The sequence below is a fragment of the Festucalex cinctus genome, chromosome 13 (genome assembly GCF_051991245.1).
Source record: "Festucalex cinctus isolate MCC-2025b chromosome 13, RoL_Fcin_1.0, whole genome shotgun sequence".
NCBI lineage: Eukaryota > Metazoa > Chordata > Actinopteri > Syngnathiformes > Syngnathidae > Festucalex > Festucalex cinctus.
In genome coordinates, this window is record NC_135423.1 from 10636498 (window position 1) to 10923054 (window position 286557).

At 40.4% G+C, this 286557-nt stretch overlaps 9 protein-coding genes and 7 non-coding genes across 23 annotated transcripts; 8 read left to right on the forward strand and 8 right to left on the reverse strand.

Annotated features, from left to right (window-relative positions):
• The first annotated feature begins 1829 nt into the window (after positions 1–1829).
• Positions 1830–10674, forward strand: rhoub (ras homolog family member Ub). The gene is made up of 3 exons (XM_077541348.1): positions 1830–2199; positions 6687–6745; positions 8266–10674. Exons 1-3 carry the CDS (start codon positions 1980–1982, stop codon positions 8719–8721), a joined length of 735 nt encoding a protein of 244 aa, XP_077397474.1. The 5' UTR covers positions 1830–1979; the 3' UTR covers positions 8722–10674.
• A 374-nt stretch (positions 10675–11048) lies between these two features.
• Positions 11049–11120, reverse strand: trnag-ucc (transfer RNA glycine (anticodon UCC)). Its single transcript has one exon. It is a non-coding gene; the product is annotated as a tRNA-Gly (tRNA).
• Positions 11121–24936: 13816 nt separating this feature from the next.
• Positions 24937–25025, reverse strand: trnar-ucu (transfer RNA arginine (anticodon UCU)). The gene is given in 2 exon segments: positions 24937–24972; positions 24989–25025. It is a non-coding gene; the product is annotated as a tRNA-Arg (tRNA).
• A 384-nt stretch (positions 25026–25409) lies between these two features.
• On the forward strand, positions 25410–25481 carry trnag-ucc (transfer RNA glycine (anticodon UCC)). The gene has a single exon. It is a non-coding gene; the product is annotated as a tRNA-Gly (tRNA).
• A 1186-nt stretch (positions 25482–26667) lies between these two features.
• On the reverse strand, positions 26668–26760 carry trnar-ucu (transfer RNA arginine (anticodon UCU)). The gene is made up of 2 exons: positions 26724–26760; positions 26668–26703 (listed from the first exon to the last, which is right to left on the reverse strand). It is a non-coding gene; the product is annotated as a tRNA-Arg (tRNA).
• Positions 26761–41998: 15238 nt separating this feature from the next.
• Positions 41999–42080, forward strand: trnas-gcu (transfer RNA serine (anticodon GCU)). The gene has a single exon. It is a non-coding gene; the product is annotated as a tRNA-Ser (tRNA).
• Positions 42081–42568: 488 nt separating this feature from the next.
• Positions 42569–42650, forward strand: trnas-gcu (transfer RNA serine (anticodon GCU)). The gene has a single exon. It is a non-coding gene; the product is annotated as a tRNA-Ser (tRNA).
• Positions 42651–43141: 491 nt separating this feature from the next.
• Positions 43142–43223, forward strand: trnas-gcu (transfer RNA serine (anticodon GCU)). Its single transcript has one exon. It is a non-coding gene; the product is annotated as a tRNA-Ser (tRNA).
• Positions 43224–47452: 4229 nt separating this feature from the next.
• On the forward strand, positions 47453–56586 carry rab4b (RAB4B, member RAS oncogene family). Of its 2 annotated transcripts, none has more exons than XM_077540992.1 (8): positions 47453–47664; positions 51532–51612; positions 51747–51861; positions 51952–52014; positions 52788–52942; positions 53017–53112; positions 54726–54895; positions 56460–56586. In XM_077540992.1, the coding sequence occupies exons 1-7, from the start codon at positions 47649–47651 to the stop codon at positions 54839–54841; spliced, it is 642 nt and encodes a 213-aa protein (XP_077397118.1). In that variant the 5' UTR covers positions 47453–47648; the 3' UTR covers positions 54842–54895; positions 56460–56586. The 2 variants fall into 2 exon arrangements, with proteins under 2 accessions (XP_077397118.1, XP_077397117.1); XM_077540991.1 differs by having other exon boundaries at positions 47454–47664; positions 54973–56586.
• A 1193-nt stretch (positions 56587–57779) lies between these two features.
• ap2s1 (adaptor related protein complex 2 subunit sigma 1) lies at positions 57780–61254 on the reverse strand. Its single transcript, XM_077540994.1, has 5 exons — positions 61093–61254; positions 60604–60753; positions 60079–60192; positions 59607–59666; positions 57780–58922 (listed from the first exon to the last, which is right to left on the reverse strand). Exons 1-5 carry the CDS (start codon positions 61093–61095, stop codon positions 58821–58823), a joined length of 429 nt encoding a protein of 142 aa, XP_077397120.1. The 5' UTR covers positions 61096–61254; the 3' UTR covers positions 57780–58820.
• A 3186-nt stretch (positions 61255–64440) lies between these two features.
• Positions 64441–123045, forward strand: arhgap35a (Rho GTPase activating protein 35a). The gene is made up of 7 exons (XM_077540239.1): positions 64441–65132; positions 100067–103916; positions 107808–107949; positions 114640–114717; positions 116904–117035; positions 119797–119902; positions 121940–123045. The coding sequence occupies exons 2-7, from the start codon at positions 100179–100181 to the stop codon at positions 122409–122411; spliced, it is 4668 nt and encodes a 1555-aa protein (XP_077396365.1). The 5' UTR covers positions 64441–65132; positions 100067–100178; the 3' UTR covers positions 122412–123045.
• A 2872-nt stretch (positions 123046–125917) lies between these two features.
• Positions 125918–224699, forward strand: npas1 (neuronal PAS domain protein 1). 6 transcript variants are annotated; one of them, XM_077540240.1, is made up of 22 exons: positions 125918–126276; positions 127171–127314; positions 134495–134596; positions 158291–158474; positions 160734–160840; positions 165774–165872; positions 166159–166659; positions 167294–167347; positions 167916–167954; positions 169226–169362; positions 171939–172078; positions 185124–185291; positions 188413–188651; positions 201291–201358; positions 204099–204188; positions 212507–212672; positions 212757–212872; positions 214738–214934; positions 215991–216097; positions 217603–217750; positions 219960–220072; positions 220954–224699. In XM_077540240.1, exons 12-22 carry the CDS (start codon positions 185197–185199, stop codon positions 221982–221984), a joined length of 2370 nt encoding a protein of 789 aa, XP_077396366.1. In that variant the 5' UTR covers positions 125918–126276; positions 127171–127314; positions 134495–134596; positions 158291–158474; positions 160734–160840; positions 165774–165872; positions 166159–166659; positions 167294–167347; positions 167916–167954; positions 169226–169362; positions 171939–172078; positions 185124–185196; the 3' UTR covers positions 221985–224699. The 6 variants fall into 6 exon arrangements, with proteins under 6 accessions (XP_077396366.1, XP_077396367.1, XP_077396368.1 ...); XM_077540241.1 differs by lacking the exon at positions 166159–166659; XM_077540242.1 differs by lacking the exons at positions 166159–166659; positions 167294–167347.
• Positions 224700–229927: 5228 nt separating this feature from the next.
• Positions 229928–233290, reverse strand: LOC144033647 (uncharacterized). The gene has a single exon (XM_077541866.1). It carries the CDS (start codon positions 233288–233290, stop codon positions 230033–230035), a length of 3258 nt encoding a protein of 1085 aa, XP_077397992.1. The 3' UTR covers positions 229928–230032.
• Positions 233291–233659: 369 nt separating this feature from the next.
• LOC144033646 (uncharacterized) lies at positions 233660–237261 on the reverse strand. The gene has a single exon (XM_077541865.1). It carries the CDS (start codon positions 236915–236917, stop codon positions 233660–233662), a length of 3258 nt encoding a protein of 1085 aa, XP_077397991.1. The 5' UTR covers positions 236918–237261.
• An 18340-nt stretch (positions 237262–255601) lies between these two features.
• tmem160 (transmembrane protein 160) lies at positions 255602–259906 on the reverse strand. Its single transcript, XM_077542057.1, has 4 exons — positions 259609–259906; positions 259512–259536; positions 257926–258018; positions 255602–257779 (listed from the first exon to the last, which is right to left on the reverse strand). The coding sequence occupies exons 1-4, from the start codon at positions 259822–259824 to the stop codon at positions 257472–257474; spliced, it is 642 nt and encodes a 213-aa protein (XP_077398183.1). The 5' UTR covers positions 259825–259906; the 3' UTR covers positions 255602–257471.
• An 865-nt stretch (positions 259907–260771) lies between these two features.
• On the reverse strand, positions 260772–272871 carry egln2 (egl-9 family hypoxia-inducible factor 2). Of its 2 annotated transcripts, none has more exons than XM_077542080.1 (6): positions 272589–272871; positions 270690–272111; positions 264655–264774; positions 263939–264075; positions 263426–263493; positions 260772–263335 (listed from the first exon to the last, which is right to left on the reverse strand). In XM_077542080.1, the coding sequence occupies exons 2-6, from the start codon at positions 271884–271886 to the stop codon at positions 263283–263285; spliced, it is 1575 nt and encodes a 524-aa protein (XP_077398206.1). In that variant the 5' UTR covers positions 271887–272111; positions 272589–272871; the 3' UTR covers positions 260772–263282. The 2 variants fall into 2 exon arrangements, with proteins under 2 accessions (XP_077398206.1, XP_077398207.1); XM_077542081.1 differs by having other exon boundaries at positions 272574–272871.
• Positions 272872–286557: the final 13686 nt, after the last annotated feature.

The window sequence follows — 286557 nt, forward strand, 5'->3', positions numbered from 1 at the left end:
ATAAATTATGTTGGAAACCACACATAGAAAATGTTAAAAGGAAAATGTCAAAAATCATAGGGATACTCTATAAAACCAAGGAGGTCCTGAACATGAATTCACTATATACATTATATAATACATTATTATTACCATATTTGACCTATTGTGTGGAAATTTGGGGAAACACATATAAAACAAATACTGACACTGTTTTTAAATTGCAAAAAAGAGCCATAAGGATTATTAATAGATCAAAATATACAGAATCAACACATCCACTATTTATTAAATTAAATACAATGAAATTTTATGACTTGGTTGAGTTTAAAATAGCACAAATAATGTATAAAGTATACAATAATCTACTCTGCCACAGTACTCAAAAGTTGTTTGAAATTAGAAACTGTCCTTATGATATAAGGGGTACAAGTGTATACAAAAAACCCAAAACAAGAACAAATATTAAGCAAAGGTGTGTCTCCGTTAAAGGAGTTAATTTGTGGAATAACTTGGGAACCGAACTGAAAAGATGTAATTCACTTGTTGAATTTAAAAGAATGTTTAAAAGTAAAATTCAATATTATTATTTAAATCAGATATAAGTTAAGAAGATTGTAGAAATGATTTATTCATTTACTTATTTTTCTTTGATGTATTAATATGAGTGTAATGAAATTTGTATATATGTGTGTTACTAGTGTATTTTTATTTCTATTTTTAATTTATTTTTTTATACGAGTAGCATTATATTTTCTTTTATTAAAAATGTAATTTATTATAAATAAGTGATAGGATATGAAGAATAAGGGGTAGGACTGGATAAGTTTTCAACTTCTTCCTACTCCCTTGAACATATACATAGATATTTATTGGATGTTTCTTTTATTTTATTTTATTTTATTTTTTTTACTTTTAACTTTGTGTTTATATAATTATACGTGTATATGTGCATATGTTCAATAAACTTCAAACTTCAAACTTCAAACTTCAAACTTTGAAGGATTTACAGATTAAATGAAGAAGCACTTGTTTAAAAAAAAAAAAAAAAAAAAGATTTAATTGATCAATGCTCAGTATAATAAATATTTGTTTGGGAAATGTATGTATGTATGTATGTACGTACGTGTAGTAGTAGTACAGTAGTGCTCCAGCAGTCATAAGCGTGTTACTTGTGTTACGTGGGCTCCCTGTAGTGGTACACGAAAGAATTGGCATGTAATCTTTAAGAAAATAATTCTAAAAGAATCTTTTTTTTGTACAATTTTTTTTTATTTAACTTGTGACCAATGCATTTTTATTCAACAATTTAAGTAGGTGTAGTGCTAATGTTCAAAATTACAAAGGTTACAACAACAACAACAACAATAATAATAATAAAAACTTTCATTATAAAAAATTTCTGTCTTGTTTTTGATGATCACTACTACACTACTGTAGTTTAATAGTCCGACTATGGTACTTGGACAGGAAAGTGTTTTTTAAGGTAGTACAGTACTTGTAAAACATTTGAGAACTACTGTTAGTTAATATAGAATGTACGAGTGCATGTATTAGTGTTAATGTTCCATATGGAGTCAGCTGTTAAAGTAGGTCAGTGTAGAGCAGCTGACCTGTGTGTCAACAATGACCCAGAAGCTGACATGTGAAAAGTCATTAAAAAAAAAAAAAAATCAGTGTACTCTCGCTAAAAGTTATTTTATTGCTTCTCGTCTGGCAGTTAATAAAGATCACCTCAGCAAGGTCCAAAACACGCTGCACACCACGTGAAGTAGGCGGGGCTATGCAAATGAACCGAGTATATAAAAAGCCCGGCTTCGCAAGCAGCGAGTCATTGTAAATCAAGTTGTGTCGGGCCACGCTTTTAGCTCGTCGTGACAATGACCAAACTCCCTTGAGATACGACGCGCTTTTACAGCGAAACAACTCGCTTTTCTTTTCCACCTCAACGTGCAACGCCACCCGTCTCATGTGGAAGCCCTCCGACTGACTTCTTTTGAATGTCCCCTCATTCCGCCTTCATGGAATACCCTCCGACCATCGCTCCGCCAGTGCCGCCGCACAAAGTCCAAAGTGGCCGGCCGGGTCAGCCTCACGAGCGGCTGCTCAAGTGCGTCCTGCTCGGGGACGGAGCGGTAGGCAAGACCAGCCTGGTCGTCAGCTACACTACCAACGGATATCCCACCAAATACGTCCCCACCGCCTTTGATAACTTTTCCGGTGAGTACAACGAATGACATTGGAATACTGTACTTATACAGTACTGAAAATATATTGCATTCCGTTTTAACACTACGCAGTTCATTTTTACCCAATTAGTACATTGAAAATAAAATCATGTACTTAAATGAGTCAATGTGTATTGCACATGAGTTAAATAACACTTGTACAAAGAAGTAAATACATTTAAACTACCTAAATAAAAGTTTGACAACTAACATTTCTGAGAGAAAATGCAAATGTGCTGTACTTAAAGTTAAGTACAGCTTAACTGAACTTCAAACTGCACTAGATTAAAAAGAATAAATAAAGTGAAGCCACTGTAATATTAATAAGCACGGTTTGAACATCTAATTGAGTGATTCTTTCATTTGCCACTAGAGGGAGCGACCTGCATGGAACGTATTGTACTTTGAGCTGTACTGACCTAATTTAGATAATTGAATTTGGCTTGTCTCACGGTCTATATTTTGCCATTGTATTTAAGTGCAAATGGTTTTATTTGTTCCAAATATTTTCGTTGTTAATAATTTTTTCAATGTATTTTTCACAATATTTGTGTTTTTTTCTAACATTTTACTATTGTTTTCTCTTTTTCAATTTCACCCAATTGTGTTCTCATTTAACTTTTTTTTTTCAATTTATGTATTATGTATTATTTATTTTGAATATTTTTGCACAATATTTCCTTTAATATTTTTGTGTGTGTTTGTAATATTTTTTTTATTTTTTCATCTATCTATCTATCTATCTATCTATCTATCTATCTATCTATCTATCTATCTATCTATCTATCTATCTATCTATCTATCTATCTATCTATCTATCTATCTATCTAGCAAGCTAGCTGTTAGCTAGCTAGCTGTTAGCTAGCGCGCTCACAGAGTGAGGTTGCAAGTTAGCAACTTCTTTCAGTGTATATGTCTGTGTATCTATCTATCTATCTATCTATCTATCTATCTATCTATCTATCTATCTATCTATCTATCTAGCAAGCTAGCTGTTAGCTAGCTAGCTAGCTGTTAGCTAGCGCGCTCACAGAGTGAGGTTGCAAGTTAGCAACTTCTTTCAGTGTATATGTCTATCTATCTATCTATCTATCTATCTATCTATCTATCTATCTATCTATCTATCTATCTCTATCTAGCAAGCTAGCTGTTAGCTAGCGCGCTCACAGAGTTAGCAACTTCTTTCAGTGTATATGTCTGTGTGTCTGTCTGTCTATCTATCTATCTATCTATCTATCTATCTATCTATCTATCTATCTATCTATCTATCTATCTATCTATCTATCTATCTATCTATCTATCTATCTATCTATCTATCTATCTACATTTATTATTTTAATGTGAAATGGTTGACTCTCCCTATGCTGTTTTTACTTGGCAACTAGTCCAGGGTTTAATCAGCTTTTTGCTCAAAGTCATCTGGGATGGTCTTGAGCTCCCCATGACCCTGAACATTAGTGTTGTCAAAAAATGGATGGATTAACTTGTTTGGCCCACGAGCCATATGTTGCCCACCCTTGCCCACCGTGCTCGTGACAAGATATTGAACATCTAGTCTAAAGTTAAACGAGTGTACTTTTTTATGAGATTTACTGCTTTAAGACTGTAATAAAGTTCTTGGCAGAGGCTACATGAATGTGTTGTTACCTGTCTGAGATGGTGAGAGCAGCACCACCCAAATTTGTTCCATGTCCCATAGTTATAATAATAATAATAATAATACAGGCGTGTTTGTTTTTCCTTTTCCCATATGTGTGTTTGTGTGTGCGTTTGGTTTCATGCGTGTGACTTCTCTCTGATGTTGCTGCCATGTTGCCACTTTTCCAAACGTGTCCCAGCAAGCTTTTGTTTGCTGAAATATTAGCAACCCAATGAGTGTTGACCCGTGCATGAAAGTGATTTTTACTAAGTCGACATCGTGCGTTATGTCATAATCTCATCCAGCCAGCGGAACGTTCGTTTGGATTTAGAGGCAACTTATGCTATTAAAAATAAAAAATAAGTCCAGAAGTACTTGCATCAACTTCAACAAAAATGTCAGTGCCTTTGGAAATGTTATTATTATTTCTTTTAATTAAATTAAATTATAAATAATAATAATGATTATTATTATTAACAAATTAAAAAAATAATTATTAAATTAAAAAATAATCATTTAAAGTTACTTTTTGTCACTTGTTTGATAAATAGTTGTCCACGGGGTCTAGCAAGTTTCTATGTTTGTAACAGTGACATTAGAGGTCTCTGCTTTGTATTCTTTATAAAATCTTTGTTGTTTTGGAGACACTGGTGGAACACTACAGTAGGGTCAAAAAAATATTAAAAATGTAGTTATGATGGACAAATCTTTTGCCGTTAAATGAATAACCCAAGAGGTTGTGTCGGACCCTTTTTTTTTATTTTTTTATTTTTTATTTTTTATTTTTTTTTATTTTTTATTTTTTTTACCCATATTGATTTGTTTTTGACCCAACTCTTTTTTTCTGAGTTTGTAGTACAGTGAGTCTCAAAGTGTGGTTGTATGCAGGCTCCCTCCCTCTAGTGGTGCGTGAAATAATTACTGCCTCAATACATTTGCAGTGGTATTTAATTCTTCATTCCTTCGTTGACACCCACGTCACTCACCATACAAGGCCCTGCCTTTTAAAGCCATATACACCCAAGACATACGTAGTACAGTGTAGTACTTGAGAATAGAGACCACAGACTACATTTTTTTTTTTTGTAGTGCTAAATTAATTTGTATTCGATTATTCAGTTAGTGGTTGGGGTAATCGATTCTAAAACTATTTGATAGCTGTGGCCCTATTCGCCATACATTTCTGCCACTGCACTAATGAGGTTTCAAAACCCAACCACTCCTCATAAAAACCACTCAAGTGTGGGAAGAGAAATCACAAAGAGCCAGTGAGTGGCTTGCTGTCAGGTTTTGGGTTGCACAAGCGGGCCCGTTGTTGTCGTCAGCAGCCTTGACCCGCGGGCGCTCTCCTCCACATCTGTCACAGAGGCTCACAGGCACAGATTGTCTTGACACAGAAGGATTGTGCACTTGGTGTGTGTGTGGGGGGGGGGGGGGGGGGGGCATCGCTCGGGGATGATGTCATTTTTTTCAGGCCCCCCTTGAATGAATGAGAGCAACCACGTATTTTTGTGTGAAAGTTGACTTGAGAGGAGTTACGCAACGTCACAGGTGGCGGGCGGAGTGTTGAAGCGCTCGATGGGGGTGATAAGTTGGAGCTTGCAGCAGATTGGATAAGAAGTATCATATGTCCGACCATAACTGAAATAGCTACAATTGAAAAACACAACTATGACACATGACATTTTTATTCCCAGCATGAAACAGCAAAACCAAACTGTCAAAAACTGTTAAATTTTCTACCATAATTTATACCGTACATATTGACTTAATTAGCTTCAAGCTTACAGCTGATTTGATGCTGATATAGTTTATATCTAGTGCTAATTCTCAACTCCAGCCCCTTGAATGTCATTATCCTTGTTATATTGTGTTTTGGGAAGAAAACAATTTCTAAAAAAATAATAAAATAAAAAAAATCGGCCGTTTTTTACAAGTTTTTTAATATTTTGTTTATCCTTGTAATCGTCCGTTTTTTAACGAAAGTGGATTAATCGGTTAGATACTAATATACACCCACCTAATGTTCACAATGTTTGTTTTCTTACATTTTGAATGTGTACACGTTCAGTTTGTTTATCCTTGTTATATTATGTTTTGGAAAGAAAACAATTCCTAAAAAACGGCCAAAAATCGGATGATTTTTAACAAAAGCCGATTAATCGGTCAATGTTCAATACAGTGTAATATTTTGTTTACCTACATTTTGAATGTGTACACGTTCAGTTTGTTTATCCTTGAAATATTATGTTTTTGAGGGAAAAACAACAATTTCTAAAAACAGGCAAAAAATCGGCCAGTTTTTAACGAAAGCCGATTAATCGGTCAGATACTAATATACACCCACCTAATGTTCACAATGTTTGTTTTCCTACATTTTGAATGTATACACATTCGGTTTGATTCTCGTGGTCACTAATGTAAATGTTAGATATGGGCCACTTGAAAATAAATACAAAATATGACATTCAAAAAAATGGTCCGGCCTTGGCGTTCGAGTTCTTCCATAATACTTCTTTGTTAGCGCTATGATGAAGTCTGCTAGTTTCAGCCAAAGCTTTGATCAGGTATACAAGCGACCACACACGCGCACGCACGCGCACACGCATCCCTAAGGGCCCATTGTAAACGTTTCCATGTGCCCGCTGCTTTGTATTGTAAAAACGAATGACCCCGTCGTTCAAACATGGATGACTCACGCACTTTTCAAAATGAGGCCCAGTGGAAGAGTCACAGTGAACAAACAAAAACACAGCCGATGAGTACAAACTGTCCCACTGGCGTGTGTGTTTGTGTTTCTGAATCCAATTGATCCGGTTTTTTTTTTTGTATTCCCACAGCTGTGGTTCAGGTGGACGGAAGCCCAGTTCGACTACAGTTATGTGACACTGCGGGACAGGTGAGTTCGACGCACACACAACCAAGGATGGAGGAGTTCGAGACCTGCTTAAAGTTATTAGGTTCTGACCAACCATCTTAAACCAATACTAAAGGAGATTGTAAAGCAGTCAAATGTTCTGCCTTTAAGTCATATTCTTATTGTTGTAAGCATTGAGGGACTAGAAGACAAGTTATTTTATAAATTATATGTCTTATATGTCCAAATACGGGCATGCTTGGTGGTCGGTGGCAACCACCAAGAAAATGTAAATCTCCTCTCTGAAGACTTTTAAGAGTCTCCCTGACTCAACATGCGCCTCACACCCATTAAACACACACAGATTAAAGTTGTCAGAACCTTAACGCAAACCAATCCTCCTCCACTTTGTCTCTTTTCCAGAGCCGACTCGCTAATCCCGCTTTTTTGCCAAATCTATCCATCCCGCCCGTGTCCCCGCTGCGCCTTAACGTGTAGCTCGCATGGTGTCAGTCAGTCCGCAACCATTCTGGCACGCGGAATTACATAAGTGCCGACTTTAATCTGCTCATATTTGCCCTTACACGCCAACGTGTGTGTGAGTCGTTGCAGCAGCTCGCGACACGTTATGAGCTCGGTATTAGGAGAGGCTCAATAATAGAGCTGGCAATGGCCGGCAGGCTTCGTGCGTATCAAATGTGCTGCTGCTCCCAGGGCAGGGTTCATCCCAGTGTGCTTATGAAACAACGAGGCTCCACACTAAGTAACAACGCCGGCTTGCACAACCGCAGCTGACATGTCGACTTTTCGGGTCCCCAAGTTTGAAGACGTGGAATTCATTCATGGAGTTAACACTGGCAAGAGACAGCAGTGTGGAAATCACTGCTGAAGCTCATTATTCATCAATCTTATGGCATGAAACGTAATCAATTCTAAACGAATGGGCATAATAAGTGCACCAATCAACGCTAATCCAGTTTGTCATAAGTAGAGCTGCAATACAGCAATCACAATTATCCCATCGATTAGCTCATTCACTCACAGCCATTGTCACTGAAGCAACCCCCTTCAAGGCGTGCAAGGCCCACAGAATATTGTCCTATTACTATAAAAAAAACAAAACATGGAACCTACCAAAAGAAAAATTTGTCTCTTCTTTCATCAGGGGGAAAAAAAACACTTCTATCTGTTTCCGATTTGCAGCAATTAGCATTAGAATATAGCTAAATGTCATCATTATTCGCAAACCTGTTGAAAACATTAGAGACAAGAGCTCGTTGCAACATGGCCCTGGCTGATCTCTTATACTCTGCACCACCTGCTGGCCATTTTTTGTAATAATACTATTGCTTTAAGTGACCTATTATTATTATTATTATTATTATTAACTTATTTATGTATTTATTTATTTATTTACACAATGAATTCAAATTATGTTGAGGCTCTATGTAGGGTGTTTTCATTTATTTTTGTGAATATTTACATCATACAAATGCTTGACCCTACAACAGTGCGCGTTTCAGATCCCAACCTGTTTTTTTTTCCTTTTCTGCGTCCACCAGGACGAGTTCGACAAGCTGCGCCACTTCTGCTACAGTCGCACCGACGCCTTGCTGCTGTGCTTCAGCGTGGTCAGCCCGGCGTCCTTCCAGAACGTGTGGGAGAAATGGGTGCCGGAGATCGGCCGGCGCTGCCCCCTCACGCCCGTCCTCCTGGTGGGCACGCAGTGCGACCTGCGGCAGGACGTCAAGGTGTTGATCGAGCTGGCCCGGCGCAAAGAGAGGCCAGTGGCCGAGGAGGACGCCCGCGCGCTGGCCGACAAAATCGGCGCCGTCACCTACGTGGAGTGCTCGGCGCTCACGCAAAAGAACCTGAAGGAGGTGTTCGACGCCGCCATCGCCGTGGGACTGCGCAATTGCGAGCGGAGGCTGCGGCGGGAGAGGAAAGTGCGCAGCACGGCCGATAAGATGAAGATGCTCTCCAAGTCGTGGTGGAAGAAGTACGTGTGCGTCCAGTAGGACACCGACACTTGCGGTGGTTTGGCGCCGGAAGGACAAAAGCGCACACTATGCAGCATATACTGCAAATTGACTGCATTCTCAAATGTCATGATCAGCATTTGAACTGACAACTGTATATTCAAACGATATCATCTATATGGGTTGTACACTGTAATTCAACTTTGTTCGTGCCAAACTCAAAATATGTTTCCTTTTGTCCTCACAAGATGATGATGATTTTCATTCAAACAATTCGGCAAATAAGAAAAGTCCAGTTGCCTTGTTGACCGTAACCTTGGTGACTAAGATTCAACACAGACAATATTTACCGAGCACACTGCGTACTTTTAATTGATATTGGTACACTAAGTTCTAAATGACCTCGACAATTATGCTTTTAGGCTAACGCTTTGTTAAAGCACCTTAAATGCTTTACAGTTTTTCACTAATGAATAGCAAAATGAACTGCTTGGTAGTGTACCGTACATGAAAGAAGATGGAAATTTTTGTCTTTTCAAATCAAATCTTTGAAACTGATTTATTTTTTTAAACTTTTCGCAATAACATGTTGATCATTAGCTTGGAACAAATGTGGGAGTTTTTTGCAACATTCAGCTGCAAATAAATCAACAGAGCCCAACTACACATGGTGAAAATCTGTTTATAATTGAGGCTCCGTTATATATTTGGCATGGATTTCTCCCTACATCCAGGAAATATAAATAAGTGAATATGTGGGGTTTTCATGAATATTGGGGGATAGGTTCTCCTAAAAAAAAATAATCAGCAAATAGCTGAATTCACAAATGCCAAATATGAATATGTGGGGGTCTGCTGTAGTTGGGTTTCGATTATCACTGTCCACTGATAAGCGTGCATATCCAAATTTAAACATTTTTTTTAATCTAGTTGTTTTAAAGATTGAGAAGGTTGTGATTTTTAAATGAAATCATGTTTTCTAAAACATTTAGATTTACAGTAGGCGAAAAATTTCTTTGATATTCATTTGAGAAACTTAAGTGTTTCTATTTTTTATTTTTTTTTAAATCATGTGAGATTATTTTTTTTTCTGGATTTTTGTTTTACAAAAATTGCAAAATCATCTAATGAGTCTGATTACCAGCCTTTTTTTGTTAATTTTTTTCAATTTGTGTTTGTTGCTTATGTGTTTTTAAAAAAAAGAGGAAAAAATGTTTTGTGTTTTAAAAAGTTAAACACAAGATTTTTTTTGACAAAAAAGACTGACTTCTTGGGCTAAAAAAATCAAAACACAATTATAGTTACAAAATGGGGCCAGAGACCATATTACTGTCATGTTTCTACCGACAGTTAACAAATGTGACAAAATGTTTTTTCTTTTTCTTTTTTTTTTTTCTTTCATTGCAAACTTCCCCCTGTATTGTGCCTTAAGCTGATGCTGTGTAGTGCAGGTGAAAGCCTGCCTAATCACTTTAATTACTAACTAAGGTTGAGTGGTGGCACCACACACATTTCCAAGACTGACTTGAGTACAATGACAAAGTGCCATGCAACAAATGGCCTTTGGACCAGTTGAGGTTAAAGCACAATTGTTGCTATACAATGAGTGCACTGCTTTTACCTCCAACTAAATAATGGTGCCAAAAATAGTCACTGTCATATGTAAATGTAAACTGGTAGCGATTCTCACTCTTCTATTGACCACTAAAGAGCCACATTCTAGAATTATACTGTATGTTTGCTTCTTATTTTTCAGAAGCCTGTTATTCATTCATTTCTGTCGGTTTCTTCATATCTGCTCACTCTGGGCTTGCGGCTGATCATGAACAAAGCAGATGCATGGATGTGCCATTTTCATTTATGTATGTTACATAGTATATAAATATGTCCCATAATATGATGTTTGTAATGTCACCATAATAAGCGGTGCTTAACAGAGCGGTTTTGTTGAGCTGCTTGAATGGAACAAAATAAAATGTGAAACATTTGAAATCTTTGTCTCTTTGTTGACACTTTAATGCAAATTATTATTCACTTATATAGTATGAATATTGTAGTTTTTAACTTTTGTATAAAGTTAACACGAAAGCAAAAAACATTCATGTAAAATGTTGCAGCATTTTTAAACCACTGTAATATGAACTTGTAATGTACGTCAAAGCTTCTGTGTCCCTCCAGAGACAAAATTGGACCCTGATAATTGTAAATATAATAGTAACTGTTGTATTGTTTTAGCAGATCTTTTATGCAACACTGTGGGCTCTGTAATTTAAATTTACAATGTAGTTTGTGGAACACTATTCATTATGTAACAATGCAGTGAAAGTGCTCCAAAAAATGGGCGCCTTGCACAAGAAACAGGACAATGCATTGGCTGGGAATCGAACCCAGGTCAACTGCTTGGAAGGTAGCTATGCTAGCCACTGTACCACCAATACTGCATGGGAGAGTTGTGGGGTATAATAGTTGAACCGTTCCAGAAACCAGTTGATTCTAGTTTGAATCATAGGTAGTGATAACAGCCATAAACTAACACCAGTGGTGCAAGCTAACAACTCATTCAGGGTTGAAGCACATTACAAGTTTACAGAGACTAGTGTGCTTGGGCAAATGTTGTGATGCTACATTTCGTCATAATGCTTTAAAGCAAAGTGACGCTGGTGGGACTCAAACCCACAACCTTTGAATAACTGTCATTAATAATTAAGTAGTACAATGCGCTATCCGATGTGCTATAGAGTCACTTCTGTAAGACTTCGTTTCATACTGTATCGCACCATGGTCGTAAACAATTCACGCTTCAATTATTGCAATATGAAATGAAGTGTAAGGATATTTGGAGGGTAAGTGCACCTTTCCCATTTTCATATTCCGTCCGAAGGTTTATAAGTTCACTCTGGTGGGACTTGAACCCACAACCTTTGAATCACTCCAATCGCCTAGAAGTCCAATGCGCTATCCGTTGCTCCACAGAGCCTTGCATCCCATGTGAGTTCAAAATACATTTCATAAAATATTCAATCAAATTTTGAGCAAGGCACAGGACTATTACAGTTTGGGAACTCATATTTGGTCATAGAAAAGGTACAAACAGTCCATTAGGCCCCGATGTACTTAAGCTTTAACTTGTACGTGTTATCCGCATACACACCGGTCACCATGGGCGGGCCATATGGGTCCATGCCCGCCCACCAAGATGATTGTGCCCGCCCATTTGAGGCATGGCTCTCTAAAATGGTTCTCCTTTTTTTATTACTGTATTTATATTTTTCCATTCATTCAGTTTAGCACTCTTATATACGAGTGTCAGTAAACGCAACACAGGTTTCGCGGTGTCGGAGGTATTATATGTGTTACATTTGTGTTGGCTGCTTCAGTTCATTCTAATGCTCGCCGCTCGCCGAATTGTTCTTGTTTTTGGCGTCGGCTACGGCCAACGGTGGCCGTTTGTACAAGACAACTAAAAAGGGTGACATTTCCAAGTAACGTTTTCTTGCAAGATGTCACAATATGACGAAATAGTGGTATGGTTTTGTTTGATTGATAGCCTTATCTGCAACAGCCATCACAGTCTTACTGAAAATAATGCTAGGTATGCCTTACGCTGACTTATACGCATACGCGACAAATATGTCAATGTTGGCGTGCAATGCAAGAGTCATGTACATTTTGTACAGGTGAAGCTGCAAGTTTCGGAGGACCCTGGCACACAAGACAAGTGAGGAGGGACATACTACAAACTACTTTCGTGTCGGCAACTAAAGAGTCACTTGGAAAAAAAAAAAACTACGGGACCCACATATCATTTGGGCATCTACAATGAGGTAGGATTTTGCTTTCCTTTTTTCTTTTCAATTCTGCTGCAGACACCGTTCAAACAGGTGGCCCGTTCAAAGCTCATCAGCAAATCCGCCCTATTGGATGTGGCAATTGTATTTGCCATTCCATCGGCAAAAATAGTAACATTGACTTTGAATGGGATAATATAATCAAAGGTAATAATAATTCCTTATTAATCCAATGAGTTGTGGCTTGATGATACATCTCCAAGGAGAAACAGAAGGATGCATCTTTACAAATAGCTTCACTTTGCCGCATCCAATATGGCTGCGGCGTCAACGTACTCACGACGCCACTGCAGTCTACTTTAATGTGCCTGTACTGTAAATGCGGTCTATGATAATACTGTCAATGGGCGCCATTCAATGGATGGATGCACGACAGTGCTACATAAATTTATCCAAATATATTGGGCAAGTTAATGCTGTCAGTATGGTATTCATAATAATTGGGCCCACCCATGCATTTCATGTGCCCCCCTTAAGGCTGGGCTCTGGTGACGGGTCTGAGAGTCAAAGCTGTGAAACAGTTAAAGTTGTATTCAAAGCTTTAGCTACAGTGATTCTGCTGGCACCAAGACTTCAAGCTATGCACGATCAGTTGGTTAATGTCTTACAAAAGACATTTTGTCCTACTATTCATATGGACAACAAATAATAGACCAAGAGAGAATGCTGTCGTCCTTGTTGACTTAATGATAGAGCATGTAGCTGATAGATAGTGCGCCGTCTGGCAGATGATTCACGATAATGTTGTGTTTGTGGTGGTGTGTGGGGTGAGTTAAGTGGCCTAATCAGTACAGTCAGCTCAGATCCACTTTCCAACAATGTTTCAGTAACAAGACATTGCTGTCTCTTCTTCTGAAACGCATGCCTACTAACTGCTCAAGTTGCTCAACCTTGTCACTTTCATTTGGATTGCCTGTGTACAAACCTTTTCTCAGTAATAGTTCATTTTTTTCTAATCTTTTCCGCAAAACCCCCAAAATGGTGAATAAATGCCCTATAAAACATTTGGTAGCCATTTTATGACATTTTATGATAATGGGCTAAGCCGGTGATTGTGGTTCATGCTTTGGCAGTCATTGGTCAGTCAAATTTGTCGGCAGCTACTACGGTAACACATTTTTCCCCCCTTTTTTTTCTTCTTTTTTTCAAAATGTACAAACCTTCAAATTTATTGGAACAGTAAGCTCAATTCCTTTATTTTGCTCAAGACTGAAAACATTTGGGTTCTCAAAGAAGTAAATCTAGAGAGTTAAACCCTATAGTGTATGCATTTTACCTGCTAAAAAGGAAACTGAACAGAGCAACAAAATATTAAATACCCTGTCATGTGAATTGTGACATTTATTTTAAATACATAGTTGAATGTATTTGACGGATGCGTTTTAGTAGGAATCGATTTGGACGGGTTATTAATAAGCCATGGCTTCAACCCGCCAGCCCTTCTTTCGGATTTTAATGTTGTAAATGATGTGGTCGATGTAACCTGTTGTAATAATGTGTCCGAAAGGAAAACATGAACAAACAAACAAACAAATGCTGAAGACATTCAAAGACTATGTATTTCTCCATTGTGGAAATTTAAACTGCTTGTCACCATTTCAGTGTTTATGATTTTTGAGTATGGCTAAAACTGTGTCTTATGATGCCCTTTGGAGACTGGCATGAGCCCTCCCTCCCTCCCCCACTATGTAAAAATGTGCAGTTAGAGCTAGCTAAATGCATCTTCCATTTGGATGGTCTGCTGCTTTTGAAGGAGATTTGCTGAATGCCCAAGTGAATGTCTCCTCCGCTTTCGATCAAAAATATTTTCTCATACAGGCTTCCTAATATTGTCCCTTTGGTGACCACTGATTGTCTCTAAAATGTCTTCCCACCAATAGTTCAACTACTCTACGCTAATCCACAAACCAGAAAATGGTGGCTAAATGCCCTGTAAAGCATTTAGTAGCCATTTTATGACAAGATAATGGGCTCAACCAGCTTTTGTGGTTCATGCTTTGGCAGTCATTGTTCGGCCTAATTAGTTGTCAGCATTTAGTGAAACTATATCTCCAGCTCAACTGTAGCCCACCCTTTTCTAAGTTTGAACACTTCATCCCCCAGCCAAATGGGCTATATTCCCACCATCGTTGGTTTGTCTGCAAAGCTTGATGCAGAAACTACTGAGCTAAAAACAAAAGAACATTAAATCATTTATTTGCATTGGATTCCCTGAAGTTTAGTGATTTAGCAGTTCTCGATCACCGTTATCGTCAAAGGTAGCTATTAACTGTGGTGTTACTGGGTTGTAGATATATATATTTTTTTTCATCAAGAAATTCGCAACACAAGTCAGCTGTAACCTCTTTCCACTGTAATTCTCCGAAAGATTGTCGAATTCCTTCACCTGCCCCCTTGAACCCATGTCTTTACGTAACTTCGGGGAACTGTATCGGGGATGACGGTGCCTTGACTCGGTGACTGAGAGCTTTGTAATCAGTTTGGACGATTAAGAGTTGCTGAGTGATTCCTGCAGCTCCCCCTAAGATAATTGCCAGCATGATGACTGGACCACTGCTTGCTAGGTGGGATTGCGGGGGACATTAACTATGCTAGTCAGCTCTGTTGGGTGGGAAGGGATCCGACACGTAGACTGTGCTCCACTTTGTGCATTGTCTTTGGGATTAACTGTTGCCCAAGCCCTTGTAATGCGATGCAATATGTCTGGGGCCGTGATTAAAAGACACCTACACTGAGGCTTACCTTGTGAATTTCTTATTCTTGACATAAATCAGATTTTTTAAAAAAGAAGGGAAAAAAGTCAATGTTGGAACACTCTCAAGACAAATTAACCTGCGATAATGTGTTGTCAGGTTATAAAGCAGTGCTAAACAGATTGAGGAAAGAGAAGCATGACAACAAAATTGCTAACCAAGCAAGGCTATCATAACATTTAATGTAAACATTTAGCATTTAATGACGTGGTAATAGAAGGGATAAAGCGTTGCTAGGCAAATCACGGGAAAGTCAAGTCAAGTCAAGTCAAGTCAATTTTATTTATGTAGCGCTTTCAAACCGCCTGAGCTGTCACAAAGCGCTTGGTGAGTGTTGCTAGTGAAGCAACTGAACAATCTGACCATATCAATTCAAATGATGTGAAAAACAGTGTTAGATAGGCAATGTTTAGCAATTCAGTCATTGCTAAAAAGCAGCATGAGACACACTGAGGAAAGCAGATTACATGGTGACAAAACTGTAGCTAATAGTCAATTGACACGTTTACCTGATTAAGATATAATTCAACCATGAATCTAATAAGTACGGTGACTAGCCCGCTAGCTAGAAACTCCTAAATTTAGCTAACTAGCTAGTTCCTCAATCTATGTAAAGTATCATTTCCAAAGATGCTTGGTAATTATTAGTAGCACTCAAACACATCACATTTACTGTTTTTCTATCTGAGGAAAAACCCCAGCAAGCCTGTCTACATGCTACAATGGCACAGCTAGCAGGATTATGTTGTAATAAGCTTATACAAACACCCCCACAGTGCAGTCTCATTATGGGGAGAACCAATCAAGTCCTCTTCTCCTCTTTGAACATCCCCCCTTCCCATCCTTCCCCAGACATCTGTCGGCATGACAAATTACGTCAGCTGCCCTCCAAAGACACTTAGCTATTCAATGCTAATTAGCTTAGCTCGGTTATACAGTGCTGGGTGAGCCAAAAGTAGATACAGTATGCATATTAAATTGACTTATTTGAGGAAGGATGGGAAGGATGGTAGGCAGAGTGCATGAATGGAAGGAAGGAAGGAAGGAAGGAAGGAAGGAAGGAAGGAAGGAAGGAAGGAAGGAAGGAAGGAAGGAAGGAAGGAAGGAAGGAAGGAATGAATGAATAATAATTTTATGACTAGAGGTTAAGTTAGCTTTAACCGTCCAATGCTAAAAAGCAATGTCAGCAAGAAAGCTAACATAAGATGAAGGAAATGTTATTGGTATTATAATTTCACTAGAATCTTTAAGATCGTACCTTTAAAAAGAACATCTGAGCTGTCACTATTGCGTTCTCAAGCTGGTTTTTGTTTCGTCGCTGTTAGCTTAAAATAGAACGTCACCTGATGCGTGTGCATTGTAAACATTTATTGTGGAAGAACAGGTCATTTGACAGTGAAGGGCAGCGCTTTCTATTTATAAATGTGTTGCCAGGTATAATGAGGTTTCTTATTGCGCAAACTGATAAAATATTTCCATAGTTATGCTGTTGACTGTTATCAGCGGTGACTTAAAGGTGTTTCCAATACAACTTACCAACTTTTATTGCTCCATTCATGTCACATGTTTTACTTTTATATGACTCTTTAAAAGCCCAACACAGCGGAGGCTTGTGTCATTTCCACTCCTGGTGTTCTTTTCGATGACGTTATCACTTCATTATCTGCAGTCAGACATATGGTTGGAACTCTAGTCTATTGAGGTCGGAGTTAATACATAACTTGACTTATGTCACAATCGAGCTTTGTCGTTTTGAAGGTTGTGGTGGACATTAACCACACACTCCGCGCTTCTTGATAAGGAACGTTTGCAAAGCTCAAGTTGTCCATGACTGTACGTTGATTGGTTTCGGTGTTATGAGCCAAATTTGTATCCGGGGACAAGAAAAACAGACTGATTAATGGAAAATTGCTGCAGCGCAAGCTTTCGTTTCTAACGAACTTTCATGAAAATGTAAAGTGTGACAATGTTTGAGTAGCGAGACATCACGTCATTTCGTAAATTTCCATTGAAATGGCACTGATGCAGGGGTTGGGGACTGGAATCACGAGTCAGACTCAAGTTGTAAATATCAGAACTTGACTTGCTTGGCTAAAACTTATGAAAAACAGATCCAGCTATGACTACAAATTTTACAAGAATAGATGGACATGTTTTATATATTTCCCTTATTTTAATTTACAAAATTCAAGATCCTAGGTGTGAGGAAAATAAGGTTGCTTTTTTTCCCCAACATAAAAAGTCCTGTATTTTATTTTATTTTATTTTATTTTATTTTATTTTATTTTATTTTATTTTATTTTATTTTTATTTTTTTTTAGAAGAAGAAACATTGTAAACGTTTAAGGACCATAATTTTTCCAAAATACCACTTGGAAGGGGAAAATAGGTTTTTTATTTTATTTTTATTTTATATATATATTAGAAAAATTGATATATTTTCAATATTAAAGTCCTTACTTTAAAGGATTTTTTTTCAAGTTGAATAATTTTAGATAAAAAGTCATACATTCTTTGGAAATAAAGTTTCAAGAAAAAAGTGTTTTTGAGAAAATAGTATTTTAGCAAGATTAAAATCATTTTACGAGAGTAAAGTTGTATTGTATTTGTGTGAAAGTAAAATTGTATATTCTTTCAGGAGAAAGAACATTGTATATTTTCTATATTAAAGCCCTAATTTTACAAGAATAGTCTTGAGGAAAAAATTGTAGAATATCAAGATAAACAGTGGTTTGTTTCTGTTAAAGAAGAAGAAGAAAAAAAAGTTTATTTGTACAATGCTATGCTACATATATTTTCAAGATTCAAGTCTTAATTTTTACAGTAATGTGATATGCCGTGTTAAATTAAGCGTGTCTCATTTCTAATACAATATTATATAATAATTCCTTTGAAGAGTTTTTATTTTTATTTTCCTCAGCTGTCTTGAAGTATGTTCAAGTGTCATTTGCCTCTGAAATCCAATCTTCTCAATCTGGGACATATTTGCTTTGCATGACTTTAACCTTACTTCTTCCTCCACTCTTTCTTTCTTTTTCTTTATCAGTTTGTTTTGTTCCCTCATTCTCTGTGACTGCAGGCAGCCCACGGTGCTTTCATCTCTCATACGGTGCAGATAAGCCGGACAAAGGAGGCTGTCTGCATGTGTGTTTGTGCTCAGGCACATAAACACTTCCAAGTACTCCACGTTGTTCCCTCTGTGGACACCACAGATGGTGTGAGGAACTCCCTGGTCAAGCGGCCTTGTCAACAAACATCTGCATTTATGCAGAGACTAAACAGATTGCGGCGGAATCAACGGAAGGGTTTGGAGGTCGTCAATAAAGCTGATTAGTTATGCAGACACATGCACCAATAGGCCAAAGTACTCTCAGCAGCGTTTGCACGCAGAGCAATTTAATAATATGAACCTAATTAGTCTAATACAACACACACAACTCTAACAGAATGTTCCATTCATCTTGACCCAAATTAAGTTTGATTAGAACACACCGGTTTGTTTCATAACTGTTTATAAGCTACCTACTGTAATGGACCTTTGAATAATGTTTGTAAAGAGGTGCCAAAGTAATGGCAGAAAGCGACTCACTACTAGAAGTGAAAACAATGAGAAAGTTGTGTTTTTACTTTATATATAAAACCTACTAGAAAAGTAGTCGGGACACAGCCACATTTATAAGTCAATCTGCTCTCTTGGTAAAATAATACATATAAGTGTTTAGTGTGTCAATCGGAGGACACTTGAGCTTTTGCCACTTGGGAGTACATGTAACCAAAAAAAAAAAGTTTATATTGTGTTTTTTTTGCTCCATACAGTAGGGAAAATGGACATACCGTATGATATAATGGGAGTTGCATACACTATGCACTGTAACACTTTAATAGGATTAGGAATAGAGACTTCCATATAAGGCTATAATCTAAATGAAGGTCAAACATTGCTGACCATGTAGACAATGGCACATGGTTTTCCCTTATATAATCAGATTAATTGAAAAGGCTTTGTTTTTTAATTCATTAATTCTAGGAAAATAATTATCACAACATGATTTGGAATTATGGCTAAATAAACCATCCCAATGTATTTATTTATTTATTTATTTATTTATTTATTTTGAACAATCTTGCACTTCAGAAAATCACGTTTGCCTGATTCAGCATGATTATTTGGACTTTTATCGTACTTCATTAATCCCAGTAGTGCTGATTTGTATTTTATTTTTATTTCATTTTATGATTTGCTCCTAAATTGCCAGTTTTCACATCTTTGACCTTTTTATCTCACGTTGACGCATTCAAGACCCGAGCTGATAAATGTTAATGAGCGGTCGCGAACCGAAGTGTTCCATTCCATCACGGCTTGTTTGATTCCAACTGTTTGTTCTGACTAAGTGGATCAGCGTGAGTTGTTGGCCGCCGACCAGAACACATGTTGAGTGGATTCACGGTGATGGGAAACAGAGACGCTCGTGACCAGACTTTTCTCCGTGTGTGTCTGTCAAGAGTGCACTGACACACGCGCGACATCTGGATCAGTACTGTAGACTGTGTGCGTGTGCTTATGTAAGCCCGACATGGTCGGTCTCCTTCCCTTGCGTCACGTCACGCAAGTTCTTTATCGCTAAAGTGAGATAACACCTGTTCAAGTGCTTCACAAAACAACGTGGATCTTTCTAGTTCAGGGTTGTCCAAACTCTTTATTCCAAGGGACACAAACAGACAAATGGAAGGCTGTAAGACTTATGTAGACAGTATATAAAAGGGTTATTGACTGTTCTAGTTCATTTGTAACAGAACATTTTGTAACTTGTGCTTCTTCACTCTTGGCAGTGTCCTCTTCTTCCCTTTTGTGTGGCACACACCCACGCCAAACTCCCTTTCTTCTCGCTCTCCCCTGCTGCCCTTTCTCCCCCGACTGAATATGTGCATTCACTTTCTCAGCGCGAGCCCACCAAAACAATGACTTATTCTTCAGACCCTGAGCCAGAAGAATGACATCTTCTCGTCTTTCTGCTCCAATATCTATTTCTGCTTGTTTCCTACGTCCAATTCTCTCTAACTTCCAAGATTGACTTCTACCCTCATACCTGCCCCCCACTCCCACCAACACCCCTTCTGTTGTTACTTTACACGCACTGGAGAACAAGGTTGCTAAAAGGAGAAGAAGAAAAAAACTTCCTACATGAGCAGAGAGGAAGTAGCTACTAGCTAGTGACTTTTCTGCATTACTTGCTGAAATGGATGTCAATCATTAAAGCAGCATGGATATGGTTGTGACGTCACTCTGATTGTGTGTATACATTAAGCCCCTTATTTTACTTACTTTTCCACTGTATTCGACATAGCTCTACCTACAAGCTACTAGCTAGCTACTGTAGCGACTAGCTAGCAAACGTATTGCATGGTACTATCTGGAGTAGCCATTGTGGTGCGGTTTCAAGTGTGACAAACTAATAATGTATATCCAGCCATTCATTTTTCTAAAGTACTTGTTTTATAGCACCCAGGCTAAGGAAAGCGCTATAGTGGACTAGTGGATGATATAAAAACTAAACCTGGAATTGGTCCAGTATTCTTCTAAAGATATGAATTTCCTCTGTCATTTCTGCACTTAACTTAAAAATGACAAATATTGAGTTAAAACACACTCTAGTTCTAAGTGGCCCAATAATGAACCTAACATGTATGGTTTAAGAATGTGGGAGGAAGCCAGAGCCTGAAATGAGATTTTAACCCATGACCTCTTGACTCTGAGGCAGACATGTTAGCCAATAAGACTCCATGTTGCCTGATACCATACATGTTTGACATTTATTCTTGGCCACCTGGTTTGAGGCTCAAAATAATGCAAATATACTGTACATGCTAATGTAATCTTACTTTGTAGGTGTGCCTTAGCTCTGGACTCTGATGTATGATACTCCATGGTCTCTATAAGTCAATAAGTAAATACAGAACACCTTTGTTGTTTTTCAAAATGAATGTAATGTTATACTGACGGTGTGCCATCTAGTGGCATATTAGTACTGAACTGAATTGAGGAGCTTCGTTTAGACAAAAGTCCTGCCATCTTGTGACATCTCCAGGCAATTAATTACTCTACATAATATATATATTTTTAGGGGCCGTCAATTACATTGACTGTATTATGATGATGTTGAGCTCATTGATTGGCACATAGCCAACAACGGCTCAGGTTTTTATCCACTTTTGAAAGTGGCCTGATTCCGATCTGGGGTATTTCTCTTTACTTTGCCATGCCGCATAACCCAAATCAGAATTGTGTCACTTATGGTGCACGTAAATCCATCCTGAAATGGAATTGGGCTCTTCAATATAAACACACAATTCCCAATACTGTCTCCTGTGGCCTTTTCCACTCTGCCGACCATCTTCCACAGACAGTTACACTTCCACACACACACGTACGCCCGAGTCCACTGGAGCCACAGGTCTTTTATTGCTAACTGAGCTCACACTGGGGTTGTGTTTGTCCACTCAGGCCGAAAAAGTTGAGCCGCCCTCAATGCTTGATTGCCGACTAATCCCAGAGTAAGACAACAACACCGACTACAATCTCCCTTTGAGCATGAGCTGCAGCGCACAGCAGGTAAGAGGCCTAAAAGGGGGCTCCATCACTTCCCCCCCAACTCTCCTCTATTAACCAAAGGATATAAGTGCTTCCATTTTTAGTGTTTAATTGCGGAAGCCATTACCGTGATGTGCAGCGACACAGTGGCCCTAACTAGAGCTAAACTACCCACAGTGACCTCATCACCTCAGCACCCCAAGCAAGCTTTGAAACCTGAGAAAGCAGTCCTGACCTTTTGCCATTCTGCCTCCCACCTCTCATGCTAAGAACGCCACCCCCCCTCCTTGTTTCTCCCCCTATTTCGGACAGGATGTGACCTATGGAGAGCGCTCTGTAGGAGGGCCTTGACCCTAGACACTGTCCAGACTACGTGTCTGGACCCACCTAGGGCTGCCGGGCGGACCTGATCACAAGATAGATGAGGACAGTTTAAAACAAGTCACATATTCTCGATCAAGTAAGGAAGTTACACACCACATCATTTCTTTAGACGTGCCTACTTTTTGCCAACTATAAAATGCTTCCCACTCAGTTGGCATGCATTACTCCTCTCTCCGTTACTTAGGTTTTAAGACATCGTCTTTCATGTGGATGTCCATTTTTGTGACTTATAACGCTTCCTGCTATCATTTTGAAATCATTAGCAATTCCAGTCACTGAGTACGTTTACATGCAGACTTTTAAAACACAGTTGGCAATATTCAGGTTTTGTAAGGCCATGTAAACATGCACAATAACCCAAATATGCTCTTATGCAGGTTTTTAAAAACCCGAATAAGAGCCCTGAGTTACCCCTTTCATAAGCTGAATACTTGCTCATATAAACTCGTACTGAGTACCTCGTTTGAACTGTGCATTGTTTTGCGCTGTGCATGCTCTCTATTTTCTTCTTCGTCTTCTTTTCTTCTTCTTTGCTTATTTGAATTTGCAAGGACTGGTCTATGTAGTAACAACTTGTATGCGCAGCTCCAACCCTACTCACTGAAAGAGCCTCGCTTGAATACACTGATTTCTCCGAGGCATTTACACATTATTTTATGGCGAAAACACACTACTGTTTGTGCCTATATACACATTTAAATACATCAAGTATAGAAGTCCGCGCTTCTGGTGCGTAACCCACCAGAAAGCCGGTGTAAACAAACATGACGCTTGCAGCAAGCTTCCATGCAAGCTCTCTCAATCGAGGTTTCTCCATCAAATGTTTACTTCGAGGTCTTCTGAATCCAGCCCTGCTCTCTGTTGTCACTTTGTATTTTTGTAAGTAAATATTCCCAACTTCCGTGTCTTGTCCTAACTCCACGCCTCATGTGACGGTCACATGAATTATACAATATTAGAAGCATATGATGCAAAGCAGTTCTACACCACTGCAAACTACAACCACAATAATAAACGTTTCCCTTCACTTGTTCTCATCCCACAAACTTTGCCTTGACATTCTGAATGTGTCCAGTCACTCCCAGTAAAGTTTACAAGCAAATGTCTTTCATTTGCCGTTAGCAATATTCTTTGGGGAGTTCCAAAAAAATGTCTTTGGTGCTTTTGACGACTTTCACTCTTTCTTTTGTGGGTCTACAGGACATACGCCAACAGAACGTCAGTAAAGCTGAGTCGTTAAGCACGCAAAAAAGAAAGCCGGGTGGGTGGGACACATCGGGAACGAGGTCATGACGTCTGCTGTGAGTCAGCTCCAAAGCTGCTTTTCACCACCGCCGGAATGAGAACAAAGAGCTGCTGCACAAACTTTTAATACCTAATTAAACCGCACAATTTGTGTTTTGTCATGACAAACAACAAACCACAAACAGCATTACGATGTTCGTGGTATAAAATGTTCTCATTAAATAAGTGTTAGAGTTAAACAAGCCCAAACAATGGAACACTTAATTACTTTCTGTTATTGCAGCATTGTAGCCGCTCTTGTTGAAATGGAAGTATTAATCCTTCCATGAGTGCTTATTAATGGACACATGCTGGTCACTGTGTGATTTTCTTGTTGCCATAACAACAGGACACACCAAAACAATAGATACAAGCACTTTGATGGCAAGGGAGCTGACATTTTACCATTGTAGAGCACACAAATGTACCAGAAACTTAGTAAGTGTGCACTGCTGGGGCCCAGAGTGTTGCGCAACTATTACATTTTTGCACATTATAATGACATTAAATGCAGTTGATGCTAGCAACTTTTCAGTGTCATCCTGTGTGGCGCCAAGCATTGGTAATACCAAGACATAATAAATTCAGGGTTCAAGTGCCACCATTTTCATCTTATGGTGAAGTTGTTTGACAAAATGCAACTAAGAAACTCAATTCTATTGACTTAAGGCATTTGTGTTGTTTTTATGACCCACCGCTCCAAGTTTGTACTTACTTATACTTTATTATCCATCCATCCATTTTTTTGACCATTCCTCACAAGGGTCGCGGGGTATACATTATTATTGAACACATATTGTACCTCACATCATTGGTGGTGTAGTGGTTAGCATCTCTACCTTCCAAGCAGTTGTCCTGTGTCTGATTCCCAGCTGAAGCTGCACTTTGTTTGGGCTATCTGATGTGAAACTGCAAAACATTTTCATCAACACCTAAAGATTCTGTTTCACACTGCACTTAGTGTTTTTGATATTGAACGCTGGACAGTTTACAGGGACAATGACATTCCAATACAAGCTCAACCATATTTGGGAACGTTTGCTTAACGGCCTACCAGGATCTAGCATGTGTGTACGTTTCATACTTGGAACGGTGCCACAATGGCAAAACCCCACGTTGTGACATGACACTGAGTACTACACGCTGCTAAGTGCAGTGTGAAAAGGCCTTAAATGTTCCAATCAAACAACCTTAGTTAGAACTTATAGCAAACTTTATAGTGAATAGAAAGGTTGTCTGATGATTGATAAGTCTTACATTGGTGAAAAGTCCACAATAATTTAACTGGTTCAAAGAATGTAATTGTTAGCTGTTCTCTCATAGCCAATTAATTGCTTTGACGTTTTGTGTTCTTTGTCTAATTAATATTATGTTACATTTTGTATACACTTTAAAATGACTCTGGTGGGACTTGAACCCACAACCTTTGAATTTCTTCGTCATTCATCTAGAAGTCCAATGCGCTATCCATTATGCCACAGAGCCACAGGTGCACCCCATGTTGTTAGGTATCATAATAAAGGTATTAGGATTGGTTTCAAGTATTTCAAGTTTAAATTAGAAATCTCACTGTAAAACTATTAGTGACTTACTATTGTTGATCATGGTTATAAGTTCAGTGGACTCTCAGCATTGGTGGTTGCATAGCTCTGAGCAGGTGACATATCTTGTGAACTCTCCAACGGAAAATTGCTACATACTGTGAAAATCATCCTTAAACAAAGATGTCTTTCAACACAATTAGGCTTTTGCCAACTCTGTTATAACCTTACTTTGAGCAGAGGATTGGAAGACAGATCCTTGCCTGCTTTCTGGAGAAAAAAAAAAAGAAGTTTGTTTTGTTTTTTAATCCAATGATGCTTTCGTAAAGCATTGGTGGTGTAGTGGTTAGCAGTGCTGCCTTCCAAGCAGTTGACCTGGGTTTGATTCCCGGCCAATGCAGTCATCTGTGTTTCCTTGTCGACTTTTCAGTGTAAACTTAAGTGCCGGTGATCTTCGGTGCATTCTCAGCCAACCTATTGCTTTAAATCCTTATGGGCGAGGGAGGAGCTTTTCCATAGTCACTTGGGCTTTTGGACCCCAGGATTCGAGTGCTTCTGTGGAAAATAATAATCAAAAGTAGTTTTAGATGCGATTCCGACTGCAAATCTCAGTGTCAACTGAACAGCAACATATTTTTTCTTTTTTTGGGCGGAACCGAATACTTTCTGTGCTGCAGACACGCTAAACACGTGACAATTTGACGAGAACACTCTGGACTTTGTCTTCACTTCTTCCAAGTAAGGTTGTAATTTTGTCCTTCCACGGGCAAAATAGCACATTGACAATAGAAATATGGTAAGTATCAGCTCCCGCAGCCCCTCGAGGAACATTCCAAATCAAACCAGGGTCAACTTCTTAGAAGGTAGTTATGCTAACCGCTATCCCAGTACCATGGAAATAGCCCCACATGTAATTAACAGCTGAAGTTATACAGTGGATTCAATTTAAGTGTCAATTACATAGCGGTTACTGTACAGCGTTGATGATGGTATCAAGTTTGGTATTGTAGCTGCCTTCCAATCAATTACCAGCGGTTGGATTGACAGTCAGTCGTGGGTCTACCTTGTTTCTCACCCAAAATATGCCTGCACAGGCTCCAGGCTTCATCATTAGACTACTGTGGACTCACTACATACTGCACCGCAGTGTTGGTGGAATAGTGGTTAACATAGCTGCCGTCCAAGCAGTTGACCTGGGTTCAATTGCTGACCAATCCAGTGGTTCAGTCTATTTTGTAGGGTCACATTAACATAACTACTTGAAGTTTGTCTTTGGAAATGGGTTTGGGTCTCACTCCTGATCTTTTGACTCTTCTTTGTAAATTCATACACCTGTAATTTGTTGTATAGCTATTTTTGATTGCTTGAATGATTGATTTATGACTTGACCATCTGGGGGGTTTAGATGAGCAGATGTCGCTAATATTTGTCCACTCTGGTCATGAAGCCCATTGAAACTCTTTTGTGATTAAGGGCTAAACAAATACATTTGACTTGATTGGACTCATGCTGACAAATTATTTTGGTCACAAAGATTATTATGATTACATCACTATTGACTATTTGTACAAAGTTTTGTCATAAGATGACTCTGGTGGGACTCGAACCCACAACCTTTGAATCACTTCAATCATTCTGTAACTAGAAGTCCAATGCGCTATCCATTGCGCCACAGAGCCTTATGCTGACAGCAGCTTGTAAACCAGCATGCTCAAATTTTGTTTATTGGTATGGCTGCATATGAGATGCAACATGGCACACTTGTATTGTATGCTGTATATTATGTTCTTGTATGAGATTAGCAATTTCTATCATTTCGATGTGATACTGGTGGTTCATTTAGTATTAAGTCCCCAAAAAATGCACGGCTCGCCGAGAGAGTTTCACGGCGGCAGCAAAAATCCAATGAGAATGTGCGTGTTTATTGCTTTTAACATTTTTGCGGATGGTTTTACAAGGACAAAGTGAGGCTTTATCCTCGTAAAGTGGGTGAAGAATGAGAGAAACGGAATACTCTCTTTGCCGCAGCCTCCTAATTGGTCTTATTACTGCGTAACTTCCTGGTCAATGCGCGCCCGTCTGACCTTGGCCTTTGAAATGTAGAAGCGCGGCGTCTCGGTGTTGGCGCTCGAGGAACAAACCATCTCTCTGTGCGAATGTGTGTGTCTCGTGTGTGCGTGAATGAGCGTTGCGCGGCGGGCGCATTGGTGCGATTGTGTGTCGACATGCTGGCGTTTGAGGGAGTTAGCGGCGATCCCTCTGACGTCTGCTACACTTGCATCGGATCTCTGTCAGAGTTCGGTGAGGGGTTGAAGACTGGATTAGAAAAGCAGCAGTAGTGCCTATCAATCACTTTTACAGATTAACACAGGCCCATCCATCTATTGTCACACTCCAGACGTGAGTGTTGGTGTGAGTATTCAATTGCATCACCCCTCTGTCCCCTGAGCACCAATCAGACATCAGCACACAAGGCTACACTCAGCTGCTGTGACAGTGTTTACATGCTATTTGCCTGAGTGCAGAAAAGACCCTCAGGCTAGTTCATCTTCCAAGCTGTCCACAACTGTGCCTGTGTCATTGTAGACATCATGTTTAAAATGCATCAAATGATAGAATTTTGTTTAGGACTGAACTATTAATCTTATTCAAATCGACACTACAGTGTTAGCAAAAGTAAAATGCAAAAAGTTTAATTTTGGGAAAAGAAAACAAAAATCTTAAAAAAAAGGCAAACCTGTTTTGTTTGTTTAAAAAGACGTAGCTCAATCTATCTTTTCCAATAAAAAAAAAAAGTTACATTTATTTTGAATACAGATTACTCCAATTACCGTCATTAGTTGCAAATAAATAATAATGTTAGCGTTTTAACCACGACTATATGCTAGCTGTGTTAGCTGCTATGCTAACGTTAATTACAACATTAGTTCTAGAATAAAAAAAGAGAAGTTTGATAATAATGTCTTTTCCTGATAATATAAGTAACCCTGGTCTGTTTGTTGACGCACCACATTAGGCTGAAACCACTGAAGAAAATATGAAAAATAGAAAGGATGCCCATGGTCAGACCAATTATGTCAATTCTGCTGAGTCATGTAGCTTTTTTTTTGTCTTCCTCTAAAATCTAGAGTCTAGATGGCTGAAAACACTTTCGTAATCGGGCTGCATGTATATTGAGAGACACAAATTCAGAGTATAATTTCTACCATTTAAAATAAAACAAAACGTTTTACAATGACAAGGATTACATCAACAAAATCATACAAAAAAAAGCTGATTTAAAAGTCATTTTATCTTCTATAATGGATATGTAAGTTCTTGTTGAATCACTTTCCAACAGCTACAGTTACATTTTATGGATGATTTACACAACAAGTGCATGTTTGTGTATTTTGTGCTGGGTTTACTTTAAATGTCAGAAGGGGGACAGAAATGGACCCAGCTATAGATACACCAATCTCCATGCTGAACATAGCTCATCCATATGAGATTACGTGTGCAAAATACACCATCTGCATGACTGTCACTCGATAGTCTACATTCTAATATCTGGAATAGATGCTGTCATATTTGATTGAAAGTGGAATGCTGTTGCTAGCATGGTCTTGCTGTTGCGCTGGATCGCAAGAGGCTCATGCGAGTTTAAAAAAAAAAAGTGGCGTGTTGAAGAGGTGTTGTCATCACAGTCTGACACTCGAGGGTCTGCACAGACAACAATGCCCCCCGCCTTCCCTAAAAAAAAAAATAATAATCTAATTCTTTAGTAACATTATGACTGACAGCCAGAGATTTGCTTTACAGTGTGGCAATTTTTTTTAATTAATGTAACTCCGGTAATATATTTTTGTACATTTTTACCTACTATGCCAACTACTGCCACATTTATTTTGTTTTTATTGTATTTTAACTTTATATATGAACAGGAGGCGGCATTCCTGTGTACTGGCAAGTCCAAGCATGGAAAAAACTTTTTTTTAATTTTACATTTGCCCGCATTTATGTATGACTCCGTCCTTCCATCAGTTACATAACTCACCCACACCCCACTATCCCACCCACCCACTCCAGTCAAATAAAGCACTGCCTGACAGAATTGGCCCTTTATGCAATTAGCACTACAGGCGCATGACAATTTTATTGTCTTGATGCATTAAACAGGCCTCTGTCACTTTAGCAATTGCAGAGACGTATAAATATAAATGCATAAACATACAGGAGCAGCTATGTTATTTATATGCTATTTCACGCTTTATCATTCATATGCACAAGAAATAAACTATTTTACATATGCATTTTCTTTAGCTCTTGCCTGCAAACGAACCATTTTAATATTTCTGATTTTCACCTATTGTGAGTGGGTGTGGAACGTATCCCTGAGGTTCCCCTTGTATACAATATATACAGTATATAAAAGCTGATTTATGAGGGTGGATTTTTAAGGGAGGAGGCCATGTAAATCGTATCGTAACACCTTGTTGAGTTGATGGAAAGTATGAGTGCTGTTTTATGACTCATTGATCGGCAGGAGCCCCCCAGAGGAGCTGCAGACGGAGAGTGACATAACGAGGTTATGGGAGGTTTGTGGAGCAACATAATTGGCACTCCCATCTTGGAGGGGGAATAGACAGAGCGTTAAAAGATGAGACAGTGGAGAATATGGCGGGGAGGAAAGCAGACTGGAGGAGGCAAAATAAATTGATATGACATCATGCATTCACTAGAGGCAATATAAAGTATCCCCTACATTTAAATGTTGAATCCAGTAAAAAAAAAAAAAAAAAGTTTTTGTTTTTTTTAATGCCTTGTAACTGTAAAACATCACCGCATTATGTTACTTTTTATGTTGTAACATTGTGACTTACTTTTACATGTCATAATGTAACTATTATTTCACAACTGTCTCAAATAATTAGAAAAAAATTCTCAACAATGCAAATGTAGTCTGCTTTGTTTTTTCTTTGCAACTATTTAGTGTCTAAAAATTGTAGCTAAAATTATTACTTCATCATTGTAAAGTATGAACAGTGTATTTTACAACTTTTGTTATAACTTCCCCTTTTTATGAGCGACGAGTTAGTGAAAAATATGGTGGGAAAAAAGCAGGTCAGATGAGGCAAAATAAACTGATAAGGTAAAAAAAAAATATGATAGTGGAAACAGTCATAAATTTACGTCAGGTGCCATTTTCTTGCATTACTGTGTGATATATTTGTAATAAAAGAGACTTGAGTTCAGTTTGTGAGTAACTCAAAAGTAGTGATGTCATGGTATGGTTTTGAAAGAAGTTTAAAGGGATTAGCTTGGCCTTTATCAAGAGAACAGAACTTTTTACAGGAACACTCACATGCTCACGCACACACACACACAGATAAGAAGTGATGAAAACATACTTTAAGCCCACCAGAACAACACAACACTCTTGAGTGACCACAGATTTGTTGCGATGTGAATGAACTTTGACTGTGACTGTGTGTGTGTGTATATGTTTGTATGTGATCAATGTCAGTGCACAAATGTGTGTTTTAGTGATGGCTGTAATGTTTTAATTTGCTAAATCGATTAATGGCATCAAGGATCTGTACCAGAAGAAAAGATGCTATATTATATATAATATTTATCAGCATTTTTTGGAGAAATTTTCCCCGATGCATTTCAATTGACGTTCTCATCCTAATACTATTTCATTTTCATACTATTCTGGCATTTTTTAGGAATATTGTGACTTTATTCTAATTTAAAACAAACAAAAAAATCTGTTCTGTGGTGCATTATTTCCAGTGTTGAAATACTATAATGAATCCTAAATGAAAGCTGAACGTAGTCTTCGGGCGCATTGATGTTGTTGTTGTTGTTGTTGTTTTATTTCAAATCCATTGTGGTTGTGTATAAATTACAAGTCATTGTCCAAATACTTTTGCATCAAACTATATATCTAATTTAACGACTGAAGACATACAACCGATGCGTGTCAATTCAAGTGGAGCTATGTGTATAAATCTTATGGTTTAAAGTGACTTATCCCTAGTAAGTGCCAACAACTGCTGCTGGTGTGTGATGATTTACAAGATGAAAAGATGGCATCTGATATAGAGCGCCCTCGTCATATCACCTTGCCTCATTCAGCGTGGGAATCATCTCACAAGTGTTATCTCTGAGCCACAAATATGTCCACTCTGCTATCAAGTGTCACATGCTGGCATCACGCATACAACGCACAAAAATCACTCACGCGCGCACACACAGCATGGTCCCCAGCTGCAATGCAGGGTCGCATGGTTCGATCCCAGTGACCCACGTCTTGTGTCACTTATGAGACTCGTCTGAGGTTACATTCAAACATCTGCCATGTTTTTGACACACACGTCTTCTCCGCTTTGCGTTTCATACAAAATTGATTCAGTGGTAGAACGACGTGTCTCAACAAGACAAGGCAACTGTAAAAACTGTCAACTCCGATATGTTACATAATAAAATACTGTGGAGTACTTTGATCAAATTTGAGGTTCAAGTGTGGTATGGTGGTAGAGTTCGAGTTAGGGTTAGAGCAGCACTTTGGGATAGTGAACAATTCATCAAAAAGAGGCTTCAAGCTCTGAAAGAGGAACTAAATACACTTTTTAGTTGTAGTTGTGCCAGCACTATGTTACTCTGACTAATGATGCATTTGTAGAATGAATCTAAACAAAAATAATTAACCAATCTCAGGGGCTTCCATCTTGGGCAAAATCATAATCTGGAAGTGATGTCAAAGCTGGTGTTTTTGCCTGCAAATACAACCATTTGAGTACACCTGGTTTGTTAAAAATTGGTTGGTAGGAACTGCGTCAAGAAACAAAGTGTAAAGATTTTCAATTATTACACTGCCTTTGAAATTAGTATTAATAGTCCATCAGCTGTCGCAACCTACCGGGAACTTGCTGCTAGCAGCTAGCTGCTAGCCACAAACTGCTAACGCCGCCAAGCTAGTGCCCTAATTATCCAATTTTAATCAGTGACAGTGTAATTAATGAGCAATGTTTTTTTTTTTTTTTTAGTTTGAACTTGATTTCGTGACCAGTTGACTAATGGTGCCACAGATGTCCTACTAGTCACGTCCTACTTGCATCCTACTAACTGGAAGCAGCCTTCAAGACATGTAGTCCAATTTTAGGACACAATAAGGGTAATTTTTTTTTGTGTTATAAAGAATATATCTCGTGTAGAAATCCCCTCTATTGTGCTGATTTCTTGGAACAAGCGGATTGAAAGGCTTTGTATTGTGCTGCAAGGAAGTGCTGTCATTTGATCCTTTGCGCCTTCTAATCAGCTAATCATCGTGACCTCAATGTCTAAATAGCGTGTAACTACCAACTCTTACACAATCTTCCCTCTGATTGTTTGCCAAAACTGGATGTTAATGCAACGTGATGGAGTCTAATTAAAGAGCAGCTTTGACTCAGTCAATTATATTCTTCTTCTTTTATTTATTTTTTTGCTATAAAAAAGCCCGGAGGTAATTTCATCATAGATGAAAAGAAACTACCACTATTACTGTTTAGATCCAAAACAGTGCCTTTATTGAGTACAGTTCATGTGTATTTAACTTTAAAATACAATACATTTTCATTTAATCTTTTAGAACTGATTGTCATCAAACCTTTGTTTAGGTATATCGTTTTTATGTGACATATACAGCTCAAATTAAACATATTTACATTCCGGTACATTTTGTGAATGGCCACCATTGATGCGGCTCTCATCTCCCTGCTTGAGTGTGGTGCTGAGCAGGTAAATGATAGCAGGTAAGCCAATACACCCCCACCCCCTTTGAACACACGCACGCACACATGCCGCTATTGTATTGTTGCTTGCTTCCTGGGCCCCCCGTACACTACCTGCTGGCACATTCCTGCTCAGCCGTGTCAAAATGACTTTTGTGTTGGCGCTCCTTTTGTGGCACTCTTTTCCATTGTGTCACGCTTTTGTGTTGCCTTGTTCCTCTTTCCCATCCCGACATGCGTTATCTGTTACCTTGCGCACCCCGTACGTCAGTGTGACCCCCACCCAGGAACTGCAGCATGTTACACATTGTTTTGTTTGTTAGTATGTAATACAACATTGAAAAGGCAAACAGATGAAAATGCTCAGTTTTTGTTTCAATGTGAATATGGAAAACAGTGGGCTGTGAAATATGAGGGCCACACAGTGACATAGTTCAGGATTTACTCTCACACAACTAAAATGATCTCATAACACGACGGAATGTTTTTGCGCTCTCACCCTCAGCTGAGGTACCCTCACATAAAAATGAGACAGTCCCCACAAATAAACTTTTGTTAACCCAATAGTGTTGCCGCAGTTACCTTGAAAAAAATAACGTAGTTATTTTAGTGCTTGGGATAGGCTCCAGCACACCTGCGACCATTGTGAGGAATAAGTGCTTGAGAAAATGGATGAATGGATTTGAATGCTTTTTAATTAAAAAAATAAAACAAAAACAGTCTTTTTGACTAGCTAGATAATACTTTGTCGACAGCATGGAAGGTACTCTCATGTACCACTCTCTCACAACTACTGACACACTTTCACTCACACTACTGAAATGTAGTCTCACACACATATTCATGCACAAACACTACTGACACACTGTAATAGACATAATTGTTTTTGTTTATTAACCACTGAAGTGCTCTCTCACACACACTAATGAAACACTCACACACCATTGATTTTTTTTCCCTACACTCAAATACACTACTGAAACACTCGTACAATCACTACTAAAACACTCTCACATGCTAAGAAGAGGCTCTCGCAAGTTACTGAAACACTTTCATACACGTGCTCATACTTAAAACGGAAACACTCTCACACACAAATCTTTGTTTTTTTGCTCTCACACAACTTCGGATTATTTTGTCTCATTTACACTAGTGAAATGCTCACACACACATACTACTAAAAAAATTACACTCATGAACAATATTTAAATGCTCTTCCACTCACAACTGAAACTCTCACACATTACTGGATTGCTCTCATATACAATATGGGTTTGTTTAGTAGTGGCGCAGTTAGTTTTTGCCACCGGAAGTAAATGGACGTATTGCTTTGACAACAAAAATGAAAATGAAAGTTTTCAGGTATTTACTAAGGTATTCTCATGTAATGTAATGGTAGTGAGTATTTAAAAGCTAAACACGTGATCCTTGTGGACCACATTGTGCGTCGAGTAGCTGAACCATAGGTCACAGATACAGAAGACAGCTTTATTAGTCGGTAATGGTTTCCATTCAGACTGCTGGAGGCATGAAAATCTATTTTACACACGTCTGTAACTCAGCCAGATTCCAGTAATCATGGAAAAAGGTTCAATTCAATATGCAGCAGTGTTGTCATGAGAGTCCGGTAAGTGACACACCATTTCGAGACAGTGCATTTGAGAAGTATTGGTCACACACAAAAGTGAAGTGAGATCCTAAAAGTTTAGTGCCCATCAAGTTTCAGACAGGCAATAATATCCAAGTATGGGGGGGAGGGGCAGGGTACCGTAAGTGACACAGTCCAGTCGTTAAAGTGTCACCACACTCTTGCGGCTTTATTTGAGCTTGTGGGCATTCTGTCTGCTGAATAAAGGGAGGAGGTGATAAAGAGAGAGATTTACAACAGAGGGACAGAATCTGCTACTCCACCAGTCCCCTCCTCTTATATTATCACTTAAGCCCCCCACAATCCCCACCCCCACCACCACCAAAGCTTCAACAGTTTCTTCAAGTTCCAGCTGGGGGAGCTGATAAAGATTTACAGTAGTTTTTTTTTTTTTTTCACTTATTCTTTTAGCTCAAGGGTGTCAAATGCATTTTTGTCAATGGCCGCATTATGGTTACCCTCAGACAGCTGTTATGACTGTGAAAACCTCAAGTGATGCCATTAGGTGAGAGTTCAATTGACTTAATGTTCATATTTGTAATGAGCTTGCAAGAGGACCAATAAGTACTCAATAACAGTGCTTCTCAATTATTTTTTTGTCACGCTCACCCAGGATCAAGAACATAGATTTTTAAAATCTTAATCTCACTTAATCAACATTCCACATATATAGTGAGTATTGGAGCAAGTTTAGCATTGTCTGTTAGCATTGAGCTAAATAAACTTTCCCAAGGAAGCGCAATGTGATTATTTTAAATACACAAGGTATAAATCTCTTTGTTAGATGTTGACATTAAACTTCACCTGGGGGTGGCAATAAACAGCTTGAAAACTCTTTATGAAGAATTGTTCACCATTTGTCAAACTGAAAACCAATTTAGAAGAAACAAAGTCGACAAACTGTATTTGCTTAAGTGGGCCACATGACATAACGTGGCAGGTCGGATCTGGCCCGTTACCTGGAGTTTGACACCTCTGCTTCAGCCCAAATTGACCCCGAACAGCCTTCTTTCCATTTCCGTCCCCGCTTTGATCTTCTTCCCCTTCCCTTACCTGACCTAACACTATTCCCTCAAGACCCGTGCAGGACCACATCCCTCTCCCATCTTCTCCTCAAGAGTAGGGGGGCATAAGAGCCTGGCTGGGTGGTCCCCTTCCCATTTCCCCTCCAATACCACCCTCCCCCTCCTTTGCTGGGGTCAGGAGTCAGAGGTGAACCCTGACAGTGTGTGGGAAAGGTGCAGTGCAGTGCGCGGAGCAAAGTAGGAGGAGAAGGAAGGAGCTGGGGGCCTGCGCCGCTTCCTCCACCAATGCGGTGCCGCGGCTCCTTAATGGGGCTGCAGGGTCAACAGGACAGAGAAACACAGGCGTGTTGCTGCACGGTGTCGCTTGCACTTTTGATTTATTGGCCCAATTTCTTCTTCGAACGGGTCTTTGTTTGGACTGAAACGGAGGCACGGCAGACGGACTTAACTGAGGGATCAGTTGGAGACGCCTGACTGAGTGATACTGTGTTTGGAAACACGTCAAGTGTGGGAAATGAGTCCTGTAAAGTTGAACATATGATTTGAATTTTTCCCAACATGGTAGCATGGCGAGCCTGCCTCATTCTGAATGTATCTATCTATCTATCTATCTATCTATCTATCTATCTATCTATCTATCTATCTATCTATCTATCTCTATCTAGCAAGCTAGCTGTTAGCTAGCGCGCTCACAGAGTGAGGTTGCAAGTTAGCAACTTCTTTCAGTGTATATGTCTGTCTGTCTATCTATCTATCTATCTATCTATCTATCTATCTATCTATCTATCTATCTATCTATCTATCTATCTATCTATCTATCTATCTATCTATCTATCTATCTATCTATCTCCTCATGGAACAAGAGTTCCTATTTTGAAGTGGATACTGTGGATTTTTTTTTTTTGTTTTTACTTAAACTTAAATCTCAAATCAACACGCTGCGTTGAAGTTGTCCCGAGAGAGCTATTAGACGACTCAACGCTATCTTTGTGGTTGTGGAATGAACGTCACAGTCAGCGTTCTCAAGGACATAATTTTTTGTCAATGACAGTCATGGGATGAAAAAACCCCACATTGGAACAAAACGTCCTGACGGGAAATTAAAGCCTTACACAGCTCTGTCTTTTACTTTTACTCTATTAATTCATTCCGGCTCTCTTTGGGAGACTTAAAAAAGCAAAAAGAAAAAATCTACTTGAGAAAATTGAAAAGACAAGCAACTGCTTTCAGTTGTAGAAGCATGTGCGGTTAACACTGCATATACATTTACACACATAAAAGTATGCAGTAAACATACTTATTGTTATGACTAAACATGCCCTCATTCACAATGCCGCCTATGTGCTGACAGATTTGTGTGTCACCTCATGGTCACGCCTCCGTTCCCAGCATGTGACTACAAACATATTGCGTTAACAACACGGCTGAGCGATGCAGCATCCCCAAATGGGCCCCATCCTTTGCCAAAACATAAAATTATCTTGGTTTTTTGATGCCAGGCCAAAATGGAGGTGAACTGGTAAAACAAAACAGCTGTCAACATGAAACGCTCTGTAAGATACAGAGATGGATGGCAGTGTCATTATGTCCAATGGAGTGTTTCTCATTAAAATAGTCTTCATTTGCTGCATAAACATGTTCTTGTTAAAAAAAAAAAAAAAAAAAAAAAAGATTCCATTGGACAACTTCTGCGCTGGATGTTTATAGTTGATAATATGAATCAACAAATGATTAAAATAAGATTTTTAATATATACATAAACATTAACCTAGCCCCAGAACCACAGGTAGATAGACAATAATACTCAGGCATATATTCTTGATCCTCTTCAAAGAGAAACTGCTCCTACTGCGTTACTGAGAAGTCGAGAGAGGATCTGTTCGAGTCACCAGTATGTTTTCCTTCATTATGACCAAGGTGTGCAAATATAGGAAAATCTGTTTAATTTTTCTATATTCATTTGAATTATATCATTACTGTACATCTTTATGAAGTACAGTATTGAGTGCTATTTTTTATTTTTCATACTAAAAATACACTTTAGCATCTTTTGAAATTTTGCTTTAGCCAGTGGCTGTGTTGGCATTTTCTGCTACGAATTAGTGCAGCATTAAGAGTATTGTGCGTTTCCCTATCATCATTATTGTTAGTTTTAAAGTGGTCATGCTTTGTCAGGAAAGTTCATAGACGGGCGGAGTGACATCATGGAAATGTAATTTTGGAATAAACAGAGGCGGCAGCCCCCAGGTGGCTTTTATGATTAAGAGATTATTAGCAGGGAAATGAAAGAGCTTCACACAAATTTCCATTGTGTTCCTTTAACTTCCAAAGTTAAAGGAAGTTAGGTCATCAGAGTTGCCCGTCCAAACCAGTATCAAGGAGCACTAAATGCCTTGCACCACTTCCATTCACTCAACCACTTAAAGATCCAGACATCCAGTGAGCTGTATCTGAAGACGTTCATTTCATTGAGTCACCCTCCACAATTAAAGTCCAAGTTTTTCATGGATGTCTGGCCCAGGTCTGTCATTTTCAACCAGTGTCTCCAGATCTACTGTACATTGACGAGACAAACTTTATTCATGCAGATATTGAACATTCATGGCTGATCAATATCATTAATATCTTATATTTATTATTTTGTGATATATATATATATATATAGTAAGTCTGGATTATTCGCTATATTGAGGGAATTTACTGTGATTATTTTTCCACATGTAGTTACTGCAGACTAATGAAGCAATAAGGGTGTGTAAAAGACAAAATGTCCAAAGATTTGGATTGCTTCAAATTTATTAAAAGAAGTGAAATGTGTCTATTGCAAAGCATAATTTTTGCAAGTGCACATCTACAGTAAATTAAACATTGTTGGTTAATTTAAAATAGATTACCACTGCTCGTTAGGACAAATTGTAATCTTTTCACAGATGTTTAGAAACCAAATCTTGTTTTGTACAGATGATAAGCTCTTTTGTTTTAGCCACGTTCATTTCCAGACAACTACAGTACTCCTTAATTGTCATCATCTTTGGATGTTGAAAAAAGTAATGTGCCTATTTTTGCAAAAGAAAGTACAAATATCTGTTTTCACATACAGGGAGTGAAAGTAAAAAGTCATCAGAGAAATAAATACTCAAAGTACATATCCCTGAAAAAGCTACTTAAAAGTATAACAAAAAACAACAACAAGTATTTATACTTACTTACCACCAATGCTGTTGGACCACCAATCCAATCTAATAAGGATCAAAAAGTGTATACATATCTTATAACTTACAAAAGATATTTAAACATAAATGGTGCAGCCACTCAACTATTTAATGGTCAATAGAACAATACTCACAGGTATATTTGCGTTATACTCTGCAAAAAATAGTTTAAACTAGTTGTGAAAGTCTTCCTCATTTGTGCCTTCATGCCTGTATGGACAATTCAAGTCAAAATGGCGGTCTCCATTCATTGAAAAGCATTGGACTTTGGATCGTTGTGATTTGATTTTGTGAGGATTATTTGAATTTCAAAATGTGATGTCATCTGACTACTATAACAATCTGAAAGAAGCATTTGCATTGCATTGCATTGCGGTAATATCAGAAATGCCCGAAATGACTGCTAATTAACCAAAATGTATTTAATTATGACATTTGTACATGTTTTGGAAGTTCATATTAGAGATATTTTCCTTGTAAAAGTGCAGTACCAAAAAATTTTGTCGGGTTTTGTTGCCCCCTACTATTCAACTAAAGCACAAACAAAACTGTGTTTTAAGATACAACCACACATACTTTGAATGGGATGCAAAGAAAAATTTTGACTTGTCTCCTATACACAAAAACTCTCTATGAATCCTTAGATATGATAACAATTACAGTGGCAGTGAAATCATAGCAGGAATGAGTGGCTTATAACATGTTGGGACTAGTTTGCGCCCAGACAAAAGTTGTGAGGGATGTGTCACCATAGTAACAAAAGCAGGGTTTGACTAAATTGCTACTTTCCCAGGTGAGCCCCCCCAAACAATCCTCCTGACCTCCTCACAACTTGTCACTTCCCACAAAGACTAATCCGGCCTCTCCATTGTGTCCTGCTCACTCAGCGTTCAGGCCCCCGCGGGCGAGACGCTGGGAACGTCATGTAAAAGCCAGGATTGTAAAGCGCTACTGTTGAGCCAGGCTTTAACTTTATTAACCGCTGGCTTCTTTGAGGTGGACGAGTCAGCCTTGACTGGAGTCCTTATGAAATGATCACGGCTTGGAAAAAAAAGTTTTCCTTTGGTGTGCTTTCACAGGGACCGTGAAAGGTTCAGCAAACACAAGAGAGGCACACTCCAACCGTAAATGACACGCACGCACTCTCTCATTGGATGCAAGTGAGAGGACGCAAGGGCAAAGCTGGACTCACGCCAGTTTCAAGACTGTAGGTCATCGCCACAATAACATGTTTCGATGGGAGTGAAAAGTATGGATCCATGCGAGTGTATGGATGGATACGGGTGGGCAAAGGTTTGTGCTCAAGTGCCGAGTTAAAATTTGTAAAAACAACAGGTGGAATTAAGTCTGTGATTGCAGCCAATTCTGGAACAAACAGACTTAAAACAGCTACTTTAGAAAGGATGTTTTGAGTGGACTGGACACTATTTTCTGTCTGGTGAGGTGATCCTCCCATGATGATGTCATTTAACAGCGAGACATTCCAGGGTAAGAGGAGTCTTTTCGGGGGCTTTTCGAAAAAGACGAGAGCACAATTAGAGCAGATTAAAGGAGGGTTGGGATGGGGAGACAGGCAGGACGGTGATTCGCATGATGGGCTGAGCACAGGTGTTGCACACCTGGGCCTTTGGGTGTCACCTTTAGCCGCAAATTCACCCACCTAACTGGGAGGTCAATGACCCTCAACCCGCACACACGCACGCTCACATTTAAAGAAGTGGAATGCATGTAAGACGCAGGCTCAAAGATACTCTAGATGGATCAATGTTAGACAAAAGTACTAAAATATAATATAAAAAAAAAAAGAACAATCAAAAAAATGAAAACATATACAGAAATATAACACAAAAAAACAAATAATCTCCAGAAATTGACAGGAAAAAAAAAAAGCAAAAATGTCAAAACCAAAAATTATTATTATTATTATTATTATTATTTTATTTGCACAGAAATATAAAAATATTGGATTAACAACAAACAAAAAAACACTTATTTAAAAATATACAAAATACAACAAATTAGAAAGAAAATGATGACCAAAAATATTAGTACCAAGTACAAACATTACACAAAAATAGAGAAAATATTGGAAATGAATACAAATTGATTGATTTATATATATAAAAAAGTACACAATTACAAAACAATTTAAAAAAAAAATTAAACAATTATAAATAATAAACATTTTAGACAATAAAATAGTGGATAAAGATGATTAGGATCAAATGTAGTATGTTACTCAAAAATACGACAACAAAACTACACAAATTGTATTAATGAAATACAAATAATAATAATAATAATAAATAGATAAGATACTAGGAATAAATTCAAGGCATTGCACGAAAATATGGCACAAAACTAAATAAGTTATTTTTTTTAAATTAATACAAATTGTTCAACAAAAATTTATAAATTAAAACAAATGATTTGACCAAAATATTAGACACAAATACAAATCAGAATTACATGATCTAGAAACTTCATATAAACATACATAGTAAATAAGACATGATACAGTGTGCTCACTGAGGAGTCTGCGATGACTGTAATCGCTCAAGACAGGGAGGATGTGATGGTTGATTTGCGGGCGTCTGGTGTGGAGGTCAGTGATGTCATTCATCAGTCCTGACATCATCCTCCAGGGCCGACTGTCTTATCTCACTGACACATCGTAGCGCAGGACACAACTTGAAAAGGCCTTGGAGGGAAGCTCCCTTTCAGATTTCTTTACATGTGAGCTACACTGACCTACATTAGTCAAATGTATCTTTTTTTAACAAAAATTTGAATTGGTGTTTAAATCACAAAGTAAAAAGAAAAGTCGAAACAGAATGCTGGTCAGAAAATTAATCTTTAGACTGTTACAGGCTTTCTTGTCCATGGACAAAGCCCCAACATGAGTCAGGCTAATAGAAAATGCACATATTGATCCCACTACCTCCAAAGTATTTCTGAGAAATGAAAAAAGAATTGGATACATTCTAGAACCAAAATCATTTTTAAGACCAATTAACCCTGAAAACAGAAAAGCAGATGAGGTACCCAAGCGGCAAGGCAATGAACAGCTAATCCATTGTGTTCTACACCCGTGGGTTTGAACCCCTGACTATTGCAACATCCCTAATTATCAGATTTTTTTCATCAACATCATCTAGCGGGCCAGATATAATTGACAGTGGGCTAACTTTGGTCCACAGACCGGAGGTTGCCAACCCGGTTGATCTAGTCAATTTTAAGCCCAATGGGCTCTCTATAAACATCCATATGCAGATGAGGTGACCGAGTGCTTAAGGTGATGGACTGCTAATCCATTGTGTTCTACATGCATGGGTTCGAATCACATCCTCATCGGGGCTTAATATTTTCAAAACTGCTGCAACTATGAGAACCCTTCAACCTTGTCCCTCAAGATGGCGCTCAAGAGGTACGGGGTACTGGACTGTCCTTTGTCACCAGTTGTCCTAAGAACATGTAAGGGTGCAGAAGAAGCTCCATCATCCAACCTTGTCTACATGTTATATCGTCAAATAGTTATGCTGCCAATCGGGTACCTGTATTGTGAATACAGGCATCCCATTGGCCGTGTAACACAAAGCTGGAAGTGAACTTCTTGAAGGCGCCATTGCCAAACAAAATATTTTCATTTTCACATCAGAACAGCTCATTAATTTGCAGCAATACAAGACCACGATGATAGCAAATACCATGATTATTGTGACATCCAGAATCATCATTTTTGTTTTGTTTTTTTAATCAATGTCATTTGGGGGGGGGGGCAATCTTGGCTGTTTCTAAGGCAATTTTCATCCTGATAGACTCTGTTGGATGAAGTAGGAACAGATGAGGTGACCGAGTGGTTAAGGTGATGGACTGCTAATCCATTGTGTTCTACATGCATGGGTTCGAATCCAATCCTCATCGAGACTTAGCATTTTTAACACTTTCAGCGGTGTCCCTCAGAGGATGCGGATGGTGCTTTAGAAGTACGGGGTACTGGACTCTCCTTTGTGACCAGTTTTTCTGAAAACCTTGACGTGCAGAAGTTCTTTGTGCAAAAGAATCCAGCAAGTTCTCTCTGTCACAAGTCATGTGTTTATGCAGCCAATCTGGTTCCTGTGTTGTGAATACAGGCACCCGATTGGCTGCCTAACACAAATCCAGAAGTCAAGTGCTTCAGGGTGACATTACTGAACAAAATAGCATTGTAAACAGAATGGCTCATTATTTAGCAGCAAATCAAGAACACGACAATAGCAAGGAACTTTAAATACCGTGACTAATATGACATCCCTCATTATCTTTCTTTTTTTTTTTGCAGGCCAGATATAATTGGCAGCGGGCCAATTTTGGCCCCTACACCGTATGTTGCTGGGATTGAATCCAAATAGACCTTGTTTGAAAGCACACATACAGATGAGGTGACCGAGTGGTAAAGGTGATGGACTGCTAATCCATTGTGTTCTACACGCATGGGTTCGAATCCCATCCTCATCGTGGCTGAATGTTTTCGACAATGCTACTATTCTGGGAAAACATTCAACTCACGGGAAATGGATAGCACTCAAGTATAGGGTACTGGACTGTCCTTTGTCACCAGTTGTTCTAATAGACTTTATGGGCAGAAGAAGCTCCATCATCCGGCCGACCCCTGTTGTATATCCAAAGATTTTTTTATTTTATTTTTTTAGCCCAATGGACTCTGTTTCATCACACAAACGCAGAAGAGGTGTCTGCTTGGTATTAAACGTTCCTTACTATCGGTGTGGTCTTGTTTTGCTGCTGTCCCTGGATGCGTCCCCCTGGGGTTGGTGCCATTAAATTTGTTGTTATTGCCAGGTGTGGCTGAGTGACGTGGCCGTTTTGCATAGCAACGGGCTGTTCACGTGCCTGGTGGCAAAACGACTCGTTATGGCTACCGTTCCCACGAAAAGAGATCATCTTTGGGGGAGAGATGTCAGGACATTGTCGGAAACAGATTAGTGTTGGCTTAAACGCATTCTCTGTTTCCAGAGGGCTTTTCTCTGTCCAACATTTGGGCATTATTGTCCTCAAACAGACAGACAGGGTTCTGGATTATCTTCCTGAGGATCAATGCTGAGGGATTGTGACAGGTGAGAGAGGAAGGAAATGAACTGAGAGGTTCGGGGAATGTATTTGTGCCTGGAGGGAACATACATGAGCTTGCTGTGACTCTGGGAAGGTGAGAGATGGGAGTGTCTTGCTTCGCAAAACATACATTTTAGCATTGATGCATTTGATCCTCTGTCGGTGCATTGTTGAGGAATGAGCCTTTTTGTTGTCAACAAATCTTTGTGTACGTGCAGTCTGGCATGCGTCCGCAAAGACTTGATGTTCTCCAGAGGGATCTTTTCATTTAAGTGAGTGTTGAAAGATGAACTGCCAGTCACACTGTTGGAACAATTCGTCATGTAAGGACATCTGAATGTGTGTTATTTGCCGAGGCTGGGTGGAAAAAAATAAGAACAAACAATAGATAAGGGGAGGTAGAGGATGTACCCTGCAGACCTGCAATGTGATCTTCTCAATATTAACTATGTACTGTCAATTCCAGTCATTGTGAGTGACATCATGGACAGATTCCTCAACAAGTTCTATCTGGCAGCTCAGGGAACACAGGATGTCAATATGTGTCTTAACAGGAGATACAAATATGTGATTGATTCTTTCAGTTCAGAGAAGATAAAACAGATGAGTTCAGGTTTGTAGCCACAATATTGTATATATACTGATTTTTTTTTTCTGTGGCGGGGGGGCTGACATTTCACATCCTTTATGCAACTTTTTTTGCAACTTTATTATTTACTCATCTACATATGCGGAAGCTTCTATTGTTTATGTTAGGTCAGATTTGTGTCTCCACTTTATGGAAAGCTAACCTTCAGCTGTTTTTCAAGGAAACTTTCTGAAGAAGCCAAAATGTTGCAGTTGAACTAAAACCAAATATTAGCGTTTACTGTTGTTCATTGATACAACATTAAAAGCCATTGCTTCATCATGCAGTAATATCATCAAGGTGATATAGTGCATACATTGTTAATGTGGACCCTTGAACTGACTGACATCTCTATTTAGTTTGATGTAATCATTCTTTTTCAAGTCAGAGGTTAGGGTGTACTTGAAATCTTATAGTAACTTTCCTAAAACCGAGTGTATAAACGTACGCTGTGTTCAGAATCTAGATGTAAAATAGCATGCAGGATTCAAAGACACACTAGCTGTTTGCTAAAATGCACGCGTCTCTTCATGGCTTTGTGGATTGGCTGGTGGGGTGGGTGCATGACTCACATCTGTCGATGCATTTTAAGAAGTACAAAGGTGACTTTTAATGTAAATATTATCATACATTTGCACTTAATGGCAAAAATATAAATTTAGCATTTTTGTTATTGCTCATAACTTTTCTACTATAAAAGACAATTTTTGTTGTTCACAAATCTAAGTCTGTGAGCATTTTTCCTTTGCTGACATGATCCACCGAACTCACGTGTGGCACATCAAGATGCCGATTGGACAGCATGATTATTGCACAGGTAAGGCCACTCTTAAACGTGTTGTTTTACTGTATTGTGTGAATCAATGCAACAACCGTTGCAAGTTTTCGTAGAGTATATGCATTTGGCATGCTGACAGCAAGAATGCCACCAAAGCTGTTGTAGTGAATGTTCATTTCTCTACAATAACCATAAGCCAGCTCCAAAGGAGCTTCAGAGAATTTGGCAGTCCAAACAATTGTGCCTTAAGATACAACTGACGTGACTGCAAATAACTGTCAAAACTAAAAAAAAAATAATAATATATAAAAAAAAAAAAATAATAAAAAGTTTATATAATAAGTCAGTTTAGCTTAATGCTAACAAAGAATGCAAAAACACTATTTTTAGGGAGAGGCTTGACCAGTTTAACGGCATTTTCATTCATTTCAATGGGGAAAGACGATTTGAGTTCTGGGCTTGATCACTGAATCAGTTTAAGCATTATCTCAAGGCACCACCGCATGAGCAAAAGCTCTGTATTTTTGATTCCAGGTAAGCACTCTTCTGCATTAGAAGTGATTCATTCCGTGGAGCTTGTGAAAATGAGTCATTGTTTGTAGTAAACATTGTTTCGGTTAGCATCATGGGTTTCCCCTCTCTCTAATCATGTGAACATGGTTGTTTTTGATCTTTAGTTTGAATTCCCTCCTCCGTTCATGTAATGCAATTGCCCTTCTCACGTGCCTACATCTACAAGTACACATGAATCCGTCCATCTGAACTGGTCGAGTCGAAACGTCCAAGGTCGACTCAAACACACGCCCACAGAAGCACATGTTTGGCCTGTAGCTCAGACATCCATCATGATGATGAAACCTACATTGACCCAAGAGGACAAGAAAAAGAGGGGAGACAATGAGTGATGAAACACCCACAAAGGTAAGCAAAGTGACTAACAGAAGCACTGTCTTTTTCTTTTTTTTTCACAGCCAGCTGCACACCTTTGAGCTCACCCTTTCTTGTATAGCCCACCTTAGGAAAACATCCTTGCCCCACATGACGCTCAGCCTGGTGTTTCCTCCCCAGCTTTAATCTCAGTGAAAAGAGCTTTTAACGATGAAGGGGCCTGCCAAAGTGCAACAAAAGCTGGGAGGAACTAGGAGGGACATTAGCAGAGTGGAAGGTTCCTTTAATTTATCACCTGTTGCCTTTGGGCGGCCTGACGTTTACCTCTCGCCCCTGGGTTTTGTGCAAGTGTCTCCTTTTTAGTGGATGTGCAAAGAAGAAGGGACATGCATCAAAGGTGCAGATAAGGGGAAGGAGTTAACTGCAATTATATTTACCCAAAAGTATGGGGTTTTTTTCTCCCTAAAAGTTGTGGGTGGAAAAAAACAGCAATTATTTTATTTTTAGTGAAACAAAACAAGAAAGAGCCAATTAAAGATAAATAGTAACGTCCTATCAATTCGTGTAGTTCCATAAAATCGAATCAGATTGCGTTGATTTAATTTGCAGTGACAATGGAACAAAGTTCACTTATCACGTTATCTTTGCCTACCATCTTGTGGCTCTTTGTGGCACATGCAGCCATACTGTTGATAAATTTAAGTCACTCAATCAATCCTATTGTTTAAATGAACTATGCCTTGATTGGATCATTGATTTTATTTAGTAGACTCAATCTGTCCTTTCTTAATATTTTTCTGTGCGATCTATTAGTATAAGCAGTTGGCAAACTAGCGTTAAATGGTGCTTTACTGCCCCCAATTGACATTATCCTTCCACTGCAAGGACCCAATAGATGTTGGTCGTTGTGCAGTGTGCTGCCGCCATCTAGCGGTGAGGCTCTAAAATGCACGGCCATGTAAAATTTCGCTTGAATCTAAAAAAAAAAAAAAAAGTGACGTCAAGTCATCTACTGGGGTCTCGTATCTAGCTAGTCAAGGTACTCGTATCTATATTTTTGAAATATTTTATGTTAACTTTTTATTTTCAAATTTTTGTCTCACTGAAGGTGAGTCAGTTTAGTGCTATAAACATACAAGAAATAAACATACAAGAATCTGAAGCTATTTAGTGTTTCACGTCTATTCTGCCATATTTTTACAGATTATTTATTCCATGGAAAGAAGCAGTTAAAAGCGAAGGGATAATTATTTTCTCATTTGGTTACTTCAAATATCTATCAATTAAAGCACAGTGGATCCTTGATTTCCAACTGACCATGAAGCCAACATTTTGGGCGACGCATGACGTCATGACGTACCTCCCAGGTTTGGCTTGGCTCAGTTGGCTGTGGCCGAAGCGAAGCCAAAGCAGCTCAGACGGTATCAGACAGCATTAAAAAGGGTGAAAAAACGACTGTCTAACGAGGCAACCGTGAAAACGGTCCAAGTGACTCCTCTAATACGGCGAGGGGGCCAACATGTCCGAGACATACGGTATGTCTGTTTTTTTTGTGAGGGGGGTATTTTAATTGGCTGCGGAAGCCTCGAATGTTAACGTTATACAGCTCAGCTGTGATGTGACAGACGCGTAGCTATGCGGCTAACTAGCTAGCTAACACGTTAGCTTGCTCGCTCACAGTGGTAATTAATCATGTCTGAATGGCACTGACTTTTTATTTCAAGACGCTGTTTGCGTGTGTGTTGGTGTTCCATTACGATACACACCCCGCTTCCGTATACTGATCGGCACCACTGGCAGGTGAAAGTTAGTCAAACTTCAGGTGCGGTGAAAAGACATTGAGCGCCATAAAATGACTATAATGTGACAAGAAATCAATTATAATGTATTGTGCCTATATCTACATGACTTGGCGCTAACCTGGCCTACTGCATCAGGAAGTTGGACAGCTGTTTGTTTTTTCTACCTGCACAGCAATGCCTGATAGTGGTGCCTTCACTTACTGTGCTCAAATCCTCTTGTCAATGACATTAATTCGTTACAGCCACGCAAATAACTAAAAAAAAAAATTAAAAAGTTCATTATTATTATTATTATTATTATTATTATTATTATTATTATGAAGAAGAAGAAGAAAACTAGCAATAATATTGGTCCATTTTTGTAATATATTTCAACTACCGTACATAATACAGTTGGCCCCAACTATTCGCAATAGATTGAGACTGGCTCATAAGTAGCAAAAATCTGTCAATAATTGACGCTCATTCAATTGCATTGCGAGGAGCGAGGAGAGGAACTGACTGATACAATTTACTACTACACTCTCTGGAAAAAAAAAAGTCACTCCTCACCCTCTTTTTATTTGGTTTCCACGCCCCTAGTTACATGGGTGTTCCAACCCTAATAATGCAAATGCAAATGCAAAACATAGTTGGAACACAGTGTACTTAACGAAAATGTGCACTGCCATCCAACATTATTGAGTTGTAATTACAATTAATTAAGAATACAATGAGTTTGATTATTTTGCCGCATGAAAAATGGAATTCTTTCATTAGATAATAAAAATGTCATTTCTTTAGGTACATGTTAAATATCGCAATAATATTGATATCGCTATGTTCAGCAACTAGATCGCATATCGCATATTTTTCCAATATTGTGCAGTCCTAATATTAAGTTGTTTAATGGTTTCTAATTAATTACCGCAACATCGATCTTAGTTATGATGTTTTTCTTTGTGTGTTTTTATTAAGCTAGTAGAGTTACTAAAACTATTTTATTTGTAAGTCAGGTCACTCGTAAGTGTATGTACTGCTAGTTGTCATACAATAATGAAGCAGATATTTGCACGTAATTTTCAGTGGTCACACCACACGTGTCCGTCTCTTGTATGAAACTGTATCCCAGCATGCAGTATTTATGTGCTAATGGTCTGATCTAATAGCCATTTATTGATCCCTGACTTTTCTCTTTTATTATCCATTTCAGTGGAGGTGCAGTTGCCGAACTTGCTAAAAGTGGGTACAGTACTGTACAGTGTAGCTAATATATATATTTGATTTATTTTTGCTTTATTTCTTCCCAAGTGATTGAAATTTTAAAAAGGTACTTGTTTTTTTGTAAATATAATTTGTAATTTACATTCACATCATTTTAATTTACACTATACTGACTTTATGGTGAGGAAGCATAGTGTATTAATTTCATTTAGTGTGTTTTCTCTTACTTTCGCTTCTATTCTCTACTATTTTGCATTGCCGTTAAATCTTTTTTCAATGTTGTGATGCAACAACCACAACATCCTGGTGGGCTGCTGTTAAAATGGCAGCGTTGGCGTGTTGCTGTCACACTGACAGCCTGATTGTCGTTCAAGGGACTGCGGTACGTCTGGGAAGACGCTGAAAAGCTGAGGCAAGCTTTTAGAAACGAAGCGTTTTGATTCTGTTAGCTGTGTTGTCATGGCAGAAGAAAAAAAAAAAAAGCACATCGGTGCCTTCTTTCCTCCGCCGTGTACTACTAATTTAACCTAAACAAAACAACACCTCTGTTTCAGCACAGGTTCAACATGGTCATAAACCTGAGTTCCGAATTGTCTTCTTGTGGGGGAAGAAATCATCATCCACACCTAATTTGGAGGACAAAATGACATCAAATTTGACTTGGGGTGCATAAATCTTTTGTGCTCAAGGGCTAACCCCGCTTCTCACACAAAGTCAGCTGGGATAGGTTCTAGATCCCCGCCTCCTTAATTAGAACAAGCACTATAGAAAATGGATGGATGGATTCGTATGTGACAATGCTCTCAATTTCAGACTCAAGCAAGAAGCTTTAGCAGGGAAGGTTTGAACTTTAACACATTTGGGATTCACAGTTATTTCAGGTTATTCTTTTACAGCATGGCGCATGCATGCACACACATACACACACACATGCACATTTTCCCCTAGAAAGTAATAGAATATATAAATAATCCATTTGTCAGTTATCATGAACTTGCTTCACTGGACTATACACACTATTTTAAAGTAATATTTTTAACATTCCTAAATGACATACAAACATTGAAAAAAAAAAAAAAAAAACTAGTAAAAAAAAAACATTCAGCCATTTTCCATAGCTCTTGTTGTAGATGAGCTGGAGTCTATCCCAAATGACTTTGGACTGGAGGTGGTGTAAACTCTGGACTGGTCGCAGGACAACCACAGAGCACATAAAGACAAACGAGCGTACCTGCTCACATTTTTTCCTCATAACATTATTACCGACAGTACAACCAAGACCTCCCTTTACCCAGAACTCAAAGATCCTGGGCTTGTTGGTGGAAAGGCAGCTAATGGGTCGGTTCACAAGCATATTACGTTCCCCCTCATCTGACCATTAGCGTGGATTTTAAACATAGAAGGGCCAAAACATGCCTTGTGAGAATTAAATTGCACTAAAAAACTAGCCACCAGATGGTGCTCGAACTGCACAAATGTAAATCAACCTGTCATTTTTTTTTAACAGATGTGCTTCTTTTAATATCGTGACATGACGACGACAATATTGTGGCAGTTTTAATTTCGCGATATCACAACGTTGCCATTATCGTTACAGTCCATCCCTAGTTATTAGTTTTGTCCACTAGGGGTCACTCTCCTCACATTCTACTATTGTATCCCTATTGTAATGTATTGTATTGCTGTTAATCTTTTTGTTATGTTAGTGTTGTTGTCTTTCTGTAAAGCGCTTTGTGACAGCTCAGGCTGTTTGAAAGCGCTATATAAATAAAGTTGACTTGATTTGACTAAGTAAGGGTTGCTTTGAACAGAGTGGGGCGTGGTGAGTGATGTGGGTGTCAGGCTGTTGGCGAAAGAGTGTAGAATTGGCTGGCTGTTATTCATTTAATCTTTGCAGCCCTACACAACATGCTGACACTTCAACTTGGAGGTTTTTGTGCTTTTTAGGTGTGTTTTTACAGAATATTTCCATCTGTTGGGGCCTCACAGCACACCAAAGTGTCTCAAATGTCATCAGAACGCATGCTCGCAGCTTTGTGTCATCAGAGCCATCCCGGCTTGGCCTCCTCCGCAACAACAACATCTGTACAAACAGCTGGTCACGGCTTTGGCGCAGTCACCCAAAGCCATGTCGAACAGCTCTAATGCCAAACATGTGCTAAGTTCTGCTGCTTGGCTTTCCAATGCAGCGAGCGCACACAAACCATGTTGTGTGTGTGTGTGTGTGTGTGTGCTCACTGATTAGGAGGTGAAATTAGGGCCTACCAGGAGCTGCCAGAGTAGGAGCTTGATGAGATTAACAGGATTGTCTCTGAGGTTCCAAGTGCCAAGTGCAGTCGGTTCGGGTTGTCCTCTGACATTTGCTTAGCATTGATCTCCCCTCTCCTCTGCTTTCAGACTTTCTCTTTAAGTTCTTAGTGATTGGCAGCGCCGGGACGGGGAAATCCTGCCTCCTCCATCAGTTCATTGAGAACAAATGTGAGTTTTTTTTTTATTTTTTATATGCATATTGTGTTGGTTTCAGATCAAAATATAGAAATGTGCGTGTATATGACAAACAACCACATGATAAGTATTGTCACATCATGAATACTTTTTTTGTGGCTGAGCAGTCAAGCAGGACTCCAACCACACCATCGGTGTAGAGTTTGGTTCCAGAGTGGTGAATGTTGCTGGCAAGACGGTCAAACTACAGATATGGGACACTGCCGGCCAGGAACGCTTCCGGTAAATTCTCACAGCTTCAATTTTGAAGCACATTTTGTATGTTGAAGGTTTGAGAATTTGTTGAAAAGTTGCTGTATGTATGCCTTTTAGTTCTGTGACGCGCAGCTACTATCGCGGAGCAGCTGGAGCGCTTCTTGTCTATGATATTACCAGGTAAAATATTTTTGTTTATCTTATTGAATGGTGAGAGTAAAATGGTGTTTTAAAACTTTATCAAGCAGACACACAAGATCTCGAGAAATTGATTTTTGATTTGTTATTTTGGTAAATTAATGGTGTTCTTTACTACACAATATTATGTTGATGTGCGCGTAATACTTGTCATATTTCAGTAAGTTTTGGTCCATTGAAATGAACCATATTTATATTATTCCCAAATACGAGCATACGATTTTTTTTTTATCTAAAATTAAAAAAAAAACAATGATACTCGAGCTTCATTCATGTCTCACATTTGAAGCTCTTCAGCTCCACCTACAGTCCTAAAGTGTGGATTGTTTTCGTCTTGTTCCAGGTGAAGAAAATAGAATATCATGTACATACACATGTTAAACAAATCAGGATGATTAGTCTCTTATACCATATGAGCCATGTTCTCCACTCCACAGGTTAACAAAATGAATTCCTGATAATACATTTTGCGTGTATGTAAAATTGCCTGGAATCCAAAATGAATGTAAAATTAATGATTTTTTTATTGGCTGAGTGGGTATAAATGGTCTATGTACTCTTTCCTGTTGCCAGGTTTTGTGATTTAAAAAGTATAAGTGTCCAATGAAACCATTTTTTTAAAGGTTATAATTCTAAAAGGTATGTTTGGTGCAAAAATTGCTCATCACCAAAAATAAATAAATAAAAAATAAAAGTACCAACAGTGAAGCTAGGCTATATCTTTTGTCCATGTGTCCCTGTGCCATGTCCTCCAGCCGAGAAACATACAATGCCCTGACCAACTGGCTGACAGACGCACGCACACTAGCGAGTCCCAACATTGTCATCATCCTGTGTGGCAACAAGAAAGATCTGGAGGCCGAGCGTGAGGTCACCTTCCTGGAGGCGTCTCGCTTCGCTCAGGAGAACGGTAACTCAGACGCTCTTGTTTGCTTCTTCATTGTTGTGCTTCCTTCATCGCGCTTCCTTCTTCTGTTTGCACAGAGCTTATGTTCTTGGAGACCAGCGCTTTGACGGGAGAGAACGTGGAAGAGGGCTTCCTCAAGTGCGCCCGCACCATCCTCAACAAGATCGACTCAGGTAATCAGTGTGGGGGAAACACTTTTAAGTTACAAAGAAACTCAAGGTTCTATTTTCAAATCTGGCTCGAGGTGTGATGTCAATCTGCGCAGGGGCAGGTGAGATTAAGTTTTGGTATTTTCGCAGACCTGTACAAGCCAGTGCAGCAACTTTCTCTCGTTCCCTTTAAATGTCCCATGCGAGAGGCACGCTGATAGTCCTTGACATGGCGGAAAAAGACACTGATTTGCTTGAGTACTGCGGCAGGTTGAGGCGCACAAAGAACCTTTATTAGGAACTGCAAGTAGATTTCCACAGGCAGATAGCTGAGCTCACTGGTATGTGAAGTGTGTACTTGGAGAATGTACGTACATGTTTGATCAATTGGATTTTTATCTTTGTGACAGGGTAATGAACTAATTTTCTCCCAAAAACGTATAAACACGATCTATTTTTAATATTGCTATGGTCACAAAAACATGTTTTTTTTTGTTTTCTTTTTTTTTTATGCTAGAGCATACAGAAGGCTTTGATGCAGCCTCTGACCTGAACAGGTCACTTAAAGCAATTGTAGTTATTACAAAAAACGGCCAGCAGGTGGCAGCAGAGTGTAAGAGATCAGCCAGGGCCATGTTGCAACAAGCTCTTTTCCCCACTGTTTTCAACAGGTTTGTAAATAATGATGAAACCTAGCTATATTCTAATGCTAATTGCTTCAAAATGGAAACAGATAGAAACATACTTTTTACTTTATGATGAAAGAAGAGATGCTAATCTTTCTTTTGGTAGGGTCCATGTTTTTGTAACAATAGAACACAATATTCTGTGGGCCTTGCAAAATCAATCAACATCCAGTAAATCGGCAGGTTGCTTCAGTGAAAATGGATGGGAGTCAATGAGTTAAAAATATGCTGAGACAATGTGGTTGCACAATTGTGCACACCCTCATAACCGGTTACGTGACTGTGTTCAGAATCAGCTGACCACATTCGAACTCATGTTAAATGGGAGTTTGCATTTATTGGCCACCATTTTAAATACCTCTGGCTAACCCCCAAATGAAGTTCAGATGATCTAATAGGCTTTTCCTGACATTTGTATAGTCTTACCATAGAAAGCTTCCACAGCATCAGAGGGATTTCATTATTCTGAGGTATTGGAGAACAGTACAAAAAGATTTCCTAGGCATTAAAGATATTACAGGGACTCTTCGAATAACGGCGGAGTTTCGTTCCTATGCTGGCGATGTAACCTGAATTTCACTGAAGTTGGATTTCACCGTTAAAGTCAATATTTACATCAAAATACTTTGTACATTAATTTAAAAAAAATAAATAAATAAAATGTGACGCGCCTGATGGCAACCTGACCGACCTGCTAGATGTACGTCCGTTGCTGCAGGTAACAACACAACTTTAAATAACACTAAGAACTTTAAAGAGAAAGTCTGAAAGCAGAGGAGAAGGGAGTTCCAGAATTTCTGGCAAATAAGTACGTTTGTTTAGTACATGCACCACATTCTTGAGTGGGGGCATGACAGCTGATAATCTGCTGATTTCTTTGCAAGTGAGCAAATTTACAAACTCAGCTGGGCATTCATTCATTAAATAATTATTCCCCTCCACCTTCTGCAGGCGAGTTGGATCCAGAGAGGATGGGCTCGGGCATCCAGTACGGAGACGCTTCGCTGAGGCAGCTGCGACAGCCGCGAGGCAGCACGACACAGAACAAGCAACAGTGTAGTTGCTAGGGTTGCGCACTCCTCCCCACCTCCTCATCCAGCCCACGACGACGTCCCGTACAGGTCAGTGAGTCCTTAGCAAACCCTTTTGCTGGAGCCAGTGGATGTGTTTTAAGTCTCCTTTCTCTTCTGTGTGTCAGCTCCAGGTGTTTTGGGGTGTCTCTCACACACCCCGGAGCACCTGGATGAGTGCGCACGGAGACCACTGCAACTCCTGGGCCTTACCCCCTGGTAAGGCGTATTTATATGTGAGGACGTGCTGGGATGGTCTTCAGTTCTTACCAGATATGGCTAAGTCAAGTTGTTTGTATGGGCTGTCCTATTCATTTTTTTTTCCTGTGCTTGTAATCCAGTTTTTTAGTTTGACACACAGCCGAAATTTGCACATCTTTGGTTTATAAATTATTCTTGTTGATTGACACATTGCAGAGTGTGCTCTCTTTTCAGCACTTGACTATTTGTAGACTTTTTTTTTTTTTTTTTTTTTTTTTTTTAATGGAGCTACTGTATTTAAATAGGATAAATTTATGATGCTATTGCAAAGCTTATCCTCAATTCAAAGCTTAAGTTTTGGCGTCAAATTGCACTATTATGACAAGGTAAGTATTGGCCTTGTTTCAATTCCTATTTGAGTAGATTGATGCAATTTTGAACCTATAGTTTCTGGGCCGAAAAGCACAAACTCAACTCAACTTTATTTATAAAGCACTTTAAAACAAGCGTTGCTGCATACAAAGTGCTGTACATGGAACAGAAATTGGTCATGCAGTAAAGAATAAGTAGATATAATAAGATAACAAAGGTAAAGCTAGCTCATGCTGTAGTTGGCCCAAGTGGAAGTTGTACTAACGGACCTCCCAAAACACTCCTCATGCACATGCGATCTTCAGACGTCACAGGAAGCCACATTTGCCACAGCTCCCTCAACAACGCTCGTATGTGTTTTTTTTCACTTTACTCTTGCCAAGCACACGAGCAGCTCGGAGCTCACCCACGTGTTATTGAGAGAGCAACGGGGAATTTTCTGGCTTCTCTACACCGCAGCCGGCGAGCTTCGTGGGGCTGCTGAGGCCGCGAGGGTGAGAAAACAAAACAAACCAAAAAAAAAAAAAAACAGCCACTCAAGATCAGAGTGACCCAAAACCAACAAACACGTTTATAAGGTCATCTCCTCGCATGTGTTTGTGTTCTCACACATACACAATCATATCGAGTGAACAGGCCAGCACACTTGAAGCAAAGATACAGTGAATCATACAAATGGGAGGTAATATACATCTATAAATGTACAATATGTCAAGAAATTGTCATTCTTTCTCTAATAGTTTTTATACTTCTGTGTGGAGGCATATTTGGGTCACACTGACGAGAAAAGCAATAGTTGAGACTTAAGTCAAAATGTTATTTGGGGGGGGGGAGAATTCAGGGGAGCGGTGAGTTGTTGTTTGGCCAAACGTGCTCTGTGATTGGCTGGCGACTGGTCTATGGTGTACCCCAACACTCACTCAAAGTCAGCTGGGATTGGCAACAATATAAAATCTATGGATGGTAGTTCAGCACTGCTTTCTTATTTTTAAATTCTGCTTTTCCTTGCCACTGTTTTGACTTTCGAACTCTTTCTTTTCAGTGTGGCCTGAGCACTCCTTTCCTTCTGCAAGTGCACTTTTACTTTCCAGATGTCTTGTTTATACGCTGTAACTTTAGAATTGTACATTTTCATTTGACTTGAAGCTGTAATAAATGTTTTAACTGTAGATGTCATCATTTCTTACTATGGAACAACTTGTGTGACATTGACAAGATGCAGTACCTGTTTTTTGTTTTGTTTTTGTTTTTCTCTTGGCAGAGTTTGTATAAAACATGCAGCCGGTATTTTCTGATGTCATCCAGTCTGCATTGATCCCGCACTCGGTTGTTTCTTGGTAACAAATGCCACATAATCTTAAATAGCACTGTACATGTATGTTGTAAATAAGAGTTGTCTTTAGAGGGTGAGTGTTGCTTATTGATTGTATTGATTATGCAATCCCCAGTAAATCTGCTTGTCTTTTTCCAGTGAAAATTCGGCACCTTGTCATTTGATGTCTCTGACCTCTTAACAGGCTTCTTTCTTAAAATCACACAAATAAATCTCAATGGGTGCTTTGGCACGCCCTGATATCATACAATGGTTTCATATCACCTACACTATGGAGCAGTTTGTCTTTAAGAAGCAACAGAGCGAGGTTATAATATCACTGGGCTCGTGTGATGAACAGTAAATGGCCGCCGCGGTGCCCCAATCGTCTTGATTTATGCCCCTGGCTCAGTTCAGTTTCAGCTTGAGTGGTTTTATGTAGCTGGAGTGGATCTATCGACTGATTTATTGATCTTGGCCAGGCTGTTGCGGTGACCTCATGATTCAATTGTAGGAGGAAATTGTGATACTGATGGTCTGCCACTAGATGGTGTTAAGTCACCGGCTTTCACACCATATTACGTCATGACTTTATTAATCCGTAGGGCAGCGCTGTGGACTTGTGTAGTGTTGCCACATTTTATTTGAGCCAAGGCATATACAGACCTGCCATCAGTGAATATTAAGTTACCAAATTCATTCTGGACAAAATCAATGAGTCAAGTATCCCTTTCAGTGTAAAATTCTCACTTCGTTAAATGCTATTTCTCTCGGAATGTAGTCACCTTTATTGCAGTGAAATTTTCAATTTTCTGGAGGGGGGAAAAAAACTCAATGATTTTAGTTGAAATTCCTCGTAGTTTAAAGATTTTTAAAAAGGTAATTTTACTCATATATACCAATAAATGGCAAAATCAGAGAAAATGACCATTTTGCAGTGATCTCTTATTTTCCCCTAGAGCTGCATATCAAGGATTGTGTTCTCTACATCATTGTTCCGGGGACCTCAGGTGGATATGCAAGGATATACTAAGTGCTTTAGCACCACCATTACAAGTTCAACACAAGGTTTTATTTCCAAGGTAATCTTCTTACTAATTTGCACCACAAGTTCTAAGTGATTTTCATCAGGTGTGACTTTAGTTGGGATTAAAATGAGTCTATGCACTGCTTTACAAATATTTGCACTTGTACATGACATGTAATAAAAAAAAATAGGTTAAAACTGTTCTCATACATTTTTTTATTTACACAAAATGGGGCATGTATTTGAGCTAGGAGACAATACTGCAAATAATAATAATAATAAAAAAAAGACTTCCAACACTCTTGGATGGAAACTAAAGGGAAGCAGTACATATTTAACCAATCAACGTAAAATACAAAAACATCAGAAACCATCTTTGATTATGGTTGACGTTAGGCTATGAGAGATGGTTTCACGAAGCCAATAAGTAACTGGCATTAATCTAATGACTAAATACTGTTTGAAGAGCACATGTAGTGTGCTCTGGAATGAATGCTTAATTTTATAGCCAGCAATTATTTTAACATACAAGTATACATATGCACAAACCATACTACACCACACATCACAGTACTGCTTTTATAAAAAATGACAAACAAGCACCACGTAATGTAGGGTAGAACACGACATCATTTGAAATGCCATTGCAATGAGGCGGCCATCTTGTGACATGACAGGTCATCACACATTCGCCCGGAGTACACTCGTCCGAGTCCCTCTGAAGGGCCTGTAATTAAACATAATGGCGAGCCACATGTAAAATGCCCATGACGAGTACGATATGACATCAGTGGCAGCTTTTAAAAATCACTTTTAAGTGCTGGATGCACTGATTATGATGGTGCTTGTTCATGACAGTAGTGCTCTGAGATGAAGGTTAATTAGGGGAGCTGGATGTGAACACCGTTGTCAAGTGACTGGAAGAGACAACTCACTTCTCCAATTCAAATTTCATATTGGGGGTTACGAGCAGTTGCGACGCTAGCCGAAATATCACAAAGAATTTCAAATGTCTAGGAACTCCGCTTCATCCACAGGAGGGAAGCGAGGAACATGTTTGTTTTCTATTCGAGCGACTGGAGCATGAGGAGCTGCTTGAGGACCTTGGTCTGGCTGGTCTCCCTGATCTCGCCGGCGAGGAACATTTCGTCCACCACCGTGTACACCTGGAGGGAGACATGGCTCGGTTAGGACAGACGGCGTCCGATATACAGCAAGAGCAGCCGCAAGGGGAAGTGAAGGACAAAAATAGTCAGAGTACCACAAACCACGGACTGAAAGTAGACGTGACATTATCTCCTTCCCTACTCTTATAAAGACTTCCTGGAGTGTTGCCTCACCAAATGACAACTTGCAAAGTCGTCATATTTTAAAATAAACTCCAACTGACCTAACACAGTGAGGCATCATGTATTTGGACGGCGACAGCCCAATAGAGCATAATTTTCCACTTAGACTTAGACTTGACCAAAGTAAAGGTGTCAAGACCCACAAAGAGAAATTGAATGTGAAAACAATCACATCAATTGTCAAAATTCTACAAACTATTAGAAATGGTTGACTGTTTTATTGCACATTTATTGTGGTGAGGCACGACAGAAAAAAACAACAATTGTCCAATTACTTCTGGACTTGTTTATTATTCAGCTCCAGAAAAAAACATGGCAAGTGTTAAATTAATACGTGGGCGTCAGTTAAGTTTAAGACGAAGTAATTAGAAAGAGCGGCAACAGCAGTTGGGAGTTGCTTGTTGCTAAGCACTTGCCTTAACCTTCCAATGAACAACTACCGTAGGTGTAAATTACACAAGAGAAGGAGCCATGTTCATTGTCTTTTTTTAAGGTGCTTACCTTGTAGAAGTTGAAGACGAGGTCCAGTTCACACACGTTGTGAAAGTACTCGTTGAGTACCTTGGGGGAAGAGGACAAAATTCAAGTCTTGTGAGTTCACACTGAAATGACAACATGCTGCCTCTCACAGGTCAGTCTCAGTACTACAAGAGACATCTGGTTTGGTGGGAGAGACTCGTGACTGTCAGTCAAGACAGATGTGTGTATAGTTTAATTAATAAAATTAATGATGGGGCATATAATCCACAAAACGTGCATACTGCACAAATACTGTAATAGCATATCTAATACATCTATCAACAATGTACTTCCCACAAGAATGTAATGAGGTGCAGCAGCCAAGAGAATGGTAATGATAATCATTAACAGACATTCCGGAACACAATCAGAGCATAAGAACTAAATCATCATAGTTGACTTACTGAGTAGCTCTACTGTACATAACATCATGCTGACTGTCTGTGTTTGTTACCTCTACAAAGTTGTGGATTCCCTCGAGATATGCCAGGTTATTATCAGTCACGTCAACACAAATGCAGAAGTAGAGTCCCGCATAGCGCCGGTAGATGATTTTGAAGTTTCGGAACTGTGGAAACAACATGTGTTAGCATATATAGTAGATATATTAAATGAATAAATATATAATAATAATGTTGAAATGCCATGTTTTTGTAATATAAAAAGAGACGAAGATAAATCATTACAAAGCTGCTTCCACCATTAATGTGACGTATAACCTGTACAACTCAATTTGGGGGGGACATCTTTTCAACAGAAACGGAAAGTGTCCAACTAAAGGAGTATGTGTCACAACTGAGTCCAAAATGGAATAAAATTGTTCAAGAAAGGAAAGTGTTGCTTAAAAATAATCAGAAAACATTTCCCACGAGAGAGCCACAGGAAAGAAAATGTATAACTGTTCCGAAAGTTTTGTCAATGGATAGACACTCCAAATTGCTTCTTGATTTCAATACGGATCCGCAATTAATTAACTCACCTCCACAAAGTTGGTGTGCTTGGCATCTCTGACAGTCACCACTGCGTGCACCTCCTCGATCAACTTCTGCTTCTCGTCATCGTCAAACTGCATGTACCATTTGGCGAGTCGTGTCTTGCCGGCTCGGTTCTGGATCAGAATGAAGCGGATCTAAAATGGACAAAATGCTATGAGACGACGGGAAATGCATCAGTTACATCAGATTGTCATGATATCAAGCTTAGACTCGCAGTGGACATTAGGAGAACGATTTCATTCAAATGTACACTTCTTGTTAGCAATAGCCAAGTGCAAGCGAGTACTAGATCCGTCACACCCATTTGACTAATTTTTATGACTTATATTGCTTCTATGATCATGGTGAAAATTATCTTGTTTGAATAGTAGTCTGTGCATTTAACCAAGCGGCTATGGCTATGTTGTCAAATGGTTAGCATGCTCGCGGCAATGGGCAACAATATGCATTACATTAATCCACGACATATTTACCATGTTCGTCTCCTAATTGAGGACCTTATACACTCCAGCAAGGCACGTTCGTGGAATACGATGCCGCTCGTTTGCTCCAATACATAAGTAATTCTTCCGTCCGCTCGCCCGCTATCTTTTCCAAGCTAACAGGAAGTGGGTGAAAAGGCGTTGCATGCTGGGGGAAGTAGTTTTCACAACCGCGTTTGGCGCGTCCCGCGAGTGCTTTTAAACTACAAGAACCAGAATCCGTCAGTAATGGACTTTTCCTCACATGATACTGAACAAGACTCATTTGTGATAGTTTTTCAAAACGGTGTAATGAAACGTTATGACATTAGAATGAGTACTGTCAAGTTGAGCTGCTTAGCACGCATATAAAGCCGTGAATTCATTTTTGGTAACTTATGGTGACTAATTTTATTGGGAAAATTATTATTGTTATTATTATTATTATTATTATTATTATTATTATTATTATTATTATTATTATTATTATCATCATTGATAATAATAATAATAATAATAATTTTGACATTAAACGAGACAGATGACATGTTAATCTTTCAGAAACTTGTATTTGTAGGACTCAAGCAGCATAATAATAATAATTGACGAATGAATCATGAAAAAACAAAAAACAAAACTAGAGCTGCGAGCAGCTATAAAGGGCCCTCGCAACCTGGGCCACGTTGGGGTATTTGCATGTCGGGGTACTGGCATGTTGGGGTACTGTTTCATAGGAAACCGTCTAAATTGTAAATGTTTTTGACATGCTTTGTGTTTGCAAAGTTTCATGGGAGGCCAAAAATGATGCACAATTAAAATCAAAATGGATTGGCACATGGCTATAGAATACTTTTTGCCGATTCGATTTTTGCCGATTCGATTTTTGCCGATTCGATTTTTGACAATTTTTGGCGATTCGATTTTCGCCGATTCGATTTTCCCGACGATTCGATTTTTTGCATTTCCGATTATTATTATTTTTTATTTTTATTATTATTTTTTTTTGACGATTCGATTTTTTTGACGATTCGTTTTTTTTTTTACGATTCGATCTCGGACGATTCGATTCGATCACATAGACAAATCAAATAAAAAAAAAAAAAAGAAAAAAAAAAGAAAAATCTGCTCATGACCCCAAACACTCATCTGTGAAAAAATTCAGTGCAGGTAATGTCATGACTTGGTATTGCATGGCTTGTGTTGACTTGACCTTTTAACACAACGTAGCAAAGAAAATAAACACACTGCTATGCATGAACAATGTATGGAAATAGATAAAGGCAAAGAGAAAAACACACGTCACCTTGCTCATTTAACTTCTCTCCAAAATACTGGCATCTCATCTAAAGATGGAAAAATAAAAAATCTAATGTTAAATCTAACCAATAATGAAGGTACCTTTCTATTCATTATTATTATTATTATTATTATTATTATTATTATTATTATTATTATTGCAAAATACACACCAGGCAATTGCAGGTCAAATGTAATTCACATTCACACCCATGGACAAGAACATGCAAACTACAACAAAGGACCCCAAGCCTGGATTTGAACCCTAGAACTTATCGATTGTGAGGCAGACGTGTTGTCTGCCTGAATAACAACCGAAGCATATTTCTCAAATCTTCCATAATTTGGTTTGATGATTGAAAGTAATTGAATTGGTATTCATTCTCTGAGTTTAAATGATGTGCATCTAGTATACAGCAAAGTCATGGCCTTGGAATCGCTCAGTGGTCTAGATGGGCAGCCAGTTCAATCGGCCAGGAAGTTTGGACAGTGTTCCCGACTGAGCATTCATTGGCTTTAGATGCGGTGGAGGAACTGGGACTGTCAGTGATTGCGCAACGTTTGAGTGGAGGAATGTATTGTGTTGGCCCTTGAGACCAAAAACTATTTAAGCTGCAAGTCCAGAGAAAGCGATGCGGCAAAATGGATAGGGGGGGAAAAAAAAGACAATGGCAAGGAAAGCAAACTTAGGTATTTAGAACATCTTGATTGTAATAGTTTTTCTAATTCAAACTAATAGTTGACTTGTGTTCAGGCCAAGGCAGGAAGAAAAACAAAACGGATGAAAAACAGAGGCAGATTTTTTAACTGAAACTTCGACCCCTGTTAATCTTGCTCCGTGTGACTTAGGTCGTGCAAATATTGCTTGAGAGCGACATGGTGTCCGATGTGATTGGACATGAGCTTGTGTGTTTATTCAAGCAAAGGTCAGTGCACTTTGAACACAAACTTGCTGTTTATATTTAATGTACTGATGGTGGAAAACAAAAATGTGAATATTGTTAACTATTGGGGATCCTACATTGGCTCCAACTAAAAAAAAAAACAACAAAAAACTATTCACTATTGTTATTTATTTATTTATCTATTTATTTATTTATTTAAGTAAAAATCTGAAACTAAAATAATTGCCTTTTGCAATTATATAATATTTAGTATAGCCAACATTAATGTTTTATTCATTTAATTAAGTAAACCAAGCACTGTTTTTTAAATCTAAAATTATGATTTATTTATTATATTATTTTTCAATCTTACCCAATATTTTCAAGCACATTGTGCTCGTATTTTGATGTTTTCATTATTATTATTTTTTATTGTATTACGTATTGTATCTAACATTTACTACTTTTTAAGTACATTGTGTTACTTTACGATTACTGTATTATTATGTTATTGTTATTTTAAAATAAATGTTATCTTGTTTTCATTTGGAGCATATTATTATTATTATTATTATTATTACTTTTTGTTTTTATATTAGTAATATTGTCCATCTTTTCTTAATATTATCATTTTCTTTGCATTATTGTTATTGTTGTTGCTGTTATATTATGAATTAATTTATATATCTTAATATTTTTTTTCCTAAATAATATGTATTTAATATGCATCTATGTGTTCCTGTTTTGAAGCACATTGTGGACAATGTACAATACTTAAAAAAAAAGATTTGGCATTCATAAATGTATACTTAACCATATTATTATTATTATTATTATTATTATTATTATTATTATTATTATTATTATTATTATTATTATTATTATTATTACGTATACATTTACGAATTACAAATATAAATTACATGGTGCATTTCCTTTATCAGTTGTGTCACTATGTGTCTATTAATACGAATAAGAGTATAATCCTTAGTAGGGGACTAGTCTCACTTTTTTACGTGAATAAAATATTTCCAAACTGTTGAATTGTAAAGGTATGTCAAACGGAACGTTCACAATATTCAAGAGTGTGGATTATTGGAGAACGTGCGCGCGCGCGCGCGCGATTGAGTGCGAGTGCGTGTTGTAATAGTGTGCATGAACCACTGGGCGAGACTGTCTCTCTGTGTTGGCCGCGAAAGAGGAGGGGAGATGCTGCCTGGAGTCAGGAGAAGGGCCGCCGCCATTATTGGGAAACTGACAAAAAAATAAGACTTTGCCCACACACAGTCACACATTTTTTCTAGCCTGTCAGCAGCTGAACAACACCAGCGAAGAAGACGGGGAATCCAACCTTTTATTTTTCTTTTCTTTCTTTCTTTTTCTTTTTTTCTTTTTTTTGCTCCGCTGGGATCGTTGAAGACAGCTCGCCCCTTTTCCCTCTCCTGGCGAATCTTTTATTTTGGACATAACAAAGGAAATAATAATTGCTCTAAACAACGTGGTGGCGAAGCAAGAAAGACAAGACTCTCGAAAGGACGCTTTTAAAGCAGCAGACCATCCGTTTCCCCCCCTCTTCCTTGTTCATACGTGTGTAGAAGACGACTTTGTGCGGCATTTTGGTCGCTTTCTCCCCCTTAACTAGCATTCAGTTGTTGGTTAGCCCTCCGGTGCACGCACACGCGCACAAACGTTAATGTGAAAACTTCAGACGTGAGCGTACAAAGTGACACGAAATGGACACTTAGACGCTTTTCGCCTCCTAGAAGCGGATACTAATCGATGAGAGTGTTGGAGGGGAGTGTTTTTGTCTCTTTTTAAAGACTGCAAGGAGGGAAAGGAGTGGACGGAATCCGGAGAGGAAGGAATGTTATGGTACGTATGGACTACTTCCTTTTAAATCTTCCCCAATCTGGAGTGTGCTCTGCCAAAATAATGTGTGATTACCATCGCTTATGCTACTTGTTTCACTGCAGTTTGCGAATGTAACAGAGTAATTCCCAATCCCCCCCTCCCAGAAAGGCGTGTGTGATTCTAACCCCTTTCTAGTAATGATCATAAATCATGTAATAGGATTGATGCTTGTGTTCATTTATAGCTGATTCATGGGAAGTTTACAGAGGAGAGGAAGGAGCTCAAAAAGCATGGACGCCATCCAAGCAAACGTTCAAACAATTGTTGGGAGCACAACACTTGGTTGTGTCAGGCCTGGAGAAACACTGCCCAATGTGTGTTGGGTTTATGGAACAATCAGGGGGGGGGGGGGGGGGGGGGGGGCTGCATTTATTTAACTCACGCTTGTGGTTCTTATCATCCAAAATTAACCACAAAGTGAATTTAAGTTATTTGGTTTCAAGTTGTGACATGGACAATTTGGTACCAAACATAAGAACTGAACCAGCGGATAACCTCAATAATATATTTCTATTATTTTCCAACTGGCATGCATCAATTTCATATCACATGTGGAGCTAATGTGGCTCTCATATTTTATGATAATGTCACGGTAGACTTACGAGGGTGACCTCATGTTAACAATTAACATAGCTTTTAATCTATTTCGATGCCAGAGCCAGTCAACCTGTGTCACGCTTACTGCAAAGTGGTCATTGAAGCCACTCCCTTTCTCCCCGCTGGACATCTGGCCACTTCATTCCAGGAGACGTCTCTCTCATACTGCCACACTGGTTAAAGATTGATGCCCACGGATTTGAAGTGAGAGAGCGGTGGCAGGTGCGGGTGCACACTGCTGTGTCATTGCTGAATCAAAGAACGAAACAGGAACTTTAATAGCAGATGAGAATGCTGCTGCTGTTGTTCCCTTTTAAGTAAATCAGTCATCAGGCAACCTGATAGTTATGATAACCAGTGGAGGATTAGAAGAGCGTGTTTAGTGTCTGTAATGTGTCACGTCCCAATAACAGCTCAGACCAAGTGGAAGAAAATGTAATTTAATGCTGGGATGATCTTAAATCAAGTGAGTTCCCAATTTTATGGTGATTCACTAAAGCATATGCATATTTTACAAACCATGTTTCCTCAGAGAGTGGCCTCCAATGCTGCAATTAATTGCCAGATGCTTTATCCACTTGAATAAATTAACACCACACCCCAAATAGATAAGCCAGCACTCTATATTCAGACATTTACGATGGATTTAATTTTTTTTTGCACACTATAGGAGAATAGAATATCAATGCTTACTGAGGAGTCACCGAGATGATGTATAGCACAAGAGTGGTGGTAGTTATCTATTAATTGTTTAAGAATTCTGTTGATCGTGTGGGACTAATGCCAATTCTTGTGTTAACTAGTTTTCTGTCAAAAGAAGACAATAAAAATAATGTCCACAGCAGGAATTTGTGCTACATAAGTGTTATGGGGTGGTAGTGTAGCATTATTATGCCCGGCACTGCACTAGTTTGAAAACTCCAAAGACACACTAAGCAGTACTTTCTTGAGGAGCTGTAGCATTATTTTTTTCTTTGTGGCTAACACTGCACTTAGGCACTTTATGGTCTGGCATAAATTGGCCCTCCCCCACTATATAAGCACTGCATTCCTTCATTCTTATTAGCGGCTATTTGGTGCAACTGCAGTGTTCGACATATGCCTATACCCCAAAAATGCATCTTTCCTGAAGATAGGCTGCTGGCTTGGCGAATTTAGAGCGCCTCGTTGTCAGCCGTGAGTGTGCGCACGTCACGCAGACAAAGAATGTAAGATTGACGTGGGGGGGTGGGGGACTACTAAACAGGCAGTGGACTAGAGCTTCGGGCTGGTGTGGCAGCTTTAGAGTGCCTTGTTGTCATCCATGAGTACACATACATCATGGAAGAAGGCAGAAGAGGAAGGAAAGAAAAAAATAATTAAAAGTTAGACGTGACACAGTGTAGACAGGTTTGAAGGCATTTTAGAGTGCCTTGTTGCAGGGCTGCTCAATTATGAAGAAAATATTAATCCAAATTAATTTGGTAATAATTGCTATCACGATTAGGACAATCATTTGTATTTTGATACGGAACAAGAAAGTGTTTAAATGTAAAAAATATCAAGGCAAATAAATTACTTTGAAACACTAATTATGCAAGTTCCTTTTGGACCCAGCAAGATTTATTAAATTAGCCATTTTACAGTTAAAAAAGGTGCAATATTATACATTTAAACAACTCAAAATTAGTATAATGTTTTATTTTTTGTTTACGATTATGGCGATTTTGTAAATGTGGAGTGTAATAATTGAAATTGTAATTGAATTTCGATTAATTGCACAGCCCTACCTCATTGTGACCCGGTGGGATACTTAGTGTACATAGTACCATACGACTCAAACCTGCACTTGTGGGCAGACAAAGTAGCATCAGTTTGTAGGTTGTAGCAGTGTTGTTTGATTGACAGATGACAGTTGAGCAGCACATAGTAGACATGCCCACAGCAATTTTTCACATTTTTTAAAGCCTCATATTGTATATTTGCTCGTTTTTACTCATTCAAATGTGGCAGGGTTGTTAGCACTGCTCTATGTGCTTTATCAATTTAAGAATACGTTTATTTTTATTTTATAGGGATTTTTAAAAGATAGAAATAATTATTTTTTTATTGTCAACTCCATGGTTGAACAAAGAAATGTAGTGAAATGCCCATCCCGTTGTTTTTTTTGTCCTTTCCAAGCAGATACTTTGACTCATCGTAGCCTACGGTATGTTTGGCAGCATTTTTGATGAGTCTCCCTTACACTGTGCTTCATCAACTGCCTTGCTAGTACTGTGGTGAGAAGTAAGTCAACAAAAATATTTTTTTTTATAGTGGAACACTCATCTTTGCTCCCAGGTAAACTGTGTTAGCAGCTGTCAGCACTTCTGCTCCTTGCCCGATTGGGCTCATTGCAGCACGGCAGTCACATCTCGGTACTCGCTCACCCATGTACCGTCTGCCACCGGGTCGTGTCGATCCGGTCCTGGGAGTGGAACTTGTTGCGGGGATTAAAGGGAGGCTAGCTCTGCTTGTCGGGCTGCGGGCCAGACGTGTGGATGCATACTCCGATTAGGACCCTGGAAGTGAGATTAAGTCCCTCATTATCTGGACAGCTCAGAGTTTGGCAAGCGGGAAAAGTGGAGGGGTGTGCTCTCATTGACATTTTCTACAGAATTGAGAAATGGTCGTGTGGAGCCTTTAAATCGCTTGGGCTTATTGAGAGCCGGTTGTTTGACTCCCATTTGGTTGGGGCAGTGTGAATCAGTGGAAGAGTGGTCGTCTCCCAACCCAGAGGTTATGGGTTCAATCCCATGCCATTGTGACCACGTTGACGTATCCTTGAACAAGATACTAAACCTCCTGATGCTGTGTCATCAGTAGGTGAATGAGTAGTCAAATGTAAAGCGCTTTGACGGCCTTGTCAGGTGGAAAACCGTTATATAAATCAAATACCATTTGAAAATTTACCCTTTAACATATTTCCGTGCCAACCCACGCTTTTATTCCCGGCCTGTCACCTGCTCATTTGCACATTTCCCCCCCCACGAGCAAGCCTACCTGTCAATGCCACACAACTTCACACGCCCACTCATCAAAAATGGTCTTTTCCCCTAAATCTCTCTCGCTCTCTTGCCCTTGTTCCACAGCAGAAGCTTGCTTGTAAGTCAGCCTAAGCCTGTGTTTGATGGAGAAAGGAGCTAATTATAGCAGGCAGCTTTGCTGTTTGGTGGTCCCGATTACAGTCACTCTTCGCTCAATGGTGGCTTTGTACTGGTGACCGATTATTAGGCAGAAAGAGGTGCATTCTGGGATGATTGCATCTGAATTTCCATTAGAAAGTGTGCCTGCCTAGGTTGAAATGAGGCTCTGTTCTCTCCTCGGTGTTTCACCCTCTTTGCATATTACAATTTTGATATAAAGACCTCTGTAGTTTGCCCCCTATTCTGCTTTAGAGGTACTTTTAACAGAAGAGCTGAAATAGGTGCCAGGAACTGACCTCAAGTCAGCAGTTCCACTTGTGCCTCGCATATACTCCCATGGGAACGAAAATGACTATTAAATATTGCCGACACTCATGGGCTTTGTAATAAATTGCTCACTGAGGAACTCTGAATGGACTGTTAACAAAAATTGCACTTGCTCTATACCTAGCCTACCCTATAAAGGTATTGTTTTCCAATTCATATGGCCTATTAAGGGCGATTGCTTGTAGTAAGTAAGGCTTTTAGATATGATTAATGGTGTAACGGGTGGCTCCAAAGAAGTGAACACGATTAAAGTGGTCTTTTAAAGAAGACCCCACAGTGACACCCTTTTCATGGTGGCCTTGGAGAAATTGGACTAGGATGTACGATACAGAATTAAACAGCGATTCCTTGATGTGAGAAGTCAGGGGATGACTGAGTCATTCTTGCCATGCTGCGCAGTTGGGTATGCATTTCTTTGATTTTTCATTTCATTTAATTTCTGTTAGTGTTGCATTAATTTATTGAATAACGTAAGTAATTAGGTTCCACAAAGGTCGAAGCAACATCTATGCCCTCGAAGCTTTGCAAGCATAATTTTTTTCCCCCACCGATGACTAATCTTACTGCATGCACCAGTCCCCACATTCATGTTACTGTTTCCGAGCGCAAAATAAATTTTTATGTCAGATGTTTTTTTTTACCGGGTTTTTCTTAATCAATGGGATGATTGGTAGAATTCCACTGAAAATATTTGCGAGTTTGTTCAAATGTGTTTAATTATGGTCGAACGTACATGCAAATATATTCAAACATACTTGCAAGTATAAACATTTGTCCCACATACCAGTACATTCAAAAATTAAGGGAAAAACATTTTTTTTTAGTGACATTTATTATTTATTTTTATGTCTGCAGTGCATGAATTAGGTTTGGTATTTTTTCCCATAATGCAATGGGGTATTGATTTCTGCGTGTGCCATACCCCATGGCATTATTGGAATTAATATATGCTATATTTGTAGCATTTAGCCTACAAGTACGTTTGAGTATATTTGTATGAGTATGTTCAAGCATATTTGCCAGTATGTTCAAAGTTAACGTATATGCTAGTACGTTCGAACGTACTCGCAATTACATTGAACATATTCACCAGTCAAAAATGTTCACTGCACATTGGCAGTTCCTTGCTTCCTTTAGGAAGAAAATAAAACCAGTTCCATATTCTGTTGAGTAAGAAGGAATACTGTCAGCACACTGGACCCTACTGTGTCGCATTAACTTTTTCAATTTTCATAATTAATTATTGAACAATTTCTATGCTTTCTCGCTTGTATGGTGCAATGCCAAACAATTTGACACAGCTATCACCATCCCACCTATGCACTCTGCTCTGGAAACACAACCCTAAATGAGGGTTTACCTGATCCAAACCACACTGAATCTTGATAAACCAAACTTAACCGTACCGCTTGGTGGAAAATGGACATTGACAGTTGGGGCAAGCATGTGTGCCCCTGGTAGTTGTAAATAAACGACATGTTGAATCATTGTGCCTTTCAGGAATTACAATGGTTTGTCACTTGGGTGGTTTTGACTGCTTTTTTTTTTTTTTTTTTTTTTTTTTTTTTTTTTTTTTTTTTTTTTTTTGCTCTTGATATTTTTTTTGGACCAGAAAAGGTACAAATAGTTCCTTGGAGTCAAGTAATTGTCCCTGTAGGGTTTGTGTAGTTTGTACTTTGAGGCATAGACATGGACTCTGACCGTACCCCAGCAGGCTCGTCAGTCGCAGGAAAAAGAATGAGCGTGAGCAAACTGCTGTTGGTTTCTGCTTCAGGGCTCTGCTCCTGGTATGTGGCCTTTCAGCTTTGCGCTCCGGGATCAACCAATCAATGACTGCCATAAGTAACCCTGCTGCTTGGCTATTGGCCACAGCTGAATTCCATGACTCAGCGTGTCCGTAGATAAGATGTTATGATTGAGCTGCTGCCAGCGAAATGAGGCCACTGCCTGGAGTTCACTAGGTTGGACTTTCGCTGCTTTAATGGGTCACGGAGACCCCCGCAGGGATTGTCACGTGTATGTTCACATTGGATATTATGGCTTTAGTAGTCTCAGATTGTTTTTTGAGTGAGTATGCTCAAGAGACAGACCTTAAATCCTGAGATGCTGTACACTTGTAATCAAGGCTATTGTTGATATTGGAGACATTTCTTATTCATCGTGTTTCTTGTAAATGCAGGTTCCCATCACATTCTATCATTAAAGATTACATCTGTGTGTTTTAGGCCTCTGTCATTTGATTCAGTGCTTTACTTTCATGGCAGAATCTTTGAATCTTTCTTTAAGAATTTTATTTTAGCAGCGTATAAAAAAATGCCAGTGACTGTTGTTATATCAATTCTGTATATGTTGCGATACCATATGTGTTAAATTATTTTAAGGTTTATACTGTGACACTGACGCTAAACGCTAAAACAGTCTGTAGCGTTTCGCATTATATGTTAGCTTTAAGCTAGCATACCTTTGTAAGTATTGTGCCCATTTTCCCATGTCCCTTATCCTTATCACATCTTGGACTTTTCAGGCACTATCCACAGGCTTGTGAGGTTTAATGATGCCATGCAGAATGTCAGCCAAAACAGTTTAAAAATCCTTATTGAGATTGTGTGTACAGCAATCGAGATAAATTCTGTACAAATTCAGCAAGTTTTCCCTTCCTTCGTCATTGGATGTGTCACTTTAACTACCTCAAAGTAATTAAAGCTGGCCACTTTAGTCACAGACTGGCAAACATCTCACAAGAAACGAGAAAATGAGCTGCAGATACGAGCTCCCACAGGCCTGAAAATACCTCAGCTCACCCCACGTTTTCACTTTTCTCTTTTTCTTTTCCTTTTCTTTCGTTTCTCACGTCGTCATCAGCTATTTTAATTTGACCATTTTGAGGGCATGATGCAGCGTATTTGTTAGCTGTGGTTAAGGACACAGGAAGGGCGCCGCCTTGTCACCCAATGTTTGTCTCAGATGCCACTTCAGGGGGTTCTGACCACAGCGCTGGCCTTTGGCGTGTCCCTCGCAAACACGTGCTGCAACCGTCTTGCGCACAAACACACAAAACCCCATAGTGTTGTTTTGTCCTGTCATTTGCTTTTCTGAACTTTGGTTTGATGCTGGCATTTTAACTTCGGAACATCACTGTTATTATTGTAGTATTTGTGGTAGTGTTTTGGGTTGGTGACTCCTTAGACACAACAGCCACATTTCCACCAAGTGGTACAATTCAGTTTGGCTTGGCGCATTTTAACATTGGGAAATTATTATTTTTGTAGTATTTGTGGTGGAACTTGGAGGTTGATGACACGAAAAACAACATGCACTTTTCCACTAATCCAGGCATGGTGACAACTTACCGGTAGTCTTATTTGTTGTACATGTGCTGTATGATGTCATTTACTGTGTATCATGCTTTTGATGTGTGGTGCGGCTTCACTTTTGCTTTAAATGGCATGACATTAATAGCAATTTTCTATTCTTCTAATTTCCAGTTCCTGATCATAAAATGGCCACAGGGGTGGGCCATACTGTTATTATCAAAGTAGATGTTGATAAATTTGATAATCAATTAGTTGTTGATTAATTGGTTGTTTACACATCTAATATAATTATGGACATAAAATTACCTGTAATAGAAAATTTTCTCAGCATCATGCAGCACTAACAGCACCCATTGAGACTGCAATGAATTGAGGCATTGATTGATTCAGTATCAATTGTGGTCTAAAGAACATCATGGTGACATTGACAGGGAAACTGGAGTTGAGAACATTACAAATCAATATATTTATGCAACTTAAGCAACTGTTGACAGTTGCACCAATTTTAATATTGTATTACTTGGTAGAAACTGGTTTCAAGTCACCCAATTAATCCCCACCCCTTGTTTTTGGCTTCTGCGCGGTTGTGATAGTGGCCAACTGGCCATCATATCCTTTCTAAGGTGGGAAGTTAAGGTGGCTGCACATAGCTATTTGATATCACGAACTGCAAAGCCTTGACACCTCCACATTGCTTATCAGACCTGGTCCAAATCTGTGGCCCCAGCAAAGGCTTACCCAAGCCCTGGGCTGATGAGTAAGCACCTCTCAGGCTGCGGATGGTTGAGCCGGCCTTTATCGATCGCAGCGCCACTGCCTGTCACCCCGCCACCACTTAGCTAATGATGTCCATGCTATTGTCTCATGGGTGGGAAAAAATACGACCATAAAACACAGCGGCGTCTAACATAAATATGGAGGAATTCATCGAAAATGCTTTGACCCAAGCAGTGTTCTCTTATTTGGATGGTAGTACTCTTTTTACTTCCTGCACTCTCACTGTCTCCGGCCCACTCTGTGTGCTGGCAGCCGTCTTTGTGGTGCTGGCGGGTCCATCCGCATGAAAGAAAGACAGACTACAGTTTCCGACAGGCTGCCAGTCTCCAAGTTGGCCTGGCTTTGACCTTGTTTCTCTGAGTCTTTCTGTTGTTGGACAAACTGCTCATGAATGCTCCCAGTGATGAATCACCTGATTGAAATTAGAAGAAGAAGAAGAGAAAAGGGCTTTGATGTTCTGAATGCCGTAAACATACGGTGATCATTTAAAGAGATTGTAAATAGGCCCATGAGTTAGGCTTTCATGGTGTACCAATATTAGAGAAGTCGGGGTACCACTTTTTGCCATGGTTATCATATCAAGGGACTTTGTGAAGGTATACAGTGACTAGAGTAGCGTCAAAGTCAGAGTTTTGGTTTCATGACACCATTACTCTTAGTTGGGGATTCATGAGGGTGACTCAGATCATCCACACTCTCCCTCGCAATGCTGTAATTTCCCAGGATGCACCAGGGGCCCTAAAGTCCATAGTTCTTATGTCAGAGTTCATTTCCTGCTGCGGGGCTATCGTGCATCCACCATTTTGTTACATTCCTGTTGTTCAGAAAGTGTGTATTCCCCCATCTTCAAGGCGCTCAAGCTTTGAAGGTCTATCAGTGAATAAACAGAGCATGGATCAGCATTGCTAATAAATCAAGTAAAACATCATCAACAAAGGGCTGGCATGCTTTGTCAGCTTTGTTTCTTTTTCTAATAAAACTGACCGTTATGTGCTTACTATCCCAAGATTCAATTCCTGTTACTGCTGCCTTTTGTCTTTCATTGCTATGCTGACTTGCATGTATGTCGTAAGTTGTAGAGATAAAAGTATGCAGTTTTTTTGTTGTTGTTGTTTTTTTGCCCAATGAGGGAAAAGGTCATTGAGAATGCAGTTTGTCAGGTCAGGACGAGCTGGGCCTGTTGTAGTTGAAAACCATGTGACTGCCGCATGTTTGTGTGCGTGTGTGTCTGTTTGGGGGAATAAGTAAACCTCACCCGCAGTTCAATTCAGAAGGTAAAATGCTTGTTTTCTTCGTTTTGTTGTTCTAGTGGGACCATTTCAAGTTTTGCTGTTTACAATGAAGCCTGCCAGTGTTTATTGTGTGCGTCTACTGTAAGAATCATTCAGTCAGTCAGTCACGCAGACCTTTCAAATAGTATTTTGTGCGACTTTAGATGCATATTTTTAATGGCATTTAAATGGTTGTTACAAAGCCTCGTAGCTATTGTGATTGCCATCGTTGGAAAGATTTCCACAGTAATGAGTCACATATGCAGTCATTGCCTACGTTATTTGTATCACACAATAAGTCTTCATTAAATCAAACACATAGTCCATGACTAGTGATTACTCATTCAGCATCAGCGAGCGGCAGTAAATAAAAGCATAAGGTTTAGTTTATTGTGTGTGCCGGCGATCCATGATGAGCGCAAACAAACAAACATAAGCTACACACAAATTGATAATATGCACACACATGTAAAGCCTTTTCTGGCATTACATTTTGTCAATGCATATTCATAGATTGTATGGGCTCATTCCTCAAATCGGCCTGTAATCCTTGTATTGCGGCGCACCACAAATACAGATGATGTTTGAGATGGAAAGCACAATCATTTATCATGTTGGGATGAGCATTTGACAAAATGTTGTCAGATTGACTCTGGGGAAAATGAATGATCAATTAATCAATTGTTTTGTGTTGTGTCGACTGTCTTTTTTTGCCCATCTGCAGCAGCGCCCCTACTGATTGCAGCTAACACTTGAATTCTGTTTTGTCTCAACGGCTTTAAGACATAATAATTCAAAAAACAAACAATTGAAGCTGCTAGGGATGGTCTGACCCCAGTACCGCCATTTGTGCTAATACTCATAAAATGCTCCAATAATACACAATACCTTATGACCAATCCTGACATGTATTTTTTGGCTAACAGCCATGTAAATTATGCCGTTGTTTATAATTCCATTATTCGTCATTTCTTACTTACTTAACTATTTTTTGATACTCATTTCCTCTAACATACTACCCCTTAGTGTTCAGACTGAAATACTACTTAACTAAATGCATAGCCCTACAGCTCAACTCAACTGAGCGTTATTTATGGGGCACTTTAAAGAACAACCACAGCTGTAATAAAAAGAAAAAAAAAAAGAAAAAAAAAGTGCTGTTCATAATTAATATCGAACATAAATCAGAACACGCTGCAATTAAGTGAAATGTGTGGCAAGACTGTTAAAAATATGCACTTGATGTTAAAGCATCAGTAATTACAAGTCTCTAAAAAGTGTTTCAGTGTCAAGTTATGTTTTGAACAATATTTGATAACAAAAAATAAAGACTTTTCTCACTGTTGCGAGACGCAATAACATTTTCAATTATTAGTATTCAGTTAAGGTGATGTACTGTTTTGTGATCTGAAAAGTGTTTCTGTCTATGACTTGGTTTAATTTAAGCTCCGTTGTGGGCTTGATAGGCCAAAGAATCCTGTAATTGTAGTAATAAGCACTTATGGCGGAGTTTATAGGTTTCCAGTCAAATGTGTGACAGGACAACACAAAGAACTCTCAATGTAATACTGTTCATGCTTCATTTATCTGTAAAAAAGATGGGGTCTTGGAACTAATACTGAGAGTCCCTGCAAAAGTGCAATTACAAGACAAACAAGTTGTCTTTTTAGCTGAGGTGTGACATAAACAAGCAGAGTGGCGTCATGCTGCTGCGATTGCAAAGAATTTCTTGTTTGTGTGCTGTTTGGTAGAACGAACCCAACAAGTCAGCACTGACTAGTTTAACCTGCCCTTGAACCGTAGCTCCGGCTTATGAGCGCACTTACGGTCAGACCCAAAGCAAACGCTGCGAGTGCTTCGGAGACTCCCATGATCCCATCTATATCTTTTTGCTTCATAGCTATGTAAATACATCCTCTGGTTGTCCCCACTCAGTGTTTGGCCATAACAGATCAGATTCTGGGAAATTGTGCAACACTGAGCGCGTTCACGTGCAGTTTCATTGAGGCCCGGACTGTTTCCCGCCCCCGCCCGTTTCTCCAGGGTTCGTAGTTGACAGGAGGCATGGACGGATGATGTCAGCCCTCTCCTCATGGGATCACTTGGCCCACCCCACCCCCCAAGGATGCCTTGAGGTTGGGCACCAGCTCCAAAGTGAGCACGGGAAGTGGTGATGGCAGAGTCCGTGGGGGAAGGAATAGCTCTCTGTTGTTCCACTTAGTTTGTTTTTTCATAAGTCAGTGCTCAAGCCAGAGACACAGGATGTGGACGCTCAAGACCAGTTCATGGCTCGTGTGTATGCAGTGTGCTTGAGCACAACACACAAAACATTTGTCTGGTGTCTCTTTGTTACCGCCGCCAAGGAGGCTATGTTTTCATTGCATTTTATTATTAGCAGAATTGCCTAAAGCAAGTATCACATTATTTCACAAAGCATTCGAAATACACCAACACATACCGAACAGTTTGTTTTATATGTTATTAGCTTATTTATGGGTCACGTGGCTCGCAATGCAGAGGTTGTGGTTTGATCCCATGCCATTGTGACCACGATGAAGTATGCTTGAGCAAGATACTGAACCCCCAGTTGCTCCTGATGCTGCGTCATCAGTAGGTGAATGAGTAGTCGAATGTAAAGCACTTTGAGGGCCTTGTAAGGTGGACAAGCACTATGTAAATCAAGTACCGTTTACCATAAAGGTTTGTCATTCAAAACTGAACACTATAAACTTTGCATATTGTTAATATATCGCATTAGATTGTGCATGAAGTGTCTGGAGAGCAGATATGAACAAATGTAATCCACCCTCCATATGTGTTTTGCCCATGTTGCTTTCCTCCATTCAACAGACGGCAATCTGCCGCCCCCTTTCTCCTCTCCTCTGTCATCCTTTCATCCTCTCCCTCTCACCCTTTCCCAGCTGCTGATTGGCTGGACAGAAAATGAGGGATGAGGTTTTGCCGTCTAATCTGCCAGCAGATCGCCACTGATGGGCCTGTGCAGAATGGCTTTAGTAAATTACTGTTCCAGGGTAGAGCAAATCCCTTCTATCAGATAGTGGCTCTCTTCACTCCAGCCTCCTTTCCAAGTCTTTCTCTCGGCTACGTCCATCATGCTTTGACTTTATCTCTCCATCGCTACCTCGCACGCCGTTCTCTACTTCTCTGTAGCCACTTTGCCCTTTCCTTTCCGTTTGTTGTTTGCTGGCTTTCATCATTTAAGCACCTCCACTTGTGCTCATATTGACGGACTGGCTGAGTGGAGAGGCGTTGTCAGAAAATAGACACTCAGCGGATTTGGATCAGAGGCTGTTTGCCGCCTAACAGACCGTGTGTGGCCACCCTGGTCCGTTGCCATTCATTAACAAGATGGACATATCCTGAGGGTGGCCACCTTGCCCAATCTGTAGCTATACTTGAGGCAATGCTTTGGAAACTCCAAAGTTGAAGGTCTTCAAAGTTTTCTAGAATAATATGCTGCTAAAGTCAAACCATCATCATGTGTCATATCGCATGGGAAATGCTGAAATCTTCAGCGCATTGTGCATCTAACGCTCGTATCCCAGTGAGGGGCGAATATTTGCGAAGTTAGCAAATGCTGCTTTCTCGTTATGGTTTAACACTGTTGGTTTAGCGAACGTCACGACCTTGAACGAACTCTGATGAGAAATCAACATTGGCTAGCTTCTCAAACGTCCGCCCCTCAGTTGGATACAGGCTTTTACACTACGAAAACTTCTGGATTACAAATAACCCAATTTGGCTTTAAAAAAAAAAAAAAAAATGCACCAACCCACTATTTGGGTCAATTTGATTGAACTTTTTGGGTTATGTTGTACAAAAAAATGGGGTCAAATTGGCCTTAGTAGTGGGTCAGTCCATTTGTGACCCAAATTATTTTTATTCTGACCCAACGACTTTAAGAGTGTATAGGGGACCAATTATGGCAAAGAAAAGTAGAATATAACCAGGGATTGGTTAATATGGGAAAATAATAATCACAATGATTTGGATTGAACCACGATTAATAAACACGATTATTCAGTGATTTCAAAACTTAATATTTATTCAACTGCCAAAACTCAACTTTCAGTATAACTTGAGAATAAATTTGTAACACAGCAAAATAATTCTAAACACCGCACCGTTCCTACACGTTAATTGTTTTGCATCGATTATAATGTTTTCATGATCACGAGTAGCTAAAATTTAAGGCTAGTTAAAGTGTTGCCGTAACAAAACGTTTATTAATGCTACAGGCATTTCTTAAGGCAAAAAGAAGTTGACCACTGTTGGGCTTAACATGTCAAACAAATGTCAGATTTCCATCCAAATGTTTCGAAATTTTTATGCGAATTTTGTGAAAACGCGCAAAATGGACATGTGTGACTTATGCCCATTTCCATTTGTTCTTCTTTTTTGAATATTGAGAAGTGACTCCGCTGCTGTAGGTGGCGCTGTACACCATAGAGATGGGATCCACCAGTAATTTAAAAGAAGAAGAACAGGAAGCGACTGCGCCGTGAGATGTCGTTCGAGTTTGCTTTTGTAATTCTTGATAAACGGTAGCGTTTCTTTGCTGTTTTCCATCTAAAATTGCGTTATTACTAGCTCCTTTAATTAATTCCAAAAAGATTTCTGTTTTGTTGTCTCCCCCAAACATACCTTACTTTATCGTCCGCCATTACTTTGCGACGACAAACATAGGTGTGATGTAATATTCCGTCAAAACGTTCGACCTGTATCCGGTCTTGTCGGCGTTTATTGGCAAAACTTGTTTCCATAGCCAAAATTGGCATTTTCCTTTTTTCGATACGCTTCAAAATCCACCCCCTCCAAGCTTAAAAACTTTTTTTGCGAATTATGGGCCCTTTTTTTTTTATTTTTAGTGTTTCCATTCAGTTTTATTTTCGCATTTCTTGAAAATTTGAATAAAAATGGGTGGATGGAAACCTGACTAATGAAAGTCTTAGCATTAACTCATTCAGTGCCAGCTGTTTTCAAAACAGAGCAAATCCTTTTCCGCTATGAAGTATTATGTGATATCATGCATGGATTTGAATTCTGAAGTTTTGTGTTATTTTAGAGAACCCCAAAACCTTGACAAAAAATCACTTTCCCTTCTGGCTCTTAGAATGCTACATTACTCTTATGCTACGCAAGAGATATGCACTCCAGTGGAGCTCCAAATCCCTTCCTTGCAATATGGAACCCAGCTGTCTCATTTACCGGACAAATAGGATGTGTGCTCATTAAAGAAAGCTGAGCTGGTTGTTTATGTGCATGCTAACATGCAGGGTCTGTTAGTGTGGAGTCTAATCCAGCGGTGGTGTACGACGGTGGTGGGGGTTTGTCTTGGTGGTGAGGTCATCAAGTCTCTCTTGATGCCTCGGCAACCAAACCTGCTATCATCACGGCTGCTCGCTATCCCGCTCACACCCATGTCACAGCCGCTAATCTCTCCCTGCGTTAAAGGCCATGCAAAGAGAATTTATGTCGTCCCGCCACAGGAAGAAAAGGGGAAGTGAAGAACCGTTTGAGGAGGTTGACAGATAAGGCTCTTGTGCTTTCTGTGCGGTGCTTTTTAAGCCGTGTTAAGCTGCTTAATTAGACATAATCTACAGGCCCCAGACTGAGGCGGAACTAATGAAGTTAAAAGACTCAAATCCCAAATCCTGCCATCACACTCTCCTCTACCCGCCACCATCCAACTCATAGCGACACCTCCCAATCTGTTGCCTGAATCCACGGTCTTCCTTCTTTCCTGATGTCATCCACTGCATCGTTATCATCAAATACTGTTGTTGTTTGACTTTGGTTCCTGTCAATCTGGGGTCGCCACTGCGAGTAACTCGATTGATATGGTTGGCACATTTTTTACAACAGGAGCTGGGAAACGGCGAATAGCGTAAATGGTCTTGCTGAGGAGCCCAAGTTGATGATACTGTTCACCCTGATAGCGATTTGCTCCTCGGGCCGATGTGTCCAGTATAGTGGATTATGAGAAATCGATACATTTTTATTCCTGGGACTTCTTATGTTTTGTGCAGTTTTTGCATATCTATTTTCTTGAGTCTTACATTTAGTTATTCGACAAGCAGTCAGAAGGTGTTTTTGTTCCTTCTTTCTGTTAAAGCAAGAATTGTAAAGATTTTGAAAGATATTTGACACAAGATGACAGAGGTAACTTATGTTGAAGGATAACTTTGGACACTGTTACTTGACAGTTTTTAACCTTCAGCCTGCGGGGACCAAAAGACTGAATCTGTATAATTATTATTTTTTTGTCTTCGTCAATCCATTATTCATTGTTTTCAAATTTTCTAGGATTATTGCTCGGTGACGGAGTAACAATCCTGTTGATTTTGAATGCACCATAAGATCAGAAGACCAAATCTATGCACGGGATTATTACTCTATGTCAAAGCAACAGCTCCACCGATATTAATAATAACATCTGACACGCAATGGACGAGATAGCGAAGGCTAATACACATATCTTTTCAGTAAGATAGCTGTCAGTTTTGTCTCATGTTCAAATTTGATTGTTTTTTATTTTATTTTTAAAAATACTATCCTACATACGTTTGAGAGCCATTTCTAAAGATATACTATTTTCTTGTCAGCAAAATACCAGTCACAGTTTTAATCATTTGTCTCCATTCACAGTTTATTGCTCATTGTAAAAGCAAGGATTGCATTGATTTGGAATACTATCTGAGAAAAGCTTGGTACATTCCTCGCCAGCTCTGGTTTCAACCAATCCCCTTCAAACCTTCAAGGTATTGTTGCATTTGTTGTTTGTCAGGCAAGCTGATTACGAAATGCTTGCAGTAACAAAAGTCAACCAATTTTCCTTGACTGATGGGATTTTCTCCTTCTTTTGATAAGTTTATTACAACGGTCATTTGCTTCTCGTGCAATGACCTTTTGTAAAAATCATCGTCACTCAGATGGATAATAAATGTAGTGGAAGATGTCTTACTCATTTACTGAACTTGATGAAAGTCGCACACTACAAAAACCAAACAAACAACGATATAATGATGGCTCTGTCAGACCAAGGCGCCTCATCACCGGCTTGCCGCAGCCATGCAAATTCCTGACTCAGAATGTTGGGAAAGTGGTGAGCAGTACAACAAGTTAATTAAAGAGTTTTCTGCCTTTTAGCACATTTTGGTCTCTGCTGCACTTCTGCTTCCATAGTTTCTCCTCTGTCCTTGTTCTCAGTTTCTTGCATCTTCCCCATGTATTCAAAAGCCGATGTGTGTTGTTTGGTGACCCAATTTCCTTCTCTAATCTCACCATGGGGATATACACACTCGCCAGACACTTCATAAGGTACATTTGTGTAATGAAAGCTGTATAAAATGTCTTCCTTTATAGAGATATTGGTCAGCAATCAGGATTTGTTTGCAGTATGGTAAAGACAGTAATTTAACAATGCTATTACAGTACTGTGCTTTGGGGGGGCTCATCCATTCACGTTCAGATTCAGCCACCTAGCTGCCTTGTTCTGGTACTTGAATTGTTGCAAGAGTTTTATAAGATCTGACTGTCTGTGAGACCACGAAGGTGTCTGTGATTTGTAATTGGATGGCATTTAGTGATTTTACTGACAGTGATGGCTGATAAGAGGATTTAGGCTGTTTCTCAGTTAGGCCTTTTCAGATGCTAATTCTGATTTTTTTTATTTTCAGTAAAACATAATTGATGGATGGATATTTCAACATGCCTTAAGGCTGTTAGTTTCCTGCACAAAACAACCAAAACACATAATGTCGATTGATGGACTCCAAGCTATAAACGCTGTTGCACCGTGGTATCGCATCAACTTGTGGGTTTAATACCTACTGCACTTGTAATTTACACTAGTCTCACTCTGCACCTTCTCTCATGTAGCCAACGGTAACCGCTGACCAGTAATAAACTCTAATGCAGGATGCACTGCAGTAAATACTGTTGTATGTTTTTGTCTTTTGGTACAATTAGTAATCTAGCGAAGTGATCACTAGTTTGTGATGCCCCAGCTTTGCCGTCACTCTCTGCTATTACTCCAGCTTCTTTGTTGTCTCCTCCCCAGAAGCTCAACAACAATTATTTCAGTCTTAGATGAGCAGCTGGCACCAATTTGTCCCTCTTGTTTCGAATAAGCGCTCTCATCTTCACCTGGTTTTGCAGTGGAGCGCCTAAATTGAAAATGCAGCCCTGGTTGGTCTGGCTCCAATTATTTAAATTAAATTGTGTTTTCTGCATAGCAAATCCATCCATCCATCCATTTTCTTGACCGCTTATTCCTCACAAGGGTCGCGGGGGGTGCTGGCGCCTATCTCAGCTGGCTCTGGGCAGTAGGCGGGGGACACCCTGGACTGGTTGCCAACCAATCGTGCATAGCAAATCATAGAAATAAATTGTGATAATACAATGTACAATACATTGTATTTAATCTCTGACTAGTGTAGAGGGAGGCTTGATGAAGCCCCCTCCCCTCCATTAAATTCCAACTTTCCCTCCCCTCTGCTACCTATACTTCTTACTTTCCCGTCCCTCAGTGGAGGCTCCTCGCTCGCTTCGATCATTCCCTCATTGAGTAGCTATGAAGGCCCACATTCTGGCTGTGCTTCATTAGCTCTCATATGATGCTGTAGGCAGCTTTGTTTAGAGCCTGAATGGGCTGTTGCACTGAGAGCATAGTAGCTGGAAAGACGAGGATGGAGAGGACATGGGTGTTGCGGCGAAGGAAAAAGAGGAGGATACTGAAAGGGGCAGATAAAAGCCAAGGGGGAAGGACGTGAGAGCAGGTGGGGTGGAGATAAATGAGATGGGAGCGAAGGAGGAGGAGGAGAGGTGATGGGAGGATGGCGATGTCGAGAGGAGAGAGGAGAGAGGAAGAAAAAAATAAATGACCTTTCCTCCTGTGCACAGTGAAGATAACTGTTTAGAAATGCTGAGGTAGACAGAAGGCATATCTTCCACCAATGGAGCATCTCGTGCTCGCCTGCCTGCCTGCACTTGCTTCCCTCTGAATGGCAGACTTTTTAGTTCATCACTCGTCTGTGTGGGAGTTGATGTTCATACTGTTAGGTTTTTATTCCATGTTAATTTATTGCATTTTGGTGTTAATGAGAAATGAGATCAATGCAGTACAGTCTCCAGGTTTTCCGACTTCTTCCCACGTTCCAAAAACATGCAGGTTCATTTTAGATTCTTATTTGTTCGTAGTTGTGATAGGAGTCTGATTTTTTTTTTTTTTTTTTTTGTCTGCAGTGTACTGTATCTGCCCTACGGTTTGCTGGCAAACAGTGCATAGTGTACCCTGCCAATCGCCCAAAGTCAGATGGGATAGGCTCCGCTCACCCGCGAACTTAATGAGGAAAAGCAAATAGATGGATGCATTTTAGCATTATTGTGATCTCATTTTTAGATAACAAGCAGGAGAAAGTAATGTTTGCAAAACAAAACAAAATTTGCCTTATTGGTGCCGTTTAAATGAAGTACAATTAGTAATGCGTCAGTGGTTATGGACATTGAAGTACTCATCGCTGCCACAGTTACATATGATTCAATCGCCTGGGTGTTATTCATGCAGAAGTACAACTGCACAATTGTTTAAACTAACTAAACCTATGGCAGTCTCATTTTGAAATGGTTCAAAACATATATTTGGTTTTCATGGCAAAGTACCATCTAAAGCAGGGGTCTCACACTCAATTTACTGTATGTCTGGGCTGCTGGAGAGAGTCTGTGTGTTTGCATTGAGGTAATCTACAAAAAAAAGTGTTCCACGTATTAAAAAAAAAAAAATCTTTATTAAAAATAACAGTTCAGAACATTAATGGTTCTTCAGAATTAGGACAAGATTGGTCACCTGGTCCTCTCAGACATCTTCCGGCTACTTTGAATAGCCTCCAGTCATTCTAGTTGAGTAATTCTCTCTGCATTCATGTCGGGTAGCCCCTGTGCTCAACAAAAAAAAAAAAACATTGCATCTACTGTTTTTCTAAAAATTGGCTGTTTTCATAGCTACCTTCACGGAAGGCTTTGATGACATAATTGTTTCCTTCTACGTGGTGTCACTTCAAAATGACAATTTGCTGAAAAGTGTCATGAGCCTGAGCTATGGTTGTCAAACTACCATTAAGCTTTGATGTTGCTGCAAAATATTATCTGCCCCGCAGGGCCTCTCGGCCTGCAACTTTGAGAGCCTTGGTCTAAAGTATGAACAGTATAATACTTACTTACTTATAATACTGCGGTCCTTTAATTGAGACGATAAACGGTTATTGTTGTTAACTTCTACCCATGCTATGTTCACACTACAGGTCCATTCTGACTATTATTATTATTATTATTATTATTATTTTGCCCATATGTGTAATTTGTCACATTTTTTTCATTTCCATTCACATTCGAATTTGCATTTGTTTTTACAAAGATAAGGTTTCAAATAAAATTCTGAATTGGCCGTCATACCCCGCAGTTTGGATGTAGCGTAGTTGTCTGCTCAAATAGACTTCTGTGGGGGGAAGGCAGACGCATCTCACAGTAGCAGTGTTAGATTTGTGGTTGAAAGTCAATGTGAGAAGGCATTACGGCGGCATTCATGTCTGCTTTTTATACAGGCTCTATCACTATGCCCTGTGAAAAGCCGGGTTCCACTGTACCTAGTAAATTGTCAGCCAGGGTTCCAAGTGTCCCAAGTGATGCAATACGGGTGGCATAATCCACTACTGGTTCCTCTTTTGGATGAGCAGATTGAGATTGCCATATCATTGTAATATTTGAAAAAGAACACAGGCTCATGTTAGTTTATCCTGTTTCTGTGTGTGCAGTATTCAACTCCGCTGTCTCCACTTTTCTGCAGTGTTCTAATTTTTTGCTGCCTAAAACTCTTTTGGGAAAAAAAGGGATCTCTTTACTGTAGCAGGTACATGTCGAGAAGTAAATACAGAAGACCCTTCATTGTTGATGTGTGTTGCCTGTCGCGTTCCAACTGATGAACCGTCGTTTTCAGTTTTCTGCCCAGAAAATGCGTGTTATGTTTTCATACTTGCATGAAAAACAATAAGTGTAGTCCTATTGAAGCATTGCTTCATGCCTTGCGAGATTGTGTGAAATCTCTTCAGCCTGTGCCAGCGCGTGCGTTTGGTTTTGTGGAAGCAGACTGCAGATGGAATCGAGCCCACAGTGAGTGTTGACAGTGTTGTCTTGTTATAGCTGAAGGGGTACATGAGCACTGAGTGCCATGTGTTTGCGAGGGGAGGTGGATGCGTGGTGTTTTCCTTGCACAGTACAAGCAAATGTCTCGTACAAAATAAAATCAAGATGAGCCCTTGCATGAAAATATGACTTGATAAGCCCCCATCACCCTTCCTTGTACGTTCTGTCACGCCGCTGTCCAGTAAGTGATTCGCTTTCTGTCTCTTCTTATTTTTCTGCATCCCTCAGACACTCTTGCGTATTTTACGTCTCGCTGTCTCCCCGTCTTTCCACTCCTCCCTCTCCTTACAAATGGTCTGTTTGCCAGACGACTGGGGAGAACACACACGTCCACACATCCATTCACACAAAAGCGGTAGGCAGAAATAAAGAAGGCCTTATCTCTCCTACCAGAGACACTTTGTTCATGTGATTGCATGCTGATGAATAATATATGTGCTCACACACGCTCCCACGAGTCACACTCTTCGATCGGAGATGATGCTGACATGGGCCCTTGTACAGTGCTGTGTGTGCGCTGCAGACTGTTGTCACTGCGCACGGATGAGGACTCTCCAGGGATATGCTGATGAATGGGAGTCTTGTCACCAGCCAGGTCCAGCTGCCTTAATGCTGCCTGCTCTGCTTTTTTATGTGTGGCGTCTAACAGGAAGAATGTAGATGAAAATTGTAGAAAAACCCAAGCACTGCATTATTTATTAATGGGACTATTTTTGTGACAGTGCCGACTCAACCACCCCTGTAGCGGTGTAAATGTAGTGGATATTTCTGTATTCTATCCAAAATCTGCGGTGAACACGTATCCATGATACATTCCTATCAAGCTTAAAGACATAAATGCCTTCTCCTTTTGAGTAATTTCACTAAATACTGTAACAAAAAAAAAAGAGTGCAAACCACATTTTACTCCAAAATAAATAAATAATAATAAAAAAAAAACATCGATTGTGACGTCATAACAATGGCTTGACAAGCAGCAGAAAACGAGAGATTCCAAGCAAAATTCATTTTATCTTGCTGTTGCTACCCATGCCATATCTTGTCCATATGTGTAAATGTGAGTGTAAAGGCTCTTGTGCTCTGCAATTGTATGGCGGACATTCCATCTTGGCCAAAGTTCACAAAATAAGATGTGGTTTTGTAAACGATGGCTGTTTTGTTATGTCTGCAGCGAGTGGATTTGCACCTGTGCACTTGCCTCATGCTTCAGTTGATGCATGCGCTGTGTTCATTTAGCTAATTGTGTGCCAGTAGGAGTTAGCAGGGGGTGTCTCCTGTGCGCATTTCAGTGTGTGAACAATATGTCCTGGGGAAAAAGAAATGCTGTCACAGCAGCGGCTAAATAATTTTCCAACAGAGGCATTTGTGATTGGGTGACGTGTGCGCATTAATTCAGCCCAGCAGAGAGTTGTACATTTTTAGTGTGTGTTTGTGTGTGTGATATCGCAAAACCCATAGCTCAACTGTTGTTTTTTTCATCTTCTCCCTGCTGTTCTCTACACGAGTATTGGCCCCAATGGGATATCTTGCACAAGACCAGCAGAACATATAGAGACATACTTGGAGGTGCGGAAGTTATGTCTTCCTTGGTGTTGTGTAGTGCTGCAATATAAACAGTGCTGTTCCTGCCATAATTCTATTCTGTTCATTCTCATCTTTATTTCAGACATTCTTCTCTATACAGTAGTAGTATGGTGCAATAATCTTGTTTTTGTTGACACTATTGCCCTGTTTTTGTTATGTGAATATGCAATACATGCCTTAAGCTAATGCAGTTTACGATGGTACTGAAATGCCGTTTTGTTTGTGCAGCATTGTAAAAATATGTGTTCTAAAAGTCACAACACGCTCCTTTCCAACGTCTTTTCAAATATCATTCAGTCAGACATGAGGCCATCAGAATTTCATAGCTTAGGCTTTGCAGTTTTTCTAAGCATAACATTCACTTGCCACTTGACATTGAAGCAGATTTGCAAAATTACCGCCTGGCAAGAAGTTTTTCTGTCCCTGACTGCCACTTGAGTGCCAGTTTGAGAAGCTTTATGGCCATCACACTTCTCTAATACCTAGCACAGTTTCCACCCTCCATGGCAAGTGTCTCAAAACTGGATTTTTTTTTTTGATAAACCACGCAACGGAACGTCTGGTACTACCGCCACTGATGAATACTTAACTCCTTGAGCAGGCGTTCACGCAAAGCCAATGAAAGTCTAGGTCTGCAATGGGGCTCAACATCAACAAAAGCTCGAAATTTGTCAGGAATTGCAGAAATCTTAGTACCCGTTGGAGCAGTGTGACGGCCATAAAGCTTCTCAAACTGGCGCTGAATTGGAGTCAGGGACAGAAAAATTATTTTCAGGTGTCAATTTTGCAATGCTGCTCCGACAGGGTTAACATTAAGCCTTTTTAGAGCATTGGCCCTGTGGAGCCACTATGAATCACATTATGGCTGCCCTGTTGAAACTGTACCAGCCCCCTATATTCATGATAGCAGTTTTGAGTGACTATTTCATATTTAGAGTACTTTATTTAACGATATTACTTCTGTCTAGTTAGTTGTTTTGCATCTTAAAAAAAAAAAAAAGGAAAAATGTGTTGATTTTACTTTACGCTTTACTTCAAGTATTTTATTTGACTTTGCCTACTTTACGCTTTACTTCAAGTATTTTATTTGACTTTGCCTGGTAGTGTTTTTCATACATATATTCACTGTAATTGCAACTTAACAAATTCAGGGTATGCGGTAAGAGTGAAACTGTGGATCCCAATGTAAAATCTTTATGTTGTGCAACTCAATTTTATTTATACTCTACATTGCTATCCATAAGGGTTTGATTAATGTTTTTGTTGGATCAACAATCTACCATACTCAAAATAATGGGCCTTCTTCACCGTATTTTTCTGATAGCAATTGTTGACAGTTAAGCCATATAACTCACTCGCAAAGCGTAATTAATCCTCACCGGCACAATTTTAGTTTTGAAGTTTGATGACAAGTTTTTGACGCGAGTGTGAAATGACTATAGCGCAGTTGTTCATTTTGACAATGATTTATCGCCCTAATTACGGTGAGGTTGAACACAAACACACACAGTAACATGCTGTCACTGCCACGTGTGTCAGCCGTGATCTAAATGGGAATCTGACTCGAGGTTAGCATGTCAGTGTGCAGAGCAGCCCGGCAAACACACCTCCTGACAGGCCAATTAATGTGGACGTTTGTGGATGGGATTTAATACGCAGTGTGGAGGGAATGAACGGGACAATATTTACCAGTGTGGTCAGGGCTCAATCGAGTTTAGATTGCTCCCGCCGTTCCGCAACGCGCCATTTGTCTTCTAATTCGTATGATTTAATTAGGCGCCTTCCTTATCAAGCGATTGTGCCAGGAGTTTGATTTAGCTTCTGTCTTGGATTGTTTCGAGTCGGGCGAGAGCCTCACTTGAGCATCCAAACATCAGAGTGGCTTTCGGGCCGGCAGCCAGGCACAGTCCGCTGTTAAGTGCCATGCTCCGCAGCTTGTGATTTAATGCCCACGTATGTTTAGTTCATTAATTAAAAAGCTGTAAAACACTTCTGCTGGGTGAATGGATGGATCGTGTAGATGCAATTGTTACCTCAGAATGCAGTTGTAATGGGGCTTTATTTCACAAAGTAGTCGGTGTAGCAAGTTCTTAGGTGTGAGGTCTTCAATTTTTGTTTTTTATATTTTTGTTTTTAACATTTAGTAAAACAAAATGCCATCCCCAAGATGAAATTATTATGATTACAATAATATGAATATTGGGTATATTTGTTTGATCTGCTCAAAAACAAACAAATAAAAATAAATAAAATATTTATTGTACTGTTTTGTTGGGGGCACTGAAGCGTTTAGAGCGGAGGCTACTATTTGAAAAATACATTAAGTACTTTTTTGCTGTGAATTTTCTCCCATTTGGATGCCAGCCTGCCTTAGCATGAGTGGGTTTTCCAAATAAGCCTACTCAAGGTCATTTGGTCAGACTGCCAATCAAGGTTATTCCTACTCAGCTCCCACGTAGTCGTCTTAGTAACTGACTCACCCTTCCTTGCCTTTCTCACTATGCTCCTCATGGTGACTGGAGAGAGAGAAAAAGGTGTAAGTGTTAAAGCAATAAACGAAAGTCCCTCAATGTGTGTCGAGTGGAGTGCTGACAAAAATAATCCTTTGTCTACACGCGACAATCACATTAATGACCTCAGCCTGGTTGTCATAAGATAGACCTGTACCTTTTTTGGTGTGCTCTTGGACACTGTGATCTTTGATCCCAAAGGATTTCAAAATGATATGTGGTACTGTGTGTTTTGGGAGCATTAATTGAGGTCACCTCAACAGTGAAAGGGTTGTTGTGTTCTAAAAACGTACTCATACATAATGTTATGATTTATAAATGGGTTAGTTTCAGAGCTAGTTTTTGTAGCTAAAATGAGTTTGCTGTAATTAATAGTAAATAAACCAGTAATGGATCGTATGATTGCTCATTCATCAATTTGAGTGATATCACCACTTTCCATTTTTATTCATTGAAGGTTCTACTACAACGGCACTGCCGGTGCCTTGACATTTGGTTACCAAATATATCATTATCTAATTGTGTTTTCAATTGTAGCATTAGCCTGTTTTTAACACTTCATTGCAATTATTTTTTTTCAAGAATAAATAATTTCAACTTAATGTGTAAACAAAAAGAAAATCACATGTTTGTGGAAGTCTGCACGTTAATGCTCAGAGAAAAACTTGGGAGAAATAAAAATGCTATAAGGTGAACTAAAGAAACTCCCAATAGGGAAGTAAAAGCAAAAGATAAGATATGTTTTAGATAACTCAACTCAAAAGTCTGGATACTCTTAATGCAGCTCCTGCTTATCCACAAATTTGGTCAATATATATGTATTCACTTGGAGATTCAGGAAAATGTCCAAAGATAATATGAGGAGGCAAAATAGGTACAGAAAGTGGTTGTGATGTTGCAGTTAAGTTTGCAAATCAAGGGATTACTCCTCTTCTTGTTGAGTCTTGTCAGGCAGACAACAGTAAGAAGTGGATATGAGTGATGGTGAAGTAGCTCTGCCAGTATACCATTAGCCAACCACAAGTGCTCAGCACTTAGCAAAAACTGCCAGCATTAACCTTTTCATCCCTCGATGTCACCCCTTTCAACTCACTGTACTGGAAGTCATCTTGTGTTGGTTTAGCCTTTCGTTGAGCTCACACCTCCACCCGCCCTGACAAGATTTTCTCCTAAAACTGTCGTTATTTGCTTTTGCTCGTCTCACTTGAGTAGCGTGTCCCACTCAGGCTGCTAAATGGCTTCGGCTTCTTTCAGAAAATAATCGTTGCTCACAATTTTCAGCCACTCCAGCATAAAAAAAAAAGAAAAAGAAATCCACTCCTGCTTTGGTATTTACAAGCAATGCCTGAATTCAAAAGCGAGCTGTCATTTTCAAATCCATTAATTAACTGTTTCTTGCAAAATCATGTCAGCCAATTTGATGTTCCAGTGTGTCTAATTATCTTGACAAACAAACCAAGTACACTCACCCCGTTTATCGTGTTGGATACATTCCAGACCATATAAAAAAAGTTTTGCCCCTCCCACATGCTTTAAACTAGTGTGTGTCAAGACAGAGGTCAAGACCATGTGCCTGTCCATTCTAAAACAACACGATTTATGACTTCACACTCCACTCGGCCATAATTGGCAGCATACTGTTTTTTTCCAACATATATATAGGAGCAATCCTTTTCAAGGATGGTCGACAGACAAATGAACAAAAGGAACTAGACCTTGTTTGCGTAGACGATAAGAGAGGCACTTGCCAAGGTGAAGTCGCACCTTTCTGAACTTCCGCAGTAAATATTTATTGAGTTGTTTTTTCCCCGTGAAATTCATGTTTGTGGGTACTGCTCTTTGAACACGGTGATTTGTGTGCAACTGATGTTCTTTTTGCACCAATCACATATATATCGTTTTTTGATCCCAATTAACTTTTTTTAGTGAATGCAAATATGAAACTTGTGATTTCCAATACATCCAATAAGGCCTAACAACCACTGCTTTAAATATATTTTAATGTAATAAAACAACCTTTTCAAAGTATTCCTGAGTTCTCACTCTGTCACTCATACAGTTAGCCAATGAGAGGTACATTGTACTTGCTTCAGATTGTTTGCTTTGGACTATAAAACTGACACAAAAAACAAAAACCTCTTTCGCAGTTGACAAGGCATATCTGATCTGTCCACTTACACTGCAGTTACATTTGGACTCGAGATAAACTTTTCAGTACATTTTCTTGTTATTGGTAAAAAGTCACATCTTTTAAAAATGTATTTCAAAGGGAATGGCAAATTCTCTCTCTTTGAATGTTGTAATGACAAACTGACTCATGAGTTCTGTTGTTGTTTGTGTGTCTCTAACTGTAGTACCCTGCATTGCAGTGTCTAGATTAGAAGTTGCTTGCTGCTGTATTAGACTTCATCAGAGCACATAAGGACTGAGCCAACTGAGTGGAAACGGCACCTATTGGGCCGTGTGTCATCTTGTGCTTCTGACAGGATGAGTTTTTTGGTGCTGTTGAAATATTGCTCCTTCTGTCTGCCTTTGCCTTCTCACACATGAGAACGTGACTAGAACAGGCCTTGTGCAGCTGTGGTGTTCACTGGCAGCCTGGCAACGCTTTTCTGAATACATCCTTAGAAATAGGTTTACACTATCTTTCATTTCCCTCGGGCTGACCCTTGTTCTCCATTTCTCTTTTTCTCATTTAATTGGACCCAAGACTCAGCAGTGCATGCGAATTACTCATGGTGGAGAAAGTGAGGTGTCTTAAAAAGCAGGATTTATTTAAACTTTGCCTAGTTAAGCAGAGTGCAGACAGGGCGTGTGTGAGATGTTGAAGGCACAACATCTACGTCTGGGCATATGGTGGACTTGTAGGGTGTACTGTTTTGTGTGTCTGTGTGTGAGGGACCATCTGTCCCCTAAGAGTGTAGCTGGGCGTATATGAATGCAATGCAGCATAATCTTTTCTAAGTGAATGTGTGAAAACCTGCTACTTCCAAGGCAACACAAGTAGCAACTTTAGCATCATTGCATGTTTACTATACTTTGGTGAGTGCTTATTAAAGGTCAAACTAATGAATTTCTTCAAAATGGGAGTAAAATCAATTAGAGTTGAATACTTGTTTGCTGTGCTTTTACAAAATCTGTAGTTTCTAATGAGCTGTATGAATATTCCTTCCGTTACAATTTGCTTTGATTACCTCATTTCAGTGTTTAATAGGCGGATTATGGCTTTGATTGATGTGTAAAACAAATCCTGGGATTACCAAATTTTGAGAGATTTTGCTGACTAAAGTATCATTTATATTAGTTCTCTGTGTGTATAACTCATGACATTTTTATCATGTAATTGCAGTGGAACGTCTTTATCTGTTTTAATATGATATGCGATTCTAATGGCATTTTTTCCCCCCGTCAATTATGGTAAAAATCAGTATTGTACGACTCCAGGGGCGTTCAAATATAGATATTCCACTGGACTTGTCATATCACATTAGGTCATGCACCTAACAGACAAATAAATGTGTTCAAAACTAAATGTAAAATCTTTCCTAAATGGCATCCAGATGTATGCATTGAAGGATATAAAGGGCTTTCCCCGCTTCTATGAGACTAACCGTCAACCCAATTACACTTGTACTTGGCGGCTCATTCAGGCGAAGCCTTTCAATCCCCTTCAACTAAGAAGTTGTCATAAGAAAGCACACAACAAGTGTATACATGCTCAGTGTCTCCTGCGGGTAATCCCATCCGGTGTACATATTTGCATGCTTGCGTTTGTTGCCGTTAGAGCTGTTTAAGTGCACTATCTTCAGGTGAGACGAGGGACGCACTTCGATGCATATTTGTTGAAACATATTTAGTTTATATGGTTAAAGATTATTATATACTGTGCACTCTAATCTCACCAGTAGACATTCTGCCAGCTGGTATTACAAAAGAGTGTAAGATGAAATGTTGAGGGTCATGAGTTTGTACTTGAGAAGAACACTGGATTTATCTCTTGTATCATCTTGGATTGTATAGCTTGTTTAGGTCATCTAACCTCTTGGACAAAGACTTTCAGTTTGTATATGGACTGATACGTCTAAGTCTGCAGATACATTCACAAATAATATATTGTTAAATTAATACATTTTGTAAGTGTCAAACAAGCTTGTGCTTGTAAACTCGCTGATGAAAAGTTCATATTTGTGAATGACGGCTAACAAATTGACCAAACTTTTAAAGGTTGTTCTTATTGTCTTGGAAGCACTTGAGTCCTATAATCTCCGCTCTCTTGTCGTCCACTTAGAGAGAAATGGCCTCCGCATTGAAGTAGACACCACGCTGTCACTACTTTTGGATAAATGTGCGACGCTGAGAGGATTTATAAGGCAGTAGTTTGAACTTCCAGCTGTCATAGTCCACCGGCACATTATATTTAGAGGTGCTATCAGCAAGACCTTCTGCTGCAGTGCAAGAGGTTAAATTAAACCGCCGTTACACACGTACTTTTCTCTGTCCTCTTATCCTTATACTTCTTCAAATAGTCTGTTCATTATCTTAAGAACCCCTTTTGATCCGACGTAGCCCGTGGTCGCCTCTCCCTTCTTGTCTTGTATCCTGCATTCTTATTTGTTGAGTGTGTTTGTTTGGAGTCTTTGTCCCGCTTATCCTTTCTTGTACCCTCATCCTGCATCCTTCCGCCCTCTGTCCATCTGTCTGCCACTCTCCTCGGGAGGTCTATTGGTGTTCGCTGTATCGCCACAGTGCCAGGCGGGCAGGGGGAAGGGGTGGAAGTGAGCTATAAGTAGAAAAGGACAGATAACCATCTTATGCTGTATATTCTCTTAAGCGGTGCAGTAATAAATGTAGGCTTATGTGCTTTATGTCCATATGTGCAGTGAGGTATGACAGACATGAAGGGATTTCTTAACGTTTCTCCGTAGTTGTTTTATCACCGTGCGATCGGATGGTACCAATGAACAGACAGCCCCATTTGCGACAGCGCAAATAACTCTAGCTAGTGTCTATAATCCCACTGCAAGTCTTGTAGATCAGACCATGAATGTGTGACTAATGATCTCTATTTTCACGTTTGCATGCAGACGGGCATTTTTGTTACATAATACATGCACAGGCAACAACAGCTATATACCTGCCCTAATATCATCCATTATTTTTTTTGTTGCAGAGAATTCCTTACTCTCTTTGGGTAAATCAGACCATCAAGGGGGTACATTTTCACCCTCTTGTTTTTGCATACCATGATGTCTCAGCAAAATAAATCTTACCACTGTGTTCAGCCGTGCCTTGAGGTGTGTTAAGAAAAGTTCCAGGCCTGGTGTCACAGAAGATATATTTCAAGTTTAAACTCTTAGGTGTTCTGTTATAAAGTAATCCCCCTCGAGTCTGAAGCACCTTCCCAGCCTTGTCTGTCACACCTTTATGCATGCATTCTTTCAGCATCCTCTGCACTGCCATTGTCTTGACCCGACAGGGACAGACTGGGAAGACAATTTGGCACGGAAAATATTTCTCACTTCTTTTTTGGGGGGGACCGACTTCTCAGTAAAGGCCTAAAATTACCGTTGTCCAACCCACCCCTCGAACCAGAGCATGAGTATTGCAGTTGCTCCAGCACAGCGATGTTCTTTGGGGCCAGGAACTGTTGAATCCTTGGGGCATTGTGAGCAGGCGCATATAATAATATAATAATGTAAAATATTTGGACACCGTATGTGTAGAAAAAGCACTCCATTTACCATTTAATTGTAATATACTGTGCTGTTGATTCTTTTGAATTTCTGTTTATTTAGTTCATTAATTTTTTTTTTAAACCCTGATAGAAATCTACTGCCCTCCGGAGTTCTGCAAATAAGCACCCTGAATTGCTGTATGATAAAATACTCTATTAATAATCATAATGATAGTTTAGTTATGCCTGCTATTGTTAGTTGTTGTTATTTAATAGGTGTGTCCATGGGCTCACTAGTGGTTGTACATCAGACCTGTTCGCAATTTGTACATTTGTCCTTCTGTACCATTTCAAAGTGGGAGCACATGACGACCAGGAAGTGGTCAAAGTGCAAGGAGTGTCCCTACCCACAGCTTCTATCTCCTGCCCTCAACCTCCAATTTCTTACTAATGGACAACACATCCCCCGAGACGGTGGTATGAATGGGGAGGAAGAGGATGATGGCCAGAGAGACAATCCTGACTGATGGGAATGGGAAATCTATAACATGAAGTTAATATTAGTGGGGGTGACAGCACACGAGCTGAACAACAATAAGGGCGAGGTTGGAGGAGGTGCTTGCATACTTGCATCATGCAGAAGTGAAAGAGGGAAAACATATTTGCACCAAATGGGAGGGGGAAAAAAGGTGAGAGGTAGACTTTCCCACTTTTGCCTTTCTACCACCATCATCGTCATCACAGTAGTCATGACCTTGTCAATTCCCCTCCCTCCTGAGTGGATTACGCTGTACCCGCAAAAGGCTGGCGAGGCAATCTCGCAAGCGTGATTCTTCAGTGAGCACCTTTCATTACAAAATATGTGGCAATCAGCAGAAAAAATTCAAATGCTACTGTCATTATGGAAATGATTTACCTCAAGGAATATCCCAGGGATATCTGGGGGATTAATCATTGATGTTGTCAGCGGCCGAGGTGCGCAATGTTCCCCTTCAGCAGCTAACATTCGTTAGTTTCTAGGAATAGTTGTCTTGAATTATTTTTCGCCTCATCTTGTGTTGTTGTTTCTTTGCATGTAGTTGGCAAGAGTGAGCTTTGGCTGGATCTCTGCCCTTCCTGAACTCTTGTTAGCTGTGTAATGAGAGGAATGCAGCTACCCCGTGAAGGCTCAAACAAGGCATTCCTCCATATGGACAATAAACAACACTAACAAGACTGTTATTGTTCGTCATTTATATCTTTCTTTTTCCTTTTCCTTTTTAACACATCTTCCATCCAGACTTCTAAGTAATCTTATGCATGTAAGGCCAATAGTTGATGACATGTTAGCAAGTCAGGTCCCCAAACATCATTGGGATTTCCAACAAACCACCACTTTTTAGCAGTCTTCTATTAAAACTGGTCTTGGGTAAATGGCCTCTTAGTGTTAGACCCTGACCCTTAACTCATCCACACTTTACCACACCCTGCCATTTCTTTCCTGAGGGGATTCCAGTGTGCAGCTCACATGCCCTGGGCCACTGACCTCTATCCCCTTCCCCTCCAAACCATTCTTCTCCATACCCTCATCCTCTCCCTGTGTGCTAACTTCCCACCCTCTGCCTCCTCCCCCAAATGACTCCTTCCAGTCCTTCCTGCACTTCTTCCACCACCTCCTATTCTCTCACTCTTGTTTTTCTGTTTACTGTCCAGTTTTTAAGCTGATATTCAAATAGCAGCACAGGCTGTAACCCATTTCTGCCTTAACTCTCGGCCCCGAGACACTGGTATGTGGTTGGACATGCGCACCAGACACCAAGCCTCGGGGCGGAGCAGCAAATAGCTTCTTCACAGCTCTAAAGCTAGTTCATTTAAGACTGTTGTGTTTTAAAGGTCTACCCAAACAGGGGAAAGTGTTTCCAAATGAATACATCTATTGTTTAAGAAATGCTGCTCTTAGTCTGCCAGTAGGCAGCATGCTGTTGAAATAGGCAGATTTGTGCAGTTTTATTGCCATTTGTGTTCTATTGTTCTGTCAGTTTCTCATAGGCATAGCAGTCAGTCTCAGGAACTGTTATTTATCCTCCACCTGCCGTTAAACTTTTCATCCCCACATCTTGTAAGATGGAGTTTTGTCATTGTCAATCAGATATTATAAAGCAAAAAACTGCTTTTGAGTTTGACTCTTCTGTTTTTGTTTTTTGCTTTTTGTTTTTGCCATTTTCACGAGGATGATGATGATCTCGTAGAAATGAAAGTTTGTCTCACTTTTTTAGGTTCACAAACAGCAATGTTGTCGTAATTAACATGAGCTGCTCAGTATATCTGGTATGAGAATTTGAGTGATTGCTCTAAAAATGTACACTTTGGTGGAGAAGCATTAATAAAATGTCTTTTTCTCAGTTGTTGGTAAAGATGGTTCTGTGAAAATTGGCCCTGAGACATAAATTGTTAACCATGTTGACACAAATAATTCCCATACAAAACACTACACTGTCCTACTACTGGGGCTCAAATGCCATCACGGATGTAGGAACTTAAGTGGTGACCAGCTAGATTTTATTGTCAGTAATGATCTCCAGCATGCTACAAAAGGGAATCATTTGACTATTCTCTTTGTGTCCACATGTCCAGGCATGTTTGCTTACCCTAATGTAGGTCAGCTGTCCCGCAGGTCTAAAGTAGGAAGTTCTCATGCCTGTTTGTCACTCAGGAGGCAGTTTTTGCCATAAAGATTCCTGCTGTTTACAGATTTAAGACGTTGAAAGCTCTGCCACCTTCCTTGTCTGTACTTTTAAATTGATCAGTGGTGTGTAAAGACACAAAAGGAAAAGCTAATGCACTGATAGGATAAGATTGTGTATTACATATTCCTGATGAAGAATAGACCATAACTAGGTCTACATGTTAGTACATTATTGCTATCATTTTGAGGGGGACTATATTTTGTTGCTGAAACACCTTGATAAATGTTTTATGCATATTTCCTCTGTCTAGCAACATCAAAAAACAAGGCATTCTTTTTGATAATGATTTCCTCTTTGTCTATTACCAGGCAAAACACGGTAGGGAATGTTTCCTTTGTAATTTAGATTAGATTTTTTTTTCTTATAGTAATTATAGAAAAGCCAGGTTGTAATGGCCTTGCTTTAACTGTCAGCTTTGAACTTTGATTAAGCAAATGCCACTCAGCTTTTTAAAATGAAACCGGAAATCCGCTTTGTATGCCATGGTTGACACATGACAGTTGTGTGGTTTCAACATGCAGTTGAACCACTGTTTTTTTTTGTTTTTTTTGTTTTTTTAATTTGAATTATTTATTATTTTGTAACTCCTGCTGCCTGTTCTCCTTCACCAACTGCCCCTCAAGAACAACAGATCCATACTTTTGAAGTTCAATGTTGAAAGATGAATGTGCATCCACAGACTATACAGCAGCAGTGCAGGCTTGGTTTGGTTTGATTTTATTCTTTCTCACTAGCAGTTCATGCTGAATAATAGTGTTCAGGTTTATTTTAGTGTATTAAATGCTTACGTTAAGACACGAATAAGAGTTGTGTTTGGCTGGCTGGCAGCTTTGGAAGAGTTGTGTGCCTTACAAATTGTGCTGTCAGCGAGATTCCTTCTAATGAAGAGAATTCTCGTCTCTTGTTGATTTATTTTTAGACCGTGTTTCATGACAGAATGCATTATATGCTGATTAAGCTACTAAATAAATGTGTACTTGTTCAGATGCTAACATAACACTAAATTGTTGCATCTACTGTTAGATGGCTGTTGGCACATTAGTGATTTTAAATCAGTTATATCTGATTTGTTTGCCATTTGAGAAAAGTAGGAAAACATGTTTTTGATTTTGAGACAAGTCAGCAAACAGACTTTCCTGCTTTTAAAATGCAGATGGCTTTCCCTAGTTGGCCAATTAGTAAGTTGGAACACTTGTATGCTTTCATCTATTTGTCGTGTGGATCTTTCGTTTGGGGTGATGGGAGTTTGATGTGCTAGTTTCTACTGCTGTGTATGTGTGTCATTATGCTGATAATGTTTCCTCTGAAAGCAGCAAGACCCACTACTTTTTTTTTTTTTTTTTTTTTTTTTACAGTAAGACCCAGATTGTTTTAATATATCAGTTAAGAGCCCCAAAATGTTGTCACAACAATGAGGATGCCCCCATTGTTCACAGTGTCATCCTGTTGAAGGGAGGAATTCTCTTTTGCTGAGCTAGAGATAGTTTAAGTAATGCATTGCATTCCAGCAGCTTTGCTATTGACCTAAATCTTTCCAGGAAACTGCCATTGAAGGAATGGGATCACAAATTAAACATGATTATCAGCACAGTCTATAGTAATTAAGATGAGAGGCTCTATAACTCCACTAATATAGTTTGTCATTTTAATGTGTTTTATTTCAGTGTCACTCGATTAATTCTATTTTCCCCTTCTCCCTTCCCCGTCTCCCTTCCTTTGTCTGTCTTACAGGGTCAGATCCGAGTACAGTGAAATCCTCTTGCATGGGATCCCTGTGTCCTTGGCAGCCTCCCTCTCTCGTCAGAGCTTGAGGCAAGCATGACAGGATGAGCTTCTGCCAGCGATGATGATGGCCAAAAAGCAAGATGTCCGGGCACCCATCTACAACCTGGTCGTGGTCGGGCTGTCCGGTACAGAGAAAGAAAAGGGCCAATGTGGAGTGGGCAAGTCCTGTCTGTGCAATCGCTTTGTTCGGCCAAGTGCTGATGATTTCTACCTGGACCACACCTCTGTTCTCAGCACCAGTGACTTTGGAGGCCGCGTAGTGAACAATGACCACTTTCTGTTCTGGGGAGAGGCTGGGAGGACCACGGAGGAGGGGCCAGAGTGCCGTATGAATGTTGTGGAACAGACCGAATTCATTGACGACCAGACATTCCAGCCACACCGAAGCACCGCACTGCAGCCATATATCAAGAGAGCCGCATCCACCAAGTTAGCTTCAGCTGAGAAGCTGATGTACTTTTGCACAGACCAGTTGGGGTTAGAGCAAGACTTTGAGCAGAAACAGATGCCTGAGGGCAAGCTCATGGTAGATGGATTCTTACTCTGTGTGGATGTTAGCAGGGGCATGAACCGCAGCTTTGAGGATCAGATGAAGTTTGTTACAAACCTGTACAACCAACTTGCCAAAACTAAGAAACCCGTGGTATTGGTTCTCACCAAATGTGATGAAGGAGTTGAGCGCTACATTAAGGACTCACACACCTTTGCGCTAGCAAAGAAAAACCTCCAGGTGGTCGAAACATCAGCACGCTCAAATGTCAATGTTGACTTAGCCTTTATGACACTTGTTCAACTAATTGACAAAGGTAGGGGAAAGCCCAAAATAATCCCTTACTTTGAGGCGCTGAAACAGCAGAGTCAACAGATTGCCTCAGCCAAGGACCGCTACGAGTGGCTTGTCAACCGAATTGTGAAGAACCATAATGAATTATGGCCCACTGTCAATCGTCGCATGCAGACAGCCCCAGAGTACAAGGACTATGTATTTCTTGAGGGGACAGCTAAAGCAAAGAAACTCTTCCAACAACATGTACATAGGCTAAAGCAAGATCATATAGAGAAACGCAGGAAAGCATATCTAAGTACCCTGCCACAGGCTTTGTCTATACTATTACCACAGTTGGATGAGATAGATCACTTGAGCTGGTCTGGAGTTCAGAAAGTACTGGAGACCAAGAGAGATTTTTCCCATTGGTTTGTTGTATTAGATGACACACCATGGGAGACCACGCCCCACATTGACAACATGGAGGATGATCGTATCCCCCAGGACCTCCTTGAAACTCGCACAGCTGAGGCTATTTATGAGACGCATCTAGAGCAGCTCAGGAATGACCGCAAACGAGCTGAAATGAGATGGGAGTTCAAGGAGAAGCTGAGTGTATCTCCATTCGTTACTCCAGGCAAACCATGGGAGGAGTCTCGGAGCTTCATCATGAATGAAGACTTCTACCAGTGGCTTGATGAAGCGGAATATCTGGATATCTACAACAAACACCAGAAGGAGATTATTGACAGAGCTAAAGAGGACTTCCAAGAACTGCTTCTTGAATACTCTGAGCTTTTTTATGAACTGGAGGTGGATGCAAAGCCAAGTAAAGAAAAGATGGGAGCCATTCAGGAAGTATTGGGCGAAGAACAAAGGTTTAAAGCCCTACAGAAGCTGCAGGCCGAGAGGGATGCTTTGGTATTGAAACATATACACTTTGTCTACCACCCGACAAAGGACACTTGCCCCAACAGCCCTCACTGTGTTGACTCTAAACTTGAACAGATACTTGCTTCCAGGTTCCCCACTCGCTACGCGTCACCAGATTGTTCAAGATTGGATGGGGGCAGGGCGGAAAGGATAAATCTGGTCATACTAGGGAAAGATGGTCTTGCCAGAGAGATGGCAAATGAAATCAGGGCATTGTGTACCAGTGATGATAGATATGTTTTAGATGGAAAGATATATGAATTAGCCCTTCGCCCCATAGAGGGCAATGTACGTCTGCCAGTTAATTCCTTCCACACACCAACCTTTGCACCCCATGGTTGTCTGTGTTTGTACAACTCAAAGGAGTCACTGTCATATGTCGTTGAGAGTGTTGAAAAGCTCAGAGAGTCAACCATAAGTAGAAGGGACAGAGAAAACATTTTAACCCAACTCCCACTTTTCCTCCTGCTTGTGACTAAGCGTGGGGTGGGTTCCATAGGGGATATTGGAGGAGAAACGGCTCAGACTCTTATCCAGCAAGGACTGCAGGTGGCTGCGAAGCAGCAGTGTCGTTACCTAGACCCAGCCTCCCCAGGCATGGGCTATGGGCGCAATTTCAATGAGAAGCATCTCAACCAGATGTTGAGAGGCCTCTTAGAGTCTCGGAGAAGCCTACGGAGCAGCTCACCACCCCTACCCCCTTCATTGACTGCCTTCAGAGACTCTCAGTCCCAACCAATTGTAGAATCAGACCTCAAGATTGTCATGTGCCTCATGTGTGGAGACACATACGATCTAGACCAGCTCCTTGCTCCTTTCTTGTTGCCCCAGCATTGTCGCCCTACTAGCAACCTCAACAGTGGCACCTCTGTCCTGCTGGATCTGAGTACAGGTGGTCAGAGGCAGTCGATTGAGCTGTCGTTGCTTTCCTTCCATTCCTCATTCTCTCTGCGCAAGACGAAGCTGGTCCATGGCTACATAGCGGTTTACTCTGCTCGCCGCAAAGCCTCTTTAGAAACTTTATGTGCTTTCCTCTGTGAGGTTCAAGACATCATTCCAGTCCAGTTGTTAGCAGTTGGGGAAAGCCAAATGGAGCTTTCAGACTCAGAATCGGCTAGGGAACAGGTCAGTCAGGGAGAGGAACTGGCTCATGAAATTGATGCAAGGTTTAACACAATTATATGCGGGCATGGTGGAGTTGTCGGCGGGCTTCATAAAATAGATCTTTTCCAATCTTTTCTCAAGGAGATAGTGGAGAAGCGCACTATTATTGAGGCTACACACATGTACGACAATGTAGCTGAAGCATGCACCAATGAGAGCACCAGCCCCCGCTGTGGCTCTCCCAGTCCAGTTAACATGCTTATGGACTCCGAAGATGATATTGACCCTTCACCACCTTACCCTACCCTTAGGGAAGACGGAAGTCTCGGCTCCCATTTGGTAAGCTTCAAGCTACCAGATCTTGATTCAAGTGATACATTTTCTGTCATTTCTGAGCTCAGCACTTTTGAGAGCAAGTTGAACAACAAGGTGCCTCCTCAAGTCAAACCTAAACCTGTCCGCAAAGTCAATCTTAGCCCTTACATGGAGCAGCAGACTGGCACCAACCGACGCTCCTTGCCTCAAGCTGTCACCTGGGCTCCAGGTAGTGACGGTGGCTACGATCCCTCGGACTATGCTGAGCCGATGGATGCTTTGAGTAAACCTCGACATGGAGAAGAGGAGAGCATTTACTCTGTCCCTCATGATAGCACGCAGGGTAAGATAATCACCATACGCAACGCCAGCAAAGGTCACGCCAATGGGAGTGCAGGGGGCAACGGGTCAGACAGTGAGGCTGATAGCAGCTCGTTGGAACGCAGAAGGAAGATGTCAGCCATTGGGATAAAGCCCAAACTTTACAGAGATAGATCTAAACGGCTTGGAAAGTTCAGCAGTTTTAGGACGAGCTTCTCAATAGGCAGCGACGATGAAATGGGGGGTCCACCCAAGGCTAGCCAAGACGATGGAGGAGCCCAAAAGGACAGTTCCATTGAGGAGAGCGAGGATCCTAAAAAGAGAAACATCCTGAAGAGCCTGCGCAGAAATACAAAGGTCAGTGTTTCTAAAGATTGAATGTGACTGTGTCAAGTTAATTGTGATAACACACTCGGAGAATGTCACTTTCAATGCTGTTCATATGAATTACATTGGATTGGGGGAGGACCTTTATATCTAGTCATTTCTTAAAAATAGGAATGCATAACACTGCTCACAATAGAGTATAAATCAACTGCATTCACTTGAAATAAAAATAAATACAAAAACAGTCCACACAAAGATACTTTTTCGATCTAGGCATACCTAATGAATTGCTGAGTGATTTATTATTTTATACACTTTATTATTTATTCAGTAAAGCAATTCATAAAGTGTTCATTAGTCCACAGTATTGCACATTAATATTAAACGAGTACACCGCTCTTGTAAGTCCTTTAAGAATTGTGTTTTCACAGCAGCCAACTCAACTCCTTTCTGAAAAGTGCAATGTAATTATTTTCCATATAATGTGCCACTTGTTATTTTGTTCTTGCGCACCAATACAGCACGTTTTGCGCATGCATATATTTATGGTTAGAGTAGAAGTATAATTAGGTGTTGGCAGAGAACCAACACCTGCTTCCTTTGGTGGATAACTTATCACTGAAGTTGAAGACTAATTAGTGTAATCTCTGCATTCGGGCTGCCTCGCACAGTGAAAACATGACAGACTTTAGAGGATCCTAAAAGCACATTTGCTACATTGTCCCTGACCGCTCTGTGAGATCCCTCCATACAAGCTGGTTATCAGAGGCAAAATAAAAACTCCGCTCATTAAACTCTGATTGCAGTTGGAAGACATTCACAGTCAATAAAGGCAGGCCTATTCACCTGCACTTTTTTTTAATGTTATTCTTTAAATGCAGACCAGTGTAAAAATTGTGAACACTTGCACTTTTCATCCACATGATTGCTAGCAATCATTTACAACTGTTATGTCACTGATACTACCTGATTCTGGACTGCAGTGTGTGACTCTGACATTGTAGGTTAAGAAAGTACATGCCCGAAATTTAACAATTACATTTTTGCCCTCAATAAAGCTTTTAAGGTGTTCATTCTTCATGTTAAAACAAAATGAATATGTATTTTGCCTTCAAGCTTGATTTTTCTCTTAACCTGGCATACTTAACTTGAGGCGTAAATGATATTTCCTTTGTGATCAGTGACAATGCTGCTCTTGCCAATTTAGACTTGACTCCTTTCAAGTGGAGTGTTTTTCGTAGGTATCACCCTCCACTCACTCTACTCCCCCAGCCCTGCAGTGACACTTTTGACCTTAAACTGTTTATCAGTCCTGGTATGCTGTTCTTTCTCTTGCACTGCATGGTACAGAAGGCCCTTGTGTCGATGTTGCACTTGTGCGCTAATTACCATGCCGGGTAGTAGGGTGGAACAGGTTTTCACACATTCATTGTGAGGTCTATGAAGTGTGTGAAGTCTGTCTTTTATCACTCAATGGCTACAACATCCAAGTGTTTTGTATTGTTTTTTTTTGTTTTTGTTTTTTTGTAAATTTGACTCATTATGCCTTATCAACAGCTTGGCAGCTAGGAAGCCAGATTGTTTACCGGCCACACTATCATGACGATGGCCCACAGTCTGTGACCTACATAAGCAAGGTTGCAGGCCCCCTTAGACTGACCTTTCCCTTGAACTCTGTGACCCCAGAATGGCGGCGGTGAAAATCAATAAAAGTGATCTACATGCATAGTATATTTTTCAAAACAAATCCAATCCTGCAGAGTTTGGATCATCATTTTTGCGCTAATTAGTGACTCTCAAATAGCATGTTTAGATATCCACATTAAACGCCATTGTTTCAGTCAAAAAAAGTGATCATTTTCTATCACAGTGTTTCTAACACAGCTGGCCCCACTAAAAAGGACTCCATTTACAATCTGCTCCAGCCTGGGATCCCCTCAGGGTACCCGGCAGTGTGGATGTTTTTGAGTTATCCGTTCATCTTGGGAAGTATACTGTGCTTTGACTTTTTAAGCAGTCAACACATCTGAGATCCGCTGTGAGCCCGAGGGTACCGCCAACTCTGAGTTGTGACGGCCAGCAACAAATAATTGAAACGGCTTTCCGAGTCCCATTCGCACCCCCCTCCATTTACCTGAGGCATCTGCAACCTGTGTGACAGTCTTGCTCTCCCTCCCTCACTCAGCGAGGGGCCGGAAACATTTCCCCGCGCTCTCTCCTGCAGCTTTTTTTCATTTGTCCTCAGCCTCCAAGTGGAATGTTTTGAATTCCTCTGTCACCTAGCTCCACTCGAGTGTCCTCATGCAAGAAGTAGGAGAGTGGGAGATTAGTCCGGCATAGACAACACAATCCTACAAAGATATTAAACTTCGCTGGGGAGAAATAAAGAGCGCAGACAGAGCTGACAATGTTCCTTTTTATTTAGATTGCTTGTTTTATGTCAGGACAGAGAGGCGTCAAAATCGTTTTGGAACAGAAGGCTGAACTGTTTTGTCAGTGTGCCACAAAGCACAAATGCTGTTGCCCTACAGAGCCATGTATTATTACGGTAGTGCAATTTGACTACTGCTATATGCGTCATCACGTATCAAAGGTAGTGTTTAACTAGGTTTGCATCTACAATGATCCCTGTGAAATTTTGAGGCAGCGATTTTGCTTTGATCTTTTTATATAATTGATTTAGGTCTGCAACTAACGATTAATTGTACAATTGATTAATCTGCCGACTATTTTGTTGATTAATCGATTTGTTTTCATTTCCAATCCCTTTATTTAAAAAAAATAAAAATCCAATTGACAGTGCAGAAAATGCACAAGCATAAATGAATTATGATTCACTTACTGTTTTGGTCTGTAACCTGTCAGGCAAAATTTGACAGTACAGTTAATACAGGTTTCATAATAGTGATAGTTGGAGCCTGCAATGGATTTATTAATCCCTCTTCAAACTTTTAAGGTCCTGCTAATGTCAGAGCAAGAGCCCTATTGACTTTGACTATATGGCTTTCAAGCTTCCTTAGCATTAATCCTTTCCAGTAAGTCAGCCATTGTGGCTGCTTTATGTCTGTCACATTTGCCCAAGAGCGGTTAATATCTGCAAATATTGGAGAGCAAGTGAGGCATCACTGAAGAGGCTGGATGGAAGACAATGACTAACAATGGGTCCATGCGAAGGACAACTTTGTTTATTCAGCTGCCAATGCGGCAAATGCACAGGTCAGTCTCTGTTCAGCTTCTCAGTCTTAATTAGAATTTCCTTGCTTGTGTCTCTGTGTATTGCTGTTTCACTGTGTGTAGGAGCAGGATGGAAAACCTTCAGTGTAGTGCAGTGAGGCCAGTATCTGGAGCAGAGGCCACTCTGGGCTCCGTCTCTCTAATGAGCTCTCCTCCACTGCTCTGTCAGGCCTGCTCTGCTGCTACTGTCTATGTGCCCAGCCAAGCATGCATCCCCGGCCCCACCAACCAGCCTGCCAGGACACAGCCTCGGGGGCCTGACAGACTTTACTAGAGATGCAGGCCTTGGGGGGGCTTTCAAAACATGTCCAGCCAAAACCATTAACGTTCAGTACAATTACGGTACAGCCATACGGAGGCAGGAAGAGAATGTTTGGGTGTTAAGGAATTACAGTTTGCTTGAACATATTTCCGATGGAGAAAAAAAATATGGCGGCGCCATAGTGATGTCTATCTTAGTGATATGCAGAACAGGCTGAAAACAGGATTGAACAAATGATTGCTTATCATATACGCTTTGAAGGAATGTGCGGCATGGGTGTGTGCTCGCTCATGTGTATACTTGCTACCGTAAGCTGTACGTGTTTCCATCCAATCAAAAGTCCTTTTGTTAGTGGTGTCAAACAAGCAAGACAAACCACTCAACTCTTGATTCCTCCCACCAATCTCGTCTTTAATTTCTTTCAGAAACAGCGAGCCAAGCCGAGACATTCCATCTCCAAACCTATTGAGAGCAACTACTTTGGAATGCCCCTGGTTACCGCGGTAACTCCAGAGAGGCCAATCCCAGTTTTCATTGAGAAGTGTATCCGATTTATTGAAACTACAGGTAAGAAGAGAAACGCAATTTGTTGTGACTGTGCACTACATGATCTTTTTGATTATTTTAAGTTGCCTCACTGTTGGGCCAAGGCAAATATTTGACATTTAAAAAAAGAAATCTCATGGTACTTTATTTTATATAGCGCTTTTCCACCTTACAAGACCATCAAATCGCAACTTGGGGTTCAGTATATTGCTCAAGGATACTTCGACGTGGTCAGTGTGGTCACAATGGCACGGGATCGAACCCACAACCTCTGGGTGTGAGAAAACCGCTCTACCACTGAGCCTCACTGCCCCATCATCATAGATAGTAAAACAAACATGATTAATTGATAGGGTAATATTTGATATCTGCAGCCATATATATACAGTAGTTCCTTGAAGTATCTGCTCCAACTTGTTGAACAGTTGAGGTTCGGCAAGCCAAACCAATTATCCCAGCTGTCATATAACATTAAATGATGCCCTTTTCAAAATATTTCTAAAGAGGCTTTACATAGCTTTCCATTCATATTCTTCAAAAGACCAGGACAAGGCAACCTGGGCTTTATTCAGCACGTGAGTTCATCGAAAACATTTCTGCTGCTTACTGACATTCCAGCTCGTTCCGCCTTTAATCTCTGCGCTGTTAAAAGCCCGTCCGTGTATGCGTGGATTACTCAAGCCTTACAAAACATCCATCGGCCTGCTGCATGTGGCTGAGCGGAGGCAAGTCTCCGAATAATGAGGCGTCACTTTAGGTTTCACCTTGCCGTGTTCACATGTGAAATGGAGCAGTTACAATAACTTCTGAGCGGGTTGAAAAAAAAAGATTTGTTTATGCTCGCGCTTCACCTGAGGTATTTCATTTGCAACTTTATACCTTCCAGTGTTTGATTTATTCAGTTTCCCTTCCTTGTCCTTCACTGACCTTGTTTCTGTACCTCTGATTCCCCCCACCCCCCACTCTCAACCTCCCTTCGTTCCCTTTGAGTACTTTCTACCTGTCATCTTTGATATCCTTCATCTATTTTTTCACATTTCTATTTCTCTGCAGTCTTATCACCTGTCTCCCTCTTGTATCCTTACATCTTTTTCTTCTCCTCAATCACATTCTTTTCATGTGTATTCCCGTAAATCAGAAATCATGATATGGTGTTTTAAAGTGAACCTAAATGGAAATGCACTCACCAGCTACTTCATTAAATACAACTGCACAATCTAATAAGGCCGACCAATTAATCCAACTCAAGTGGACATCAGCGTGGTAGAAAGCAATTTTCAAATTATAAAGACTGCAATTTTGAGGAAATAACAGCTTTTATTTTTTTATATGCTTATCTTAATTATTTATTTACTGTTGTGTCTAGATAACTTCACTGCTGAAGAAGTCCACTTTGAAATATTGTTTTCATGAGGCATATAAAGTTGAGGTAATAAAGTCACAGATGGGTTATTTTTGTAATATTATTGTTTTGATCTAATTTGATTGATTGACGTATGTTCACGCCACACGAGTTTGGAATTTTGTGATGTTGTCACATTCATCACTTAGTGAACACTTAAAAAGGGGGGAAATGAGATCGGTGGAAACGATCGGTTTATTTTCCAAGGATTGGCTGATCACCGATAAATCGGGCTCGATAAATTGGCAGGCCGATTGATCGGTGTGCCCCTACTATATATTCATATTCATAGGTGTACGTGAACTTAATGAAGTGTTCAGTGCATGTATTTTGCTTACATACCAGTACACGCTTTTCACACAATAGCACCGCCAACACACGGATGAGTGGGGGAAGAGGGGGGAAACCAGTAACAATGTATTATGAGCTTTTCGTAGCTGCTGTAAGTCAGACTTACTTATCTGCTATCTGTGTCTGCAATCTGCCGCTATAATGGTGCTTGCAGGAAATTACGATACAGTGCTGACACAGTGTTTGTCACCTTCGCGGCAGCTGATAATCAGCAGGCATTGTGAAGCTGACCCTGAGCTCGCCGCTTTGACCCACATCCTTACCCTCTCGTGTAAAAATACCTCCAGCAAAGAACCGGCTGGTGTGTCGCCTTTTATCCCATATTATCTCTAAAAATATCTTCAATAAACACTTATTTGTAAAGAATGATGGCCAACCTCACTATGAGCCCCCAGCCAGATTTAATCTGAAGAAGAAAGACATTTTTTTGACAGTTATTGTAACCGATTGTTCACATTTTGTTTATAGTGGCGGGTTTGGCGGTGCACAATGTTCTATTATATTTTCATTTTTTCCTTCTTTTTTTTTTTTGTAGACGTCATAGCCAAGTTCCCGTGTCCTTCGGATTAATGGTAGCGCTATTTGTGATTTTTGTAGAGTAGACGTGTTTGTATAAAATAAATCCATGCCAGGTTGCCGCTATCTGTCATCAGCTCTGGCTTTCGCTCAGCGTGATCGCTCACGTCCTGCCTATGGGTGCCGACGTGATATGGGCGAGCGTGTACGGGCATATCTGCCGGTCGTGTGAGCCTCCGCTGTGACGTAAAGGCCAGCACCCGCCGACCCGGCTGTCGCCATGGTGAGCGATGAAATCAGCCTCCGGGAGGCGAAGGCCAGGGAGAGATTGTTTGGAATCTGGGCTGATGCAGGATCAGCTGCAGCGTAGTCCCACTGTGACATGTGGCGGGGGCGCGACCAGTTAACCTGCCAGCGCATTAGTGTCATTGAGTTAATGTGCTTGCTGCATTTCTTCGTATGCTAGCCAACAATCAACAGCAGAGAGGGTCGCTTGTCTGTTAGGGGTAAGTCATGTATTATCCATCCACCAGTCCACGTTCTGTACTGCTTATCATTCAGGTCACAGCCTATCCCAGCTGACTTTTTCCAAAAAAGCAAGTTAAGTTCACAAATTGATTAATTATACTTCCAGGGAACTTGTTACCAAAATACAAGTGACGAAGCAGTAAAATGTCACGTTTGTATTCATCACAAAGACTGTTTTCATGCTTCTCGCTAGGTGCTGCTATTTTGGTTAGCATCAGTTCACATAGGCTCATCAGTTAATTGAACTGAACTAAGGTAATTATAGTTATTGTGTTTTTTCTGGTGGGGAAAAAAGAGGCATGTATTTGAAGGTGAAGTATTTATTTATTTAATTGAGAAACAGACTTGATTCAAAGTCGATCAGTGGCCGCTTTTCAGCTAGGAATTGACTTAAATGCACAATCCAACCCGAACAAAATGTCAACAGCATCTTATTGTAGTCGACTAGTTTTGATGTGCACCATCGCGAGACTTCTTACTCTACGTTGTCTTCATCCTGTCTGTAGTTAGATTCTTTCATCCTTCCGCCACACATCCATCCTCATTTTTGCACTCGTCCTTGGCTGTTTACCCCCCATCCCTCATGCTCTTTCGCTCCCTCTCGCCGTTTTCTTCTTGTCTGCTTTGAAAAGCTTTTGTGGAAAATTGATTGGGAGACGGAGGTGGTCGATGCCGTACGCTTTGACTGAAAGCACTCTGCTCTGCCTCACCCCTCTTACCTCCCTCCCTACCTCACCTTCTTCGATCATTCTTTGTCTCTATCAAAAGTTTGAATGGACAATTTCAGTGATGACACTTTTTTTTTTTTTTTTTAATGAAAACAGTTAAAATTATGAATCAATGCTAATTGTGCTGTTATTATACCAAACACTTAGGTGTGTTCGTCATTTGAGGCATGTCTGATAATCTAAATTAAAGTAAAACGAAGGCACAGTTGCCTTTATTTAACATTACTACCACAAATTTTGCCCAATTTGTGCAACTTTTTCAACATTTTTTTTTACTGAAGTTATGCCTTTAATGTAGAAAAGCTTGAAGGTCAAATCCTCTTCATGTTTAATTTGAAAAGTTCAGTGTACGCCACTAAAGCTTAGTTCAGCCAGCTTTCACTCAAAGCAGTAGCATATATGGATGGACTGATTAGTGTAGGAGAGCTATCAGTGTTGATATTTGGCATTTTGTTAAATATCAGCATCGTCATTTTTTAAAAATCTGATGGCTGATAAAATATCAATTTATAACTTTGAACCACAGGGAACTATACTTTAAATTTTCATTGATCTATATAAGAGCTGCCGCTGACCCTGGAATCGTGCTGCACCTTTATTAGTTAGTTAGTTATTTTGAAATTTTGGGAAAATGTATTTATTGTAGAAAACTCTTGGGAGCTATTATCCAAGTTTGTATCCAACTTTTTAAGATATACTGCTGATCCAGAGAGCTTCATGACATTTGTGTTAGAATTTAAAACAAAGATGTCTACTGCCTAAGATTTTTAAAAAATAAAAAATAAAAATCAACAACAAAAAAACAAAAACAAAAAAAACATACATCTTGAAAATCTGAAATGTTCAATAAACATGCGCTTCAAGACATTTCAACAACGTTGAGAGCTGGAATTTATATTTTAAAAAACTTTGCCGCAATTTTTTCCCCCCCCATTTACTGCAAGTGAGTATCGGCTCCAAATATCGGCCATTGGCCTCCTTGACTTCTAATAATTTGTATTGATATCTGAAAAAATATATCTCTAGTAGCATATGCTAATGTGTTTGCCAAACACCAATAAACCACAGAAGAGCTAGCAGTTGCATAACTAAGTCCACACAAATTTTATTACTTAATGACCAAGACGGTAATAAAAAAAAAAAAATGAATGAAGGAATGGTAAGTAGCTCATATTTCTTAAGTACAGCGCTACAATTTAAAAATATAACTACCGTAAAAGCAAACGCTTTGCAATAATCTATATTCACAGACAACATTTTTGCTTCTTGTCCAAATGTGGCTACTTGTCCTCGTTTTGGGCCCACCACGGCAGCGTTTGTGCACGGTGTGAATTTGTGCTGCTTGCAAATAATCACAGATCTCTTCGTGTGCGGTGGAATAATTCCCCAGTCTCCTTTTTTAAAGTGTGGGCCGAAAAGCTGTTCAAATCCTCCACGAGCCAGGCTTTTTCCCCTTTCGTGGTTCTCCCTCATTTACCAAAGCATTCAGCAATAAGAGACAATTTAAAAGGTGACTAATTTCATTCAGTGCACTCATCCGTTGCTGCAAGCGGCTCTGCCTCCTCCCCAAGCCGAAAAAAAAGTGTTTCAATACTATCAAGGACACGTTTAAATCTCGTTGTGGAATAATAATGTCGAGAAATCAGCTCGTTGGCTGCACAACCCCCATGAGCTACTATTATTGCTTGTTATTTACTTATTTACTGTATTTTATTTATTTTTTACCATGGTTGCCTTTCATGTTGATTGTTTTTGACAGTGGGTGTAATAATGTTACGATGATTTGACTTATTTTGGGGTGCTATGATACATTAAAATGTTACCTAAAGGCATATAGAAAACATGTTGTCGTCCACAGGGATGCCAGCATAATGTAAGATACAAAAAAAGCCTTAAAAAAGAAAACAATATATATAGTTTTTAAATCTGACATCAAGTAAGTCTTCCTTGCCAGTAGGTGGTGCTACACTGCAACCGTTTGCCACATTGGTGAATCGCTATGAGTCAGAAAGACAGAAAGGTCTTGGTTCACAATTATGTGAGTGTTAGTTGATTAGCTACGCTAGTCATTTTAGTATGTTGCAGTTTTTACAAGCACTGCACACAACTCTGTTAGCATTGACGCTAATATAATGAGAAGTGTGAATACAAGTTGACAGTCACATTACTGTACCTAAACCTGATACTGTACGGAGGTGATAAAAATGACTCCCTCAAACTGCCCATTACCGTTTGGTCTATCAGTAATAGGGGAAACAGAACATCAAACAAACAGGTTAAGAAAAAAATAAAAAAAAATAACTGTGCTATGACTACAGCCTTTCATGCTGCCTGTGATGCTTTTCATGTGCTGTCAGCAGGTAAAAAAGTCCAACAAGGTCTACCTTAACAAGCGTTTAACTTCAACCTCAAGATATCACACTTGACTGCACCTTTTTGTGTGACATTAAAAGCCATACGAGCAAGGTGGAACATATCAGCGACTGAAGTTTTCTCGACGCCCCCCCCCATAAGTGCAGCCTTCAAACAAATATAAAATATAAAATTGTCTCTTATGTGGAGCATTAAAGCATTTCTAGTGCTGCAAAAAGGGATGTTTCAAAGAAATGCACCTCTTGTCTCGACTTTTAGTGGGCCTTCAACAGTTCTTTATGGGCTTAAATGACTCATTTAGCCATTTTCAGCAATGAAAAGTTAACATTTTGTCTAGAATTAATTTGTTAACTCCATTACTTTTCATGTACAGCTAATACCTTTAACAACACATTTTGCCACTCGCTGTCAAGTGAAAATGGCATCATAGGTGCTCAGAGCTCACCTGTTTTCTGGGTTTGGTCATGTGATGTTCACAAACTGAGCCTTGAGCCCTCAGCACACGTGATGTCATTTTCAGTCGAAAGCAACTGGCAAAATGTGTCTTAAGTCAAGCCAAGTCGTCTTTATTTATAAATGTATTTCTTGTACATGAAAAGTAAGAAAGTTATCAAATTAATTTTTGACAATATATTAACTTTTTACTGCTGAAAGTGGCTAAATGGGGTAAAGTATCCTTTTAAAAAGCACTAATTGTATTTTCAAGAATGACAAGTGACATAACGGGGCATTAGATCCCCTGTGGATCTCAAGAGCACTTCTGTATACAAACCACAGTAGCAGGTTCCTAAGTGCTTTCGCTCTTTTCACCAGGCTTGAGCACCGAGGGCATCTACAGGGTCAGCGGGAACAAGGCGGAGATGGAGAGCATGCAGCGTCAGTTTGACCAAGGTATTTGTATCCTTCCACTTCCAGTTCTGTCCTATGGGACATAGTGTAAATGAGAAAAGGGTGTGGTCCAGGTGCACTTCTCAATTAGTTACTCAGATGTGTGACTTTCCAATTTTACAATTCAATGCTTTAAACTTGGTAGGAAACCATTGGACAAAACCTCTGTTTTCTTTTCTTTCTTTTTTTTTCTTTTTTAAATTAATGGCACTCGGGAATAGAAAAATGCAAATGGTAGCTGTCTCTTCAGTTTTCCACTTGCTCTCGTTGTGCATGTGGGTGCATGTGCATGCCCATGCATGTGCCTTATAAGGTTAGGGCAGTTCATTATCTCCAGATTGGTTTGTTTAATGAAGCATATCACGGGTAAGATGGATAGTGGAGTAAGATGGCATCAGAAAGAATGCAAGCGCATAGACATGTAAATGAGGTGGAGTCCAACTCGGGGAATCAGACTTGAAGCAGTGCTGAATAATTCAAGACAGTCATTTTGATTGACACTTTGTCAGGGATTTATTCATTTCATACTGTGCGTTTGCAGTGCTGTTGAACTGTACTGCATCAGACTGAGAGCTGATGCTGATATTTTGATTGCCTCGTTTAGCAAAATGAGTGGGACGAAATGCGCCTCACAAAATGATGCAATAAAGTTTGACGAGCCAAAAATAAACATCAAAGATGTTCATTTTTTATTCATAATTGGACTCCAGTATATTTTTATTCAAAAGCCCCCAAAGCAAATAAGTGAAAACCTTCAAGTTGCATGACATGAAAAAATATTTCATGTACTATTCATATAATTATTACTCCGTTGAATATAATCATTGAGGTGCAATTGTTAACAGATTAATCAACGACTAATTGTTTAATTATTCAGTCAAATTGTTGCTTTGTCCTGTTTTTGAATAAACCAATAGAAGTACATATTTAAAAAAATCTGATTCATCTAATAAACAGGGCAGATTCATTGATTATTATAGTAGTTACTTGCAGCCCTCTCAAAAAAATCTCACCCCAAAATATTAGTTATGAAATGATAAAAATAGCATTGTACTTGTAATTTGTCCAAAAAAAGGGCACCACCAATGCTATTCATTAGCCTGTCTATTGTATTTCCCCATTAGCAATTTGTTAGCATTACGCTAGTGGACTTTAAGGCAAGAATGTGTGAATAAATAAATGAATTCCTTTTGTTATAGATTTAGCATGATTATAATGTCACCTGTCAGTGGTTATAAACAGCTTGAAGACTTGAAAAAAAAATAAAAAAATCTGACTATCTGCCAAACTGCTGCTTGTTGTAAAGTATGTTCTGTTCAATGCCACCAAACAGCGCTCATATACCGTAATTATACTGTAGCATGCGTAAATAAATATTTAACTGTTTGACCACCAAAAACGTTTAATAACGTATTTTAAAATCCTAATGAATGCCTCCATAAACGTTAATTGACGTCAATTACGTTTTTGTTTTTTGTTTATTTCTCAATGGGCAATGAAAGTTCTTGTGAAGCGCTGCCTGGTCAATGAAGTTGTGAAATCAAAAACACCTACTAACTATGGCCAGCAGATGGCAGCATTTTATTTCATTTCAATGGGCTCAAGGTGTTTGAAATTACAATGAAACGTGACGAATCTGATGAAATAGAACGTTTTCAAGGACGATGTGAATGATCAAAGCCTTTGTCATATCAAACCTAATTCACAGAGTGTCACTCAACAAAAAATATTAGTCAAATTGATCTTTTTGCAAAAAGCTTTTTTCTCCTTATGTTTTTCTCTTATGTCACTCAAATTACTTATTTTCAAATGGTGATTGCTAAAGAACGGAATAAGGTAGAAATGTAAAAAAAATTCTAATGAAAGAATGCAATCCAATCTTTCCTATGGTATCCACCATGTTTATGTAGTTATCGAGCACAATATTCTGTTTGCCTTGAAAGATTAGTGAAAATGCTCAAAATCGGCTGGCAATGTTGTGGTTGTTTGTTTGGATAACGTTTGGCAGTCAAAGTTGGAGATTTACCATGTGATTTTTTTTTATTTTTTTTTAAATTTGTACAATAATATCCAATGTTTGTTTGTTTATTTAATTTGGGCTAAGGTTTCAAAAGGACTGTTGAAATACTGATAAGTACTCCTTTTTCTGATGTCATGTGTTTAACGCTGTAACGCCTCCTCTTTATCAGATCATAACCTGGACCTGGTGGAGAAAGACTTCACTATTAACACAGTAGCCGGAGCCATGAAGGCTTACTTCTCGGAGCTTCCCGAACCTCTGGTACCCTACAGCATGCAGGGCGAGCTGGTAGAGGCTTTCAGTAAGTCCTGGGGTGCTCTTGTAAAGTAATGTAGGTTGGTGGGCAAATTGTGAAGTCAGCGGGAGGAGGAGGAGGAGGGCTTCTTTAAACCCAAAGTGTATTGGATTTTCCTTGAAATCCCTTTTGCATTTCTTAAACCTAACAAGCACAACTCTCACAAGGCAAGTCCATTCATGGGGAGAATTGGATTTACCCCTCAGTGCGAGCCGTGCAGAATAGGATGGAGGCGAGAGAGAATATTTGAGGCTTTGGGGTAGTGGTGGAGGGGAAGTCAATGTGGTGATGACGGCAGGATGCAGGAGAGTTGGTTCTCCTTGATGAAGTCATGGCTGAGATAAACGAGGTCGCTCTGCTCTTTTTGTCTCCCTGCTTCCACTCAGGAATAAAGATTTAAGGCAGAGCTTTGACTCGCGTCGTGCCAGATATTTAGCCCACGGCCGCGTCGCGCTGTCACCCCGCTTGGCTCACACATACACTCAGATATGCGCGTGTGTGTTTTTCATTTTTTAACGGCCCCAGCGAGACCCCTCAGCCGTGACAGGGACCTGATAAGACTACTGCAAGCGCTGCCACAATAGAAGGACTGAACGCTTGGAAAAAGAAAATAAGTGCAGTCTGAAAGCTTCGTTTGGGAGAAGATTGCCAGCTAATGCAGTGCTTTTTTAGAATTCACCCTCTTGTTAGATTACAAAAAAAAAACCAAAAAAACATTTTAGGCTCTATTTAAGTTTATATTGCCATGTATGTTCCATTTACACTGTACGTTGGGCCATTTGTTTTAGATTGGTTAAAAATGTTTAAGCCCAACTCAGGGCCTGTATGGACTCATGAGCCTTGGAAATCTGAGTGCAGTTGCTTCATATACCACAAATGTCCAACGTATAAACCACTTCAGAGGTTCTTGTTTGTGTGTGAAATAGCGGCTTCCAATTAAATAGACAGAGCTCCCCAATAAATTACAATGCATCATCCACTTGGCTAAATAAATTCAGCACATAACCTTCATTTAAAAAGAGATTTTTTTCTTAAGATTGTATGCATGTAATGGCAATTTTCTAGTCTTTTACTTTCTAGTTCCTGATCGTAAAACCAGCCAATATCGGCTGCTGTCGCAAGTACCGATACCTTAAAATAAGGCCCTGCACTCTAAAAGCACCTGGATAAAAAATAACCCAATTTGGGTCAAAAATAGTCCGATCTACTACTTTCGTCAATTTGATCCAACTTTCAATTTTTTGGGGTTTAAATAAAATTGCCCAATTTTTGGGGTGGTTTTGCACAAAATGACACAATTTTTTTGGTTGTTTTGCACTAAAGATAACCAAATTTTGGGGGGGTGTTTTAAACAAAATGAGCCATTTTTTTATGGGCTGTTAAAAAAAAAAAAAAAAAAAAGACCCAATTTTTATGGGTTGTTTTCAGCAAAATTACTTTTTTTGAGTATGTGTCGTTGGTACTAGGGTTGTTTGTTCAAAATAACTTTCAAATTTAAAATTTTTAGTGGTTTTTTAAACAAAATTCCCCAATTTTTATGGGCTGTTTTAAAAAAAAATAAAATAAAAATATTTTATGGGCTGTTTTAAACAAAATGAACCAAATATTTAGGGTTGTTTTCTACAAAATGAACCAAATATTTGGGGTTGTTTTGTATAAAATGAACCAAATTTGGGGGGGTTTCAACAAAATGACACAATTTTTTGGTTGTTTTGCACCAAATGACCCAATTTTGAGGGGGTGTTTTAAACAAAATGACGACCCAATTTTAGTGGATTGTTCAATTCTTGATCCAAATCGTTTGGTTATTTGTTTATTTATTTATTTATTTATTTATTTATAAAACCCAAAAGAGTGTGGTATCGGTACTCACTGCCATCCTGTTTTGAAATGGGGCTGGCTGCTGTGACCCCATTTCCCCATTATATGTCCATTATGGCCCCATTACGCTCCATACTGTAGCGTAAACGTAGTTTTGGTCATACAAATGTTGGATTCCTGGACCGCACATCATTCTTAGGCTCCACACCCATGAGCCAGTCGAACAGCATTTGAAACCGCCGGATTCTTGACAAGAACTGCCAGCAACAAATAGAAACAAATTAAGTGTTAGCTTGCTCGCCATGTCCAATATGTGCTGATGTCAATGTAACAGAAATATAAGAAATCAGACTTTGGTCACAGTTGACGGACGCGATGCCGTAGGGAGCTGGTTCCACGCATTGTGATTCCACCTAAAATGTGGTTTTGATCCGGTGTGACCTCAAGGCGGGAATGAGAAAGTCCAATTCTCTGCGTGTAAATCATGTGTGCTGCGTGGACGAGAACATCTGCTGCTTTGTCCGCCCCGCTCACATATACAGTACACACGGGACCGACTGTTCGATGGGTGACGTCAGCGACTCTGACTCACTCCTCACTGCCATCAGTCTTAACACACCCTGTGTGCGTGTTTTTGTGTGTGCGTGCGTGCTCACGAAATCTCCACTGGTCGTCTGTGTGGTATTCTTGTTCTTCCCAATGTGTGTGGTCATTGTGTCACAGTTTGGCATCCTTTTTAATCATGTGAAATATGTACTGTTGTTGGATGAAATCACTGTGTCCCGCACGTATCATTTTCACTCAAATTGCTTTCATTACCCGTGTCACACTTTTCCCTCATCTTTCCTCCGTGACATCTTATTGTCTATTCTCTTTGACACTTTCCTGCCTCCTCCACTAATCTCTCTCTGTTTCTCTGTTTTTCTTCCTCTCTGCCACCATTCAGAGATCAACGATAGGGAGCAGCGCTTCCAGACGATGAAGGACATTCTCCGCCGCTTTCCCCGGGAGAATTATGAGGTCTTCAAATATGTTATCAGCCACTTGAACAAGTGAGTGACGAGGTCGGAGATGTCTTTTGATGGCGGTGATGACTACACCTCTCTTTATGCTCCTTTCCACCGCACTACTCTGCTCAGCCACTGCTGAATTGAGTACACGTCAATACTACACCTGCACATCGTTGCTGCTCTATGAAAAACACTTATGTCCATTTTTTTTTAAATACATTTTTATGTTTTTGCAATAACACTGAATGGAAGTAATTAATCATAGATGCCAATAATAATATTCTGTAGATGGACTTCACTTATACAGTTCTTTATCTACATCATATGATGCCCAAACCACTTTACATGTACACAGTATCTCATATTACTTTCATGCCATCTTATATTGTAGTATTGCCTACAATATACTGTAGACACATAATTAGCACATTAACCATTTAATTTACTGATATGATAGTCAGTTGGTTTAAATTTATATCGCTTAGCATAAATGTGATTGCTATATTGGCAATGTACAGTCAGAGGTGGGATTCGAACCCTCACCTTCTGTTTACTTGTGACAGATCTGGTTTATGTGGCAACCCATTTAGCTACAGAGGACTTGCTGTCATCATTGAAGTGTCGTGAAATGTCACTGAGGGATGCCCTGCTGCACGAATGTATTAAACGAATGATAATGAAAGATTGTGTGAAAATGACAAATTATCAATTGTAGATTAATTATAAATGAATATAGAATGAATTTTTGAATATAGAAGAGTAAAAAACTTACAAACGACAAATGACTTCAAAAGTAATGGATGTGAAATAATTTGACTTTGATAAGTGTTCAATATTGCATTTGTACTGAAGAGCTGTCCAAGTGGGGTTCGAACACAGGCACACTGATTATCAGTCTTTTGCGATAACTTTCAACCATATTTTAGTTTTGCTGACATGAGCCTACGCCCAATTTCCACCAAGCACAATAATACATATTGGTTCAGTTCATTATAGGGCAACCATTTAAACATTTCCAGTGTCAAAAATTGTAAAAAAAAATAACGATACAATAGAGAGCATCCTTATCTGCGTCTTGTTTACAAATAATGTCAGAATGCAGCACTGTTATTTGTCATGTTCATCTTATTTGGTGAATTTGTTGGCGGCTGTCAAACCTGATAAGAGTTTCATTTTCAAAATTGTATTGTGGAGAATCGGGCTGGACTGCACTGTTGTTGTTGTTAAACATCACCAGACAGAGTCATTAAACAGATTTGTCAGGGACATTTTTGTGGTCCACATGCATGCGTATTTTCTGAGTGTGGTGGGACATTTGGGGTGACTCACAATTAGCTACGTTGAAGGACACAGTTGCTGTGGCTGCTCACAGAAAAATGAAATGCAATCCGCCTGGCGTCATGATTTGCAGTCCTTACCAGAAGGGTCCTGTGATGTTTTGATGGCCCGTGCTATTAGCATTGGCGCATCGCACGTTAATCACTGGCAGATGTTTTGCGATGAGCTGTTAGTTTTTTTGTTTTTTGGTAGTGGTGGGCAGAAGATTGCTTCAAGGCAAATACAGATTGGTGAATATTTTTTTTTAACCCATGTACTAAATTGAAATGCATACGCTGTAATGCCGTTTTTCTGACTTAGAGCTCATGGTCTCTGTGGGAAGTGGAATAATATTTAACTCATTCACTGCCAGTTCAGGGGAAAAAAATTAATCTTTGACGTCTAAAGCCGTCTATGGCAATGAATGTGTTAAGCTCAAAGGTCACTTAAAAATGCAATGTATATCAACTTAATAATAAAATAATTCATGAATAAATTATTATTAATATTATTATTTTTAAAAAAGGTTTTTATTTACAATCAATATATTATAGAATAAGCTAAAATACATTTTAATTAACCACTTTTAATAGGTTAATTAGGTGTTTTTTGGGTTAACGTGTGGCAGTAAAAGAGTTAATATGTACTTATTTAGAGACTGTTTGAAATTATTTTATTCGCCCTATGCTCGTATGGCTTTTTTTTAACAAATTGTTTGGCCTTGCCCGCAACCCAGTTGAAGATGTGACTGTACTTCCGCAGGGTCAGCCAGCACAGCAAGCTGAACCTGATGACCAGCGAGAACCTGTCCATCTGCTTCTGGCCCACGCTGATGCGTCCCGACTTCACCACCATGGACGCTCTGACCGCCACGCGCACCTACCAGACAATCATCGAGAGCTTCATCCATCAGTGCGCGTACTTCTTCTACAACCAACCGCTGGCCGACGGCCTCCCGGGCTCGCCCACCTCCACCCTCCCCTACGGCGGGGGCACCTCGGCGTACTCGTGCATGGCCGCCGGCTACGCCTCCTCGCCGGCGCCGTCCCCCCCGACTCCTTACGTCCTTCCAGCCACCCCTCCCGTCATCCCACACTACGGTCCTCCCATCCACCACCACCACCACCAGTCTCCGCCCCATTCTCCGCCGCCCACTCCCCAGTTGCCCCTCCCCGCACTGCTACCGCCCTCCCTCCACCCACATCACCCACCTGCGGAACAACACACGCTGTGAACCACCAAGGGATCAAGGGAACCTCAAAAAAAAAAAAAAAAAAAAAAAAAGAGAGGGATTGAAAGCGCCTCAGAAAGAGATTTAGACAAAGGAATGGAATAAGGTGAAACAGGGACAGGAAGTGGGACGAGAGGACATTGAGGGATGTGCAGTATGAACAGCGAGATGCTTTGGGAGAGGGCGTGTGAGCCTCCAGTGCTTTTATAAAGAGGCCCAACTTAGCCACTTCAGTTCCCTTTTTTCCCCTCTGGGTGTCACTTCAACTGGGAACAACACTGCAATGAAGAGTGACACGTTGCCAGAACCTTTTAGACGATGTAACACAGGAAGAACGGCAACACATTAGCAGTCCCTCCACCCATTTTTTTTTTTTTTAATCTACGAGCCCCCCTGCACATTTGTTCACTCAAATTCTTGCCTCTACATATGCACATGAAGACGGTTTCACTCGAGGCTCTTTGCCAAGTACTGTAGAGAGAAAACAGAAAGTCAACCAACCGGATCGGCAGATTGGGGCAAATGATCATGTCTGCACTCACTCCCTTGCCGTTCAGTCTACTGTACATTCATTTTATCTGGATGGAGCTGCATTATGAAGTTGCCAATAAAGGTTTTTTAGCCAGCCCACACCTCACGTTACCGCCCCTTTCCGTTGCCAGTCAGTCAATGTGTGCGTGTGTGTGAGAATCATTGTTGCAGTTTTCATATTAAGGACCTTGTTCAAAAAGCACTTTTCTGAGCACTTTCAAGGCATTTTTTTTATATTGGAGCTGTGACATCACTCAACTCACTCTTTTGGGAGCACACCACTGACATCTAGAGGAGCAATTGGGGTATTGCAGCCACTACATGGGCGTTGCGCCACTTTTACTGCTGCATTTTTCTTTTCTTTTTTTAAATACAGCTTTGTGTTGTCACAGGCCGTGTTTCCCAACCTTTTTTCAACCAAGGCACATATTTTATATTGGGCAAAATTTCACAGCACGCCAAAGGAATACACCAGGTTATCTCGTTCGTTGTGATAGATAAATATTTGGACCAATGAAGTGAAATTGGACAATTTCCTTTACACAGTTGAGATTTAGCTCAAGCCCCCAAAGCATGAGGCCATATTTTAGTAATTGCTTCTCTCCTTATTGGACCTTTAAAAAACAACAACTGAAAATCAAGATCAAGCGAGCATTTGCCCTTCTGCTTTATTTGAGTTAAAGGGATTATTTTTAAATAAGAATATTTAGATTGGCACCTGCTACAGTACACAAGGCTAAAAAAGAATTGATGTTTCTTATGAAATGATGAACAAGGGTTCAAGACCAAATAAGGACCACACGTGGTTTAAAAAAATAAATAAAAAATTACCAGAATACCTTCGTAGCATCACAAGAATAAGGTTGTAAGCTTTCTAGAAAAAGTTACAATTTTGCAAAAATAAAAAATAAATCTTTATTTGTAGAAAAAGTATTCATGATAATAGTCCATATGTTTTGAGAAAACAATGACAACACTAACATTAATTTTATGGGAATAAAATAGTATCTTAATTCTTTTTTTTTTATTGTGAGAGGAAAAAAGGAAGTGATTTTGTGAAAACTGTTAATGTATTTTTTTTTTTATTGTAGTATTGTCAAACTTTTTTCCTCACAGAATCACAACTTTTTGTCTCATAGTATTCCGACTTAATGTTTGTATAATAATGTTTACAAGTCGACAAAAAAGCCTTTTGACATCAGAAAAAAAGGCTTAAGACGTCTTAATTACATCCCCCCTGAAAATAAAGTGGTACTGTTGTGGAGAGATTTTTTCAACTTCTTCCTGTTCGCATCATGACGTGATGCTTTTACAAGTTAGCCAATGAACAACTTTTATCTAACAGTCACATAAAATTACATTTCCTTTGTAATATTTTGATGAAAGTAGTTATAAATTATGTTACATAATTATAAGAATAAAAAGAAATAGAAATATATTCTAGTAATTTTCCCTTCTTTTTTATTTCATTGTGGTCCTAATATCCTTGCTAGCCTCATGTGTCACTCTGAATTTTGCCACACTGCCCCCACTGGCGCCGCTCTGCCACTACACCCGCTTGGCGCTCCCCATCCGAGTGGCTCACCCCAAACCCCCCAAATAGAGACAGGAACAGACAATCCATTCATCCGTCAGCACGACCGGAATAGAGCATCCCAAATTCCCTTCCGCGGCCTGCTGTTACCGTAGAAACCGGCGAGACCTGGCCCGGAGGATCCATAATCCCACCCGCTTCTTTGTGTATTGTTACGCAGATGCTTACCAAGGTCACCTCAATCGTCCTTGTGTGGCCCGCAAGCCTTTTATAAACAATCACTGAACTCTTAGAGGAGCTTTTATCACACGACACTACCTATGTACGCCATTCTGTGTGTGTCTGCGTGTGTGTTGTGGAAGTGTGTGTTGGAATTCGGAGTGTAGGCAATGTTAGACGAGCTGTTCATGGCAGACGTCCAGACAGCATCGTGATCCAAACAAAGGTGACGGCGAGGAATGCAGCTGCCCTCGTGCTCACTGAACCCTCCGGGTAAGCCTGTTTGCTCATCCACATTCTTAGGAACAAAATGATTACTCGGGAGAGAGAGAGGTGTCGACCACTGCGTGTGCATGTGCGTGAGCCAGTGAGTCCAAGGTGACAAAACAATTGAATATAAAAAAACAAATGTGACTTTTTTTCTTCCCCCCCTCGCAAACAGTTTTGACAGATGTCTGTTGTAAGTTAACAAGAAAAGACAAAAAATGTATACAAAATGGGGTTCTTTATGTTGTGGTGGGCCAGGGTCTAACATTTTGCCCTCTAGTCAGCTTTATGTTTTTATTTTTATGTTAATAGTAAAAAAAAAAAAATGTTTTCTTTTGATGCCCACTATAGTGCATGAATTCTTCCCAGCTAAGGAAGAGGAGTGCTTCACCACTCAGACTATTTAAGAGATCCTGTGAACTGTTTTGGGTGGGGTGGGGTCATAATATCAAGTAATGAAGTACTGTAAACCGAAAAAATAACATGTCAATTCGCTGAGTCTGATCATTTGCCTCGGTGGGAATGGTGTATACAGCAAGGCCTTAATGCGATCTGTATCATAGTGAATAAATAAAATCTTGTACAAAGGTGCCTTTGTGTCTCGTTATGTTTAAATATGGATAACGTTAAAAACAAATTAAGGTCCAATTTAATGCCTTTTTTTGATGCGTAAAACTATATCGGTTGTTGTGAAAAACGAATGTGAGGAATGAGCTTGTAATTGCCTATGGATGCCACAAGATGGCAGCCAAGCACTTGGGTTACGCATTCAATATGGTTTGTAACCTCATATTGTCATCAAATAGCTTCAACCCCATGCACCTGTACACAATCATGACTCAGTCAAATTGGTCAACAAACAAACGCGGCTCACTAATTGTGTTTAGCTAGCATAAATCAGTGCTAGCTAGCTAGCTAACTCCCTAACAGTTAGTTCCTAATTTTTCTACATTCTGTTCGCAAGCAGCCAGGTCCAGGGGACCCTCATTCATTCATTCATTCATTCATCCATCCATATGAAGAGGGTGACTGCCAGTTTAGGGTGCCGTGAGGACTCGCGTTCCCCATCACGGACGACGTGAAGGCCTGGCTGCCATTTGCCGGTGCCCTCGTCTGCCCTTTTCATTGAGTTGCTGCAAAGGAAATCCATGCGCGTGACCTTTGTGCTGTGTCTTTCGCGCTCCTCTCCATCCTGGCACGTGAAAAGGGCAGACTAGTCTGCACACAGGACACACGACCCTTCAACTTTAACCTTTATGGTGTTGCAATGGACAGACTGGAGTGTGCGGATTTCAATTTGGAGTCGATACAAATGAGGTATCCCAGGAATGAGATGTTACATATGTTAAATATACTGGGAATTTTATTGGGTACAGCGTAAAAAATAATAATAATAAAAAAAAAACGTGTTTGCATAGAAAATTGAGAAAAAAAAATCTAAAATAAAATACAAATTGAAAATAAAATGTTAACTCAAAATTGACATTAAAATAGTCTGAGTAGCAATTAAAGTGTAAACTAAAATGGCAAAAACGAGAAGTTACATTATATACTGTTCAATTTTGAGATATTAATTTTGTGTCAAATTACATTATACAGGGAGGGGTTTCTAATATAGGCTTATTTATTTGTAGGCACCCTTGTAAAAACTCAAGGTCATACAAAACAAGTAAAACAATAATAAAAAATCTCTATTAAATTAAGAATACATTGTTAAAATAATTAGAACAAAATTTATGATGCCTAGTTTGATTTTTTTTTATTTTAAAAAGTTTGTAAATTGATGCAGCATAATTATTAAAATATGCATTGAATCAACGGCAATTTTGTAAAATAAATAAATAAATAAATATCGAAATAAAATTCGATTAAACAATGTAATATGGTTGAATTAGAAAATACGTCAATATCGTAATATGTGACGTTTTTAGAATTGCAAATTAATTCGAAGCACTAGTCATACATAAAAAAACACAAAGTAAAATACTAATTCTAAGAATTAATAACTTTATAAAAGTGTAAATAAAATTTTAGCTTGTAGCATCTGAAATGCTTCATTTTTCATAAAAACGCTCGCTTCATTTGTACATTGCCGGGTGTACCTAATAAAATGCCCTGGTGTAATGGCCATTTCGTCCACCAGGGGTCGCCCTCGTCCCACACGGCTACAACCTCTGCTGTTTACTTTTGTCGACTTGTACCCGCTCGCAGGACGGTTTGTCTTCCAGGCGCTGGCTGCAAACTGAAGCTCATTGATCGGCTCAAAGATGCGGAAGTGAGTCGGTTGATCGGCGAGATGAGAGGACGACGAGGCCTCGATGTTTCTCCACTCGCCACTTCGACTAACTTCAAAAGGTAGGAAAAGTAAAAGACAAGTTAATTCTCTGTGGTCACAACAGGACATGTGTCAGAAATAAATTGACGGGAATCCTTGACTCATTTAGCCATTCTTCAGCAATAAAAGTTTAATTAATATTTAATTTGATAACTTCATTATTTTTCATGTATAATTAATACCTTTAAAAACACATTTTGCCACTTGCCGTCGACTGAAACCAACACACGTGTGCTGAGAGTTCAGGTAACGACCAATCCCGGCTCACGTGACATGTGGTCATGTGACTTTCGCAAACTGAGCCATGATTGGTCGTGACCTGAGCCTTGAGTACACGTGATGTCATTTTAGCCGACAGCAAGTGGCAAAATGTGTTTTTAAATGTGTTAAGTGTAGAAAAATAATTAAGTTATTAACAAATGAATTATAGACAAAATATTAACTTTTTACTGACGAAATTTGATAAATTAGTCAAAAATTTTTTTTTACCGACAATTAGCTGTTTTAATAACATGTTAATGTTTGTTTGTTTTAAATGAACAGCTAGCTAACGTTATCTCAGGCTTATTTTTATTTATTTATTTATTTATTTATTTTTTACAATAAAAGCATTCCAATTCAACTAAATTCAATCCAAATTAATTTATAGAACACATTTAAAAACAACAGGGTTTTCAAAAGTGCTGTTGAATTCATTTAAAACACACAGGATATAAAACCAAGTAACATTTCAGCAGATAAAAGCAAGCAATATAAAACCAATAAAACACTAACTGCCAGAGTAAGAAAGAAATCAAACACAAAGCTTGCAATGTTTGGTGAGGGAGCACCAAGGAGAAAAAGTGTTTTTTTAAGAAATGCTTTAAAAACTGCTCTGTCTCCTCTGTGTTTGCGAACAGGAGAGATGTATCCCATATTTTTGTTAATGTTGTGTTCCGGCTCCAACAAATTAGATGAGGCTTTTTGAATGCTCTTCCTGAATCAAGTCTCCACCTTTTCATTCATTGCATAAGAAGTGAGGGGCGGGGGGAGGCACTCAAAACAATCATGATAGACATGTTGTTGACTTTAAGTGAGCGATTTAAGGCTAAAACCAAAATAATTGCTTTAAATGGAAGAAAATTTAATCTTTTTTTATGAGATGCTTGTTGGCCTTGGTAATCTCGGCGCCTCGGGCAATTGCCCGTGTTTGCCGAATTGTAAGTCTGCTCTTGTGCGCACCAAAATCAGCAGACATTCTATCAGCATTGTTCCCCTTGCCGTTAATTCTTTCACAGTTGGCTCATGATTTCATAGTGGCACTTACCAATTTGCATCTCTGCAGTGTCATTGCTGTACTCCCTTTTGTAGCCCCGTCACTGCATCATTCACACTTTGTTGTTATTACGGCATGACATAACACAATACAGGACAGTATTTTAAATTTGATTTTTTACGTTCATTTTTATTTACTGGACTGCATCACAAAATGTCAGTTTAATTGCAGTAAACACTATTTATTTTTTTATTTTTTTAGTTTTTCATCTTATAATTTTTTGAGCCAAGTAACAATTTAATACAAAATGCTTAGTTTTCCAAAGAGGCATTTAATGGTTTAGTGTACTTCAATGGAAACATTGTAGATTTGTACATGTATGTACAATGTATAAAAAATAAACTTTTGTTCCAAATTGCAGCCTTTGCGATTTGAAAATTGCTCTGTCGATTTGACTTCGATTAATTGTTCAGCTCTACTTTCCCACCACTTTGAATTCTTCCCCCCTCTACTCGAAGGCTTTCAAAGAAGCGTTGAGAAGGAAGCAAGGCGACACGGTGATCCAGCGTGACGAGTCGAGGCACGTCGCCGTGCTCAAGCGTGCTTTTGTGCGGCTTGGAGTGCGCAGCTGCGCCGCCTTTTGAATTGTGATGCGGGCCGGCCTCTACAGGTGGAAATGCTCTTATCAATACGGCCTGTCCGAGCCTGACCGCCGGCCGATCCGTCTCATTGATGATTTCGCTTGCCCCCTTCCCCCTCCCCTTCTCCCCTCCGGCCTCACCCGCGGGAGCGCCATTGATTCATGTCTGGGCCATAGTGGTGCTATTTCCATATTGATACCTGGATGGATGACGACGCTCCGGGAACAAGCTGCTGCTATTGAGCTGCTTCGCTTGATGGGTTTATGCCCGCTGCTCATAATAGCTCTTCTTCTAGGACATTTATTTATGCAAATGCATTACAATGATGGGGATTAATCAGTGACTTTGTGTCTTATATTTATTGATACACAAGTAAAATATGGATTTGTGTTGTGAGATGGCACTGCATACCTGTATAAAATCATTAGGGAAAGGGACTCAGCCCAACAGAATTTTCGTGAATAATTGTGGTATTATTAAACGACAACACTGCGGATCTTGAAGCATTGCTATACCCGATGCTGGTTTCTGGTACTGGTGGAAAACGTAGTAGGTAGCGCTACAATACAACTTCAGTTTTTTCCTTGCTGGTTCTATGCAGTGACAACATGAATGAAAGTGGAAGTCTATCTTAAACATCTCTTGACAATAATACGTTATATGTAACCTCACTAGTCTAAACATGACATTCTGATTAATATTAAATTTTTGGAATACGAGTTATGAAGCAAAATCCAGCCTTTTTAATCCATCTCAGGGGGCGGCCATTTTGCCACTTGCTGTCGACTGAAGATGAAATCAAAGTTGCTCAGCAGGCAATGACCAATCACAGCTCACCTGTTTTCTGAAGCTGCGCTGTGATTGGTTGTTACGTGAGACCTGAGCAGCATTGATGTCATCTTCAGTTGACAGCAAGTGGAAAAATGGCCGTCCCCTGAGATGGATAAAAATGGCTGGATTTTGCTGCTTAACTCATATTCTACTAACACAATATTAACCAGAATACCATAAATTTTTTTTTTTTTGGGGGGGGTTGACTTGTTCTGCTGAGCTTTTGTAACGGCTTATGTAACGGTTTTGATGCTGTGTTTAGTCCTAGTTTGGCAAAACTATCGTATGCCAAAGCATACATGGGTTTGGCATCTTATCCAGTCTCTCACAGACAGGCAACTACTTTAAATGCAAATATTTACTGTAATAATGACTTTACTGCCGTGGTATCGTAGCTATGAGACTGACTCCAATGCGCTTCGACTTTCTGGTTACTTTGCCGCCACAATAAGAATGGAACTCCCTCATAAAACAAGGACCCCCCTCTCGTTCCTCCTCAGACTGCACTGCATTATTGATAGAAACCAAGGACATAGAGGACACGGGAAAAGAGGCTGCTGCTCATATGAGTCGGTTACACATCCAGTGCCATTGGAACTATTCTCTGTTGACAACAGCGCGTCTAATGCAAGAAAAATCAAAAGGGCATCTTTTAAATAAGCGCTCAGTACGTTGTGCATCCCCTGTCAACTATTCGTCCGTTCTCTATAGTGCTTGTCCTTATTAGGGTCACATGTGAGCTGGAGCCGTTGGGTCCACCCTCGGCGGGCTCCCAGCCAATTGTGTGGTGTATATATAGACAAATGAGCATTGACACTCACATTTACGCCGATGGATAATTAAGAGTCTCCAATTAACTCTTAAGGATGTGTGTGGTTGAGGATGCGGAAGCAGGGAGGCAAGGCAAAAAAAAAAAAAGGCTTTTAATTTCAAAGGAAAAAAGTGAAAAAAAAAAAAAAAAAAAGCTAGATCAACAAAGTAAAATGAGACAAGGTAGCAAAACCAAACTGGGAACACGCTCACAGATGAGACATCAGTGAAAGGGAAAATCAAAATAGTATTTCGCTACGTATTTTATTAAAGTAAAATATCTGATTACGACGGTGTATTAGACCACGAATAAACATATATATATATATATATATATATATATATATATATATATATATATATATTTGAAGAACGTGGTAATATTCCAAGAAAAAAATTCATAAATTTATGAGAAAAAAAACCTTGAATATTTGCGCCATTGTAAAGTGGCATATTTGCAAGAAAAAACTCACACATTCACAATAAAAAAACTCAAATATTTGCACCATTATAAAGTGGGAAATTTGTGAGAAAAAAACAACAACTTGCAAATATATGAGAACAAATCTTGAATATTTGCAACATTATAAAGTAGCAAATTTGTGAGAAAAACCCCCAAACTTATTTGCAAGAGAAAAAAAAATCACAAATTTACGAGAAAAAAACTCAAACATTAGCAACGTTACAAAGTGGCGAATTTGTGAGGAAAAAAAACTCACAAATTCACGAGAAAAAAAGTCACATATTTGCAACATTATAAAATGGCATATTTGCAGAAAAACTCACAAATTTACGAGAAAAAAACTCAAATATTTGCAACATTATAAAGTAGCAAATTTGCGAGGAAAAAACCCCCAAACATTTGCAAGAAAAAAACTCACAAATTTTTGAGAAAAAAACAACTATTTGCAACATTATAAAGTAGAAAAATTGTGACAAAAAACCTCACAAATTCATGAGAAATAAAACTCAAATATTTGCGACATCATAAAGTGGCAAATTTGCGAGAAAAATAAAATATTTACGAGAAAAAACTCACAAATTTATGAAAAAACCCCCCAAATATTTGCAACATTATAAAGTTGCAAATTGGTGATAAAAAAAACTCACAAATATACGAGAACTAAAACTCAAATATTTGTAACATTATAAAGTGGCAAATTTGCGAGGAAAAAAAACATATTTACGAGAAATAAACTCAGATTTGTGATTTTTTTTTTTTTAAACTAAAAAAAAATAAAAGTAGCCTATTCGGATGTTTGTGCCAAGTCACATTTCCCAAGTGTGCAAAATGCCTACGGTGGAACAACTCGTTAAACATTTTAGTCGGGTTTTCAAATAAAGAGATAGTCATTGCTTTAGCAGACATTATCCGTATCGTATCAAGCATTTGCACTGTCAAGAATTACTGCCTACGACGGCGTATTAGGGCCATCGTGCCATCTTCTTGCCATTTTTCATTAATTTATTCTCTTTGGCTCAATTTACAATGTTAGTGGGCTGCATCCGGCTGTATAAGTTAACCGATTAACGTTCCCACCGATGCAAATTGGTAAATGAATCCCTCTCGGACAGCGTCATTGAGTGTAAATATTTGGTAAAGTGCCTTTGTGTGGTTTGACAAATGGACATCTTCGGTGGGAAAATTAAGGGTGTGACTTCGATGAGCCGACACAAAAACAAACAAAAAAAAGGAGGAAATGACCTTTTGTTCTCTGTACAGAAGCACAAGCAGAATGATATTAACATTTAAATCAGGTCAGCCGGTAAAATGTGCCACAAGGTTGCATGACAATCAGCATCGTTTGTCAGTCAAGAGTTTGCCGATCGATACTTTGATAAAAGCACCCAGGGTATAACCTGCAAGTGTCCTGCCTTGTTTAGCCGTGCTGCTACTTTTTTTTTTTTTTTTTTTGGTGCTGTGATATCCGCAGTATCTCTTTATTCCAACGTGGTTAGTATGTCCCCTTGTTGGCTCAAGTGCACATGCTGCATAATGCGCAACAATTCCACCGAGTTGTGAACCCAATTTTGAAGACATCCTAATTTAAAGGACAGAGAGACAACAACAGGATTCGGTGAGACTTAAAAAAAAAAAAAAAAGAAAAAGAAAAAAAAAGTACTTAGTTGCTCCCCCCTTGCGCTTGTAGGGTCACTGCTTTGAGACAGACACATGGGCTGCAGGTCAATGTGACGCCGATCAGGGGCGCCGACATATACACGTGCTGATTACCTCCCCTCAAGTGAAAAAAAAAATAAAAAAAATGCAAATAATAAATGTATGAGCAACGTGCTTGTTTTTGTGCTTGATTAATTATGCCGTTTAATTCCACATCCACCATGCTGCTCCTCCATATAATTTCCCAGTGGTCTCGGCTGTTTCTTCTCTCACTCTCTGCTCCCCCCCCTTCCACCTCCCCCCTCATCGCAAAATGAATCATGGATCCGACCGTGTGCACCCGTGGGAGTGCGGTGAGCCGGCACGGGCTGACCAATCACGGGCACCGGCGGTAGACTTGCCGATGGAGGGTCTTCTTGTCAGGTTCAAAGCGCATGCCGATTTTTAACACCTCTAAAATGTGATAAACTTCTCACAATGAGGAAAATATTGCCAAAGTCAACCCTAACATTTTCTTTACATTATATTCTATGCAGCCTCACTACTCAAAACACTCTCTTCTGATTAATATTCTGTTTATGGTATATAAATCAAGCAGCAAAAACAACCTGTTTTGGCCATTTTGCCACTGAAAGTGACATCACAGTTTCTCAAGACTCAGGTAGCCACCAATCACGGCTCACCTGATTTCCAAGTTACGTCACGTTCGCAAGCTGAGCCGTGATTGGTCGTTACATGAGCCCTGAGCAACTTTGATGTCATTTTCTGTCGACAACAAGTGACAAAATGGCCGAGGAGGCTCAGATGGATAAAAACGGGTTGATTTTGCTGCTTAATTGATATTTCACGATTTTTATACTAATCAGAATACTGTGTTTAGATAATTGGGGGTGCATAAAACAAATTATTGTTAAAGTTTTTGGTGGACTTTGTGGAGTAGAGAAACGTTCGGCCAACGAGGTAATGCTGTCGTCACACATCTAAGTGTGTCCAAAAGTCTGAAAATAAACCGGTGGTGGATGGGAATGGCGGTTAGCATTGTTAGCTTTGGCTATTTTGACCAAAGCTGTTTTTCAAATATTCATTCGGGCAACACCATGGGAAGCGGTCCTGAAAATGGCCAAAGTTATGTGAGTCGTGTTTTTAATTATTTGTTTTTATTTGTTTGTTTTTATTTGTTTGACGGTGGTCCGTCAAAATTTGGATTTACAAGAAACCGGTCTGTGTTGAAAGAAAGGTTGGGGATTCTTCTAGGGCCTGAGCGATTTAATCGCCTGCTAAAAAAGAACAGAATATCAACCAAAGTATTATAGACTTTGGGAACAAAGTGATTAAAAAAAAAAACCCCAAAAACTGCTGGAACGGACATTGAGGGTGGTGGTAATTGTATGTTGAGCATAAAACAACACTAGGGTGATGTTTTGCCAGTGAGTGTCTTATAAATGGACCAGGGATTTTTTATTTATTTTTTCTTCAAAATGAAAAGATGAACAAGCAAGAAGACAACGAACAGGCTAACGTGTGTCCATGTTTGTGTTCTACAGCTCCCCCGGTGGCGTGTTTTTAACGGGAAGCCCGATGGGACCCCCCCGGCGCTCCTCTTCCCAGCCCGGCCGACCTCCTCCTCAGCCTCTTGACAGTTCCAGGTTAGCCCTCTCTCCACTTTCCCCCTTGGCCCTCCTCTTCTCTGCCCTCCCGCTTTCCTCGCCGAACCTCCCGTGGGGCCCCCCGTAGAGAGCGCCGCTCAGATCCAGAGCCCCCCGCCAAAGCCCGCCCTAATCCTCCCCATCGATCTCCCTGAGAATTTCCCTTTCCCGGCGCAGCGGGCGCCCGCCATTCGCACGCCTCGACTGCGAGCAGCCAGCTCTTTTCATTTGGAGACAAAATGGGTGCGGGCGCATTACCTGCGTCCTCTCTCATCTTCTTCACGCCGCTTGACGAGGGGGTTATAGCGGGCGGCGTGTTGCTCGGCTCTTTCTCCAATTCAGTCGGACGTGACTAGTCTCCCTGTAAACAGTTTTCTCTAACACCACTTACACCGCATCACAGGCATCTGTTGTGTAGCGTACACCAGTCCAAATTACACCATGTGCTGCAATTTGGTACAGTGCAGTTTTATTTTTTCCACTGTCACGGGGACCCAACGAAGTTAGCTAAAATCTACTTTTTTATTTATTTATTTATATATTTTTTTTTAATCAATATCAAATCAAATAGGAGGACTTGGCAGTTTTTCGGACATCTGTCTCACATGTAAGGATTCAAATCTTGAGTCCTCATGCTCACTCGGATTTTCTCAGAGCACATCATGCAGGCATGCTAGGTTAATTAATGACTAAATCAACCATAAGTGTGAATAGTATTTTGTCTATGTGTTCATTCTGATTGGCTACTTTTCAGGACTAGTTTGTGACGACTTGATGCAAAGTGAATTAATTGTCACACTCTCATGATGAAAATCCATCCATCCATCCATCCATCCATCCATTTTCTTGACCGCTTACATGGTGAAAATAATAATAATAATAATAATAATAATATAAATAATAAATAATGGCAAAAACAACCAACAGCCACCACCAAAATAACAACCAACCAACAACCACCACAACCATCATCATCAATGATGGCAATGTTGACACTGATGCTAACTTAGCATATCACGCTAATTTCTACCTCCACAGCTAACGCGCCTGTTTGTGGAACTCTTTGTGTTGGTGGAGCCAAACAATTGACAAAATAAGAAAATGCATCATAATTTGTTGTTGTTTATTATATAGAACTGTCGTATAACCTCGGCATGTTGCCTTTCATGTGATATTGCTTTGCAGTTTGACCCTAGCAAGACTGATCGGCAGCATGTCTAAAAGTTAGGGGTGATGCTACAGAAATGGACAAATGCATAGAATCAGGAAGTTGGCGCTACTAGAAGTAACTCGAGATTTTTACCATGACTCAAATGACAACACGAGAATAATAAATAGTTTAAACAAAATTGAGGGGGAAAAAATGTAGCGGGACGTTCATTTTTTATTTGTATTTAGGTCAAATGGCCTCAGCACTTAAAATGTCTGCGTATAAACAGCAGCGTCTACAAACTGCGATAATTACACTTACGACCCATATTTTTCTCATGGGATAAAAGAGAGTCATTTATTTCTCTAAACTAGTAAAGTAGGTGACGCATGCGGCCATTAATTGCGGCATGGTACGTATTTACAGGGATTGGCATTATTTGACAAAATGGTGTAGTCGTGTTTTATGTTTTTTTGTTCAATCTTTAGTATGTCCAGCACTTTATTACAGCTGCGATTGTTTTGAAAGTGCTTTATAAATACATTTGAGTTTAGTCGCGGTAGTAGCAGCAGCGTGCAGCTGAGCCGCAAGATGAGCATGCATCATTACTGAAGTCCTCCTGGGAAGAGCCCTCAACCAACAGTCTATCCTGTGTAACATACTTGGTCATCATTTATTTATTTACTAGGCAAGCTCAGCCGCCTCTCTCTCTCTCTCTCACGCGCGCGTCTTTTACCGCCAGAGTAGACGTGTTTCCTCCCTCTAGTTTTGCTGTCTGTTTATGAACAACAAGTATCGTGAACAATAGATGATTAAACCTCATACTTTATTAACACGTCGGCTGTGCTGCCGGCATGATAAATAACTGTCGGAGTTCATCCTAGGAAGAGCTGATACAGTAGAGTAGGAACTACAAGTTGAGTTTGTAAATGTCGAGTTTCACTACTGTACATTGTTGGCTAAAATGCTATTTATTTTTTGGAACTGATGCTAGCATTAGCACATGTCACTAAACCTCACCTTGAAAGGGTGTCAGACCATTTAACATTTGTTTACGTAAGTTGTTGAAAAATAAGAGAATGTAAGTTGATGTTTGGATCCTGTTAATTTTTGTTAATTTTATTATCATTTATAGGTGATAATTTCTGTGAGTGGTCTGATCGTGTAAAAAAGGGTAGGCTCATTCATTCATTCATTTATTAATTCATTCATTCTAGCCAGCATTAAAGGATCAACTCTGATTTTTGTTGATGTTATCTTGTCCCATGTTAGCAAGTATTTCAGTGTTGTGGTATGCGTTTAATGATTGCCACTCGACATGTGGATGACTTCAAATAAAGAAGTGTTACAAATTTGTTAAATTAGTGGCTGATTTATTGATAAACATTTGGAACAGTTAATACATTTTTTTGTCATTTAAGTGAGCAGACTGTTTCAAGAGTGTTTTATTGTTTTAAGTTAAGTGTTGCAGTAGCAAAATTAAGTGTTCATTTTGCATAGGAATGCTATATATGCAAATAGGCAATATGCAAGTAGAGTAATGTCAATTTTAACAAAGTGCAATTAGAGGAAAATTATTTCAAGCTGCATTTTCTGACAATAATTTGCAATACAGAGACCATCTAAAGTTTTAGTCTCATTCTAAAAATACATTAAAACATCTTAAAGTGGAAGTTTACCTCAAACATCTCTTGACAATGTGTTACATGTGACCTCACTAGTCTGAACATGACATTCTGATTTAATATTACATTTTTTGGATATGAGTTATAAAGCAAAATCCAGCCGTTTTTATCCATCTCAGGGGGCGGCCATTTTGACACGCTGTTGAGTGAAGATGACATCACAGTTGCTCAGGGCTCAGGCAACAACAAATAAGAGCTCATATGTTTTCTGAATCTGTACTGTGATTGGTTGTTACCAATGTATGAGTGTGCTTATTTGTTTGTTTAATTTTCCACCAGTGTCCATTAAACGGCTGAAAAGTGCTTTGGCGACTTAAGTATACTGTAAAAACCCATGAAAGCTATAAACTGCAAATTTATGACACACAGCATCGATTTCCTTGATAGACAACTACAATCCACGAATCAATTTTTCAATTTAGCGGGGCCACGGTAGCTGAACTGCGATCTAGCGGGGAGCACTTTAAACTGTAAATTGTTTCATCCCTTCGTATATTCCAAATATGATTGATCTCAATGGAAAATTTTGTTCTGAAGGTCAAGCAAATCAATAGTAATGTAGAGTAATGTTTGTGAATTAGCCGTTGAGTTGGGAATTTTATTTTTTATTTTTTTTTAATCTAAAGCTTCTCAGTCCATCATCTTCAAGCGCCCTTCGTTTAATTTTTTTTTTTTAACCTGAAGTGAACACACAGTCAGCTGCACAGCTTTCACCCCCTCCACCTCATTCCCAGTCCTCCATACTTCACTGCTCTTTTCCTCAGCACCCCCCCCCCCCTTACCCGACTCTCCGCTCCCCTCCTCTCATGTCCGCCGCCCCCTCCCCACCCCAAAGCCCTCTGCCCCCCTCCCTCCCCTACCGCTTTCTCTTTATTAATTTATTGGGTTGTTATTCTCCTTGCCTGGCTCCGCTAATGAAGGCGGGATGCAGATGAGGGCGAAGGTCGTCTCCGTAGCGATCGACCCCGTCGCCCCGCAGCATGGCACTCTGACTGGCATGGGTCAGTGGCAGCTGTCAATCAAAACACACATACACATATACACATGAGCATGCATATGTGTGTTTTATAGTCGGTCACAGTAGATATGCACCATCACTTTCTGATCCTTAAAAAAAAAAAGCAGAGTTCATATCGTTGTGCTCGAAGCAGAACAATTTTTCTTTCAGGCTGGATTTACACTGCAGGTCCAAGTGGCTAACTCTGATTCATTTCAACGGATGCATATCCCATTTGGCTGAGTGTAAACTCTACAGATGTTAGAGTCAGATTTAGAAATTGATGAGTCAAATAGAGAGCCTTGGAAGCCAAACATTAAAAACTGGTACAAAAATAAAGAGCAAGCACATACTAATAGTTGGGCAAAAGGAGCGTTGTATTTCCAGCAGTTTTATGAGAGAGCACATGAGTCACTGCAATTTCGTACTTATTCAGTACACTACTCATTAAATTAAGTGGTGACAAAAAGACAAAAATAATTTTAATAAGACAGAACTGATCGTTTTGAAAACAATCAGTTATGTTTTGATCTGAATAAGAACTTTGTTTTTTGTTGTTGTTTTTTCTTTGTTTTTTTTAGTTATTATGTGTCTTGTGCCCCCCCCCCCCCCCTATTTACATTGTAATGACATAAAGCCAAATTGTGTCACTCAAACCGTGCAACGTGAATCCAACATCACTTTCTTAAAACTGACTTTTAGAGGTCGGGAAGTTTCCAATCATCAATTTTTTCGTACATGCACAAGTCTGTCGTCTGTCAAGACAACATGATGCAACACGGAGTCAGCTCTCGTAAAAATATCTTAACATAAAACATTTAGCGCATCCATCAAGGAAGGATCCATCATCCTGCCGGCTGCGTTGCTTTAATTAATGAAGTGGCCACAGGGGTGTTTTTTTTTCTTCTTTTTTTCTTTTTTTTTTTTTTAAGAAATAGTGTTGTCTTTATGGCTAGTCATTTGATTGATTCTGATTCTTTGATTCTGACCACCAACAGGTCACATCTCTCACTAATCCTCTGAAAAGTCATCCATATTTTTTTTTGACAAAAAACACCCAGTTGATGAGATTCGTAATTTGCTTTGTTGGCAATGTTTGAAATGGAAATGTATCTGTTTCAAATAAGGGGGGGGGGGATTCCCCGTGCTTCATTTTGTATGGAAATGAAGAGATGTTAGCAAGTCTTGTTAAACAAGAGCATAAAAAGCTGGTTTAGCATTTCACTCAAAAGTCTCCTAGCACAGAATCACAAACTAGATCGAGTCCAGGTCTAGATCTTTGTGTCTGTCTCTTTTGTCCACCTGTCTGTCTGGAGGCCAAATTACTTTTCTATCTCTCCAACAACAAGTTTAGCTTGTACTGTCTGTATGTAGCATGTGTTGTATATATTTATAGTGGATACAAAAAATTTAAACATTACTGTTCAAATTCAAGTTTTTTGTGATGTAAACTAAAACTAAGATAAATCATAACCCATGAAATTAGTAAGTAAAGCACTACCACTTTTAAAGCTAACAATGCTAATTCAGTATGCTTATAGAGTTCTCTGGGTCAACTGAGATCATGTTCGTTTGCTAACAGGCCATGTATGCTTTTAATATGCGCGGGCCATAATAACCTTGTGGGTCAGGTTTAGGACTAAGTAATTACTTGGAGGGTTCGTGACTTCTTAACACCGCTGTGTCAAGAAATAAACACTTTACGTCACTCTCACGCACAGACTGTTTTGTTGTTTAGCATATTAGCGCTCTCACCTCTCTCTCGCTTCATCTTCCTCTCTATGTGTGTGTGTGTGTGTTACAAAATCTCTTGTATCCATGTTGCGCTTTGTGTACATGTCAGTATTGCTCACAGTTTATTGTGCTGGATGTATTTATGGACTCTGACATGTTCATGAGTCTTCTCACCTGCGCGCGCACGCACACGTATCTCTATTAGCAGTTTCGTAGTGTTAACAGTGTGACGCCATGCGTGAACCTTCCCACCTTTGCCTCATATCTATGCAAAGCTGGGGTCTTGTCAATCAGTCACCTTGGTGACACGGAGCCCCACCTCCCCAATTAGAGCTGACAGGGCAGGATTAGGAGGGGGGCGGGCCCCCGCCGACCTGCCTACGTGTCAATCATGAGCCGGGCATCGGCGCGCCTGTTTACTGTCAGATCCCATCTCCGTCTGTCAGACCGCTGGCAAGCGTCGCCCAGGGAAGTGAGGCGGCGGCGGCGGTAGAAGGGCGGCGGCGGTGGAGGAGATCTGATCGGAATTAACGATGCTTCTCCCCACAGAGCGCCCGTGCTTTTAATTCATGAAAGGCACGAGAGGGAGGAGAGCGTTTAAAACCCAGAGCAGGGCCTTCTTTAGAAGTTTTCACACTGATGTTCCGTCTCTCCTTGACAATCACTTTTTTTGCGCGCTTGCTGACTCTCCCTCCCGTTGTTCTGCCTCGACATCCCTTTCTCTCTTTTCCACGACCTGCTTCCCACACGCCTTACACTCGCCAGCATCATCAAACCTCCCTCTGAACTTGTTATTCCTCTCTATTTATTTCGTTTTTCCTTTTAACTCTGCCAAGTCAGGAAGTGTTAATGTGAGATGTATCTATATTACGCAATAACCTCATAAGTGACTTCCGTGAAACTTTATGAAGAGGTGACGGATTTTGGGATTTAGTGTCTTTAAATAAATAAGTAAATTACTTGGTATTGTATCATAATTATCAAACAATCATTTTTAAAAAATAGAAGCAGTCATATTAAAATTAGTCAGAGACCAGTGGCAGGTGGTGTTAGTTAATGTTACTCAATCCATCTCTTTACGTCACAATCAAAAGAACCATAAATACAATACAACAACATAATATAACTTCACACATCTATGAGCTGCTGATTATTAAATGTATTCATTTGTTTTGCAAGTACAATTTGGCTGAAACAAGTTTTACTCTGCTCAACCAATCAGGAGACAGAATAATGTTGCAAAAACATCAAGGGGACGAATTTAAAATCTTATTGACTGCAACTAATTCAAGTAACATGGGCCACCACTGCTAATTCTGAAGAACAACATTCAACACAAAAAAGGCAGAAACGAATGACATAAAATGTCCAAAACAGGAGAGGCAGAAAATGACCATAATGTGTCATTAAAATTGCCAAAAATGTCAGAAACTTGACAGAAAAGTCTAAAAATGCACGATAAAAACTTAAGTCTGAAAGGTTACACCAAACCAAAGTAGATGAAGATGAATCTATGTATTGGATACTGCATATTGTCTGTTATGGTGCAGCTCTATTTAGCTCTTAGGCCTTCAGTACATTTGACTAACACACACACACACACACACAGTTTCGTTCATCATAATATTCAAACGTTTGGCAGCTCCGGACAGATTTTTTTGTTATTTATTTGGCATAAAATGGCTCTTATGACAGTAAAGGTTGCTGACCCCTGACCTAGACAGAGCTATCCTTCTTTGCCAGTGTGGCTCAGGGAGTACAATGAATAGGAACCATTTTGGACAGATTAGACCTTCTTTGGACGAGACAGACAAGCATTTGTCTTTTTACTTTTGTTAGAGGAATTTATTTTCCATACGTCTTATATCCTCCTCCGTGAACCACTAAAGGGCCTATTAACACACACAGACAAACAAATCTGCAGTATTTTCCCCATTTTTGTTAGCAGTTCAACCTTGGTGGAGGTCTGCACGCTACCGAGTGTTGTTATACTTTGAAATTGCACTAATATGTATTTGTCACAGCGTTAAGGTCAGTGTTTATTTGTGCACGTCTCCGTCTGTGTTTTAGTACGTGTCTGGAGAAGAGGTTAGTGCGTGCACATACAGTGTGTGAATACATAATGCCGTTTCGGCCTCAGTCTGTGTCATGTGTGCAGGGTTCACACCGTGCGTGTGCGTGTGCATGTGCACACCCGGACCCGAGGTCCCTGGCGTGTTTGCATTTCTTCTCTTTTGGGGTCTGCGGCGCCGGCCTCGCTTTGACCCTGGTGCCCCCACTCTAATCCTTTAGCAAATTAGGGGTTGTGTGTTTCTGAGGGGGGTGTTGGGGGTCTGGGCCGAGCCACGGCTCTGGGATTAGAGGAGTGAAGGTCTCGCTCGGGTTTGTGGAGGATGAAGTGGAAGGAAACAAAAGGTAGTGGCGGAGGGAAAACTGAGCGCTATTGTCAGCATTCTGCGGGCTGCAAATGCTCATGTGGGATATCTCATTACCTCTGGCGAGGCATTTTGTATTTTTCAGTCCTTTATGTTTGCAGGATCAAAATCTAATTAGCAGATTTCAAAAAGGTCTAAATTGTTATTTTCATAGAAATGGTGTCACTACTTCTACTGTGGTTTGTTCGGTTGGAATTTAAACTTTTTTTTTTTTTTTATAACTGTGTGGATGATTACAAATTGTTGTATGTGCGTCTGCATGCCTTGGACTTTTTTGACCGTGGACTATATGTAGTCATACTGCTTATTTCTACTCTGCAAGGTTACCGTTATTATGAATAACTGGCGAGAGGAGCCATGACATTGATTTTATGATGTGTACATTGCGAGCATGCGTACATGTGCATGTCTGAGTGAGCTGTGGATTTATTTATTTATTTATTTAAACTCTGTGGATTACAGTGGTGCCTTGAGATACAAGTGACTTAAAAAAATAGCCTCTGAAAATACATGAACATCAGTATGTTACATTTTTAAGCACAGTTTCAAATGAGTTTGATAATAACGTCAAAAGCATATTGCTCGCTATGACATGCGCTAGCTAATATAAACCAAATCGGGTTCTGAGGTTAGCAGACGCGGGTCAATTAGTGGGGCTCAGAGTTCAAAGCAAACATGGTGAATCGAAATTTAAGCTGTTGTGCTGCAGTCAAATAGAATAAGATGAATTGAAGTTAGCCCCCAATTGTAAATGCTTTTAGGTCAAGGTTAAAAACAACAGTATGTTTTTTTTCCCCATACATGTGATTAAGGTCTTTTAAAGCATTTCTTTCATCAATTTTTCCTTCTTCTTTTAGTAATTTTAATAGACTACTCTTTCTTTCTGCTCTTTGCTTTTAAATGCCTTTAATTTTGTTGTTGCAAATGTCTCTGAATGTTTTATTTTCAACTATATGGAGCATATTAATCTAGCTTTTTTATTAAATGTACTATATAAATAAAGTTGCATTGCCTTGCTCACCTCATACTAAATTTTCAATCAATACTGTTCTGAAAAATAAAAGCAAAATACAAAGATGTATTTTTTTTGTTAGCTTTCCATGTCCCACCCAAAATTGGGTTTATAACAACAAACTGAACACAAACTGTGCAGTAACACATGCACTGCCATAACTGTCATATATTCTTTATCCTCTGTGAAGAACAACTAATAATATTAGTGCTGTACTGATGAGATGGTGAAGCTGAGACTTCTCGATGAACGGTATATCCGTCTGTCTATTTTAGACTGCCCCATGTGGCCAAGGCTGGCACACCGGAAAAAGCAGCACAATGGTCGATTGATTGACACAGTCACAAAAATGGTTTAATTCTATTTATGTCATTACGCTAATTTTTTTTTTAGTAATGCAGTGCTAATTTCCCGTAGTAAAATACACATTGCAAGATTTTTTGTTGTTTTTCTGGCACTCTGACTCCTAACTAATTATTAATTTTTCACCTTTGAACCACTACTACGCAGTTTTACATATTAATATTCTGTTCATATCTATTTTTTTTTTTTTTATCCACGTGAATGTCAAGCTAGTGTAATGAATTTATTTGGAACAACTAGCGAGCATTTTGCTCGACCATATGTGCGTCTGACAAGCTAAACACGCGCGCCGTCATGCACGTCCGCCGATTGCCGCGCGTTTGCAGCAGGTGTCGGTTGCCGGGGAAATGTGGGCGGAACATGTTTGCGCGTGTTTGCATTAGAGATGCATGGCGTGTTTGTTGTCTGAGAGGCGGCTCAGGTGTCTGTTAATGTCTGCTGAACGACCTCGCTGCAGGGAACGGGCTATCAGGCTGAGAGGGAGCCTATCATGTTAATTACTTTACACACACCCCGACAACTGCACACACGCACGGCGAGAAATCACTCATCTTTCTTTCATTTTGTCATTCCTCCGCATTCCCTCTGTTTGAAGGTCTCGCACGTCAATTCCCCTCTGCGTTCAAGAAAGATTGTTTTATATTCTAATCAATTCAAGTCGGTCCTGTGAAATTAATTGACATTCATTCAGTGATTCCGGATTCCTCCGAGGCTGCTTTTGTTTCCGCCTGTCAGCGAGCTGCAAGTGAGATTGGGCTAAATGTTTTGTCATCTCGCACTCCCGGGTAAGCCCACTCCAAAGCGCGAGCCTGAGGTCAGCTTAACCTCCTCACAATCCTGTCTTTACCACTCATGATCGAGGGAAGGCGAGAGGCGGGCGGGGAGGTAACGTCCTGGGCCAAGATCAATTCCTCTGTGACAGCCTTTTAATGTCTCGCAAGCAAGATATTCGCAGATATTCAAACCCCGTAAAAGTCAGCAAATCTGAGTTCTTTTTCTGTTTTTTTTTTTTTTTTTCCCACCCAAAAGTCAAACAAAATTTGAACTTCAAAACGTCATATGTGAGGGCCAGAAAATCTGAGACTTCTTAAGGGGAAGTCAATTCAATTTTTTTTTTCTTGACAATAATATGTTCTATGCAGCTCCACTAGTCTAAATATGGTATTCCGGTTAATGTTGCATGACTGGAATATGAATTAATCCGGCTATTTTTATCAATCTCAGAAGGCGGCCATTTTCCATTTGTTGTCACTGAAGATGGCGTCATAGTTGCTCAGCGCTCAAGCAGCGACCAATCACAGCGCACCTCTTCTGAAGCTGAGCTGTGATTGGTTGTAACCCGAGACCTGAACAACTGTGATGCCATCTTCAGTCGACAGCCACTAGGTAAAATCGCCGCCCCCTGAGATGGATAAAAACGTCTTGATTAGATGTATGATTGATGTAACATACAGAACGGAATCAGAACTTTTACTCTGTTATGTTTAGCTCCAGTTCACTCACTATTTTATACGATATTTGTATGTTTTTTTAAAATAAAGATTTCTGCCTTGGTCACTGCCGAATGACAATTTCAGCAGTCAAACCCCCACATTTTTTCCTGTTTTTTTTTTCTCCGTTTTTTTTTCTTTCTTTCTTTCTTTTTTTTTTTTTTTTAATCTCCGTTTCAAAACAGCTTTTGGCAAATAATTCTCTACTTTTTTTTTTAATACTTGAATCATTTTTGTGGAATACTTGATGCGGCCCCCTCATCAGTCGAATTAGCGACCCCTGAGTTAAAGTGACATTTTTGGCCAAAATCTGAATTTGAACATTCAGGTGAGTAGTTTCCTTTTAGTTTTATTATGTAGTGATGAACTTCTCATTTGACGTATATGATTGTGTACGTACGAGTTTGGAGGTTCCTCTGTGTTTTTGTTTTAAAGGCGGGGGTCCAGGTGGAGAGATGGTGGGTTGGTGGTAGGCGGGTGTGGGGGGCTTTCTATTGGCCGAGGCAGGTAGACGCCGTTAGTTAAATGATGCTGGCGTGCACAAGAGGGATTGCTTTGGGAAGTTGTCATCCATCATGGTTTTAGAATGACTCAAAGCAGCACTCTGCTTGGAGGGTTATGGTCTGGGATCCATGATTGATGCGAGCTGGATGGGTGTTTTGCAGGCGAGAGTGCGAAAGTGATTGCGCGCGCATGCGTGTGTATGTGAGGGTGCGCGCGCGTGCATGCGTGTGAGCCAATGAGATGAGCCGGTTGTTAGTGTTGTTTCAGGAGCGTCTTAAAGTGACTCTAATCTGATGACAACAACTGTTTCTATGTAGGAAAAATATCTATGCTCATTTTCTATGTTGTGGACAGTTCATTAGGTACACCTGCACAATCTAAAGCAAGCTCTCCACCCGTACTCCGAACGACACAGCTGTTTGAGTCAGACATGCTAACCAATGGGCCGCCATGCTACACTGCAAACATCATCGTAAAAGCACTCGCAACCACTTTGCGGAACCACCTGCATGTGTACATTTGAGATGCGGCCCTTCCTTTTTCAAGTAGGGACGATGATTAACCGAGGCAGGAAATACTATTTAACGGGCCTAATGAAGTGTCAGTGAGTGTAACTCGCAATTCATTCTAATGACGACAATGGCAGAAGGCAAAGCAGCTTTATTTATGTTGTGTGTTTCATAAACATGGTAACTCAATGTGCTTTGCATAATTAAATCTACATACATTTAAAAGCATTTAGCTAACATTTAAAAGCAAAGTAAAGGAATATAAGTATCTTAGAACATGATTTTACAGAATATTTTTTAAAAGTCATTTGAAAGGCTTTAATCATAGGGATGGGAAAGGATCATAGCTTTCAACCTGGTAATTCTCACTTCTATTGGCATCTTAATCCATCGGCATGCAGCATAACAGATAAATGCTGCTTCACCATGTTTGCTTTGAGCAATTTTTTGCAGGTGTAGCTAAGATTATGACCGGTGAGCCAATGCCTTACATCAGTTTTTTGAGAACTTTTGATGGCGCAAGACATATATTTTACATTCAAAATAATCTCAGGGCAGACACCAAACAAAAATGTCACAAAAAGAGGATACAGATTATTTATCTTCCTTCTGCTATCTAATTGGGGAGGGTTTCATTTTTGTGCCTGTCACTATACAGGACTGTCTCAGAAAATTAGAATATTGTGATAAAGTTCATTATTATTATCAGTATTTTCATTTTTTTTTACTTGGTAATATTCTAATATTTTGAGATATGATAATTGAGTTTTCTTAAGCTGTAAGCCATAATCAGCAATATTAAAATAATAAAAGGCTTGCAATATTTCACTTGATTTGTAATGAATGCAGAATGTATGGCATTTTTGCTTATTTAATTGCATTACAGAAAATAATGGACTTTATCACAATATTCAAATTTTCTGAGACAGTCCTGTACACTGTCACTGGCATAGATGGATATGTTTGTAAATAACTACATGAATACATCATTTTCAGAGAAATTAGGTAAAATTGGATCGTTCCTGAACACACCTGATGACCTCCCACGGCAGTCTGGTTGGGAATCACGGACCTAAATTAAGCACACACGCATGCAAATGCAGAGAATCGTGCCTGGACGTACCATATTATATTTCTTTAAGCTGAAGTATTTAGTGTGCCTTTGCCTCTCTCTCTCCCTCACTCATCCATTTCCCTTCCGCACGCTTCACCTCAGTTCATTCTTAAGTTAGTGTGATCCCAATATTCAGGAAAGATCATGGAGAGGACCCAATACCGATCGATGTCCAATTAGCGAGACGCCGCAGGCCGGAGGGTGGAGGGACGGGGGCTAACAGGACGTGAAGTTTAGAAGAGGAAAGAAGGAAAGGAAGCAAGGTGATAAAAGACAGTGGAAAAATGCAATGCCTATGAGTGGGTGTAGGCAAACGGTGGGGCGAGTGGGGGGGAGGTCCGAGGAGGTGGGGGTGTTAGATGCTCAATCAAGCTGCGCGAGGACAGTGTAATTAATCCATTGAAGATGTCTGATTGCAGATGACTTTGGGAATACCGGAATGGTGTGGCTGGGCCGGAGGGAGGCGGGAACAAGATGGATGCAAGGGTGCGGGGGGAGGAAACGCGGAAGGGCAAACAGAGGGAGAGGCAAAGATGAATTGAGACAAGGGGAGATACAGTAGCTTTTAAATGAGAAGGATGAGTTTCAGGCACAATGAAACAAAAATAGTTGATTATGTCCAGGTTAAGTCCGACCATCGCTCACAGCGCTAAAAACATCCTCCTGATATCACATTTACGTGAAGAGAAAAAGCCTCATTTTCCATTAGATGAACAGGTTGTCTAGTGCTGACTCTGCATTGGGGCAGGCGAAGAAGTGCCACACACGATCCAGCAGACAAATTATTTTGCTTGCCATGACTTGACTTGACAATTAAGTCATTCTGTGTACATTTGAAAAGCTGACTTTTTAAGATAGCCTGCCTTTTGTTTAGAAAGAAAAGTATTTTGTGTGTGTGTGTCATGAGAACCGTACACCTGGCAACCCCCGCCACTTGGCTCCACTCATGAAGGTTTGCAACTTGAAGGCAAGAGGCGCAATGTCTATGACAGTTAGCCTACCTTTACCTGTCAGACACAGGTAAGATAGCTGTGAGGCTAAACTAGCTAGGCTAGCTTGACAGTTTAGATCACAAGTAGCTGGTCAAATATGAACTTGAAGGCAAGAGGCACAATGTCTATGACATTTAGCCTACCTTCATCTGTCAGAGAAAGGTAAGATGTGAGGCTAAGCTAGCTAGGCTAGCTTGACAGTTTAGCTCACGAATAGCTGGTTAAATATGAACTAAGCTTTATGTTTCTGTATTTAATTGAGAAGACAAAGTGACAGATTAGACACTAGTGGGAGTGTTAATCTGGAAATCATTATTTTATTTTATGTTATTTATCCAGCACCAAACATTGTGTTTCAGATAATTGTAGCTTTTTCATTTCAGCATGTCCACCATTTCTGGTGGCTGTCATATTATCATAGTGATAGCAATATAGTGGCTCCCCAACTGACAAGTGACCATACTTTTGACTTTTTGACTTCGTAACAAGCAGCAGTTTGTTGGATAGTAAATAACAAATAATGCAAAATGCCATAAACATGGTACCGCACCTAGCTTATAAACCTTTTAACAACCTATATTTGAATGCTAGTGGTAGCAACAAATGCAATCAGACTATAAAACAATACTCACATATTTTTTTTATCCTCTGCAAAAAAATCACAAATAATATTCCAACTTATGATCACGGCCTTCTTTTATGTTTCATCATGTAATACGTCTGTTTGTGTTATACCCCCCCTAGTGGCCAAGTATGAATGTTTTCTAAGTTACGAGCTTGGTAGTGGAACTAATTAAAATCGTATCTCAAGGAACCACTGTAGTACTAGAAATACTTAACCCAAGTGTATTGTTTCCTTCTAACATCTGATGAGAACAGCTGTCATGCTTTCAAGGCACCGTTAGCTGGCTTCTATTTAATAGTCTATTAATTAGTAGCAATGCATTTTGTCTCTCAGATGCCGTTTTATGTTAGCTGAGCTGAATAGCAAGCTATTTACTTCCCCCTTCTGCCTGCCCACGCTTCAGCTATGCTAAGCCGCTATAATCTAATTAAATTTGATAAAGCAGCAGTCATCAGAGCATTATGTTGATACCCATCGTGCTTACTTGCTGACTTTGTTCGATGGCGATTCCGTGATGTCAGAAAGTGTTTCCTGGCGCGCGCGCCTGATTGGCTTTGAGGCCGACAGACAGTGAATTAAACGTGGTCAGGGCGCTAACGCGCGGGCGCTGTTCACAGGCGTCAACTGGCAAAGTGCTGACAAAGGTTGAATCCTCTGCATGATTGACTTCTTTCATGGCACAGAAGACAGAGTGGACTTGACACGCCGGAAAAGTGTTTGTGGCTCAAAGCTGAACCGGGGAAGAAAAGAAAAGTCAAAGTGCGTGAAGTCTGAAAGTAGCGAAGCAGCGTCGCACGCTTTTGTAGTCTTAAACCTTTTTTGGTTTCGTTTTCAAGCACGTCACAGATTCTTATGTTGTATTTTATTTTTTATTTTTTTATCACAAGCCTATTCTAAAGGATTGTGATATACTGAAGGAGATATGACTCCATATTTGCTCTTGAGGATCTAACGACAATGGCAGAAATTATGAATTGAGTGGTTTTTTTTTTGTTTTCTTCCTTGTATTTTCAATATTAAAACATAGTGGGAATAAAATCACGTCATATGTGTATAAAGCTGTCACTTAGCTGATATTTTTGTTTGATTTACCACCAAAAATTTGACTTAGATGTTCTAAATATTGTCTTACTTTCCTATTTGGAAGTTTAATCATATAATATTATACAATTACTGCAGATGAATAAGACATTTAGTGGTGAAACTCCTCTTTCCATGTTATGTATATCTGTAATTACACTGCCACCCGGTGGTCAGCACATACCAAAATAAGCACAACATCACTCACACTCAACGTGTGCCTTTTATGTCCACTGAACCTCCTGAGATTGACTCATCGAACTTGTGTTAACATCCACCGGTACAGCAGCACTTCAATTAGAACTGTTCCGGTTTTTCATCAGTCATTGCACATGCAGCCGTCTCTGGACAGTGGACACATATAAATAGAAGAGTTCAAATGAATGGCAATGATATAACCACGATACCTTGTGTGTAACATTCAGAGGTCAGCAGACGCTTGGGATCTTCTCTGTTGAGACCTCACCTGGCCTCTCACCTGAAACTATAAAATGGTGATTATTCTGGGGAGTCGGCCTGACCTTTTTTATGGATATAAAGCCAGTTTAAGTCTGAAGGTCACATTGGAAAGGCTTGATATTCATTTCCAGTATGGAAGTCGGAGACAAAATGGTGCCTTTTAACAGCACAGAAGGATTTTGATTCATCATCATAGTTGTTGGATTTCACATAGTGCAGGTGTACCTAAGAGAGTGATTCTAAGTGTAATTAGTGGTTTGGTGCTCCTATTTCTGGCACTCAGTATACCTGCATTACATTATATTTAATGCACTGAATAAATAACTGAAAGTGAGCACAGTGCTTATCAATGCAAAGAGTTCATACATCTATGAGCAAGCTTGTAATGGTTTATTAAAATTACCATGGTAACAGTTTCAAATAACTCATCCAACAACTTTTATTCATGTGTGGCACATTATGTAATTACAACAGTGGTACAATAATTATTCCTTTTCAATAATAATAATAGTGTTTTTTTTATTGGCACTACAAGAGTGTTAATTTAACTTTTTTTTTTTTTTAAAGAAAATATTACTGATCGAAGATTTTTAAGACGTAAATTAAGTAAATTTTTAAGACAAAAAATTTGCCTATATTATATGTATTTATAAAGTACATTATATTGTGCAATTAGAGTATTTTTGTGATTTAGTTCTATTTTTATTTTCAGTTTTAATTTTGTCCATTTTTGAGAGCACCGCTGTACTGGATGCCAATAGCTTGTTCAGATGTAGCTGATCCATTTTTTAAAATTTTTATTTTATTAGTTATTTATTTATTTATTTTTACACCCACTCACACAAACTTACATGGTCTCCCAGGCGGGGAAGTGAACCCACACCAACCGGCACCAAAGGCAGGTGACAGTTCCACTCCTCCACCTGGAGCCCCAAGATGTACCTGATCTTGCTATTCACAAACACACCTGTTGACGTCACACACTAAACTCCCGTGTCTCAAACAGTTTCTCTGTCGTGAGGAGCATCGCATGTTCGTGCTTGGCCCTGTAAGTGGGGGCGGGCGCTGAGTCCTTAATGAAAAAGACGGCGGCACAATAGAAAATTAGTGGCGGGAGAGATAAACAAACAAGACGCCGCCGTGACAGCGAGATGGGGGAGATACAAGAGGAAAACGTCCCGGGTGGAGAAAAACGGTGACAGGCGGCGGCAAAGGAAGAGGGCCGGTGGGGGCTGGAAGGGGGGAGTTTTGCTGTTGGATGTCGAGCGGGCGAGCGCAAAAGCGAGAGCGAGACAGGCAGAGACAGACAGAGCGAGAGATAGACAGTGACAGAGGGAGAGATAGACGAGCTGCGTGAGGATGCAGAGAGTGTCCCCCCTCTGTCGGCTGCTGCCAGAGGCAAACAGACAGCCTCTCTGCTGCCGGAATGCTAATGCAACAAGCTGCTCTTCGCTCCTCTTCTTTACCTGCCTTTAAGTCCCCCCCACCCCCTCCCTTTGCTGCAACTTTACACACAAGACTCGTACGGAAGCTTCACTTTAATAATGGAGTGTCGGGCCCCGTCTGAGGAGGTGTGGTCGCCACAAATTAAAAAGTATGGGAGGAAAAAAAGTCTTCGGCATTCATTAGGGTTGCTGTTTTAGCAATTTTGATAAATGTATGGGACTCACTGTGCCGCGAACTCAAATCACTGAAAATGATCTGGATTTTCCGCATTGAAATTAATTGAAATGCCCTATTCAAAAAATATATATATATTGTAGAACACTACGATTACTTTTAATGCCTAAATGTTGCTACTCCGTCAAAATAGTTGAAATATCAGTTGTTGAGGAATTAAGTTTCCCATTACGTGTTAACATTAGCATTAAGCTAGCAGGCTAAAGACAGCTAAGTGCAACCACTTAGCTGTCTTTAGTGTTATGTGCTGGAATTGGATCCCAAAGCCGCAGACACAAATAAGATTTTAACTATTTATTCACAGAAACAACGAGAGTTGCACAGAGGAACAGTGGTAATAATCCAACAAAACACACCCTTCTCAGACAGGCTTATATAGACAGCGACTGGATCTGGTTGGCTGCGGCCAAACATGTGGGTAACCCTGATAGGTCGCTGAAACAGGACTGACATGGATTTATCTGATTCGCTGCTGACTACCCAGCGGGTAAAACTGATTGGCTTCTGACGATATAAAGAGATTAAAGATTCTTGACATCACATAGTTACATGCCGATTGCATCTTGCATCAGTTCAAATGAAGTCAAATAAAACCAAACATCAGACATTTGCCACAAACAAAACACAGACAAAACACAGTCATGGCACTTAGCCTGCTAGCTTAACGCTAATTTTAAAAACACAATGTGTAATTCTCTTTATGTCGAAGCCTCTTTTGAATTGTATCATATTTGCCAAACTGCTACTAATCCAAAATTGAGTTGAACTGATTTCTTTGCTGCCACCACACAGCACTTATACTCCAATTTTGCACGTGCAAGTCAAAGAAAAATCATCCCCATGTAGCTGCTATTATCTCAGTTCATAGCTGTTCACACACAAACATATAATTGCTAAATGCTTTGCAGAACTCTGTTTCTAACCAAAACAGCAGCAACAACAAAAATACATAAACTTCTCTCAGATTAATTACAATATAGATTGAAAATAATGAACGATCTTACATTGTGTCTTGAATACAGATTAGTGGGAGATTCGAACCCAGGACCTCAGAACTGTGAGGCAGACCTTCTAACCACTAGGTCACTGTGCTGCCAAGTGCTCTTCTAGTTATCATTTGAAGCATATCTTTTTTTTGCCTGTGAGTATTGAGTGCTGTGACCTCTCCTCAGCACCTCCCTCACATCCAGGAGTGACATCATGTTTGCGTGCAGCTCAGTAGCCATGGCGACCGGGATCGCCATGATGAGGAGGGGGTGTCCGGGGGCCAATGGCGGGTCAGTCGGCGGACCTTTCGCCGTCTCTGTCACAGTCCCGATGGCCTCTGACCCCATTGGTGGTGTGCGACAAGGAGGCGCGCGCCACTTGCTCGCCGACAATAAATGTCGACCTCACAGGCTTGTTAAGTTCCCTCACGTGAAGACGCTCGACGCCCGAGCGCTATACTGTTGTTTTGCCATCCGCCGCCCATCATCCCTTCTCCGCTTCAGACACGGCGTAACCTTGAGTGGTACCCCTGAAATCGACATCCGTCCACCCATCCATCCATCCTTCTTTTCATCTATATCTGTCTGTTTGCACGGAGATGGCAGACTGTGAGAAATGGCGGCCCACTCGGAAGAAGTGTGATCCATTTAGATAGGGGCAGGACTTTCCCCCTACACACGCACACACACACATGCTCACATAAGTAGAACGCACACAAACCAGCAGAGATGCAGACAAACTACGGATGGGCAACTTAAATGGTGGAGGAGGCCACAATTTTTCATCACTGCTACTGGCACGGACACATAGCATCGTGTACTTTTTAACCAGAATTATGACAAAAATTGTATTTTAAATATGGACAAAATACATGTAAAATTTGTGCTCTTAATTACAGTGCTTCTCATTAAGGAATGAATTACATTAATATATTTCATTTTTTTGTAATACATTTCTCAATGCACATATATATATATAAAATAAAATAAAAAGAATGGAGGCAGACCAAAGTAACCACATACTCTCATTTTTTTCCCTCTAGTTGCATAAAAATGACCATTGCCGGATGGTACCAAACTGCTGAAGAGCAATTCATTCATGTTCTAATAGGGCAAAAAGTAATAAAACCTGGTGCAAGGGCAACTAAGGCCTATCTGCCATCTAGTGGTGAATGGGGATGTTACAACATAAAACAACAGTTCCATACTTGTGGTTTGGAACTTGTGTATTCACATATTCAGATTTTTTTTTTCAGTATTTTTTTTTTTTTACATGTGGGTATTTTCCAGTATTTTTGGAATATCTGCCCATTTCCAGCCTATTTTTCATTAAAAAAAAACAAAAACAAAACAAAACTGTACAATGAATGTTTATCAATTTTTTTATCATGTGAGGTGCTAAATTTGGACCTAAATGCAGACAGGATATGGAAGTAGAAAAGTATTGATAAACAAAAAATACAAAGTAACACTAGTGAGTAGGGCTAGACACAGCAGTGCATGGAAGAAAACTAGACATTCTGACAGCGTAGGAACTATTACAATTGTGTTTTAAATAGAGTCATGGAGTCAATGTGCTGTTATGGTCCTGTATTTGTCACTCTTATTTTGTCATAGAGGCCTTTATTCTTTCATATAGAATTGAGCATAGTCCTAACTGGTGTTCGTGAGCGACACTTTTCTCAGTACGTCCAGGTTTCTCTCCATCCCATCTGCTTCTTAGCCGAGGTTTCTCCGTCAAGTATTTTCTTCCAAGCCATCTGAATCCAACTCTGCTCGTTGCAGTTACTTTGTATTTTTTTTTGTCTCTCAAGACTCTGTTTTTAAACTTATGTTAATTGTATGCAGTTTGGGTCCAAATTCTGCACCTCATATGGCATTTTTTGGGGGAGGTACTTGTAAAAATAAATAAATAATTATTTAATTAAATGAATAAATAAAATATCAATCAAGGGGCCACTCAGAGTGTGGTCGGGGTTCACATGTAGCTGCCCATCTCTTTCAGCAACACGTGCACACAAATGCGAGCATGCTCATAAGCACACACATGCGCCCAGACACAATGCAAATCCACAAAACTCTCGTGCGTGCGCGTATGGGATGCAAAGAAACAAAACACTTCTTTCTGAACACACGCAGCCGCACACACATGCAGAGCGGCACACTTCGGTCTCTTGACATGCGCTGGCTTGGCTTGACAAGTCATCTCAGATAAGCTTGAGTGACAGGTTGGGAGTGTTGACTCGGCTTGATATCTCTGTCTCCTCCTTATTGCATCGTATTTGTTTAATCAGATCTATATCACTTCCTTTCTAAAACACAGACAATTCATTCCAAACCGGGGACGATTTGTTTTTTTTTTCCCCACCCCTCTTATTTCCCCCAACCATTCATCTTGACGTTTCTCCCCTTTGTGTCATTGCGCTTGTTAATTTCCCCGCCACCTTCTTCTATCTGCGTTCAAACACATTGCGGCGCCTCGGCTCCGTCATCTTGTGGGAATCTTGTCGTGCTTTTTTGGCAGCCGATGTATGCTGGAGCTATATTTTGAGGATTCAGGCCTTGTATACTCGCTCACTTACAACCCTCCGCCTCCACTACCCCCCCACCCCCCACCTCCGCCACCTCATCCCCATCCCCTGGCCTTCCTGCGCTCCATTCCTCTTATTTCTTATCTACTTTCTTCTCCCACTTGCACCTCGATGTCATTGCAAAATCTCTCCTGTCTTGTTCTCCCTCACTCCGGTGTCTCTGTCTGTTTCTTTTAGCTCTCGGCTTTCTATGCGCCTCTCTATCCCCCTCCCACCCCCTCGTGGTGCACCGTGTCGTGTCCCTAATTTATTTATAATTAGTGCTCTTTGTCGGGATGCGCGGGGAATGTTAAAGTACACGCCACCTCACTCTGGGTACAAATGGGCTGCTGTTCTTCCATCCTTCACGCCTATAGCACCCCCGCCCGCCTGCGACTGACACGGCCGCTGGGATGGACGAGCCCTTAGACTGCAATCCCGCACCAAGAGCCGGCTTGTTTACATTCTAAAAAGCTCCTAAAAGTCTCGGAATTCCTTGATATAACAAGCTGCAAGCGGATTTTTCCCCTTTTCATAATTCGCCGCAAATTAGCGTCTGCGCTTGCTGAATAATTCATACTTTTGGAGAAATTAAGACTTAAAATACAGTGGGGCTTCCGGAATCCAACGCAATCTGTTCTGTGACGCCTGCTACACTTCCAATTTGTTCTAATTTCACTACGCTTTTCCCCTTAGGGATCAATTATAATTGAAATCATCGGTTCCAGAGTCAAACCGTGACCATCAAAAATCTTTATTAACAGCAGACAATGTGTTAAGTCCAAGAAGGGCCTCCATTTTTGATGGAGTTCTAGTCCTTCAAAAACATTAACACGACTTATATGTAAACCAGAACACACGTCGTCTTTATTACAAACCAATACTAACAAGTTATAATTACAATAAATATTTGTGTGAAAAAAAATATATAATGGTAATTCTACTTTTGTTATTGACTCTTACAAGTGTGGCCTGACAACATAAGTAAAACTAATCATGGACATTGTGGTTGCGTAAGTGTGCACACCCTCTTATATCTGGTTTCACCAAGCCAAAATTACAAAAGTTATGTTTGGCCCAAACACAACATTGCACATCACAAAAAAAAAAAAAGCCACACATTGAATCATAGTCATGGGCTGGTTTTCTTGAGCTTCAGCTAAGACCTTGGACAGCGTGGTGGAGGGAATTATGAACAGTTCCAAAAAAGCATTCAGTGTTAGCATAAAACTTTGAGTAAAAAAAAAAAAACAAGTCAGGAAAAGCCCACTAGAACATCTGAACTTTATTAGGGGTTAATCAGAGGCAACTTTCATTTAGCAAATTTAAATGTGATTGATTAATTTTGAACACAGCCACACCCCAATTATAAGAGGGTGTGCAAACTTGTGCAACCACATTATCTCAGTTGTTGTTTTTGCTTCTCTTCTTGAGTTGTACGGGTTATAGGTCACATTAATGGTGAATTAAAAAAAAAAAAAAAAAAAGATTTCTCATTATTTAAATAGGGGTGTGTAGACTTTCATCATGGGGCATTTGTTCCATATTTAACATATTCTAAAAGCATTTGAACATGAAAATGTGTACATTTTAACTTTTTTTTTTTTTTTTTACTTTTTTTTTTTTTTTTTTTACGCTTACCTCGCATAGAGTTAAAAAAAAAGTTAACCTTAGTAAGCTGTAATACAAAGGTATGTTATGGTGAGTTGCACCATGTGACTTTTTAATCTTAAATCTTATATGCATGCAATTGGTTTTATTGTTAATGAATTGTTGAGTTTGCCGTATTGTACTTAGCAGTCCTTAAAGATGTATGTCATGAAAGATTTAACTGTGTGAGTAATTTGCGTAATTGTGGCGAGGGTCTAGTTATGTAAAAAACAACAAAAATATATATATATGTAAATGACTGCATATATAAAAAGATTTCATCGTCATAAAGAATTACATTTTCAAGATGGTATAGTATATTTTATAGGCAATTTGTAAATGTTCATTTTGCACACTTATCATTTATTCTTCATTCTTTTTTTTGTGCCATGTCCAAATCTGTTTTCTATCTTTTTTTTTTTTTTGAATTTCCTCCAAAATATACACTGCACATTTTTTGTTTGACTGTGTTGGCGCATTACTGCTAGAGTGTCATTCCTCATGAACAAATCAAACATTAATTTGAAGCTGAAGTTTAGTTAAAACTTATTGTTTCTACACATCTTGTTAAAATTTGAGAAAACTTGAGGAAGAATTGGTTATGATATTAGGGTCTGAAATAATTTAGTCACATTTTTTGGAACACCTTGTATTTGCAGGAACAAAGCAGCCAGGATTGAGACGTGCGCACTGCTTGCTGTCCTACTACAAATTAAGCTCCGTTCCCGTTATGTGGTTCCATGGGAATTTCAACTGGGGGATTTTTGGAAATATTCCAACTTGGAAACGTCCCATAGGAATTTGAGGAAATTAATTGGAGAGTGATTGTAACTTCATGAAAAGGTAAGTGTAAATTCAAAAATTGTGTTTTGTCATAAGCAGACAACCCTGCAAAAAAGATACAGAAATTAAGGCTTGCAACACAAAGTACTCAAAAAACTTAAATCCATGCAAAGTGGTTGTTGTAGTCAAGATTATCCTACTAAATATTTGCTTCAAGTAAATTTAAGTTTCCTATTAAGAGGCAATGTTGAGTTTGGTAAATTCCTGTGAATTCTGGTGTGAAACAGGGAAATCTCCTGTCACCTTTCCTCTTCCTCCGGGTTATTAATTTTGGAATGAGTAGATGGAATCATCAATGAGATCAGGAAATTGTTTGACCTGGACTTGGCTGATGGCGTTACTTCATTTGATAAAGACTTCGACAAATTTCAAACTTGTCCAGATGCAACATAAGAATGTCACACGTAAAATGGGACGGAGGTTCAATGAAGGTAAAAGTATTATTATTATTTTTTTTGTTTTAATCTATTTATGTGAAAGCAATAGAGAGGGTGCGGAAATTTCAATCCCTGGGAGCAACTATAGCAATGACAGCAAGAGAGATAAGGAGTGGAAAGGCAAATTCAACATTTGGCAACCTATAAAATATACAGAAGAGACAAAATATCAAGCAAGGGAGAAAAAACAAAAAACTCAAATTTTATGAAGTAGTAGTTCTCTAAGTGGTGCTCATATGTACATAATCCAAAATGTGGCAAAATGATGACCAAAGATAAAAGTCTTTCACCATAAGTGCTGAGAAGAATTTTGTGGATATCTGGGAAAGATCAAATGAAAAAAACAGAAAAGAACCAAGGTCAGACATCACATCAGAGTCAAATCCTTAACATATTGACAAAATTGTTGGTACTCCTTTGTTAATAAAACCCACAGTGGTCACATAAATAACTGGAATCTTACAAAAGTAATGATAAATAAAAATGTAATGCAAATTATCCAATGAAAATCAGAAATTGCTTTTCAATCGTGGTTCAACAGTTTTGTTTTAAAAAAAAACAAGCTCATGAACATGCCTGGACAAATGTGACAATACCACAGACGCCAGAATGACCTCCAAAGTAATTAAAGATATACTCCGCGGCCAAAGTACATCAGTGTCAACTCACACTATTTGTTGTCGTTTGAGCCAAAGTGGACTTTATGGGAGATGTAAATAAATTTGCTGCGCAAAGTCATTGAGCTTGAGTCATGGGTCTTGCAACATCGTAATTACCCAAAACACACAGCTAACAACACCCAAGATGCATCAATGCAAACATATCAAGACAAAGTCTAGCCTGCCCCTGCACAGACTTTTGTGTATTCATATACCAGTTTGCTGCTAAAATCCATAAAGTGTTCCTTCTTAGGATCATAGTCTTATTTTTCTCCCTGCCCTCTTCATTATGTTACACTTTTTTCTTTCTTTTTTTTCTTTCTTTTTTAATCTGAGAACCGGGGCGCTGTTTTAGACGACCCGTCAGGCTTCCTGTTCTGTCTCCCTCTACTGTTTTTGATGTTTTTCGGACAGGTTGTAACGGTACTCAGTTTTGTACCAATAAAGCTATTCTGATTCTGATTCCACTGTTATTATCCATCCATCAATTTCCCCTTATCCTCATTAGGGAGCCAATGCCTTCTGACCTTGAGAGACGATGTACAGTGTACACCCAGGACTGGTCGCCATCCAATCGCATCCCATGTTATTAATTGGAAGTTTGTAACACCCTGAGTGACACTTGCTGAGATGCAGATTCACACCTTGTCAGCATCGCTCAAGTGCGCAACGCTTGAATGCAAAACAGAATAACAAGATGGGACGACACGTAATCTGAAAGTGTAATTTCTCAAACATCCTGTTGAATTTCCAACCTCCCTCCTAAAATAAGAGATTTTTGGCAGCGTAAACAAAAAGAAAAGACAATTTCCTTATTTTTCCTTATCACACCACATTAATGTCAACATTGTCGTCACACGTAACATACAACGTACATGACGGCGCTGACAGCTCTCCCCCCTGCGTGTGCGCACACGCAAGTGCGCGGGCGCGTGTGTGTGTGATCAACCAGGACGAGCTTTTGTCCTTGGGCTTGAGAGGGCACCTGGCTCCTCTTTCCCGGGCTTTGTGATCTCCGGGTTGCGTCTCTATCCCTTCTCGATCTGTCTCTTCCTCTTTTTCCTCTCAACTCAGATCCCTTCATCCACCCTCCCCCTTTCCCGAAATCCACCTCGCCCGCCGCCTCCCCACCCAGCTCACGTTCTCCCTCTCCTCTGCCCAAGGCGATGCCGTCCTGCAGGCTTTGATCAGGAGGCCAGGGACGAGAGAGGAAGTGGGTCAGAAAGTTGTGCTGGAGACTGCAGGAGAACAAGGCTGGAATATCGAGTAGGTGAGGATGGGAGCGGGCGCGAGAGATGGGGTAGTATATAGCTGGAAAGGGGGTGAACAGGTTTTTTTTTTTTTTTTTTTTTTTTTTTTTTTTTTTTTTTCTGAAACAAAAAAAAAAAAAAATCCAAAGGGTTGGGGAGCGAAGGGAGGTGAAACGGGGCGACGGGAGCTGGCTGAACTAAACGAGCAGAAGGAGATAAAAAGAAAGTGAAGAGAGCAACAGGATGAGATAGAGGAGAAGGACGTGGGAAAGGAGAAGCGTCTTCATTTGCCGAGCAGGAGGAGGAGGAGAGAAGGCATTTGTCTTCAACGCGACGCTCGGCATTTAAACAGCGGGTCGGAGGATAAGGCCTCGTTTTAACTATGCTGCACGATGCGCGACGGATGGCGTCGATCGCGGCGCGTGCGTATGCGCCTGTGAGCCCAGCACTTTCGCATTTTATTGAAGCTCTTTGTTTTTTTTTTTAAAGATCATTAAGATGCATAGTTTATTAATATTCAGATCAAACCATTAATATTCACCGGGTGTTTTGGCTCTCCTTGTGTCGTCAGCTCACCTGGGACTGGGGAGGGCAGGTGGGGGTACAGTGGGAAGAATGGGAAAAGGGGAGGGAGGGTAAAGGAAGAGTTTAGGGGGCAAATGAAGGAGGAGAGAGACACGGTGGAGGGAGGGGAACAATGGGGATGATTTGGAGGTGCGAGGGGGACGCAGGAGGTACAGTGGAGGTCCTGTGAGGGGTCTGGCGGGGGGGTTGCAGAAGTAGTGTATTGAGATCTTGTGGGGGGGTTGTTGGCCTACCATTGGGACTGCAGGGGTGAGTCGGGTGAGGGTTTTTTAAAAAGGATGCAGGGAAGCAGACGAGCTTTGGTAGTGGAATAATTGGACCAATGGGAGGATAGACATAAACGCACACGCACACACAAAGTACAACAAATCATATAGTACACACACTCACACACTCATATATGCGCTCATTTGCATTGTTATTTGGGAATAAATCTGCAAATTTGGAGACAAAAGTTCAAGTAATATTAGACAGGGACATGCATGGTAATTGTATTATCTGTACGTGCTGAAATCATCCAATGATGCACTATACATGCAACACACACAATATTTATGTATATTTACATCAAATACGCTTACATTTTCTGTTCACTAAATTAATCAAACAAAAGCGACCACATTTGTCACATGCCTCACAATAGTAATACACATAAAAATTCAATACATTTTATTTGTCCTGCGCTCAGATTCAGATTAAGTAGTGTTTTATATTGGAAATCATCATGATAATGGTTAAAATGGTGAAAATTTCTATTTGTGGGAATGCTGAAGCATATGTGATTGTGATTTTTATTCTCCACACTTTTTTTGCCGCGTAACAACTCTCACATAATACTTCCAGTTTACACTGTTCAAATTTCAACTATAGCTTCAAAAATTGATGCCTCCAGGTGTATATATCATCTGGTTCCACATTACTTACAGTATTTGCATAATTTAACGTTTAAAATTAACTTTTCCCATTCATTTTCAGTGGGACCTTTTCTAAGTACACTTACCACGCCCACTTCCATACATATAACTTATCATCATTACCAGGTGTCTGATACTGCCTGGTAGCACAGTTGGTACAGTACACTGTCCAGTAACCAGGAGGTCATCATTTCATAATGTATCTCTCAATTTACTTCATAAGAATTCCACATGCATTCAAATCTTAGCATTCAGCTATTAGCATTCAGCTTTCAGCATTCCCACGCAATTTCTCCAGAAATTGCACTTAGTCTAGTTTTCTAAAGTTAAAGCTGCATAACCTATCAAATATTGTCACTAAAATCATTAAAACAAGCAATTACAAGCACAATAACACTTGATGATGTTTAATTAGTCACATAGATTTAGTTGGCTTGTGTTGATCAATAAACTGTGTAACTACAGTATGAGAATTTTCTGTTCACTTTTTTGTGTTCATTCAAAGTTTTCAAACAAACATGCGTAATTGTCACAGTACTTCAAACTTATATAGACTACTCTATATTAACACTGATATGTCATAACACTTCAACAACAGAATTACACATATTCGAAAATCGCAAACTATTAAAAATAAACTTTTAGTTAAAATGATTAGCATTAATGTTGCCACATATTTAAATGCAAATTATTGCTAATCAATTATTGAAAACCTGTTCAAATCCCATTCATGTGGTTTAGGTGATGAATCTATGCATTTCCTTTGCCCCCAATATCCATATAGACGCACACACACAGAGTTACAGATACACATGCACAAAAGCAGGCAGCAAATTAAAGTGGTAATTACTTCTAAGCCAGGAAGGTGAAGGATTGTATGGCAGGGAGCAATGGGTCACTTCTGAATAGAGAATAACGGAGCAGGCAGACAGTGTGAAACGCAGATATGCATCTCAATGAAATATGGAGGAGCGTATTCAACAGACAGCAAAATGGCTCTTTAATGGCCACGCGCCCTCAAAGAATTGTCTGATACATTTAGAATATTATCTCCTCTTACGGCATCATTAAAAGAACCTTTTGTACTCGCTGCCAACGTGCGTGTCTGCTGTCAGGATCCGACAATGTTATTCTAAATAAGGATACTATCAAGGTGACGGTAACGGGACGGGCTCTTGTTTCTTTCATAAATAGAGAAATATAGATTTTAATGTGCTTTTTCTTCTTCTTCTACCCCAATTTGAAAGTTAGTTCATCACTGTTGATGGTGATGATGATTTAAAAAGGGTAACATATCTCGCACAAATCAAAAAACTGCATTTTCAGCGAGGGCAGCTCTCATTAAAAGTTAGCATTAGCTAGGGTGCTAACATTACAGTTCAAGGTTGTGTGCGTGAGTTTGTACAAACAAACTCACGCTCACACGGTATGTTGATTTCACAACATGATGTAACACAGGCAAGTTATTGTGCTCTGCATCACTTTTTGGAGGCCAAGTCTCCTTTTTCTTCTCCCCTCCCTAAAAAAAAGACAATAAAATAAACAGTACCTGAAGTAAGTGACCTCTGCTTTTTTTGTTTTGTTTTTTTTTTCGTTTGATTTGCGATAATAAAAAAATAAAAAATAAAAAAAAAATAAAAAATAGATATATATATATTAATTACGATTACTAGATGGAAGCAGCAAACTGAACAACAAGAAGTGGTTTGGCAGATGGTAGGGCTCGGACTCGCACCCAAAATCTCCACTTGCCATTCGTGTTAACAACCGCGACCCATATTCACTTATCTCGTTCAAGCATATCAGAGTGTAGCCTACATCGGAGCATTTTCGCAGCATATCCTCAGCCTACGAAAATATTTTCCTTTTTACTTTAAAATAACTTACTTTAACTTACTTTCTGCCCAAACAGATAGTGAACAATTCTTAAAAAAGAAAAGAAAAATATGCTTCAAGCTGTTACTCCCAATTGAAGTTTATGAAAAACTAAAGATAAAACAAAGACAATTACACGCTATGTTAAACCAGGTCACGTAACTTAGTCTTACAAAACTACTCTAGCTTAATGCTAAGATACTATACAAAACACAATAGACAGACTAACATAACAAATGCATTGATGTTGCGGTGTTATAACATTTTAAACAACAGATAAAAAATGTTTATGAATGACAACGACATCAACAATAACATCAACGAATGTAAACAGTGTCTCAGATGCATTAGGCATGTAAATTAATTTCCCAGACAGTCTTAAGGATGATCTAAATTATGTGGAGGCTGAATACATTCCCGTGGATTTGACCGTGGCCATGCCACAATTTGGAGTTTTTATTCCAGGGATACATAGGACCTGATTTCTTGAAGGTTTGTGGCGCAAAAAATGGGAGTGCATTTGATTGTACACACAAACAGACTGGAAGCAGATCTGCGAACTGATTGTTCACAGTCTTAAACAATTCATTTTGCACATTTCTAAACAAATGTGAAAATTACGGGGAGGAGTAGATGCAAATTGACTAATTTAGCTTAATGTGATTTATCGAACCTGAGACAGAATTACTGTGGCTGATTTTGTGTTTGAAAATATTGCATCTAAAAACGCAGGTTATTGCGGTGAGGAGGATGCGTAAACAAAATGAGAGGCATTGTTAAGAATGGATCTTTTCTATTTGTATTGCATTTTTGAACAAAAGTGATCACCACATGCAGTAAATGTCATGACTAGGGTCATGCAAGAGTTACGTTTACTGTCATGACTAGGGTCATGTAATGGTTATGCTTGGGCCATGCAAGGGTTAGATTTGGGTCATGACCGTGAGGTTAAGTGTCTGTTTTGAACTGATGTAACCAGCATCTAGGTTCAACTGGTAAGACGCTATATGATGTCAGAAGCTATGTGATGTCAGGAATCTTTAATCTCTTTATCTGGTCAACAGCCAATCAGATAATTCCATGTCAGTCCTGTTACCCACATGTCTAGCCACAAGCAATTAGATCGATTCGCTGTCTATATAAGCCGGCAACTTTGGAGCCACTGCATGATCTAAGGACATACTTGGAGCCAATCACAAGAAGGAGTCATGCCCTATCACTGATGACAAAATGTCAGCTCTGCATTTCTTTGCATCTAGGTCATTTCAGCAAACAATGATAATTGGCTTTTTCTGGTCTGCTGTCCCAAATTTTAAATGTGATTTTATGCAGCCGGGTTAAATAAAATAAAACATGGCTTTTACATAGTTACTGGCTTTGTATTTGTTTGATAATAATGGCATAATGGCATTCTTTGTGTTAACATTGGTAGTTTTTTTTTTTTGTTTTTTTTAAATTATGTATGCATTGCACAAAATCCTGCACAAAAATTATTCTTGAAGAATTAAAACATCCAATGTAATGGTAATATACTTGCAATATTATTTGATAGTTTTCCAAAAATGTGTGGTGAATACAGGATGCCGTCCACCTGCCCTTGTTCCTGTCAGCAGTGGAAACTCCAACTTGCTTGTCACATCCTGCCCCCTGTTGGAGCGACGAGTGCTAGTTTGCTCAAGTTAGTGACCCCCGAACACACACACGCACACACGCACACATACACACACACGCGTTCTCTCTCTATTAGAAAGACACATATTCCCTGCAAGTCTGCTTCAAGGACAAATGGGGAAGACTTGGAGGACAAACATGCACACACACTGAATGTCTGTGTACTTGTGATGCAGAACGAGACTGCGCGCACACACATGCACATATTTAAACACAAGAGTCCTGAAAGGCTTTTGCGGCTTGTGTGAGAAAAGCAACATGTTGTCTGTCGGTTTTTGTTGCTGTGCGTTTAGGGGGAGCTCACTGGGGCTCGCTGACGACCTCATTCAGCCCCCCCCCTCCCGCCCGCCCGCGGCTGACATGTCCCACAATGAGTCGGGAGGGAGGTTGTCGTACAAAACCCCCTGAATGCGTCTTCATTTGCCTGAACTTTTCACACGTCTTTTCCCTTTTGTCGCCGGCCCGCCCGCTCGCCACCGTGCAGCCGGACCACTCAGGCCAGTTTCCGCTCCCGGCCAATCAAAGCTGTACTTTTCTTCTCATGCCCCCCCCCCCACTTGCCTTCCTCTTCTCCCCTCATCTTCCCACAATGTTAACCCCCTTCTTTTTTTTTTTTTTTTTTGGCTTGACATAATCTGAAATGGTACTTAAGTGAATTTATGTCTACCTCTGTGCTCTGACTTGTGTGCTATTTGCTCCTTTATGCCGGCGCTTTTTCCAGCCGCAGAGACGGGAGGAAGAGATTTGAAACTCAGACCACGGACTAGACAGCCTATCAGTATTCAGCGGAGAAAGTGAGTGATGGAGGGAGAGAGGGAGAGAGGGAGGAAAGGAAGACGAGGTGGGGGTGATGTATCAATATTCTGAGTAGCGTTTGAGGGCAAGGGGAACGAACAGAGGAGAGGTGGAAGGCGGGCGGGGCGGGGTGGGGTGGGGTGGGGGTGTATTTTGGTATAGAGAGTATACTTGAGTGAGTCTGAGTGTGATTATTTGCTCACGTACACACATGCATGTGTGCCTTCAAACGTATATGGGCTGTTTACGCTCTCAGTCTGCCATCAATACGCATCCATTTTTAGTTGCTCATATAGTGAGACCTCATACTGAAGGTTCGAGGACTTGAGACTTGATTTGCCGCCATTTTAATCACCAGCTCTGCTGGAATCGGAAAGGTCGAAAAACAAGCCACTCCCAAATTGTTTCTGTTTCAGAACTGATTATAAAACCGACTCATTCGGGTCGGCGGGGAGCGGAAGCCAATGCCAGCATATTTTCGGGAAGAGGGAGGGTACACCCGCGATTGGTCGCCCAACTATTCACAATCACATTAACAAGAGCATCTGCACCATGGCACAAATGCAATGTTTGCAATTTGGAAGACTGGTAACAGCTGATGTAACACAATGTATTTCATTTGCACTCCCATAGCGGTGCAGTCCTCCCTCTCGCAAATCTGCGCTCTTCAGCATCTAGTTTCAACTGGTAAGACGCTATGGGATGTCAGAAGCTATGTGATGTCAAGAATCTTTAATCTCTTTATCTGGTCAACAGCCAATCAGATAATTCCATGTCAGTCCTGTTACCCACGTGTCGAGCCACAGCCAATCAGATCGATTCACTGTCTATATAAGCCGGTCTGAGGAGGGTGTGTTTTTGTCGGATTATTACCTCTGTTCCTCTGTGCAACTCCACAGCCCAAGTTAGCTTAGTGTCTTGTGATTCTCGATACATTCTCGTTGTTTCTCGTCTATTCAAGTTTGTTCTACGCCTCTCGATTTTATGCGAATAAAATGTTAAACTCTTATTTGTATCTGCGCTTTTGGGATCCAACTCCAGAACATAACAGAATGAAGTCGAGATTCAAACCCGGAATCCTAGAACTGTGAGGCAGACATGCTAACCATTATATAGCCTCCTATTTTGGTTGCCTGAACAGGCAATATTTTAGTCACATATTAAAGTGGAAAAATAAATATCTTCAAAATTTGACACAACCGAAGTGTGTTGTTAAGCACCGCATCTTAAAACATAAATTGTGCAATGTGTGCAGGATGCGAATATCCAGAGGAGGTGTTGACTGTGACTGGAGGTGAGTCTCTTCACATTCACACTATACATTAAGCTGAATATGTGGGGGACATTTTGTTCCTCAGTTATTGATTTAATATTGCTTAGGCCATATTGTACTGAGCAACCAGGACAGACACATGCACGTCACGTTTCTGCTACGACACAAGAAGTCCAAATTCTGGTTCTAGAGTTCTAATCCCAATTTTCCATTTTCAATATGCTTCTGTTGTGGCATCACAAAAATGCGAACGCACATTAAAACTTAGTAGTGACTTGTGGGCGCCCTCTAGTGGTATGTGAAAGAATCACTCAAATACAAATACAATTTACATCTGAAACATGAAATAGAAGCAAACATATGCTTGTATTTATGAATACAGCCTGACTGAACATTTTTAAGGACAGTTTATTTGTATTTATAAGCTCAGTCCATTTAACATGCTAAGTACAATACATGCAATCTTAAAGAACACTTTGTGTTAATGTTAAAACTGCGCCTAATTTACAGTAGCTTACAATAATAAATATAGTGTTTAGGAGCTGAAGTGTGTGAAATTTGCTGACATCACACGCAACACAAAACTTTGGCCAGTTTGCCTGTGTTTGTAAAGTCCTTAAATCACTTGAATATTATTATTATTTTGAGAGTTTTCATTAATCATATCATGAGTGTAGCAAAACATTTCTTGAAGTGTCAAGATAACGCCGAAGACAAATCGTCCTCATGAAGGTTGAGAGTCATTAAGGTTGACGTGTCATGCTTCATCTTTCACACGTAAACAACAGCCCATCTTGAGTTTTTTCTTTATGTTGATATACTGATGGAACTATATGTGCCACAATGTAAAATGATGTCGCCCTCGCTTATGCTATTTTCTGCATAATATGTCAAATTTTATGATTTAATCACTAAATTTAAATGCCTCAGTCTGCGTACTGGCTTGTATGTGTGGCTGCAAAGTTTCAAGAAGTCGTCACTGGGGAAGCAGACTTTGCAGACGGTGCCTTTAAACTCTATGAAAAATTCTGATCTTGTGGTCTCCAAGCGTACCTAATGAAATGTCCTTTTCTCATCACATAAGTTTGATTTCAAAAATTGGTAACTTCTACAATTGGTATCTGCATTTTAAATTTAGCCTTAGCTTTATTACGTTCAGTATTTTACTGTAATATTGTTTAATCCAGTGTGTTGATGTTCCGTGTAGCTTTACTCGAGATGAGGAACATTCAAACTTACTAAAAGTATAGATTTTCCATCCATCCATTTTCTAAGGCACTTTTGCTCTTTAGGGTCACAGGTGAGCTGGAGCTTATCCCAGCTGACGTTAGGTGAGAGGCGGAATACACCCTGGACCGTCGACTGAAAATGCCAACACGGTGCCTAAGGGCTCAGCTTGCGAACGTCACATGATCAAACCAAAAAACAGGTGAGTTGTGATGTCATTTTCTGTTGACAGCAAGTGTCAAAATGGCCGCTTCTATTATTATTAATTAGGATTTTTTCATTTATTATGTGCTTTGCTGGTTCTGCCTTGTTTAACCTTCTTCTTGTATTTATTGTCCTCATTTTAATTTGTGGATATAGTTGCTTGTCCTTCGTCACTCTCCTTCTTCTGCAGAAATCACTGAAAGTCCAACCTTAATTAATCAATTAAACAAATGCAGCAATAAGTTTATGATTTTGCTCGTAGTGGTGCAGAACTGCACTCCATCTTACTGACAGCTGTTTAATATTTTATTTAGCTACACAAGCGGGTCAAAATATTAGAAACGGCTCTCAGTATGATGTGGTGCACGTCAGCAAACTGTGATAGTAAAAAGTTTTGTATGCCACTCATCCTCATTAGGGTTGCATGCGAATTGGAGACTTTTTCCAGAAGTCTTTGGGCGAGATGTGGGATAAACCCTGGACTGGTCGCCAGCCAATCAAAGGGTGCATATAGACAAGCAACCATTCATACTCAGATTCTCAATTTAGAGCAGGGGTCACCAACATGGTGTCCACGGATAAATGGCTTACTGGTAAGATGCACGTTTTTTTTTTCCCCCATGTTGCTGCTGTTTTTTTTTTTTGTTTTTTTTTTTGGGGGGGGGGGGGTGCATTGGTGTAAAAAAAAAGTGGGTGCTTTATTTTTTTTATTTTTATTTATTTAATTTTTTTTATGTTTTAAAGGTCACTATTGCAGCTCGGGTCAAATGGTTCAATTTGACCCCATTTTCAGTTTGTTTGTTTGTTTGTTTTTTAAATACAAAATGACCCAAATATTGACCGAAAGTTGGGTAAAAGAACCCAAGTAGAGGATCTGACCCAACTTTCTGGGTTGTTTTATTCAAAATGGCCATTTTTTCCCCCCCCAAAGTTGGGTCAAATTAACCCAAGTAGAGGTTCTGACCCAACTTTATGGGTTGTCGTATACACAATGATCCTTTTTTTTCCCTTTTGTTGCAGAACAACCCAGAAAGCTTGTTCAAATTGACACTTTTGGGTCAAAAATTGGGTGATTTTCTTTAAAATCACCAAGTAGACAATCTGACCCAATATCCTATGTCGTTTGATACAAAAGGACTCAATTTTTGACCCAAAGTTGTCAAATTACTCTGACCTGACCAAACTTTATAGGTTGTTGTATACAAAGTGATCCTTTTTTTTTTTTTCTTTTGGTGCAAAACAAACCCAAAAAAGTTTGGTCAAATTGACCCAGGTAGAGGGTCTGACAACCCAGAGGTTGTTTTATAGAAAATAACACAATTTTTGACCCCAAAGTGGGTCATACTGACCCAAGTAGACACTCTGACCCAATATCCTGGGTCGTTTGATACATAATGACCCAAGTTGTGACTCAAAGTTGGGTCAAATTGACCCAAGTAGATGATCTGCCCATTTTTTACCCATAATTGGGTTATTTTTGACCCAACTTTTTTTAGAGTATAAGAAGGAATGTGGGTGGGAGGAGGCCCAGGTTTGAACCCCTTCCTTCAAAACTGTGAGGCACATCTGCTAACCACTACTACACTATGCTGAAACAAATCACATTTAATATGAAAACAATTGAATACCTTCTTGATAGTGTCTTAATGAACGTGGTTTGTGATCTCCTGCAGGTGTACTTTTGGTTGTGGCCTCTAATACCCGCACGGGACCGGACCGGACGTGTCTCTCTCTCTTTTTTTTTTCTTTTTTTTTGGATGTGACGGAATCTCCCCACTTGTTTGAGTGGTCCACTCCTCCGTCGCCCTTCCTCTCCCTCATTCTTTCGCTCCGGCTGCTCATCAGCATTTGAAAGGCAACTTTGACAGTGAGAAAGAAAAAGTGTAGAGGGAGGGAGGGAGCGAGCGAGGTAGCTGGCTTGCTTGGTTGCTCGGTTGGTTGGGGTGAGGGGGGGACGGGGGGGGGGGACGAGGGAGGTGGGGATAAACGAAAAAGCGCGAGGCAGGCGAGAGAGCGCCAGGAAGAGACTGAGGCGAGGGGCTGAACAAGCATGCCTTTTATATGTACTAGTGACTGAGACAGGGAGAGAGGGAGAGGGAGCAGCTGAAGGCAGAGACAACTGGTGTGTGCACAGCTTTCCCTGGAGGAAATGGAAAGAAAGGAGCTTCAGCGAGGAGAGAGGGAAGGAGGGTAGCGCGCCGGCTTGATAGAGAGACACAGACGAGGAGAGAGAGAGAGCGAGAAGAGATTCTCACACTGGCTGTGTCCTAATCCGAGTCCATCTCCTGGAGGCAGCGGAGCAGAGTGTTAGTGAAGTGAGTCTAAGAGGCGAGGAGAGGTACATCAGCTAGCTCACGCGCACACACACAACACACGCACGCACACACTTGGAGTCCACGATGTGTCCGGCTTTGCGTCTGTGAAAGTGAAAGAGGGAGGCGCAGGACAGGAAGGGCGGGGAGGGGGGTGAGGGAGGACAGACGCTGTCCCGGTCCCGAGCCCATTCGACTCCACGCACACGCGCACACACACCGCTTGACACACACAAACAGAGTGTTTGTTTGCTGTGTTTAGGATCGAGGTGGCGGGGTGGGGTGGGGGGCACCCAGGACAGGGCAGAGCTGGGGCAGCGGAGAAGAGGAGGAGGAGGAGAAGAGAGAGACAAAGTGGATCACATCACAAGCCGCACATCCAAAGCTGGAAATGCCCGTCAGGTGAGTAGATAATGCAAATTGAAACACACACAAACGTGCATGCTTGCGTGTACACACACTTTCTATTGCTCTCTCACATCCGCTCAAACTTTGTTGTGTGACTTTTTTCATCTGATAAAAAAAAGAAAAAAAAAAAGTCCAAATGCCCTTCAAGCGGTTCCTCCCGCTCACATTCCACTTCATTCGCCTCCTTAATATTTGCTTTTTTGATCAAGTTATTTGTGAAGGTTGTCCTTGACAATAACGGCTTCCAGTGTGTGTTTGTGTGTTTCGGTGTGCGCCGTCTGTATAACGTGCCAGGCAGTGTGTCCGTGTCCACCTGCAGAGGCGGAATCGGTCACAGTTTTGCGGCTGAGCCTTCAGGCAGTCTGCAGCAGGTGGTCCGACTTGGCACAATGACTGTGACAAACACACAAAGTAAACAGCGTCAAACCGCCACTTTGTTGTCACTTGGCCGCTCCCACGGTGTCGAGCTCTTTGCTGTCATTGAGGTGGGAAAGGATTATTTTTTATTCATTTATTTATTTATTTTTTGATGTGTGTTGTGCTTTTCTCTATTTCACTTTTTTCCCCGGAAGTGCTCAGAAGGTTGCTGGTTTCTTCGTAAGATTACACATTACGCTAAAAAAAAATTCTTCTTGACTAAATTCCAACATGAATTGCCAAGCCTTGGAGGAGGTCTGAGTTCACCTGCTTGAATGGCAGCTGCCACGGATAAATGCGCAAAATCACGACAACCTGCTCTATGAAGCAGAATACAGAAAAAGTTCCCAGTGTAATTTTCGTCTCCAAAAAGCGGAGGAATATTTCTCTCTTCACTTTCACGTTGCAGTCACTTGGCGCCGGGAGCGCCAATAAAAATGGGATTGCGCCCCTGACTAGAAACAGACCCGCGTCATCACATTTCGTGCATGGGCCCGCTGAGCCTCTGAGCCTCTCCATCCGCTTCAGTCCTGACATGTGCAAGTATATATATATATTTATATATATGCCTCGCCCGTGACCCACCTTTAGGCCTTTTTTATTAGGCCCCGGCTTCTTCCTTGGATTCCATCTAAGGCGTCGCGCTCGCCGCCAAAAGGCGAGCGACCCTGCCCTGACATTAGACGAGCAGAAGGAAATTTCAACGCGTCTTAAAGGCGGCATCGGGAGAAGTCTCGTTTTCCTCGCATCAGCACCTCTGTGTGTGTTTTTCTTTTTTGATGATCACGCTGTGAGCTTTGCATCCTCTTTGCCACCATTATAGCGAAAACCTCTTTTGAGCATAACTAATCACCACGCCGCGTGGATTCATGGAAATAAGCAATGCGAGAAATAAGAGTAGTTCATTAGACTTGGAGGGGAACCCCAGAAATCCACCACAGTCCAGTCTCTGATGCCAAATTGCAGGTTGTTGTCATTTTAAAAGTATTTTCTTATAGAGGTTGATTAAAATCTGTTTCAAGGTCAAACCATTATAAACATTATTAACGTAAAGTATTGTTAATAATAGGACATCATAACATCGATATCATATTTCCTTAATTCATGGAGACTATTGTCCACATTGGACTTTTGAACTATGTTGCTAACCAAAAGAGCAGCACCTATATGTGTAAATGGTATCTGAGATGTATTCAAGTGTGGAAACAAGTTGATTGGACGCATGATAGATAATCTGTCATCTTTTAGAAACGGCGTCTTTAAACGATGCGATCGTATGTCCATGTTTACGTTCCAGGAGCGACACGCCTGATCGCTTCCATCTAGTCTGTGTTGGATTCGTGCAGTTTCTCCAGAATCAATTCCCACTTCCATTGACTACTTTTTTTGCTTTTCTGTCACCTGAACTCTTCTGTCTCAAAGAAAAAGCCAAATCATGAAAAAAAAACATTTCTAATGTGGAACATATTGTAATTATAAATGTATTAACTGCCTCGTCATAGTTACATATACAAAGTTGAATTTTCATTTTTATAAGGAATATTTGAATAACAAATTGACTGAAATCAATGAAGTTTTACATCTTGAGCGTAATATATGTTCAAGAAAATCAGCTGTCTGTTGCCCCCCTAAAATGATACACAATAAAACCACCGCCCCCGAAGAAAAACAACCAACCGGTGACAGCGTCCTGACTAACGAGGTGACAATCATTTTCACACCTCCACAACCTTGCGCTGACCCCTTACCCCACAAAAGCAACTTATTCACCATGCTGTTAGTTTTAGACCAAATATCAATTTGAATTTTTATTTTGTTCGAGGTCAAGATAAAAGTGCCCGCGACAAATTCCTGACAGGTCTTCTGTCTCTGATTGGTTGTTTACAATCAGAGGTGTTTAGCGGAGTGGTGTCCAAACTACGGCCTGGGGGCCATTTGCGGCACACTTGCACATTTGGCATATATTAAAAAACTTTTGACACAGCCTACAACCCTATTGCGACTTATAGAGCTTTTCAACATATGCAAATAAATTTTAATAACTAAAATACTAACTAAATTTCAATTTATAATGCGTCATGAATGAAGGTATTTCAGTTTCACAAGCAAAAAATGTTTCCTTCCACTTTCTGCTCTCTGTGTCAATGTCTGATTTGTGAACGTATCACATTCATTTGAAAATACTAATGGTCATCTTATGACCAATTATGCTTGCTTTGCTTTTGAATGTGGACATCTGTTCAGGGCAGTGGCGGATCTATTCTAGTGGGATGCAGGGCTGCTGTGGGCCACTCCAAATTCATGGAAAGTCCAAAGCTGTTTGCCTTTATCACCTTGAACAAGTGTAAAAAAAAAAAAAAAAAAATGAACTAATCTAGTAATACACTTGAATGATTGGTTTTGGTGTGTTTAATAAAATCAGACAATCTCAATATGGCCCGATGCGGCCCAAAAAGGAAAAAGTTTGAACACCCCTGATTTAGAGGCACAAGATTTTTTTTTTTTTTACACGTTATATTTATCGTGCACAAACTGTCCAGTCATTATGACTGTTTTAACAAATGTAACCAAAAAAGAAATCCTCTTTAAGATGATTTAGTGCAACTTTTGAAACATTTTCCCCATCAATTGTTGTTTAAATTCCAAACTATATGACCTTTAAATGCTATTTGCCTTATGCGGATGCATTGTAACTCTATTTAAGATGCATGTGACCTAAGGAAAAAAGATGCACACCTCTTCTTCCTTCCCGCGTTCGTCTCGTCTCCACACGCACGCGCTCTTAAGGTGCTCAACGTCGGCCGTATTGACAGACAGCCGCTCGCACACTTCCTGCTTGCGTGCGCACGTGTGTGCGCGTTCTTGAAGAGCGTTGACAGACAGTGTGTGTGTGCGTCTGTGACAGAGAGTGTCAGCGCGGTGTCAGGGAGATGTGTTTAGTGTCACACTCGGCTGACCTGATCTCCGCTCGGACTGTCCACTCGGGCCCCGCGGCGGCTCCTTACATAACCCCCGCTGTCATTCACACGCCGGCCTGGAGGGATCCACCGGGCACACACACACACACACACTGCACGGTGTCACATGAGGAGGTGCATTTCTCATTTTCATCTGTCTGTTTCCACTCTTGTGTCTATATGATATAGTAAAGTCGCACAAGTTTACCAAGTGAGCGTATAGAAGCGTGTGGGAACGTCATGAAGCCTGGTGGATTTCCGGCATCCTCCGGACTCCTACACAGATTTTCTGAATGCTGACTTTTGCACCTGGCTAATTGATACATCCATGTTAGCGCATGTGTGCGAGTGTATATAAGATTGTGACCCTGTGCCGTGTTATGGCCTGTGGTTATTTGGAGGTCAGAGCTGATGTGGTCCCTGCCTACGGGAGTGGATTTAGCTTCTTCAGCCTTATAGAGAGCAGGCCAGTCCACTTTGCACTTCCACAGTCAGCAGGACTCGCTGCTTGTTCGCCAGGACCCCGTTTGCCATATGCTCCACTTTAAAATATTTTGAGAACTGGAGAGAGATATCTTTGAAATCAAATCTTAACCTATATAAATAAACCCCACTCTTTTTTTTTTTTTTTTTTTTTACGTGCGATCAATGACCACCCGATCCAGTCACAACGCTGCAGACGCGTCCATGTCAAAATGAATCACTAATAAATTAATAAATTTAATAATAATGCATTTGTGGAGACTGCGGTCAAGTTGTATTTTTTTTTTCACTTTAATCTTTGTGGGTCAAGTTATATTTTACAATTTAAATTAGTTCCAGTTAAAGATTAAATAGCTCTTAATATGAAAAGAAACATGCACTGCGCTATCACCATGTCTTACAATTACAATTATGCCATCTAGTGGCAGAAAAATGACCACAACACAAATCAATATCACACTTGTTTTTTTTTTTTTTTACAATACATCTTTTTAATTTTAACTGAATTCATGAATGATTATGAAATTACTGTATAATCGACCAAAAGATGCAGCCATATTTCTGTTAGTTAAACTTTTTTTTCCCCACTTTTGTGTTAGTACAAAAACTAAAAAAAATATTGTACATTTTATTATACATTTAGAATAGATATACATTTGCGACTAAGCTATTGAAGTCATGCAATTAATTACGATTAAAAAAAATTAATCGCTTGACATCCCCAATGGTTTAGAAATATTCAATTCAGCCAATGTAACCCCAAAATATTATGACACCTTTCAGGGTGATGCAGTGAAGTTGTACACCAGGTTAGGTTCTGTAAATCCTTTATTTCTAAATTTTGTTGCCTATTAGCAGCAATAAAAAGAGACAAAATATGGAAAAAAATCACACCACATATCACATGTCCAGTATGTGCAGCCGAAAGTCAGGTGATGATCAAAAAGCAAGTGAATAAATCATTGTATTACACTTTGAAAAAGTAAAATGTTAATGAGACAAAAGGGGGCAGAAAGAAGTAAAACTTATAACATCTGCCCCTAATTAACACAAAATGAATGACATAATTATTTTCAATTCTTTCAAACAGCTCATGTATTGAATCTCAATTTAACTGTTCCTCATGCAAGTGTACCTAATGAAGTGTCCACTAATTGCCTGTTACCACGTTGAACTTTCTACAGTGGACTTTCCCGTAAATCTAATGTTAAGCCCGTTCCCCCTGCAGAGATTAAACTGATGTGCGCTTTTCTAATTGGGCCGGCCTTCTTTAACACGCAGTTCAGCTACCACAGGACTCATTAATATAACTTTTAATTGTTTTTACGGATTGTTTTTTAATTCTCTGACAAATCTGCTTAATCCCGCACGTCTGGTTTTGGTCGAAAGAGAAACGATCTGCTTTTTTTTTTTTTTTTTCCTCCCCCCCTAAGAATCTCCTGTCGTGAACGAGATGACATTAGGCTACAAAGCCTAATAACAGCAAGCTCCTCTTGTGAAGAAGTCAGTCTGACCTGATCCAGTAGCTGTCAGGGGGAGAAGTCTTCATATTGCCTTTAGACAGATAATAATACCACGTTTTGATTGACACTTTCATAGAGGTATTAATATAACAATATGGTTATTATTGCCGTTGTCGGACTGCATTGCGCCATTCTGAGAGGACTGTTTTGTTACATTATGAGAAGGGCAAAGTACTGGATTTTACCGGTATGGTACAGATGTACGCCATATCAGGTGCACCTAATCAGTGTGCAGTGGGCAGACAGTCATTCTGATGATTCCATGAGGAGGCGTTGACATGAAAGGGAGGCTCACTCATAGCTCCTTGTAATAAAAGACGAGGAGGAGATCTGTATTGATCACCAATGGTGAACATCAGCAACACCCCCCTTTTTTTTTTTTTATCCCCCACATCTCTATCTTCATTCCCCCATCATTTCTCTCTGATTTGCCACAGCCCCTCCCCCCTCACCCCTCTAATCATTTATTTATCGGCCATGTCTTTATTCAGTATTCCGCCAGTTTTCGGGACATTCCGACTCTAAGGAGCGCATCATTCCTATGCTTCAGAACCTCTGTCGAGTCACCCCAGGGTGGGCAGGGTCACTCCGGTCCAATCTAACGCTGTATTGATTCCATTAGATAATTAATGACCCAGGCAAGGGCCAAGGGAGGGGCAAAGAGGGCGGCGGTACGAGGAGGAGGGGGTTTTCGGCCAAAGGGCTGGACAAGTGTGGCGGTGGGGCCCTTGAGAGTTGGAGAGAACCTTGGATTGGGAATGATCCCCCAGTCGTCAAGGTCAACCGCAGCGTACCGAGGCAGAATGCCAAGCAAGTGCGAATATGGAATATTAAGAGATTGCGACGTGCTTTTAGGGCGCCGGGGTGTTGAGGAGAGTGCGGGGGTGCTTCTGTCATGTCCAGCAGCTGTCAATTGATCAGCAGACGAAAAAAAAATATACGTTAGAAACTCTTTTGACTTCCAAATCCTGAGGTCCAAGCAGGGCCGTAATGCATGATAAGTAGTTTTTAGCCCTCCAACCAGAATACCAAACTTCATCTCCCCCGACGCTGCAGACACTCAATTATAACTACTCAACAACATGAAAGCAGAGCTGCAAAACCAGCAGCATCAAATATTCTGTTCATGTGATTTCCAAGCGTGTTTTTGCTACATCTTCCCTGATATTGGACATTGACTGTTTGCCTAAAATATTATCCTCCAGAATATCTTACATATGGCTTTTTTTTTTTTTATGTGAATTCTGGTTTCACCTTCAGTTTAGGAAAGGCGCTATAGCAGTTTTGTGTACACTGCAGAATGCCAAGAATAAATGTCTTGTGAAAACATTTTCAAAATCCAGCTGGCAGGATAAAACATGCATGACAAACACTGTATGTTCAAAATCAAAGGGTGATATGTGCAAAATGAGTGAAATTGTAAAAGTCAGGACGCTAATTCAGCATGTTGAATCTGCTGAAAAAAGCCCCGCAGATGCTCCAACAACATCTCCGACGATGCAGATGGCGCGTACCGACGTCCGGCCACTTACTGACTTCCGACGTCGGATTGGTGTATTGAGGCCTTTAACCCGTTAAGGCCTAAAACGCCTGGCAAAACATGCCTCTTAAAAACTATGGGTGACTTTTGAGCCACCCCCGAAAACCTGAAGTTTACCGGGAAATTCAACAATATATAAAAGAATTGATATCTCAGCTCCTGAAGCAGATATTATAAAAATATTTCAGAGCTTACACCTGTGGCATTCACGCAAACCTTATAAACCTTCATTGCATATTTTTTAGAAATCAACAAACAAATGGAGCACAGTTGTAATAACCTCGGGGATTGAGTGGTAATTATTCGCCGTTCATTCCGCTACAAAGCCATCAAAATTTTCAACATCTTCATTGTCCACAAACATATTTCTTCACAGTATATCACTGTCGACTTGTTATACTTATTCGAATTCCGTCCGCGCCGTTGTCAATCGTCATTTATATCATAACTCCCGCGAATCTGCGTCAACCATAAACGCTCAAATAAAATTCCGGGACATGCTATGAGGTCCACGTCACTCTCTTGTATATATTCTCATTCTTTTAATCGGCTAAGAGACCAAGAACTGGTCAAATCAAAACAAAATTACATATCCTCTCGCCCGGCTTTAACGGTTGAAGCGCGGTCACGTGTTCCCGGCCTGAATGGGTTAAAGCAACAAGTTGCAGTAACTAAAGAATTCAACTTTTTGGGTAAGGGACTATATCACAAACATTTGACCAAGCTTCCTTGCAAAAATGCTACAAATGTGTCAGAGGCCACTCCCACACATTTTCAACTTGATTTCAATCTGGCCTCTAGCTGGCCTTTTCCAAACCTTAATTTCATGCTTTTGGTAATGACAAAAGGTGACCTTCAACCAACTTGAAATATCAACCTTGGTTTCATGAGACCATGACAGATTTTCCCTCACTTTTGGGGGACGTGATCTCTTGCAACCTAACCCTGTTGTCCAGTAGCGAAGTCCAGCTTTCTATTTTCTATAGTGCTCGGAAGAAAGAAAGAAAGAAAGAAAGAAAGATGCACCATGGATTACTTGCCAGCCAATCACAGGCCACATACAGACAAATAGCCATTCACATTGCATGCAAAGTACTTTGGAGAAAACTGTCCTGAGCATGAGACAAACATGCAAACTAATTGTTACTTGGACATGGTAACCATGAGGCCACTGTTCATGAAACTATCACCATTAAATGTCTCTCGTAGACGCAGGTTTTGAGTTTGTGTGGCCACTTACTCCAGGGCACAATTCAATTGTGCCCAATAGGCTAATGAAAAGTAAATATGAATGGCGAGATAGGGGATGAAATATTATGCCCCCAAACTAAGAACAGGTGAGAGTAAAAAGTCACACGGATACATCCAAAAGAAATTATGTAAAAAATAGAGCTGCTTAGAATCCACAATTTTATTGATCCATATCAGTGCAACCAGGTGTAGTATTGACCCCAAAAATAAACTGAACATTAAGAATTCTTTTGATTGTGTGGACCTGATTGTTGATCGCAAAGGCTCCCTTTTTTTCCAATCTCAACTAGTTTTCTGTCTAAAGAACAACATGCCGTGAGCTATTAGTAGTTCATCTTCATCCATGCAGATTTCACTTCAGAACAGTCTCGGAGATTCTCTCATCCCATCCAAAAATGAACATAACAGTTGATTTTTTCCCCCACATTGTCAATCAAAGAAATGTCGTCCATTGGCCATTCCGAGTAAATAACACAATCGGAATCTGCAGTTCACATAAAAGAAGAGACAATTGATTGTCCCTCACTATCTTGCGCCTGCTCTTCACCTTTTTGCCTGACGGCAGTGAGCACACATTGTCAGTCTCGGCCAGGCTCTGTTCGGGAGCCCCAGGGGTTGAGGAGATGAGGCATAAAACAACCATGTCTCCACCTCGGGGAGCCGGTGGCGTGGCGGCGACGGGCTATTGTCAGCCTGCGTGCCGTTTGACTCAAATGTGTTCATTTGCCTGATGCCGCCGACTCCCCGCGGGGTGGGCCGGCCCGGGGAGAGGAGGGGCGCGCTAACGAACCTCTGACAGCTGGAGGCCCTAATTAAAACGTCCCTGCAGAAAATAAACAAGCGTCTGAGCCAAAGCGAGCAGCCAGCGAAATGCACGCCTGCGGAAGCTCGCCGCAGTGCCCTCGCCTCTTTCGCTGCCGCCACCGTGCCAAGAGAGCGCGACTCTATAGGGTCACACACACACGTACACATCGCACTTATGAATATGTAGCAGCAACACATTGAAAACACCTGCGGTCACACTTGATACAGGTTGATCCCGGCAGCTGTTGGCAGAACCTCCGACCGTTTCATGAAGTCTCCCTTCCCAAATATTTCCTTTACGGAATAACGCGGCAGATTATACCTTTCCCCAGACGACGCCGCTGACATTCATCCTACTCTGCTGTTCTGTAGGATTAGCAGTCAAAGTGGCCGGCTCCATTTGGGTGAGTGCATTAATGGGCCGCCCAAACCGCCACAAGGTTATGAGGCTGATTGAATAATTACCTGTGGAGGCCCCCTGTCCATTACGCCGATGCGACTGCCCGGATAGAATCGGAGAGATTGTGCGGGACAGAAAGATGGAGCGAGAGATTAGATAAGCAGAGATAAGGTCAATTAGGAGATAAACAAGAGGAAGATTTAATGGGGGGAAAACGTCTGTGCTTGTGTTTGCGAGGCGCTCAAATTCAACTCTGATCGCTTACTGTACTTGATGTGCGTTTATCCCGGTGAGATAGAGAAGGTGACAAAGGTGAATGTTGTTCGACAGGGAGGCGCTTCCCGCCGCTTGACCCTGTCTCCCCTGCAGCAAACGCTCAATGAGAAATAGTCCAATAATCACGGCGACCAACAAGCACAAAAAAGCCTTCAAAGTTAGTCAGGACATAATGGAAGAGTCCTCGGAGAGGACTTTTCTCTTCAAGATAAGGCCGACCTCTGCGGTTAAGCTATCACTGGAGCGAACACAATTGGCACTCTGCATTAGTAACACATTGGGGGACCTTCCACAGGGGGGATGTTGGGGTTTGGATCGTGTCAGTTGATGGGTAATATCCCTTGTCAGTTGTGCAATGAAACTGAGATCTTTTGGTTGAAAATTGCCCGTCCCCGACTAACAATGCCAGATTTGATTAGAAACAAGTGCTACCAGGTGGCAGAAAATGGCTGACAAACGCTGAGCTGATCTGAGTCACTAACATAAGTTGTGTTTTCGTTTGGTCATTTTTTTTGATTCACCCGGTTTTCTCAATCGCTCTGTCTTGGTCAAATGACATTGTAGGCTGTGTTTACTAGAGGTGACATTGGGGATCACTTGGGCTTTTTCCACCTGTGACATCATGGTGAAAGGATGTATGCATTGAATTTGTTTGTCTGTAGAGTGGTTTGTTTGTTTACGATTTATTTGTTCAACGAGGTTTCCGAGTCACAAACAGTTCGTGCAGAGACGTAAGAATACGTCATTACGCAGCACAAGAACGCAAGCTCCGTTACCACTGGACTTAGTGTTTTTGGTGTGCTTGGTTTATATTTATGGCTGAGAAGTTTTATAATAACTTCACTACTGCACTAGTGGTAGACCAGGGCTGGACACTCTCAGTCCTCGAGGGCCAGAGTCATGCAGGTTTTGTGTGTTTCCCTTCTCCAACACAGCTGATATACCAAGCTCTGCATAAGCCTGATAACGATCCTGTTGATTCGAATCAGCTTGTGTTGGAAGAGGTAAACCTCCAAAACCTGCAGGACTTCGGCCCTCGACGCCCGCCCCTGTGGTAGACTATGGCACACTACAACTTATCACCACCGTAGGTATGGAACTCGATTTGTAAACCAAGGACTCCCTTTTATTAGTTACACAAGTCAATGATACAAAGATTCAGCCATTATGAAGTCTTGTTTTTGGAAGTCGATGTGAAAATTATTGCCCAGCAATGAGCTGGCAGTAGTAGTGTAGCCCATCCGTCCGTCCGTCCGTCCATCTATCTAGCTGTCCTCCGTCCGTCCGTCCGTCCATCCATCCATCTCCTCTCGTGCTTATCCTCACTGGGGTCGCAGGTGATCGGCATCCTATCCCATCTGGCCTTTATGTGAGCAGCAGGGCAAACCCCGGACTGGCTGTCATCCAATTGTACATCGGATTCCACTCTATTGTCTCAGATATTGCTCTTTGCTTTGATTGCCGTTGATTTCCTGCCAACCAATCAGCATAGAGCAGTCTAGCTCCACCCCTTAGGTATGCTACCTACAGTATGTGGTTGGAATCACAACAATAGGCTTACAATTTTAATATATATATATATTCTTTATCACCATTAACCTGTACTTCTTAGTGGAAATGGACTTCAACATTCAGCTGAGTGTAATGTTGTGCCTGCAAAGATACTGTACACGCGTTTTGGATCTATGTATGGATTGAAATGATCGAAGGAGACGCGGGGATGTCAGACGAGCATTTGGAAGTGAGCCAATGACCCAACATCCCTGTTCAACAACCAATCCATTTGACTCTGCTGTATTTGAACGTGGTCCAAGAGCTTGTCATGTATATATTCCAACGTCGGCTGGTGCAGCTCCAATGACTGTCAGTCTCGCATAGCTCCTCTTACTGTATTGAGCTAATCCAGCTTGGCCGCCAGTCAGAGTGTAGAGTGAGAAAGCGAGAGGAGAGGGCATCACAGGCCCAAGGGCATGACTCCGAGGCGCTCGGGGCCGCGTGAGCCCTTTAAATGTCAACACAGCACAGGGGGATGGAGACGGTGACTTGGGATGTAGGAGGTGTGCAGAAGGTGGGAGAAAATGGGTTTCATCTTTGAAGATGTTTGAGGAGGGGCGGGTTTGATTGTGACTTCAGTGAGGCTCACTGTTTTGTTTTGTTTTTTAAAGCTGACGTTGCTGGCAACAGATGGACATTTATTGCTTGATGAAAAGCTTTGTCTGAAATCCAACTTTTTTCAGATAGAAAAAGTGTTGTTGTTTTTTTATTTACAGGGGGCCTCACTTTACAACAATACAGACAAATGTCATTTCAAGGTTACACATAGCCAACGAGGAATTAATTTGTCACTATCTGGCAGAATCCTTGCATCTCCAAAACCATTCAGGAAATGACATCTTGCTTGAGTTACCAAACAACAAACACATCGTTAGACTAGACTTGCCTACGTGGTCTAATAGGCAGAAATTAATCGACACTCAAGATGTAAGACAGGCCTATTGAAATGTCCATCCATCCATTATCTGAACCGCTTGCTCCTCACAAGGGTCGCGGGGCTGCTGGAGCCAACCCAGCTGGCTATGGGCAGTAGGCAGGGTACACCCTGAACTGGTTGCCAGCCAATCGTAGGGCACCCTATTGAAATGTATCTAATGCATTTTCGCTAGTTTTTGTCTTGGAAAAAAAAAAAAAAAAACATACAGACTTTCAGTCTGAAGACAACATAATGTCACAAGGCTGCCAATGTCAAGAAAAGGTGGAGTTATATTTAACTTGTCCAAGAGAGTTAGTAGAATGTCCCTCAAGCTATTTTCAACACTTTAGATTATTTAATAATTTGCACAAAATAAAGTAACAGATCACATTAAGAATGAGCATTAGCATCAATTTGCGCAACTGGAAAAATATTCAATATTTGGACATATGAGGTTTCTGCCCCAAAGCAATTATGTGGTCATATGGTATCAGAACACCAGACTTACTGTTGTTCATTTGTTTGTTTTATATTCATAGACCAGTGTTAACCTCCCCACTCTCATATGGTGTTCCACAGGGTTCAATTCTCAGCCCTCTGCTGTTTTCATTATATCTTCCGTCCTCGGTTTTAATCTTATGAAAACATGGTATGCGGATGACTGTCCAATTTATGTCCTGAGTGAGGCCACGTTTGTCCTGTCTGGAGCAAGTCAAGGCCTGGATGGCACTAAATTTCTTGAATTTCAATGAAACGAAAACAGAAGTTCTGGTGTTTGATCTCAGTGGCTGTTGAACATCCCATCCTGCTGACTTGGACCCCTTGACGCCTTATCTTAAGCCAACAGTCTCTATCTCAAAATGCTTTATAACCGAATATGAATAAGCATCTTTTCCTTCCCCTTTTCGTCACATCCAGGTCTGAGTCTGTCCGATCGCCCGCCAATCAGAGCCTTCGTTAAGAGCGGCGTGGGCGCCAGATTGGGAGAAGGATGGCCACCATGCCGTTTGTCAGTGAGGGGAAGTGCGTGAGCGTGGAGTGGGATTTCCTGCAAGGACTTCTGGCCAAGCCTCCTACCCTGCCCTGGTGAGAAAACACACACACACAAACACGCACACACCCCGGATGATACCATTTAATCCTCGGCGCATGTCTCTGAATTCATCTGCGCAAGGTGAAATGCGCACGTTGACACGCGGAAAACAAACTGTATCGATGCAACCCAATCCAGGGAAGACAAGAGAGTGCTTTCGAAATCCAACGCGTATTGTTGCTCACCTGTCAATCGCACCCGTGCCGCCAATCTGCATCCCTTTTGCGAGAGATTAAGTAAATTTGGCTGGAATTATTAATGGGCAGTCAGTTACGGGCGGATATAAAAACTAAGCAGAATCAATGTGTGTGTATTGATTGTTCTCTGTGGCTGGGGTCGTGGCTGTATAATAATGAGATGGGGCTGACACACATACACACTATTTATACATATTAGACAATAGCAAGGAGAAATGCAACCACTGTCACTTTATCCAGGTACAAACAAACACAATGTGCAGCACGCACACATTTTCAGGGGGATAAGAATCAACACCAGGGAGGGACGAAAGCTCACCGCACACGCACACATGGGCACAGCGGCGACACAAATTGTGAAGTGGCGGTGACAACATAATTCCAGCGCTCAGGCCCCATTGAGGAGAGTCAATACCCAATCAGAGAGACAGGCTACCTGAGCCCGGCCCCTCCAACACCCCCCCTCACCCTTTCTGTCACTGCGCCCCTCCTTCTCCTATTGATCCCTCAATCAAGGCCCCGGCTCACAAGCCCGGGACCAGATGAGAGAGAGCCAGAGTGGGAGGGGAAAGTGAGGGATATATATGTGTGTGCGAGCGTATGGATTTGAAAGCAAATGGCATTATTAGGACTGTGCTGTGGTAGACAGAAGAAGCGAGTTTGTCTGTAATTACCAGGCCAATCTGCTGGAGATGGGTCACAATACCGATTGTTTCACTTGAATTGCGGCGGGGCCATTACCATTCCACGTATTTGCCAGACGAGCTTTCGGTTTGACGCGGAGGCTCGTCTCTCGTTTATCCGGAGAGCGAGCGGCTCCACAGGTGGTCAGAACACGTGTTTTTCTGCGTTTGGTGTTTTCATCTGTAAGGCGTCTGCAGCTGGTTCTACAACATTTGGGTTTACGGGTATGCCGTGAGAGCCAACCAGTCGTTGCAAAGCCATATCAAGGCAGTGTGTATTTATATGAGGGGTGTAACAAAATTGGTTTTCATTTAAAAGATGTAAGTGGATTGGTGCACAAACTAATGAATCGGTGTCAGCTGTCAATATAACTTTAAAGGGGAAGTCAACTCCCTAAATTAGTCTAATTATGGTATTCTGGTTGAGATACTATAGGGTTGTTCATCTCTCCAATAAAATATGATTCAATACACGGGGTGCAATACTATTCAAGGAAGGTGGATCGATTCGATTCGGTTTGATTCAGTGGGATTGCCATTCGATTCAATATGGTATAGCTCAGTTTGAGTGTCAATATGAAATGACTTTCTTGTCGTTGTTTTACATACATATGAATGAAGTTGTCAGGTCTGTAAATGTATCGGTTCCTTCAAAGAAGTATCTCTCCCTTAAAAGAGGATTTGATACATATCTCGATATTTTTTAAAATGGAGTGATTCGATTTGGTGCATTCACATTTTTTAAATCAAAAATATATATTTTTTTGTTACTCCCCTTTGAGATATGTTTAAAATGGTCTTTTATTTAATAAGACTTGACTATACTTATAATTTCAGTACGTGTGGCTAAAAATCGACGCGTGGAGAGTCTCTGAATGGGGCGATCATTGCAAACTGCCAAAAGTATCTTGTCTGTTTATTCTCCTTGTATTATTGGAATATAACCACAGCAGCCAGAGCAATCCGCTATTTGCAATCGGCCATGTTGTTTGTGGCTCAACAAATCGTTATACATAAGTAAGCCATGCTTCAAAACGTTTCCAATTGAGAATGTAAGGGGTCGCAGTTTTTCCGCTGCAGTTAGTTGGTTATTATGACTGCAAGGGTAAATTTCACTTGCGTTCAGCTGAGTTGCGCAGTGTACCGTGAGTTTGGAATAAGTCGAGTCAAGTCATCTTTATTTATATAGCGCTTTCAAACAGTGTTCATACTGCAACAGAAACAACACTCTTGTTACTGCTGCACTTCCTAATTTCATTTTATTTTGTATTCATGTCTTAATATTGTTTTCTTATCCAAGTATTTACCAACATTATGGCTGTTATTAAGTTAGCCACTAAAACGCTTCAAGTTCAGGAAGGCTTTTGCGTGACATTTGTTCACAAAAGTTTTTTTTTTTTAAGTAAAATGTCCACATTCTTAGCAGTCATGCAAGTCACTGCATAAAACAGACACATTTAGAGAAAGCCAAAGAAAAAGCAGAACTTCTAGTCAATACTTTAGCACTTGGTAAACCAAGATCTCCCACAATCTGCTCAGCACTAAAATGGTGTCCAGTTTTAGACCTACTGTACTTTTCTTGTAAATGTAGGTCAGCTTCCAACTTGACTGACTCATACAAGTACAATATGAACCTTACTTTGATATGTGCCACTTTTACCAGTGACTTGCCGCTTTCCTTAACATTAACATTTTATCTCACACCATCACTAATACCCATGTAAAATGCTGGGGAGAAGCCAGTTTTGCATTTTTTTTTAATCTCTCCAAATTTTGTACCAGTTTTTAGGTCAGATTGTACAGGTTTAAAAAACAAAATAAAACCAAAAAACAGACAGTGGATAAAAAGTCTACACACTGCTGTTCAAATGGCAGGTTTTTGAGATCCTTAAAAAATGAGACCAAGTTTGATTATTTCAAAACTTTTTCCACCATTAATGTGACACAAGACTAACATGAACAAATAAATAAAAATAAAAATAAAAAACTTTTAATTTGGATAAGTAATGGCAACGCATTTTAGTAAGTTGTGAGTTATAAATGAGGGTGTGCACACTTTTGCAACCACATTGTTTATTTTGACTTCCCTTTACAATTTTTTTTTCATAAATATTTTGTCGCGTTAACGGTGGAAAAAGTTTCCATGATTTGAACAGGGTGTGTAGACTTTTTCTATCCTCTGATCAGCCACACGTGTTTTGATCTTCCATTTCCCTCCCTTCCCCCCGGTGCAGCCTGCAGAACCTGCGCAAAGAGAAGTCGCGCAATGCGGCCCGGTCGAGACGCGGGAAGGAGAACTTTGAGTTCTTCGAGCTGGCCAAGATGCTGCCCCTGCCCGGCGCCATCACCAGCCAGCTGGACAAGGCCTCCGTCATCCGGCTGACCATCAGCTACCTGCACATGCGCGCCTTCGCCAGTCAGGGGGACCCGCCCTGGAGCCCCCTGCTGGAGGGAGACAGCAACTGCAGCAAGGGTGAGCAACACTTTTCTGATTTTTGGCTTGGTTAGATTCTTGACTTAGATTCTGACTTGGATGTGTACCTAATGTTGTGGCCAGCCACATGTAAATGATGAGAGTGACAAAGCATCTGTTCTTCCCCGCCAACAGAAAGAAATCTATTTGGTCCGGGATCATTTTCACTCGTCTATTAGCCTACATCATTAATAGCGTTTTGCATTTGGGCACACACAGACACGCGTTCGCTCATTCGCAAAGCAGCAAAACACGCGCGTGCATATGCATTTTAATCACACAAAGACTTTCCATAGGCGGCCTCCTATCTGTCTGCGTGCGGCGCGGCACACAAAGAAAGGGGAAACTATTGGCGCGTTTTGTAATTACAGGAATTAACTGTATAACAAGGACAGTGTAATTACACAGCCTGTCTAATTGCGAGTATTACTGAGGGGAAACCACGCAGATACAACACAATTAGAGGTGCGTGTTTGCGTGCGTGTCTGTGTGTGTGATTATGCCTTTTTCTTGTCTAATTTGGAAAAAACAAAAAAAATGAAAAGAAAAATGTGATGCTAATTGCATGCATGTTTGTTGCTGTGTGTGTGTGCGCGCACGTGTACGTGTGTGCGTGATCCGACCACAATAAGAGCAATGCGTGTTCCAGATACGACATAATGGCTTTAATAGTGTAATAAGTTTGGTCGGGTATGGATGCTTGTGTCAATACAATGGCTGTGTTAAAGGGGCTCTCGAGGCTCAAAGGATTGATCGGCCGGCCCGGGAAAGGACACTTGGAGGCAAGACTGCCTTCATGTCCGCGTTGCATTTATTTGCTCTTTCTTCACTGTCAAAACCAAACTATTCACAATAGTGACTTCAAATGTTCAAGTATTTTACGACTTTCCCTTTAGACAATGAAGAAATTAAATTATATACACATGATTCCATTCCATGAACCTTGTCTTTATTTTGCACTCATCAAATACTCCATAATTATATTGTAAAAAAAAAAAAAAAAAAAAGAGAGAGAGAGAGCGAGAAAACAGTGCTAAAACTAATAAAAATGAAACTACAGTGTTCCCTCGTTTTCCGCTGGGGTTAGGTTCCAAAAAAATACCCGCAATAAATGAAATCCGCGAAGTAGTTAGCTTTATGTTTTACAACTCTTATAAATGTTTTAAGGCTCTAAAATCCCCGACCGCACAATTTATACACTTTTCTCATTGAGGCATTTACATGTTCTCACATTTCTCTCTTGTTCAAACATTGACAATGTTCAAACCTTCATAAATTTTATAAAATGGGCATATTACTGTAAAAAAAATATGCAAAATTGCACTTAAAAAAAATCCGCGATACAGCGAGACCGCGAAAAGTGAACCGCGTTATAGCGAGGGAAGACTGTACTGTAAGCTTTTTGAAAAAATCTGAAGTAATAAGAACTAACAAAATGTATCCAAAAACTAATGCTAACTGAAATAAAAAAAAAAAATAAAAAAAAAAGTCTAAATGAAATTAAAACTATCTATTAAAAAAAAAAAAAAAAAGGCCATTAAGCTTTTTGGAGAATACGGTTTAGACAAGATTTGACTGTGAACGCCCTCCTCATTTAATGGTTTGAGGTGCATAAGTAACACACTTAAATCAATTACAAAATCTGCACAGCCCAAAGTGACCTTAAGTAAGAGTCTGTGTTTGTGTTCAAATATATATTGGTTAATGGATTATAACATTGATGCTAGTTTCATTAGCCTATATAAGGTGTTATGTGTTAGCAGTAAGCTAGCAGACTTTCTGTGTCATGGTTAAAATTTCAGTAAAATACCATAAATTTATATTTAGGCAGGGCAACATTTAAAGCATTTACACTTGCGGCTAACCTCACTTCTGTTGGCAACTTACTCCATTTGTGTGCAGCATAACAACTCCCTGTCGCCTCACCATGTTTGCTTGGATACCATTTAGTCACGATGGTGACTACATGTGTGATACATGATGACTGCCAATTAGATTTTTTCATGGGAAGACATTTGATAGACAGAATGATAAAGCACCTTCTTTGTTTTTGTTGTTTGTGGGAAAAGTACACAAGTTAAATGGCATCTTGGCTTATTAAAATGCGGTTGCTTTGTTGTTTTGTCATCATTGTCTTGTTAAATGTCATCAGTGTATTAATCTGTTAAATATTACAATCCTTTTGTTGTTTTGTGTGTGGAAGTAACATAATTAGTGTCATGTTTTGCAATTAAGACATTCTTAAATAACCAATGACTTTTGAATGAAGACAACTCGTCATACCGTGCATTGTAGTATATACCCAACGCTGCAATCTTTGTACTACTTTCTACTAAATTTGGAAAACAATTCCTATACAACACATGACTTTGTTTTGACTATACTAAATCCTCGTGAGAAGCCCGTATTCAGGCTGGTTAGAGTGATGCAAAAATGACTTTTTCTTTTTCTTTTTCTTTTTTTCTGGTTTGTGCCTATAGATGGTAGGTAGCAGGTGGCCACGCTGGTAAATACAATTAAGCATTTGTTTGTGTTAAGTCAGTGTGCAGACAAGGGGGCGGGGCAGCACGGGGACGCTAGCCAATAAGAGACCACTCACTAATCTGAGATGAAAGCTCACACGTTGACTCAATATTGAAGCAATCTTGGCTTCAGTTGCAAGATTTAAATCATTGAAAATTACCATCAGGAATGGAATTTCAATCATTGATTTTTATTTATTTATACTTTATTTTTCCAGTATTGGAATAAACTTTTATGCTAATGGTTTTAGATCTTATCTATCTACAAAAGAATTTTAGTTTTCTCATTATACTTAATGACAACATGATACAGCGACACAATCCGATGAAGTTCACACAATCCCACTGGTAGCCCGATTTGAAAATGCAACGCTAATTTGGACATCAGCTTGAACATGTCTACCCACAATGCATTGGCTGAGTTTTTAAGTGTGATGCATGACTTTAATTCTGTAAGCGGAATGTGGCCGGAGCGCCGGTGAATGGAGGAGAAGAACGATGAGGGGAAGGGACGAATGAAGAAAGAAGAAAGGTGCAAAGAGAGAGGGAGAGGCCGGGGGGTTGGGGGGGGGGGGGGCGTATAGCATTCCACCACATTCCCTCTTTTTAGGATTGGCATAAGGAAGGAAGGAAGGAAGGAAGGAAGGAAGGAAGGAAGGAAGAGAGGGGAGGGGCCGCTGTGGCTTTTGTCTGCTTCCCACGTTTCAAAGCCAGTCTTGAAAAATGAATAGACAGAGCAAAATCAATTGCATGACCTTCACAGAGGGAGAGAAGGAGCGAGATTGAGAGAGCAGCGCAGAAAGAGGGCGGGTGGGAGGGGGGGGTGCAATAGAGGGAAGGAAGTGAGCGACGGAAGGAAGGAAAGAAGTTAGGAAGGAAACAAATGAAAAGGAAAGTGTTCATTCTTATTCAGCATATGTCTTGATTTGTCTCTATTATCAGCTCATCCAAGGACTAAAGCCTTATTATACGTGTACACTTGTTAAGTTGCCTTGCAACTGTTGCCTTAATTTAAACATATCCACCCGCCGCAGGAAGTGCACCTGCACCATCGAAGGAGACCCAATAGAAGAGCTCACCTTCTCAAATTGAAATTCTTACTTTTAATTATAATTCCAGCAATATTTGTATTGCTCAACTCGGCTTCTATTCTGTTAACATGCTTTCGTCTACGTGTTGACAATGATTGATTTTCCCATTTTATAGCATCACTCTTTGGAGACATCATTTGCATAATATTGTCTAACACGTGTTTCGAGCCTGATGCTACTTTTTTTATCATTTTCTTCTGGCAATTATTGCATATAGGAATATTTTCTAGCTATTTTTGTGGTTATTTTGAGAACCAACTTAGTTGGAAAATATGACTATTATGTCTAAGATAAATCAGCATTTTAGCGTTTTTTAAAAAAATGTATTGGTTAATAACTTTTTTTTCATGCATTTCAATAGGCATAAGCAAGATACAGATTTTCACTGTTGTCGGCCTGTATTTAGTGGAGGATGGCCAATTCATGCTGGGGCCCAGGTGAATCACTTTGCCTCATTTGAGCCATGCCCCAAAAAATTAGGAAAACCGAAAAGCTAAATAGCGTCACGTTGCACAATTGAGTAACAGGCACTTTCAACAATGGTCTTCATAGGGATGGGCGAGTACCCGGTATTGGGCCGATACCAGCCTTTTTTCAAGTACTCGAGTACTCGTGACGCCAACGTGTAAAAGCGACATCGGTCGCTTTTACACGTTGATTCTGCTCAAAACGTGACAAATTTGCATTTCTCTTTTATATATATTTTTTTATTGCAAATTTTAGGCCTTTTTTTCAAATGTATTTTTTTTTTTTTTTTTTTTAGCATTCAGGTCTTTTCTTGAAAATTCAAATAAAATAAGTGGATTGAAACCTACATAATTTAAAATTACCCCAAAAATTCGATAAATTCTGGATTCATTACAAATCAACTGAAATATTGCAAGCCTTTTATAATTTTATTGCTGATTATGGCTTACAGCTTAAGAAAACTCAAATATCGTATCTCAAAATATGAGAATATTTCCTCAGTCCAACTTAAAAAAAAAAAAGCCATAATCAGCAATATTAAAACAATAAAAGGCTTGCAATATTTCAGTTGATTTGTAATGAATCCAGAATGTATGACATTTTTGCTTATTTAATTGCATTATCGAAAATAATGGACTTTATCACAATATTCTAATTTTCTGAGACAGTCTTGTATATTGACACTTAGTTAGGACAAGTGCAAATCTGTCATCAGTAACAAGGGTACCCAAATCAAAAGCTGCTCATGTTTGCCGCATGAAAGTCTCGCATTACCAATGTGGCGCAACTCGGTGGTTAACAGGTGCAACATGGCAGCTGGAGGGCCCCCTCGCATCTTTTACAAGGTATTGAACAATGACAAGTGGGCTCCGGCCTCAAGTGTTTTACTGTCTCTGTTAGTGAGGTCAAACACACCTCTCGCCCGCCGAGCGCCACTGACATTGACTTTCACTCCGCTCGCACTCGCTCGCTCTCCCTCCCTGCCTTTTTGCCGTCGCCGTTGTCGTCGTCGCCCGCCGCCTCAACCCCCCCCCACCCCCAACCGCCGCTGCATCTGCCACCCCTCTAATTCACAGCGTTAAAAGCAGCCGGGGCTTTTAAGGCAAGTTAATTGCACTCAAATTATGTTCGACCGCGAAAAGAGTGAGGGAATGACGGCGCGGAGACAGAGGGATGGAGGGATGGAGGGAGAAGATAATTGCGCCGGAGGGGGAGGCGGCAATTAGGGTCACTCTTTCTTTATCTGTGCGCGCGCGGAGCTGATGAAACATCACAATCGGATGCGAGTAAACAACTTGGCGGCCGATCGGACTCGTGTTTTGAAAAGGATGCCGGCGTTGAACTTGAGAGATAATGACAGATGAGGAGACAGTGGACGGAGGAAGCTGCAGTGACTGTTATCTGGTTCCCATGGCAACGGGTTAAAAAGGTTGACCCTGTGGGGGAGGTGCCTGCCTATGTGTGTGTGCGTGCCATTAGTCATGAACTTAACTGGGACTAAATTATGTATTAGACAGACGTATAATGAAAATCATTAAAATGAAATTTCTGTCTTTTCTCCCTGCCGAGCGCCGGGGAGACCCGGAGAATTGACCTGCGAGTCAGACCATAATTAACGTGTGCGATGGCGCCCTGTCCCGCTGTTTCTTATTCCCACAATGAAATTAAGCCTCGCAGCAAAGTCCCAGCCGGCCGTTCAAACACGAGCGTGATGGTGAGCGACGAGCAAAGATCACACGAGCTTCACATGTCGACGCTCGCGCTGGATTCAAGTCTTAGCTCGTCAGGAAACTTAACTGGACGGCTTCATAGTGACTTCAGTGTCACATTGAACAATTTGTGAATTGGCCAGTTTGTGTATTTACAATAACAAAATCGGAGATGGTAGCACGTAGACACTGGTGTACTATGTTATGCTAGGCTAAGCTAAGCTAAGCTAAACGAAAGGATTTTGTATGGCCTCTTCCCAATAGTAACCCATTTTTGGGCTTTAACTGACCAGATGGGTAATTTTTACCCCTTGTTAGATGAAAATCTTGATCCAACGTGTGGGTCAAACCCTCACCCCAAAGTGCTTGGTATAAATGACCCAATACGCGCTTGGTCTATCTTGGACCAAGCGCTCGGTTAGCTGTTTCACCCAATTTGGGTTTCTTTTGACCCAGCAGTTTCAATAAGTATGAATAAAAGTGGTTCAGTTAGAATGTTGATTATGATTTTCCATCTGTCCGTCCGTCCATCCATCCATCCATCCATCCATTTGTCCATCCATCCATCCATCCATCCATCCATCCATCCATCCATCCATCCATCCATCCCTTCATCCATCCATGCATCCATCCATTCATCCATCCTTTCATCCATCCATCCATCCATCCTTTCATCCATCCATCAACATCCATCCATCCATGTCCATCTGTCCATCCATCAATCCATCCATATCCATCCATCCATCCATCCATCCAATTTATTATCTTGGCACATGAAAATAGCAAGTCACGCTCTGGACAGACAGATGAACAATTTCAGAATTTTAGTTTTTTTTTTTTTTTTTTTTATTTATGATAGCAGTAAGGATGGCTCGGCTTGAGTAAAAGAAAACTTTTTATTCAGAACGGTTGATTCGGAAACAAATTAATTGACATTGAGCAATTTCATATTGAATTTGTTTATCATGCGGCCATCATCAAACGAATTGAATCCTCTCGCCACATGTAAAGTAGGAGTTCACACACAAGCGCGCCACAGAAGGATCTTTGTTCTCCGACTGAGATACCGACACTGCCGTGAGACCCTCTCTTCACATGTGCGCACGATTGGGGAAACACACACACACAAACACACAGCGTGTCCAGTGTTTTGGTTTCCTGGCCGCCCTATTGTACCCTGGCAGTCTTTAATAAATGGCCCTCTGTGTATTTGTGAGTGTGAGTTTAAACTCATCCATCAGACCCCCACCACCTCCGCTCAAGTCCACCCCAACCCCCTCCCCCTTTCCTCCCCAGCCTCATGTCACATCAAGCGTTTCCTCCGCCATGTTGACACTAGTCAGCACTCCTGATCACCCGCCATCACCTTCGCTCCTCTTGGGATCTGACACACGCACACGCACGCATGCTGCCTGTCTATGTGTGACCTTTTAGATTGCTGTGATATGATGGGTGCAGCTTCCTTATACTGACTGAGACCCCCCCCCCACCCCGACCGGCCCCTCACTGACTGGCTAGGCTGAAGGGTCCCAGCACCGGACCCTCTTTCACAGCCTTGAATGGACTTGCCTTATTTATATTCACACAGTCACACAGGGGGGACCCCAATCTCACAATGCCACTGTGGCTTTGTCCGGCAACTCTGTATTTATGCGTGTGTGCGTGAGTGTGTGCGCGTTTTCGACAGGATGGACCGCCGTGTGTTCCGTGCATGAGAAATCATCGCCGCGTGTATTCCTGAGGTGTGTGTGCGTCTATAACTAATGGAATGCCTCCCTCTTCTATTCACTGAACTCACATCACAAGCAGGCAGCTGGCCAATATATAAATAAATGTGTGTGCGTGTGCATGTGTGTGTGTGTTCCGCTCCCCCCGTGTTCAGTTGTAACCCAGAGCAGCGCTTTCATTTTCCTGTCATAACGCGTATTGATTTCCTTCAGCCTTGCAGTGACACACGTACCTAAACACGCACGCGCACGCACACACGCAGATGTCCGACGATTCCTAAAGTCATGCGCACACTCAAATGCTCACACGTCTGTATGCACACACGCGGATAGGGAGGGAGTGTTCAAAAGCAGCCCTGTCGAAGTGAGATTAGTTCCCCGTATACGCTCTCCACACACTCGCAGGTGTACTACCCAACACCCCCCTATACTCCCCCCCCCCCCAACACCCCCCTATACCCCCCCCCCCCATCCCCCCAACAGAAAACAGTAAATACGTCTGATTGGTGAATTAATCTCGCACGTCACCGAGGGCCCCTCGCGCCCCGCGTCGGCTTGGAAGAAAGTGATCACTCTCGCCTTGCTTAGTGTTTTCTCATTTTCCTCGCTAGCCTTGCTGCGTTTCTCGTACCTATCTTCAACCTGCACACCACACCACACCCCCATCCTCTACACCCTCCTCCTCAATGTATAACCCCGTCCCCCCCGCAACCGCCTGCCTAACCACCTCCAACTCTATTTGTATTGTAATTGCCTCGGTAAACAGCACCACTTTGGCAGCGAGCAGCTCTGATAGCTTGTGTTTGGGATGCATTAAGAGTGGCCAAGCAGACATCGTGCGTGCGCGTGCGCGTGCGTGCGTGCGTGTTTGTAAGATTGAGTGGCATGCATCCTGTTGTGTGCTTTAAAATGCTAGCTTTGGTTTTATTATTTCACAATGTTTTGTTTTTCCGTTTGTGTGTTTTGCTTTTTGATTCAAGTGACCTGGCTGTGTGAAGTGATGAGTTCTTCCAACAAGCAGTCATTTGGGCATTTTTTATTTTTTTTTGCTTTGACTTTTAAGCTGAACTCAACCCACTTTACAACAATCAGCAGTTTGGCAGTCATTTACCACCAGCTCAGTTAAAAGCAAATTTGACGTCAATAGCCGTCAATGGCAGTCACTGAGTTTTTAATTGTCATTAAACGTTGTGCACGCACAAACACAAAAGACTGACCAAAAATCTTTGTTGGGGTTCTCTGAGATAGTCACAGAACGAATTAAACGTGTAGCTCAAGTCATCACTCTATTATTTGGGATTGCTGTGTTTTTTTCTAATGACTCACCTCTTAGGGGCCTCAACATGGCCGAATACACAATCGTTTTGTTTGTTTGTTTACTTGTTTGTTTATAACATATAAACATAACATATAAACATAAACACGTAGCAAATAAAATTTAAAAAAAAGAAGCAATCATTCGTGATAGTTTCCATGTCCAAAGGGAGTAGGAGGACGGTCAAAACTTATGTAGTCTTACCCCTTATTCTTTGTATCTTTTAACTTATTTCATTATTAACACAGTAAATTAATACATTATAATAAAAGAAAATGAGTAATCCTGCTTGTGTAAACAATTACACTTACACATATGTTCATTTGTCAATAGCGTATGTACGTGAATTTCATACTCACATATACAATTTTCATTACATTTAAAAATACATTTCTGCAATTTTACTAGCTCATGTTGACTTGCATCTTTTCAAGTCATTACCAAATTATTCCACAAATGAACACCTCTTACAGAAACACAACTTTGCTTAATATTTGTTCTTATTTTAATTTTGTTGTAGACACTTGTACCCCTTATGTCACAAGGACTTGTTTTTTGCAATTTTTGTAACCAGGAATGTTACAAAAAAACATGAGCACCTCAGCACCTGCTTCACTGATGATTCGTAAATATAAATTTATCACAAAAAAGTCTCAACTAATTCAACCAGAAGTCAGGTCAGCCATCTTGGGCTGATGCGACTGTTTTGGGGGAATTCCCAGGCTTGTGTTTTAATAAACTGATGAACTCCTACTCAAGAATTTGCCAATAATGAGCTTCACAAGCAAACTGTAAAGATTTATTTATGTATGTATGTATGTATGTATTTATTTATTTCCCTATGACATCTAATGTTGACAGAGCATGCCATCAAATTTGGTGATCACTTCAAAGATTTGCCATGAAAAAGCGTTTGCAAGAGCTTGTTGTACTTAATTATTTTTGTTTGTTTTGTTTTTTCAGCGCTTGCTTTGTGTTTCTTCAGTGGATTTAAACATATCACATAGATGACATATTATTCAAAACTCAATTTGTGTTGTGAAGAGCACCAGTTTCCTTGAAATAGTGGCCCAATTAATCATCAACAAATAAATGTCTCCCTTAAATAAACAACTCCTTTTTCAATCAGGTAAATAAAATGGCAGTATGTGTAATTATGTCATTTTGTAGACACTCGCGTTCCCATATGGACATTAGACATGTACAGCACAAGAAAACGATGTTTAGATCAGATCCTGACTGTTTTCCTGGGATAGCGAACGGCTCAACTGGAAGACAGTCGCAATAGAAAATGAATGAATGGATGAATTATAATTTAGTTTGTACAACGTTCTCCCCTGTTATGTGTACAAGGTTTTCAGAAGTATGCACGGAGCCTTCAAATCATATTAAAACGTAATTTCAAACGCTCGATATGCTCTGCAATGTCAAGCTGCTTTTGTCTCCGCTAATGTAAAAAAAAAAAAAAAAAAAAAGTGCAGTTCTGTTCCTCCTCTGAGTACAAACCAGACTTATCGTGCAATAATTTCCTTAGAAAGTTAATTCTTTTTTTTTTATGCTATCTATTCCTTAGATATTGCATTGTAATTAACTGTGACAAAAAGTGCTGAGTCTTCAGGGATCCCTGATGCCACACAAGACTGATATTCACCCAGCCTGTTCTCACATCAATTTAATTGGAGTGTTGCACTCGTCTATAATTCAAATTATTCATTTTACGTGAATGAAAATAACGTGTCCTAACAATACGGACAATTTTATGACGCTCGTCCTTATTAGGGTCAAAGGTGGGCTAGGGTTCCAGCTTACTTTTGACGAGAGGCATCGTACGCCCCTGATTGGTCACCAGCCAAACAAAGGGCACACATGGACAACCTTACACCAATGAACAATTGACAACATGCAAACTCCACAAACGACAGTCCAAATTGGAAACCTCTCAACTGTGAGGTAGTTGTACTCCGCCCACTATTCAACTGCATGTCAACATTTCAGCTCAGCTGTCGGCAGCACTTTAACGTTCAAAGTTCGGAATAGGTGTGCGGTGTCACCTTGAGGAGCTGTTGCTGCATAGTAATCCAATTTGAACAGAACATTGTGATCCAAACAACCGCCCCACCCATCCCCCACTTTAAAACTAAATTGTCATGATTGTTGTTGAACTCTTTACCGTGAACTTATTGGCTTTCACAGTTTGTTCGTATGAGTTGACTACGAACAGTTTTGAAACTAAAAATTACCCTTGACAATAAATCTCCTCCACTGACCAACGCTTGCTTTGCACATTGTTTACAATTCTTCTGTGGCAATACAATTTTTCTGATTTTCAAATAGCATGGTGGTGCACACTAATATCTGTTTTCATGCTAAAGTGTCCACAAGATTGTTAGGTGGGAAATTGTTTAGGTCTTAAGTTAAGATTAAGGGCATTGTTTTCATAGGAAGCGTAGTTATGCTTAATTAGTAGTAGTAATAGTAGACATTTACACCTGCTGGAACCACATCTAAGTGTTGGCGCAGGTGGAGTAACGCGATTGTGGTGAATTTGATTGAGGTGCAGGCAGACAGATTTTGAGTGTGCCAAACATCCTTTTTTGAATGTGCCACATTGCACCGGCTTACAAAGCTGCACGAAAATACCAATACTTAATCAAGCCTGCCCCTGTGCAGATTTTTGACTGTGCCTTGCGCCATTCGAATTGGCCACGAATACAGAGCCCTAAGCGTAATTTGTTGGCCTAATAGCTCCAAGTTATTTTTACAATACTGTCACTAAATCAATAAAACATGCAAATGTGCTTGCTAAAAATAGTTTTTTCAAGAGATGTGTAGATTCTCAGATGTCCAGGTCATGATGATTCGCTAAGGTTACATCCAGGCAACTCGGCTGTTCTTTGGTGTAATTTTTATATCTTGTTTTTCTTGTTTTCTGAAAATGTTAAAAAAATGAATCCCACAATTACAATATTAGACTAAGAAATGTACACTCTCAGCAGAAATAGATGTAAGCCTTTTAGGCTGTGTAAATGTCACTGCCCTGCAAGGTGTTCATACTGGTGGAAATTAAGAATAAAAATTTTCTTTGTTTTCATAGTGCACTGTGCTTCATTTATGTCTTTTTAATTAATTAATGAATTAATTAATTAATGTATTTATTTATTTATTTATTTATTTATTTATGTTAACACATTCAGCTCCCTAGCCCTTCTCCTTGTTATGATTTTCAACTGGTCGAACCCCAAAGCAGTTCATCTTTATTTGACCAAATTACTACAAATAAACCGCAAAACTGCTACTGTCAAGTAGGTTGAATAATAATATACAAAAGAACAAACCAAACAAATCATTACTGACGAGTGGGGAAAACCGCTAACAACCAAATAGAAACTAGCAACGGCTAAATGAGGAAGCAGGAAGACTAGAACATACATTGGGGGAAAAAACAAGGAGCACAAAAAAAAAAAACATCCATGGCAAAGACAAATGAACAAAAGTAACGATCTGGCGGCTTCCCGGTGTAGGTGCAGAGCTTTAGGCTGCTGATTGCCAACCCTCATCATGACCTCTGTTTGACACCCCCCCCAACATTTTTATTGGTGTGCAAGGGCCCATTCAAGCATGTCAGCAGATTTAATTATCAATTAATTTCATATCATTAATTAATAGAAGAATGCGTCTGTTGAAAAAAGGCTCTTGGTAGACAATACGTTGTGACCTCTCGGGTGTTACTCAGCAGGATTCCGCTTCCATTTCCATTTGCTTTCATGTCTTCCTGATGTGTGGTCCTGTTTTTTTTTTTTTTTTCAGTGAGACGGTCCTCACATTCTCTGGCCACTGACATCTTTGAGCAGCACCTGGGGGCGCATCTCCTGCAGGTAACTGCCGCAACACTCACATCTTCCCTCCCTCTTTCTTTTGCAACCTCACAGGATGGATAAATGATGTTTTCCTTCCTGTAGCTCAGGGGTGGGCAAACGTTTGTGCTCAAGGGCCACTTTTGATTTTTAAAATGGACAGAAGGTCATTTCTAGATGAGGTAAAAATGTGTATGTTGAATAATGTCAGATTTTTGTAGATTTTGCTCAGTTGCCAACTCGTTCGCTCACTCTCCTCGTCATCCTCGGTTGCACAAGCCCCACCCCCTGAACTATTCATCCAATCACATTAAAACCCATTTGTTCACATGCGGATACATAAAATGCCTGGCAGACTGTTGGAAATTGTAGAACTTAAACAATTTCACTAACACATCTACAGGGTGGCTATTATCTACAGAATATAAAAATTGTGTACATTAAGGGGGAAATCACCCCCCAATTTGACAATAGCATGTTCTATGCAGCCCCACTAGTCTAAATATGGCATTCTGGATAATATAAAAATCCAACACTTTTTTTTTTTTTTAAATCAATATCAGAAGGCGGCCATTTTGCCACTTTCTGTCGAGTGAAAATGACATCACAGTTGCTCAGGTCTCAGGTAACGATCAATCATATCTCAGCTTCAGAAAACAGGTGAGCTGTGATTGGTCGTTTCCCGAGCCCTGAGCAACTGTGATGTCATTTTCACTCGACAGCAAGTGGCAAAATGGCCGCTCCCGGAAATGGATAAAAATTGCTGGATTTTGCCTCCTAACTCTTATTCCACAAATGTAATATTAATCAGAATGTCATGTTTATATAAGTGAGGTCACATATTATTGTCAAGAAATGATTAAGGTTGACTTCCCCTTTAAACATATTATTGTACATTTTTTGTCTTTCTTTTGTGCAAGATTACAAAACCACCACGTAAATATTGTCAGAAAATCGCTCCAATCGCATTTCGGATTGATTTAGGAAGCCACTCAGCTGCAAGCACATCTGTCGCTGAGGAGCGGCGACTTTTTATTGGCTGCTGCCATATGATTTCGCTATAAGCAACACAGAGTAAAAGGACTACAACTCCCAGACAACTGTTCCACCTTCCTTGCAAAAGCTCATATAATTAATTGCTAATGACAAAAACGAAGGACATTTTTGCTAGTCTTAGTTACTTTTGTAAATGCAAAATGTAGTTTCAGTTTCATGTTGTTACAGCGTTATTGTTTTTAGTTTAAATATTTTTTTCCAGTTTTAGTTAGTTAGTTTTCGTGGCCAGTGGAAGACAGTAGTCAAAATTTTCCACGCTTGAGAGACCGCTGCTAGCTTACTGCACGCAGCCGGCACCTGTTGATTTCAGCCAAAACACGCGGTTCAATTGACTGACTTCAAGCTATTTCCCTCATTGTGGAGCACTAAAGTCAATCCATCAGTAGCCCTCGGGCCGTATTTCGCCCGGCCAACTGCACATCCAAGACACTAATGGTCACACCACTAAGCCATGAACTTCAGCTGCTGGAACAACGTCTTTAGCTGACCTGTGTACATTTTACACAGGTGAATTGTAGGCTGAGGAGAGCGGCGCAAGGGGGGGGGGCAGCATGTCGACACCGCGAGGAAGGTAACTCCGTAGATTAGGAGGAGGCTGAGGGAAAGACGCCAGTTGGAAGAGCAAGCGGAGCAGCGAGGGATAAGGGGGAACTACAAGGATTAAGGGAGGAATGGAATAAGGGAGGCGTGGGAGCAGGTGGAGAGAGGTCGGGAATTTAGAAGTGAGACAGTTTGTGGAGAAAAAAAATAAAGAAGCACACGTCCGCTCTCCTCTGGCATTTTAAAGAGGGATGGGAGACTTCAGGAGCGGCGTTGATAGGAATCAAATTAACACTGCGGAAGAGGGGGGAAAAAAAAAAACTGTATGATTCTTCCCTCCCCAGCCGTCCTCCGGCCGTAATAGCCTGATAATTGCACTTTAGTTCTCCGACATTCAGGCGGCTGGTTTTCTCCTCGCCACGACACACGACTCCCCGCACCCCGCGCGGCCACACATTTGCATACTGGATGTGTCACTTGCATAAATTACCGCTGCCACTTTAAGCGCCGAGCCCGCCAAAATAGCAATCATTCTTTACAGCCAAGTGGCCCTGCTTTGTGTGTGCGTGCGCGCGTGTTTATTTGTGTGTGTGCGGAAGCTTGTTGTGACGATTAATATTTTTCTGCGAAGCAGTCCTCTCTAATGGGCTGGTTGTATACCTTTCACTTCTCATTAGACTCACTGCAGACTGTAATGACTCTGGTTTTATCTGTGTCTCATGTTGCTGTCTGCATATGTATGTGGCTGTGCGTGCGTGTGCGTATGTGTCGAGAGATACAGTGTACTGCTTTGGTTGTGAGTTCATTACATCTGATTGAAGCAGATCTGTTGTGTGCACTATACAGCTTTGAGTCTCTTCTATGTCTTTAGCTTTCAAGTGTGTGCGTACGAATGTGTGTGAGTTTGCATGTTTGCTACTTGTTGGGAATTTGTAGCTTTTTGGCATTTCAGCTTGCTTTGTACAAGTAATGCAGATCTTGTTGTCATCACATATGCTGCATATAACGTGTGCGTGTGCTTTTGAATTAAGAAAGGGCCGTGGGGTGACAACTTGTTTGTTCGCCCATTGTAATTTGTTCGATACACACTAATTGCTCTAATTTAGATGTCTTATTTGCCTTTGGTTGTGTGTTTGTGTGTGCGTGTGTTTGTGTATGCGCACAGTCTTTGGACGGCTTTGTGTTCGTGGTCAGCCAGGAGGGACGTTTTCTTTACATCTCAGAGACAGTTTCTATCTACCTGGGACTCTCGCAGGTAAGGCCAACTCAACACATGCGCACACATCATCATTCATTCATTCAGTCAACTTCATTCATCTTTCATTCATGTGATACTGCAACTTTTCCCCCCATAGAAATTCCTAAAATGATACGTTGCAGGGACCATGACAAACCCTTAATACCGCTTATTAATTGGCATGATTAGGATTAATTAGTAGTATGATGATATCGATACCGCGATAAATCGTGATACTTTGTCTCCCGATAAATTATCGATACGTCTACGCAAGTATCGTGATATTTGTAGTTAATATTCAGCCACTATAACAGCTCCATTGTTCATGACTTATTGAGCAATTACTTGGCAGGCCACTAGGGGGAGCGCCTTATAAGAGTGGCAGGGAAATATACAGAAGTCTTCAGGCGAACTTAGTTTATTATTATTATTATTATTATTATTATTATTATTATTATTATTATTTTATATATATATATATATATATATATATATATATAGTCATAAAATATGTATTTATATTATATTTATATTTATTTATATGATTGTTTTTATAATATGAATTATTTTTTTAGTATTTTATTATTTATTTTATTATTATTTATTGATATTTATTTGATTATTATTTTATTTTTATGTATTTTTCTGTATTATTATTATTATTATTTTATGATTTGTTTCATCGTAGATTAGCGTGGATTTATTACCTGAGCAATATATTGATAATCGCGGTATGGTCATATCGTGAGGTAATCGTTTTTGTGAGCCTTGTATCGCATATCGTATCGTATCGTGAGGTAGCCACAGGTTCCCACCCCTAGTAATAATGAAGTTTTACTTTGTGAACGTGATTAATGTCATGGTGTAGCTTTTTAACATTCTTAAACGTATAATAACTCTTTGCACTATGTACTACTATGTGGAGACGAGCGAGTACTGATGCCAGGTCAGTATACGGCCGATACCCGGCCTTTTTTTCAAGGTATCAGTAGTCTCGACAGTGGTTGATGCTGCCCTCTTGTGGTCGTTTTACAATCAACAACTACAAATTAGAAAGAAAAGAATAGAAAATTGCCATTAATTTCATATATGTTGCATATATATTTATTTATTTATTTGAAGTGCTTAACGAACCTGCCATCCAGCATCATTAAGTGCTTTAATGCGGACACTTTCGATTTCATTGAACTTTTGATGCGTTACCGTTTTGAACAGGATTGGGGAATTTCAAAGGAAGCACCTTTTTACACTCAAATTCAAAGAGTCCCCCTTTCTGAAAAATTAATTAAACATAACTTTGAACCAGCAGAACTCTGCTCAATTCAACTTTATTTCTGCTGTGCATGAAGCATAATAATTAAAATATTAAAAATAATACAATCCTAAGTAGATAAAATATCCTTTTATAATGAAAGTTCGCTTTACATTGACATTTATCATCCAGGAGGTGCATAGCTTGATTCCTTTTTTGTTGCACATTCCACAAGCTGTTATTAGATGACAGAGAGGAGCAAGATTGAAGACGGCGAGATCATAGAGCTCATGTCTCCTGCCGGGATGCTGAAATTATAATCTTGTGATCACAGCCTGCGTGACATCGCTCACATTTGCTACTACCTGAACTTGAATGTAAACAAAAAACTGCTGTTTTTTGTGACAGCAGTTGATGTTAATGAAGAAATCAAAATGAGTTACTTTTTTTTCAGGTTTTTCCTGCCTTTTGAAAAAAAATGGATAGCATAATCACTAGGGGTGTTAAAAAAAAAAATCGATTCGGCGATATATCGCGATACTACATCGCGCGAATCTCGAATCGATTCAATAATCGGCAGGATCGATTTTTTTTTTTTTTTTTTTTTTTTTTTATTTTTTTTTTTTTTTTTAGGATTCACACCTTGAGCATGGAAGAATGTTATATGAACGGAACATTAAGCCTTAATATTTTATTTTAATGCTGTTCAAACATGAAACAGATTACAACCTCTATAAGACTGAAATTTCAGATAAATAAATAATACATTTTCATATAAATCTTACACTCTACAAGCTTACTGATTAGTATTTTCTAAATTTGAATGAAAAAAAATCGCAACAATCGACTTATAAATTCGTATCGGGATTAATCGGTATCGAATCGAATCGTGACCTGTGAATCGTGATACGAATCGAATCGTCAGGTACTAGGCAATTCACACCCCTAATAATCACTATATTTTCAATACTATTGTTGATTTAAGGCAGCTGTGGCATGATTTTACATTAGGTGGTGGCGTAATACATTTTTTTAAACACTGTACAATACATGCAATGTGCGCACGTGCCTTTGGCGGCTCCCCTCGCACACGCCCCTCTCCTCAGAGCGTCTCCCTCGCTCTCCAGGTGCTCACCTCTCCTGATTGCCTGTGGCCTCTTGTACTGTGAATGTTAAGTCCTGCCATTTTGCCCAGATGCATAAATAATAACAGTAATTACTGGCCCAGCAATCAAAGTGTCGCCCCGGCACGCTGGGCCTGTCTAGGGGAACAAATCGATAGGCATCTTAAAAGCCACATTGATTGTAGGGAGGGGGAAAAACACCAAGGGGGATGGCATGATAGATAGAGACAGTCGGGAGGGGAAATGGGGGGGGGTAAGGGGGTGAGGTGTGATAAGGGAGGAATGTTTCAAAGCGAGAAGGAGACAGAGTGTTACTGAGGGAGAGAAAAAAAAAGGGGGAAACGAGCTGAGCGCGACAATAATGGATGTAAATTAGAGTCATTTTAATTGTGGGAATTGCCTGTGATTGAAGGTCTGCGGGCGGCCATGTTAAATAAGCTGATTTTTCTCTCATTCTCAATACAGTAATCACACGCCTTGTACGGGCTGAAAGATCGTTGGTCACTGTGGTAGGCTCGCGTCTGTCCTTTATCTCATGTCCGCATGATGTTGTGATCCAATTTTGCTTATCCGGGAAAGAATATTCTCATTGTTCTACCTGCCCGATTGCACATCATAACCACGGCAGCGAGTTTCGTTGGAGGCATTTCAAGTCGGTCTTTCGAGCACAGACCTCCGCCAAGGCGTATTCCCAATAATATACAGTAATTTTTGTTGTTCTTTTTTTAAATCTTCGATCAGCTATTTTTACCCACACCGAAATGTAAGGTTTAAAACAAACACTCAGAATGAGCAACACAAATCAACAGAGAATATTGAATGCAGATGGAAACTCCAGTGTTGAGGTAATTGGCATCTACATGCTTTGTAGACCGCATGCCTCTGTCTGCACTGAATTTAAAGGGAATGAGGGGAGCCGCTTCGATTAGCCCGGAGTCGACTGCATTCCCTCCCACTACAGCGCACAATGGCGCAAATGCCCGTTTCGACATGCGCTAGTCTAGGAAAATACTAAAAGCAAGAAAACTCCAACCTTGCGCACAGTTTGACTGCACAAAATAGGGCCCAATGTGTTGAACTTTACCATCCTTCTGATTGACTGGATGTCTGTTTGATAAAAAAAAACCAGCATGGTATCCATTCAAGAGGTGAAATTTTGTCCTCATCCTCAAGGGCTGGATCGACACTGCACGGTTCAAGTGACACAATTCGGATTTTTTTTGCTCTCAAGCGGCACAATTGCGATACGTGTCATGGTAGCGTAAATAGAAAAACACATGGAATTGGATATCATAACAATCTAACTTCTTCTAAATGTGAATAGAAATCGGATATGAATCGAATATATGCTAATAGCAGTGTAAATGCACAGGTCCAATAAATATTTACACGTGTTGTGGGATTTTCATCACAATATGTGTTTAGTTGCCCAGTTTGTCAGAGAAACTCGCAGAAATTCAGTATAAACTGTAAAACCGTAGAATTATGTTGCTCAGTGAAGGTCCACCATATGCTCATAAAATGTGTTAGCATTAGCAATTAGCCAAAAATGTCCACCCTGTCAGCAAGCTGCTGTTTGTGTATACAATATCATGTTTGCAGTTAATTTATATTTTTTTTAAAAGTGAAAACTTGAACATTGTCTACTTACATTAAATATGAACGCCAATAGAAATTGTTCTGATTTGTTGTTTTGGTTGAAATGGTGACGTCTCAAAGGCACCTTATGGTGTTATTGACTCAAGCCGTCCAAAAATGTGGACATTAAATCGGAATTGTGCACCTGGACCTGCAGTGTAAATCCACGGACAGCACACCTATGCCCTTTAAATACTACTTAACATCAAATCAAAGTCCCATAGGAAAGAGAGGAAGGATTAGCGGATAAAGGATCAGACCTTGAAGCTCAGGATTGACCCTCACATATACGACACGCATGTCCGTCGTAAAAATGCATGAGCGAAAACCCCCAAAAAAAAGTGACGAGCGGGGAAACAAGGGAAATCGACGCTGGCGGAAGATGAGCGAGCGACTACGCGTGTGTAAATAGAGTTTAAACGTGCGGCAGGAAGGAAATTCGCCGTGGGATTGCCGAGGTAAACAAGGCAGCCGGGCTTGGGTGGAGATGCTAATAAAACAGAGCTGTTCTTATCAGCTGAGCAGATGGCCTCACCCATCACGTCTCCTCAAACAGGACCTAAGCCATCAGCATTCTAATGAAATTATTTATGATCGCAGATTACGCGCCAAACCTTCGGCATACAACCTCGCGTTTACCTTACATCCCAACCCCCTCACAAAAACAAAACAAAAAACAAAAAAAACTGTCAGCTTTATGATAGGCAGTGTGCTGCATGTGTTTATGGAGAAAGGTAAGAACACACTTTTGTCAGCGAGTGGGGGCGCTCACAGGGGAGAGAGGAAGGACGGACAAACAAACGAGTGCAAGTGTGTAACTGGTGGTTTGTTTTAGAGGGCATGTTGCCCCCCACCCGCCCCCGTCGGGGGGGCCGCCGCGCCGCCTCCCGTCCCCCCTGATGTCTGACCCCTCTGCCCCCGGGTCCCTCCCCTGACAGAGGGGGCGGATGCTTAGCCGGCTTAGCACAGGTCACACACCTTGACCAAGGGCACGGTCCCGTCCAAAACGATCCCCCCCGCTCCCCAGACGCCCAATCGTATCATTGCACCTCTCACCGGGGTCCCCCTGGCCGCGCTGCGGAGTGCATGATGGGAAGCAGCGGAGGGTGAGAGGATGGATGAAATCAAAGAGATTGCAAGCGGGAGAGACGGGTCGGGGGAGGTTTAGAAAGGGGATAAATGGGGAAAAGAGAAGGGAGGAAGGATGCTCGGACCGGGGAGGAGAGGAGAATTGATCTGGGAATGGTTAGTATGCAGCCCCCACTCCCCCCCCTTTCTTTAACCCCCCCTTGCCCTCCCTCCTTCCCTCTCTCCTCTCCCATCAGTCAGTGAGGACTGCGAGTGTGTTGTGGACCACTGCCCGGATGCCTCATACATATTAAAGCCCCCTTGCTATTATTTATATCATGTCTCTCCTTCCCCCTGCTCGCTGCCCTCCTCCTCCACCTCCTTCTTCCTCCTTCTCATCCCAGTCCATACATGCACGTGCATGTCTGCGCAGGGCACGCAAACAATGACACACACAATGCTATTAAAAAACAGGCCGTCTAGCCGTACTTGAACGATCTGGGTCTCTCCTCACGTACCCCCCCCCAATCCCCCGCCATGCGTGCCACATCCCATACCTGTTTTTTTATGTCTGAGCCTGACTCATCCTCTCAATGGCTGCGTCTGCTTCTCATCTCCTCCTCTCTGTCTGATCTCCGTCTTCAATCCCTCCCTCCTGCCGGTGATGGAGTGATAGTATTCGCACAGGTCTTAAGCCCACCCCCCTCTATTGCCCCCTCACCGTAAAGCCCATAAGGTCCTGTTTGTCTCTCAATGTTGTCTTCGATACTTCCAAGGGGCGGTGGGATTTTGTATCTTTCAGTGGAGCGGAGGTGAACTTATTGTCCTTCTAGTTAAAAAAAATAAAAAAATAAAAACCTTCCCCTTACAGGAAAATGTGTAAAAATCCAAGTTCATCCCCCAAACCTTGTCCATCGCGAGCCTCTTGATGAAAACTTTAAATGTTTAAACAAGATGAATAAGTCAGTTTGGAATCAAAAAGAAGACAAATTCAACGTGTGAGCTCTCTTTTTTTTGCCGTCTAATGAAGGGAATTAATTCTGTGTATTATTCATCCAGTGGAAATAGACCTTTTAATAATCCGCACAGGATCTGTGCATTTAAAGGAAATCCATATTGCGTTTGCCCTAATTTCAAAGTTGGTTTACATGTGAATGAAATCTAATAAGGTAATTGCCCTTTGCAATGATGCCGTTCAGACTAAATATAATTTAGTTTTGCAATGTATTCAATACTGGCTGCTATCTGAGTTCACCCTCCATCGAGCACCGACCTTAGTATGACGTAGCTACTACTGGATGAATCATTAAAGATATGTATATATATATATATATATATATATATATATATATATATATATATATATATATATATATATATATATATATATACATATAAGGGGGGTGCTGGAGCCTATCCCAGCTGGCTATGGGCAGTAGGCGGGGGACACCCTGAACTGGTTGCCAGCCAATCGTAGGGCACACCCAGGGACTTTGGAATGTGGGAGGAGACCGGAGTACCCGGAGAAGACCCACGCAGGCACGGGGAGAACATGCAAACTCCACCCAGGAAGGCCAGAGCCCGGACTCAAACCCAAGTCCTCAGAAATGGGAGGAGGATGTGCTAACCACTCAGCCACCACCATGCCACCCACGCAATGAATTATGTAGAGTAAATTTGACTCTATTTATTGTATAGGGACCAAATAGATTCAGTTTTCGAGTAATACACTTGGAAGAGAGGGAAAAAATAAATAAAATAAAAATAATAAAATAACAGTACTCAAGGGTTGAGGAACGAGCTCACAGCCTTCACCTTGGGAGACTGCCACACTACCACCTGAGCTATGCCACTCCTACTGTTTACTTACATCCAAGTGTAAATATGACTAAAACTGAGTCTATTTGATCCGACTCTAAACAGTCACATTTACTCTACAGAATTTACTGCGCATTGACGGACGAAAATTCACTTCTGTCAATGCTAAATTTGTCCATTTTTAGATGTTTCCCGTCAATCATCAACAAAATGGCCGTCCATCATTGACAGATTGACAGACCTTCTGTCAATATTGACGGAACGCCCACCTCTGCTCATTCCGCATTTGTGGCTTTTGTTATGGATACAAATTCGTAAAAAGAATTTGTATATTTGTGGATTGAAATACGCATTTGAAAATAGTTTTGCGACAGTATTAGCCCCAGACACTAGTGGTTACTCATATCACACTTTACAAATCACTACTAACTTCTTTTTAGACCAGCAAGACTTGAGATGGAACATAAGGTACCACTAAGTCACTAAACCATTTAATATTTTGAATCACAAAAGCTTAACATCACATCTTAGAAGTAAGAAGATCAAATAGTCTTGGCAGTTACAAGTTATTTGAGGTAGTGGATTGGGGGTTAAAAAAAAAAAAAATTGGCATCCACCAGTGTGTCGGAGACTCCCAACACCTCTCCCACTCGCACCCCGACACCGCGTCTGCTTTCCCCCGGCTGTCCTTGAGGGCCTGCTGAAGCTCCCATAAAGCCCGCAGTAAATGGCTCTAATCCGGTAATAAATGGCTGTGTCCTACAGACAAGGGTGTGAGGCGGCTGCTGCTTCTGCTGCTTGCTGCAGCCACGGCGTTATCAGATGGAATGCGATTGGCACGCACAATCGCACGCACGCCGTCACAAATGTAATGGAAACCGCGCGTACATCTCACACACACGCACACACATGCATTCATTTCTGCGCGCGGCGTCGCACCTGCTCCGATCGCGCGGCTTTTATGGATGCCGTGCAAGAGCGGCGCCATTATTGCCTTTAAATGATTGGAGATTTGACTATGATGTATTGTGATGATGGGATCACGCCGGGTGCTATGAGCTCTTTATGCCTGCCGGGATGGACTGCCGGCGGCGACTAAATGAAGGAGCAGGGCGGGCGGGCGAGGAGGAGGAAGAATAGTGATGCGACCTCCGCAGATACTTAGAGTTCAACCGGTTTTAATCAACACATACAATTGATTTTTATCTTGCCTGCTTATTTGAGTAATACCGTCGTCACTTGCTCCTCTGAGATTTGGAATGCGTGCGCGTGCACGGGGGGGAATGTCTTACAAGCGCCACACTCCTTGTTGAATTGTAACCCACAGCAAGGTTTTCATTTTCCTGTCATAACACATATTGATTTTTCTTGCCGGGTGTGTGCTCAGTGTGTGCTTTTTGTTTGTTTTTTGTGAACAAGTGTGTGTCCGCCCTCAGGTGGAGCTGACGGGCAGCAGCGTGTTCGACTACATCCACCCGGCCGACCACGTGGAGATGGCCGAGCGTCTGGGGATCAAGCCCCACCTGCGGGCGGAGGCCGGCTGCCAAGTGGGCCCCGAGAGCGCCCCCTCCAGTTCGGCCGCCGGCACGCCCGAGCCCAGCGGTACGGTTGGTTGGCGCCGCCGGCGGGAACGAACGCGTCGGCAGATGAACGGCCGTGATGAATCTGGCGCTCTGTAATCCTCAGCGGCGCCATCCAGTCCTCACTCTTCCGCTGATGAGCCTCCCGACCGCGGATTCTTCATTCGCATGAAGTCCACGCTCACCAAGAGAGGCTTGCACATCAAATCCTCCGGATACAAGGTCACTCGTTATTTCCTATACGCAACACCTCACTGGAATCTTCATTAGATATACACTTAAAACTCCACTTTTTTTTTTCAGACCAGCACTCAACTCTTGAGTCGTTGCCGGTACAACACCAAATACCACTACTTCATAGAATCCCCCCCAAAAAGCAATGACAGATAACTTTAAAGCAATACCTGTATATCCCAGTATAGCAATTTTCCTTACAATTGCATGAAATTAATGGCAATTATTTGTTCGTCTAATTTTTAGTTCCTAATTGTAAAACATCCACAACCAATACTGGCCACCATGGCGAGTACCAATATCTTAACATAAGGCTGGTGTCGGTACTCGCCCATCCCTACTTCTAATCAAGCCAAAAAATGTGCTTTTACAAAGATAATATGGCTCATTTGAGGTATTTACCATTTGTAGTCACATTTACAAATTAAGGGATGGGAAAGTACCCCTGTTACCAGCCTTACTTCAATGTATTGGGTACTCACAACAGTGGCTGATACCAGTATCGGTTCAAAGAAGTTGTGCAAGAAGTTTTTTATTTATCCATTTAAATTAATGTTATGGTGTGTTCCATACAAAATATGTATTTTGTGAATAAATGGGAAAAAAGATCATCAAAAATTGCCATTAATTTCTTGCAATTTTAAGGGAAAATGCTATATCGGGATGTATAGGTCTTTTGTTAAAATAATCCTTCATTATAGTTTAAAATAAATTTTATATCTCAAAAATATTAGTATTGGTACTTGGTTTTAGTCTAGTTTTATTTAAAAAAAAAAAAAAAAAAGTTTGCGGGGGGTGCTGGCGCCTATCTCAGCTGGCTCTGGGCAGTAGGCGGGGGACACCCTGGACTGGTTGAAAAGGTCATAATGCGTTTTTAAATTCAATACTTAACCATTATACAAGCAATTAGCTAGCATGACTTATTCATGATGGCATATTGCTAAAAACGAAATGTTACCGGTTGGATGATGTATTTTTTTTGTGATGTACAACCAAATAAACCCACAGATCAACTTCCCTGATGACTCTACACAAACATTATATCTCTTGTCATGAAGTAGAGTGCTTTTAAACTGTTGTTGCTAACTGGAGTTCAATATGGAACTGTAATAGTCTCCCTGGGCGTCTCCTCTTGCATCTGTTAGCCACGGGGCGTGTGATCAAGGGAGTGTACCACAACACCATCCGTGACTTTTCATTAGCATCACCATGCTCGTCACGTATTTTGTCAGATCCATTTTCCATCTTTGCCTTCAATCAAGGGTTCCCAAAGTAGAAATATTCTCAAAAAGCGAACCAAAACTACAAGACATTCTGATTAATTTTAATGTTTTCAATTTATATGATACATGTTTTAACAACCAAACGTTTTCAGCCATTCACACCTATGGACAATTTCGAGACTTCAAGTGTCGCTAACGTGCATATTTTTACCAGATAGCAGCAGAAAAGTCACGCAAGCACTGAGAGAACATTCAAAGTCATAATGAAATATTTGTCACTTTTTTTGGATGTCATTCAATTGTGCGGAAGTACCTAATGCCATGTCCTCTGTGTCCTTGTTTTTTGCATGAAGGAATAACAAGCAGCGCCTTGTCACTTTGTTTTGCTCTGCTAGTGTTTCACAGCAGTGTCAAGATGGTCGTTTTCACCGTGTTTTATTGCTTTGACCTTATTTCACACTGAATAGCTGCGCGCTGCCTTTTATTGCACCGCAAAGCCAGAGCTGCTGCATTCTTTGGCTTAAATGGGATTCTATTCACTAGTTTGTATCCAATCGCTTTACCGTGTGCTCATTGTCTTGCTCTTGTGTGTGTGTGTGTCTGTGTTTATTTATTTTTTTAAATCTTCAGGTGATCCACGTGACCGGGAGAATCCGCTACCGGCTCACGATCGTCCCCGGCTCGGCGCGTTCCATGCCCCGGCCCATAGGAATGGTGGTGCTGGCGCACACGCTCCCTCCCTCCACGCTCAACGAGGTCCGCATGGAAAGCCACATGTTTGTCTTCAGGGTCAACATGGACCTGCAGGTCACATACTGCGAGAACAGGTGACGTGTCATCATTTCATCGGCTCAAAAGTGCGACGCGAGTATCAATAGTGATGCGTGGGCTCCTTCTAGTGGTTTGTAAAAGAATCACTCAATTTGAATGTTCAAACTTAAGAGTGGCTTATTTTTGGAGAACCGTTGTTGGACTTGATGATTTGTACCATATCTGAACTTGAACAGTATATTACTGTGTCATCAGCATAAAAATGAATCTCACAGTCAGAGAAGATTTTTGGGAGGTGATTAATGAAAATGGAAAATAGAAAAGGACCTAGAGATGAACCTTGTGGTACTCCATTGTTAATAATCTTGAAGCCTGATTGACTACCATGAAGGGAAACACACTGACTTCGATTTTCTTTACAATAATATGTTCTATGCGCCCCGTTCTAATCAAAACAGGGCATTCAAACCCAAATACGTATAATATATATATACGTATATACATTTTTTAATACTTTGTCATTCACTCCCAAAATCGTATTATACATTTTTTGGTTGTTTTTTTTTATGCTAGAGCATACAGAAGGCTTTGATGCAACTTCTGACCTAAAGAGGTTGCTTAAAGCAATAGTAGTTATTACAAAAAAATGGCCAACAGATGGCAGCAGAGTATGAGCTCAGCCAGGGCCATTTTCCCAGCGTTTTCAACAGGTTTGTGAATAATGATGAAACTTAGCTATATTCTAATGCTAATTGCTGCAAAAACAGAAGCAGATACAATTATACTTTTTTTCTGATGAAAGAAGAGACGAATCTTTCTTTTGGTAGTAAAACAGCCTGGAGCGAAGGAGGGTTGCTTCAGTGAAAGTGTCTGCGAGTGAATGAGTTAATATTGTGTTTATGAAATATGAATTAAGCAGGAAAATCCACCTGTTTTTATCCATCTTAGGGACGGCCATTTTGCCACTTTCTGTCAACTGAAATAATAATTAATCATTCAGCCTATTCCAAACGCATATTCGGTTCACTGAAGACTCCAAATATAGGTGTGAATGTGAGTGTGAATGGCTGTATTCGGCTTAGTCATATGGACTGACTTGTATATACCTGCAGGATATCCGACTATATGGACCTGACGCCCGCAGAGGTGGTGGGTCGCACCTGTTACCACTTCATCTATGTGGAGGATCTGGAGAACCTGCGGCAGAGCCATGAAGACTGTGAGTGTCCTTCCACACTTTTCAAGGAGAGCCTGTTGAATCCTTTTTCTTTTTTTTTGTTCTGGTGTCATGGGCGCCCTCTGCTGCCATCCCCAAGAACTGTCAGTTATCACCTGCACCAAGAAGGTCATAAATTGGATTTGTTTGTCTTGTGGCATGGGCAACACAGAGCACTAGTGGTTAGCACTTACAAGTCCTGATGTTCTGGGTGTGAATCTCGGCTCTGGGATTTCCTTTGAGCATGTTCTTCCTGTTATTGTGTGTGTACTTCCTCCCCTAAACATGCATATTAGATGAAGTGAAAACTATAAATTGTACATAAGTGTCATATTCATATTTATATATGAATAGATTTTCATATTTAGAGTCTGAGAATCTTTTTCTTCTCATTTTTTTTAAACTTTATTTTAAGTTAAATATTTTTTTTTCTCGTGTGATTGTTTTTCTTGTTATCGAGCGTTGTTATTTATATTTATACATGCAGTGGGTATAGAAAGTGCACACACCTCTGTTCAAATGCCAGCTTTTTATAATGTAAAAAAAATAGGCTAAGAAAAATAATTTCCAAACTTTTCCACTACTAATGTGATCTAAAACCTGTAAAACTCAATAAAAAGAAAATCTTTTATGAGGGAAGGTAAACAACTGAAATAATGTGGTTGCACAAGTGATCACACCCTCTTATGGACATGTGGACATGATTTAAAATGAAAGAAAATGAAGTTGTTTCGCCGAGGCTTTTCCTGACTTTTTGTGTTTTCTAGCAGAAGCTTGAAGGTTTTGTCCTAACACTGACTACCATTTGGAACTGTTCATAATTCCCTCCACCTTGACTAAGACTCAAGATCCAGCTGATTCATTTATGTATATGGTGTTCTTTTGGTGACAAGCAGTGTGGAAAACTGGTCAGAAAGAAAAGCACTTTAACAAAGTGGAATGAATTATGAACAGTTCTAGATCCTTAATGGAAAGGAGTATGACGAGTTCTGCATAAAAACTTTCAGGCTTATGCTTGAAAGAAAACAAACATGCCAGGAAAAGCACTTTAAATGATACCAATTGAATGATTGGTTAATTCTGAACAAGGCCCGGGTGTGTATACTTATGCAACTGTAATATGTCGTTAAGTTTTTATCTCTCTTCTTGGAAAGATTACACTTACTTTCAGCTAAGTTATAGGTTGCATGTACCATTGGAAAAGTTTTGTAAGGGGTGTGTAGACTTTTTATGTCCACTTTATATATTATTGCAAAACATTTTGTATTGTTCTAAAGGTGGGATCCAATTTCTAGTTTTTTTTTGTTTGTTTTTTTCAATAAATAATGTAAGTATTTCATCCAATGTGGTGACATAATCAAAGTACAACATTTTGCTAGCTTGGATGACACTTCTTTTTTGGCCATGAAAATACACGACTGAAAGCTGACTGACTTCACATATTGCAAATATTTATTTATTTATTTATTTTTAATTTTTTTCTCTTCTTCCCCGTCCGCCCATGCCAGTGTTGAGGAAAGGCCAGGTGGTGACGGGCTACTACCGCTGGTTGCAGAAGCGAGGCGGCTACCTGTGGATTCAGTCCACCGCCACCGTGTCCATAAACCACAAAGCCCCCCACGAGCGCAACGTCATCTGGGTCAACTGCGTGCTCAGGTCAGTTTCTGCGAGGCACCACGCTGCGTTCACACCAGCTTTGAAGGCGGCCGTGATGAAATGCGCTCCGACTGACTCCAACAGCCGATGAGGATACCTGCAAAATGTTTGCGACATGAAAGAAAAGGCATCATCGGGGCTCATTAGAGTTGACGGGTTCGAGCGCTGACAGATATTCGATGGTGGAAAATGTGAAAATACGCTCGACTGCCCCACCAGGCGTGATCACCTTCGAATCGCGCTACGTTTTATTCCTCAAATTTTATTTCATTACATTCACACTGCACTTAAATATAGGAAAGGATAACACTGTTTTGAAGTAATGCTTCAGTCAACGTGTATTGCATATAAAAATGTTTTTTTTTGTGGAGAGCGGTTTTGTGTTTAATTATTCATTTCTGATGAAACATGAAAGGAATCCCATTTTTTTCCTTTACACACCTTTTTTTTAAAAGATTTTTTCTTTTATAGTATAGTTTATTAATAACATTTTTCCTTTAATTAGTTTTTAAAATGTAATTTTTTTATCTATTTATTTTTATTCCGTCATTCGTTTGTGTTCCCTTAATGAGGTTTCATGTAGAAATGTTCTTTTCCAGACTGATACCAGTACAAGTACTTTTGATACATAAAATTTCCACAAAATAATGACAGATAATTTTAAACAAAGACCTATATATCCCAATGAAGCATTTTTCCTTAAAATTTCATGGAATCAATCGTAAAATAGCCACAAGAGGGCGGACGATTCTGGTATCGGCAGCCGATACTTTAAAATAAGGCCGGTGTCAACACAAAACCAACACATGGTATCGGTACTCGCACACTCCTAATTACACAAACATACACCCTTTTTTTTTTTTTTTTTTATCCCAATCATTTATTGATATTTTTTTTTTTTTACATATGATGATACATGTTTACGTAAGAGGTCTCGTGAGGTAGAAATCGATCACACTTCTTCTTCATTTCTTTTTTAAATGACACGACTTTTTGCGCATATATTTGACACATTTTAATCTCTGTGATCAAACCTGTTTCATTTGTGGTTAAAATTTGCCCTAAAATTTTGTATGTTTATTTGGTTTGAAAAAAATGATCATATCAATACAGATTTATCATGTGAATTCTATTATTTATTCACATGTTAATCTAACTTTATTTATTTATTCCAGAATTGCAGTTTGTGCACCTACACTTTGACTTTTTTTATTTTTTTTTTATTTACTTTGATCTATTTTTCCACCCGCGGTTGATGATATATTATGAGAAATGTTGATGAAAAATGTCTCACAAAATGATGTAGGCTACTGGTATTTTGTTATTTTTATTTTTACGTTTACACTTTTTGGTTCGTAAAGCAAAGATCTTTTTCATATTTAAAATCTGTATGCATTTAATTTGTTTTAACAACGTTTTAATTACAATTCATGTTCTGCTTTAGTGTGTTATATGTGAACCACGCTCTTATTTATTTTATGTATTTCTTCCAATTTTTTAAAATAGTACTAAATTATTTTCATATGATGATACGTTCATGTTCAGAGGTCTCATAGTGAGGATAAAAATACGGTGATGTAGACGACCACCTTTGCTATTAGGGAGTCATTTTGAAATCAATTACATGATGTTTAATGTCAGACAGTTAGAAGGAAGCGACACATATTGCAAAAGCTCGATATTATATTCCCCCTCCCAACTCTTTCATTTCTCTGTTCTCCACACCGTAAATACGCACACGCGCGTTAAGTGCATAATACCGTGTTCAGGCGGCCGAGCAGTCAGACAAAAACAAGAGTAGGCTGAATGTCGATGCTAATTGGGCTGAGGCCGTATAATTACAAGCAACCCATGTCAGAATTTTGGGGCTCGAATAGTGTTTTAGTTAATTAGCGCTGTAATTACAAGAGCTCATTAACTTCTCCAACAGCCTCCTCCATTTGGGAGAGGAGCGCGCCTGTTTGTAGGTGAGCTCCGTGCGTGTGTTTCTGGAGGACGAGGCCTGCCTGTCGTGGTCTGTTTGCACGTGTCACTGTTTGTGTACGTGTGATGCTGAGATGACAAAGGCAGCCTACTTATTAGCGCCTAGACGAGGGCGATTATTCCCTTAAATCGGCTTTTAAAGCTGGAAGTGCCCGGCGGATCATTTATGTACGCCTCTCCTCTCCGCCTCTTTTTGATTGGTTTTGATTTTTCTTCACCCAACCAGTCGGACGGAGCTACCAGACACACCGCTGGATCTGCTGCAGCTGCCGGAGAGCGTCAGAGCCGAGCGACTTCGAGTGAGCTCCCCCGCCTCAAGCAGCTCCCCGCAGGCCCGAGGTAGGAGGCCGCGACATCCCATAATACCCTGCGAGCGGGCCTGTAGCAAGGGCAGAAATTTATACATAATACAAAATATACATGATAAAACTAAACTAAAACCATCACTTTATGTAGGCTTAAAAAGCAGGATTACAGCGCGACTCAATATTTTTAATCAAAAATTAAGATGTGCTGCAATATTTCCATTTTCATTCTTCTTTCAAATATACACCGTTTAAACCAAATAAGTGTGGTGCCATCTAGTGGTTAACTCATTCGCTCCCAGCCATTTTCACAGAAGCAATCCCGTTAGTTCCCGACTGTTTTACTGGATTTTGACTGATTTTGCGAGGCCCACAGAATATTGTGTTCTATTGCTATAAAAACATAGAACCTATCAAAAGAAAGATTAAAGTCTCTTCTTTCATCAGGAAAAAAATAGTATATTTCTATTCCGTTTTGCAGCAATTCCCATTAGAATATAGTTTAATAAATTTTCACAAATCTATTGAAAATTTTGAGTAATTGAGCTTTTTTTCAACATGGCCCTGGTTGATCTCTTTTGCTCTGTTGCCACCTGCTGGCTGTTTGTGTAATAATTACCATTTCTGTAACCGTTCTTTGCAGTTGAGAGGCTGCATCAAAGCCTTATGTATGCTCTAACATAAAAATAAATAAATAAAATAAAATAAAATAATAATAAATAATATAATTTTTTTTTAAAAAAGGGTCTTTGAGACCCTTAAAACATTTAAAAAACGTATTTATACGTTTTTTTGGAGCAAATTAGTTAATAACCCACTATTTAACTATACAAAATCTGCAACATAGCTGGATGGTCAACACTTACTGTACAATGAAAAATGATCAAATGTTCCATTACACCTTGTCCTCCTCAGGCTCCCAGCCAGCAAAGACCTCAGCGGGGAAGAGCGAACCCGACACGAAAACCCGGGAAAAGTTCACCGCCGTCGCGGCCCAACCCGAGAACAGGAGGAAGCGCCCGCTGCGGCCCGAGCCCGAGGGCGCCCCCACTGAAAGCCGCCGCCGTCTGGACGAGCTGCGGCACGCCGAGGAGAGCGTGTCGGCCTCCTCGGATCTGGCGAGCGAGAGCGAGGGCGAGGAGGACGACGAGGAGGAGGACGAGGAGCCCGAGTGGGAGCAGGGGGGAGACGGCGACAAACTGAAACGGGAAGACGGCGGGGGGAAGCCGGGCCGGGGGGCGGACGCCCCGACGAGAGGGCGGGCGCATAACGGGCGCGCCGTGATCCAGCAGCTGAAGAGCGCCGTGACCCCGTCGGCCAGCATCAAGACCGAACGCGAGGCGCTGGCCACCGGGGGGCGCTGGGGCTCGCACAGCAGTCAGCCGCAGCCCTCCCACGCGCACACTCCCTCCAGCAGCCTCAACGGCGACAGCCCCAACACCCCCATACCCGACTCCTCCTCCAGCAGCGAAGCCCCCCCGAAGGGCCTCTTCACCCCTCCCTCCCCGGCGTTGTCCCCCGTCATGCCCGTTTCGTCCCCGCTGCCCCGCGAGGAGCGGACCGCGCCGGGGGCGGGCGGTCGGGGCGGCGGCCCCGACTTGGAGCTCCTCCAGAGACTGGCGGCGGGGGGCGCGGCGGGCCGGGTACTCTTCCACCCCCTCGCCCTGGGCCCCCAGGGCCCCCAGAGTCTGTACGCCCCCAGCACCATCCGCTACGCTCCCCCCGAGCTGCCCCCCTCCCACCACCACGGCGTGGGGCACGGGGACGGCCTGCAGCTGCGCTCGGACCACCACAAGGGGCCCCCGCCGGCCTTCTTCCCCCACCTGCAGCGACTGGCCGGCCTGCCGCCCTTCAGCGGCTTCTCCCCTTCGGACAGCCCCTTCCCCTCCGGCCTGCCCTTCTGTATGAACGGACTGCGGGGGGCCGCCGGCTCCGAGGAGGACTGAGATGATGGAAAAAGACGTCAAAGTGCGCGAGTGTCAGGACATTACGCCTCGGAGGACGTCGCTAATTGGACTTGAACGACTGTGATGTTAAAAGTGTGACAAGTCGCCGCTGGGGGAACGTTTATTTCACCGCCGGACAAGTGACAGCGACTCTTGGAAAATTTAAAAAAAAAAAAAAGAAAAAAGAAAAAATGGGGATGACTTCTGATTGGAGCTCCCTGAAGACTTTTACGACTAAGTAATGAACTGTCTTTCGCCGGACCACTTCTGTGTTTCTTCCACTCAGAGAAGCCATATTGTATATAGAGACAACAACCATGATGACCCTCAGCTCACATTGCAAGCCCCCTCACCCTCAACCGTCACCCCAATTAACCCAATTAACCTTCTCACCAGTAGAAAAAAAGAAAAAAAAAAAGAAGATGGGACACTTGTATGAGTGGATTTTTATTATCCCAGTATTATATAAATAATCCTTTTTTGGGGGGGTAACATTTTGACTCTAGAGGTTCCTTCAAAATAAAAGGAGGTGATTTTTGTATTGAAATTCAAAATCATGACAAAAAAAGTGTCCTATTAATTAAAAGCACATTGTTGAGGAGAAAAAAAATATAATTAATAATAATAACACGCCCAGACATTCCATTAGGTATAAGGGACGAAATGCAGTTGAAATAAAATGCTTTTTCTTGAGGATTAATAATAGTATATTCTGGGTCATGCTGTTTGTGTATGAAAGCCATATTTTTGTTTATTTGTGTTGTTTCCACATAAAGCACTCAAAAATACTCAAATTGGGTCAAAAATTGATTATTAATTTTCTGCAAAACAACTTCCAATCACTACCTGGGTCAATTTGACTCAACTTTTTGAGTTAGTTGTTTTGTATTTAAAAAAAAAAAAAAAAAAAAAAAAAAAGTTTGGTAATTGTAAAAAAATAATTAGAATAATACCCCCCAGAATGGGTCAAAGGCCTGTTTGAGGAGGGAAATATCAAAAACATGCAGGACTCCGGGCCTCGAGGACCAGGATTTCCCACCCCTGAATCAGAGGGAAATACTCTAAAACAAAGTTGGGTCAAAAAAATAACCCAGTTATGGGAGAATGAGGGAATTATGGCCCAACTTTTGGATTGTGTTATTTTATACAAAACAACTAAAAAATATTGGTTTGTTTCATACAAAAAAAAATAACCCCAAATGGTCAATCAGTCCCTTTTTGGCCCACATTTGTGTATATTTTTTATCCAACTGTTTATTAACAGTTCAGCTAAAAACAACAAATAAAAAATCTTAAAAATAATAAAAATACAAATTTTTAAAAAATAACCCAATTCTCGGTTCAAGATGGGACTTGGACCAACTTTTTGGGTTTGTTGTTTTTGTATGAAACATCTACGAATTTGGATTGTTTTGTACAATAATACCCTAAATTGGATTAGATTGACCCAAGCGGCGGTTGATCCATTTTTGACCCATAATTGGGTTATTTTTGACCCAACTTCTTATAAAGTGAGGCTATCAAAGGATAATTTCGAGGGAAATCCTCTAAAAACAGTTGGGTCAAAAGCAGCCCAATTGTGGGTCAAAAAGAGACTTTGACCCAAATTTTTGCATTTGTTGCTTTGTGCAAAACAACCGGAAAAAAATGTGATTGTTTTATATAAAAAATACCCCCCAAAATGGGTCAAATTGCCCCAAATTGAGTTTGGTCACTTTTTAACCCATATGATTATTTTTGACTGCTTTTAGAGTGAAGATTTGACAGGTTGCACAATATCATCAGAATTCCTTTTATTATTATCATTTTAAAAAGCAGGAAAATTTGTATTAAATTGTTTTTGTTTATTAGCACTTAACTGAAAATCCTAACTGAAAGCACTTGACGCAGCTTAACGTGGTCCTGTTAAAACAGAAAAACAACGCAAGAGCGCTCGCAATATCGTAGCCGCCTCGCCACGCAGCCGAGGGAATAAATAGTCATTGATGAAGTAACGGAGCATAAAAACGGGTCATAAAATGACAGCCATTAAAGTCCCAGTCGGGTCAGGAGACACTTTCAGTGTCAGTCGACTGGGGAATAAAGCCCCATCCGTCATTTTTACATGTGCTGGGGTTTCACTCCAGTAGGAAGAGAAAAAAAAAGGAAATTTCAAGTCATTTTCACTGGTAGTTTTTACACACACAAAAAAAGGTACACAGAACAGCTATAAAACTGTGAAAATGTGATGAGATTTAAATTATTGTTTAAATCTTCACCTAGTTTGAATACTAGTATAAAAATGAATCCTATTTGAGTTCTTTAGCACTTTGAAAGCCTGCAAATAAATATGTGAAGTTTCAGCGACGTTCATTTGATCTGCTGTGTCAGAAAAAAAAAAAGAAGTCATACCTGGACGTCTTTTGGTTTGTTTTTCTTCCCCAAATCTCAATTGTGCTGTCTGTGAAATATACAAATTCAGACGGCGTGAACAATGTCTGACATTCTGCACTTGTCACATGAGCAAGCACACATATTCTGGGAGCGCGTATGTGTGGGTGTGTCATTTTGAATTGAATTAAATCGCTAACCCTTTTTGCCTATCACTGTGAATCTAACATGATCCTCGCATCCTTGTGAATACTCAAGCCGCTTATTCAACAAAATGAACAATGTAAAGAAAAAGAAAAGAGATACAGATGACAACGACAATAAAATATTCCAGTCAGTAGAGGACCTCATAGTCTCTTTTCTGGTGTGATTTTTTTTTTTTCTTCTGATTGGTACGTTTGGTTTGTCAGTTCTCACATCTGAGAACTCCATTATAGGTATTTAGGGTGCTTCAAAAACAACCACATCTGCAACAAAGTGTTGTACATTACATCCAACATAAAACACAATTAATTAAATAATAATTTAAAGTGGAAAAAAAATCTGATATTGATAAATCAACCTTGTTGCAACACATCACAATTTTCCTCCATGTATAGCCTATAATATTTTAAATTAGAAAATATTTTTGTCAATCATAAAATCTAATAAAACACATTATGGTGTCACAATTCAGCTGCAATTAAAATATTGTTCTTTTTTTAACAAAATAGTATTTTAAATGTTAAAATTTAAGACATTTTTGGCTTTAATTTCTAACTTTTCTCAAATCTAAACATAGTTACAGAAGATCATTAACAAATATAACGAGACTAAGTGAAATTGCGTGGGAATGCTGAAAGCTGAATGCTAAGGTTTGAATGCATGTGGAATGCTTATGAAGTAAATTGAGAGATTAATTATGAAATTATGACCTGGTTACTGGACAATGCACTTTACCAACTGTACCATCGAGCAGTGTAAGACACCTGGTAATGATGATTAGTTATATGTGTGGAAAGTGATACTTAGAAAAAGTTTCATGCCTGTCCCATTGAAAATGAATGGAGAAAAGTTGAAATTAAACGTTAAATTGTGCAAATATTGTAAGTAATGTGGAATCAGACGATATATACCCCAGGTAAGACTTTTTGAAGCAAGTTGAATTTTGAACAGTGTAAATTGTAAATATTATGTGGGTTTTGTAATACAGCAAAACATGTAGAGAATAAAAATCACAATAACGTGGGAATGCTTCAGCGTTCCCACAATTAAATTTAAAAAAATAATAAGAAGAAAACTTAGGTAGATGCTTTTTTTTTTTAGAGATATAAATATGGTGTCACACAAGATTTTTTTTTTTCCTAAAAAATTTGTTTTACATGATAATTGCAAAATAAATTTTACATAATATATAATAATATTCTAATGTCACAACACTTTTTTACACTTAACTGTCAAATGAAAAATGTAATTTGTCTTTTGTCTGGATATTACCATAAATACTGCTAAACAGACATTTTGAGGGCATTACTTTTTCTTTTTTTAATAAATGTGTTATGTGGAATTTACACGCACACACGCACATATTTATTTACATATTTATTTATTTATTGACCTGAACCACTTCTGAGATTTCTCTTGGCGCTGTAGTGGCGCTCACGTACAGTGAGGAATAAAAGTTTAACCATCCAAAATTCTTGTTATGCCCATCAACAGTATTACTTTTTATCACATTCACACAAATTCAAATAAAGAATGCAACGAATAAAAATATCACCTGGGACAAAATATGAAAGGCGGAAATATTAGATAGGACTTCCAGCCTCCCAGCTGTTCCCTAGAGGAGACACGAGCCAGAACAAGCCATCAAGTATCATCATGAGCTACTGTATATTTCTTTAAGGTGGGGAAAAAAAAAAAAGTATTCAACCTTGACACAAAGCCACGCAGAGGGACTTGATGGATTCAACAAAGACTAAATGGGGTTGAAAATGAAGACAAAAACACAATGCGTGTGTGCGTGCGCCTTACGAGAGATCATATGCAGGCGAGCGCCGCCGTCGCTTGCCGGCGTGTGTGTGTGTCCAAGTGCGCGTCTATGAGTGTGTGAGATGTCTGAAGCAGCCCCAGGGAGGGGCTCTGACATTGAAGACGGGTTAAATCCTGTTTTACATTCAAGTGGCAGGCCCAAGTTCATTAGAGTGAGGATCATTCCTCCTCAAGACCAAAGGAAGCGCATACTAAACAAGAGCAGTTGTTGGGGAGAAAATGCCATTGTACGTGCTAAAGCGGATGTATGGAGTGCACGCCAGTCAGGTTTGCCTTTATCTTCTCTTTTCGCCGTTTGGTATGAGTATAAGACGACGTTTGCGCTGCTGAAATGTACACAGACAGCATTATGGCGAGACGATCCAAGAACATCTGACTTCAGAAAGGTAACACACATTCGGCTGCAGACCACCAAGGCCAAACAATCTCAAGCGTGTCTGTTGCGTGTTTATAAAATCATGCAGTATTGGCGTCATTCAATAGAATGCACAGAATTAAACAGTTTAAAACATATTTTTTTGCTTCAATTTAATTGATATGTGCTACTCCTGCTGGTATGTATGTCTTTGCCACCAGGGGGCAGTATAACACAGATATATATACGTTAAAAGAAGAAGATGGCCTCAAGTGGCCAAGTAAATTGTGTTTCGTATTATAAGCAGTTCATAGTAAATTATTGAAATATTGTAATAAGAACACTCGTTCCTAAGTATTACAAATACTTGGACTTACTAATGCTGAATACATCAATTTGTCATTGTTAATTCAAAACACATCTTAAATTCTTTAAATTACATTTGACTGACAATTATACAACACATAGTTGATTGGCCAGTTTGTGTTACTTTTTAAGTTAAATGAATGGAAATGTATAACAAACATAAATCTTGTGGATTAGCCCTAAATATTTCTGAGTGTAACTTAAAGTGTTATAACATTGCAACTTTGATGCTATTTGTTAGCTTGCCTACAGCATTTCCCGTCATGTGTTAGGATTATCAATCTGGCAATTTTGCCAAAAACGGCGAAAAAAAAAAGTGCACCCAAAGTAAGTTTCAAGCTGTTCCTGTACCATTTGGAGTATCAGCATCGTGTTGTGTTTTGTTTTGCTTTGTTTTGTTTTGTTTTCAGAATGTTTGCAGAATGTTTGCCCACCGGAAGGACGTCAGCATGATTTAAATTAAAAAATAAAAGACGCCTTACTACACACATTTTAAATAAAAAAAAAAAATTAAAAAAAATAAACTTACTATACATGGTCTTTTTTTTTATGCCTTACTATAAATGGTCATTTAAAAAAAAAAAAAAAAAAAAAAACGCCTTACTATACATGGTAATTTTGATTTTTTTTTTTTTAAATGCCTTACTATACATGGTCATTAAAAAAACAAAAAAAAAAAAAAAAAAAAACACGCCTTACTATACAAGGTCATTTTTGTTTTGTTTTAAAAAAAAAAATGCCTTACTATACATGGTAATTTTGATTTTTTTTTTAAAATGCCTTACTATACATGGTCATTAAAAAAAAAAAAAAAAAAAAAAAAAAAAAAAAAAAAAAAAAAAAAACACGCCTTACTATGCATGGTCATTTTTGTTTTTGTTTTTTTTAAAATGCCTTACTATACATGGCCATTTAAAAAAAAAAAAACATTATTATACATGGTCATTTTTATTTTTTTTTAAAATGCCTTACTATACATGCTCATTAAAAAAAATAAAATAAAATAAAAAAATAATAATAAAAAAAAACACCCTAGTATACATGGTCTTTATTTATTTATTTTTTTAAATGCCTTACTATACATGGTCATTAAAAAAAAAAAAAAAACGCCTTACTATACGTGGTCATTTTTTTTTTTTTTTAAATGCCTTACTGTACATGGTCGTTAAAAAAAGAAGAAAAAAAACACGCCTTACTATACATGGTCATTTTTGTTTTTTAAAAAAATGCCTTACTATACATGGCCATTCAAAAAAAAAAACAAAAAAAAAAAACCTAACTATACATGGCCGTTTTTTTTATACCTTACTATATACATGGTCATTAAAAAAAAAGCCTTATTATACATGGTCATTTTTATATTTTTTTTAAAATGCCTTACTATACATGCCCATTAAAAAAATAAAAAAATAAATAAAATAAAAAAAACCTTACTAATAAATAATAATAATAAAGAAAAATAATAATAATAATAAAACACCCTAGTATACATGGTCTTTATTTTTATTTTTTTTAAATGCCTTACTATACATGGTCATTAAAAACAAACAAACAAACAAACAAAAAACGCCTTACTATACATGGTCATTTTTGATTTTTTTTAAAATGCATTACTATACATGCCCATTAAAAAAAAAAATAATAATAAATAAATTAAAAAAAAACACCTTACTATACATGGTCGGTTTTTTTTATACCTTACTATACATGGTCATTAAAAAAAAGGCTTATTATACATGGTCATTTTTATTTTTTTTAAATATGCCTTACTATACATGCTCATTAAAAAAAATAAAAAATAAAGAAAAATAATAATAATAAAAAAACACCCTAGTATACATGGTCTGTATTTGTATTTTTTTTAAATGCCTTACTATACATGGTCATTTTTGATTTTTTTAAAAATGCCTTACTATACATGGGCATTTAAAAAAAAACAAAAAACAAAAAACAAAAAAACGCCTTACTATACATGGCCATTTAAAAAAAAAAAAAAAAAAAACCTTACTATACATGGTCGTTTTTTTTATGCCTTACTATACATGGTCATTAAAAAAAAAAAGCCTTATTATACATGGTCATTTTTATTTTTTTTAAAAATGCCTTACTATACATGCTCATTAAAAAATATAAAATTAAATAAAAATAATAATAATAAAAAAAACACCCTAGTATACATGGTCTTTATTTTTATTTTATTTTTTAAATGCCTTACTATACATGGTCATTAAAAAAAAAAAAAAAAAAAAAAAACGCCTTACTATACATGGTCATTTTTTTTTTTTTTTTAAATGCCTTACTGTACATGGTCATTAAAAAAAAAAAAAAAAAAACACGCCTTACTATACATGGTCATTTTCGTTTTTAAAAAAAATGCCTTACTATACATGGCCATTAAAAAAAAAAAAAAAAAAAAACCTTACTATACATGGTCGTTTTTTTTATACCTTACTATATACATGGTCATTAAAAAAAAGCCTTATTATACATGGTCATTTATTTTTTTTTTTAAATGCCTTACTCATTAAAAAAATAATAATAATAAAGAAAAATAATAATAATAATAAAACACCCTAGTATACATGGTCTTTATTTTTATTTTTTTTAAATGCCTTACTATACATGGTCATTAAAAACAAACAAACAAACAAACAAAAAACGCCTTACTATACATGGTCATTTTTGATTTTTTTTTAAATGCCTTACTATACATGCCCATTAAAAAAAATAATAATAATAAATAAATTTAAAAAAAACACCTTACTATACATGGTCGGTTTTTTTATACCTTACTATACATGGTCATTGTTATTATATACACTTTTGGTGCAGCTTAAGACACATCATCAGTGTTGGCACCTGGGTTCATTGGGTGTTTCGGGTCTCACAACAGACACCCTCGCCCAGGGGACCCAGCCGGGGTTGATCAAGTCCCGGCTTGTGTCTTAAGAGCATGTGACCACGTGTCACCCCGCTTGATCCACAGCCATCTTGACGCCTTCTCTGCTGCGTCACTGATGTTCTTGATGGCTCGCCTGTTGTGCAGACCCTTCACCCCCAACATCTTGAGTGCCCAGACGAGTGACTGACCAGCGAATCCTCTGCATCCGACCTCTATGGGAGTGCACCGGGTCTTCCATCCCCTACTTCGGCATTCACCTGCCAGCTCCTCATACTTGGCTCTCTTCCTCTCAAAAGCCTCCTCCATCCTGTCTTCCCAGGGAACAGTCAATTCCAGCAGGACCACTTGCCTTGTTGTTTCTGACACAAGGACGATGTCAGGCCTGAGTGTGGTCACCGCGATGTTCTCTGGGAACTTGAGCTGTTTCCCTAGGTCGACTTTCAACTGCCAGTCCTGGGCTGTTGCCAGGAGACCAACTGCTTCACCCCGATGCTGCTGTGGTTTCTCCCCAGCTTTAACGAAGGCGATGGATTGCCTTGCTGGCTGTTGGTGTTTGCTGGTGGAGATCCCTGAGCTGATGGTCTCCGCAATGACTCGCAGCACTTGGTCGTGACGCCAGCGGTAACGTCCCTCTCCCAGTGCTCGTGGGCAGCAACTCAGGATGTGCTCCAGCGATCCGACCCTTTGGCAAAGCGGGCACAGTGGGTTCTCAGCCAGGCCCCAGTGGTGGAGATTGGATGGGCTTGGTAGGACGTCGTAGACCGACTGGATGAGGAACTTGATCCGGTGTGGCTCAGATCGCCAAAGCTCTGTCCACGAGATCTTCCGGCGAGCTGCCTCTTCCCACCGGGTCCACGCCCCCTGCTGCCGCATTCCTACTGTCCTACTGCAGCGCTCTTCTTCCACCCCTGCCCGAACCTCTTCCTGGATAAGCAGGCGCTTCTCCTTCCCCTGTGCCTTGTTGTAGGAAGGTCTTGGGTTGCTCCCAAGTCCTGCTCGTCCGCATGCCACTGGTCCCACCAGCTCGCTGAGCCGCAGGCGGGACTCAGCCTGGTCGACTGCCTCTTGAGCGCACCACTTCCTGCCGGTCTTCACCTGTATGCCAGCCGAGGAGACTCTGTTGTCGCTTGAGTCCCTATACAGCAGCACCTCTCTCGCTCGGGTCACCATAAACTCCTCCTTCAGACTGCTGAAGGGCAGAGTCAACTTGTTGTTCCTCCCGTACAGTGCGATGCTGCTGAGGCTTCGTGGAAGGCCCAGCCACTTCCTCAAGAAAGAGCTAACCTTCCTCTCGAGGCACTCGACGGTGGTCATTGGCACGTCGTAGACCAGCATTGGCCAGAGGAGTCGAGGCAAGATGCCATGTTGGTATACCCAAGCTTTAAACTTGCCTGGTAGCCCTGACTTATCCACCGCTGTCAGCCAGGCCCCCAACTCCTCTGAAGTTGCACGGAGTGCTGCGGTGTCCTTTAAGGTGCTATCGTAGATCTTCCCCAGGCTCTTAACTGGCTTCTCTCCCACTGATGGAATCTGGGTGTCTCCTATAAAGAAGTGGAACTTGTCTGAGACTTTCCCCTTCCTCACCACCAGAGACCTGGACTTGGCTGGCTTGAAGTTCATCCTGGCCCAGCTGATGAGATGCACGAGGCCTTGGAGGATCCATCTACAACCCGGGACTGATGTTGTCGTTACCGTCAGATCATCCATGAACGCTCTGATGGGGGGCTGTCGCACACCTGAGTTGCTTAGTGGTCCTCTGCATTCCACTTCTGCTGACTTCACCAGCATATTCATAGCCAAGGAAAACAACACCACAGAAATGGTACACCCCGTGATGATGCCCTTCTCAAGGCGATGAAACGCAGATGTCACAGCTCCAGAAGTGACTCTCAAACTGAAACAGCTGTAATAGTCCAGTATGAGGTCCTTGATCTTGTCTGGGACATGGTGTCGATCAAGCGAGGCTTCCACCAGCTTGTGTGGGATAGACCCGTAGGCATTGGCGAGGTCAAGCCAAAGGACTGCCAGGTCTCCTTTGCCCTCTCGTGCCTCCCGGATCAGCTGGGTGACAACTCCCGTGTGCTCAATGCATCCTGGGACCTTTGGAACTCCTCCCTTCTGCACCGAGGTGTCAATGTATGTATTCCTCAGGAGGAACTCCGTCATGCGCCGGGCAACAATACTGAAGAATATCTTGCTTTCTACGCTGAGGAGTGAGATGATTCTGAATTGCTCGATAGTTATTGAGCTCTCCTCCTTTGGAATCCATACACCCTCTGCATGTCTCCACTGCTGGGCAACCTTCCCCCTTCTCCAGATGACCCTGAGGATCCTCCATAGCCTCTTCAAGAGTCTGGGGCACCTCTTGAAGACTACATATGGCACTCCACTAGGGCCTGGTGCTGAATTTGATCTAGCTGCCCTGACAACCTCCTCAACTTCTTTCAAAGTTGGCTCTTTGGTGTTAAATGCCACGATGGGTTCTGGCGGGGTTATCAAGGTTCTGCATGGCCCAAGTTCTTCCTCTCTTGCACTGTCACTATAGGAGACATTGAGGTAGTTGTTGACTTCCTCTTCGGTGCAGGAGAGATGGCCGCTTCTTTTCTGCCCGAGGATCTTCTTGGTGAAGCCGAAGGGGTTTGAGATGAAGGCTGCCCGTCTCCTGGCTCTCTCCCTGCCTCTCCTCCTATGCCACTCTGCTCGGCGGAGGGTGGTTAGTCTTTTCCTCACCATGCTACGGAGCTCTGCTAGCCCAGCCTTATCCTCCTCCCTTGCCACCTTAAACTGCCGTCCAAGCAGTCTAAGCTCCTGCCGCAGCTGGCTGATTTTCACCTCCCGTCGATTTGGCTCCCCTTGGAGTCTGGTTGCCCGTTGTTCTTTGACGCCAAATCTTTCGGCACCTATGCTGATGATCATAGCGGACATCGACAGCAATTTCTGGTCTGCTCCTCCTCTTGCAGTAGCGTCCAGAATTTGGTCAAGATCCTCATCAAACTGGTGCCACTCTCTTCCTTTATTGGCAGCAGGCCACAAGACCCGGCGGTGTTCAGAATGCCTGAAGCGAGGTAGGGCTTGTGGGGCGTAGAGGGTCTGGGCACTGTGGGTTGACTCCCGGCCGGGCTCCTCTTGCGTCTCACCAGGTACTAGACCTGTGCGTTGCACCACCTGCGTCCTCGTCAGACATCCCATTTTGGTCTGGTGGATCTTCAGACCACGCGGGTTCTTGCAGACTTTGCCACATGGACAGACTGCACTCATTGTCGTTGTTCCGTTCCGTTTCATCACCTGGTTATCAGTCCTATTGGAGTGCTCATCCTCCCCCCCTCTCGGGCACTCCTGGGGGTATGATTCTTTATGGCTTTCCGTAGCTTGTTTGTGGGTGCACCCTCACGGATGCTGCAGTTTGGGTTGCTGGCCCTCTCTGCCCCGGTTACTGTCTTTCCAGTTGTCAGCTGTCTCTCCAGCAGTCGCCATACTATTCATGGTGTCATCCGGCCTTTCCCGGAGGTCGCTGGCTTAGCCAGATTAAATAGTTATTATATACACTTTTGGTGCAGCTTAAGACACATCATCAGTGTTGGCACCTGGGTTCATTGGGTGTTTCGGGTCTCACAACAGACACCCTCGCCCAGGGGACCCAGCCGGGGTTGATCAAGTCCCGGCTTGTGTCTTAAGAGCATGTGACCACGTGTCACCCCGCTTGATCCACAGCCATCTTGACGCCTTCTCTGCTGCGTCACTGATGTTCTTGATGGCTCGCCTGTTGTGCAGACCCTTCACCCCCAACATCTTGAGTGCCCAGACGAGTGACTGACCAGCGAATCCTCTGCATCCGACCTCTATGGGAGTGCACCGGGTCTTCCATCCCCTACTTCGGCATTCACCTGCCAGCTCCTCATACTTGGCTCTCTTCCTCTCAAAAGCCTCCTCCATCCTGTCTTCCCAGGGAACAGTCAATTCCAGCAGGACCACTTGCCTTGTTGTTTCTGACACAAGGACGATGTCAGGCCTGAGTGTGGTCACCGCGATGTTCTCTGGGAACTTGAGCTGTTTCCCTAGGTCGACTTTCAACTGCCAGTCCTGGGCTGTTGCCAGGAGACCAACTGCTTCACCCCGATGCTGCTGTGGTTTCTCCCCAGCTTTAACGAAGGCGATGGATTGCCTTGCTGGCTGTTGGTGTTTGCTGGTGGAGATCCCTGAGCTGATGGTCTCCGCAATGACTCGCAGCACTTGGTCGTGACGCCAGCGGTAACGTCCCTCTCCCAGTGCTCGTGGGCAGCAACTCAGGATGTGCTCCAGCGATCCGACCCTTTGGCAAAGCGGGCACAGTGGGTTCTCAGCCAGGCCCCAGTGGTGGAGATTGGATGGGCTTGGTAGGACGTCGTAGACCGACTGGATGAGGAACTTGATCCGGTGTGGCTCAGATCGCCAAAGCTCTGTCCACGAGATCTTCCGGCGAGCTGCCTCTTCCCACCGGGTCCACGCCCCCTGCTGCCGCATTCCTACTGTCCTACTGCAGCGCTCTTCTTCCACCCCTGCCCGAACCTCTTCCTGGATAAGCAGGCGCTTCTCCTTCCCCTGTGCCTTGTTGTAGGAAGGTCTTGGGTTGCTCCCAAGTCCTGCTCGTCCGCATGCCACTGGTCCCACCAGCTCGCTGTGCCGCAGGCGGGACTCAGCCTGGTCGACTGCCTCTTGAGCGCACCACTTCCTGCCGGTCTTCACCTGTATGCCAGCCGAGGAGACTCTGTTGTCGCTTGAGTCCCTATACAGCAGCACCTCTCTCGCTCGGGTCACCATAAACTCCTCCTTCAGACTGCTGAAGGGCAGAGTCAACTTGTTGTTCCTCCCGTACAGTGCGATGCTGCTGAGGCTTCGTGGAAGGCCCAGCCACTTCCTCAAGAAAGAGCTAACCTTCCTCTCGAGGCACTCGACGGTGGTCATTGGCACGTCGTAGACCAGCATTGGCCAGAGGAGTCGAGGCAAGATGCCATGTTGGTATACCCAAGCTTTAAACTTGCCTGGTAGCCCTGACTTATCCACCGCTGTCAGCCAGGCCCCCAACTCCTCTGAAGTTGCACGGAGTGCTGCGGTGTCCTTTAAGGTGCTATCGTAGATCTTCCCCAGGCTCTTAACTGGCTTCTCTCCCACTGATGGAATCTGGGTGTCTCCTATAAAGAAGTGGAACTTGTCTGAGACTTTCCCCTTCCTCACCACCAGAGACCTGGACTTGGCTGGCTTGAAGTTCATCCTGGCCCAGCTGATGAGATGCACGAGGCCTTGGAGGATCCATCTACAACCCGGGACTGATGTTGTCGTTACCGTCAGATCATCCATGAACGCTCTGATGGGGGGCTGTCGCACACCTGAGTTGCTTAGTGGTCCTCTGCATTCCACTTCTGCTGACTTCACCAGCATATTCATAGCCAAGGAAAACAACACCACAGAAATGGTACACCCCGTGATGATGCCCTTCTCAAGGCGATGAAACGCAGATGTCACAGCTCCAGAAGTGACTCTCAAACTGAAACAGCTGTAATAGTCCAGTATGAGGTCCTTGATCTTGTCTGGGACATGGTGTCGATCAAGCGAGGCTTCCACCAGCTTGTGTGGGATAGACCCGTAGGCATTGGCGAGGTCAAGCCAAAGGACTGCCAGGTCTCCTTTGCCCTCTCGTGCCTCCCGGATCAGCTGGGTGACAACTCCCGTGTGCTCAATGCATCCTGGGACCTTTGGAACTCCTCCCTTCTGCACCGAGGTGTCAATGTATGTATTCCTCAGGAGGAACTCCGTCATGCGCCGGGCAACAATACTGAAGAATATCTTGCTTTCTACGCTGAGGAGTGAGATGATTCTGAATTGCTCGATAGTTATTGAGCTCTCCTCCTTTGGAATCCATACACCCTCTGCATGTCTCCACTGCTGGGCAACCTTCCCCCTTCTCCAGATGACCCTGAGGATCCTCCATAGCCTCTTCAAGAGTCTGGGGCACCTCTTGAAGACTACATATGGCACTCCACTAGGGCCTGGTGCTGAATTTGATCTAGCTGCCCTGACAACCTCCTCAACTTCTTTCAAAGTTGGCTCTTTGGTGTTAAATGCCACGATGGGTTCTGGCGGGGTTATCAAGGTTCTGCATGGCCCAAGTTCTTCCTCTCTTGCACTGTCACTATAGGAGACATTGAGGTAGTTGTTGACTTCCTCTTCGGTGCAGGAGAGATGGCCGCTTCTTTTCTGCCCGAGGATCTTCTTGGTGAAGCCGAAGGGGTTTGAGATGAAGGCTGCCCGTCTCCTGGCTCTCTCCCTGCCTCTCCTCCTATGCCACTCTGCTCGGCGGAGGGTGGTTAGTCTTTTCCTCACCATGCTACGGAGCTCTGCTAGCCCAGCCTTATCCTCCTCCCTTGCCACCTTAAACTGCCGTCCAAGCAGTCTAAGCTCCTGCCGCAGCTGGCTGATTTTCACCTCCCGTCGATTTGGCTCCCCTTGGAGTCTGGTTGCCCGTTGTTCTTTGACGCCAAATCTTTCGGCACCTATGCTGATGATCATAGCGGACATCGACAGCAATTTCTGGTCTGCTCCTCCTCTTGCAGTAGCGTCCAGAATTTGGTCAAGATCCTCATCAAACTGGTGCCACTCTCTTCCTTTATTGGCAGCAGGCCACAAGACCCGGCGGTGTTCAGAATGCCTGAAGCGAGGTAGGGCTTGTGGGGCGTAGAGGGTCTGGGCACTGTGGGTTGACTCCCGGCCGGGCTCCTCTTGCGTCTCACCAGGTACTAGACCTGTGCGTTGCACCACCTGCGTCCTCGTCAGACATCCCATTTTGGTCTGGTGGATCTTCAGACCACGCGGGTTCTTGCAGACTTTGCCACATGGACAGACTGCACTCATTGTCGTTGTTCCGTTCCGTTTCATCACCTGGTTATCAGTCCTATTGGAGTGCTCATCCTCCCCCCCTCTCGGGCACTCCTGGGGGTATGATTCTTTATGGCTTTCCGTAGCTTGTTTGTGGGTGCACCCTCACGGATGCTGCAGTTTGGGTTGCTGGCCCTCTCTGCCCCGGTTACTGTCTTTCCAGTTGTCAGCTGTCTCTCCAGCAGTCGCCATACTATTCATGGTGTCATCCGGCCTTTCCCGGAGGTCGCTGGCTTAGCCAGATTAAATAGTTATTATATACACTTTTGGTGCAGCTTAAGACACATCATCAGTGTTGGCACCTGGGTTCATTGGGTGTTTCGGGTCTCACAACAGACACCCTCGCCCAGGGGACCCAGCCGGGGTTAAAAAAAAGGCTTATTATACATGGTCATTTTTATTTTTTTTAAATATGCCATACTATACATGCTCATTAAAAAAAAACAAAAAAAAAACACACAAAAAAACGCCTTACTATACATGGCCATTTAAAAAAAAAAAAAAAAACAACCTTACTATACATGGTCGTTTTTTTTATGCCTTACTATACATGGTCATTAAAAAAAAAAAGCCTTATTATACATGGTCATTTTTATTTTTTTTTAAAAATGCCTTACTATACATGCTCATTAAAAAATATAAAATAAAATAAAAATAATAATAATAAAAAAAACACCCTAGTATACATGGTCTTTATTTTTATTTTATTTTTTAAATGCCTTACTATACATGGTCATTAAAAAAAAATTAAAAAAAAAAAAACGCCTTACTATACATGGTCATTTTCGTTTTTAAAAAAAATGCCTTACTATACATGGCCATTAAAAAAAAAAAAAAAAAAAAAACCTTACTATACATGGTCGTTTTTTTTATATCTTACTATATACATGGTCATTAAAAAAAAGCCTTATTATACATGGTCATTTTTTTTTTTTTTTTTAATGCCTTACTATATATGCTCATTAAAAAAAATGAAAAAAAATAAAAAATAATAATAATAAAAAAACACCCTAGTATACATGGTCTTTATTTATTTATTTATTTATTTTTAAATGCCTGACTATACATGGTCATTTAAAAAAAAACAAAAAAAAACGCCTTACTATACATGGTCATTTTTGTTTTTGTTTTTGTTAAAAAAATGCCTTACTATACATGGCCATTAAAAAAAAAAAAACTTACTATACATGGTCATTAAAAAAAAAAAGCCTTATTATACATGGTCATTTTTTTTATTTCTTTTAAAATACCTTACTATACATGTTCATTAAAAAAAAAAAAGAAAAAGAAAAACGCCTTACTATAAATGGTCATTTTTGGGGGGGTTTTGTTAAAAAAATGCCTTACTATACATGGCCATTAAAAAAAAAAAAAAGAAAAAAAAGAAAAAAAAAAACCTTACTATACATGGTCGTTTAAAAAAAAACAAAAAAAAAACGCCTTACTATACATGGTCATTAAAAAAAAAAGCCTTATTATACATGGTCATTTTTTTTTTTTTTTTAAATGCCTTACTATACATGCTCATTAAAAAAATAAAATAAAATAAAAATAATAATAATAATAAAAAAACACCCTAGTATACATGGTCTTTATTATTATTATTTTTAAATGCCTTACTATACATGGCCATTTAAAAAAAAACAAAAAAAAACCTTACTATACATGGTCGTTTTTTTTTTTATACCTTACTATATTCATGGTCATTAAAAAAAAAGCCTTATTATACATGGTCATTTTTATTTTTTTTTTAAATGCCTTACTATACATGCTCATTAAAAAAAAAAAATAATAATAATAATAATAATAATAATAAACACCCTAGTATACATGGTCTTTATTTTTATTTTTTTTAAATGCCTTACTATACATGGTCATTAAAATAATAATAATAAACAAAAAAAAAAAAAACAAAAAAGCCTTACTATACATGGTCATTTTTTATTTTTTTTAAAATACCTTACTATACATGGTCATTAAAAAAGAAAAAAAAAAGAAAAACGCCTTACCATACATGGTCATTTTTGGGGGTTTTTTGTTAAAAAAAAATGCCTTACTATACATGGCAATTAAAAAAAAAAAAAAACGAAAAAAAAAACAAAACAAAAAAAACAAAAACAAAACCTTACTATACATGGTCGTTTTTTTTTTATGCCTTACTTTACATGGTCATTAAAAAAAAAAGCCTTATTATACATGGTCATTTTTATTTTTTTTTAAAATGCCTTACTATACATGCTCATTAAAAAATATAAAATAAAATAAAAATAATAATAATAAAAAAACTAGTATACATGGTCTTTTTTTTTTTTTAATGCCTTACTATACATGGTCATTAAAAAAATAAAAAAATAAAAAAACCTTACTATACATGGTCGTTTTTTTTTATGCCTTACTATACATGGTCATTAAAAAAAAAAGCCTTATTATACATGGTCATTTTTATTTATTTTTTAAAATGCCTTACTATACATACTCATTTAAAAAAAAAAAATAATAAAATAAAATAATAATTAAAAAAACACCCTAGTATAAATGGTCTTTATTTTTATTTTTTTTAAATGCCTTACTATACATGGTCATTAAAAACAAACAAACAAACAAACAAAAAACGCCTGACTATACATGGTCATTTTTGATTTTTTTAAAAATGCCTTACTATACATGGCCATTTAAAAAAACACACACAAAAAAAAAAAACGCCTTACTATACATGGCCATTTAAAAACAAAAAAACAAAAAAAACACCTTACTATACATGGTCGTTTTTTTATGCCTTACTATACATGGTCATTAAAAACAAAAAGCCTTATTATACATGGTCTTTATTTTTATTTTTTTTAAATGCCTTACTATACATGGTCATTAAAAACAAACAAACAAACAAACAAAAACAAAAAACGCCTTATTATACATGGTCATTTTTTATTTTTTTTTAAATACCTTACTATACATGGTCATTAAAAAAGAAAAAAAAAAGAAAAACGCCTTACCATACATGGTCATTTTTGGGGGGTTTTTGTTAAAAAAATGCCTTACTATACATGGCCATTAAAAAAAAAAAAAAAAAACAGTATACATGGTCTTTTTTTTTTTTTTTTAATGCCTTACTATACATGGTCATTAAAAAAATAAAAAAATAAAAAAATAAAAAAACCTTACTATACATGGTCGTTTTTTTTATGCCTTACTTTACATGGTCATTAAAAAAAAAAGCCTTATTATACATGGTCATTTTTATTTTTTTTTTTAAATGCCTTACTATACATGCTCATTAAAAAAATAAAATAAAATAAAAATAATAATAATAATAAAAAACACCCTAGTATACATGGCCTTTATTTTTTTCTTTTTAAATGCCTCACTATACATGGCCATTTAAAAAAACAAAAACAAAAAAAAAAAACCTTACTATACATGGTCGTTTTTTTTTTATACCTTACTATACATGGTCATTAAAAAAAAGCCTTATTATACATGGTCATTTTTATTTTTTTTTTAAAATGCCTTACTATACATGCTCATTAAAAAAATAAAATAAAATAAAAATAATAATAAAAAAAAAACTAGTATACATGGTCTTTATTTTTTTTAAATGCCTTACTATACATGGTCATTAAAAAAAAAGCCTTATCATACATGGTCATTTTTATTTTATTTTTTAAATGCCTTACTATACATACTCATTAAAAAAAAATAATAAAATAAAATAAAATAATAATTAAAAAAAACACCCTAGTATACATGGTCTTTATTTTTATTTTTTTTAAATGCCTTACTATACATGGTCATTAAAAACAAACAAACAAAAAACGCCTTACTATACATGGTCATTTTTGATTTTTTTTAAAATGCCTTACTATACATGGCCATTTAAAAAAAACAAAAAAAAACAAAAAAACACCTTACTATACATGGTCGTTTTTTTATGCCTTACTTTACATGGTCATTAAAAAAAAAAAGCCTTATTATACATGGTCATTTTTATTTATTTTTTAAATGCCTTACTATACTCATTAAAAAAATAAAATAAAATAAAATAAAATAATAATTAAAAAAAACACCCTAGTATACATGGTCTTTATTTTTATTTTTTTTAAATGCCTTACTATACATGGTCATTAAAAACAAACAAACAAACAAACAAAAACCGCCTTACTATACATGGTCATTTTTGATTTTTTTAAAAATGCCTTACTATACATGGCCATTTAAAAAAAAAAAAAAAAAAAAAAAAAAAAAAACGCCTTACTATACATGGCCATTTAAAAAAAAACAAAAAAAAAACACCTTACTATACATGGCCGTTTTTTTATGCCTTACTATACATGGTCATTAAAAAAAAAAAAGCCTTATTATACATGGTCTTTATTTTTATTTTTTTTAAATGCCTTACTATACATGGTCATTAAAAACAAACAAACAAACAAACAAAAAAAAAACGCCTTACTATACATGGTCATTTTTGATTTTTTTTTAAAATGCCTTACTGTACATGGTCATTAAAAAAAAAAAAAAAAAACACGCCTTACTATACGTGGTCATTTTTGTTTTTTAAAAAAATGCCTTACTATACATGGCCATTTAAAAAAACAAAAAAAACAAAAAACAAAAACAAAAAAAAAACTTACTATTCATGGTTGTTTTTTTTATGCCTTACTATACATGGTCATTAAAAAAAAAGCCTTATTATACATGGTCATTTTTATTTTTTTTTAAAAATGCCTTACTATATATGGCCATTAAAAAAAAAAAAAAAAAAAAAAAACCTAACTATACATGGTCGTTTTTTTTATACCTTACTATATACATGGTCATTAAAAAAAAGCCTTATTATACATGGTCATTTTTATTTTTTTTAAAAATGCCTTACTATACATGCCCATTAAAAAAATAAAAAAATAAATAAAATAAAAAAAAGCCTTATTATACATGGTTATTTATTTTTTTTTTTTAAATGCCTTACTATACATGCTCATTAAAAAAATAAAATAAAATAAAAATAATAATAATTAAAAAAAACTAGTATACATGGTCTTTATTTTTTTTTAAATGCCTTACTATACATGGTCATTAAAAAAAAATAAAAAAATAAAAAAATAAAAAAATAAAAAAACCTTACTATACATGGTCGTTTTTTAAATGCCTTACTATACATGGTCATTAAAAACAAACAAACAAACAAACAAACAAAAACCGCCTTACTATACATGGTCATTTTTTATTTTTTTAAAAATGCCTTACTATACATGGCCATTTAAAAAAAAAAAAAAATAAAAAAAAAAAATAAATAAAAAACGCCTTACTATACATGGCCATTTAAAAAACAAAAACAAAAAAACACCTTACTATACATGGCCGTTTTTTTATGCCTTACTATACATGGTCATTAAAAAAAAAAAAGCCTTATTATACATGGTCTTTATTTTTATTTTTTTTAAATGCCTTACTATACATGGTCATTAAAAACAAACAAACAAACAAACAAAAAAAAAACGCCTTACTATACATGGTCATTTTTGATTTTTTTTTAAAATGCCTTACTGTACATGGTCATAAAAAAAAAAAAAAAAAAAAAACACGCCTTACTATACGTGGTCATTTTTGTTTTTTAAAAAAATGCCTTACTATACATGGCCATTTAAAAAAACAAAACAAAAAAAACAAAAAAACAAAAAAAACCTTACTATTCATGGTTGTTTTTTTTATGCCTTACTATACATGGTCATTAAAAAAAAAAGCCTTATTATACATGGTCATTTTTATTTTTTTTTAAAAATGCCTTACTATACATGCTCATTTAAAAAAAAAATGAAATAAAAAAAAATAATAATAATAAAAAACACCCTAGTATACATGGTCTTTATTTTTATTTTTTTTTAAATGCCTTACTATACTGGTCATTAAAAAAAAAAAAAAAAAAAAAAAACGCCTTACTATACATGGTCATTTTTGTTTTTTTGTTTTTTTAAAAAAATGCCTTACTATACATGGCCATTAAAAAAAAAAAAAAAAAAAAAAAAAAACGCCTTCCTATACATGGTCATTTTTCGTTTTGTTTTGTAACGCCTTACTATATATACATGGCCATTTAATTAAAAAAAAACAACAACAAAAAACAAAACAAAACAAAAAAACGCCTTACTATACATGGTCAATTTTTTTTTTTTTTTTAAATGCCTTACTATACATGGTCATTAAAAAAAAACAAAAAAATAAAATGCCTTACTATACATGGTCATTTTCTGTTTTGTTTTTTAAATGCCTTACTATACATGGTCATTAAAAAAAATGCCTTACTATACATGGTCATTTTTGTTTTGTTTTGTTTATTTATTTATTTATTTTTACTTTACATAGTCATTAAAAAAAAAAAGAAAGAAAGAAACGTCATTTTTGTTTTTTTAAAAATGCCTGACTATACATGGTCATTAAAAATAAAATAAAACGCCTTACTATACATGGTCATTTTTTGTTTTGTATTTTTAATGCCTTACTATATATACACATGGTCATTTAATTTTTAAAAATGCCTTACTATATATGGTCATTTTTCTTTTTTTTTAAATGCCTTACATTTCATGGTCATTTAAAAAAAAAACAAAAAAAAAAACGCCTTACTATACATTCCCGTAGCCTGTCACTCAGAAGGGGAGTCAGAAATGACAATACCATCTTTGTCGTCGGGGGAGAGAAAATCCCCCTATTGTCTGAGCAACCCATCAAAAGCCTGGGGAGGCAGTACACTGCAGAGCTGTCTGATAAACAGATGGGGAGGACCATCATGAAACAGCTCACGGACGGCCTGTCAAGAATCGACCAGAGCCAACTCCCTGGGAAGTACAAAGTCTGGTGCTACCAGTTCGTACTCTACAGGAGGGTGATGTGGCCCTTGAAAATGAGCGAGATCCCCTCATCCGCCGTGAGTAAGATGGATGGAAAAGCCAATTCATTCATCAGAAAGTGGCTGGGGCTGCCACGGTGCCTTTCTGAGACGGGCCTCTTTGGGAAGAACGCACTGCAGTTGCCCCTGCAGTCTATCAGCTTGGGCTACATGCAAGAGAAGTCCAGGCTGGTTCTCGAGCTAAGAGAGTCCACTGATCAGTCAGTGAGGAACGCCAACGCCAAGGTTCCTACCGGCCGAAAGTGGAACGCCCAGTCTGAGGTTGACCAAGCTGTCAGTAGGTTGCATCACCAAGAGATCCTGGGCAGAGTCCAGGCAGGAAGAGCAGGCCTAGGATGGGGAGAAGCACCACGGTTCTGGTCCAAGGCAAACCGCAAGGAGCAAAAGCAGATGGTGGTGGCGGAGGTAGCAAGGATGGAGGAGGAGCGCTACAAGATCAAGGCCGTGTCACAGGGCCGACAAGGAAGCTGGACAACATGGGAGGGAGTTGTCAACCGAAACATCAGTTGGTCCGACCTGTGGAAGATCCCACAGGCAAGGATCAGCTTCCTCATTCGTGCAACTTACGACACGCTTCCCTGTCCTCGTAACCTTCACCATTGGTTCGGCAACGAAGAATATTGCTCACTCTGCAGCGCTCCCAACGCAAGCCTCCAGCACATCTTGTCGGGCTGCAAGACTGCTCTCTCTCAGGGACGCTATAGATGGCGCCATGACCAGGTCCTGAGGAAGCTAGCTGAGGTGCTGGAGGGGTGTCGACAGGGCTGCAAAGAATCACCATCGGCAGAGAACCTTACCAGCTTTGTCACAGAAGGGGGGCAAAGGTACACTAGGCCAAGAAACATCACAAGGCCCTTTTCCCCCGGCCATGAGTGGGACATGAGGGTTGACCTCAACAGCCAACTCCGGTTCCCCACAGAGATCACCACTACGTCTCTCCGCCCTGACATCGTAGTGTGGTCCACCGAGGCAAAAGTGGTTCACCTCATCGAGCTGACTGTACCAGCAGAGGGAGGGATCGAGGCTGCATTTGAGCACAAGAAGGCCAAGTACTCGGAGCTGGCTGCTGAGTGCCGGGAAGTAGGCTGGAAGACCACCATCTACCCAGTAGAAGTTGGCTGCCGAGGCTATGTGGGGCTGTCTGCCACACGCCTCTTGAGGGATGCAGGAGTGACTGGAGGGAAGCTCCGAAAGGCAATAAAAGACCTGGCAGAGGAGGCAGAGAAAGGCAGCTTTTGGCTCTGGCTGAGGAGGAAAGACAGGAGCTGGGGAAAGAGCTAACCCCGACATCAGCTGCAGGGGGTGACAGGGAGACGTCCCTGTCACTGCTCCGCCACCAGGAGACGTTCCAGGATTAAAGGGGCGAAACGTCAATGACTGGTGGTTCCTGGCTGACGACCCTGCAGCTGACCCATGGGCACCGGAGGAGGTGCGACAGGCAGCAATGCCAAGCAGGAAATAACACCAACCTGTATATTAACCGAAGTTCTGGAGAACCCAGTGACTACTGTGAACAGGGCAGTTGGAGTCCAGGGAAGACTGGAGGACAGCCAGGAAAGACTGGATGGCAGCAGGGAAAGACCGCACCGGGAGTGGGCGGCTAGTTACCCAACCCACTAGTCTCTCGCAAGTGGGACACCCTCCCTTAACTACAAAGAAAGCAAAGGAAAGACAGCCCGCAGGCCCTCCGAGAGGCGGGATGGAAGATGGGCCTAACAGGACGGACCGCACGGTAACAACAATGGCAACGGAAACGGATAATGAGAATATCAGAACTACGGTTAGTGAAGAGAAGATCCTCCGAAAGTGTGCTTGTGGATGGGAAAAGGTGACCACGTACAGAGGACTACGAATCCACCAGGGGAAGGCAAAGTGCGGTCAGAGAGGCCAACAGCAACCTTGCACCGCGGTAGCGGGTAAGACAAGAGGGACCAGAAGCCAGGTAGAAAACCACAGCGCTAACGGACCCAACGTTGTTGAAAGCGCAGAGGGCGTTGAGAAAGAAAGCCCCTCGGCGGAGGATGAGCCCCCACGTGAGCACCAATCCCCAACCCCTACCATCTCGCATAGATCAGAGCTACAGGCAGAGACCAAGAAACCGACAAGAAGGAACAAGCTCAAATGGCCAAAGTCAAATGAAGTAGAGGCATGGCGTACTCTGGACACAGACCTGATCAAGATTCTGGGGGAAAGATTGCACGGAGGCGTCGAAGCCAAGCTTAACCTGTTTGGGGACATTATATACCAGACCTGCAAAGACAGGTTTGGCGAAGCCGCCTCCAAACAGAGTACCGTCCCAAGGGAAAGGGAAAGGGGGAGGAGGGAAAGGGAGATCGCCCAGCTTGTGCAAAGACGCCGACAACTCCGCAAGAGCTGGAGGAAGGCAACCCAGCCAGAGAAAGAAGGTCTGAAAGTTCTGTGGGAGGAGGTCAGACAAAGGCTATCTAGGCTCCGCAGAGCTGAACGCATCCGAAAGCGTAGTCAACGGAAGCAGAAAGAGAGAGCCAGTTTCTTCAAAGATCCCTTCAAGCATGCCAGACAGCTGCTGGAGGAGAAGAAATCCGGGAAGCTCGAGACTACCAGGGAGCAAATGGAACAGCATGTCAAAAGGCAGTACAGTGATCTGCTGAGAAACGTCCCATTAGGTACACCAGGGTACGTGCCTCAGCCTGCGCCACCGACAACTGAGTTCAACATCATGCCCCCGAAACTCAGCGAGGTCAGACAAGCTGTGAAGAAAGCAAGATCATCATCAGCACCAGGCCCCAATGGAATGCCCTACAAGCTTTATAAGAACTGCCCCAAGGTACTAGAATTGCTTTGGTACCTAATGAGAACTGCCTGGAAAAAGCAACTCATCCCATCAGAGTGGCAAAGGGCCGTCGCGATCTTCATTCCAAAGGAAGAGAATTCCAAAGAAATCAGCCAGTTCAGAAACATCGCCCTGCTGAATGTAGAAGGGAAAATCTTCTTCTCAGTGCTGGCCAGAAGGATGACCTCCTACCTGCTAGACAATTGTTACATCGACACCAATTGCCAGAAAGCAGGAGTCCCAGGTTTCCCAGGGTGTGTAGAGCACTCTACGATGATCTGGGATCAGATCCAGAAGGCCAAGCGGGAGAAGACCGACCTGCATGTCGTTTGGCTTGACCTCGCCAATGCGTACGGATCGGTCCCACACCAGCTGATCAACTACGCCCTGGAGTTCTTCCACATGCCTCCCTGCATCAAGAAGCTAATAGCGCGATACTTCAGCGATCTGCAGATGTGCTTTGCCCTCCAGGATTTCACCACCGGGTGGCAGCAGCTAGAAGTGGGAATCGCAATGGGGTGTGCCATTTCTCCAGTCTTATTTGTGGCAGCCTTTGAGATAATTCTCATCGGAGCAAGACAAATGGTTGGAGGAACCAAACTACCATCTGGACAGAGATTACCCCCATTGAGGTGCTACATGGACGACGTCACCAGCCTCCTGCAGACAGCAGCATGTACATCCCGACTGCTGAAAAGGGTGGATGAGCTGACATCATGGGCCAGAATGAGGATCAAACCCTCCAAATCCCGTAGCCTGTCACTCAGAAGGGGAGTCAGAAATGACAATACCATCTTTGTCGTCGGGGGAGAGAAAATCCCCCTATTGTCTGAGCAACCCATCAAAAGCCTGGGGAGGCAGTACACTGCAGAGCTGTCTGATAAACAGATGGGGAGGACCATCATGAAACAGCTCACGGACGGCCTGTCAAGAATCGACCAGAGCCAACTCCCTGGGAAGTACAAAGTCTGGTGCTACCAGTTCGTACTCTACAGGAGGGTGATGTGGCCCTTGAAAATGAGCGAGATCCCCTCATCCGCCGTGAGTAAGATGGATGGAAAAGCCAATTCATTCATCAGAAAGTGGCTGGGGCTGCCACGGTGCCTTTCTGAGACGGGCCTCTTTGGGAAGAACGCACTGCAGTTGCCCCTGCAGTCTATCAGCTTGGGCTACATGCAAGAGAAGTCCAGGCTGGTTCTCGAGCTAAGAGAGTCCACTGATCAGTCAGTGAGGAACGCCAACGCCAAGGTTCCTACCGGCCGAAAGTGGAACGCCCAGTCTGAGGTTGACCAAGCTGTCAGTAGGTTGCATCACCAAGAGATCCTGGGCAGAGTCCAGGCAGGAAGAGCAGGCCTAGGATGGGGAGAAGCACCACGGTTCTGGTCCAAGGCAAACCGCAAGGAGCAAAAGCAGATGGTGGTGGCGGAGGTAGCAAGGATGGAGGAGGAGCGCTACAAGATCAAGGCCGTGTCACAGGGCCGACAAGGAAGCTGGACAACATGGGAGGGAGTTGTCAACCGAAACATCAGTTGGTCCGACCTGTGGAAGATCCCACAGGCAAGGATCAGCTTCCTCATTCGTGCAACTTACGACACGCTTCCCTGTCCTCGTAACCTTCACCATTGGTTCGGCAACGAAGAATATTGCTCACTCTGCAGCGCTCCCAACGCAAGCCTCCAGCACATCTTGTCGGGCTGCAAGACTGCTCTCTCTCAGGGACGCTATAGATGGCGCCATGACCAGGTCCTGAGGAAGCTAGCTGAGGTGCTGGAGGGGTGTCGACAGGGCTGCAAAGAATCACCATCGGCAGAGAACCTTACCAGCTTTGTCACAGAAGGGGGGCAAAGGTACACTAGGCCAAGAAACATCACAAGGCCCTTTTCCCCCGGCCATGAGTGGGACATGAGGGTTGACCTCAACAGCCAACTCCGGTTCCCCACAGAGATCACCACTACGTCTCTCCGCCCTGACATCGTAGTGTGGTCCACCGAGGCAAAAGTGGTTCACCTCATCGAGCTGACTGTACCAGCAGAGGGAGGGATCGAGGCTGCATTTGAGCACAAGAAGGCCAAGTACTCGGAGCTGGCTGCTGAGTGCCGGGAAGTAGGCTGGAAGACCACCATCTACCCAGTAGAAGTTGGCTGCCGAGGCTATGTGGGGCTGTCTGCCACACGCCTCTTGAGGGATGCAGGAGTGACTGGAGGGAAGCTCCGAAAGGCAATAAAAGACCTGGCAGAGGAGGCAGAGAAAGGCAGCTTTTGGCTCTGGCTGAGGAGGAAAGACAGGAGCTGGGGAAAGAGCTAACCCCGACATCAGCTGCAGGGGGTGACAGGGAGACGTCCCTGTCACTGCTCCGCCACCAGGAGACGTTCCAGGATTAAAGGGGCGAAACGTCAATGACTGGTGGTTCCTGGCTGACGACCCTGCAGCTGACCCATGGGCACCGGAGGAGGTGCGACAGGCAGCAATGCCAAGCAGGAAATAACACCAACCTGTATATTAACCGAAGTTCTGGAGAACCCAGTGACTACTGTGAACAGGGCAGTTGGAGTCCAGGGAAGACTGGAGGACAGCCAGGAAAGACTGGATGGCAGCAGGGAAAGACCGCACCGGGAGTGGGCGGCTAGTTACCCAACCCACTAGTCTCTCGCAAGTGGGACACCCTCCCTTAACTACAAAGAAAGCAAAGGAAAGACAGCCCGCAGGCCCTCCGAGAGGCGGGATGGAAGATGGGCCTAACAGGACGGACCGCACGGTAACAACAATGGCAACGGAAACGGATAATGAGAATATCAGAACTACGGTTAGTGAAGAGAAGATCCTCCGAAAGTGTGCTTGTGGATGGGAAAAGGTGACCACGTACAGAGGACTACGAATCCACCAGGGGAAGGCAAAGTGCGGTCAGAGAGGCCAACAGCAACCTTGCACCGCGGTAGCGGGTAAGACAAGAGGGACCAGAAGCCAGGTAGAAAACCACAGCGCTAACGGACCCAACGTTGTTGAAAGCGCAGAGGGCGTTGAGAAAGAAAGCCCCTCGGCGGAGGATGAGCCCCCACGTGAGCACCAATCCCCAACCCCTACCATCTCGCATAGATCAGAGCTACAGGCAGAGACCAAGAAACCGACAAGAAGGAACAAGCTCAAATGGCCAAAGTCAAATGAAGTAGAGGCATGGCGTACTCTGGACACAGACCTGATCAAGATTCTGGGGGAAAGATTGCACGGAGGCGTCGAAGCCAAGCTTAACCTGTTTGGGGACATTATATACCAGACCTGCAAAGACAGGTTTGGCGAAGCCGCCTCCAAACAGAGTACCGTCCCAAGGGAAAGGGAAAGGGGGAGGAGGGAAAGGGAGATCGCCCAGCTTGTGCAAAGACGCCGACAACTCCGCAAGAGCTGGAGGAAGGCAACCCAGCCAGAGAAAGAAGGTCTGAAAGTTCTGTGGGAGGAGGTCAGACAAAGGCTATCTAGGCTCCGCAGAGCTGAACGCATCCGAAAGCGTAGTCAACGGAAGCAGAAAGAGAGAGCCAGTTTCTTCAAAGATCCCTTCAAGCATGCCAGACAGCTGCTGGAGGAGAAGAAATCCGGGAAGCTCGAGACTACCAGGGAGCAAATGGAACAGCATGTCAAAAGGCAGTACAGTGATCTGCTGAGAAACGTCCCATTAGGTACACCAGGGTACGTGCCTCAGCCTGCGCCACCGACAACTGAGTTCAACATCATGCCCCCGAAACTCAGCGAGGTCAGACAAGCTGTGAAGAAAGCAAGATCATCATCAGCACCAGGCCCCAATGGAATGCCCTACAAGCTTTATAAGAACTGCCCCAAGGTACTAGAATTGCTTTGGTACCTAATGAGAACTGCCTGGAAAAAGCAACTCATCCCATCAGAGTGGCAAAGGGCCGTCGCGATCTTCATTCCAAAGGAAGAGAATTCCAAAGAAATCAGCCAGTTCAGAAACATCGCCCTGCTGAATGTAGAAGGGAAAATCTTCTTCTCAGTGCTGGCCAGAAGGATGACCTCCTACCTGCTAGACAATTGTTACATCGACACCAATTGCCAGAAAGCAGGAGTCCCAGGTTTCCCAGGGTGTGTAGAGCACTCTACGATGATCTGGGATCAGATCCAGAAGGCCAAGCGGGAGAAGACCGACCTGCATGTCGTTTGGCTTGACCTCGCCAATGCGTACGGATCGGTCCCACACCAGCTGATCAACTACGCCCTGGAGTTCTTCCACATGCCTCCCTGCATCAAGAAGCTAATAGCGCGATACTTCAGCGATCTGCAGATGTGCTTTGCCCTCCAGGATTTCACCACCGGGTGGCAGCAGCTAGAAGTGGGAATCGCAATGGGGTGTGCCATTTCTCCAGTCTTATTTGTGGCAGCCTTTGAGATAATTCTCATCGGAGCAAGACAAATGGTTGGAGGAACCAAACTACCATCTGGACAGAGATTACCCCCATTGAGGTGCTACATGGACGACGTCACCAGCCTCCTGCAGACAGCAGCATGTACATCCCGACTGCTGAAAAGGGTGGATGAGCTGACATCATGGGCCAGAATGAGGATCAAACCCTCCAAATCCCGTAGCCTGTCACTCAGAAGGGGAGTCAGAAATGACAATACCATCTTTGTCGTCGGGGGAGAGAAAATCCCCCTATTGTCTGAGCAACCCATCAAAAGCCTGGGGAGGCAGTACACTGCAGAGCTGTCTGATAAACAGATGGGGAGGACCATCATGAAACAGCTCACGGACGGCCTGTCAAGAATCGACCAGAGCCAACTCCCTGGGAAGTACAAAGTCTGGTGCTACCAGTTCGTACTCTACAGGAGGGTGATGTGGCCCTTGAAAATGAGCGAGATCCCCTCATCCGCCGTGAGTAAGATGGATGGAAAAGCCAATTCATTCATCAGAAAGTGGCTGGGGCTGCCACGGTGCCTTTCTGAGACGGGCCTCTTTGGGAAGAACGCACTGCAGTTGCCCCTGCAGTCTATCAGCTTGGGCTACATGCAAGAGAAGTCCAGGCTGGTTCTCGAGCTAAGAGAGTCCACTGATCAGTCAGTGAGGAACGCCAACGCCAAGGTTCCTACCGGCCGAAAGTGGAACGCCCAGTCTGAGGTTGACCAAGCTGTCAGTAGGTTGCATCACCAAGAGATCCTGGGCAGAGTCCAGGCAGGAAGAGCAGGCCTAGGATGGGGAGAAGCACCACGGTTCTGGTCCAAGGCAAACCGCAAGGAGCAAAAGCAGATGGTGGTGGCGGAGGTAGCAAGGATGGAGGAGGAGCGCTACAAGATCAAGGCCGTGTCACAGGGCCGACAAGGAAGCTGGACAACATGGGAGGGAGTTGTCAACCGAAACATCAGTTGGTCCGACCTGTGGAAGATCCCACAGGCAAGGATCAGCTTCCTCATTCGTGCAACTTACGACACGCTTCCCTGTCCTCGTAACCTTCACCATTGGTTCGGCAACGAAGAATATTGCTCACTCTGCAGCGCTCCCAACGCAAGCCTCCAGCACATCTTGTCGGGCTGCAAGACTGCTCTCTCTCAGGGACGCTATAGATGGCGCCATGACCAGGTCCTGAGGAAGCTAGCTGAGGTGCTGGAGGGGTGTCGACAGGGCTGCAAAGAATCACCATCGGCAGAGAACCTTACCAGCTTTGTCACAGAAGGGGGGCAAAGGTACACTAGGCCAAGAAACATCACAAGGCCCTTTTCCCCCGGCCATGAGTGGGACATGAGGGTTGACCTCAACAGCCAACTCCGGTTCCCCACAGAGATCACCACTACGTCTCTCCGCCCTGACATCGTAGTGTGGTCCACCGAGGCAAAAGTGGTTCACCTCATCGAGCTGACTGTACCAGCAGAGGGAGGGATCGAGGCTGCATTTGAGCACAAGAAGGCCAAGTACTCGGAGCTGGCTGCTGAGTGCCGGGAAGTAGGCTGGAAGACCACCATCTACCCAGTAGAAGTTGGCTGCCGAGGCTATGTGGGGCTGTCTGCCACACGCCTCTTGAGGGATGCAGGAGTGACTGGAGGGAAGCTCCGAAAGGCAATAAAAGACCTGGCAGAGGAGGCAGAGAAAGGCAGCTTTTGGCTCTGGCTGAGGAGGAAAGACAGGAGCTGGGGAAAGAGCTAACCCCGACATCAGCTGCAGGGGGTGACAGGGAGACGTCCCTGTCACTGCTCCGCCACCAGGAGACGTTCCAGGATTAAAGGGGCGAAACGTCAATGACTGGTGGTTCCTGGCTGACGACCCTGCAGCTGACCCATGGGCACCGGAGGAGGTGCGACAGGCAGCAATGCCAAGCAGGAAATAACACCAACCTGTATATTAACTAATAAAAAAAAAAACTAGTATACATGGTCTTTATTTCTTTTTAAATGCCTTACTATACATGGTCATTAAAAAAAATAAAAAAATAAAAAAATAAAAAAACCTTACTATACATGGTCGTTTTTTTTATGCCTTACTATACATGGTCATTAAAAAAAAAGCCTTATTATACATGGTCATTTTTATTTTTTTTTTTTAAAATGCCTTACTATACATACTCATTAAAAAAATAAAATAAAATAAAATAAAATAATAATTTAAAAAAACACCCTAGTATACATGGTCTTTATTTTTATTTTTTTTAAATGCCTTACTATACATGGTCATTAAAAACAAACAAACAAACAAAAACCGCCTTACTATACATGGTCATTTTTGATTTTTTTTAAAAATGCCTTACTATACATGGCCATTTAAAAAAACAAAACAAAAAAACCCCCCAAAAAAACAACAAAAAAACGCCTTACTATACATGGCCATTTAAAAAAAAAAAAAAAAAACCCACCTTACTATACATGGTCGTTTTTTTATGCCTTACTATACATGGTCATTTTTTGTTTTGTTTTGTAACTCCTTACTCTATATAGATGGCCATTTAATTAAAAAAAACAAAAACAAAAAAACACCTTACTATACATGGTCCTTTTTTTTGTTTTTTTAAAAATGCCTTACTATACATGGTCATTTTCATTTCATTATCAGCCTTACTATGTTTTTTTTTTTTTTTTCTTTAACAAAGACAAAGAAACACCTGACTCAGGGAATTTGAGATAGTCAATTGTCATTGCTGCACTGCTAATGTGAAGGAAATGCGGTTTGTGTGAAATCTGTTGGCCCTCTGGGGGTCCCTGCTGGCTAAGTGACCCCAAGCAATTGCCTGCCTTGCCTAATGGCAAACTACGCCCCTCTGTCCATACCCGACACTGGTCGTCAGCTAATGGCAAGACAAATAAACATTCACATTCACATTTGTGCAGCAGGTCTTGAAAAAAGGACACAAGAAGGTCACAGCTGGTCTGTCTGCTCCTAATGTAAGCCTGTGATCCATACTAGTGGCATTTCGCACCTGCGAGCACATGAGAAATCTCCTCTCAAGAAAACGCACACGAGGCCGCGCTGTTTCCAACGTGAACTTCTGGGGTCTTTTTCCAGTCGAACCGGCGCTCGGGAGGTCGGAGAGGGCCGGCGATTGTCAGTGAGCGCGCGTCTCTTGCCTGTAGGCGGCCTGCCCTTTAGACGCGCCAGGCCTCGCCAGCCCGCTGCATGCCAAACAGACATGAGCGGTCACGTGCAGCCGCCGAGGAAGAGGAGGAGGAAGAGGATGAGGAGGTGGAAGGCAAGGATGATGAGGGGAGGAGAAGAAATGGAAGATGGGCAAGGAAGAGGAAAGGCCGACCGATATGCATTTTTTGAGGCCGATGCTGATACCATGAAAGGACAATGACAAAATAAAAATGGCCCAAATGGCAGATTGTTTTGGCCGATGTTTGAAGGCCAATAATCGGCCGATTATAATCGGCGGCCGATTAATCGGTCAGGCCCTAAAAATGAGGAACATTTAAATGCTAAAAACTCTACAGTTTGAAACCCCAATTTTAAACCTAAACTATAATTTGAAACTCTAACCATAATTTGACACCCTAATTCGAAATTTGAAAATCTAACCTTAATTAGACTAATTTAGCATGGGGGCTCATGTACAGGATTATTCTTTGTGCCTATTTACAAACATTATGTAAATGTGTATAGTCCTGCTTTTGGCATCATCTCCTTAAAAGTTGTCATGATTTAATTGGATATCTCAGTGGAACGGTGCATCGGTGGCTGAGCGATATCGTGGACTTTCACCCTCACCCATGTTGGTGGGTTATCGCAAGCCAGACCCCCACGCCCCTCTACCCTCACCCACGCTGCTCACACATACCAGAGGGGAGTTCATATATTCATGCATGCTTTCAGATGATGGCCTCATTATAAAAATTACACATGTACTGCATGCGTGTGGACAGTTTATATATCCCCGCTGCCTCTTCGATATTGGATCTGACAGTGTCTTTTCCAATTTTTTCAGCATGTCAAGGCGGGTGCCGGGGGTGGGGGGGTTCTATCTCCAGGGTCCATGTTCATTTGCACTTTTTATTTCGTTGTCATGAAGCTACGGGATAAAAAGACAAATCTCACTTGTCTGATACTCAACCCTGCATGTAATTTATGGCAGGATATCCAACCAATTTTCTATATTTATGTTTGAAGTCTGAAATGTGGTAAAACGTCCAAAAATTCAAGGGGGTGGGTGGTCCAATGCTATCACAAGGCACCGTATACTGTCCATCAGCCCCTAAGGATGTATTCTGATTCCAGTAATGGGACATTGTAATTTCTTAGGAATGATGTAGAAGTGATCATTTGATAATGTGAACAGTGGCAGAAAATATACTAATATTTAGTTTTCTAATTGTTGCCAAAAAAAAAACCCAAACACTTAACTATAAGGTATATCTTCTTTTTTTTTTTTTTTGGTGAGGACAATTGAGCCCGTTAACTAATAAATTAAATAAAAAATGGAAATGTGTCATTTCCTACATGTTCACGACTGGTTCTGATAAGTTAACCAAAAAGAAAACGAATAGCTTGGCTCAAGTGACGTTTTTATTCCACTGTATGATGTGTAGACTGACAGTGTACACCAACCAGTAAACAATAAATACAAATAAAGCTGACGTCACATACAACCTCCATTGAGAAGTGGCAGGTGTAGTACTGTACTCCCTTCAATTGTGATTCAAGGTTACAAACTTACATTATATTAAAAGTTGAATGAGGAACAAAATCAACTGTGGCTACACAACAGGAGTTGAACAAAGTTCTAAGCTTGTTTGAAAATAAAATGCTTACACCACTGTAAAAAAAAAAAAGAAAAAAAAAAGAAGAAAAAAAAAGGTTGCTGTAAGCCCTTGGATCACATTTACAAATTACATTTAAAAAAAAAAAAAAACATCCTGAAACATACACTCACCTACAAGCTCACATAAAAAGATCTGGTAAACAGTCTAGTAAACAAAATTGCACTAACAGGACACACTATTAGGTAGGACTGCACAAACTACAGTGGATATAAAAAGTCAAAACACCCCTGTTCAAATGCCTGGTTTTGGTGATGTAAAAAACTTTTTCCACTATACATGAGATAAATAACCTGTACAACAATTGATTATTTTGTTTTGGTGAGCCAGGGGAAGAAAGAATGAACTGAAATTACTCAACACACCCTCATATAACTGGGATGTTCAGAAAGAACCAATAACTTTCAACCTCAACATAAACACGCAACGTCATTAAAGTGCCTGTGATTAATTTCACTGTTTATAATTCGTATCATTTTGTCTAAGGCTTGTCTATTTGAGCAGAACATGTTTTCCAAGATGCTTTCAATTGCATTCTGACAGATGAAATGTGCATTCAGATTCCTAGACACCCGCATATCGCACACTGTGGCATTTTTGCTGTAGAGATAGAAAATAACATGGCAATGCAACTGCAAAATCAATGCATTCAAGTTAGGTGCCTTGAGTGAGTAGCAACGCAATATGGCCGCCAGTGGCTTCACTTCTTGCTCCGGCAAGTAGGCAGCATTAGCAGGCTAGGTTTTCAAATACGTCCGTGGTGCTCTCATTTAATGAGTTTGAAGGTGATAGGACACCCACATTATCTCGGTTCATTTTTATATCCTTTTTCTAATATATGACGAGTTGTACAAGTTATAGGGCAAAATGGTGGGAAAAAGCGTTGAGATCATTTATCTTGTTTTAAGTTTTTAAAGATCACAAAACAGATATTTAAGTGGGGGAATTTTTATATGCACTGTACATGCAAATTCTCAATTTTACGGAGCCCCTAAGGTGACATGGTAGAAAAAAACAACCTTTGCGTTCCCTCGCAAAACATCTTTGTGTTCCCTTGCAAAGATTGCGAGGGAACGCAAAGCTGTTTTTTTTCGCCTACCATGTCACCTTAGGTGCACCGTAAACACTTCCGGGTCATCTTCCATGTGACCAAAATCGACAAGGACGGAACGTTCATAAACATGAAACAAAGCGGTGGGAAAGCTTTCCCAAAGCGTTCGAGGGAACGCAAACTTGTTTTTTTTTTCTACCATGTCACCTTAGGGGCTCCGTACAATTTTAATTGAGATCATGAAGGATGGTAATTTAACAGTATATATTGTGGTTTGAAGTGTTTCTAGTACAGTATTTCACCCTTCACAAACAAAATAAATTGTAATGAATCATATTAGATTGCACAGGTGTACCTAATGTTGTGGCCTGAGCGTGCAGATAATAATGTGTGGGGTAGCCAGTATAAAAAAGCGCTCTGTAACGCAAGTCCATAGTTGGCTTTGGCCCTTTTAACACCCACTTTAGTTCTGCTTGCAGTGAAACACACGGCCTGCATTCAAATATCCACGCACACACACACACACACTCACACTTCGGAAGATTGTCTACTTGTCAGGCCCCTTGCCATCCCCGTCATCAACGTTGTGGTTGCGGTAGCCCCTGTGCTCGCGTCTGTCGCGGCATTCCTGGCACTCTTCGCCCTCGTCGTCGCCCTCGTGGATGATCTCCACCTCCAGGCGGCCGATGTAGAGCGAGACGGCGCACAGCCAGAAGAGAACCACGCTGCCCACCATGACCCCCTGGATCAGAAGGGCGGGCACCGACAGCAGCATGAGCCGCCGCAGGGCCAACAGGCTGCCCACGTAGGAGGCGCCGCCGAAGGTCACGCAGGCGCCACCCAGAAAGAAGAAGGCTTTGGGGAAACAGACATTAGTATTAGGACGTAGCTCCAAAGAGCAGTTTTTAATGTGATATTTCACAAAAGTATTATTCTGTGATATATTGTATCTGTAAAAAGCCACATCCACAGCTCGTCTTACAGCTGCTTGGCTCAGTTACCGTATGCCGCCTCTCGTCCCACTTCGCTCTGCACGTAGGCGATGACGCCGATTCCGGTCGCAAGCAGACCATTTCGGAACCACGACAGGAAACCTATCAAAAAAGGGATTCAAGCAATTTGATGATGTTTGGACGGGGGTTTCTTGCAACGATGGCTGCCACAACACAGGGAAGAACAAACTTGTAAGCTATACAAAAAGTGGGACTGACACAAAAGTTTTAGAACAAAGGCCAATAATTTGAGATTCTAGCGCAGTACTGAAAAATAGAGAAGGAAGCAAACCAGAAAAGTAGTTTTAAGAAAGGGATAGTGCAAAACACAAAGAGGTTTTCTGGACCTACGGAGAGCAAAAAAAAAAAGCTTGTCAAAGGTAAAATTAATTTCGAAACTTTGGAATGCACATGTTCAGCAGTTCAATGTTTCATTATCTTTTGCACAACTTTCTACCCTCTGACAAAATGCTGAATGACCATGAATCAAGCAGTAAATACCCTCGTTCAATAATAATTGTAATTGGTGAAACAGTTCGCTTCAAGACCAAAATGACAACATCAATAGATCAACAGTATTTCACCACTGTGAGGCTTCAAACATGATGATCTCACATTAGGGTCTACTCTTGATTGATTAGTTCAGTGCTTAAAAGGATAACTTGCCTCATTGAGCAATTTTCAGCAGTAAAAGGGTAATTTTTCCACTTGTTGTCGACTGAAGATGACATCACCTGTGCTGAGGAAGTAGGTAATGACCAATCACAGCTCACCTGATTGGTCAGCAAACTGAGCCATGATTGGTTGCTACCTACTTCCTCGGCACAGGTAATGTCATCTTCAGCGGACAGTAAGTGGAAAAAAAAATATTTTTGAAGGTATTAATTGTACATGAAAAAATAATGAAGTTATCAAATTAATTCTGGACAAAACATTACCTTTTTTATTGCTGAAAATGGTTAAATGAGTCAAGTATCCCGTTAAGATTGTTTCATGAAACATTAAAAGTTGAAATTATAAAACCACTGATTTGTTTGCATTATTGATTTAATCTGATTCAACAAGTAGCACACAGGTAGTGTCTTTCATATGGGTTCATTTGCCTTTATTTTAGTAAGACAGAAACATTTATGCATATTACATCTAATATTGAAATACATACATTTTCCGAATTAATTTTTAAAATCTGAGACTGAAAGAGTCACAGGAAAGCATTTCAAAAGGTCAATTTCAGTTTCCCTGTACAGGTTATACTGTCATACTGTAGGGCATTTTAGGGTCATCCTAAAATATCACTTTTCGTATTTTCCCTATTTTATTCTTTCGGTAAGAAAAAGAATGTTTATTTAAAAAAAAAAAAAAAAAAAAAAAAGACATTGTCCGGCTCTTCAGAACACGGAAGTAGATTTAAACACTGGTCAGAATTCTTTGCCACATGAACTACCTTCTTGTAATTGTAGCTTCTATAGGGCCTACATGTTTACAAGATGAATTATTGGCACCGTTTTGTCGTCATATTTTGAGGTTGGTGAGGGTTTTTTGCTTGAACACACAGACGAGTTGCTTCCAGCTTTCAGTGAACTTTGCTACATTACCTGTTTCGTGAGACTTCCTCAGCATCTGCCAGGGGAAAAAAAAAAACCATTTAATTCAAACCACAACAAATTATATTTGGCAGCTGACTAAGACTACCAAAGCGTCCGCCTTGTCGAGGTCTGTGAGCTGGTACTGCTGCGATGGTAGCTCTGGTGTCCGGCTCTTCCCCCACGGCCCCTTGTCAGTGAGTTGCCGTCGCGTGGAGTTCGGCAGCCCGCCGCCGGGAGGCCTCGGCAGACTCGCGGCGATGCGGGACAATTGTGCCGCGGCCATGGGCAAGTGCCGCCGCATGAACAAGCGTAGGAAGGCCATCACATCGCTCGTTGGAGGACCGCCAAAATCGAAAGTGCTTTCGGTGGGCGGAAAAAGTATCAACACGATTTCCGTGCGAACTCTGAACTCTGGTGAGAGCCAACGAGCAATCAGTTTGGACGAGCTGGATGAGTGGAATTTGGGCAGCGCCCCCTATGGTCGATAGGAGAAGACGCCACAGAATAAAGTAACATGTAGGTCGCAGAATAACACGCACGGTGGCGCCAGAAAATCAAACATCACACAGAAGATAGATAGATAGATAGATAGATAGATAGATAGATAGATAGATAGATAGATAGATGTTTACTAGTCATCTGAATACCTTCAAGATGACTGACAAATTATCAGACAGGCAGTAAGGCATTAACAGTATGAAGTAGGGATTGATGACTTTTGTAGTTTGACTATAATATAATATGAGTAAAATTGATTAATTGATGTCATAGATATATTTTCAGCACAGTACAGCAACCTTTTAGCACCACTGTCCGGTTTCATGTAAAGAACGAGGCACTCTGGATAAGACTACTTTTTTTTTTCTCCATCCCTCCTCATTCTTCCACCAGTCTCAGTCTCTTGCATAGCATGTGCACACACAATGTGAACAATGAGGCACTCTAAAGCAGCCACAGTAGTGTGAACCTCCATTTCACATGCTGTCTTGTTGAGCTTGCTTTTTTTTCCTCCGCACCTTCTTCTTTCTTCCACCAGTCTCTGCATTGCATGCACGCTCTCAATGTAGACAATGAGGCACTCTACACCATAAAGCAGCTACTTTTTTTTTTTTTCTTTTTTTTTTAAAGCTTTGGGGTTATAAAGGGCAGTGTGTTCCTACAAAATGAGGGAAAGGTCAGTGCTATTTCTTGGTTGCGTTTGCTTGTCTCAGTCATTTTGTAGCAATGGCTGGGACTTCTGAAACTCATAAAAACTATAACATGGAGGCATTATTCCTCTGCAGTTGATTTTATTTATTTTCACATTAGTTCACAATTGGTTTGATTGTTGTCAAGCATTAAAAAAAACAAACATTATTGCATTTTCTTCAACTACCACAGCCAGTAGAGTAACTCCATTATCTGGCTCTTTTTTTTTTTTTTCCCCTCTTTACAAACGCTCAATCAATTCACTCAATAAAGTGCTTTTTTTGTTGTAACCTTTTTAACCAGGCTAACACAAACAACTGTAACCTACTGTCAAGACAGTAGATCTATCACGTGTGCAAATACCCATTGAGAAAGTCACGCTTACACACCCACACAAATGCACACACAAGCAGGCAGTACACACTGCAGTTCACATATATGGTTTGTGTGTGCTCAACCCTGTGCTTAGTTTTGTATTATTCCTACATATGTCTTGAAATAAGAATTATGCTCTCAAAAATTAGCATATTAGCATTTATCAACTCACCAGTACATGCACATTGTAATGGAATCCAATACAAGATTTGTATTCGAACCATAATCATCAGTTTTGATGGAGGAATACATGCTTATTGTTGTTCATTTTGGTTACCTTATTTGGTTAGTGGTAAATAGTGAAAAACTGTACAGTACATGCATTCTCAAGTATTGTCATGATGCAGTGCAGTTCGACTCCACTGCAAACTACAACCATAATAATTATTATATTCATACAGTTCAACCCAAAAAGATTCATATCTTGACTTGAAGTTTGTTTTACAAGCTGAAGGAGCATTTTCTAGCCTGAAATTACAAGAAAGTAGCAAAACGTGTTATTTTAGAGTCGGTGACAAATATTCACCATTGTTTTATTTATTTAGAATTCAACCGGAAAAAAAAATCAAAATAAAAAAAAAAATAAAAAAAAAATAAGGCTTATTGCCAGTTTATCGGAGTTGTTATTTTTCAACAATTTGTTTTGTTTATAAATGCATTTATAATATCAGCGCCAAATTCAATTATACGCAGATTTTCACTTTTCGCAAGCTGGCCCCAAAAAGAAGGGATCCAATGAAGAGCTTACAGCTAGGAAAGGACATTTTCAAATTAGATAAATTGGGTAGGAATTGCCCTCCTCAATTTGTTTCATGAATATGAATGAGTTCCACCTTTTTCAACTAAATACTCAAAGACTTTGCATGGATATTACAGTGTTCCCTTGTTTATCGCTAGGGTTACGTAAAAAATAATAAAAAATACCTATAATAATAGTTGAAATTTATTTAATCTAAAAATGTATTTTTTTCACTTATATATGTTTTAAGGCTGTAAAACACCTCCACACACACTTTATACACTTTTCAGACAGGCATTAGCATTTTTTCACATTTCTCTCCTTTAAGCATTCTTTTAAGCATTACACCACTGTGAAAAATTTGCACCCCACCCAAAACAAAAAATTAAAAAAAAATCAGCAAAACTGCGAGGCCGCAAAAGTTGAACCGAGTTATATCGACAAAACACTGTATGTGATTTCTGACATAAACAAGGTTTTTATGCATATTATATGATGCACCTGTGTATGAATAATATTGATGAACAAGGGACTTTTTGTCTATGTAAACAATATAATGGAAACTCAAATATATCCCAACACACAGACCTACACTTGCAATATTATTTTTTTTGTCAGGGTGTGAATAATTTTGGGCTCATCTGTAAATACAGCTCTTGTATTGTATTACATGCATGTTCAGGTGTTGCCGGTGAGTGTACAAATTGTTTTTTATTATTATTCTAACTATAGTTATTGTCAGCATGTGGTAGACATATGTTGTACTTTTCTTGTGTTTGAGCAAGTACGAGGTACAAGTGGACTCGCATACACCCACACACGCACACATACACGTGCACACAAAACACCCAAGTGAGACCCTGTTTGAGGCTATGAAGTGATGTCGGTCCACATCACTTCTAAAATGTAGAGTGAAAAAGTTCTCTCTCATGTAGTCACTCTCATTAGGCAGCCATCGAGAGAAAATGAAAAACGTATGCCACCTTCTATCCAGGGCAATTCAGCTTAGTGTGGATGGTGAGCACTGAGTAAACAAGTACCATCTTCTCCTCACTCAAGTAGTCATAATTTCTCCATAATGGCCTTTTCATATCTCTGCAGGAGGTCATCGCAGGGTTAAATCGTCCTGTTGATGACCGATGCTTCTTGTGTCTCTCCGATTGGATTCATCATGTTCTTGTTTGAAGTGAGGGGGGAAAAAGGATTCCTCACCTTACTGACAACAGGCAAAGTCACAAACAAACAAACTAGACAGGAGTCCTTTTTCCAGTTAATTGTCCTCATAGAGGATTCGGTGAGATGTCTAAAGAACAGAAACGTTTCGTTTTCCACGAGGGAGGACCTTGACAGGAGCAGCGCGGTCCGTTCCGCACAAGCGAGTGACAGTTTAACTCCCTTAACTCCTTTTATGGCATCCATTAAGAGCTCAGAAAGGCACATGGTGCTTGCATGCTTGCTCTCCGCTGATTAGCAGGGATTCATGTCCTGCTGTTCTGACTGACAGGCACTTGAACACCTTTCTGTCCCGATGCTATGGACACAGGTAGCAGAGAAAAAGCACATTTGTCACAATATAACCCGAATGATTTCACAGAGAATTAGCAAGAGTTTTTCAGCTCACCTAGCCTGTATTTCTCTTTCGCTTCTGCTCGCTCTTTGGCATCAAAGTACCAGACTGTGATGGCATACCTGGAAGACAACCATTATTAGGAACATATCTCATGTAAGATACTTTTAGCAGATTAACAGAATAACCCGGCTTGTTCAGTAAAATGACAATTTGAGGCTGGGATGTCCATTGTATCTATGGTGAAAATTGTTTTAAACCCTCATTAGCGCTATAACGTAAGTGGAAAGTAAGCTAATGTTTAGGTCAGTGAGGGGTTAATTTCCAAAATGTCTCCTCACTCCTGTGGGGCTGCTTTGTTTATTCCTGTCTCTCATGTGTGTTGCCTCGTCAGCACGAGCCCTGCAATTGAACCTTCCTCCCCACCGGGCATGCCCCCCCCACCCCTTCAGGAAACACATACTTCCTGCCTCTGACCCCACCTCGCCCCCCAGCTAGGAGAGGAGGATGGATGCCGTTCAGTGACGTAAATAAAAAAAGTTCTAAATGTCCCAAGTTGAAGCTCACCGAGTGGCGTAAGCCGGTTTGACTTCGTGTGGGTTGCGGCGGTCCGACCAGAAGATGAGCAGTCGGTCAAACAAGGGTTCGATGTTTGCGACCACGTTTTTGCCTTCGGGGAAGATCTGCAGCACCCCGCCTTGTGTCTATGATTTAAAAAGAAAAGATGAAAAAGAAAGAAAACCATTACTTTTGGTGTTCAAGCTACACATGGAGGGGAAAAATGACTAACAATAGCAAGTGCAGTGAACCCACATACATTCCAGGTCAGCATGTGAAAACTGGCCAATCCTTTATTATTTACTTGTTAGGTAGTTTTTCATTGATTGTTTTTTTTTCTTTTCATTTTTGTCTGAAATGCCTTGTTTTATTGGTAGACAAATGCAACTTGTGCACAAAGTGAAACTGAAAGTATGTGTTTGCGTATTTTTCACTGCAGCTAGTAATAGCCTAATTTGAGTATATGTTTATTCTACTTTGCCGTTACAACTTAGTTTGCCTGTATTCTATGCCAACAGGTGAGTTTAATGACTTGTACTGCTTGTGTAAAGAGCTAGTGATCACATCATTTTGTGCTAGCATGTTATTTAGGCTAATAGCCAGCTGTTATCATTGATAAGAAATGTATCTACTGGATACAGTCTCCTAAACGGAAATTTTGAATATTAGACAGGGCTTAGCCCTTAATCACCATGAATTGTGGTGGTTCACTTCTTTAATCATACCTTGACATCCCAATTCTTGTTGAGATAGTAGATACACGTGATGCAGCGGCCGTCACCGTTTGGGTTATCCACATGGCGGACATATCCTGCACCTTTCCCTGGGTAACAGGCAACCATAGCCTACAACGGAGGAAACAGGATGATTAGTTTTGTTTGTTCAGCACTATTACATATTACAAATGAAATTTATAGTGGTTTTGTGCCATGAATTATTACACTGTACTGTATTCTGGAAACTGTGTGTGGAATTGAAGCGATTGATAGAGATATTTCTAATATCTGGGTCTTAGAAACACCTCTCAGTCTGAGAGACCAACATAATGTAGGACTTCTCTTAAGCGTCAGTGAACAACAAGGATTTAATCTTTTTTCTTTTTTTCTTTTTTTTAAACAGATTAGGCTCTTTTTGAAGGTAAATCGAATGTTGTGGCCAGTTAGGTCCCCACAGTGTCTAAAGCACAGAAACAAACGTGGAAGTTCAGCAGCTGCTGAACATTATTATCTACACATTGAAATCCACAATGGAAACAATGGCTTCATGCTGGTATTTCCCCCACTTAACGCCTGTGTGGCAGCTCGGGGGGGCTTACTCTCACTGGGGAGCGCAGACCTGCGTGACTGCTCTCAAGTCAGTGCACATTCCAGCACCAAAGTGCCTGAAATGGCCTTAAAATGTATCATGAAGTGAAAACTTATTTAAAAAAAAAAAAAAAAAAAAAAAGTGTGCGCCATGAGTGCAGGCTACAGAAACAAGATCATGTTTCTGAGATTTCTAAACATCTCCGCTGACTAGGCGGGTAACTACAGCAGACTATTTTACTGGCTGGCAGCAGAGAGAGATTCTGAATGATTATAGCCAGCAGTGCTAGGAAACTGCATCGCTAGTTTATGTGGGTGAAAAAAAGTGATATCGTGATAAATTGTTTTCATTGGCGCCATCATTGGGCGCGTAATGATTAATAAAGTTAGCAGTTAACAAGTCTTTGTTACAGTTAGGTGTTTATCATTTTAGCAGCTGGCTATTACCTGGCTAACCGTTAGCCAGTATTTGTCAGTAACTCAGATTAGCAGCTGGCTAAGTGTTAGCCAGTCTTTGTCAGGTTAGCAGCTGGCTAATAACGGCCTAAGTATAGCCATGAGTCTTTGACAGTAGCTCAGGTTAGCAGCTGGATAATACCTGGCTAAGTGTTAGCCAGTCTTCGCCAGTAGGCTAGTAGCTCATGTTAGCAATTGGCTAATAACTGGCTAAGTGTTAGCCAGTCTTCGTCAGTAGCTCATGTTAGCAACTGGCTAATAACTGGCTAAGTGTTAGCCAGTCTTTGTCAGTAGCTCAGGTTAGCTTCTGGATAATAACTGGCCGATTGTTAATCAGTCTTTGTCAGTAGCTTACATTAGCAGCTGGCTAATAACGGGCTAACTGTTAGCCAGTCTTTGTCAGTCTGGGTGCCTGGGCATCAGTTGGCAGTAGCAGGTTGTGTATGAAAGTGAAAGTGGACTGCTGATTGTGTCTATTCTTGCCCACTTGTAGGGCTATCACATTCCAACTAGCGGTGGCAGGCTATATTAAATTAGCCATGCAATAATGCAATACATAAGCTTGTAGATGACTAGATTTGACGCTTGACCCAGGTCACACACACACACCCCACTTTACACCACTGGCTGAATTCAATTGATGAAGGTTCTGTCACCTTTGTCAACGTATATTGCTCCGGGTGGAAACACTGGAACCTCTCTGCATCACATCACCTGAGCTGCAGCCGTGCGTCATTCATGACTAACAGGTTCCGCGTGGTTGCAATATCGATTGGGCTCGGCTTGCTCGACACCGACGTCGATGTTGTGCTACAACAAGAGTTACCACCCTGAGGAAATCAAAACAAACATTTCTAGCACAATCGCCACTTGTCAGTGGCTTTCAGTGAGGCGGGACCTAAGGGCATCCTACTCATGTTTCTCATTCTCAGCCAAGTGACTTTGAATTTGTGCTGCTAGTTAACTGCCTATGGCCTTCATAAATGTTTTAATTCATCCGTCAATTTCTAAAGTGTTTGTACTCATTAGTAATTGTCAACTGTGTCAATAATGTTACTATCTTCACGAAGGTGATATTTTTGCTCTAACTGGATCTCATTGGATATTGCAACCTGATAATGTAGCTGCATTTCCTTTTGTAAGGCAGCTCTAAATCAACGACTACTCTATTCATGAGGCTATTTTACAAAACAGTGGGCACTGGGGAAAAAGTGCTAGTAGGAATATGTTTAAATTGAAGGTATTAAATATACAGTATATAGTATTTGAGCTGAATCATCAATTTAATTGTACAGTTGACGTCAGCTTCACATATGCACTCAGTGACTGATGAGAGGAGCCCTACGCACACACACGAACAAACAAACGTCACACGGCGTGACACAGCATGCTGCGATCCTATCTCCGGGCCTCGGCTCACGTCACATCTCTGCTGAGATCAGTGCCCTCGGTAAATTAAGGTTTAATTGGCACAAAGCATTGTGTGCCCCGTCGGACACCGCCATTGATGCTTAACGTGTGCCAGCCACAAGCCGATCTGGTGGTGGTTGCTCAGGCATTAGATGCTGTACTGAACAAGAACAAAAGTAAACTGAGAGGGTCCATGCCTTTTATGATTTGCAGCTAGGAGATGATGTAGGGGCTGAAGAAGCGCCCTTATAATGGGTGAAGGTACCGTGAGTATAACAGTTTATCGTTCGCAATGATATATTTTCATACAGTTTTCTGTTTTCAGTATTTCCTAAAGGGATAGGCATTTGACAAAATTACTGACAACAAATATGAGAAAAATTAACAATAGGGATCCATACAATTCTTACTCCTTAGGGTCATGGGTGAGTTGGAGCCTATGCCAGCTTATTTTAGCCTGAGGCAGGGTACACCTGGCGCTCAAAAAGCAATACCCCTGCCGCTTTAATGCCTTTATGGGTCAATAATGTGCCCTAGCCATGAATCAGCTATGAATTTAGGGGGTTATCAGTGATGGGTCAAACATCACATTTATCATTTTCAGACAGGGATGAAATTATGTTAAGTTACTATCTGTCAGTGTCATGGTATTTGTACGTTGAATTAATCACTTGGAGAACAGGCAGAGGATATTACATGAATTAACATCAGACATGATTAATAGCTATTATCACGATGTTTTATGTGTAAGTCTGTTGGATAATTATACGAATAAAGAACTGTTAGGTGTACAACCATCTCATTCCTACTCAATATCATAGCTCATTTAGCAAAATGAGAAACAAATGACTTGCTTGTTGGAGCATGTTTCAGTACTACGATAGCAATATGACTTACCTTACACTTCACTTCCTGTTTATATAAAGTTATAACGAAATGGACCATGCCTTGTTTAATAACTTTGTTAGTTAATAGTCCAGAAAATTGGGGTACTACTTCCTTTTTCTCAGATTATTATCATACAACAAAATCTGAAACCGTTGCACCCCTAAACAGTCACACCTGAATCGTATAATCCACTAAAGATATTTAAGCAAAAATGTTGATGATCAGTGCAGATAAAGAAATGGCTCCCAGTCTAACTATGTTTACTAAATATTCAGTTACAAAATTGGAAAAAGCATCCACTGTCAAAAATTATATATCTTTCACCACTAATCATATTTTTTTAAATCTCTCCATTCTCTGAAAAGACGGTGGGCAGAAAATAAAACGGTCTACATCTGTAGATGTGTAACAGCTGTAAGTGTTGTTACTGCCAGCTATGGAATGGTGGCACTACTGAGCACCAGAAGGTCATTTGAGGACGGGCTGCTGCAGCATACGCTCGGAATGACACAGATTCTGCTACATGGCTCCCCAATCACTACATAACTGCACATACTGCAAAACTGCATACAATAGAGTGACCAAAATCAATCATACAGAACGACCCGTCTCCTCCGGACTAATGAGAGTTGCAGCATATTAATACGACACGCTGTTACTGATGTTGATACATATTTTTCAGACAACGTAGAGCTGTTCTCAGTATGGGCTTGTTACCAAGGAAACATGGAAAACTTCTAACTACCAAAAAAGTGAGTTGTTCTAATGACGTAGTGGTGAAAGCCAGACACACGTCTGAAGAAATTGGATGGCATGCAGAAACATTAAGGGCTGCTATTAAAAATGGAATGTAACCGCTGTCAACACAGTCTTTCTTCAGGACATTGTGGAAACCTGACAATGCACCAGTTATTAAGAGACTAAATACTCCTATATGAAACCACCTGACCCATCTTGCATTGCTTTCCTTCTGTCCGAGTACACTTGACAACAGCGTGGTACTGGTGAAGCAAAGGTCGGCGCTGTCCAAACATGGCCTTGGTCTTACGTAAATGGCGAGACATGGGGCAAGGGCTAGATGCTCGAAAACAGATGGAGTGAACCAGGTTGTTGGGTACTAATGAGGACTGTACTAAACTGGAAATCAATGCACAAGTGGAGGTGGAGTCCAATCAATTCTCAGATGATAATTAATCTGTTCTAAAATGGTAAAGTCAGAAATGTGAGCTGAGTAGAAGTCCCTCAAGACACAATTTACACTTAAGTAGCACACTTAAGGGAATTTATTGGACTATAATGGAACCGTGAAAACATACCAAGTGTACAAAAGCAATACAACACAATTTAACTACAATCCAATATTGTACCTGCTAAGCTACGATGATGTGTGTGTTAGCAGTTAGTCACTTCGTGACATAGAATTGATAATCAAGATTTCCGACTATGGGAAAAATTAACAATGAATGAAGTTGTGCTTTAAATAGTGCTTTTACTGGAATTGCACAATCTCTCCGCCCGCATAGATATACTGTAGCTCAACTTCCTATTGCTGTTTATACTCTAAAGAAGAACAAGTCTAGACGGCTGGTTGCAACCAAGTGGCGTACAGTGCTCCATTCAGAACAACAATTCATTACAATCTACCGAATTTGTAATCATTAACCAATTATTAGGCCCATCCCTAAAAAGAGACCTTGGACACATTTATTGCTTGGGAGAACATAAGTAGCAACTCGAGGTGACCGTCGACACTTCACACATAACGTCCTGGTAATATGCTTCATCACAAACTCAGTAGAGTGGCCACCATTTCTTTGGAATTTTCCCCAAAACATGAAAGAGCAAATCAGAGGCCTGTAAAATCCCCCATAACATAGATATTCACAAAAACAAAAACAAAAAAAACGGATTACTACACACTATGCTCTTTTCACGGCTAATGTTCAATTTGCACTATTTAAGTCGAGTTTTTAGGGCAAGTGACACCACTTCATTAATTTTGATGAATTGACCTCAAGAACTTCACGGACTTTCAGCATGCATGAAATTATTGGTGGATATAGCTGAAACTTGTCATCCAATCGGAGAACAGATTCCCATAGTAACAAACTAAACAAAGGATGGAGGAGATGTTGAGAAATAATCAAGATACTGTTTTTTGAATGGATTTTCAATAGACGATACCACACAAAAACATTCCCCAAAAAGGCAATTTTTTTTTTCCCCCCAACACAAAAACCTAATTTGTGCGGAACAAATCATCCGATTTTCAAAACTCTTGACTCTGGTTGAAGTGGTCATTTTGGGCGAAAATGTGTCACATTGTTCCTGTCAGCTTTTTATTTACTTTGTAGCTAAAAAGAGTGCAATAATTAGCCCTAAAAATGACAGAGATTGACTACTACTAAAAGTGTATCATCATGTTGGCAAACTTTAACCAAAGATGGGATAGAATTGCCTTCAAAGCCACAGATAGCTGGGCCGATTTCCAGGCGATATAGCTTCACGTGCATTTTTCTTCCTCTGGGTGCCAGCATGATGAGGGCACTGGTTGGGGCGAGCCTAAACCGAGGTGGGGAGAAAATAAGCTACCCACTGTGCAATCTGAACTTCAAACATGTTTATGGGGAAGTAACTATACGACCGACATTACATGACCATAATCAAACTTCAAATAGATAAAATCCAGCATGAACTCTCACCTTAGTCCGTCCATTGATGACACAGTCTCCCAGCTGTCCATTGGCTGCACTATACATGATGGCCTCGTCGATGAAAGACATCAGAATCCCGATGTTCTTACACCCCGACTCGTGTCCTTCTACCCAGGCAATCTGGTCACCTCGGATGCTGCGAGAGGGAATGCCTCTCTGGCTCACCAACTGCCCACCCCGGAATTTTCCGTTCTGATTTAGGACTTCAACCTCCTCCAAAACCCGTTCGCCTAATACAGGGCCAAGAAAATTGTCCTTAACGCATATGCCGTAGTTCTTCATGCAAGGCACGATATACTGAAGAGCCACACGCTCAGCTGACCAGACGGACACCTCTGACGGCGGAGGTGTTGGGATTCCATTAACCTCCACTGGGGAGGTATGACTGTCATATGGAGGGTCCGGGGTTGCCGGCTGATATATGTTGTGCTGGATAATTTGGGCTGGGGGGACCGCAGGACTGAAAGGTGTTTGGGGAGGGACACACTGGCTGGTAATCAGCTGGTCACCATAGCAACTATTACTGCAATCAGCCGCCAGTCTAACAGCTGAAAAATTGTGAGCAATACTTCCATCAGCCAATCTCCTTCGCTTCAAGTCAGATTCCAACGAGGTAAAAACTGTGTCCACAGGATCCTCCACCTCTGCTGACCCGGTAAAAGTCTCAGAACCCAAGTCCCGGTTCTCCCCACCTCTCCTCTTCTGTTGTTGCTGTCTAGCTCTTAGGTCATTATTGATCCTCCTTATCATGGCAGGGTCTGTATTCTCTAACAGACAGGCTCTGCTGGTGAGGGGGTACACAGGGGTCCCCAAGGTCCTCTTCATTTGTGCTGGGTTTGGTGTGTGGGCTAAAGCGCCCGCGGGGGTTCCTTCCACAGACAGAGACGCTATGCCACTGTTGTAAAGCGGCACACCCGTTCTGCATTGTTTGATCGGGGTTGTGAGTCCACGGGGGTCGCTTTGGGAGGCTAGACCCACCAGAAACTCGTCGGTAGTCGGACCCCCAACAAGTAGCCCGCACAAGCCGTTGATGCCCATGTCTGTCGGCTGCGCGTACACAATCTCGGCTGGCGTAGAGGCGAGCTGCTGGCCGCTGATCCTCCTTTCCTGAAACGCTGAAACTGCTACCGATTTGCAGGAGGCAGAGCTTGGCTTTAAGAGCTCCGTGCCTCCCAAAGTCTCCATTTCATCACGTCATGTGCTGGATGTGCACGTAGCACACGTACGCCCTTCATCTTTTAGCTGAGCCGCTGGGTCGTCTGACGGAGAGGAGCTCTGATGTGAACACTTTCATGTCCTAGCCTTGTTTTTCCTGCTTTCGCGGCAACCATCATCTGTTACCCTGAACAGAAACAAGCTGCAGAGCAGCCTGCATTATTCGCAGAAACATTTTGAGGCTGTGTTGTGTATCTGTGAAGGGTAAAATTAGATACTTTAGGCCTATTTATAGCATGACATAGGTCATTTATCATTGAGCAGGCAATAAATGCTGTGTTAGTTTAAGTTACTGTTTTTATCTATGCATGTTGAAGGTTAATGCACACGTTTGTCACCACGCAACCAAACTGTCATAAAACTCTAAATTATGTTTGCCACTGAACTGGTAACAATTGTAAACAGGCACTAATATGCCATTTATATTACATACATTAAACTTTTTAAATTATTTTGTTTCTAGGCCTATATGTAGCTACAATTCAAAACGGTAAAGCCATCACCAACCGGCTTAACTTTTTGTCGTCAGTTTATGCCTAAAATCATGTAAAATAAAAAATAAAAATAAATAAAACTATAGCTTCAGTTAAAAATAAAACAACAACATTTGAGAGTTTAACATAAAATGAAGCGAAACGAAACAATCCTGATGCTTACTTTATGCTCCCTTACTTCAGCCCACAGCAATGCAAATCCACTCCGGAGCGTACGTGACAGGCTGCGTGTACGCATGTTATTTCCGGAATTGTCTACTTCCAGTCCACGCAGCCTTCTCGTTCCTTCCTTCCCACGTACATTCAAAACAAGCTCACGTACCGAGGCGATGGACGGAAACGAGTCGGGTCGTCACGAGACGACCGAGGCACGGGGAGATGCCCGGGGAGGTCCCTCTCCTCGGTCCTCGAGCGTACGTGTTTCTTGATGAGTGGACTCGACATAATCCTCTCCTCCTCCCTCCCCCAACTCCCACGTACACTCCCTCGCCTCTTGTCACCACGCGCGTGGGCCATGTGACCACCAATCGCTCGCTATGGCCAACAGGACCGCTCACTACAGATAGCGTAAAACTAACCAGTCACCAGTTTTATCGTCACAATTATAGAAACTATATACAAAAGGTCAATATTACAATACGCCAAATAATCAATATTTATCCAATAACATGACAAAAACATTTTAACTCATTCACTCCCAGCCATTTTCACAGAAGCAATCCCGTTCGCTCCCGCCTGTTTTACTGGATTTTGACTGATTTTGCAAGGCCCACAGAATATTGTGTTCAACTGCTATAAAAGCATGGAACCTATCAAAAGAAAGATTAAAGTCTCTTCTTTCATCAGGAAAAAAAAGCATGTTTCTATCTGTATCCGTTTTGCAGCAATTAGCATTAGAAGAGAGCTAGGTTTCATCAGTTTTCACAAATCTATTTAAAATTGTAAGTAATTGAGCTTTTTTTCTACATGGCCCTGGTTGATCTCCTTTGCTCTGCTGCCACCTGCTGGCCGTTTGTTTAATAACTACCATTTCTGCAACCGTTCTGTGCAGTTGAGAGGCTGCATCAAAGCCTTCTGTATGCTCGAGCATAAAAAAAATAAAAATAAAAAAAACATATAAATACGTCTTTGGGACACTTAGAACATTAAAAAAAATATATTTATACGTTATTGGGAGTAAATGAGTTAATAATAAAATGTAAAAATGTATCACACCCACCAGAGCAGTGTATTCAAAAGTAACACTAAGAAAATTGTACACCTGTATTTATTTTGTTTTTTTCTGCTCCGAGCTCCCATAAAATTTCTTTAAGTAGCTTTTAAGGGGTATCTCTTTCACATGTAAGTGTTGCCTTCGTGATACTGTAAATGTCAGATGTGGTATTTTAACATGTGCATAAATTGATTTGAATTGAACTACTGGGAGCTTTTGCTCAATGACTTGTAATTTTGTACATTTTGTGTCAGCTGTATGTCCTAAATGATAAGATTTTAATATACCTACAGACTACAATTAACAATTAAACTGCTTCGTTTGAATAGGTAACACAAAAAAACAAAGCGATTGCATAAATACGTTGTGGCAAGTTACACCAAAATCGATATCTAACCTTCCCATGTGTAAGTGAAACTAATTTTGATTGATTTTCATGCCTCAAACCGATGGGTTTCACCACACTAATGTTATACAGTGCTGCATAAAGATGTCAGTACTCTAGTTGGAGGCCCCTTCGTGACATGCTGCTGTGCAAGGGTGACAATTTGCTGTCAAATTCACACAAATAAAATGAAAATTGTGTGTCCAAGATTACCTACTGTATATTGCTCACATTGTCCAGTTGTGTTCAAAATGAGCAGTGGGAGCAAGTGAGGTAAAGTGAGGTTCAGGATGGAAGGATTATTGCCTCACCCACAGGGATTAGGAACACATGTTGACATTGGACCGTCATGCAATATCAGCCTCGGCCGACACATGGAGCACAATCTGATGTTTAAACAGAGAAAACGGATTCACATTTGATGACATCCGAGCTGACTTTAGGCAAGAGGTGGAATACATCCTGGGCTGGTCACAGGGCACATAGGGCCAACACTACACAGTTGTATCTGGTCTTATAGCTTTTATCTTTAACATGCTTGGCTATTAAATATCCTCTAATTTTCTGCTGTCCATGTTCAGTGTGGTACACACCATTTCACCAAAATGTAAATATGACTTTTGTCACCCTTTAAATAGTCAGATTGACTGATTATGAATTTGAAGAAAGTAATTTAGTAAACCAATCTACACGCAAGTGTAGTGCATGTGCGTTTTGCTACCGACAGAAAAAGCAATCCAGCTCTCGGTGGTGCATTGCGTGGTTATCCAAAGCCAAGAAAAAAAAAAAAAATCAATAAAAATGATTAAACTCTGTAGTCACGGCTTGCATAAGAGTGATAGCAGTTATTTTTTTCAATCTTTGATAGAGGTGCCATCATTTTTGTCTAGGCCTATTTCATTGTTTGTTTGCTTTTGTTTGTAGAATCCTGGATTGGATGTGGATGGTGATGCAATTGTAATGTATTCACAGGCCAGGATGCAGCTGGCCGGCAAAGTCAGTAACATCAGAGCTGTTATGTTGGCAAACTAAATCTGAGCTACTGTGTATCATGACATGACATTAAAGATAAGGAAAAAACAAGCTTGCAAGCATGCACATTCTCACACCTGCATTATTAAATAACCCCAACGAGCTTTGCATCCTGTATCCTGTTTTGCCTCACAATGCACGCTTTGACAGAAATTAATGACATGGAAAGGTTTTAGTCATTAATCTGCAGTGGCGTCTCTTCTTTATCGCTGTCATTAATTTGCTTCACTTTCTTATTGGGTTTGTTCCAATAACTGAATAGCAGTGTTGTCTTTGCAAAGCAAGGTCAGCGCTCCCTACACAGCTGGCTCGAGCCGTCCCGAGTAGTGCAACTCTGCACGTATACATCTCCTCACCCTTTCCTCTTCACATCACCAGAATTAAGCCGAGAGGGCAACGGAAAGTCAAGGGAAGGTGGAAAGCCAATTGGTTGCAGACCCGCCACTGAAAATATTTTTTGAATATTGATGTTTGCAATCACCTAAACAGTGTAAATTTGAGAGAATTCTCAAATTTCTGCAGCTAAGGCAGTTGAGAAAACCTAATTTTGCAATACTGACCTAGGGAAAATCACTAGTGATCTTAAAAATGTTGGGCGCACAAATTTAGACGTCAAGGCTAAGGAATCCCCATAACCAATTGTGAACATGTGTTGTGTTTACAAACACCTACTGTCCCATTGTGTCAGAGACAAGGTCAACTGTAAACCACATCAAAGCATTGGCCCTTGTAAAGACTCTACTGTCAACACATATACACTCACTCCCACGTGCGGCCCCTATTTAGCTCCTCACGTGCTGAACAATCATGTATGACAGGCGAAGTTGTTTCAAAGTCTCAGAGGTCCCCCCCAAAAAAGACAAAAGACCATCAGGAAGTGGCCGTCAAAACACACGTCATTGAGGACATGTGAGTACACAAAATATCTCCACATATATTTTCAATTGACAGTGGATATAAAAAGTGTACAGTACACACCCTGGTTCAGATGCCAGGTTTTTGTCATATAAAACAATGAGACCAAGGTAAATCATTTTTAAGGCTTTTTCCACCATTAATGCGACCTATAATCTGTCTCTGTTAGAGAGGGGAAGTAAAAATAAACAGTTGCACAATTGTGCACACCCTTTTATGCAGTGATAATTTCATCAATGAAAAACTTTCGTCATATTTTTTGTCACGAATTTTTTTTTCCAGACGAAAATTAAACAAAAACTAAAATAGAAGCCATTCATTAACTCATTTGCTCCCAATAACGTGTAAATATGTGTTGTTGTTTTTTTATATGTTTTAAGCGTCCCAAATAGGTTTATTTATTTATTTATTTATTTATTTTTTTATTTTTTATGCTAGAGCATAAAGAAGGTTTTGATGCAGCCTCTCAACAGCAAAGAACGGTTGCATAAATGGTAGTTATTACACAAATGGCCAGCAGGTGGTAGCAGAGCAAAGGAGATCAGAGAGGAAAGCAATGAATTAAAGAAAAAAAAGTGGCATAAACACAATTTTATTACACTCTTTAATTAGTGTAAACTGTTCAAATGTCGACAAGTTAACACAATGGTAACATAGTGGGACTTTCACACTTAACATTGACAAAGGAAGACACGCACACACACACTACACTCAAATGAAAATAAACAAGATACACAGCTGCTGCATCAGATTAACACGTTGCACGAACTTGCCGCTATGCTTTGTATGATGTTACATCATGAGATCAGGACAGTGCATCATGGGATTCACAGATCCAAAGGTAATTAACACATCAGCCACGTTAGTCTTTCGAGGCCATTTAAGGTTCAACTCTGTTTTTGTTTGTTTTGGATGCACTTTAGACATACTGTATCATCGTACAGTTGACCCAAGGGTGAACACGTCTAGTTCTACTACTGGAATAAACATATTGTTAAATATGTGCTTTATATTTTAGGACGTGCTACATTTGCTGCTACTGTTTTACAGATGCTCAGGCACCTGAAGAATTAACAATTAAATAAAGTTGCTTTTTATTTGAGTACTCATTTAATTTTACTATTACTGTAATTATAGTAGCAGGGTTGCAAATCAATGCTAATTTGATAGTTTTTGAATGCTGTGTTAGGTGCTATAACTGGTCAACACAAAACCAATAGACCAAGAAAATAAAAACTTTGATGGTAATATTTTTCTCATAATGTAACAGGATTGGTTTGAGTGATACATTCCATAACATTATAGTAATAATATGAAAAGTAGAGGAAAGGACTTAACTCTAGCCCTAGTCAGTGCATTTAGATAATGATGTCATTTGTGCTGAGTCACTTTTTCCCTTCCTCTAGATGGCTAAAAAGTTTTTATAACGGGATTATGTGTATGTTGAGACACAACTTCAGGCTTCAACTTCATTACTGTTATTTAAACTATTTCTGTAATAACAAAAGTTTTAACAATTACAGGTCAGATAAAAACAAAATCATACAAAAAAAGTTGTTTATTCATTTAGTAATCACTTTAACTACAGTTGCAGTTGCATTTTTGTCTCACGACAGCAATAATTAACATAGCAGGTGCATGCTTATGTATTTTGTGGATGGATTAATTGAAAATTCATATGTGGGACCGTTTTGAAAATATCCTCCGATTTTAAAATGACCTATTTATGGTCCTTTCCTCTAGCACGTCCTAGTGGCTCATTTGCTCCATAACAGTTCAAAAACAACTGCAGTTATGTAGTGCAGTGTTCAGCCATTAGGGGTCCCAATGACATAACACATACTAATGAGTCTCTGAATATACAGTAAATTACTTTTGGGTGGGATTTAAATCTGTCTAGTTTAATTTAACATTGGCCATACCATGCTTTCACTAATTTAATAAATAATTAATTCCAATATATTAAGAACAGCTTAGTCATGATGACGTCTGCGTTTTCTAAAGCTCGCTGTGTGAAAGCTGTTAATGATGATATTGTGAGCCTATTGACGAGTCAGTGCATTGGCATGAAATCGATCAATAAAGTGCCACTTTTAGTTGTTTATTGTCACCACAATGATGCAATCCCTCTGAATTGTTAACTGTCACGCTAAGTAGAGCAAATCCGGAAAAAAAAGGTTGTTGGCTCAGGGTGTGTACGTCCCACGCCCTCATCTCTCTCTCTCTTTGCCCTTCGTTGTCTGTGACTAGCTGTGTAATCGAGCACTTCTGTAAATAACTTCAGTTTTTAGTTTTCACACTGCTGTTTACTGAGAATGACAACAAACCAGTTTACACTGTGCACATATGTCAAACTGAAGGGACTATGTGCACAAGATGGCACATTTTTTCACTCAAAAACTGCACGTTTTTTGTTTTGTTTTTTTATCAGGATATTGAAACGAGTGTGAGAGTTTTCAATTGTATCAATATGTTTTGGAGAAGCCTGTAAATAACAAACTAATCTTGGAACGCCTCTTTTCCCTCTGCAATCTGGATATGACCCCCTCCCTCAGCCCCCAGTTCTTAGTGCAACGTCAACGAAAAAGTTTTTTTTACAATCTAAATCACTAAATGTACATCGCTAATAATGTGCAAAAACTGTGCTAAATCAGCAGCAACATTTATGTGGACATTTCTACCTTTGCCCACTTCAACCTCTAAAAATATCACAACGATGATCCTATTCAAGAGAAAGAAAAAATTAGTAATAGGGTGCATGCTAGAATTCTGAACTTTAGTCTCATATTCATCTTTTGATTTAAAACACAAATGTCTTCGATATACAACAAAACAAGTGAATTCACAGTGCCGTTCTATGAAAAGTCTACACACCCTTGTTACCAGTTTTTTTTTTTTTTTTTTTTTTTGTGATATAATAAACGGGACCAAGCTAAATAATTAAAAACTTTTTCCACCATTAAAGTGGCCTACAGCCTGTACTACTTCAGTGAAAATAAAAAAAAATTTGAGAACAAAGCAATGTTAAATATGACAACTACAGTAATATCTAAAGAAATTGGTCAAATAATGAAAGTGGATGGGAAAAAAAACAGAGAAATCAAACTGAAATCAGATCTTTTGTAACATATGCAACAGGGAGTCCAGACAGGACACCAATGAACAATTTGGCAAGAGTAAAAAAATAAATAAAAATAAAAAACAAACAAACAAAAAAACACAAAAACATTTGTATATATATATATGAGCAAATACAGGAAATTCTCGGAAATTACTGCATAACGTGTCACAAGGGAACATTTCCTCTGCTTTGTTCTCAGTAGTTTGCAAAAAAAAAAAAAAGCAATTCTGTGACAGTTACAGACAGTACATCACAATAATACTGTAATATCTGTTCATTCATTAAAAACTAAAATAAAAAAAACATTAGTTCTGCAGTTAAGTACATCATCGTAGTCATAGAATTGTGACTATTTCTAACTTGTGAAGATGTTTCTCCATATTCTGCCAAGAAGGTACTCTTATCAGTTGTTTGAATTGGTTTAAATTGGTTTAAAATTACTAAATAGTGAGTTCACTTGTCATTACATTAGGTAAATTTATACAGTAAAAGAGATATATAAAAAAAAATAGGGTCAAAGGTGTTTCTGACATTACATGAGAGGGGAATCTCAAAGTTTTATTTACAAAACAGAGCATTAGTATTGATTGTACAAGTGTCCCGAATGTTATAGCTAGTGAGTAGCCGAATATGAACCTCTCCTTTGTGACGTCTATTTCCAATCTAATCGATAGATTGTATTTCATGCTTGAGGTTGCACACATAAAAGCTCCATCGTACTGGCACCAGCTCACACCGTTTATTGCTTCATATGTCATGCAGTCACAACAGAGAAGAATTACTTTCACAGTTTAAGTGTGTGTAATATTTTGGCTTTGTCAGTTTGTTAGCTGAGGAGTCAAAAGTATGATTAACAGTTTGATGTTTTAAAAATACAAATATACCTGAGCTAATGTTGTAATTAAGTGGCAGTCCGCAGATAAGCCTCGCCTGCAGAGAAGATGAACAGGAGGATTAAGGCAGCAGGGATCTGGTTCAGATGAAGAGGATCATGCAGAAGTACTGTAGTAGCACGCTAGTACAGTAGTCCTCAGTTGCACCTGTTGTTCTTCTCAGGGGAGAGCAACAGTCACGTCAGCTTTCCACATTGGAATATAGCGGTCAAGTGTGTCAGCAGGCGTCTAATCAACATGACAGCAATCCATACAATATTGCAGCAAAGAGCCAGCATAAATGATCCCTAAAGGGATTAGGCTTCCATGAGAGCACAGCGGCAGGGAATGAAGTTGGTGGGAGGGTTTCTGCTTTCATTTTAAACGCTCACTGTACTTAACTTCATCATGATGGACAACCTCAGTGAATCTGAAGCCCAACTTATTTCATAACAGCATTTTTGCCCCCCAGAGCAAGACAGTTGCTTCTCTTAACCTAGCAAAGTACATGTTTTACTAGTTCTAAAGGCCTCCGTGTTGAGCATGTTAATTGTAGCAAGGACTTGCGTGTTTTCACATCCCAAGCTATTAAAACATTCTTGGCATTACATGCTTCCACCACACAAAGTAAGCTGTAGTGTGTCCTAGGACGGCGTTCTCATATGTTGCAGTGTTATTGGAGTAACATTAAAGGAAACTGTACTAAAAAAAAAAATCTTGCTCTTGTTTTTTTTTTTTTTTTTTTTTTACTTTTTACTAAAAGTGTACAAATTCAAAAAGTACTCATTATTGGATACACATAACATGGATACACAGACTGAAATGGGCTTCAGTGCAAAAGTAAAGCTGAATTGATACGGTCTGTGAATTTCTCTTTAATAACTTGTCACAATGGAAAATCAACTCTGCACAGGTAATGGTTTCACTTATTAACTTACAATACATAGTGCTCACGCTGAAAAGAAACAAAAATCACGTCATGTCACAATGTTGAGCTAGCTAGCTAGTTTGGATCAACTTTCATGCTATCAAAATGACGTGTTCCTATAACTTTGCTAACGTTGTAAAATGAGGAACAAAAATTGCTAAATTGCATGGACTTTTCAATGTTATTGAAATGTCAACTAAGATACCATTTAGCCAGACTGACTAGCGATTACATTAGTTCCTAGTGAGAATTTTTTGTATATTTGATATTCAGTGAAATTGTTGTGTCCCGACTTTTAATTTTTAAAATCTGGTCACTGTAACTTTTGACAAAGTAGTTGACAGTTGCCAAATGAAAAATTTAAAAAGTCATCAGAAAAATAAACCTTCATATCAAGATACCTGAAAAATGTACCTAAGTACTGTAACAAAGTATTTGTACTTTGTTATTTCCCACGACCGCTTTTCCCTCACGGCTCTTTTTGTTCTGTGTCCTCTCAAAGAGGACCTGTGAGTGTGAGCAGAGCAGGATTCCGTGAAAGAGAGTCAGTCAAGACAGATCGAATGACTGCAGAGTAAAGGGCTGTCTTTCAAGAAGCCTGGACTGGAAAATGGGGCGTGGCGAGAAGGGTGTGTGGTCCTCAGCGAATCAGCTCTCTGTCCTCATGTGGTTTTGTACCGGTTCAGTGTAGCCTTAAGGGAAGAGAGTGTTCTTTTTTTGTCTCAAGTCGACAGGTCGCGTGTCCTAACTGTCCTCTTCTGACCTACTAAACTTCAGCCAAGTGTTGCCAAAACTCCTGTTACCTTTTGGTAAACTGAATAAAAAAAAATAAAATAAAATCTTTATGAACCACACAATTTATGACAGTCTCTTTTAACATCTGTGTAGGATGTAAAAAAAATCAAAAACAAAAAAACATTCACCAGACTATTCCAAGTTAGTGATTTCCCCACTAAGGTTATAAAATGCCAAATTTCCATCCATCCATTTTATCCATCTTTTACTTCATAACAAATTTTCCCAGAGTTGTGTGTGGTCCAATGAAACCAAGGTTGAACTCATTGACTTTAATTCCAAAAGGTATTTTTGGTTCAACCACAATAATACAACAATACTGCTCATCACCATCCCTACAGTGAAGCAGGGTGGTGATGACATCATTCTTTGGGGCTGTGTTTCCTTGGCTGAAACTGAGACCTGAGCCAATATAGAGGAAATTGTGTCCAGCTCCAAATAGCAGTCAGAAATGTCAGGAAAAGCTTACCAGATCTTTTCAGAGGCGCGTTAAATGGTTACAGCCTGGTATAGACTCACTCCCATTTTACATGAGTTTAAATGTGAACTAACACACCCCAGTTACAAGAGGGTGTGCACAATTATGCAACCATTATCCTCTTTGTTCATTTTCACTTCCCCCTTTTATTTGATTTGTATACGTGATATATATTGGTCTTTTTTTAAATCACAAAAACCTGGGATTTGAGCAGGGGTGTGTAGACTTTTTATATCAACTGTATCAACAAACAGCCAAACATGTCCACATTCAAATCATATGCAGTAATCATATATGTAAATATACATTGAAACAAAGGTAAGCAAGCATTCCTTTCTGGATGGATGATGTACTGAGATTTGATATCATGTTATGACAGCTTCCCCTCTTATTGATCCCTCCCTCTGCCGATTGTTTACAATGCAGCGTAGATGACAACATGTCATCAATGCAGCGTGTCCTTGACTCACATCCAGGAGGGGAACATCCTATATGACGCACTGCATGCATAAGAGGAAGGACATTAGGGCGCAATGGACCACATTGGAATGAGTCACTGGGATACATACAAAATATAAGCTATTATTAATGATCCAGCGTTTACTCCATTATTGATTGACCACAGCCATAATCATAAAATTGGCCACATTCCTCATTGGTTTCAACCACTGCAAAGTACCAACTAAGTCGTAAGAGTGGATTTTTATGGTGTACCTAATATTGTGTCCTGTGTTCCTGTCAAATAGCCTCAGACGGAAAGTTGCTAGGCTATGGTGTCATGTGACAGGGTGACCTCTAGCAGGTAACTGTATTGCTATGCAAACAATGGGAGTCTACAAGTACGCCATTCTCACAAGATGAAGTGAATGCAAAGGTAATAATTCTTTGCAAAGGCCGGATTTGACATGACATTCAATAGAGAGCAATGATGAATAAGTGTTTATTAGATGACATTCTGTTTGTTTTCCTCCAGAATTAAGAAGAAACAGAGCTTAGAGGCTTGTTAAAACCAGGCAGGCACATTTTAAATATGTTACGAATTAAGTGTGCCGAACACTCGAGCAAAACAAACCAAGAGGAGGGCTGTGAAAAAACCCCAGCTGGCAAACACTTGCTTTAAATTCGTTGTACACGCCACAGTGCTTTGTTATTGACGCGTAAATGCAGATTAGGTGTGTATTTACGTGTGTAAACAGATTATTTATTTTATTTTTTTTAAGCCCGATGCAGATATTTCTTCTTTTCTTTTTTTTTCTTTTTTTTTTTTTTTTGTCCCTTAAAGGTTACAACAATCTATAATTTACTGGTAGAACATTTAACTGGCAGAAAAAATAATATTAATACACCCCCCCCCCCCCCCCCCAAAAAAAAAGTATTATTATAATTTTTTTATATTTGAGTGTCATCATACAGTATTTGTACATGTGAACCCACACACGCACACACACAACTAAGAAAAAAGCTCAAGTTTTGTCTTATCCTTGAAAGGACATTCTCACAGAAACTTTGGGGCTTGTACTTTTTATTTGCCACTGTTAGTTGAGAGGACAATGAAGACAAGCAGAAATTATGAACATTAATAGATGGATAGTGTTATCAATGCTCTAATGCAGGGGTGTCAAACTCATATTAGCTCAGGGGCTGCATGGGGGAAAATTTATTACTCATTGGGCCGAATCGGTAAAATAATGGTGTATAACTTAAAAACAATTGCTGTCAATTATACACAGATTTTTGAGATTTTTGGGCCAGCCCTAAATTACGGAGCTCAACTGTAATCTATTGTTTAAAAAAAATAACACAAATGCAAATGAAACGCAGCAACACTTTGCCTGTATGAGTTCTGGACGTGTTAAATCTACTGTTTTGCATATATATATATATATATATAGCTCCCAGAATGCATTGTGTGGCACAGTTAATGAAGTTATAAGGACGTTAACCCCTGTCATATGTATTTGTGTTACCAGTAATTGAATTTGTGTCATATTTAACACATTTATATTGGTCTATTATTTAAAAAAAATAAAAAATAAACAAACCATAACCTTAGGTTGTGTGTAAGATAATGACTTCCAGGACAATTCCTTGTACAAGTTACATTACTCATCTGAGGACTGCTTGTGAAACAAAAACACATTTATATATTTGATTGTGGCTGACTGATTAATTGGTCCGACATTAGGCTACAATTTTTTATTTTTGTTTTTACTTTACAAAGTCATCTTGCGGGCCGGATTAAACCCCTTTGTGGGCCTGATCCGGCCCGCGGGCCGTATGTTTGACACCACTGCTCTAATGTATAAATTTAACAACAATCTCACACTTACATCACAAAGAAATTGGTTCTTTTGATTTCAAACGATAACTCTAATTAATCTCCTCCCTACACTGGCTCAGTGGCTTTCTCATCATGACTAAGCACATTCTTCCCCAATTACAGTCTTCGAAGAATACATTTTTTTTTTTTTCTTTTTGCAACTTCTATGTGGTTTCTGGACAACACAGATAACAAGCAGTCATGAAGGGGTTGTATTGATTATGCTGCTTATCAAGCCCAAAGAACAGGCATTGAGTTACATGAAGATTAGGACAGATCAGTTTACTTTTCTGTCTCCACCTTGGCAGAGCGTTCCGTGTTTGTCTTCGTTCGTGACACCTGAGACAGCAGAACTTTTGTTGTCCCATGCTTTTTTTTTTTTTTTTTTTGATGTGTGCCCCACTTTTGGTGGTTACATGACCTACCAAATAGCTTTTGTACACGTCCATACAGCAGTTTGTTTTAAATATTTGAAAGTTCTCGCATTTTCACTGGCAAATTGAGAACATTTACTGCTAGGCATAATTCTTTTTTTTTTTTTTTTTACTCTCATTAACAAGTATAATCGAAGAGTCTTACAATTTCCAGAGCTTTGGGTGCACCTGCATAATACAACATATTTTTAAGTATATTTTATACATGTATTTATTTATGTATTTATTTATGTATTTATTTATTTATTTAAGCGTGAACTGCACTGTTCCATACTGAGAGGTGCTTCTAATATTTAATCCCTATCACTGCCCTAAATAAGGCAAGAGACAAAATCTTTTTATTTATTTTGCTCATATTTGATGACACAAATGCATGCATGCGTCACATATGCCGAAAGCTTGTGCGTGCGCGTGTGTTGTTATGAATGGGGCCGACTCTAGAAAAACTCATGTGCTGCCGTGTTTGAAGTTGTGCTTTCTCAGACTTGTTTTTATTTCCAAGCGTCACAGTGATCATTCAAATGGTGCCATTGAACAAGGAACCAGTTTGAAAGAACAACATAAGTGCAGAGAGATAGTGCAGCCTTCTGTGCTTTTCAGGAGTTAATACAACAATACTACTGTAACAGACATATTCTTTATCCTCTGCAAAGAACTGCTGGACTTACATTACTGCTTTACTGAGGAGCTAAGATCCATGCATGTACAGTATATCTGTATGTATGTATTATACTGCTGCCCCGGTGGCCAAGGCACTCACACCAGAAGGAGCAGCAAATGTGGCAAAAATGGTTTAATTTCTTTATATTCTAATGTTTTCTTATATTTAGTAGGATGATGCAATGGGCTCGTCATTTCTACACATTTGAACACATTTGTAAATACGTTTTTTAATACTTTGTCCTGAACTCCCCAAAACACATTTATACTGTTTTATACTGTTTTTATGTTTTGTGTTTTAATGTAAGCGCATACAGAAGGCTTTGTTGCAGCTTCTGACACGAAGACGTGGTTTAAAGCAATGGTAGTTAAAAAAAAACAAAAAACAAAACAACAACAACCGGCCAGCAGGTGGCAGCAGGGTATAAGAAATCAGCCAGGGCCATGTTGCAACAAGCTCTTTTCCCCAGTGTTTTCAACAGGTTTGTGAATAATAATGAAACTTAGCTATATTCTAATACTAATTTATGCAAAACAGAAACAGATAAAAATAGACTTTTTTCCTGATGAAACAAGAGACTCTCATTTTTAATTATTTATTTTTTATTTACACCAATTTCACGATTCAAATCATTTTTCATTACGCGCTTTGTGCTTAGACTAATAGCATATTATGACAACATTTTTTTTAACTCGACTTCCACTTTGCAATTGCAGTGTTAACTGTGTATGTTTATTTCCAACACATTCTTTTTTTTTTTTTAATGAATAAACCTATGCTACTGTATTTTAATGTTAGTCATTACGGTGGTAGCTGAAGAGCTATTTTTTAGGTTATTTTTGCCCCCCAATGTTTTTCTTTTTAAATACTATTTTAATCTTTTTAAAACACTATATATTTTTAATGTTTTTATTAAGGGATGTTGTTTTTCTCCCCATTCCCCCGTTTGTCATGGAAAACTCATTAAATGTGTGCCGTTGTTTTTTTTTTTTA

Coding starts and splice junctions, on each gene's coding strand:
- rhoub (XM_077541348.1), top strand. CDS start 1,980: ATGTCCCCTCATTCCGCCTTCATGGAATACCCTCCGACCATCGCTCCG. Junction 2,200..6,686: donor CGCCTTTGATAACTTTTCCG/GTGAGTACAACG, acceptor GTATTCCCACAG/CTGTGGTTCAGGTGGACGGA. Junction 6,746..8,265: donor TATGTGACACTGCGGGACAG/GTGAGTTCGACG, acceptor TGCGTCCACCAG/GACGAGTTCGACAAGCTGCG.
- rab4b (XM_077540992.1), top strand. Junction 51,862..51,951: donor GCCGGCCAGGAACGCTTCCG/GTAAATTCTCAC, acceptor TATGCCTTTTAG/TTCTGTGACGCGCAGCTACT. Junction 52,015..52,787: donor CTTGTCTATGATATTACCAG/GTAAAATATTTT, acceptor CATGTCCTCCAG/CCGAGAAACATACAATGCCC.
- ap2s1 (XM_077540994.1), bottom strand. Junction 59,667..60,078: donor GAATCCACAACTTTGTAGAG/GTAACAAACACA, acceptor TCTTCCCCCAAG/GTACTCAACGAGTACTTTCA. Junction 58,923..59,606: donor TCGTCTTCAACTTCTACAAG/GTAAGCACCTTA, acceptor GTCTCCCTCCAG/GTGTACACGGTGGTGGACGA.
- arhgap35a (XM_077540239.1), top strand. CDS start 100,179: ATGATGATGGCCAAAAAGCAAGATGTCCGGGCACCCATCTACAACCTG. Junction 114,718..116,903: donor GCAGCGTCAGTTTGACCAAG/GTATTTGTATCC, acceptor CCTCTTTATCAG/ATCATAACCTGGACCTGGTG. Junction 117,036..119,796: donor CGAGCTGGTAGAGGCTTTCA/GTAAGTCCTGGG, acceptor GCCACCATTCAG/AGATCAACGATAGGGAGCAG.
- npas1 (XM_077540240.1), top strand. CDS start 185,197: ATGGCCACCATGCCGTTTGTCAGTGAGGGGAAGTGCGTGAGCGTGGAG. Junction 204,189..212,506: donor TCTACCTGGGACTCTCGCAG/GTAAGGCCAACT, acceptor GTCCGCCCTCAG/GTGGAGCTGACGGGCAGCAG. Junction 217,751..219,959: donor TGGGTCAACTGCGTGCTCAG/GTCAGTTTCTGC, acceptor TCACCCAACCAG/TCGGACGGAGCTACCAGACA.
- LOC144033647 (XM_077541866.1), bottom strand. CDS start 233,290: ATGAAACGGAACGGAACAACGACAATGAGTGCAGTCTGTCCATGTGGC.
- LOC144033646 (XM_077541865.1), bottom strand. CDS start 236,917: ATGAAACGGAACGGAACAACGACAATGAGTGCAGTCTGTCCATGTGGC.
- tmem160 (XM_077542057.1), bottom strand. CDS start 259,824: ATGGCCTTCCTACGCTTGTTCATGCGGCGGCACTTGCCCATGGCCGCG. Junction 258,019..259,511: donor GAGGAAGTCTCACGAAACAG/GTAATGTAGCAA, acceptor CTTTTTTGATAG/GTTTCCTGTCGTGGTTCCGA. Junction 257,780..257,925: donor GGGACGAGAGGCGGCATACG/GTAACTGAGCCA, acceptor GTTTCCCCAAAG/CCTTCTTCTTTCTGGGTGGC.
- egln2 (XM_077542080.1), bottom strand. CDS start 271,886: ATGGAGACTTTGGGAGGCACGGAGCTCTTAAAGCCAAGCTCTGCCTCC. Junction 263,494..263,938: donor AAACCGGCTTACGCCACTCG/GTGAGCTTCAAC, acceptor GTTGTCTTCCAG/GTATGCCATCACAGTCTGGT. Junction 263,336..263,425: donor GAAAGAGAAATACAGGCTAG/GTGAGCTGAAAA, acceptor CTGTGTCCATAG/CATCGGGACAGAAAGGTGTT.